Genomic DNA, 288,358 nt, shown 5'->3' with positions numbered 1-288,358 from the left:
AAACAAGTGGGACTAAATCAAACTAAAGAGCTTCTGCACAACAAAGGAAACAATAAATAGAAAATGTAACCTACAAAATGAGAGAAAATATTTGCAAACTCTGTGTCTAATAAGTGGTTAATATCAGAAATATATAAAGAAATCATACAACTCAATAGCAAAAAGAAGCAAATAATCTAATTAAAAATGGGTAAGGACCTGAATAGATATTTTTCTGAAGACATACTAGTAGTCAATAGGTACATAATAAGGTACTCAACATCACTAATCATTAGAAACTCTAAACCAAAACCATACTGAAATATCATTGCATACCTTTTCAAATAGTTATTATCAAAAGACAAGAGAGGGAGTTCCCTGGTGGTCTAGTGGTTACAATTTGGCACTTTCACTGTGGAGGGCCCAGGTTCAATCTGGTCAGGGAACTGAGATCCTGCAAGCCATGGCATGGCCAAAACAAAAACAAAAGACAAGAGAGATAAAAAATGTTAGTGACAATGTGGAGAAAAGAGAACCCTTATATACTGTTGGTGAGAATGTAAATTGGTATAGCCATTATGGAAAATAATATGAATGTCCCTAAAAAATTAAAAATAGAATGACCATATGATCCAGAAATCCCACTTCTGGATATATATCCAAAGGAAATAAAATCAGTATCTCAAAGAGATATCTGCATTCCAATGTTCATTGCAGCAATATTCACAGTAGCCAAGATACAGAAACAATGTAAATGGCCATCAACTGTTGAATGGTGAAAGAAAGTGTGATGTGTATATATATATATATATATATATATATAACTATAATGAAATACTGTGTAGCCATAAAATGATGGAAATCCTGCCATATGCAACAACATAGATGAACCCGGAGGACATTATGCTAAGTGAAATAAGCAGACACAGAAAGACAAACACAGTGTGCTGTCACCTATATGTGGAATCTGGGCACAAAGTTGATTTCATAAAACCAGAGAATAGGGACTTCCCTGGTGGTGCAGTCGTTAAGAATCTGTCTGCCAATGCAGGGGACACGTGTTTGACCCCTGGTCTGGGAAGATCCCACATGCCATGGAGCAACTAAGCCCATGTGCCACAACTACTGAGCCTGTGCTCTAGAGCTCACAAGCCACAACTACTGAAGCTTGCACACCTAGAGCCCATGCTCTCCAACAAGAGAAGCCACCACAATGAGAAGCCTACACACCGCAACGAAGAGTAGCCTCCACTCGCCACAACTAGAGAAAGCCCGCGCGCTGCAATGAAGACCTAATGCAGCCAAAAATAAATTAATTAATTAATTTTCAAAAAAGAAAGAAACTGAGAATGTAATAGTGGTTGCTGAGACTGCGGAGGGGGGAACATGGAGACGTGTAAGTTAAAGGGTAAAAACTTTCAGTTATAGGAAGAATAAGTTCTGAGGAGGTAACGTACAGCATGATGTCTATAGATAATAGTACAGTATCATATACTTGAAAGTTGCTGAAAGTAGATCTTAAGTGTACTCACCAAAAAAAGGAAAAAGTTAACTATGTGAGGTGATGAATGTGTTAATAATCTTGATCTCGGTAATCATTCTGCAATATATATGTATATCAAAATATCTTGCACATTTTAAACATATAAAATTATATTTGTCAATTATTCCTCAATAAAGTTGGGGAAAAACCCCAAAATAAAAATAAAATAAATTCTGATAACATCAAAAATATGAAGGAGATCTATACTTAAATGATAACTGTCTTCCTCCACGGCTTATTCAATTCACAAGCAAAATGCTCTAACATATAAAAATAAGGTAATGAAAAATACAATAATGCTTCATTCTTATTAAGCACATTTCCTGAGAGCTCAAAGTGCTTCCAAATCCATTCTCTTCTTCCCCCCACTAAAGTGAATGCAACAGTATATCTTCAAGAAATTGTAAAGAAGAAGAAGATAGCTAAAAATATATAAAGTGAATAAGGACAATAGTTAAATTCCAACACTAGGTGTTGCTCCTCTACAGGGTGGGATCCCCAATAGAAATTAAGTAGCACTGTGATCTTCATTTCAAACTTTAGAAACCTATTTTGAATTTTACCATCAACTTTGCCAAAGAAAAATTATTAGTTCAGAATAATCCCCCTCAATTATACCAACAATTACATCTCATCGTCTGAGAGATTTGTAAGGCAAGAGCTCTTGTCTGCTCCTGTTGTTTTGTGTAAGGCAAACAAGTGAAGCAAGGAGCTACTGTATTCAGTAGTGTTGTATATTGATGAAAAGGCATTATCATAAGTGTCAAGAACCTTTTGAAACTTCTTATTCATTCATTCATTTGCTCATTTATCTGATTGTCTGTAGAAAGCCATACCTACCCTGCACTACATATGTAGGGATACTCTAATTCCATGCTCTCCCCCAATCCCATTCCTCCTTGGGCTCCTTAGTTGTTCTACAGTGGTTTAAGGTGGGTTTAACCTACCACAGCTTTTGCTCTACTAAAGTACTGTTTGTTCAAAGCCTGTTTCCTCCTCTGTTCAGCCCAGGCTTTGTTTGTAACCATTGGCTAAACCAACACAAACACCTAACAATCAAAGGTACACTGGTTTAGGTGTGGGAAGAGGTGGAGGTGGAAGATGGTGTTGAAAAAGTTTCAGTTCTTATAGTTTAAAAAGTGACTTTTGGATTCGGAAATCAAGATGATGGAGTAAGAGGATGTGGAGCTCACCTCCCTCCAAAAGACACACCAAAAATACAGCTACATGTGGAAAAACTTTTATGGAAAACTAACTGGACACTATCAGAAGGACTCCTATAAAACCGAGGCTGTAAGAAAAATACACACGTAATTGGGTAGGATGGGAAGAAACAATCGGGTCAGGGCCTCTGCTGCTGGGAGGGGACTAAGAGGAAAAGGGAGATCACATGGGTAGACTCTTGCCCTGGGAAGTGAGCAGGTCAAGCCACAGACTGGCTCTTCCACTTCTGGAGTCCTACATGGAGGACACAAACCCCCTTATTGGCTTGAAAAACTGCTAGGAAAAATAAAAAGGCTAAAGAAGCCTGGACTTCACTTGCGAGGAGTGCACGGGTGCTAGCTTGCTCCCAGGCAGGGTGGAGAGGTCTGCCCTAGCTGCTGCCAAGTTTCCCACGACTGCTTCACTGCACTCCTTAGCCCGAGCCCAGCAAATACCCCAGCCCTGCAAATTCCACATCACAGTGTGGCACTAGATCTGGGGCAGCCATGACTGGGAAGATATGCAATTGTGGGCTGTCTAAGTGGAGCCGTAGATGCAAACACAGGCAGAGCATCTGACCTCTGTAGGCACACAAGCCCCACTTGCTTCAGCAGTCTACTTTTTGGGGCAAAGGTCCAGTGCATGGTGGGGGGAAGGAAAAACACACACTTAAAGGGAACAGAGCCAGTTCAAGCCTCACCTTCAGGGCTTCCACTCCAGCAACTTGGGATGAAAACCTGTCCCTGACAGGGCTGTGACAGTGACTGAGCAGAGAGGAAGTCTCACTTCACACCCTGCACAGGCTCTAGCTATTCTATCTCCAGATTTCTATCTCTACAACTTCATAAAACTAGACATCAACTACAGAAAGAAAACTGGGAAAAGAACAAACATGTGGAAATGAAACAACGTGCCACTAAAAAGCCAATGGAGCAATGATGAGATCAAAGAGGAAGCTAGAAAATACCTCAAAACAAATAAAAATGGAAACACAATTTCCCAAAATCTATGGGATGAAGAAAAACAGTTCTAAGAGGGAAGTTTATAGTGATACAGACCTTGCTCAAGAAACCAGAAAAATCTCAAATGAACAACCTACCCTAACAATTAAAATAATTAGAAAAACAAACAAAACCTGAAATCAACAGAAAGAAGGAAATAATAAAGATCAGAGAGTAAATAAATAAAATAGTAATAATAAACAATAGAAATGATCAATGAAAATAAGGGCTGGTTTTTTGAAAAGATAAACAAAATTAATAAAATTTAGCTGGGCTCACCAAAAGGAAGAGAGGACCCAAATAAACAAAATAAGAGATGAAAGAAGAGAAATAACAATACCACAGAGACACAAAAAATCATAAGAGAATAGTATGAACAGTTAAATGCATTTGCACAACAAAGGAAACTATCAACAAAGCGAAAAGACAACCTACTGAATGGGAGAAAATATTTGCAAAAGATGTGACCAATAACGGGTTAATATCCAAAATATACAAAGAGCTCATACAACTGAATATCATAAAAAACAACAACCCAATCAAAAAAATGGCAGAAGACCTGAATAGACTTTTTTTCCAAAGAACACATGCAGATGGCTAACAGGCACACAAAAAGGCACTCAACATCTCTAATGATTAGAGAAATGCAAATCAAAACCACAATGAGATATCACCTCACACCTCTTAGAGTGCCTATCATCAAAAGTCTACATATAACAAATGTGAAGATGTGGAGAAAAGAGAACCCTTGTATACTGTTGGTAGAAATGTAAATTTCCAGCCACTATGGAGAACAGTATGGAGATTCCTCAAAAAAATATAAAAATTGAACTACCATATGATCCAGCAAGTCCACTCCTGGATATATATCTGGAAAAAAATTAAAACACTAATTCAAAAAGATACATGCACCCCAATGTTCATGTACTATGAACATAGCAATGTTCATAGTATAATGTTCACTATATACAATAGCCAAGACATGAAAGCAACCCAAGTGCCCATCAGTGGATGACTATATTAAGAAATGTGGGGGCTCCCCTGGTGGCGCAGTGGTTGAGAGTCCGCCTGCTGATGCAGGGGACACGGGTTCGTGCCCCGGTCTGGGAGGATCCCACATGCCGCGGAGCGGCTGGGCCCGTGAGCCATGGCCGCTGAGCCTGCACGTCCGGAGCCTGCACTCCGCAACGGGAGAGGCCACAGTAGTGAGAGGCCTGTGTACCGAAAAAAAAAAAAAAGAAAAAAAAAAGAAATGTGATATGCAGCTGTTAGTTGGGAAGCAGCTGCATGCCACATCTTAATACAGTCATCCATATAGCTGATTCACTTTGTTATACAGCAGAAACTAACACAACATTGTAAAGCAATTATACTCCAATAAAGATGTTAAATTAAAAAAAAAGATGTGATATATATATATATATATATATATATATATATACAATGGAATATTACTCAGCCATAAATAAGAATGAAATATTGCCATTTGCACAATGTGGATGGACCTGGAGAATATTACGCTTAGTGAAATAAGTCAGACAGAAAAAGACAAATACTGTGTTATATCCCTTATATGTGTAATCTCAAAAATAATACAAATGAATATACATACATATGCAAAACAGAAACATACTCACAAATATAGAGAACAAACTTCTGGTTACCAAAGGGGAGAGGGGAGGGAGGAGGGACAAATTAGCGGTATGGGATTAAGAGATACAAACTGCTATCTATAAAATAGATAAGCAACAAGTTTATATTGTACAGCATAGGGAATTATAGCCATTATCTCCTAATAATTTACAATGTAGTATAATCTATAAAAATACTGAATCACTATGATGTACACCTGAAACTAATATAGTATTTTAAATGAAGTATACATCAATTAAAAATAAAAAATAAATTATAATAAAGTGACTTTTGACTTTCTGCCAAAGGGGGCCCCTACCTCATGATATGTTATTGCTTTGGCAAATCTCTGCACAAATGTTGGAAATGGCAGAGAAACCTTGCTCACAGATCCAGATACATAACAAGTGTTGCTAAAGTCTGAACTGCACACAACATGGTAGCTTGGGGAGGTTAATCCCGACCTCTCTCAAGGTCTAAAATACTCTGTGGTGAGCAAAATGGTCAGTACTTGCAGAGGAGTAAAGACAGATTTCCAATTTATGTAGAGCCATGCGATTAACTATATGAGCAATTGTGCCAAACACATCAAATGAAAGCCTTTAAAGTTTAAAAGAGCTTTGAGAGGGCGTCTAGTTAACCTCTCTATCTCTAGCCAGGATTATAGCAGAATTATCCCACAAAGCTAAAGCAATTATTTCTTCTTTCTTTAAAAAACTCTCCAGAGAAAGAGACGCCACAGGTACTTCGTGAGATGTTCCAGTCTTATACTTCTCATGCAAATAACTTAACCCTAATAGAATTAGGGTTACCATAGTAAACAATTTCCATTTCCATCACTTTGTTCAGTGAGCAGGGCAAACAAAGTCACCAACCAACAAGAGGCCTTGCACATGACATGCACAGCTGCTAACCAGAGAACAAATTAGATGCATATTTAGCACTGAAAATATTCTGAATAATCTTTACACACACACACACACACACACACACACACACACACACGAGTGTAATCAGCTAATAATACCGAAGCTAATCTTGAGGATGTTTGTTAGGAGTTGTTCCCATTCATAATGTTTAACATTGTCACCTTTGTCTCAGGAAATGTTCCCTGCTTTTAAAATACAATTCGTTACCTACCTGTTCTTGTAACAAAAATCCAGGCCTCACTGGAAGGACGCAGTGCCTATCAACCCTGTTCTGCATAAAGGGAGTTTCATCCCAATACACATTCCTTCACAGAAGTCACTCGCCCTTATGCAACTGCAAAGATTAAGATATGTTTTAACACATCTGAAGAAAAGGGCTGGCTTAGCCAGGGCCATTGCTTCTGCCTGACGTATGACCAACAATTGTTGGTGCACTGCATGCTACTAGGACTGCCATTCCCTTATTCTCCAGACTTCTGGGGCTGCCGCCACCTCCTCTACCAATTGTGTTTCTCCTGATCAATTTTTTTTAACATCTTTATTGGAGTATAATTGCCTTACAATGGTGTGTTAGTTGCTGCTTTTTAACAAAGTGAACCAGTTATACATATACATATGTTCCCATATCTCTTCCCTCTTGAGTCTCCCTCCCTCCAACCCTCCCTATCACACCCCTCTAGGTAGTCACAAACCACCTAGCTGATCTCCCTGTGCTATGCGGCTGCTTCCCACGAGCTATCTATTTTACGTTTGGTAGTGTATATATGTCCATGCCACTCTCTCACTTTGTCACAGCTTACCCTTCCCCCTCCCCATATCTTCAAGTCCATGCTCTAGTAGGTCTGTGTCTTTATTCCCGTCTTACTCCTAGGATCTTCATGACCTTTTTTTTTTCTTTCTTAGATTCCATATATATGTGTTAGCATACGGTATTTGTTTTTCTCTTTCTGACTTACTTCACTCTGTGTGACAGACTCTAGGTCCATCCATCTCACTACAAATAACTCAATTTCGTTTATTTTTATTGCAAGTAATATTCCATTGTATATATGTGCCACATCTTCTTTATCCATTCATCCGATGATGGGCACTTAGGTTGTTTCCATCTCTGGGCTATTGTAAATACAGCTGCAATGAATATTTTGGTACATGACTCTTTTTGAATTATGGTTTTCTCAGGGTATATGCCCAGTAGTGGGATTGCTGGGTCGTATGGTAGTTCTATTTGTAGTTTTTTAAGGAACCTCCATACTGTTCTCCATAGTGGCTCTATCAATTTACATTCCCACCAACAGTACAAGAGGGTTCCCTTTTCGCCACACCCTCTCCAGCATTTATTGTTTCTAGATTTTTTGATGATGGCCATTCTGACTGGTGTGAGATGATATCTCGTTGTAGTTTTGATTTGCATTTCTCTAATGATTAATGATGTTGAGCATTCTTTCATGTGTTTGTTGGCAATCTGTATATCTTCTTTGGAGAAATGTCTATTTATGTCTTCTGCCCATTTATGGATTGGGTTGTTTGGTTTTTGTTATTGAGCTGCATGAGCTGCTTGTAAATTTTGGAGATTAGTCCTTTGTCAGTTGCTTCATTTGAAAATATTTTCTCCCATTCTGAGGGTTATCTTTTGGTCTTGTTTATGGTTTCCTTTGCTGTGCAAAAGATTTTCATCCTCAATGGTGAAAAACTGAAACCATTTCCAATAAGACCAGGAACAAGACAAGGTTACCCACTCTCACCACTATTATTCAACATAGTTTTGGAAGTTCTAGCCACAGCAATCAGAGAAGAAAAACACATAAAAGGAAATCAAATAGGAAAAGAAGAAGTAAAGCTGTCACTGTTTGCAGATGACATGATACTATACATAGAGAATCCTAAAGATACTACCAGAAAACTACTAGAGCTAATCAATGAGTTTGGTAAAGTAGCAGGATACAAAATTAATGCACAGAAATCTCTGGCATTCTTATACACTAATGATGAACAATCAGAAAGTGAAATTAAGAAAACACTGTCATTTACCATTGCAACAAAAAGAATAAAATATCTAGGAATAAACCTACCTAAGGAGACAAAAGACCTGTATGCAGAAAATTATAAGACACTGATGAAAGAAATTAAAGATGATACAAAGAGATGGAGAGATATTCCATGTTCTTGGATTGGAAGACTCAACATTTTGAAAATGACTCTACTACCCAAAGCAATCTACAGATTCAATGCAATCCTTATCCAACTATCACTGGCATTTTTCACAGAACTAGAACAAAAAATTTCACAATTTGTATGGAAACACAAAAGACCTCTAATAGCCAAAGCAATCTTGAGAATGAAAAATGGAGCTGGAGGAATCAGGCTCCCTGACTTCAGACTATACTACAAAGCTACAGTAATCAACACAGTATGGTACTGCCACAAAAACAGACAGATAGATCAATGGAACAGGATAGAAAGCCCAGAGATAAACCCTCGCACATATGGTCACCTTATCTTTGATAAAGGAGGCAGGAATGTACAGTGGAGAATGGACAGCCTCTTCAATAAGTGGTGTTGGGAAAACTGGACAGGTACATGTAAAAGTATTAGATTAGATCACTCCCTAACACTATACAAAAAAAAAATAAGCTCAAAATGGATTAAAGACCTAAATGTAAGGGCAGAAACTACCAAACTCTTAGAGGAAAACATAGGCAGAACACTCTATGACATAAATCACAGCAAGATCCTTTTTGACCCACCTCCTAGAGAAATGGAAATAAAAACAAAAATAAACAAATGGGACCTAATGAAACTTCAAAACTTTTGCACAGCAAAGGATGACCAATGTATTTTAAGAGGGTTAACATCACCACAACTGCTCCAGAGCTCCTCCAGCTAGATTTTGTTCTTTACTAGGGTGTTTTTGTTTGGTTTTAAACTGCCAGATGGAAGCTTTTCCTCTCAGAACTGCTTTTCAACACAGTTTGAGGCAGAGCAGCAACTCAGTTGACACATAGTCTTCACAAAATAGCCCTATGAATCATACATAGGTTCAGTTTCTTCCATTGAGGATATAGACCCAAGAGACTCTCACAAATTGTGGGAGAACATTTTAAAAGGGTGTACTGTGTCAATCCCAATCTCCCAATTCATCCCACCCTCCTTCTCCTCTTGGTAACCATAAATTTGTTTCCTACATCTGTAATATATAAAATAGATAACTCATGAGAACCTACTGTATAGCACATGGAACTCTACTTAGTGCTCTGTGGTGACCTAAATGGGAAGGAGATATAAAAAAGAGTGGCTATATGTATAACTGATTCACTTTGCTGTACAGAAGAAACTAATACAACATTGTAAAGCAACTATACTCCATTAAAAATTAATTTTTAAAAAGGATTATACTGTGCATACTTGCTTAAATGCTCTCCTCTTCATAATGTCCCCATATTGGGACCTGTAGCTCTGAATCTCAGTTAGGCCAAGGGCTGCCATTGGGCCTTGTACTGCCTCTACTATTCTAATAAATGTCTGTACTCCAAGACAGAGGAGTTCTAATCTGGCTATATACCAGAAACTGCAGGAAATTGTTAAAATTTATATTTCTATGTCTTACCCCAGTCCTTCTTAATCAGAATACTCATCTTAAAAAAAACTACCTGGGTTAGAGTTTAGAGTGACATAAGCAAGAGGTGAGACTAGGCAGTTCCAGGCCCTCATTCTCCTATAGAAATATTTTTTAAAAACACAACTAGATACTGACTAAAAGAACTTTATAGGAGCTCTAAAAAATCATTCAAAGATTTACAGTAACTAAGTGAATGTCCAATCAAGAAAAAGCCACATTCAAATTGGTGAGAAATTTTGTAACATTTTTACTTGCGCTTGTCTACTCCCTCCCTGGAAATGGTTCCAAATCCCTTTCCCAGAACTGGAGAATACAGAGTTGACCAACTTTTGAAACTTTGTAACCTGTCCGTGGGCTGCCTGAGAGATTGGCCTCTGTGTAACCTAACTCAAATCTCAGGATAGGAAAAGCCACAGGAAGAAGCAGGCACAGCTGCAAATGTCAACTAATGGCTGCATGGATAAACAAAATGTTGTATATACATATAAGGGAATATTATTCAGCCTTGAGAAGGTAGGGAATTCTGACATATGCTACATCATGGATTAATCTTTAAAGACATTATGCTAAAAGAAATAAACCAGTTACATAAGGACAAACAAAGTATGATTTCACTTACATGAGGTACTTAGAGTAGTCAAATTTAGAGAAAGAGAGTAAAATGGTGGTTTCCAGGGGCTGGGAGGAGAAGGAAATGTGGAGTTATTGTTTAACGGGTACAGAATTTCCAGTCTAGGGAGATGAGAAAAGCTCTGGAAATGAATTGTGGTGATGCTTTCACAACAATGTGAATGTATTTAATGCTACTAAACTATGCACTTAAGATGGTTTTAAAATGGTAAACAAACTCCCCGGATGATTCTGAAACAGCCAGATGTTTAGGAATCACTGCTCTAAAGTTACCCCTCTTAAATCGCCTCTCCTCGGAAACTTAAGTGCAAAATGGAAGATCATGAAGAGTGGCAGGAGAAGGTTAGTAGGGAAATGTGAAAGAAAGACCTCTTTTGCCACCAAAGACTCAAATGAATGCCTGCTGCTTAAGAGCCACGTGGTATTCTAAAAGTCACTGGTGAGAAGGTTATCTCAGCTGGAATGAAAGTTGACATTTTGTGTCTTGTAGCACTAGTCACATCTGACAGATGCCTTTCTGGATTTCCCAATGAAAGCTATTTGCTATTTCCAACCCTACGGATCCTGGTTCTGCCCTGAAGCATTCTCTGAAAAGGTAGTGTATGGCTTGGATCCAAAATCGTCTACTAAGCACTTTGAAAGCCAAGCAGTGATTTCTCTGCCAGTTGCAAAGTATTTTCAATAATGTTAAATAGTCTCCTTTTCAAATCACTGTTAACTTACATAAACTAGAAAAGCTTTTCCTCTAATCAGCAAATTTCACGTCAAATAGATTAGCAAAGACCTGACACAAGATAAAACAATGTGAAGACAAAATTAGTTTTTTCCAATCACTGCCCCAAGCATTCTGTCTAATTTAAATAATCTATTAATAAGTTTACCTAGTACCAAGAGCTATCCCTAGACAAAACTGTAAAGTAGTCATAAATGTAATTTTATTTCTTCCTCGTCTCATTTTTGGTTGTTTCCTCCTTTTCAAGTCCCCCAACTCCACATGCTGCATTAGAACCTACTATTTAGAACGTCATATCTTCACAACTGGCAAAACTATTTCGTGTTACCAGATACTCAGGAGCAGTATATAAAACGAGTATTTGAAAAGAGGATTCTCTGGACATTTTAATTAATTAAGAGGAATGATTTACTAATGGTTGAATTTTAGGTACCCCAAGAAGTCACTAGGAAGGGAGAGAGTTAAGGGATGAGAAACATTTTGTCAGTATTTTTCAAGTCACACCAAGCAGCCTAAATATAACATGGCCCCACTATCATTTTCTTTAACCACAATTTTACTTATCTCACACTCATTTAAGATGAACAATCCTCTAATCAAGTTCTTACACGTTTTGCTAATTAGAAGTCTTTATTGGCCAAAAAAAAAAAAAAAATCCCAAACTCCTTTTACTGCTTGGCTCACAGGGGAAAAGAAACATGTTTTTATCTCCTCTCCCATTTATTCTTTTAAATCTCATCTCCTAGACAGGGAACATTCTATCCTTTTTCAAGGTAGCCAAGAGGCAGATGGATGAACTAAATGAGTCTTTGAGTCTCATCAGAACTCTATGTAACACTACATCATATTTTGGAATACTATGGAATTTTTCTAGGCCACTAAAAAGAGCCACAGATTTAATTTATAACATAAGACAACCTGATCAAAATACGACACCTGTGATGGCAAAAGATTTAGTGAAAATGCAGTTAGGGCACACAATTGAACCACATGCAAATGCTCATTGCCTTTGACAGAAATTTTATTTGTGTCAATAAAAAGCAAAGAACTTGTTTAGTTCAGAACCTTTTTATATCATTGAATATATATTTTAACTGCTGCTAGAACACTCAATATTTTTCCAATAAATCACTTTATTAATATACTTTCACTCTTGTTTAATTGAGGTGTAATTGATATACAACATTATATTAGTTTTAGGTACACATTATGATTCAATATTAGCATATATTGTGAAATGATCACCACAACAAATCTAGTTAACATCAGTCACCATACATAGTTACAGATTGTTTTCTCATGATGAGAACTTTTAAGATCTATTCCCTTAGCAACTTTCAAATGTGCAACACAGTATTATTAACTACAGTCACCATGTTGTGCACTACATCCCCATGACTTATTTATTTTATAACAGGAAATTCGTACCTTTTGACTCCCTTCACTCATTTGGCTAACCCCACCTCCTACTTCTGACAATCACCAATATGTTTTCTGTATCTATGAGCTGTTTGTTTTTTTTTTTTTTTTTTGCTTTTTTGTTTTTGTTTTAGATTCCACATGTGAGATCACAAAGTATTTGTCTTTTCCTGTCTGAGTTATTTCACTTAGCACAATGCCCTCGAGATTCATCTATGTTTTCACAAATAGTAAGATTTCATTCTTTTTTTGGGGGGGGGGGGATAATATGTATATCTCACATTTTCTTTATCCATTCATTCGTTGATGGACACACATTGTTTTCATATCTTGGCTATTGTAAATAATGCTGCAATGAACATGGGGATAAATATATCTCTTTAAATTAGTGTTTTCATTTCCTTTGGATAAATACCTAGAAGTGGAATTGCTGGATCAATGGTAGTTCAAACATTCATACTGTTTTCCATAGTGGCTGCACCAATTTACATTCCCACCAACAGTGCACGAGGGTTCCACATCCTTGTCAACACTTGTTATTTAACGTCTGTTTGATAATAGCCACCTTAACAGGTGTTAGGTAATATCTCATTGTGGTTTTGATTTGCATTTCCCTGATGATTAGTGATGTTGAGCATCTTTTCATGTACCTGTTGACCATCTGTATGTCTTTTTTGGAAAAAATGTCTATTTAGATCCTCTGCCCATTTTTTAATCAGATTGTTTGTTTTTTTGCCATTGAGTTGTATGAATTCTTTATATTTTTTGGAGATTAACCCCTTATCAGATATACAATTTGCAAATGTTTTCTCCCATTCAGTAGGTTATCTTTTTGCTTTGTTGATGGCTTTCTATTTATTTTCTTTATGTAACTCTGGATCTCATTTGATGCCAAGCTAGCTAAGTGACAGGGGGAAAATATCGTGAAAGACAACTAATCACACTGCCCCAACCCCACAGGGTGAAAGCTGCCTTACAATGCCTTTAAAATACCATAGCCTAACCCTTTCTTCTTGCAATTTTATTATTTTATTTTTGTCTGGGATACTGTGTAATGGTTCCTCCCAAAAACAGTTTGTTATTCGACCAGTGCCAGTCCAGCAAAATGAGAAAAATAAGGACAATATATTGAGTTTTTCATAATGCTAATCATATTACATTATTTAATAGGCTGTCTTTTATTCTAAAATTGTGTCATTTTCATGCATGTGAAATGACAATAAAAGTGAATTATAATTGTAATTATCTTAATAAGCAAAATTAAAAGTTGGCAACCTTTTGTTGGTCACTATAATTTGGGGGGAGGGTTATGGATTTTACTGGCCCATGAAAGTCCGGAATCTCAAAACCATTTCAGAAAATTACATTCATTCACATGGTTCTAGATAATATGATTTTTTCTTTCCCTTTGGATCCCTGGAGATAATTACATTTTTATTAGTGATTTATTTATGTCCCAATAAATGTTTTCTTATAGTTTTTGACCCACCCAGACTCTCACCCTTAAGTTCCACTTTTTATTTAAATTTTTCTATGATGTTTAGTAAAAACTCCAAATCTCTTCCAATCATTTAAAATTCCAAATCTCTTGCAATCATTGTACAACTGGGGTTTTTTCTTAAAAATACTTGTAGAGGGCTTCCCTGGTGGCGCAGTGGTTGAGAATCTGCCTGCCAATGCGGGGGACACGGGTTCGAGCCCTGATCTGGGAAGATTCCCACATGCCGCGGAGCAACTAGGCCCGTGAGCCACAACTACTGAGCCTGCGCGTCTGGAGCTTGTGCTCCGCAACGAGAGGCCGCGACAGTGAGAGGCCCGCGCACCGCGATGAAGAGTGGCCCCCGCTCGTCGCAACTAGAGAAAGTCCACGCACAGAAACGATGACCCAACACAGCCATAAATAAATAAGTAAATAAATAAATAAATAAAATTTAAAAAAAAATACTTGTAGAAAAACAGTATTTCAAAGTAATTCCAAATACTAACAGTAGGTGGTGCTAGTGACTTAGTGACTTTCTAACAAAATCGTTTTACCCTTAAATTTATTAATACTACAAAATGGGGGGAAAATTGGACGAGTCACAACTTGAACAAATGTCCAAAGGTTTAAGATTTTAAAAAGCCTTAAGGTTAAACTACTAAATTAATTGGTTAAAACATCAACATTTATTACTTGGGCTACAAAAAAGTAGCATATCAAATCTCTTTTCTCTGACTTCAGTGCCATTTTGAACCTGAAAATGTCATGAAAATACTTTTAGATAAAATATGGATCTAAATGTAAATTCCTGACTATTTTTATAGAGAAAAGAGCTCTTAGAATATTGCTAAGGTAACTCTCGGAAGGGCCTTTGTGGCATGTTGAAAAGTGTACATTCAAATCATTAGCATGCTCTGAATAGAAGAAATAATACGTATGAGTCACAAGCATTTGCAGTTTAGTGTGACCACTGAGAAATAATCAAGCTACTTTTTTTTTCATGTGAAATGGCTAACAAAAGTGTAACTTCCGTTTATTGTTATTCTTAGGAATAACCCGTTTAAAACTTGTGAAATTTCCATGGAAATACACCACATAAAAAAGAAACTCCTTTGGGATTCATAATGCATTAAATTTGTGTGATAATATGATAATAGCAATGGCTATTACCATTTGGTGGTTGTGCTTCTGAAAATATTTTTGGCTGAGATATATTATAATGGAGTCATAAGTTACAAGTAATCTCATTCTTTCCATTTCTTTTTTATTCACATTCTTGGAAACTGGATTTCCCAATGCATTTCTAAAATTAAACACATATGGTCCTGGGGAGTTTGAGCTAGTCTAGGCTAGGAGGGAGATGAAGAGACATGAAATAGCTCATTATTTTCTTCCAGCGTTTTTCAGCATTTAAATGTTGAACTGTTTTTGTCCCCCCTAGGGAGAACTAAACTAATGTGTCTCCATGGAAGTAGTAGAATGTTAATCATGTCAAAACTATTTAGTGCAGTTTTAAAAAACAAAGTTTTAAACATGTTTTAAACTTTTAAAACGATCATAGTCTGTCAAAATCCCATTCACGTCTCAATAAGGTACACTTATGGAAACTATTATAAGTTGACTCTTGCCTGTCTACAAATATTATACTCGAGAGGAAAAAAAAATGAAGGAATACATTTACACAAGTTTATTAAAATGAACTAGTTAATCCTCTGCCAAAAACCAGTTGCTTCACTGAATTTGGTTTTTTTTTAAGCAAGCAAGTTTAAACAGTCGAAAAAATCAAGATTCTATAGTCTATCTTGATTTGTGAAAAATCACGAAAGCATTTTCCACGTAATAAATAGAGCCATTAGGACATAATTTTTCAGTACCCTTGGGACCTTAAGACTTTACACTGGCAGAGAGAAACATTCAAATTTATAAAACTTGGGAGAATGCCATCTTTTCTTCCTAAGCATTTTGGACTATTTGCAAAATGAAAACTCTGTTCTCAAGACACTTTTGTAAATAATCCACCGAGCCCATATGGAAAGCATCATGAATTTGGAGGTGTTGCATATAATTTATTTTAATTCACCATTACAGAAGCCACCATAATGATTTAATTAGAATACAGGGGATTTTTTGTCTTGTGTTCTTCTAACTGCTTTACCTGAAACCCCTAGTTCCAGACTAATTCTTGAAATTGCCCTGAACTGTAATATGCAATGGAGTGAATTAAGTGTACAATTCCTCCTGTTACTAGAAAATGTATAAAGTTTTATGTGAGAATTCTATCAGAATTGAAAGTTTTAATTTTTTTCTAACTTGCAAAACTGACTATTGTGTTTAAAGTAGTAAAGCCTCATTTATTTCACATTATTATCTGTTTATCCTCTGAAAGTCCACGTTGGAAATATAACGCAGAGGGAATAAGAATTAACCTAAATGCTGTCATATGGAGCTCAGCACAGACACTATACCATTACTGTTAGGTGGTATGACTATGAAAATTTCAAGACCTCAATATATAAGATGACTTAAAATGTTAAGAATAACAATAGTAAGAATTTACATTCCTAGCCCTGTGAATTTTAAGCAGGAGCAAAATAGCCAAATGTCATGCTGTTGTTTTTTTTTTTTTTTTTTTTGGCGGTACACAGGCCTCTCACTGTTGTGGCCTCTCCCATTGCGGAGCACAGGCTCCGGACACGCAGGCTTAGCGGCCATGGCTCACGGGCCCAGCCACTCTGCAGCATGTGGGATCTTCCCGGACCGGGGCACAAACCCGTGTCCCCAGCATCGGCAGGCGGACTCTCAACCACTGCGCCACCAGGGAAGCCCCATGCTGTTGTTTTAATATGGTTGTCACCCAGGAAGCACATTCCCATTCTATACTATCATCACATTATTAATATGAAAATATATTTGAAAAGAGGAGGAAGAGAATGATTTAGAAAAAAACATGTTTTTACTTGGACTCATTTTGATAAGTCATTCCATTTAATATAGCACCTTAAACGCATGTATTTAATTTAATGTATGTATATAGATAATCATGGTTTAAAGGGGGCAATGGCCCTTCATTAAAGAATGGGAGGGAGGGGATAGATATTTTTGAGCACTTATTGTGAACCAGTTTCTTTGCTAGGTGCTTTATATCTATTATCTCACTTATAGATATCTATGGTTGTTATTAGTGGAAAACAATACCCTGAAAGAGTTTAAGAAAATTGATTTTTATGTTCCTGTTTTAAACAAAAACCTCAGATACTAGTAGGATATAGGACAAATGGATTTATGTAATAGGGTAGAACAAATTTGACTCCATATTGGATCTGTTTATTTTTCTTTAACCTTTGTATTTGATTGCTTTCACTACAGGTTAAGAATATTGCCTATAGCCTGAAATATATAGGATAGCCCTTTCTCAAGGCTCTGACCTTTAAAGGTATAACACTTTTCCATTCATATAGAGATAAAAAGTTGCAGAACAGAGAATAACATTTGTCTTGGAGGTTTATAGAAACATTGTGACTGGACGTATGTGGACAGCTGGTAGAACAAAGTATTCCAGCACCAAGAAGTTTGCAGCAACCAACCACACCCCCTCCCTTTTTAATATAAAATAAGCCTGAGTTCTAACTTGGGTAAAATGGTTCTTTGGAACACTAGTCCACCATCTTCTCCGTCTGCTGTCTTTCTGAATAAAGTCACTTTTCCTTGCCCCAACAACTTGTCTCTGAATTTATTGGCCTGCCCTTCCTCAAGCAGTAAGAGCCTGGACTCTTAACATTTACATTGATACTAGTGTATCAAAGTAGCTAATTTGGAGTTTAAAATAGCTATAGTTTAAGATCAGAAAATAATCCCCTTGGTGAATAATATGTGTCAAATCTGAAAGGTAAATCCTACCTGCCTAGGACTTTGAAGAGGTAGGCATACCGAGTTCAAATGGGATACATTCTAAGAAATTAACCATTTACATATAAGCAACTGTTCTCTATGGAAAAGAAAATATTTGTTATCAACCAGTATTATAAAACCCTATGACAACACTGAAGTATACAGTCCTGTCCCTGCTTAATGGAACATAAAATTGAGTTTAAACAAAGAAAACAGTGTTAAATAGAACTATATCACAATTCCTTTAGTGCAACTGCTGTTGAGTTGGATTTAATAAGTGAAGGGGAAAGGGAGAAATAATAATATATTATTTTCTTTTTGATCTAAAGGGAGCATATACAGAAGGGCCATTTTTTTTCTTTTCTTTTCTTTTTCCTCAATTTTACTGACTTACACCTATACTAAGTGAAAACTTGACCATTCACCCTGTAATCTTCAAAGGATTCTGAGCATCTCCAAGATGTGCCCCAGTGACATGTGTGTGGCCCAATTGAAGAACTCTTGGAAAATATATGAGAATACAATGTTAACCTATATATTAACACAAAATATTAATTGATTACCCTTTATTGTGTCATAAATATTATTGCCTCATCTTTTCCATCCCTCACTAGTTAGATCAGCTAGCAAGAATGGAAAATAGAATTATGAATTCTTCCTAGACAATTCTATAATTCATAATTATCCTCTTTTTTTTTTTTCTTGCGGTACGCGGGCCTCTCATTGTTGTGGCCTCTCCTGTTGTGGAGCACAGGCTCCAAATGCGCAGGCTCAGCGGCCATGGCTCACGGGCCCAGCCGCTCCGCGGCATGTGGGATCCTCCTGGACTGGGGCATCGGCAGGCAGACTCTCAACCACTGCGCCACCAGGGAAGACCTATTCTCTCTCTTTTTGATAGCTAATTTTTCTAGGAGGAATTTGTCATTTTTTTTTTACATCTTTATTGAAGTATCATTGCTTTACAATGGTGTGTTAGTTTCTGCTTTATAACAAAGTGAACCAGTTATACAGATACATATGTTCCCATATCTCTTCCCTCTTGCATCTCCCTCCCTCCCACTCTCCCTATCCCATCCCTCTAGGTGGTCACAAACCACCAAGCTGATCTCCCTGTGCTATGCGGCTGCTTCCCACTAGCTATCTATTTTATGTTTGGTAGTGTATATATGTCCATGCCGCTCTCTCACTTTGTCACAGCTTACCCTTCCCCCTCCCTGTATCCTCAAGTCCATTCTCTAGTAGGTCTGCATCTTTATTCCTGTCTTACCCCTAGGTTCTTCATGACATTTTATTTTTCTTAAATTCCATATATATGTTAGCATACGGTATTTGTCTTTCTCTTTCTGACTTACTTCACTCTGTATGACAGACTCTAGGTCCATCTACCTCAGTACAAATAACTCAATTTCATTTCTTTTTATGGCTGAGTAATATTCCATTGTATATATATGCCACATCCTCTTTATCCATTAATCCGATGATGGACACTTAGGTTGTTTCCATCTCCTGACTATTGTAAATACAGCTGCAATGAACATTTTGGTATATGACTCTTTGAATTATGGTTTTCTCAGGGTATATGCCCAGTAGTGGAATTGCTGGGTCATATGGTAGTTCTATTTGTAGTTTTTTAAGGAACCTCCATACTGTTCTCCATAGTGGCTGAACCAATTCACATTCCCACCAGCAGTGCTAGAGTGTTCCCTTCTCTCCACACCCTCTCCAGCATTTATTGTTTCTAGATTTTTTGATGATGGCCATTCTGACCTGTGTGAGATGATATCTCATTGTAGTTTTGATTTGCATTTCTCTAATGATTAATGATGTTGAGCATTCTTTCATGTGTTTGTTGGCAGTCTGTATATCTTCTTTGCAGAAGGGCCATTTTAATGTAGTTTGTCACTTTAAGCTAGTTCAGTCAAAATGGTACCAAAAAATTAACATAATCAAAATGTCATTTTAGTCTTGGTGTTCTTATGCACACATGGGCATACAGTTAAACACAGATGGAGATGACAAGGAACATTCTCATGTATTAAAATCACCATTTAGATGCCACTTTAATTATGAAATTATGTCTCATCCTTTGTTAAACTTAAGCCAGTAAGCCCTAAGCTCATTGTTTATTGGACTAAAAGTGACACTGGGTTGGGCCTCTCAATTTGAAGTTAAAGTAACAAATGAAGTATGTAATTATTGTGACTGATACCTGGTTGATGCCCAGGATATGAGTTTTACTAGAAAAGTCAGGGCTGGCCCAGTATGTGTTGGTCATAGACCTAAAAAATAATTAATGGTGGGTGCCTTTGACAGAAAATTTTGTTGATTGTAAAATCAACATTTATAACACCCTCTTATTTATGTGAATTTTTGGCTCTGGCCTGGAGTAGGAAGGACAGCAATGAGATGTTCCAGAATGTGGGAGGGAAATGGGAAGCCAAAACCAATTGGTTAAGGCATGTGTCATTTCAGGGTTCTATGGACTATAAGTTATTCAAGAGGAAAGGCCATTCTTAATTTGTCGTCTGTAACCCCACATTGCCTAATACACTAATCTGCACTGCGTACAGGTGCAATAAACATATATTGATGATGATAATATTATCTCTGAAGGGTTAAGATGACCTGAAACACAATGAGAAGCAGATGGATGATCACAAACTTTGAGAGAATGGAAAATAACCCCTTTACTGAGTCAATTGACCCACTATTGAAATATTTAAGTGCTATGTGTCATTCAAGACTGCTGCCCTCTAGGAGTCAGCCTGCTCAAATAATAATACACATTACACAAATCCAACAAAACATTTATTCCAGTTCCTTAAACAGAGTATCTCTTATTAGGCAGCATCTTAGGTATAAAAAACCGAAGTGTATTGTCAGAGCAATGGGAATTCTTAGAAAGATTTCAGGGAAACAAATCTATATATTCTACCCATTTAGTAAGGGAATATCAATATTGTATTTATTTTCAATAAATAGTGACTATCTTAGCAATAATAGTGTTCCAGAAACTACTCCTCATGCTGTACAGTGAGATCAAACATAGGCAAATGGAACACATGACAAGACAGTAGGTTCTATTTCCCCTCCTCAAACATTTAATCATCAATGATGTGAATCCAGTTCATGTCTGGCCATTGAGCAGAGGCAATGCAGTAATTTCCCAGAGAAATCTCATCAAAAAAAGTCAAATTGAATCCAAGTTTTCCAAGATTTCAATTCTTTTTGAAGATGACCAATTCCCATTATAAAAACATCTACCTTAGGGATTGTACAAGATGTTAATAGATTATGTTGTTACTCTGTTATGTGGTTTGAAAATTAAGAGAATAATCAAAGAGGCTGGATTAATAGAAAAGTAACATTTAGAAATCAAGGAAAGCTCACTGGAGCAAACTTTTATGTAGATGGAAAACAGAAAGATATCAAGAGGAAAGAATAGCTACAAGAGAGAATGCATTACTTGGAAAGTAAGTAGGACCTGGGTAGAAGGGAAGTCTTACGGTATTGGGGTATTGTGGGAATCATAATTGTGTGGTTAAGGAAATGTATGATCTTTGTTTATAGTGATGTAGTAGAGATTTTTAAAAGTCATTGTCATAGAAAAAATAATATTCTAAGGTGCCAGTATACTATGAAACAATCAGTTATACACAACTTTTTCTAAAGCTGATCTTAGGAAACATCTCATAAATTGAAACAACTTTTATGCAAAGGAAATTGCAGGGAAATAAATGTTTCATTCTTCCAAATCTACAGAAGACCATGTTCTATTCTTTATATCTGAGGAAGTGTGTTTATCCTTTCCAGGCTTTTTCACTTATGCCCTTGATCACATTTCATCTCAACATCTCTGAAGCCTTGCTCCATCAATTGCCTTCTCTCTGTCTGTGATCTTTTATTTCATCTTTTCTACCCCTTCCTTTCTCTTAACCCAAATGCATGCTTTGGTTTCCTCACCCTCAAATTAAAACAGGCAAACAAATACATTCTTGTCTTGATCTGCTGACTTCTTTGAGCTCTATTTCTCTTCCTCTGTCCCATAATTAAACTTCTCAATAATCTACACTTACCGTTTTGCAATTTGGCTACCATCCCACTTCATTTTACTTCCACTTCTTTCTTGTAACTGAAACTGCATTCTAAGCAGGGGCTCCTAAGATGATATTCACCCACAAGAATTCAGGGTTCTCAGAACTTGCATCAGAAAAAATTAAATTTTGATTTTCACTAACTCTAACTGAAAATTGACATGTGCCTCGATTATGAATATAGGTAGAAAATCACAGTAGGATTAGTAGTACCTGTGAGTCTGTCACCAACATGAACCACAGATATTTTCATATCACATAACTGTCATTGAATATATCTTAAAATACCATTTATACTCATCATTACTTTGGAATTAGGGTAGCTATTAGACTGTACATGATTGCAGTCTTCTTGTCTACAGATGCTCTGTCCACATAGATAGCCAACTATTGGACAATTCTGCTCCTACTGGTCATTCAGCCACCAAACACTGAAGTCACATGTTCTCACATTGGTGAGCCAAGTATATAAGTCACCTTCTGATATTACCTATCTATAATTGATAATGGATCAACACACAGAAGGAAGTGAGCCAAAGACCACTCCAAAGTTTAGTGTTTTTATTCAAGCTAAGCAACAACAACCTTCACACTGATATGTCTTTTGGAAAATAAAACCTAATTTTAAATTGCCTGTATTTTAAGTGCATTGTCTTGTTATTCAGTCCACTGATAAATTAGACATATGTTACTGTATCACCAAATTTTAAAATATTTTGATAACTACATTTCTATATAATTGACTTCTTTTAAAAGCCTACATATTTTATTGTATGCATTTAAATACGTTACTGTGAGAAGGGATCTCTAGGCCTTACCAGACTGCCAAAGGATCGATGGAACAAAAAAAGTTAATAACCACTGCTCTGGAGGGTCACAAATAATACTACATCCAATGGCTTTTTCTCCCGGTCAATAATGAAAACTCTTCTTGTTCTTCTGAGATTTCAGCTAAATTGAAGAATGATGAGAATTTTTCTTATTTCTAGAAATTTTTCTTCCATAGCCTTTGACACTGTTGATCATCCCCTACAACTTGTCAATCTCTCCTCCACTCGTTCACATGATATTGCAACACCCTGATTCTCATTGTATTTCTCTAGTTGTTTCTCCTCAGTCTCTCACAGATTTCTCATTCATCATACTGTCCTTCAGTTTGAAATCTCAGCATGATCTTTGACTTTTCTGTCTCTTGCAAAGCTAATGTCAAATCAGTATCCAAAACCTCTTCTTTCTTATTAATAATGTCTCTCATACATATCTCTTACTTCTCATTATCACTGCAACCACCTTAGTCCAGGTCCTCAGTGCCTAGTTCTAAAACTACTAGAACAGCCTCCTAACTGGTATCCTTCACTGAGTCTCTCTCCCAACCCATCCAACATAGTGTTTCCAGAATACTGTTTCCAATGTGCCAGTTTGATTAGATAATTACCCCTCCTTAACTTTGCCTTCAAGGTTTCCTTCAGTGTAAAACCGGTTTGCCTTCAAGGTTTCATCGGGTTCTTTGGTGTAAGCAACAAAATTCGCCGAGGAGAAAAAAAGAAAGAAAAAGCAAATACTTATTGGAAAGAGAGAGGGTTGCTCACAGAATTGAAGGACCAACTGAAGAGAATCAGACTTAGAAGTAACATAAACTAGGAAAGATCCAGAATTTCAAGCAGAAGAAGAAAATGGACGAACCAATCAACGGTTTTTCGCTCATTATTTTACTCTGCTTAAAACCCAGCCTCCAAGAGAACATTAAATGGACCTAGCTTGGTTTACATGTCCACTCCTTAGCTAGGAAGGGTAGGACACTTTGACTTAAATATCTATCAAGACTACCCATATTAGAGGAAAATTAATTCTGACACAGAATTTCTAAAAGAGGTAAAACATGCTGGACATCCCTACACAATAAATGTCCACTACAAAGGTTCTTTTCTTATATAGCCCCAACATACTTTTCAGACATGTCTCTACTCTCATACATGCTCAATGCTCCAGCCAAACTGCTCCACTTACCTTTTCATGGGTCATTCCTAATACTTTTCTAACTTGGTAACTCTGTTCATACCATTCCTTCCCTAAGGAAGTCGATCTTTCCTCTTCTTCTGTTGAAATCCTGTTCACTCTTTAAGACCTAAATCAAACATCTCTAAAGCCTGTCTGACTGAATTTAGACAAAAATCATCTCTCACTCTGTGGCCTTTGTTACTACCATTTTCTGGCAGTTATCTCATACTGCCTGTATTGTGATTGTGTTTGAACAAGTTTTACCTCCCCTACTAGCATATAAACTGTGAGGACAGAGAATCACAACATTCACCACAGGCTTTGCATACAGTAGACGGTTAATAAATACTTTGGGGGGAGGGGAGGGGCGAGGCCTTCGGACCCCACGGCTGAGGCGATGGCGGCGGCAGCGGGCCTCGGGCCTCGGGGTCTCAGGCCTCTGGGTCTCGGGCGCAGAGGAGGTAAGTGTCGTCGGCTACTGCCCGACCGGACCCGAGGTAACGCCTCGGCCCCTGCGACCAAAGGAGGCGGCGGGGCAGGGGGCGCCAGGGCCCGGGCCCGGCCGAGGGTCGGGGACGCTGGGCCGCGTCGGGGACCCGGCGCCACGGGCTGGCTGAGGCGGCCTGGGTTCCCTGGACGAGCCAGAGCTGGGTTTCTCCCCGTCACACCCCGAACCCCACTCCTGACGGGGGCCTGTGCTGCCCGAACGAGCCTAGCTCCCCTCCCTCTCGAGACCCTGACGACAGCCTGTCGTGACGTGTCGCACATTCTGACGTTTCCCTTGGCGGCCGCCCCGCCCGCCGCCGGAGGAGCGCTGGGAATGAGGGCCGCCGGGTGGAGGCGTGGAGCCGGGAGACTCTAATTGCGCCTGCCTTGCTCACACCTGGGCGCCATCCTCCCGGCACAGCCACAGACTCACCTTCGCGGGACGCCTGGAGGACAAAAGAGGGAGAGAAGAAGTGAGGCCGTGATAGACTCACAGCCTGTACAAGGTTTATTTGCAGGCCCACAGCGAATCCTAGATCAGCCTTCTTCGGTGAACTGTCAGACTGTGGCCTCACCCTGACGTTGTTGAGAATTGGTTTGAGAACTGGAAAAGGAATATGAATCAGGCCCACAATTTCCTCCCCAAGCATCTTAAGTCATTACCCACTGTTACTGTTACCTGCTAAGCAGACAGCCATTTTTAAGTAAATGTGAGTGAAATTGGTTTTAAGAGAAGAGGAACCTTTCAAAGTGACTATGGCCTTCTAATATAACATTAATTCATTTTTGCAGCATGTTTGAATTGGCCTTTGTTCTATCTTTTTTTTTTTTTTTTTTTTTTTGCGGTACGCGGGCCCCTCACTGTTGTGGCCTCTCCACTGCGGAGCACAGGCTTCAGACGCGCAGGCTCGGCGGCCATGGCTCACGGGCTCAGCTGCTCCGCAGCATGTGGGATCTTCCCGGACCGGGGCACAAACCCGTGTCCCCTGCATCGGCAGGCGGACTCCCAACCACTGTGCCACCAGGGAAGCCCTGTTCTATCATTTTTTAGTCTATCATAATAGAGAAGTTCTGGAAGTAAAATTTGATGTGGCTGGTTAATTGATCAGGATGTAATGTAATGTACACTGGCTGTTTTGAATCAGGTGAATACAATTTTGATTGTCTTTACATTTGTGTGGGTGTAACAAGAGATTTTGTATGGACAGAAAGCACACATTAAGCCTTTTAAATATACTTATGTTTTATCAATCTAAAAAAGAATAGTTTTGTAAAGAACAAATGAATGTGAGTGAAAAAATGAAAATGAATCTATAGTCTGGGTTCCTGGAATCTTACCAGTAAAATTATATTGCATTTAGAAATACAAAGTTGTGCCTCTGTTTTAAGTATAGAAGAGACATTTTAAAATTTGGCCAATAGATCCATGTGTTTTGTTAATCAGCACTAACATGTCTATTTGACTGATTGTATTTTTCTTAATGAATCAACTTTTGCCCCAGATCCACCAATTATTTCACTGTCATCTCCCAAAACCTAAGAGCAATTCTAAAGAACTTCAAAACCATCCTTTCATTCAGTGAGAATCTGAATCTCAAAGCTGTAGTGTTCCAAATAGTAATCACAGAAAACATGAAACTAACTACTCACTCAAACAATTACAAATCTTGTTTTTTCTTTCTTTTTTTTTTTGGTATGCTGGCCTCTCACTGTTGTGGCCTCTCCTGTTGCGGAGCATAGCCTCCGGACGCACAGGCTCAGCGGCCATGGCTCACGGGCCCAGCCGCTCCGTGGCATGTGGGATCTTCCCAGACCGGGGCACGAACCCATGTCCCCTGCATCGGCAGGCGGACTCTCAACCACTGTGCTACCAGGGAAGCCCTACAAATCTTTTTTGTAATGATATGTGGGGGTGTTTATGAGTACTCAGCAATACAAACACCACTGCAAGAATTTGTGACTTACCTGAATATAACTATTGATTTCCACCTATACAGCTCAGTCCAGAGCTGTGAATTTTAAACACCTAAGCAAATGAGTAAGGGTAAAATTAAATAAGATTTTATAAAGGAGTGTCCTTCCACCTTCTAGAAATGTTTTTTCCATACTGCCGGGAATATTTTTAGGGCTCTCATACTACACAGACCATTGGAAGTTTTGCAACATCTAAGTTTCTTGATACATATGGTGTGAGTTACTATGCTTATGACTGGATATAAAGGTTACACAACAAATATCCTGTAGAAACATATTTTACAATGTTTGAATTGGATGTCTTAAGTTTTTCAGCCTTTATTTTTTCGTTTAATTGGTAATAATCTTTCTATCCCTTTATCCTGATGCCTAAAAAATTTACTATTTTAAAGGATTAACAAAGACAAGGGACTTTGGAGCTGAATTGCAATTGGCTGTTACCAGAGCAAAAATTGAGAGGAACTGGGATCATAGCAGGAATTATGTAGCAGTAGAAATAACACTGAAATAAACCTTTTGTAACAAAGATGATTCTCTTGAACGTCCCCAGCTGGTTAGGGTTCGTTTCAACTGAGGGGGAGTTGGCTCTGCCATTGCATTGTTCTTGTAATTACTGATAATTACTTTTATTGTGCCATGCAATATCTACATGGTATTTTATAGCTTCACACGTAAAAACCAGGTCTCTTTCTACCAGTTCCTGAAGTATTACTTGGGGGAAATACTCAGGTGGGTGGAATTTTTTAAAGTAGAATTTCATGTTCATTTTTTTACGCATCTTATAGTCCTCTTGAACTTCATAGATATTGTGCACTCTTAATACTCAGATGAAATATGTGACAAGACCTCCCAACAGAAATCTAACAGCTGCCCCAACATACATCTCTCTTGAGGGAACCAGTGTTTCTTCCTCCATTCTACTCATTCATTTATCTGTTTATTCATTTCTTCAAAAAGTTTCATTTGGCCTACCAAAAGAAAACAGAGGGATCTATTCTGGAAGTTTCTAGACTGCAAAATTTTTTTCAGATGACAACCAGATTTTGAGCAATATTCACTTATACTAATGCTTCTGTCAGTTGCTTTTAGATGGTGCTTAGTATTAGTGACAATTAAGAGAAATGTAAAATATTATAGCCTTTTCTATGAAGCCATCCATGATCCACAGGCTTTTCTGATATTTACATAGATAAATTAATTAAGCCCAAAGTATTCCCTTCTACTCAAGGTCAAACTAGAAATATTCCAAATAGAGATGCTGATTCAGGGAACAAAACACCTATTATGAACCCTAAACTGACCCTAGGAATGTCACCAAAAAAATGAGGAAACCCCACACATGAAAACACTTCACAATGGTTCATCACAAGATTGACATTTTTGTGGGTCAACACGGCCCTGCTTAGTATTGAAGAATAAAGACCACAGCATTACATTTTTCATGTCTGGCTTATTAGAAATGTCAAGATGCTTTTGTAGTGTGTATGTACATATCTATTATGTCAGGAACAGTCAAATTTGAAAGAACTGTATTGCTTCAAGACTCCCTTCCCCACTTTCTCTCTCTCTCTCCATAGGTAGATAGATACATATAGATATAGGTGTGTATACATATAATTTACTAGTGCATTTATTCACTGTTTCCTGGGGTTTCTCCACATATTATTCTCTCGGCATATAAAGCCTAAAATTAAATACAAATTACAAGGTTTTAGAAATCATTATTTTAATCTCCTTCATGAAGACCTCTGAATTCTCTGAAAGGATTTACATTTCCTTATAACAATTTAATGCCTCTAATTAAATCTTACAGGATAATTGTAGACTATTCCAATATATTATGTATTAAAAGTTTTTAAATTTTGACTCATTGTGCTATTTTATTTCTGTGACATATTGCATATTATTTATAAATTAGGGTTTTGAATCTGCAATTGGATTTGGGTGTTAAAATACAAATTTTAGCTTAATGATTTGATTTATAGTTCCCTGACCAAATTCCCCTTTGGTGTTCTGATTTAGCAGTGTCATAAGTAGAAAATCATGAATTCTCTAAAATATTATAGTGGATTTTGCATATTATTTTTGGATTAGATGACAAGGTAAAAGTTTTATAAATCCTGGGGTATTTCATAAGAAGTCACATCCACAGTTTTCTTCTTATAGTGAAATTTAAATTATTATTGGTAAAAGAAAAAGCTTTTTATTTACAATGAAGTTACTTTACTAGAACCCAATTCCCAGATTCAGTTCCCACCACAAGATATTTGGACTAAAGATCTTAATTTCATTGCTCAGTATGTGAGTAAAACTAAGTTTTCATGAATGTCAGACACACCCAACTAAACCGGTTTTGAATTTGTACACACTTGCGTTGCTCATATTTACAAATCGCAGCATGCTCTAGTCTCTAGTACATCCATGAGTCATCAAAAATTTTTGAAAAAGACTACTAGAAATCCACCTTCTCAGCACAGATGATAATTAGAAAGGTAATTGATTTATTCAAAAGTCAGATCACTTAAAATTACATCTCATCTTTATCATCAGTTGCATTACTTCAAACATGCTTGCCTGTAAGAAATAAAATGCTTTTTTATCTCCACCTGCATGAATGGCTCTATTGTCACAAGATAATCCTTTATCCTCCAAGCATCTTCTCACAAAACACCTCCTTGTTCAGAGTTTTACCATTAAGTAGAATAACTGATTTCAACAATAGACTTAGATGTCACCCTTAAGCCTCTGTAAAATATTTTTCATTACATAGTTAAACTAAGCAGCCAGTTTTGACACCCTAATCTTCTAAACCACTGAGTTTGGGTTAATTCTACAAGGCATGGTGAGTACAGAAAACACTACACAGAAACAAGCAAGATGATTTGAAAAATTGTTAATACTTCACAAGTTTTTGTTCACCAAGTTGTTTTGCAAATGAAAATGGATTGGAGCACATTATTGAAATCATTATCCATTGATTTTTACTGAGAAAAAAGAGTACAAGATAATGGGATAAGCCTTCTCAAAGGTCTGGGCATACTCCATCCAGTCATTCATCTGTTCATTTATGCAGCCAACATATTCTGGAATCAACCACCTCTATGTGAGTCCCCGTTCTAGGTTTTGAGAACATCCTGGTAAGAAAAACTCAACAGTTACAATGCAGTGTGGTAAATGTTATGATGGGTTTAATTATGGGGTGCTGTTGACGCATGCAAGGGGAGAATTTAACCTAGTCTTGAGAAGTCAGGAAAGGCATTTTAAAGGAAGAGACATCTAAGTTTAGATGTAAACCCAGGAGTAGGGGGACCTTGAAGATGGCGGAAGAGTAAGACGCGGAGATCACCTTCCTCCCCACAGATACACCAGAAATACATCTACACGTGGAACAACTCCTACAGAACTGAAGGCTGGCAGAAGACCTCAGACCTCCCAAAAGGCAAGAAACTCCCCACGGACCTGGGTAGGGCAAAAGAAAAAACAGAGACAAAAGAATAGGGACGGCACCTGCACCAGTGGGAGGGAGCTATGAAGGAGGAAAAGTTTCCACACACTAGGAAGCCCCCTCGCGGGCGGAGACTGCGGGAGGCGGAGGGGGGAGCTTCGAAGCCGCGGAGGAGTGCACAGGAACGGGTGCGGAGGGCAAAGCGGGCAGATTCCCGCACAGAGGATCGGTGCCAACCGGCACTCACCAGCCCGAGAGGCTTGTCTGCTCACCCGCCGGGGCAGGCGGGGCTGCGAGCTGAGGCTCGGGTTTCGGTTTCGGTCGGAGCGCAGAGAGAGGACTGAGGTTGGCGGCTTGAACATAGCCTGAAGGGGTTAGTGCACCACGGCTAGCCGGGAGGGAGTCCTGGGAAAAGTCTGCACCTGCCGAAGAGGCAAGAGACTTTTTCTTCCCTCTTTGTTTCCTGGTGCACGAGGAGAGGGGTTTAAGAGCGCTGCTTAAAGGAACTCCAGAGACGGGCGCGAGCCGCGGCTAAAAGCACGGACCCCAGAGACGGGAGGGAGACGCTAAGGCTGCCGCTGCCGCCACCAAGGGGCCTGTGTGCGAGCACAGGTCACTCTCCACACCCCTCTTCCGCGGAGCCTGTGCAGCCCGCCACTGCCAGGTTCCCGGGATCCAGGGACAACTTCCCCGGGAGAACGCACGGCGGGCCTCAGGCTGGAGCAATGTCACACTGGCCTCTGCCGCCGCAGGCCCACCCCGCACGCAGTGCCCCTCCCTCCCCCCCCCCCCTCCGCCGGCCTGAGTGCACCAGAGCCCCCGAATCAGCGGCTCCTTTAAACCCGTCCTGTCTGAGCAAAAAACAGACGCCCTCCAGCGACCTACACGCAGAGGCAAGGCCAAATCCAAAGCTGAGCTCCTGTGAGCTGTGAGAAAAAAGAAGAGAAAGAGAAATCTCTCCCAACAGCCTCAGAAGCAGCGGATTAAAGCTCCACAGTCAACTTGATATACCCTACATCTGTGGAATACCTGAATAGACAAGGAATGATCCCAAATTGAGGAGGTGGACTTTAGGAGCGAGATCTATGATTTTTTTTTTCCTTTTCCTCTTTTTGTGAATGTGTATGTGTATGCTTCTGTGTGAGATCTTGTCTGTATAGTCTTGCTTCCACCATTTGTCCTAGGGTTCTATCCGTCCGTGGTTTTTAAAAAAAATTTTTTTCTTAATAATTAATTTTAATATTAATAACTTTATTATACTTTACCTTCTTTCTTTCCTTCTTTCTTTCTTTCTTTCCTTCCTTCCCTCTTTTAGACAACGAATCACCCCAAATTGAGAAGGTGGTCTCTGAGAGCAAGATTTATGATTTTTACCCCTTTACCTCTTTTTGTGAGAGTGTATGTGTACGCTTCTGTGTAAGATTTTCTCTGTATAGCTTTGCTTCCAACATTTGTCCTAAGGTTCTATCCGTCCCTTTTTTTTTTTAAATAAGGATTTTTAAATTCAATAACTTTATTATACTTTATTTTATTTTTACTGTATCTTCTTTCTTTCTGTCTTTTTTCCTTCTTTCCCTCCTTCCTTCCTTCCTCCATTCCTCACTCCCTCCTTTCTTTCCTTCTTCCCTTCTTTGCTTCTCTCTTCCTTCCTTCCTTCCCTCCTTTCCTTCTTTCTTTCCTCACACTTCTACTAATTCTCTCTACTTTTTCTCCCTTTTATTCTGAGCCGTGTGGATAAAAGGCTCTTGGTGCTCCAGCCAGGAGTCAGGGCTCTGCCTCTGAGGTAGGAGAGCCAACTTAAGGACACTGGTCAACAAGAGACCTCCCAGCTCCACATAATATTAAATGGCGAAAATCTCCCAGAGACCTCCATCTTAACACCAGCACCCAGCTTCACTCAACGACCAGCAAGACACAGTGCTGCACAACCTATGCCAAACAACTAGCAAAACAGGAACACAACCCCACCCATTAGCAGAGAGGCTGCCTAAAATCATAATAAGGCCACAGACACCCCAAAACACACCACCAGACGTGAACCTGCCCACTAGAGAGACAAGATCCAGCCTCATCCAGCACAACACAGGCACTAGTCCCCTCCACCAGGAAGCCTACACAACCCACTGAACCAACCATAGCCACTGGAGAGACATCAAAAACAGCGGGTACTACGAACCTGCAGCGGCAAAAAGGAGACCCCAAACACAGTAAGATAAGCAAAATGAGAAGACAGAAATACACACAGCAGATAAAGGAGCAAGATAAAAATGCACCAGACCTAACAAATGAAGATGTAATAGGCAGTCTACCTGAAAAAGAAGTCAGAATAGTGATAGTAAGGATGATCCGAAATCTTGGAAACAGAATGGCCAAAATGCAAGAAACAGTTAACAAAGATCTAGAAGAAATAAAGATGAAACAAGCAACGATGAACAACACAATAAATGAAATTAAAAGTACTCTAGATGGGATCAATAGCAGAATAACTGAGGCAGAAGAACGAATAAGTGACCTGGAAGATAAAATAGTGGAAATAACTACTGCAGAGCAGAATAAAGAAAAAACAATGAAAAGAACTGAGGACAGTCTCAGAGACCTCTGGGACAACATTAAAAGCACCAACATTTGAATTATAGGGGTTCCAGAAGAAGAAGAGAAAAAGAAAGGGACTGAGAAAATATTTGAAGAGTTTATAGTTGAAAACTTCCCTAATATGGGAAAGGAAAGAGTTAATCAAGTCCAGGAATCACAGAGAGTCCCATACAGGATAAATACAAGGAGAAGCACGCCAAGACACATATTAATCAGACTGTCAAAAATTAAATACAAAGAAAGCATATTAAAAGCAGCAAGGGAAAAACAACAAATAACACACAAGGGAATCCCCATAAGGTTAACAGCTGATCTCTCAGCAGAAACCCTACAAGCCAGAAGGGAGTGGCAGGACATACTGAAAGAGATGAAGGAGAAAAACCTGCAACCAAGACTACACTACCCAGCAAGGATCTCATTCAGATTTGACGGAGAAATTAAAACCTTTACAGGCAAGCAAAAGCTTAGAGAGTTTACCAGCACCAAACCAGCTTTACAACAAATGCTAAAGGAACTTCTCTAGGCAAGAAACACAAGAGAAGGAAAAGACCTATAATAACGAACCCAAAACGATTTAGAAAATGGGAATAGGAACATACATATCGATAATTACCTTAAATGTAAATAGACTAAATGCTCCTACCAAAAGACACAGATTGGCTGAATGGATACAAAAACAAGACCCTTATATATGCTGTCTACCAGAGACCCACTTCAGACCTAGAGACACATACAGACTGAAAGTAAGGGGATGGAAAAAGATATTCCATGCAAATGGAAACCAAAAGAAAGCTGGAGTAGCAATTCTCATATCAGACAAAATAGACTTTAAAATAAGGACTATTAAAAGAGACAAAGAAGGACACTACATAATGATCAAGGGATGGATCCAAGAAGAAGATATAACAATTGTAAATATTTATGCACATAACATAGGAGCACCTCCATACATAAGGCAAATACTAACAGCCATAAAAGGGGAGATCAACAGTAACACATTCATAGTAGGGGACTTTAACACCCCACTTTCACCCATGGACAGATCATCCAAAATGAAAATAAATAAGGAAACACAAGCTTTAAATGATACATTAAACAAGATGGAATTAATTGATATTTATAGGACACTCCATCCAAAAACAACAGAATACACATTTTTTTCAAGTGCTCATGGAACATTCTCCAGGATAGATCATATCTTGGGTCACAAATCAAGCCTTGGTAAATTTAAGAAAACTGAAATTGTATCAAGTATCTTTTCCGACCACAACGCCATGAGACTAGATATCAATTACAGGAAAAGATCTGTAAAAAATACAAACACATGGAGGCTAAACAATACACTACTTAATAGTGAAGTGATCACTGAAGAAATCAAAGAGGAAATAAAAAAATACCTAGAAACAAATGACAATGGAGACACAACGACCCAAAACCTATGGGATTCAGCAAAAGCAGTTCTAAGGGGGAAGTTTATAGCAATACAAGCCCACCTTAAGAAGAAGGAAACATCTCGAATAAACAACCTAACCTTGCACCTCAAGCAATTAGAGAAAGAAGAACAAAAAAACCCCAAAGCTAGCAGAAGGAAAGAAATCATAAAAATCAGATCAGAAATAAATGAAAAAGAAATGAAGGAAACAATAGCAAAGATCAATAAAACTAAAAGCTGGTTCTTTGAGAAGATAAACAAAATAGATAAACCACTAGCCAGACTCATCAAGAAAAAAAGGGAGAAGACTCAAATCAATAGAATTAGAAATGAAAAAGGAGAAGTAACAACTGACACTGCAGAAATAAAAAAAATCATGAGAGATTACTACAAGCAACTCTATGCCAATAAAATGGACAATCTGGAAGAAATGGACAAATTCTTAGAAATGCACAACCTGCCAAGACTGAATCAGGAAGAAATAGAAAATATGAACAGACCAATCACAAGCACTAAAATTGAAACTGTGATTAAAAACCTTCCAACAAACAAAAGCCCAGGACCAGATGGCTTCACAGGTGAATTCTATCAAACGTTTAGAGAAGAGCTAACACCTATCCTTCTCAAACTCTTCCAAAATATAGCAGAGGGAGGAACACTCCCAAATTCCTTCTACGAAGCCACCATCACCTTGATACCAAAACCAGACAAGGATGTCACAAAGAAAGAAAACTACAGGCCAATATCACTGATGAACATAGATGCAAAAATCCTCAACAAAATACTAGCAAACAGAATCCAAAAGCACATTAAAAGGATCATACACCATGATCAAGTGGGGTTTATTCCAGGAATGCAAGGATTCTTCAATATACGCAAATCTATCAATGTGCTAAACCATATTAACAAATTGAAGGAGAAAAACCATATGATCATCTCAATAGATGCAGAGAAAGCTTTCGACAAAATTCAACACCCATTTATGATAAAAACCCTCCAGAAAGTAGGCATAGAGGGAACTTTCCTAAACATAATAAAAGCCATATATGACAAGCCCACAGCAAACATCATCCTCAATGGTGAAAAACTGAAAGCATTTCCACTAAGATCAGGAACAAGACAAGGTTGCCCACTCTCACCACTCTTATTCAACATAGTTTTGGAAGTTTTAGCCACAGCAATCAGAGAAGAAAAGGAAATAAAAGGAATCCAAATCGGAAAAGAAGAAGTAAAGCTGTCACTGTTTGCAGATGACATGATACTATACATAGAGAATCCTAAAGATGCTACCAGAAAACTACTAGAGCTAATCAATGAATTTGGTAAAGTAGCAGGATACAAAATTAATGCACAGAAATCTCTGGCATTCCTATATACTAATGATGAAAAATCTGAAAGTGAAATCAAGAAAACACTCCCATTTACCATTGCAACAAAAAGAATAAAATATCTAGGAATAAACCTACCTAAGGATACGAAAGACCTGTATGCAGAAAATTATAAGACACTGATGAAAGAAATTCAAGATGATACAAATAGATGGAGAGATATACCATGTTCTTGGATGGGAAGAATCAACATTGTGAAAATGACTCTACTACCCAAAGCAATCTACAGATTCAATGCAATCCCTATCAAACTACCACTGGCATTTTTCACAGAACTAGAACAAAAAATTTCGCAATTTGTATGGAAACACAAAAGACCCCGAATAGCCAAAGCAATCTTGAGAACGAAAAAAGGAGCTGGAGGAATCAGGCTCCCTGACTTTAGACTATATTACAAAGCAACAGTAATCAAGACAGTATGGTACTGGCACAAAAACAGAAAGATAGATCAGTGGAACAGGATAGAAAGCCCAGAGATAAACCCACGCACATATGGACACCTTATCTTTGATAAAGGAGGCAGGAATGTACAGTGGAGAAAGGACAGCCTCTTCAATAAATGGTGCTGGGAAAACTGGACAGGTACATGTAAAAGTATGAGATTAGATCACTCCCTAACACCATACACAAAAATAAGCTCAAAATGGATTAAAGACCTAAATGTAAGGCCAGAAACTATCAAACTCTTAGAAGAAAACATAGGAAGAACACTCTATGACATAAATCACAGCAAGATCCTTTCTGACCCACCTCCTAGAGTAATGGAAATAAAAACAAAAATAAACAAATGGGACCTAATGAAACTTCAAAGCTTTTGCACAGCAAAGGAAACCATAACCAAGACCAAAAGACAACCCTCAGAATGGGAGAAAACATTTGCAAATGAAGCAACTGACAAAGGATTAATCTCCAAAATTTACAAGCAGCTCATGCAGCTCAATAACAAAAAAACAAACAACCCCATCCAAAAATGGGCAGAAGACCTAAATAGACATTTCTCCAAAGAAGATATACTGAATGCCAACAAACACATGAAAGAATGCTCAACATCATTAATCATTAGAGAAATGCAAATCAAAACTACAATGAGATATCATCTCACACCAGTCAGAATGGCCATCATCAAAAAATCTAGAAACAATAAATGCTGGAGAGGGTGTGGAGAAAAGGGGACACTCTTGCACTGCTGGTGGGAATGTGAATTGGTTCAGCCACTGTGGAGAACAGTATGGAGGTTCCTTAAAAAACTACAAATAAAATTACCATATGACCCAGCAATCCCACTACTTGGCATATACCCTGAGAAAACCAAAATTCAAAAAGAGTCATGTACCAAAATGTTCATTGCAGCTCTATTTACAATAGCCAGGACATGGAAACAACCTAAGCGCCCATCATCGGATGAATGGATAAAGAAGATGTGGCACATATACACAATGGAATATTACTCAGCCTTAAAAAGAAATGAAATTGAGCTATTTGTAATGAGATGGATAGACCTAGAGTCTGTCATACAGAGTGAAGTAAGTCAGAAAGAAAAAGACAAATACCGTATGCTAACACATATATATGGAATTTAAGGGAAAAAAATGTCATGAAGAACCTAGGGGTAAGATAGGAATAAAGACGCAGACCTACTGGAGAACGGACTTGAGGATATGGGGAGGGGGAAGGGTGAGTTTTGACAGGGCGAGAGAGAGTCATGGACATATACACACTAACAAACGTAGTAAGGTAGATAGCTGGGGGGAAGCAGCCGCATGGCACAGGGATATTGGCTCGGTGCTTTGTGGCAGCCTGGAGGGGTGGGATAGGGAGGGTGGGAGGGAGGGAGATGCAAGAGGGAAGACATATGGGAACATATGTATATGTATAACTGATTCACTTTGTTATGGGGCAGAAGCTAACACACCATTGTAAAGCAATTATACCCCAATAAAGATGTTAAAAAAAAACAACCCAGGAGTAATGAAATGAGTTGGATATTTCAGATGCAGGGAGCAAGCAGTGTGTACAAAGGACTGTAAGAAATGATTTTGAAACCTAGAATTCATTATTGCCTGGGTGTTCTCCACATATTTTTAGTCTCTACTAATGCAAAAGCCCTCCTGCTCTTTTCTTCTTGTGACAGAGCTCAGTTGGGTATTGTATTTTTTTAAACCTTAAGATGAAAATGCAATTGCAACAAAATGCCTGTAAATACAGAATACAGATAAAGTGTTTCAAGAGAGGGAACCAGCATTCATGGAACATGTATTCCTTCACAGGGTACCCCAATCCAACTAACTATGTGGAATAAAAAAGAGCCGGAGTGTGAGAAAAGTTGTTTAAATCAGAGAAGCTGATTTATTAGACAAGATACTAACCAGATCTTTTTTTTTTTTTTTTTTTTTTTTTTTGCGTTACACGGGCCTCTCAATGTTGTGGCCTCTCCCGTTGCGGAGCACAGGCTCCGGACGCGCAGGCTCAGCGGCCATGGCTCACGGGCCCAGCCGCTCCACGGCATGTGGGATCTTCCCGGACCGGGGCACGAACCCGTGTCCCCTGCATCGGCAGGCGGACTCTCAACCACTGCGCCACCAGGGATCCCCAGATCTTTTTTTTTTTTATTGCGGTACTCGGGCCTCTCACTCTTGTGGTCTCTCCCGTTGCGGAGCACAGGCTCCAGGCGCGCAGGCCCAGCAGCCATGGTTCATGGGCCTAGCCACTCCGCGGCATGTGGGATCCTCCTAGACCAGGGCACGAACCTGCATCCCCTGCATTGGCAGGCGGACCCTCAACCACTGCGCCACCAGGGAAGACCTAACCAGATCATTTTTAACGTTCTTGATGCCATTGTCTAAGTACTCCATCAAACAAATTTTCAAGTGACTTATAAGATAGCCTCTCTCACTTGTCTAGGTCACCTAATCATTTCCATTTTCAGCCATGTTGATTGTTGAGGGGCTTCAGAATGGCTTTAGGGAAGAGGCAGAGATGAGAGAGAACTGGGGAAGCATCTGACACAAATGCATTCAATCTTTAAATACGAGTCATTCTATAGGACATATCTATTGAAGTATCTATAGATGTTTATATTGGAAATAAAATATTGTTCCATTTACTATCTCTGTGATAAAAAGCATGTACTATATTTTATATGAATGATATTCATTAAATGTCAGCATCAGCTTGAGGCCCAGCCTTAGCCTGAGTAATTTCACCCCTAAGGCTTGAATCTTTCTGCCAGAGTTTCTGTAACTCTGAGTGCCTGGAGTGAAAGCTGCATGAATGGCTCTATTGTCACAAGATAATCCTTTATCCTCCAAGCATCTTCTCACAAAACACCTCCTTGTTCATTAATAAAACACCAGCTACTTCATTTACTTACCATTAGAAAATCTTGTTCCAAACTGTTTGAAATCTCCAGGGAGGGAATTAGATGCTATCAATGGAATTCCTTTTGCCATAAAGTGGGACCATCTGGGAAGGGCCTGTGGTTATTGTGCGGACACTTTAGTAGGAGACCCAAGTTTTTATATGAGTTATTTTACATTTTAGTTCATAACTTTGCATTTATATTATGGGTGTGTGCAGTTATTTTGGCCTTTACATTCCTCAAGTAATTTTAAGACAATGCTAAAAGCTGAGACAAGTTTGAAAAAAAGAAAAAAAAAGATACAGCTTTGGAGGAGTTGTTAGAGTAGAATGAATTTAGTTGGAATCAGTCTTACCTATAAGTCAGACAAGTGCATTTTTTTCATTATGAGAACTTTGATGAAGAGTTTAATAACATGAACAAGTAATCAAGGTGCTGCCTCTCCACAAATTATTATAACATCTTCTACCATAGTTACACAGAGACATTTCCCTACACACTCAAACTGTACTGACATTATCTAATTTAAAATCTGAAAACTCCATTGACATAGTGAGCACTTAGGAGTCAATGTCAAATAACTCTTTGTGCGGCTTTCATAAAGATGGACACAGAAAGGGGAATTGAAAAAAATCCAGGAAAATAAATTTGGAGAGAAACTTCAAATCTCAAAATTGAATAGCTATGAGACAGCATATTGTGGTCTGAAGAGCATTAAATGGGAGCCATGAATTCTGGGTTAAAGTCCTGGCATTGCCACTAATCAGCTGGGTGAATTTCTGTTGGTCTCTGTCTATAAAATGACAGATTGGAATAGATTATCTCTAAGGTCCCTTCTGGATCTGATAGGCTCTGACCAATCTATTACCTTTTTTGAGAGCTTGAATTGTTCTAATTTTTCTTGAAACATCAAATGAATAGGGCTTTATTTACCACCATGTTTTATAAAGCATCAGAAGGTGTATCTGTTCTGAGAATGGGTAGTGGGGCAAAGGATAGTTTAAGGGACATTGCTTTATTCAGTTTATATAAAATACAGCATTGCAATATAATTCTTTTTTCTTTTTTGCAATATAATTCTAGGTATGTAAAATTTCCACACAGTTTTGGCTTACTTAAATTCTTTGGTATTCTAGATGTGGGTATGAAGGCAAACCTATTCATAATTTGTTAACTAAATACCATGTCTAACCCCTTCCTCCAGCAACCACTAGGGAAAGGCTGGTGTCACTTCAGATTTATGTACTACTATTAACACACACACAGACACACAAACACAGGCACACACACAAACACAGGCACACACACACACAGACACACACGAAGAAACCGCAAGCACTTTGGCACCGAGATTTGAATGATAAGGTTTCTCTTTCTCCCTCTTCTCTCCTTTCCTCCCTCTCTCCTTCCACCCCATCTTTCTCACAAGCACTGGTTTGGCGAGGGTAGAGGAAGGGTAAGCCAAAGGTTAAGTGATGGAGCAACAGAGGAGCAGTGCCCTCTAATTAGCCCTTCAGCTATCTGATTTGAGGGTGTCATTAACGATTAGAAATTGATGGTAGAAGTGTCTGCAGAAACAAAAAATTCAGTCTTTGGCAACAATTGGTAAACGATAGAAAACAGAATGAAGTATTTGGTTCTTCAAAATAGGTGCAAAATAGCACAACTTGAAAAATGATCAATTATCCTCCCTAGAATATATCAAAAGAACATCATGGTCTCAGAAAATAATGTAGTCTGATAGGAATTGGTAAATTTTTCTCTTTGTATAAGTTTAAACTTGTGTTGAATGCCTGGTGGGGAGGGGGAAAGAGTAGAGTTTTTTAGTTAAATCTCAGAAAATGTTTTGATAAAATGTTAATGATGGATTTTAAACTGAGATTTTCTAAAAAAGCCTGATTCCCACTGTTGTAAATAAAATATTGACAGGAAATCATGAAAAAAATATATCAATAACAGCCAGACCAATGCTTTGCATGCACTAGGCTCTCAAATATGTATTAGTCAATGTATAGATTAAATTTTAGAAGTTTATAAGTTGAAAAAAATAATTAGAGTCTAGTCTAGTTTAAATTTCCACATTTTACAAATGGAGAAACTGAGGTCCAGAGAAGTAAAGTGACTTGCCAAGATTCACGTAGCTATGAATAAGTTCATGCATTGCATTTCTTATGTGAAAGATATCAAAGGCCATATTCTATCAATATTGTTTCTAAAAGATGATTATATAATAATAGATACATGTAATTATGGAAAGTTATGAAGAGCCTTGTTACAAAAAAACCCACTAATGCAATTATATAATTACTGGGATAAGTGCTTTCTAGTGATAGTTTCTTAAAGAGAGAGAGTGAGATTGGACTGTGGTCAGCAATGTCTAATCTGAAAAAAATATTTCTCTTAAGCTAAAAATGGAAACAATAAAATTAAGCTGTATGATTCAGATATCTCTTCATTAACTGCTATGAAAACTTTACTTTGGTTAAGTAATTCAATTTTAAATCAATAACCAAAGTTTTGATTCCCAATAATAGGTGGGGAGAAAAGGACTGAAAAACTTAGCAATCACCTGACCTTTGTTTCTGAGGTCAAAGTTTATTACTAATTATTTTCATTTTTCCCAGTGTCTATCCACCACCACAATGTGCATATGTCCACCTGAGTAAAATAACAGCTAACATTTATCAAGTGCTTACTGTGTGGTGTCAGGCACTATTCTACATGCATACTTTGGCTAATTCTCACATCAGTTTTATGAGATTAAGTACTATTATTGTCAGTTTATTGAGGAAATTGAGGCACCGAGAGAATAATTTGTCCAAAGTTACACAGCTCATAACTAGTTGTGTTCAGAATTAAACCTAAACAGTCGGTTTCCAGAACTTCCATGTTTAATCATTTATGTGAATAAAGTAGAGATAAGTAGAAACTTGTCTTTATTTTCTGTTCACTTTCTAATATGCTGGGCTTTCATGATAAATTAAAAATAAACAAATGTATATAAAAATGTTCATTTACATTGTAAATTGTGAAAAGAGTAAAGAATTATGATCAAAGAGAAATATTATCTTCTTCCTAAGTGACACTTTATCATGAAAAGAGTGAAATTGTACATTGTAAAAATCAAGACATGAATCTCTTCATCTACTGTGAAGCTAAAAGTTTCTAAAGCAGAAAAATGTTTTCATTTTAAAAATGATTTATTCATCTGGATGGGAAAAATAAGGTAGAACAATTGAGTATTTGGTCTTATGTAGTGAACTAAGGTAAATCAAAGCATCAGATACTTGACAAGATTTCACAAGAAATACAAAGAGAAAACACCACAAAAATAGAATTTATGATCTTTTACAATGGTCTTTAGTTACAGTATAAGAGAAAAAATATACTAAGAAAATTAACAAAGAAAAGTTCTCCCCTTCCAATCTTTTTTTTATTTTTTATTTTTTGGCAGTACGCAGGTCTCTCACTGTTGTGGCCTCTCCCGTTGCGGAGCACAGGCTCCGGATGCGCAAGCTCAGCGGCCATGGCTCACAGGCCTAGCTGCTCCGCGGCATGTGGGATCTTCCCGGACTGGGGGACAAACCCGTGTCCCCTGCATCGGCAGGCAGACCCTCAACCACTGAGCCACCAGGGAAGCCCTCCCCTTGCAATCTTAATTATGCCAATTAAGAGCACAAAATATTCAAGCATTTTAAAAGCACTCATTTACATATAAAATATTTGTACTAATTAAAAATGTTCTCATTTATTTATTCAATTAAGCTAAATAAGCTAATGCAAGATAACACACATTTCAAGATATAAATACATTATAAAATGTAAGATTTTTAAAATAAAACTGGATACTGGAGAACCTCTTCCTAGTTACTTTGTTGAAAACCTGTCTATTTGCAAGCTTGAGATTAGAAATTATGGTAAAGTTGTCCCTATTATCTCCCACATTCAGGGGCTAGTGGAAATAGTTAGCTATCCATTCCCCCTCCCCCTGCGTTTCTATTGGCCTTCTGAAGCACTTTAATCCTAAGGCTTGGTCTGAGCACCCAAATGACTTACTCTTCCTGTTACCTCTACCTGAGGGGTTTGCAAGTGAATTAAGATGACTAAATACATGTTAAATGGGGATAAGCTACTTTCTGGATACAGAAGACCCATATGGTACTCTTGGGTGGCTCTTATTTAGATCTAATAGGTGGTCCTTTCTTCTGGTTCACCCTTGCCTCCCAAGTGGGACCCAAACAGCCCACTAAGGCACTCGTGTCAGACTGCTGAGGCTTTAAACAAGCTCTTCATTTAACTTTTTCAAGCTTCAATTTCCCTATCTCAAAACTAGAGCTCTTGATGATATCTACTGGATAGATTTTTGTGAAGCGTAAAAATGAGATGATAAATGTAAAAACATTTAGAACCATGCCTGGCACATTGTAAACAGTACATTTTAACTAAAAATATAAAATAAAAAAATAAGGTGCCATTCCCTGTTGACAAAGAGCTTATAATCTACTAGGGAGACATTTATGAGAACAGTATTCATAAGATAACAAAATAAAAGTGATGGTTGAAATAAGTATAAAGTGCTGCGGAAGTAGGTGAGGGAGAGGCAAATATTTTAAGTTGTAAGTAAGCAGATGATTTCTTGAAAATCATCAAAAGGAATTTGAACATTTATATTTTGTTCTGCTATTTTCCCAAGCAAATCCTTTCTTCATAAATAAATTTCATTCCAACCTCCATATGAATCAATACATACTTTGAATTTGAGGAGTATAAAATAATATATAGCTTTATTATATTTTGAAAGCTGGAACTTGATGGAATAATACTGTTTTATTATGATGTTGCCTTAAACTCGTCTTGAAAACAGAAAGTAGTGGCAGAGTGATCTGACTATGCAATAGGCATATGGAAAATAATGTCACTAATTGAAAGGGTTTTTTCCCCTTGAACTAGCCTTTCACCAAAATATCAGATTTTAAGTATTTTGTCAAAACAGTTTCTTTATCTAAGCATCTGGATAACATCCAGTTGAAAATAGTAGAAACCTAGGATTGGTGTTTGATTTGCAACAGAAGTTTGTGCCTCCTCTTTTGAGATATATGTATGTACAGTATCTCTTTGTATGTATAACCCATATACTTATTTTTAAGTGATGCTGTTGATTCACTGAGTAGGTAAAAACAAAACACAGAAATCCTTTAGTCATTTTATCTACTCTTGACTAGAACTTTGTTATCTCAAAAAAAGGTGTGTTAGAGAAAGATGACACTGATAAACTGAAATTTTAAAATGTAACACTTTATAACTTATTTTGAATATGTTTGGAATATGCATCAGTTGGTAAACACTGAGCTGAAAGTAGATCTCAACGTGTAGGTACTTTGGAGAAGTGGCAAAATATATGATCCAATATATTGATAATTTATTGGGTTTCCTTGCATAGGAAGAACTCTAGTTCAAGGAGGGACCCTTTGTTTAGTAAATACGCTTTTTGCAGAAATAGTACTTGGCATGTGTCTTGGACCATTACTCAACTACCTGATTTGATGCTATAATTCCAGCCCTAATAACAGCTGGTCTGTGCAAGGTCCATACCTGAACACTAGAGGTTTTGTTAAGAACAGTTGACCTTTGGAAAGCATTACTAAAAATTTCCACTCTAATGCTGTATGTTCCTCTAACTAAAAATGAGAGAACAAACTTTTCAAAGTTAACATATAGTTCTGAAAAGCCCCATCTCCACATGACCTTTCTAATCCTGGGATCACCTTACATTACTATAGTGTGATCGTAGGCCAATTAGTCAATGGTAAAAAAAAAAAATTGTGGGTGGAAAATAGGAAATCATGTTTCTGAGACCACTCTGCTAAATCAGTCTACAAATTGTTTAAGCATAAAAATGTTTGAAAAGGGCTTCCCTGGTGGCATAGTGGTTGAGAGTCCGCCTACCGATGCAGGGGACACGGGTTCGTGCCCCAGTCCGGGAAGATCCCACATGCCGCAGAGCGGCTGGGCCCGTGAGCCATGGCCGCTGAGCCTGTGCTCCGCAACGGGAGAGGCCACAACAGTGAGGAGCCCACGTACCGCAAAGAAAAAAAAATGTTTGAAAAAAAAAAAAACTGTTTCTAGAAAATAATTCATTTCTATTGACAGTCATTTTCCTTTCCTACACAGCAACCCCCACCTCAGCATTTGATTGCATCAAATTCTAGATAAAGTGTTAATGTGTTATTTTTATTTTTGCCTTTTAAAATTCTGTTCCTTAGATTTGACTGTTAAACCATTATCTTTGTTGCTGCTCTCAGTTTTATACTTTCAGTGAATAAAACGATTTGCCTGATTGTATCATAAGGCCCGGTTTACTTTCATAAAATTGACACCATATAGAAGTCCATATACCTCCAGAATTTGGGCCTCAGTGAAGCCATTTAGCATGGATAACAGGACATTGGAATAAGAGTTACAAGACCTGAGGGTCTTCAGACTTTTTCAGTGACTTATTCTGTAACCCTAAATAAATTGCCTAGTTACTTTTAGTAGCTTAAAAGTAAAATTCCTCTTACTTACCTCACGTTGATGCCACACTAATTAAACAGAAAGTGTTGTAAATGTCTTTGGGAAAAATACCCTATGAATGCATAGGATATTATTTTTCCCTTTCTCTCAGCTCCATTAGGTATAGTCCGCTGATTCCCAGTTGCTATTGGTTGGTAAATGGCTAAGGGATTTTTATAGCTAACGTTTACTGAGAATTTGCTCTTTACCAAGCACTGTGCTTGGTGCTTTACATGCATTACCTCACTTAGTCCCATGATAGCCTTATGAGATGGATATTTAATTACAGGTCTATGGCAGCAGGGGAAGAGGAAATATTCCAAATTGCAACATATTGCAGAGTAAAATTGTGAAGGAAGCCCTCTATCTTTGATAACTTTTTATTTTTTCTTCTAGATAGCAACATCCCCCAAGCTCCAGTGCCTAAAATACCAAAGTGTAAATGACAATTGACAATTTAAAATGCTACCTCATTCCAGGGAATTTATATTTTAAAGAGAATAAACTTTAAACTAAAGAAATGACACTCTATCAATGACATTTTCAATACCATATAGTATGGACACTTTGCAATAAGTAACAGGAAATACAGAGAGATCAAAAATCACATCACATTAGAACTATCCACTGTTGTTGCGATTAATTTGGGGGGGGGATTGCTGTAAATATTCTCTCTATCTCTCTCTCTCCACAGTAGCCCAAAGATTCTTCTCATTTTAAAATATCGAGTTGTGTCAGAAATATGGGGTGGACATCAAAGGATTGATTGCTTGTTAATGTTGAGGCATGTCTGAGGCAAGTTTCCTGTCTCTTAGGAACACATATTCCAAAGAATTTGGTTCTTCACACTCAACAACCTTCAATTTAGTTAAAATCTGAAAAGAACCTGCATAGTCCTCATCCTCGACTAGGAAGGAAGTTGCACCAGCAAACTATGAGCAACAAAAAAGTTGTGTTATATAACTTCTTTAGGAAGTCTATCCATGTACTCACTCATCATGTTCTCCAAACTGCTCCCCACCTGCTCCCCCTCAAGCTTCAAACTTCTTATCCATAGTCTAGAGAAATAGCTTTTGCATGGTATGATGGCATCTAATGACTTAATTCATCTGTTACAAAGTCATTCATATGTGTGTGCATCACAAGCTGTACACATACCTAGGGAATTACTTAACACAATTTGGACATTATTTCCCACTTTACATATTTCCAAGATACACACTTACCAGGATGTCATTAGACTTCATATCCACATATTTAAAATCTGTTTGCATAGTCTAGGGTAGTTGCCTGGAAAACATGATATGCTTGATTTGAGAGTATGACTAAAACAAAATGTCTAGATTTCATATTATTTGCTCTTAATTATGGGAATATTGTTTTAAATTCACCTTAGAAAAGAGCAAAGGTGATTTGACTCATATATGCTAACTAATAGCAATGGCTACTGACATAACACGTGATCATCACAGGCAAATAACCAGCTCGAAGTTTCTTCTAACCTAAATTTATATGCCCCCAATACTGAGTTTCAGAAAGTTCCATTTAACCACTATCTTTGATTCTAAAGTCCATATAATTTATTGACCACTTTGTAACAGAAATAGTACCAGAAACACCCAAGAAGAATTCCGATTATGAGAGAAACACCATTGAGTCTTCCGTTTTATTTTTAATTTATTTTTATTGAAGTATAGTTGATTTACAGTGTTGTGTTAGTTTCTGGTGTACAACAAAGTGATTCAGTTATATATATATATATATATATATATATATATATATATATATATATATATAAATTCTTTTTCATATTCTTCTTCATTATGATTTATTACAGGATACTGAATATAGTTCCCTGTGCTATACCATAGGAACTTGTTACTTATCCATTCTATGTATAATAGTTTGCATCTGCTAATCTTAAACTCCCAATCCATCTCTCCCCTAACCCCCCAAACCTTGGCAATCACAAGTCTGTTCTCTATGTCTGTGAGTCTGTTTCTGTTTCATAGGTAAGTTCATTCATGTCATATTTTATATTTCATATATAAGTGATATCATATGGTATTTGTCTTTCCCCTTTTGACTTAATTCAGTTAATATGATAATCACCAGGTCCATCCATGTTGCTGCAAATGGCATTATTTCATTCTTTTTTATGGCTGAGTAGTATTCCATCATGTGTGTATGTGTATACATATATATATTCATCTCTTGATGAACATTTAGATTGCTTCCATGCCTTTGCTATTATAAATAGTGCTGCAATGAACATAAGCATGCATGTATCTTTTCAAATTATAGTTTTCTCTGGATATATGCCCACGAGTGGGATTGCTGGATCATATGGCAACTCTGTTTTTAGTTTTTTGAGGAACCTGCATACTGTTCTCCATAGTGGCTGCACCAATTTACATTCCCACCAATAGTGTAGGAGGGTTCCCTTTTCTCCACACACACCCCCAGCATTTGTTATTTGTAGACATTTTTTTGGCCATGCCTCATGGCATGTGGGATCCTAGTTCCCCAACCAGGGATTGAACCCATGCCCCATGCAATGGAAGCATGGAGTCTTAACCACTGGACCGCCGGGGAAGTCCTATTGGTAGACTTTTTAATGATGGCCATTCTGACCAGTGTGAGGTTGTACCTCATTGTAGTTTTTATTTGTATTTCTCTAATAATTAGTGATGTTGAACATCTTTTCATGTGTCTATTGGCCATCTGTATGTCTTCTTTGGAGAAATGTCTGTTTCAGTCTTCTGCTCATTGTTTGACTGGGTTGTTTGTTTCTTTTTGTTATTGAGCTGTATGAGCTGTTTTCATGTTTTGGAAATTAAGCCCTTGTCAGTTGCATCATTTGCAAATATTGTTTCCCATTCCATAGGTTGTCTTTTTTTTTTTTTATGGTTTCCTTTACTGTGCAAAAACATAAGTTTGATTAGATCCCCGTTTGTTTATTTTTGCTTTTATTTCTGTTGCCTTGGGAGACTGACCTAAGAGAACATTGGTATGATTTATGTAAGAGAATGTTTTGCCTATGTTCTCTTCTAAGAGTTTTATGGTGTCATGTCTTATATTTAAGTCTTTAAGCCATTTTGAGTTTATTTTTGTGTGTGGTGTGAGGGTGTGTTCTAACTTCATTGATTTACATGTGGCTGTCCAGCTTTCCCAACAACGCTTGCCAAAGAGTCTGTCTTTTCTCCATTGTATATTCTTGCCTCCTTTGTTGAAGATTAATTGACTACAGGTGTGTGGGTTTATTTCTGGGCTCTCTGCTCTGTTCCATTGATTCATATGTCTATTTTTATGCCAGTACCATACTGTTTTGATTACTGTAGCTTTGTCTGAAGTCTGGGAGGGTTATGCCCCCTGCTTTGCTCTGTTTCCTCAGGGTTGCTTTGGCAATTCTGGGTCTTTTATGGTTCCATATAAATTTTAAGATATTTGTTCTAGTTCTGTGAAAAATGTCATGGGTAACTTGATAGGGATCACATTAAATCTGTAGATTGCTTTGAAAAGTATGGTCATTTTAACAACATTAATTCTTCCAATCCAAGAGGGTAGACTATCTTTCCATTTCTTCAAATCATCTTCAATTTACTTTATGTTTTTTTTTTTTTTTTGCAGTATGTGGGCCTCTCACTGTTGTGGCCTCTCCCATTGCAGAGCACAGGCTCCAGACATGCAGGCTCAGGGGCTATGGCTCACGGGCCCAGCTGCTCCACGGCATGTGGGATCCTCCTGGACCAGGGCACGAACCCGTGTCCCCTGCATCGGCAGGCGGACTCTCAACCACTGCGCCACCAGGGAAGCCCCTATTAATGTTTTATAGTTCTCAGCATATAAGTCTTTCACCTCCTTGATCTGGTTTATTCCTAAGTATTTTTTGATGCGATTTTAAAATGTATTGTTTTTTTACTTTCCTTTTCTGATATTTCATTGTTAGTGTAAAGAAATGCAGCTGATTTCTGTATGTTAATCTTGTATCCTGCTACCTTGCTGAATTTGTTTATCAGTTCTAGTAGTTTTTGTGTGTAGTCTTTAGGGTTTTCTATATATAGTATCGTATATAATGACAATTTTACCTCTTCCCTTCCAATTTGGATATTTTTTTTTTTGTCTTATTGCTGGGGCTAGGACTTCCAATACTGTGTTGGATAGAAGTAGTGAGAGTGGGCATTCTTATCTTGTTCCAGATTTTAGCAGGAAGTCTTTCAGCTTTTTAACCATTGAATATTATGTTGGCTGTGGGTTTATCATAAATAGCTTTTGTTATGTTGAATTGTGTTCCCTCTATACCCACTTTGATTAAGAGTTTTTGTCATGAATGGATGTTGAATTTTATCCAATGTTTTTCTGCATCTATTGAGATGATCATGCAGTTTTTGTCTCTTCTTTTGTTGATGTGGTGTATCATATTGATTGATTTGTGTATGTTGAACCATCCTTGTGACCCTGGAATGAATCCAATTGAGTCTTCCTGAATTCAGAAACAGACACAGCAAAGCAGAGAAAACAAGGAAATATAAATATTGGTCATTAACTGAGATAATGTCCACATCATGACACTCATTCAGTCTTCTTCATTTTGAATGGTGGTTTGAGCTGTTATCTAGTGTTGAACAAATTGATGTCATGCATTTCATTTGATTTCAGCATCAGAATCATCACAATGACATGGCCAGGTGTTGTCATAAAGCTGATAGAAATAATTCATAGTGGCTCAACAGGGAGTCCAGTTCTATATTTCCATTGTATAGCACATTTCTATGAAAAGACATGTGCGTTATCTCTTTTAATGCTCAGCACAATTCTCTAAGGTTTGTCTTTTCTTTATGGATAAAGAAACTGAGGCTTGAAGAGAATAGGGGACTAGCTTGAGAGCTGTGCTTCAAGTTAGGTTCTCCTAGCAAGTATAAAACTTTGTCCTTTTCCCTACAGTTCTGCTCTCCTGTCCCAGTACTGATGCTAACTAACACCCTCAAATCACTCAGCCCAGTTGAATGTAAATTTTTCCACCTGCAAAATTGGCCATGGAATGTAGAAAGTAAGAATTGAATCTTAGTGATTTGAACCTGTGAACCAAGGAGTCTTTGAGGTAGGAGTGGGGGAGGAGTACATGAATTCATATGTCCATTGAACATAGTTTGTATAGTACGTAAATAATAGGTATTGCAATATGTGTATGTAAATGCTGTTGAGATTAATAAAATACACATTCATTCAAAACCGGTATTGAATCAATTGTAGCTTTTTGTTATTATGTATTTTCTCAATCAACAGCTACTAAAAGTGCCACCATTATCTTGGGAGAGCCACCACATTTTGCAAAGTTAAAAAGGGTCTCTATACTCAAAAAGGTTGGTAATCTCTAAACTAGATGATTTCCAAAGCACCTTTGAGCTTGAAAATTCTATGAAATTATTACTCAAATCAGGCCTTATTCGATCATTAAGACAGGATAGGACTGATTAATTGTACGCCAACTGGCTGGGTAATGATTGACCCATAGTACAATTGATCTGAGAAGTCATGTAAAACCAGCTTGAGTATATTATCATCTAAGAAATTAATCAGGGGAGGGTGGGAGAGTTGATAGGACAGTGGTTTCAAAACAGAAATATGCCTTTATGTTCCTAATTCCCACAAACATTTATTATCTTGTGATTATGAGTTGTGGTGGTATAAGTTCTGTTAACTATATTGGTATTGAGCTTTTAGGGGCTTGTAATATAAGGTCTTTATTATTCTACTACCCTCCATCCTTTTAAAAATATGTCTAGAATATGACAAATTCTCACCACTTCTTCTGATCCAAGCTACAATAATCTCTTGCCTGTGATATTACAACGCCTTACAAACTGATTTCCTTCTTCTGCCCTTGTCCCCACTATAGTGTATTCTCAACAAACAAGCCAGAATAATTTCTTTAAAACAGGAATCAGATCATGTAATTCCCCTTCTCACAACTCTCAAGTGACATAACATTCAAAGTAAAAATCCAAGTCTTTCAAATGGTCAAATGCCCTAATGATTTTCCCCTTACCTTCTACCTCTCTGTTTATTACTCTCTCCCTCCACTTGGTCCTTACATTTCAGCTGTGCCTACCTCTAATTTTGGAACTTTAGTTTCCAGGAAGTGTTGTTACTTTGTGCTGCTGTTCTCTATAGCTACCCTTCAATAAGTTAGAGTGGTCTGAACAAGTGAGGGCACTTCCTAAATGCCAGAGCTCATATCTCAGGGCAGGGCATTAACTCTTTGATAAGAACACTCTCTTTGCTATGGCTTGACTAGAAGTGGACTTCCCAGGTAACCAAGTAGTGGTGAAATTAACTAACAAGTCTCACCTGTTCATTTTATCTAGTATTTCCCAGGCACCTTTGACTTTTATGTTTTATGTTGATTTTTATTGTTTTATGATTTGAGGGTCACACTACTCTTAAAATCAGGGAAATTCAACAGACATAATGAAAAACATAGGTCTTAATTTTATGCTTGGATATTGCACATTGTTCAAACTGGTATGTACAATAGTTAGGAACAAGTTACAACATGCACTGAATTATGTGCCATGCAAACACATTACCAGGGCAGTTTCTGTAGGCACAGTTCCAGTAACAATGTGAGTTCATGCTAAGCCATATTTACTACAACACAGTGAAGTGTGAGAAACTCATAAGCAAATATTTTTCCATTAACATTTTGCTGCCATCATGTGAATATAAAACAGAGATTTCAGTCATTTTCCAGGTTCACAACTCTTACCTCAGAGAACCATCGAGTATGCAAATATCAAATCAGGTATACTTCTGCAAATAACGTATTGTACAGGGCACCTTCCAAAAACCAATCATCAAAATATAATTTAACATAAAATAAGCAGGAATTGAGAGGGAGTGGTTTGAAAACATAAGAATATATGTAATGATACGACTTTGAAAAACCTGTTTTTACATGAAACTTGATTTGAATCATCAAAGCTCAGCTATACTTAAGGGGAAAAAAGGTAGTGGCAGAAGATGATGAGAAAAGATTTGGATATGAAATGAGCCAGCTTGAATGTTATGATCACATTCTTGTGACTTTTTGTGTACAGAAATGGATTCATTGGGTGTTGATCTTTTAAAAGGGACATTTTATACAATTTCCTTAGAGCCATTAGAAAGAAAACAAATGCCATGACAAAAGAAAAAAGAAAGGAAAGAAGGAAGGAACAAGGAAGAGAAAGACAGAGGGATAAAGGAGGAAGGAGGGAAGAAAATAAAGGAAGCAGAGGAAAGAAAGTAATATTTGTTTTCTGCTAAATGCTATGTTCTTTCCATGCATGTTCTCACTTAATGCTCACAATAACTCAACAAGGTAGGTATTACTCCTTTATTTTAAGAAAGAGAAACAGGCTGAGAAAGGTTAAGTGATTTGCCTAAGGTCTTGCAGTTACTGAGTGGCTCAAAATTCAAGCCTAGGTTTGCCTGACTCTATGCCTATGTGATCATTCCCAGTATGTCACACTTCTGAGATCACTCTGACATAGAACTTTGGTTTGCAATTCATGGTCCATATGGGTCCTCCAAGTGGCCCATAGGCTATCTTATACCATTAATAAAAATAATATAACAATTCCTATTCTTCAGTTAATGTTATACATTCAGAATTTCTGTTTTTAATAAAAATGCAGACATTACCTCATTGCATCTCATCAAAAGTAGGCCTTTTCCTAATTCTGTGGAGATTTGGTTGGGTTTTCTGGAGAAAAGCAGGAGCAAATGGAGTGGGTGGTTCTTTTGCCCCATTAAATGGGCCAATCGACTGAAAATATTTTAGAACAACTTCCCCGGGTGTATTTTTAAACTACATAAAGGGGTTGTTTTAAGCTCTAGAAGTGCTTTTTAGAAATGGAGGCAAACTTACTACTGAAATAGTGTAATTTGACACAGTGAGCCAAGTTTTAAAAGTATAATTTTGTGTGGTGGCATTGTTTTGGAAAGAAGCACTCATAGTTTATTAATTGATTTCTAGGTTTACCATCAGCTTCTTGTTTATTAAATTTTTTCTCTCTTGATTTTTTAAAAATTAAAAACAATGAAACATGCACATGAAATATAATAGTTTGCTATAGCATATGGGTATGATGTTTCTTTTAGGGGTGATGGAAATGTTCTAGAATTTGATTGTGGTGATGATTTCACAACTCTGTAAATGTAATAAAACTCATTAAATCATACACTTAAAATCATACAGTTAACATGAGCAAATGTATGGTATGTAAATTATATCCTAATAAAGATGTATAAAAAAGAATTGAATGTAAAAAATCCAAATTATACAGAAGAGTACAGAGTGAAAAGTAAAAGGTACAATTTAAGATTAATTAATAAGTATATTAAATGAGAGCTTTAAAAAGAATGAAAGAATGTCGCTGTATAATGCTATGCTACACAGAGATTGGGCAATTCAATATTTCTTTCATCACAGTGATAATCTATATAGAAATAGCTAAGAGTTATCAATTATGTACTATACACCTAGTACTAAGTGTTTTACAGGTATTATCTCAATTTATACTCACCACAATCTTATGAGGTAAGTAGTATTATTAACATCTTTATTTTACTGATGAGGTAACTGAAGCAAAATGATTAATAAGTACCTTTCTAAGATCACATGACCAGCAAGTTTTGAAACCAGGGTATGTAATCCAGGTAGTTGGATTCCAGGAACCTTGCTTTTAACATTTCTAATAAGCTAATTAAATTCTACCTACCTAATTTTAAGCCCTAGCCCATGTGCCACTGCCTCTGTGAGGCCATCTCCAGGTACCTATTTTGCATTGATACTCAATACCACACAGTTTTGTTTTTAGCTTTTTGATGTATTTGTGCTTTATCTTACCAGCTAGACTCACTGAGGACAAAGAGAATGTGAATAAGCGAACCCTTTGCATCCCCCACAATGCTTAGCTCATGAACAAGCATATAGCACATGCCTAATAAATACATGTTTATTAATTGACTCTTCAGGAAAATTCACTATTATTAATATATAGCCTATTGATCCAACAACAGTAAAGAAGAGACTTGAGGCAGCTTTGTAAATTCCTCACACCAACAGCTCAGCAATTGAGGGTTTAAAACATTTAATTTGAGAACCAACATTAGTAGTGAATTGATTAAACTCATTAGGTATTTGCTCTTCTACACTCTGCCTGAGTAAACTTACTGAGGAAAATATATTTCTGGTATCAATGAAAAATATGTGTTGTGCCCACTTAATTAAGAATATGTATGTTGAAGCCTATAATAACCCACTGTTCTTCTGGGTCCAAGTGAAATGGTTTAATAATTGAAACAGCCTTCTGTGGAGGTCCTTTTGGTACTTCGTTGCCTGAGAAACTAAGATAAACATGTCTTTTGTAAAATTCCTCTGCAAAATGAAACCAAAAGCTTTACGGGATTGCAGTGTATGAAGTTCTGGGTAAAAATTAAAAAAACACGTAAACATGGTCCTTGCTTTTTGGAAGTATAATATTTTTTAAGATTTAAAAATGTTTTCTAAGGTGGATAGGAAAGATAAACATCAAACTGTTAGCAATAGCTACTACTGGGGTGTGGATTCGGATGCGGTGGGCATGTCTAATGGACCTGCCACTTTTTACAGCATATATGTCTGTAGTGTTTAAATTTTCTACAATAAGAATATGTTCATACATTATTTGTGTTATGTTAAAAAAAAACTAAACCAGTCATTTAAAATAAAAAGAAACTCTCTAGCTTTGTAATTGTTACTTTAAATGGTGACAGATTTTGATGAAAAGGAGTAAGTAGAAAGTATTTCTAGGAAAAAGTGAAGAGAAGCCCTGCTTCCCTGGCAAACTAACTCTCTCTCCTCTCTCCTCTCTCCTCTCTCTCTCTCTCTCTCTCTCTCTCTCTCTCTCTCTCTTTCTCTCTCTCTCTATCTCTGTCTTTCTCTTTCACTTTCCTCATTAAACATTCTTTCCTCTTCTCATTCCCTCCTGTCAGATTAACCGCACTTTGGAAAAAAAGAATTGAAACAGATTTTGCAAGACAAAAGATTTGCTGGTTAAATAGCTGAGCTTTTCAGTTGAACCAAAACTTTAACTGTGAATGTTGTTCTATGGTTTATATATTTTTGAGTTTGAAAATGGTGTTTAAATAAATCAAGATTTGTAGTCAGAAGAGTAATGGGAAATTTTTTCAAGTAAAAATTTAAGGAAGAGACTTTCTAGTTTTGTTTCTTGATATTAAAAAAAAGCAGGGAATCTGTATTGTCAGACTAATCCAGATGCGAAGTTCCTATTGTCTTCATTTTTTGAATTTATTTATTCACATTGATTGGTCTTCTCTGCTTGAATTATTTTTATGGATAGGTAGAATCTGTCATTTTCTAGCACCTGGTGAATACTTTCTATGTGGTTTTGTAAGAAGTCCTCACTTCAAGGCGTATTTTGTTGGGGCACAAAGCCAACTTGAGGCTCCAAGTTGATTATTTTCAGATGTTCTTTCCAAAGAAAGTGGTGTGGCCAGGAGTAACAAAAAGAAGAGAAACAGAGCCATCCTTATTGTAGCAAAGCTACATAATTCTAAATTCCCTTTCCCTAAATAAGATAAACAAGCAACTCTGTTTTATTTGCTTTCAGGAAATGAAAGAGTTAAGCAGTCATTCTCTTCCTCTCTCATCCCCACTTTGTCTCTGACCTGCCCCTAAAGGATATCATGACATACTATAGGGTTTTTTTGTCGGGCTCTAGGATGTGATCTTTCACCATGTTTACTACAAAAATCAGGGGTCCTTGCTTAGGAAACATACTTTAAACATATAATTTACATAAATGTAAAAGTACAAGAAGTGCCAATCACAGAATAGCCATGTAAAGTGATAGAACAAACTACAAATATAGGCCCTCATAGCCCACATGAATCATTCAATAGACTTCAAAAACAATCAACTTAATGACACCCTGGATTAGGAAAGTTAGGAACCCAGCTAAGACTCTCTAGCCCTTGCTGGAGAGAGACAAAGAGCAGATACACTCATCACTCCAGACCAAAAGGATGACTATCATGGTACAGCTCTTATGGCACATCTTGGCTTTCAATATACTAAGATCTTGCAGCTATTATCTTCACTTGGAATTAAGAACAAAACACAGCAAGAACAACAACAGTAAATAAAACCTGTGTCCTCAGTCAAAAATGTTTTCTCCAGAATACCTACCCATGTCTCATTCCACTCTTAAATGTATCATGAAAAGCCTCTTTTGGAGAGGAGCTTCAAGATGGCAGAAGAGTAGACGTGGAGATCACTTTCCTCCCCACAAATACTTCAGAAATACATCTACATGTGGAACAACTCCTACAGAACACCTACTGAACGCTGGCAGAAGACCTCAGACCTTCCAAAAGGCAAGAAACTCCCCATGTATCTGGGTAGGGCAAAAGAAAAAACAGAGACAAAAGAATAGGGACGGGACCTGCACAAGTGGGAGGGAGCTGTGAAGGAGGAAAGGTCTCCACACACTAGGAAGCCCCTTCCCAGGCAGAGACTATGGGTGGTGGAGGGGGGAAGCTTCGGAGCCGTGGAGGAGAGCACAGCCACAGGGGTGTGGAGGGTAAAGCAGAGAGATTCCCACAGAGAGGATTGGTGCCGGGCAGCACTGAACAGCCCGAGATGCTTGTCTGCTCACCCGCCGGGACAGGCGTGGGCTGGGAGCTGAGGCTCGGGCTTCGGAGGACAGACCCCAGGGAAAGGACTGGGGTTGGCTGTGTGAACACCCCTGAAGGGGGCTAGTGCGCCACAGCTAGCACGGAGAGAGTCCAGGAAAATGTCTGGAGTTGTCAAAGAGGCAAGAGACTTCTTCTTGCCTGTTTCCTTGTGCACAAGCAGAGGGGATTAAGAGCGCTGCTTAAAGGAGCTCCAGAGACAGGCGCCAGCCACGACAATCATCGCAAACCCCAGAGACGGGCATGACACCCTAAGGCTGCTGCTGCAGCCACCAAGAAGCCTGTGTGCAAGCACAAGTCAATATCCACACCTCCCCTCCCAGGAGCCTGTGCAGCCTGCCACTGCCAGGATCCCGGGATCCAGGGACAACTTCCCTGGGAGAATACAAAGCACGCCTCAGGCTGTTGCAATGTCCGACTGGGCTCTGCTGCCGCAGGCTCACCCCGCATCCATACCCCTCCCTCTCCCCAGCCTGGGTGAGACAGAGCCCCCATATCAGCTGCTCCTTTAACCCCATCTTGTCTGAGAAAAGAACAGACGGCCTCAGGCGACCTACAAGCAGAGGCAAAGCCAAATGCAAAGCTGAACCCCGGGAGCTGTGCGAACAAAGAAGAGAAAGGGAAATCTCTCCCAGCAGCCTCAGGAGCAGCGGATTAAATATCCACAAACAACTTGATGTACCCTCCATCTGTGGGATACCTGAATAGACAACGAATCATCCCAAATTGAGGAGGTAGACTTTGGGAGCAAGATAGATTATTTTTTCCCCTTTTCCTCTTCTTGTGAGTGTGTATGTGTATGCTTCTGTGTGAGATTTTGCCTGCATAGTTTTGCTTTCACCATTTGTCCTAGGATTCTGTCCATCCATTATTTTGTTTGTTTTTACTTTTTAGAATAATTTTTTAATAATTATTTTTTATTTTAATAACATTTTTATTTTATCTTCTTTCTTTCTTTTTCTCTTTTCTCCCCTTTATTCTGAGCCGTGTGGATGACAGGCTCTTGGTGCTCCAGCCAGGAGTCAGTGCTGTGCCTCTGAGGTGGGAGAGCCAAGTTCAGGATATTGGTCCACAAGAGACCCCCAGCTCCATGTAATATCAAATGGCAAAAATCTCCCAGAGATCTCCATCTCAACGCCAAGACCCATCTCCAATCAATGACCAGCAAGCTACATTGCTGGACACCTTATGCCAAACAACTAACAAGACAGGAACACAGCCCCATATATAAGAAAACTGGCTTCCTAAAATCATAATAAGGCCACAGACACCCCAAAACACACCACCAGACGTGGACCTGACCACCAGAAAGACAAAATCCAGCCTCATCCACCAGGACACAGGCCCTAGTCCCCTCTACCAGGAAGCTGACACAACCCACTGAACCAACCCTAGCCAATGGGGACAGACACCAAAAAAAAAAACAGGATCTATGAACCTGCCTCCTACAAAAAGGAGACCCCAAACACAGTAAGGTAAGCAAAATGAGAAGACAGAGAAACACACAGCAGATGAAGGACCAAGGTAAAAACCCAGCAGACCTAACAAATGAAGAGGAAATAGGCAGTCTACCTAAAAAAGAATTCAGAATAATGATAGGAAAGATGATCCAAAATCTTGGAAGTAGAATGGAGAAAATACAAGAAACGTTTTACTAGGACCTAGAAGAACCAAAGAGCAAACAAACAGTGATGAAAAACACAGTAAATTAAATTTAAAATTCTCTACAGGGGATCAATAGTAGAATAACTGAGGCAGAAGAATGGATAACTGATCTGGAAGATAAAATAGTAGAAATAACTACTGCAGAGCAGAATAAAGAAAAACAAATGAAAAGAATTGAGGACAGTCTCAGAGACCTCTGGGACAACATTAAATGCACCAACATTCATCTTACACAGGTGCCAGAAAAAGAAGAGAAAAAGAAAGGGACTGAGAAAATATTTGAAGAGATTATAGTTGAAAATTTCCCTAATATGGGAAAGGAGATAGTTAATCAAGTCCAGGAAGCACAGAGAGTCCCATACAGGATAAATCCTAGGAGAAACAGGCCAAGACACATATTAGTCAAATTATCAAAAATTAAATACAAGAAAAAATATTAAAAGCAGCAAGGGGAAAACAACAAAGAACACAGAAAGGAATCCCCATAAGGTTAACAGCTAATCCTTCAGCAGAAACTCTGCAAACCAGAAGGGACTGGCAGGACATATTTCAAGTAATGAAGGGGAAAAACCTACAACCAAGATTACTCTACACAGCAAGGACCTCATTCAGGTTTGATGGAGAAATTAAAACCTTTACAGACAAGCAAAAGCTAAGAGAATTCAGCACCACCAAACCAGCTTTACAGCAAATGCTAAAGGAACTTCTCTAGGCAGGAAACACAAGAGAAGGAAAAGACCTACAATTACAAACACAAAACAATTAAGAAAACGGGAATAGGAACATACATATCAATAATTACCTTAAATGTAAATGGATTAAATGCTCCAACCAAAAGACATAGACTGGCTGAATGTACACAAAAACGAGACCCATACATATGCTGTCTACAAGAGACCCACTTCAGACCTAGGGACACATACAGACTGAAAGAGAGGGCATGGAAAATGATATTCAATACAAATGGAAATCAAAAGAAAGCTGGAGTAGCAATTCTCATATCAGAAGAAATAGACTTTAAAACAAAGACTATTACAAGAGACAAAGAAGACCATTACATAATGATCAAGGGATCAGTCCAAAAACATGATATAACAATTGTAATTATTTATGCACCCAACATAGGAACACTTGAATACATGAGGCAAATGTTAACAGCCATAATAGGGAAATCGACAGTAACACGATCATCGTAGGGAAGTTTAACAACCCACTTTAACCAATGGACAGATCATCTAAAATGAAAATAAATAGGGGAACACAAGCTTTAAATGATATATTAAACATGATGGACTTAACTGATACTTATAGGACATTCCATCCAAAAACAGAAGATTACACTTTCTTCTTAAGTGTTCATGGAACATTCTCTAGGAAAGATCATATCGTGGGTCACAAATAAAGCCTTGGTAAATTTAAGAAAATTGAAATCATATTAAGTATCTTTTCTGACCACAATGCTATGAGACTAGATATCAATTACAGGAAAAAAAAACTGTAAAAAATACAAACACATGGAGGCTAAACTATACACTACTTAATAACAAGTGATCACTGAAGAAATCAAAGAGGAAATCAAAAAATACCTAGAAACAAAAGACAATGAAAACACGTTGACCCAAAACCTATGGGATGCAGCAAAAGCAGTTCTAAGAGTGAAGATTATAGCAATACAATCCTACCTTAAGAATCAAGAAACATCTCAAATAAACAACCTAACCTTACACCTAAAGCAATTGGAGAAAGAATAAAAAACAAATCCCAAAGTTAGCAGAAGGAGAGAAATCATAAAGATCAGATCAGAAATAAATGAAAAAGAAATGAAAGAAATGATAGCAAAGATCAATAAAATTAAAAGCTGGTTCTTTGAGTCGATAAACAAAATTGATAAACCATTAGCCAGACTCATCAGGAAAAAAGGGAGAAGACTCAAATCAATAGAATTAGAAATGAAAAAGGAGAAGTAACAACTGACACTGCAGAAATACAAAGGATCATGAGAGATTATTATGAGCAACTCTATGCCAATAAAATGGACAACCTGTAAGAAATGGATAAACACTTAGAAACGAATGACCTCATGAGACTGAACCGGGAAGAAAAAGAAAATATGAAAAGACCAATCACAAGCACTGAAATTGAAACTGTGATTAAAAACCTTCCACCCTGATACAAAAAACAGACAAATATGTCACAAAGAAAAAAAGCCACAGGCCAATATCACTGAGGAACATAGGTGCAAAACTCCTCAACAAAATATTAGCAAACAGAATCCAACAGCACATTAAAAGGATCGTACACCATGATCAAGTGCAGTTTATCCCAGGAATGCAAAGATCTTCAATATACACAAATCAATCAATGTGATACACCATATTAACAAATTGAAGGAGAAAAAACATATGATCATCTCAACAGATGCAGAGAAAGCTTTCGACAAAATTCAACCGCCATTTATGATAAAAACTTCCAGAAAGTAGGAATAGAGGGAACTTACCTCAGCATAATAAAAGTCATATATGAAAAACTCACAGCCAACGTTGTCTTCAATGGTGAAAAACTGAAACCATTTTCACTAAGATCAGAAACAAGACAAGGTTGCCCATTCTCACCAGTATTATTCAACATAGTTTTGGAAGTTTCAGCCCCAGCGATGATAAAAGAAAAAGAAATGAAATGAATCCAAATCGGAAAAGAAGAAGTAAAGCTGTCACTGTTTGCAAATGACATGATACTATACATAAAGAATCCTGAAGACTCTACCAGAAATCCACTAGAGCTAATCAATGAATTTGGTAAAGTAGCAGGATACAAAATTAATGCACAGAAATCTCTTGCATTCCTATACACTAATGATGAAAAATCTGAAACTGAAATTAAGAAAACACTCCCATTCACCATGGCAACAAAAAGTATAAAATATCTAGGAATAAACCTAACTAAAGGAGAAAAAAAACCTGTATGCAGAAAACTATGACACCGATGAAAAAATTTAAAATAATAGAAACAGATGGAGAGATATGCTATGTTCTTGGATTGGAAGAATCAACATTGTAAAAATAACTATACTACCCAAAACAATGTACATATTCGATGCAATCCCTATCTAATTACCAACAGCATTTTTCACAGAACTACAACAAAAAATTTCACAATTTGTATGGAAACACGAAAGACCCCGAATAGCCAAAGCAGTCTTGAGAATGAAAAATGGAGCTGGAGGAATCAGGCTCCCTGGCTTCGGACTATGCTACAAAGCTACAGTAGTCAAGAGAGTATGGTACTGGCACAAACAGAAATATAGATCAATGGAACAAGATAGAAAGCCCAGAGATAAACCCACACACATATGGTCACCTTATCTTTCATAAAGGAGGCAAGAATATACAGTGGAGAAGAGACAGCCTCTTCAATAAGTGGTGCTGGGAAAACTGGACAGGTACATATAAAAGTATGAAATTAGAACACTCCCTAACACCATACACAAAATTAAACTCAAAATGGATTAAAGACCTAAATGTAAGGCCAGACACTATAAAACTCTTAGAGGAAAACATATGCAGAACACTCTATGACATAAATCACAGCAAGATCCTTTTTGACCCACCTCCTAGAGAAATGGAAATAAAAACAAAAATAAACAAACGGGACCTAATGAAACTTAAAAGCTTTTGCACAGCAAAGGAAACCATAAACAACACCAAAAGACAACCCTCAGAATGGGAGAAAATATTTGCAAATGAAGCAACTGACAAAGGATTAATCTGCAAAATTTACAAGCAGCTCATGCAGCTCAGTATCAAAAAAACAAATAACCCAATTCAAAAATGGGCAGAAGACCTAAATAGACATTTCTCCAAAGAAGATATACAGATTGCCAACAAACACTTGGAAGAATGCTCAACATCATTAATCATTAGAGAAATGCAAATCAAAACTACAATGAGATATCATCTCACACCAGTCAGAATGGCCATCATCAAAAAATCTACGAACATTAAATGCTGGAGAGGGTGTGGAGAAAAGGGAAGCATCTTGCACTGCTGGTGGGAATGTAAATTGATACAGCCACTGTGGCTAACAGTATGGAGGTTCCCTAAAAAACTAAAAATAGAACTACCATATGACCTAGCAATCCCACTACTGGGCATATATCCTGAGGAAACCATAATTCAAAAAGTATCATGTACCATAATGTTCACTGCAGCTGTATTTACAATAGCCAGGACATGGAAGCAACCTAAGTGTCAATTAACAGATGAATGGGTAAGGAAGATGTTACACATATATACAATGGAGTATTACTCAGCCATAAAAAGAAATGAAATTGAATTATTTGTAGTGAGGTGGATGGACCTAGAGTCTGTCATTCAGAGTGAATTAATCAGACCAAGAAAAAGAAATACCGTATGCTGACAAATATATATGGAATCTGAAAAACAAAACAAAAGAAAGCAAAAAAAATGGTCATGAAGAACCTAGGGGCAAGATGGGAATAAAGAAGCAGACCTAGTAGAGAATGGACTTGAGGATATGGGGAGGGGGAAGGGTAAGCTTCCCCCTCCCCCTTCCTTGAGGGGGAAGGACAAAGTGAGAAAGTGGCATGGACATATATACACTACCAAATTTAAAATAGATAGGAGGTGGGAAACAGTCGCATAGCACAGGGAGATCAGCTCAGTGCTTTGTGACCACCTAGAGGGGTGGGATAGGGAGGGTGGGAGGGAGGGAGTCACAAGAGGGAGGAGATATGGGGATATATATATGTATATATATATATATATATATGTATAGGTGATTCACTTTGTTATAAAGCAGAAACTAACACACCATTGTAAAGCAATTATACTCCAATAAAGATGTTAAAAAACAAAAGCCTCTTTTGAAGGCATATCCAATTCCCCCATTTCCTCAGTTGATTGATTCCAATGACGTATACACTCTGAACAACATCCATGCTTTTAAAGACTCCACTACTTTGTCTCTCAGCCTCAAGTAAAACTGGAATAATTGGATGGATGGTTTTAACCCTTTCTTTTCTTCCTTTCTTTCTTTCTTTCTTTCTTTCTTTCTTTCTTTCTTTCTTTCTTTCTTCCTTTCTCTTTCTTTCCTTCATCATTCCTCCTCCCTCCTTCCCTTCTTTTCCTCATTCCTTTCTTCCTTCTTTTATTCACAGGGCAAATCATTATTAAGTACTTACTATGTGTCAAGTACTGGCTAGGTGACATGTATATGAAACAGACCTGGCCCCTGCCTTCCAGGAGCTCACAATCTATGGGGGTATGCAGGCTAGTAAATTGATAATTATGATATAATGTGATAAGTACCAGGATAAGTGAAGTATGGGATTTTCTGGAAGCATGAAAATTGTACTTATCCAAAATCAAAGTAAAAAGAAAATAAAGCTGAAGCTTGGTGAATAAATATGAGTTGGTCTATTGGTTATTATATGGTAAAATGCATTTTGAGTTTATTAACTGAGTGTTTCTGTTTAGCTATTCTGTGGAAAATGAATTTGGGGAGGAGCAAAACTGTAAGAAAGGCTACCTGTTAAGAGATTGTTGCAGTAGTTCATGTAAGAAATAATGGTATTTTTATTTAAGGTGAGTATGAAAAGAAATTGATAAACTGAAGACTTATTAAAAAGATAGAATCAGGGCTTCCCTGGTGGCACAGTGTTTAAGAATCCACCTGACAATGCAGGCGACATGGGTTCAAGCCCTGGTCTGGGAAGATCCCACATGCCACAGAGCAACTAAGCCTGTGTACCACAACTACTGAGCCTGTGCTGTAGAGCCCACCAGCCACAACTACTGAGCCCATGCACCACAACTACTGAAGCCCACGCACCTAGAGCTCATGCAGTTCAACAAGCGAAGCCACCTCAATGAGAAGCCCATGCAGCGCACGAAGAGCAGCCCCCACTCACCGCAACTAGAGACAGCTTGCACGCAGCAACGAAGACCCAATGCAGCCAAAAATAAATAAAATAAATAAATTTTAAAAAGAGATAGAATCAACCTGAGTCAGCAGTTGATTAAATGTAGGAGATGAGGGAGAAGGTGGAATCAAAGATGACATCCAGATTATTAATTGGACAATTAGATAGACAGTGGTGGCATTTGTTGGGACAGGGAACACAGAAAAACCGATTTGAGATGTGAGGATAGAGTTGAGTTCAAATATGGATGTGCTGTATATGAAATGGGAGATAAATATCCAGGTGGAAGTGTTCAGTAAGCAACTGGATAGTTAATCTGGAACCTAGGAGAAATATCTAAGAGAAGTGACAGAGATTTGAGAGTCACAAACTGAGATAGTTGTTCCAATTATGAGAGTATATGAGATAATCTATGGAGAATGTGCACAGTAAGAAAAAAAGATCCAGGATACCAACATGGACCCAACTAATATACTAGCCAATTTACAGGGGTGACACATCTCCCATACTGTATATTTTCATCTGAATCCTTAATAGATTATGTACCCATTCACTCAATGAGGCTTTATCAAGTGCCTACTGTGGACCATACATAGACAAGTATAAAAAATACACATGCTGTCACCATGACAGAACTCATGGGTACTGAGAAAATGAAAGTAAGGGCTATCATGAAGGTTCCCATTTGTCTTCAACAAAAGTATTTGACAAATGGTCCGAAATAATCTTTTTAAAAAGAAAATCAAGTGTTGCAATCCAACTCTTTTATCAAAATTAATAAAGAAAAATGCAACCTAAGTGTCCATCGACAGATGAATGGATAAAAAAGATGTGGCACATATATAAAAAGGAATACTACTCAGCCATAAAAAGAAGTGAAATTAAGTTATTTGTAGTGAGGTGGATGGACCTAGAGTCTGTCATATAGAGTGAAGTAAGTCAGAAAGTGAAAAACAAATATGGCATGCTAACACATATATATGGAATCTAAAAAATAAAAAAAAGGTTCTGAAGACCCTAAGGGCAGGACAGAAATAAAGACACAGACGTAGAGAATGGACTTGAGGACACAGGGAGGGGGAAGGGTAAGGTGGGACAAAGTGAAAGAGTAGCACTGACATATATACACTACCAAATGTAAAATAGATAGCTAGTAGGAAGCAGCAGCATAGCACAGGGAGATCAGCTCGGTGCTTTGTAACCACCTAGAGGGGTGGGATAGGGAGGGTGGGAGGGAGACACAAGAGGGAGGGGATATGGGGATATATGTATACATATAGCTGACTCACTTTGTTATACAGCAGAAACTAACACACCATTGTAAAGCAATTATACTCCAATAAAGATGTTTAAAAAATAAATAAATAAATAAGAATTTAAAAAAGAAAATGAAAATATAGATATGGTTTCAATGGCATTTCCTGTAGTAGAATATAGAGATATCATGATACAATTTTTGTAAAAGACAAAATTCAACTCAGGTCTTATACCACAGCAGGTAGAGAAAATGAAACCTAGCTTGTCTGTGCCATTGCATCAGATTGCTTATGGCTCCACTCATGACATACTTCATGTCATCATTGAGAGGGTGTTTGAAGAACTTGTTTGCACTGATTAAGCACTATGCTTCAAGAAGTTTCCTGGAACCATCCTACACAATGATGACGATAATGATAATTTAGCCTTCAATTGATGACCCAGAGTCACTATATTAATCAGGTATAAAACCCTTCATACTGGGATAAACTTTGTTCAGAGAATTTTGCCTTTTTTTATTAGTTAGGATGTATATTGTTCAAGATAAAAGACAAAGTGATGACTGGAAAGTATTGTTAGCAATATTCTGTACACAGATTACCATTTTAACATCTATTGTGCTGGGTAGTCATTTATGAACATAAATATTACATTGTACCTTAAGTATAAGAAGTGTTCTGCTATAAAATATGTAAGAAATTAAAAATTTACAAAGCAAGCTGTGCATACAAATTAACAGACATGGTCATTGTTTTCTGATAAATATTAATGATTCTAAGGAAATCAAAGGAGAACTTAGTTCAAGTTAATCATTAGAATAGGTGATAGAAATATAAACAGATTATTTTAAATAACACTTTAAAAATAAGTATCAATAAGGCTTTAACTTTAATACACATTGTTGTTGGTTTCGACACTTTAGTGTAAGAATTTAGGAATTGTTTTGGTCCTTAATCATTTCATAGACAGATTTTATTTTATTTTATTTTTTGCGGTACGCAGGCCTCTCACTGTTGTGGCCTCTCCTGTTGCGGAGCACAGGCTCCGGACGCGCAGGCGTAGCAGCCATGGCTCACGGGCCCAGCCGCTCTGCGGCATGTGGGATCTTCCCAGACTGGGGCACGAACCCGTGTCCTCTGCATTGGCAGGCAGACTCTCAACCACTGCGCCACCAGGGAAGCCCAATTCTTTATGGGAACATATAGAATAGGCAAAGTGTTACAATGCAGCCTCTATAAAACTCAAAGTTGGGTACTTAAAAGAGGAGGAAGAAAGTTTCTGAAATGGGATATAGCTTCAGTATATCACGCTCTGAAGAGCTGGCCCATGACTGTCAGCAATATCTAAAATCTGAGTGGGTAGTCTGGATTAGGTTTTGCATTACTCTATAATTTAATAACTTAGTATGACTATTATGCTATGAAGATGACCTCTTTGGGGTTCATTTATAGTAGCACCATATACAAGCACTAATTTTAATTGAATAATTCTTTTTTATGATATCTACTTTTTCAGTGTATTGTCCCAAGTCTCAGATAGATCTTGGTTTGAATTCTAGCTCTGCCACTTAAAGCTGTGTGGCTTTGGACAATCAATTTAATCTTGCTTACCCTTGGTTTCTTTATCTGTAAAATGCAGATAATTACATTATCTACCTTATATAATTGTTTCGAAGATTAAATGAGGCATAGAGTGTCAAGGTTATGCATAGCACAAAATATGGTAAGCACTCGATTCATCTTATCATATCTTCTGTGATCATCTTCTGTTATCTGTCATTTCTCTTTTTGGGGGCAAAGAATTTTGAAAGAGTTAGCACAGGTTCAATCAGTAGTTTTTTCTATATCTACAAAACAGAGACTCCATCTAAAATGAAGTAAGATCATACAAGATTTAAGCCCTGAAATTAAGCAACTAAACACAGGAAATTAGGCAGCAGATGAATTAATTGGTTTGATGCTTTCTGACTCCTATATCTGGGTTTACAGTCAAGTGTTAAAATTGGACACACCCCCTATGTTTCCAGTTGTTACCTGCACTCAACATTTTTCACGCATTACCATCGTGGAGTATCTTTGCCAATTGGACCAGTTTATATTTCAATATGAACCTCATGGTGAGTGAGGGAACATCTTAGAGACTTAGAGACTCCAAAGCTATGTGAAAATCTATTAGGGCCCTTTGTAATTCACTTTTTGGTGTTTTTGAAAGAGATGGAGGGAAAATTATATTGGAGAAGAGGTAATAGCTCAGATATTTTTAATGTCACAGTATGAGCTTTAATGGGCTGGCAGAAATGTCACCTGGAATTCTCATGATCACAGAAGCAGCAGTAATTAATTATTTCACAATTCATGATGCAGACACACCCTTAATGTCTTTGTTTTCTCCACTGCATCTCATTTACTAATGATGTCTAGGCAGGAAGCTCTGCATGTAGAGGTCCATTGGTTGGTTGTTCAGTTAAGTTGAAGTGAAACTGGACGGAATTATGAGGTGTATAACTCTTATGTTGGAATTCATAACCTTTTCTTTTCCTTTTAGAAAACTTCCCTCAGATAGCTTATGTGTTTTTTTTTAATTTTTATTGGAGTTGATTTAAAATGTTATGTTAGTTTCAGGTGTACAGCAAAGTGAATCAGTGAAACATATACATATACCCACTCATTTTTAGATTATTTTCGCATATAGGCCATTACAGTGTATTGAGTAGAGTTCCCTGTGCTATACAGTAGGTCCTTATTAGTCATCTCTTTTATATATAGTAGTGTGTATGTGTCAATCTCAGTCTTCCAATTTATCCCTCCCCCTCTTACCCCCAGGTTACCATAAGTTTGTTTTTTATATCTATAACTTTATTTCTGTTTTTTGGTAAGTTCATTTGTAGCCTTTTTTTAAGATTCCACTTAGAGGGAATATCATATGACATTTGTCTTTCTCTGTCTGACTTACTTCAATCAGTATGACAATCTCTATGTTCATCCATGTTGCTGAAATGGCATTATTTCATTCTTCCTTGTAATTAATTTTTATTAGAGTATAGTTGTTTTACAATGCTGTGTTAGTTTCTGCTGTATAACAAAGTGAGTCAGCTATACATATACATATATCCCCATATCTCTTCCCTCTTGCGTCTCCCTCCCGTCCTCCTTATCCCACCCCTCTACGTGGTCACAAAGCACCGAGCTGATCTTCCTGTGCTATGAGGCTGCTTCCCACTAGCTGTTTTACTTTTGGTAGTGTATATATGTCCATGCCACTCCCTCACTTCGTCCCAATTTACCCTTCCCCCTCCCGATGTCCTCAAGTCCATTCTCTACGACTGCATCTTTATTCCTGTCCTGCCCCTAGGTTCTTCATAACCATTATTTTTTTTAGATTCCATATATATGTGTTAGCATGCCATATTTGTTTTTCACTTTCTGACTTACTTCACTCTATATGACAGACTCTAAGTCCATCCACCTCACTACAAATAACTCAATTTCATTTCCTTTTATGGCTGAGTAATATTCCATTGTATATATGTGTCACAACTTCTTTATCCATTCATCTGTCGATGGACAGTTAGGTTGCTTCCATGTCCTGGCTGCTGTAAATAGTGCTGCAATGAACATTGGGGTGCATGTATCTTTTCAAATTATGGTGTTCTTCAGATATATGCCCAGGAGTGGGATTGCTGGATCATATGGTAGTTCTATTTTTAGTGTTTTAAGGAACCTCCATACTGTTCTCCAGAGTGGCTGTATCAATTTAAATTCCCACCAACAGTGTAGGATGGTTCCCTTTTCCCCACACCCTCTCTAGCATTTATTGTTTGTAGATTTTTGATGATGGCCATTCTGACCAGGGTAAGGTGATAATTTATTGTAGCTTTGACTTGATTTCTCTAATAATTAGTGATCTTGCCCATCTTTTCAACTGCTTTTTGGCTACCTGTATGTCTTCTTTGGAGAATTGTCTATATAGATCTTCTGCTCATTTTTGGATTGGGTTGTTTGTTTTTTTGATATTGAGCTGCATGAGCTATTTCAGTACTTTGGAAATTGATCCCTTATTGGTTGCTTCATTCACAAATATTTTCTCCAATTCTGAGGGTTCTCTTTTTGTATTCTTTATGGTTTCCTTTGCTGTGCAAATCTTTTGTTTCATTAGGTTCCATTTGTTTATTTTTGTTTTTATGTCCGTTTCTCTAGGAGGTGGGTCAAAAAGGATCTTGCTGTGATGTATGTCATAGAGTGTTCTGCCTATGTTTTCCTCTAAGAGTTTTATAGTGTCTGGCCTTACATTTCGGACTTTAGTCTATTTTGAGTTTATTTTTGTGTATGGTGTTAGGGAGTGTTCTAACTTCATTCCTTTACATGTAGCTGTCCAGTTTTCCCAGCACTACTTATTGCAGAGGCTGTCTTTTCTCCATTATATATTCTTGCCTCCTTTATCAAAGGTAAGGTGACCATATGTGCATGGGTTTATCTCTGGGCTTTCTATCCTGTTCTATTGATCTATATTTCTGTTTTTGTGCCAGTACCATACTGTCTTGACTACTGTAGCTTTGTAGTATAGTGTGAGGTCAGGAAGCCTGATTCCTCCAGCTCCGTTTTTCTTTCCCAAGATTGTTTTGGCAATTCGGGTTCTTTTGTGTTTGCATACAAATTGTGAAATTTTTTGTTCTAGTTCTGTGAAAAATGCCATTGGTAGTTTGGTAGGGATTGCATTGAATCTGTAGATTGCTTTGGGTAGTAGAGTCATTTTCACAATGTTGATTCTTCCAATCCAAGAACGTGGTGTATCTCTCCATAGGTTTGTATCATTTTTAATTTCTTTCATCAGTGTCCTATAGTTTTCTGCATACAGGTCTTTTGTCTCCCTAGGTAGGTTTATTCCTAGGTATTTTATGCTTTTTGTTGCAATGGTAAATGGGAGTGTTTTCTTGATTTCAGTTTCAAATTTTTCATCATTAGTGTATAGGAATGCAAGAGATTTCTGTGCATTAATTTTGTATCCTGCAACTTTACCAGTTTCATTGATTAGCTCTAGTAGATTTCTGGTAGAGTCTTCAGGATTCTCTATGTATAGTATCATGTCATCTGCAAGCAGTGACAGTTTTACTTCTTTTCTGATTTGGATTTCTTTTATTTCTTTTTTGTCTCTGATTGCTGTGGATAAAACTTCCAAAACTATGTTGAAAAATAGTGGTGAGAGTGGGCAACCTTGTCTTGTTCCTGATCTTACTGGAAATGGTTACAGTTTTCCACCATTGAGAATGATGTTGGCTTTGGGTTTGTCATATGTGGCCTTTATTATGTTTAGGTAAGTTCTCTCTATGCCTACTTTCTGGAGAATTTTTATCATAAATGTGAGTGGAATTTTGTCAAAAGTTTTTCTGTATCTATTGAGATGATCATATGTTTTTTTCTCCTTCAATTTGTTAATATGGTGTATCACATTGATTGATTTGTGTATATTGAAGAATCTTTGCATTCCTGGGATAAACTGCACTTGATCATGGTGTATGATCCTTTTAATGTGCTGTTGGATTCTGTTTGCTAATATTTTGTTGAGGAGTTTTGCACCTATGTTCCTCAGTGATATTGGCCTGTAGCTTTCTTTCTTTGTGACATATTTGTCTGTTTTTTGTATCAGGGTGATGGTGGCCTCATAGAATGAGTTTGGGCGTGTTCCTCTCTCTGCTATATTTTGGAAGAGTTTGAGAAGAATAGATGTTAACTCCTCTCTAAACGTTTGATAGAATTCGCCTGTGAAGCCATCTGGTCCTGGACTCTTGTTTGTTGGAAGACTTTTAACCACAGTTTCAATTTCAGTGCTTGTGATTGGTCTGTTTATATTTTCTATTTCTTCCTGGTCCAGCCTTGGAAGGTTGTGCATTTCTAAGAATTTGTCCATTTCTTCCAGGTTGTCCATTCTATTGGCATATAGTTGCTTGTAGTAATCTCTCATGATCCTTTGTATTTCTGCAGTGTCAGTTGTTACTTCTCCCTTTTCGTTTCTAATTCTGTTGATTTGTGTATTCTCCCTTTTTTTCTTGATGAGTTTGGCTAATTGTTTATCAGTTTTGTTTATCTTCTCAAGTAGTCACATTTAAAATAAATAATTAATTATTTAATTTGTTTACTTTTGGCTGCATTGCGTCGTCATTCCTCTGAGCAGACTTTCACTAGTTGCAGCCAGTGGGGACTGCTGTTTGTTGCGGTACTTGAGCTTCTCATTGCGGTGGCTTCTCTTGCTGCAGAGAATGGGCTCTAGGCATGTGGGCTTCAGTAGTTGTGACATGCGGGCTCAGTAGTTTTGGCTTGTGTCTTCTAGAGCACAGGCTCAGTAGTTGTGGCGCACTGGCTTAGTTGCTCCACGACATGTGGGACTTTCTTGGACCAGGGATCGCACCCATGTCTTCTGCATTGGCAGGCAGATTCTTAATCACTGCACCACGATGGGAGTCCCTATAGTTTGCTTTTTAAGTGATTCTCTTTTAGGAATATAGGGACTTGGGATAAATTACATCAAATAAAGCAATTATATGTAGGCCCGTATAGTACATTACCACAGCAAAAAACATAACTATAAATAACTAAAAACTGTGGGTTGGAAAAAGCCTACTTTTTACAGTAAACTAGAGATCCATCAAGAATTTAAGAGGTCCAACTATTTCATGGCACCCTGTCTCCACTTCAACCACAAACGTGAAAGGCTGAAGCCTGACTTATGTTATATAAAAATAAATTTCTGAATAAAAACCCTATTTTGTCTCAGAGTAAGTGAACATAAATTCTTCTACATACCCACTGTCTCCCTATAATGCCATCATGCCATGACTAGCAAAACTATAATACATTGAAAGGACAGTTCCCTCCCCATCTCATCCACAGAATTTCTCTTACATTTTCTACTTTTTTTTCTTACAAAGCAGTCATAACTTAGATGTCATCGCATTTCATCAGTCATCTAGTAAACCATCAGAATTCATTCTGTGGGAAAGGAAGGAAAAGCAAACAAGCAAGCAAAACCTGAGCTTTCTGCAAAATTTTATCTTTTGATACCTCTAAATAAATCTTTAAGATGATCATTTAAGCTCAAAAGAAGCTATCTTCAGACTATGTTAGGGATTCTACTTTGTTTACGAATTCTACTACTACTGCTATACACACAGACATACACACACACGCTCACACACAAAGTACTATTTTTTAGCCCAGTGAGAATGAAAGAGGAAGATTCTTTTCAATCCATATTTGGTACATATTTTCCAACTTCAGGGGACACACAGCAAAAACTGAAACTGTGATAAAAATTAAAGAAAATAAAATCAAGGTTGATAGAATTTTTTAATTTGCATTGGAAGTTCATTTGTTCATATTACAAATTACACTCCAGAACTTAAGTTCTGGGAGCGATCATACAGTAAGGCTGCTGCTCCTACCCCATCCTCAAACTAAAGAAGCCAGTTGCTAGCAATGCAGGGTATGAACACACCCCTTCTCTACTCTTATTTTCCCATCTGTTTTCCCATGGTGTTCTCCTCTACTCATTTGTTCTGCAACCTGAAGTGGACCTAAGTGCTCTCAATGAATAGTCCCTTTTCAGAACTCTTGTTACTGCTCAGTTTCATATCTTTAAGCAGGTATGCTAGGTAGAAGGAAGATCATTATATTAGACATCAGAAACCCTGGATTTGAAGCCTGGTTTGATTTTTTAAATTTACTCTTTTTTTTTATATAGACTTCAATTTTTCTCCTGTATAACTAGATGGTTTAGATAATCGCTATATTTCCTTTAGACTCTTAACATTCCATGATTTGCAAGTATTTGCCTCATTTGCTTTCTGTGGTTTTCTTTCCAGTTTTCTCTTTTTTCCCTTTTCATAAATGGCTAGGTTAAATAATGGGATATCAGGAATTGAAAGCCCACTTAGTTGCTTAATTATGAAGTAAGGAGGGTTCATATTCTGAATAAATGAATCTACAAAACAGACAACTGCTCTGCAGAGTAAAATAATATCATCACTTCAGTAAATACAGTAATAATGATGACATTTAATTAGAGGCTCTTGATTAAATAGCTCACAAAACCAACACACACACATATATACACACACATGAACATTTGCTCACTCACACAAATGTGAATTACAACAGCTAACAAATGTAAGGAGAAAATATTTCTTAGGGAGCAAATGAACAATACTTGACAGTTGTGCTACACGAGATTGTCCCAGGATAACTCTCATCCAATCTAGTTTTTACTTCTTGTTGGAAAAGAATTGTGGTTTTAAGGACAAGATAACTGTCATAGGGGTCAGTTTAGGGGGCATTCCAGGTAACTTCATTTTGATGATGGTGATGATGGTGATACCAGCTACCATTTATTGAACAAGTATTATTGAACTAGGAGATGTTACTATACCAGGTCTATGGGAATATCCTTATTTTACAGATAAAGAAACTAAAACTTAAGAAGACCAAGTAAAGTTACTGAAGGTTATAAAGCTATTAAGTGACTCTGATATTACTGCAGTTCTGGTGAAAAATTATGTGTTGTTTCTACTTCATATCTAAGACTCAGTGTGGCGGATGCAATGGAATATAAAACAGCCAATTGTGGGCTTCCTTGGTGGCACAGTGGTTGAGAGTCCACCTGCCGATGCAGGGGACACAGGTTCCTGCCCCAGTCTGGGAAGATCCCACATGCCGCGGAGTGGCTGGGCCCGTGAGCCATAGCTGCTGAGCCTGTGCGTCCAGAGCCTGTGCTCCGCAACGGGAGAGGCCCGCGTACCGCAAAAAAACCCAGTCAATTGTTCCTCAGGAATCTTCCCCATGCCCCTCATTTTTTCTCTCTCAGTAGACTTTACATTACGAAGTTTATCCATTTTCTTGAGAGTTTTCGTGTAAAGTCTGCATGAACCTTTGCAATCCATCTCTATCTCCTATCACTTTTGTTGTCTCTTTGACTATCCCACTCTGTCAACATGTCTCTGTCTCTCTTAGTCACTCTCTCTCTCTCTCCCTCTCTCTCCAGATTTCTCTCTAGTGAGAGAGAAAATGAAGTCACTAGGCTGAAAAGATACATAAATGTGGAACCTAACACTACATTAGTTTACAAACCCAGTAAGAAACATCTGTGAACATGCAACTGTATGCAACTTGCTTTCCATTGGCTGTTTAAAACTCATAAATGCAGAGATTAGAATGGTGGTTGCCAGGGACTGGGGGTGAGGGAAATGTTAGTCATAGTACGATGTTTCAATTACGCAGGATGAATAAGTTTGGAGAGCTAATGTACAGCATGCTGACTATCCTTAATAATACTGTACTGTATACTTAAAATTTGCTAAGAGAGTAGATCTTAAACTTTCTCACCTCCCAAAAAAGTAACTATGTGAGGTGATAGATATGTTAATTAAGTTGATTGTGGTAATCATTTTTCAGTGTATACATGAATACACAGTGTATACCAAAATATCACATTTTACACCTAAAATATACACAATTTTAATTTTTCAATCACACTTCAATAAATCTAGGGGGGAAAGTAAAAACAAAGAAACAAAAAAAGGTGGTCAGGAAAGGTCTTTCTGAAGAGGTGATAATTGAACAGAAATCTGATAGAAGAAAGTTATCAAGCCATGCAAAAGTCTGAGGGGAGAGTTTGCACAACATAAAGGAAAACAAGTAGAAAGGATTTAAATCAGAGAATGAGTTTTTGTGTTCTTGGAACAGTACGAATGCCATGGGGGTTGGAGAAGATTGAGTGGTGGGAGCTGATGGGAAATAGGTCAGAGAGCTTAAATAATGTAAAGTCTTGTAAGCCACGGTAGACGAGTTTGGAGTTTATTCGCAGTGCAATGGGAAGCAATTGGAGTATTTAAAGGAGAGTGGCATGACATGGTGTGTGTTTCTAAAAGAGGGATCTAATTTCTATGTAGTGGATAGAATGTAGGGGGTCAAGAGTAGAAGCAAAGAGACCTGTGAAGGGCTACTGAAAGTATGTAAGCAAGTCTAGGCAAGAGTTGATAGTGGCTTGGACTGGGGATATAGTCGTGGAGATGGTCAAAAGTGTCTTGATTTTGGATAAAATTTGAAGGTAAAACTGATGCGTCTTGTTGATGGATTGGATTAGAATAAGGATGTGAAAAAAACAGAAGTGTCAAAAATGACTCCTAGATTTTTTAACTTTAGCAGTTTAGTAAATGGTAGTGACATTTATTGACTCAGGAAGTACTGGAGGAGGAGCCAGTTTGAGATGGGGATAATTGAAAGTTCTATTTGTCCATACAAAGTTTGAGTTGCCTCCAAGCAGAGTTTTCATAGGCAGTTGGATATATGAGTCTTGGGGACAGGGGGTGAGGCCAGAGATGGATATATATTAAGCAACCACTTTTTGATAGACTCTAGATTAAGAACCATGAGGTGCATACTAAAAATATAATACTAAAAGGCACTGCCAATCAGGAAACCTCAATGGAATTCATAACATACAACATAGGTCTGCAGGACAACCTTTGGAATGTTTACAAATATAAAGGTTTGTACAGGTGATTATAAATTAATATAAATTAACATGTTTACCAAGGTGGTAAAAAATGAACATTTATTTGAAGACAAGGTGAGGCTAATGTAGTTTCCTGAAAGGTCTGGGAAAGTAAGGTTAATGAAAAGGCATGATTTGCTTCTTCTTGATAAAGACCTTATAACTGAGATTGTATTGTGTAGAGTTAATTTAAATATTTGCCATTTCATACGTTTAAGATCACAAAAAGGAAGTGAGTGGTACATTTAGTGTTTGGGTTGTTTTTAATGTACTTGCCATTCTGGTTTCACTACCTTTGTTAGAGGAAAAATAGAAAACAGGTAACTCATGTAGTCTTATTGCAATTATCCAGATTCACAGTAAGCTAACCCAGGAAACTGGAACAATAAACCTGTCACTCATTTAGTCAAGTGCATGAGATCATGGAACCAATGAGAAGTGTGGCTTGAATAAGAGTTTGGGAACTACACCAATTAGATAGAGGATGCTTTACATTAAGCACTGTTCCACAGTTTTGCTTAAAAGTGGCTTCAGCTGCAACTTAACTGTTTCCTATGGGAATCAAATTTTCTCCTTTAACTTTGCCTCCATTCTCCCTCACTCACACCATGATGCAGATAAGTATGGACATACATAAAGATATCTCTAGCACACACAGCAAAAATAAGAATAAATTATACTAGAACAGTTTCTTCAATAAATGATGTTGAGAAAACTGGACAGCCACATGCAAAAGAATGAAATTTGACCATTATCTTAACACCATACACAAAAATTAACTCAAAATGGATTAAAGACTTGAATGTAAGACCTGAAACCATAAAATTCCTAGAAGAAAACATAGGTGGTAACCTCATTGACATTGGTCTTTGTGATGTTTTAGTGGATCTGACTCCAAAGGCAAGGGAAACAAAAGCAAAAATAAAAAAGTGGGACTACATCAAACTAAAAAGATTCTGCACAACAAAGAAAACCATCATCAAAATGAAAGCCCAACCTACTGCATGGGAGAAAATATTTACAAATCATATATCTGAAAAGGAGTTAGTATCCAAAATATATAAAGAAGTCATACAACTCAACAGCAAAAAAACAACAATCCAATTAAAAACTGGGCAGAGGAGTTGAATAGATATTTTTTCTGAAGAAAACATACAGATGACTAATAGGCACATGAAAAGATATTGAACATCACTAATTATCAGGTAAAAGCAAACCGAAACCATGAGATATTGCCTCACAACTGTTAGAATGCCTATTATCAGAAAGACAAGGAATAACAAATGTTGGAGAGGATGTGGAGAAATGGAACATTTGTGCACCATTTTTGGGAAGGTAGATAGGTGCATCCACTATGAAAAACAGTATGGAGGTTCGTCAAAAAATTAAGAATAGAACTACCATATGACCCAGCTATTTCACTTCTGGATATTTATCTGAAGAATACAAAAACATTAATTCAAAAAGATATATGCACCTCTATGTTCATTGTAGCATTATTTACAATAATAGCCAAGATATGGAAAATCTAAGTGTCCACTGATGAATGAATGGATAAAGAAGATTGGTATATATATATATATATATATATATATATATATATATATATATATACAATGGATTATCACAGTCATAAAAAAGAATGAAATTTTGCCATTTGCAACAATGTAGATGGATTTGAGTCTCTTAAGTGAAATAAGTCAGATGGAGAAAGATAAATACAATATGATTTCATTCATATGTGAATAATCTAAAAAAACAAAATGAGTAAACAAAACAAAACAAAACAAAAATAAACTCATAGATACAGAGAACAGATTGGTTGTTACCAGAAGGAAAAGGGGTGGAAGATGAGTGAAATGTGTGAAAGGGGTCAATTGTATTATGATGGAAGGTAACTAGACCTTTGGGAGGTTGGTGATCACTGTGTGGTGTATACAGATGTTGAATTATAATACTGTAGTGTACACCTGAAACTTGTATAATGTTATATACCAATTTACCCTAATTTTCAAAAGTATACTAGAAAGTGCTTTAGTGCGTTGAAATGAAAATATGCAATCTCTTGCGATTTACAGATTTATAGATGCATGAGAGTAACAGATGAATTTCAAGAGATCAAGGTTGGGAAGGATGTCTTCCTCTGCACCATGTTTTGTTTTGTTTTTTTCCTTTGAGGGAAGGGTGGGAAGCAGTGGGAATAAAGACTAAAAGCTTGGGAAACACTAGCATAACACCAGGCACCCCAATCTGTTTCCTTGATGATCATTATAAATCAGTAGCCATGGCTTAGTCTTTAGTTGCTATCTTAACATCTACTTTGTTTTCTGCCACTCTCCAGGCAGTGTACTCAACTCTGTGCTCCTCTTGGTTCCTTGCTGCTGTTTATAGTAAGGACCATATCTTATTCATCTCAGTAGCTCCAGCACTTAGAACAGAGCTCTGCCTTGAGCAAGTATTCTAATGCTTGTCTTGAGTCCTACTTTGTGCCAGGAATTATTCTCAGTGTTACAAAACAGGGGACAAGACAGACAAGGTCATTACCCCAAAAAAGCATAAATTCCAGATGGAGGGTGGAGTAGGGGGAATGAATAAGAAAATAAGTATAAAATATCTCAGTGAGTGATATGTTATGAGAAAACTAATGTAGGGTATTGAGGTAGAAAGAAAGAAGCTTATCATTTTAGTTAGGATAGTTAAGGAAAGGCTTCTCTGTGGGGAGATTTTAGCATAAACTTGAATGAAGTTAAGAGGAGGAGTCATGTGGAGATCTGCAGAGATGGTTGTGAGGTTGTATTATAGGCATAGGGAACAAGTCCAAAGGCCCTAAGGCCCCTAAGGCATGCATACTGTGCCCTTAGAACAGCAAGGAGCCCAGTGCAGTTGAAGCACAAGCAGGGCAGGAAAAGTGCTAGGTGGTAAGGTTGAAAAGGTTGGGGGTCAGATCATGTAAGACTTATAGGCAAGTAAGTGTAATGGGAAGGCAGTAGAATATTGGGCTTTGAGAAAAGGAGGGAGGGAGTATGAGCTCATCTAATTTGTACTCTGGCCAATGTGTGAGGAGCTGACAAGAGTGGGGGATAGGGAGTGGGCATAAGAGGAATCCAAGAGATCAACTAAGAGGCTAGTGCTGATGGTAGCTTGGACTAAGTAGTTGTGGTGAAATTGGTGAGGAATGGTCTGATTTGAGATACATTTTGAAGGTTATCCAGCATTTACTGAGATTTCACAGTTCCTTATTTCCCAGCTCTCCTTGTTACTGCCACAACTGCTGATCAAACCATGGACTCATCTTTGCCTAGGAATGGTTGACTCCTGAAGTTTTAAACTTTATTATCCCACTCTATGACTATAATAACCTCTAACCTTTCTGTTCTCTCCTTTCCTTCCTTCTGCGACACTCATATTCCACCTTATGAATATCTCTGGTCTTTTGAGTCCCCATAGCTTTTCTGTCAGGTTACCAGACTCCTTTGATCTTTCCTTCCTCCATCCCTCAGCCCAGACAGCACCATCCACCATCTCATCTACTATCTGACATCCATCCACAAGACCCTTCCTTCTATCTATCCCTCCTTTCAAGTCACCTACAAACTCCCATGCCTCCAGTCTCAGCAAAATATCTCACCTCCTTCATAAGCCACTAGGCTATAATCTCTAAGTAAATCATTCCATACTTATAGACTTATCTACATCCATACCCATTTTCTCCTGTTTTCCATCTTCCTGTTCCAGTCTAAATAATCCCTTTGCCTGTGCTTTGTATATTATCCTCTCCCATTTTTTTAGAACCCAAAGTCCATCACATATCCCCTCCCTCAAGCTTCCCCAGAGAATTCCCCCCCCAATCCTCTATTCTCTCTGTCATATGTCTTACTTTCTCTATAGCCATTGTGTAGAAATAGTACTTTAAATTCACCACTGCTTCTCTCTCATTGTCTGTCCACTCTTCAGCCTCCTTGGATTTGGCTTCCACATTGTAACTCCACTGAAATTTCTTTTTTTTTTTTTCAGATGGAGACTTTTTATTAGAGTATATGGTATACTCACAAAAGATGCAAAAACCATAGATCATTAGATTTTCACAAAGTAAATACATCCTGGTACGCAGAACCCAGATCAGGAAACAAAATACTACCAGAATCCCAGAAAGCCCTTCATGTCTCTATCAATGTAATAACTCCCCAGCAGTTATCCTACCCACACTTTTAATATCATAGATTGTTTTGCTTCTATCTGAACTTTATATAAATGGACTCCTACAGCATGTGCCTTTATGTATCTGTCCCCTTTTCTCAACATTATTTTTATGAAAAGCATCCATGTTGTTGCAAGTAGTTGTAGTTTGCTCATTTCCATTGCTGTATAAAATTCCATTATGTAAGTATCATCATAACTCACTTATGTATTTCTACTGTTGGTAAGACATTTGGGCTGGTTTTTTTGTTTTGTTTTGTTTTGTTTTGTTTTTTGTGCTGTACGCGGGCCTCTCACTGTTGTGGCCTCTCCTGTTGTGGAGCACAGGCTCCAGACATGCAGGCTCAGCGGCCATGGCTCACAGGCCCAGCTGCTCAGTGGCATATGGGATCTTCCTGGACCGGGGCACGAACCCGTGTCCCCTGCATCGGCAGGCGGACTCTCAACCACTGCGCCACCAGGGAAGCCCTGGGCTGTTTTTGATATTTGTATATTACAGATAGTGCTTCTGTGAATACTCTCAACTGGGTCTTTTGGTGAACATGCCTATATTTGTAGGATAAATTCTAAGAATAGAATTGGTGAGTCAAAAGGTGCATGCCTTCAGCTAAGCAGGCATTTTTCCAAAGTGGTCTCCACCATCAGTGTTCCAGAATTCCAGTTGCTCCTTATCACCATACTTCATGCCATGTCTTTGACATTTTAGCCATTTTGGTAGGTCTATTCATGAGTGCAATGTGGTCTTAGTTTGCATTTCTCATGACTAGTGTTGTTGAGCACTTGTTAATATATTTGTTGGCAATTTGGATAAAGCGAGTCAATTTTCATGAATATTAAGTAGGTAACATAGGTGGTATGTGAAGATGGCAGATATCCTACAGGTGATAATTAGATGACTAAAATTGAGTAAACACTGCTTTCATTAAAGAATCTTTTACTAATTGATATATTCTATTTCTTTAACAAACCTTTTGCTCTGGTAAATTCAATTTAATAAAAGCTTATTGAGAGCTCATTATGAATAACCTCTTATGCAAAATGGAGTCAGGCCACCAAGGTCTATGTCATTGAAAGCTGCCCAGAGGAGACCACATCTAAGCCGAGTCTAGAAGTAGGAGCAGAGTCTGACCGTGGGGCAGAAAGTGGAAGCTAATGTACTGGAAAAGCTTGAGTAAAACCTGTAAGTGTGAATGTGTATGAAACTTTTAGGAAATTCCAAATTTGCAGGTGTGGCTACCATAACTGATAAAGAAAATTGCCAACTAGCTTTCCGTAGGGAGTAAAGACTTGAAAAATGACACAACATTAGCCTCCAGAAGAGCCAAGGGTCCAGAGTAAGCTGGGCTCAGGGTTCTCCACTGAAATTTCTTTTGCTAGGGTCACAATGGGACTTCCAGCTGCCAAACTGAATGGAGAAATTTTAGTGTTTCAATAAAAAACATACATTTTTGTCCAGCATACAAGTCCCTTGATGCTGTGGCCCTTACTTACATTTCTAGGTTCATCTCCCTACCTCCATCTACAAACCCTACTCTCCAACCACGCTCAACTATTTGCAATTCAAGTGTACAATGATTTTTTGCCCCCAAATTTTTGTATATGCCATTTCTCCCTACTAGAAATCTCTTCTGTACCTGATGAACTTCTGTTTCAAGACTGGACTTAATGTAACAACCAGATGAAAGGTTATGAGATCTCCCTAGTCAAAGATTAACACTTCTCCTGTACTACCATAGTGCTTTATACATACAGCACTCATCATATCACTGTAATATTTCATTTACAAGTCTTTCTTCCCTCCAGTCTGTGAGACCCTGGTGGCAGAGAGGAGACAACATTCTAATTATATCTTTATTTCCTCAGAACCTAGAATGACATATATTTGATGTTTAGTAAATATTGATTAATAAACAAATGAATTACTATTATTAGTAAAAATTTATTCAGCATCTACTGTTCTCAGGCACTGTGCTAGGTACAGGATAAGTCAAACAAAGTATATGACATGATTTTGGTCCTCAAGTGGACTCTAATCTAATTAAGGTAACAGAATGAATAAAAAAACAGATATACAAATAAATAACAACATAGGTACCCTGCAGTAAGTGCCAAATGTGATAAGGACAAGAGCTATGGGACTATGAATGAAGGAGGACTATGAAGAAGGAAGAAGTTGTCTGGGCTGGAACAGTCACAGAAATCTTGAACATGGTCTCAAAAGATTGACAGAATTTTGTTAAATAAAGTGAAGAAATGACTGTTTTGACAGAAAATATGGAATGAACAAAGACACCAAGGCAGGGATTCAAGTGCTGTGTTCAGGGAACTGGAAGTAGAAATATCTTATAAGAGTGGAAACTTCAAGACATAGTTCTACCACTTTCTCACTGTATTATCTTGAGCGTTCTCACCAGTAAAAGTGGATTATAATGCTGCTTACCTCATAGTGTTGGGAAATTATATGTGTGTGTGTGTGTGTGTGTGTCTGACCCATAGTAAGCACTAAATAAGTACTGGCTGCAAATGCTGGAGTGGTTTTTACTTTAACCACTAGTTCATGGAACATTCCCCCTTGAGCAGAGGAGTGTCCCATATAAAATGTTGTTTTAGGAAGATTGACATGAAAGTGTTGTATAGGATAGATTTAAAGGTAGAAAGACCAGTTAACAAGCAACTGCAATAGTCAAGAAGTGAGGTTTTGAGGCTCTAAATAACATGCTTACAGTGGGAATGAAACATAATGAGGCACTGCAAAGAGTCTAAAGGACTTGGTGATTAGATATTGGAGGTAAGGGAAAGAGAAGAGTCAGTGGGACGCCAACATTTTTAAGACTGGCTGAGATAATGATAGTGATACTGACAATGTTGGGTTAGTTGACAGGGGAAAACAATATCCTATTTTTGGTTTAATTTTTACCTTTGATTTCCAGTGAGGGTGATTTTTTCCCAGATATTCACTAGTTATTTGTATTTTTGTGAATTATTTGCTCAAGCATTTTACTCATTTTTAAGTATTACCATATTATTTGATGTTTTAAATCAAGGCCCTTTAAAAAACCCTTATCAACCAACATTTCAAAACTTATATGCTATTTCTACAGTCTCTGTGGAGGAAGAACACACATTGCTGATCTTCATGTTATATGCATTTTATAACCTTTTAACCATTAACTTTTCTCCTCTCTGTTGGCCATGAAGCTCTATGTAGCTGTGACTGATTATACTCCCTTCTGTTCATTTACTTTTCACTCAAGGAGGCAAAGTTATGCCAGTCATACTACCCTCCCACCAAGGACAACTCCATTATACCATCCTAATATTCCTCCTGAAACAAAATGATAGGATCATTTGGTCCTTCATACAAGGGACAGAATAAGTGGCAGTGTTAAGCCGTTTCACTTTGTTTTATGATACAAAGTTCTGCTTTGTTGACTTATTTTAATATTTCTAAATTGTTAACCTTTCATTTTGCTGCCTCTTTTGGAAATGATGACATTACAGGTATTGCTGAGTGGATACAAATGTCTACCCAGTTTTAAAAAATGTATTAGAATAGGCTTGCAAATAGTCACTCGACCAGGGCAAGGAACAACTTACTCCAAGCAAATAGAGAAGAATGATAATTGCCATTATTTTACTACTTATGTGTGTGCTGCATAGAAAATGGCCTGAGAGTGTGGTGGGGAGAGAAGGTGTGAACTGTTCACAATATTTTCTATTTATTTTAATGTTTTACACTTACATTAAAATTTGTTAAATTTCTTACTTGCCTCCTTTGAAAAAAGAACATGCACCAACATTTAAACTACTTCCAAGTCTCTCTTGGGAATAAGAAGTCTTATTCTTATAAGACTGTTTATAAGTCTTATAAGAACAGTCTGCAGCTGTTTCTTATGCTTTCATTCCACTGACTATTTTTGTCACAGTCTTCTCACCTCTGTGCTATCCTGTTACTCCTAAGGCATATTGTGTGTGTTCAAACTGCTCTTACCCATCACCCAGTGCCGTGTTCTTCCCTTGTGTGTTTGGGGCTTTGAGGGGGGTCGTTTTGCTTTGTTGGCTAGGAAATCTTGGACAAGTGATTTTCAATTCAAGTGCTTTGCTGTTCTAGTACAGCAAGCTGCATTTGTGATGTAATTATGAAGGAAGCATGCTTTTCTTGACTAGCAGAGGCTGGTGAGATGTGGCATGGAAAATTATATTGTTTATCGACTCAAGGTCGGGCTAAAGCAATTCGTGGATTTGGCAGCAAATATTGCTGACAACAGCAGGAAGACTACCTCATCTGGAACAGTGTGTGAATATCGTTTATGATTTCTAAGCTAGCTCTCCTTTTACATAGAGTGAATTTCTTTGTTCTAACATTGTTTCAAAAAAGGATTTCACCCAGCAGGCTAGGCATAGCTATTCTGCTACATTTGTTACACTGAAATCTCCTCACTATGTTTCTAAAAATGTTTACATTGAAAAGAAAATGTCATTTCAACATGAAACATCACACAGGAGCAGCAAAACTTGAATTGGAAACTATGGATGACCCTTCTGGCACAGCTGAGTTGGAAAAAACAGTCACACTGCTGAAATGGCAAAGCTTTCAACTTGATGTGATTCATGAGGCATTGGTTTATAGTGCAGACAATGGAATAAGAGACCGGGTTATTTACTCTTGCAGTAAGTGATGTTAGGGGCTGTTGGGGGTAGGGAACAGAGGTAAGTTCTAAGAAAAGTAGCCCCTACATGGAGCTTAGGTGTCCCTCTGTGAAAGCTTAAGATAACATGTTTCTTCAAAATCATGTAATCATTACCTTGGAAAGAGCCTTAGATGTTCACTAGAGCTTATCAGAATAATGACCTACTGTAGGGGCTCCTTAACTATTTGTTTCATGATGGCCTTGATAAATGGATGAATGCATAAATACACCACATGCAAGAATCCCTTCTACAGAGTTTACTGCCAGGTGGTCATCCAGCATCTGTCTGACTACTTCAAGTGACAAGAAACTCACCACCACCTGAGTAATCCATTCCAACTTTGAATAACTCTGATTATTAGAAAGCTTGTCCTTATAGAACTAAAATGAGTCTCCTTGTGCCTTCTACCTATTTATCTCTCCTACTGGTAATGCTTGGAGTCATGAAAAGTAAATTTAATTCTTCTTCACTAGCTCTTAATATTTTGGAAGGCTATCATTATCTCATCTTCCCCACTCCAAGTTTTCTCCAGTCCTCGTATTGGTTCCAATATTTCTACCCTCCTCAGTAACTTTCATATGGGCATACTGTTCCAGATGTGATTGGACACAAGTAAAGTAGGACTATTGTATTTCTTGTTAATAATAATAATAACTAGTGTATGAATGTTTATACTTAACCCAGTGCCAAGCGTTTTACATGGATTTTCTCATTTTGCAAGAGCCCTATGGGGAAGGTATCATCATCATCATTATTATTTATTATTTATTATTATCCCGATTTTACAGATCTAGACACTAGGCTCTTACTAGTGCCACCTAAAATTCTATTCACTTTTTTGTTTTGTTTCATTTTGTTGTATTAGTTGGTTCAAAGGATGCTTGTGATCAGTAAAATTCTATATCTTTTTCCCCATGAATTGCTGTCAAGTTTCTCTCAGGTCTCTGATTTTCTAAACTAAACACAGAACTTTACATTTGTACTTACTACATTTCTTTTTATCAATTTCATATCATTTTTTTTCCTCTTCTTTTTTCTGGATGGGTGTGCATTTTTTCTAGCATTTTCATAAAGTTCTATTTTGATCTAAACATTCAACATCTTTTACAATATTGAGTTTATCATTCAGAATGTTTACTATCCTTCCCAGCTTTGTTACTTTTACATACATGATAAACTTGCTTTCTGCATCTTCATCCAAATAATAATAAAAATGCCAAAGAGAACAGCGTTCTGTACGACAACATTTTAGAGGTCTTTCCAGAATAACACAAATCAACCCTGTTGAAGTTCAGTTGTTCAATCCAGCTTTTCTTTTGTCTTATTTACTAGGACATCATGAGACACTTTGTCAAATGACTTGTTGAGAATAAGATATACTATATCTGGGGCATTTCCTTTACTACTTATCTTGTCACCCCATCAAGGAAAGAAACTCAAGAAAATAGACTCAGTTGGTATGACTTGTTACCAACAGACCTTTGCTGTCTCCTAGAGCTCTTCTAAGTATGCATAAATCATCCACAATATTATATTCTTGACTTCTTTAAGGATCAAGGTTAAATCTGGTTGTCAATAATTTCCAGAATCAAACACTCCAGGCTTTTGGCATCTACAGATTTTCATGATTTGCTCAAGATTACTGAGAGTGGTTCAGCAATCCAATCAGTAAAGTTTTTTCTATCTAATTTGTCTGAGTTGAGTTAAACCTACAAAATGGGGCTCAGCGATACCTTGCTATTGTCTCCTATGTCTCATTCTTCTCTTCTTTAGTTACTTCAAAGATATAGGCTGATTTTTGTATTGACTTCTTAATTCTCTTCCTGTCCTATCTTGTTTTTCACTGGGCAAGACAAATATATACTTTGTTGGCAATTATCTAAACAAAAATGGATTCTAAATGAGAATGTTCTCAAGATAAGAGGAATTTTTAAATATTTAGATGGTGCCATCTTCTCTCACTTTTATTTACAATCAAGGGAGAATAAATCTAATGTCATCTAATCACATAAGCACACTAAACAAATTGGATTCTATGAACCATTGTAAATCAAAATCTATGTTTATAAGAAAGGAAAACATTGGAATAGGGGAAGTCACCAAAGTAAAAAGTGAGACACCAAAACATTGTGAAATAAATCCAATAAAATAACAAAAGAAGTCTCAAAAGCAAGCAGAAAAAACTATGAGACATAATAGAGACAAAGATCTTACAGTTGATGATGAATGGACACTGGAAGGAACAACACTCTAATGAATTAAAAGTCAAAAATAATTGAGTTATTAGATATCTCAGAAATCACAATGAGAGACTTGGGAATAATGAAAGTAAATTTTTATAGAAATTGAGGGAAAACCTGAAGTGACTTCTTGGCCATACAATTTCCATAGTAGCAATACTAGTATTTCTTCTCCCTGGAATTCTTTTTCCCAAATTCTAAAGGGATGAATAATGTCTTGTATCTGAAAACGATTTTATTTATCTTGCTCTTAATTCATGTGCAAAAGGGTCCCAATCAACAAGAATGTGGTAGGACTGAGCGTGTCATAAGGATGAATGCCTGGAGCATGAAGAAATATATAATGAGAATGTGGTCCCAAAGCTAGATAGCAGGCAGTTCTATTCCATTTGGCCCCAGACCACTAGTGAAAACCCAAATCATGGTGTCTTAATCCTTCTAACACACAAATGCATAATTACATACACTTCTAATTCTTCCCTGACTTCCAGGGACCCCATCATCTTTTGGTCTTAGTTACAGGACCTGACATCCAATTGACTGAGGTTTACCCTCCTCACCAGTTTCTCAAAATTGTCTTACCCTAAGTTATTCACACTCATGTAGAGAAGCTTTAATTATCTTCTATTTTTTGGAATCTGCATTATTATTTTTCTTCCATGAATAGGAATATTTGAGAACTGACTGTGCTATTTAACTACTAATCCATGTTTGTTTCCTCCCATCTTAGGCTGTACTTCCACAAGACCTCTTTGCTGAGCTCTGAGTCAGATAATCTTTTAAAAAAGAGACGGCATGACCTTTCATAAAATACATGATTATGGTTGTACCTATCTGAGATAAATGTCTGGTGTGTGACTGTTTTCACAAACCTAGAAAAAATTGGCTGAGAACATGCTTGGGTGTGGCACACCATCAGCTAATTACTAACACTTTGTCTGAAATTTCCCTTAATGTGGTAGAACATTCCAGTTGGAAACAAATTTCTAATGAAGTGTTTGGTAGGACAAAGGCAGTTCTTAAATTTAGGAACTCACCCTAAACAACAGTGCCCCACCTAGTCCCTTAATAAAAACTTTATTTGCTAAATCTTACACAGGTTATGTGTTTATCTTTTAACCAGTAAGATAACATGTCAGTTTCTCATAATTTGGTAAGCTGTTCCAGGAGCTATTATGAACATTGAGAAAATATTATGTCTTAGTTCAAAATTTAGAGAAATAAGAAAATACCTAGACATATAGAAATAACTGTGAATGACCTTTGGTGTTAACTTTAATAGTAACTGAGTCAAAGATAATTTCTTAATGTTCAATTTTCAGTACCCTTATGGGCAACCATTCTACTCAATCCATGTTACTGTAACAGATAAGAATCATTCTCAAATAGCCTACAGTCAGCTTCCTTTTTCAAACCAAATAGAGATGTTAATTAAAAATAAAACATCTTTCACCCATTTGTGAGATTTACTTTTATTTTTTAGAATAGATTTCTTTCAAGCTTTTTCTGACTAAGCACAACACTTGATTACATTTGTGCCTTTAATTGGTGTGTCAGTGCAGAAATGAATCAAATAGGCCTTTGACCTCTTTCAAAATAATTACTTTTTCAGTGATTTTAAGAAGTTAATAAAACCATGCTAGAGATAAGGCACTAGGAAAAAGGAGAAGCTAGATAAATACTATCTTCAGAATTGAGTTCTTTCAGCAGTTCCTAAAACTGCAACCTCCATGATGTGGAAAATTAATAGTCATTTATTTCCTTTCTCATTAAGTAAAGCATATGAAGCACTTAATTCAATAGCATGTGCCTGGTGATTACTTAGGTAAAGATGATAATAATGACTATTCTTTATGCAAGAAGCTTTCCTGCAGTAACCTTCAAAGTCAACTTTCATCTTGAGCTATTTCTCCTAGTGAACACATATAATTAGCATAGATTGCAATATATGTTTTTCACTACACATCTGTACTATTAGTATCTCATTAATCTGTATTCTCCTTTAAGATGATTTTAAAAATTAGGGGAAAATATATGCTTTTTAGAAAACACATTCAACAAATGGTAACTATTATTAGTAGTATTAATGTCTAATGAAGTAGTGTCCAATTCAGTAATCTGTATGTTCTCCTCAAAGAACAAAATATGTGTTTCTTTGGGAAAGGTACAGTGAGTTGGGCACACTCATACACTAATGGTAGATGTGCAATTTTGTGTATTTCCAAAGGGCAAATCAAAAATCTTTAACAAAATAATATATACCATTTTACCCACTACAGTTAGTTTATTCTAAGGATATAATTATGAAAGGCACAAAGCCTTCTTTATAGGAATATTTATAAAATCTGTTTATAATATCAAAGTAAATGTTTAGCAATAAGAGATCCATTGACTAAAGTCTGATACAATTTTATTACATGGCTATTAAAAACTTGAAATGTAATATGTGTTGGCATTGAAATATTTGTGAACTATTGCTAGTTGAAAAAACAAATAACAAGACAGCATGTTCAGATTACTATATGATTTAAAATCCCTATGCATATGCATGAAAGGAGACTGGAATGACATTTGTCTTTAGGTAGTGGGATTATGGATGGTTTAATTTATATTTTTCGTTCCTGCGTTTTCCCAGTTTTCTACAATAAGCATGTATTATTTTAGAAATTAAGGGGAAAAATATACCAACTGGTTGCTTTTACCTGTGAAAGCATGGGCATGGAAGATGCCTGGAGGAGTTTCTACTCCAGCTTTATGATTCTTCAGCTTCCCTTCCTCTGTATTATAGAAGGTGCTGAGGAGCATTAAGTGGACTGGGGAGAGGAAGTGGGTTAAAGCTGCTGGACTATTGCTACCCTAAGTCTGACTCCCTCATTCAAGGCAGGCCCTTAGTAATCTCTCACGATAATTTGTATTTCTGCAGTGTCAGTTGTTACTTCTTTTTCATTTCTAATTCTGTTGATTTGAGTCTTCTGCCTTTTTTTCTTGATGAGTCTGGCTAATGGTTTATCAATTTTGTTTATCTTCTCAAGAACCAGCTTTTCATTTTATTGATCTTTGCTATTGTTTCCTTCATTTCTTTTTCATTTATTTCTAATCTGATCTTTATGATTTCTTTCCTTCTGCTAACTTTGGGGGTTTTATTGTTCTTCTTATTCTAATTGCTTTAGGTATAAGGTTATGTTGTTTATTTGAGATTATTCTTGTTTCTTGAGGTAGGATTGTATTGCTATAAACTTCCCTCTTAGAACTGCTTTTGCTGCATCCCATAGGTTTTGGGTCATCCTGTTTTCATTGTCATTTGTTTCTAGGTATTTTTTTGATTTTCTCTTTGATTTCTTCAGTGATCTCTTGGTTATTTAGTGGCATATTGTTTAGCTTCCATGTGTTTGTATTTTTTACAGTTTTTTTTCCTGTAATTGATATATCGTCTCATAGCGTTGTGGTTGGAAGAGATACTTGATACAATTTCAATTTTCTTCAATTTACCAAGGCTTTATTTATGACCCAAGATATGATCTATCCTGGAGAATGTTCCCTGAGCACTTGAGAAGAAAGTGTATTCTGTTGTTTTTGGATGAAATGTCCTATAAATATCAATTAAATCCATCTTGTTTAATGTGTCATTTAAAGCTTGTGTTTCCTTATTTATTTTCAATTTGGATGATCTGTCCATTGGTGAAAGTGGTGTTTAAAGTCCCCTACTATTACTGTGTTACTGTCAATTTCCCCTTTTATGGCTGTTTGCATTTGCCTTATGTATTGAGGTGCATAAATATTTCCAATTGTTATATCTTTTTCTTGCATTGATCCCTTGATCATTATGTAGTGTCCTTCTTTGTCTCTTGTAACATTCTTTCTTTTTTTTTTCCCTTTTTTTTTTTTTTGCGGTACATGGGCCTCTCACTGTTGTGGCCTCTCCCATTGTGGAGCACAGGCTCCGGATGTGCAGGCTCAGCGGCCATGGCTCAGGGGCCCAGCCGTTCCATGGCATGTGGGATCCTCCCGGACCGGGGCACGAACCCGTGTCCCCTGCATCGGCAGGCTGACTCTCAACCACTGCGCCACCAGGAAAGCCCCATTCTTTATTTTAAAGTCTATTTTGTCTGATGTGAGAATTGCTACTCCAGCTTTCTTTTGATTTCCATTTGCATGGAATATCTTTTTCTATCCCCTCACTTTCAGTCTATATGTGTCCCTAGGTCTGAAGTAAGTTTCTTGTAGACAGCATATATACAGGTCTTGTTGTTGTATCCATTCAGCCAGTCTATGTCTTTTGGTTGGCTCCTGAGAAATACCTCACTGGCTCCACCTCTGCCAGATGTGCTACCTTTTCCTGGACAGGGACCCTGGTCTTAAACTGTGTCTGTTTTCCTGCTCTGCTTAACAATGCTGGTCAACAAAATTCCCTCTACTGTCCTTCCTGAAACCTTTAGAGCTTAAGGACAACTCTAGCAAGAAAGCCTTGCTTTCCATCTTCTTAGATCCTCCCTCCCCTCTCTAAAGAGTTAAAGGCACTTACCAGACAGAATAACCACCACCACCCCCCCCGCACTCGGGCCACCTAATTAGCCTCTCCCTGTATTACCACCGAGAGAAACAAGAGCATAGAAGAGGGGCTTCCCTGGTGGCCCAGTGGTTAAGAATCCACCTGCCAGTGCAGGGGACACAGGTTCGAGCCCTGATCCAGGAAGGTCTCACATGTCACAGAGCAACTAAGCCCGTGTGCCACAACTACTGAGCCCTTGTGCCACAACTACTGAAGCCTGTGTGACGAGAGCCCATGCTCCACAACAAGAGAAGCGACCATAATGAGAAGCCTGTGCACTGCAATGAAGAGTAGCCCCCGCTCTCTACAACTAGAGAGAGCCTGCATACAGCAATGAAGACCCAAAACGGCCAAAAATAAAATAAATAAATTTATTTTTAAAACAAAGAACATAGAAGAGGAATAAAGCTTTTTATAATTCTCTCACTGCTTTTACCATAAGTGTGGGAAAGAGAGGTGGCCACACATGACATCACATACCCCCATTTTCCAGAGCAAAAATTTTGTAACTGTTGGAAATGCAATGGACTTATCAAAAATACCTGAAATCAGTTACTTAATGTAAATCATGCTTCTATTTGTTCTGTGACAGTGTGAAATTCACATTTTCAATAAGATAGAGCATAAAAGCTGAGCACTATTACATCTGTGGAATCAATCAGTCTAACCACTTTAGCTAAACCATGGATGTGTCACATAACAAAACCCATACTCACATATCATGTGTTGTACTAACTTGGGGAGGAAGTTGGGTGTGAAATTCAGGGGATATCTGTTACTCTCTGATGCTACAAATGGTATTTTTGCACCTCATGTTACACTTTTCATTACTACGTTGGCTCCTTAAAGCTGCCTACTTTTTAAGTCCTTGATGCATGTGCCAGAACCCCTGAGGGGACTGTAACAAGGACAGAGAATATGTGGTCAAGAAATAATTCATTTAACATGTTAAATCTCTGGTAAAAAAAAAAAAGAGTCCTAAAACTACATCTTTCAAGTTTCCAGTTCTAATAGAATATGTTCACCTAAACCATACACTCATAAAATTTAATAAATACTTGTCTTATTTCCACCCACTCTGTATTTTCCTAGCCTGGAAAGATTTTTTATGGAAGTCTCTATACCTTAGATAATTTTCTCATCTACCCTATAACTTTCCCCAGAAATTTCTATTCTGTTGTCCTTGACATAGTGACTAAACTCAGATATAGTGTTCCAGTTACATACATTATGGTTTTGTATTAAACAATGTTAAAGCTTTGTAGTTTTTTCCTAATACATTTATTATGTTTTTAAGACAATCCATTCTCAATATTTGTTGAGATGTAATAGACACATAACATTATATTCGTTTCAAATGTACAACATAATGATTCAATATTTGTATATATTGCAAAATGATCACCACAATAAGTCTAGTTAACATTCATCATGACAGGTAGTTACAAACTTTTTTTCTTAAATGAGAACTTTTCAGATCTACTCTCTTAATTTTCAAACATACACTACAGTATTATTAACTATAGTCACCATACTGTACATTACATGCCATGACTTATTTTATAACGGAAAGTTTGTACTTTTTGACGCCCTTCACTCATTTTGCTCATCTCTAACCCCTGCCTCTGGCAACCACCAATGCTGTTATTCTCTGTATCTTTGAGATTGTTTTGTTTTGGTTTTGTTGTTGTTTTAGATTCCACATATAAGTGAGACCACACAGTATTTGTCTCTCTCTGTCTGACTTATTTCACTTATTTTTTTTTTACATCTTTGTTGGAGTATAATTGCTTTACAATGGTATCTTAGCTTCTGCTTTATAACACAGTGAATCAGTTATACATATACATACATTCCAATATCTCTTCCCTCTTGCGTCTCCCTCCCTCCCACCCTCCCTATCCCACCCATCCAGGTGGTCACAAAGCACCGAGCTGATCTCCCTGTGCTATGCGGCTGCTTCCCACTAGCTATCTACCTTATGTTTGGTAGTGTATATATGTCCATGCCTCTCTCTCGCTTTGTAAAAGCTTACACTTCCCCATCCCCATATCCACAAGTCCATTCTGTAGTAGATCTGTGTCTTTATCCCTGTCTTACCCCTAGGTTCTTCATGACATTTTTTTTTCTTAAATTCCATATACAGGTGTTAGCACACAGTATTTGTTTTTCTCTTTCTGACTTACTTCACTCTGTATGACAGACTCTAGGTCTATCCACCTCATTACAAATAGCTCAATTTCATTTCATTTTATGGCTGAGTAATATTCCATTGTATATATGTGCCACATCTTCTTTATCCATTCATCCGATGATGGACACTTAGGTTGTTTCCATCTCTGGACTATTGTAAATAGAGCTGCAATGAACATTTTGGTACATGACTTTTTGAATTATGGTTTTCTCAGGGTATATCCCCAGTAGTAAGATTGCTGGGTCATATGGTAGTTTTACTTGTAGTTTTTTAAAGAACCTCTATACTGCTCTCCACAGTGACTTTACCAGTTCATATTCCCACCAGCAGAGCAAGGGTGTTCCCATTTCTCCACACCATCTCCAGCATTTATTGTTTCTAGATTTTTTGATGATGGCCATTCTGACTGGCGTGAGATGATATCTCATTGTAGTTTTGATTTTCATTTCTCTAATGATTAATGATGCTGAGCATTCTTTCATGTGTTTGTTAGCAGTCTGTATATCTGCTTTGGAGAAATGTCTATTTAGGTCTTCTGTGCATTTTTGGATTGGGTTGTTTGTTTATTTGATATTGAGCTGCATGAGCGGCTTATAAATTTTGGAGATTAATCCTTTTTCAGTTGCTTCATTTGTAAATATTTTCTCTCATTTTGAGGGTTGTATTTTGGTCTTGTTTATGGTTTCCTTTGCTGTGCATAACCTTTGAAGTTTCATTAGGTTCCATTTGTTTATTTTTGTTTTTATTTCCATTTCTCTAGGAGGTGGGTCAAAAAGGATCTTGCTGTGATTTATGTCATAGAATGTTCTGCCTATGTTTTCCTCTAAGAGTTTGATAGTTTCTGGCCTTACATTTAGGTCTTTAATCCATTTTGAGCTTATTTTTGTATATGGTGCTAGGGAGTGATCTAATCTCATGCTTTTACATGTACCTGTCCAGTTTGCCCAGCACCACTTATTGAAGAGGCTGTCCTTTATCCATTATACATTCCTGCCTCCTTTATCAAAGGTAAGGTGACCACATATGCGAGGGTTTATCTCTGGGCTGTCTATCTTGTTCCATTGATCGATCTTTCTGTTTTTGTGCCAGTACCATACTGTCTTGATTACTGTAGCTTTGTAGTATACTCTGAAGTCAGGGAGCCTGATTCCTCCAGCTCCGGTTTTCATTCTCAAGATTGCTTTGGCTATTCAGGGTCTTTTGTGTGTCCATACAAATTGTGAAATTTTTTGTTCTACTTCTGTGAACAATGCCAGTGGTAGTTTGATAGGGATTGCATTGAATCTGTAGATTGCTTTGGGTAGTAGAGTCATTTTCACAATGTTGATTCTTCCATCCAAGTATACAGTATATCTCTCCATCTATTTGTTTCATCTTTAATTTCTTTCATCAGTGTCTTATAATTTTCTGCATACAGGTCTTTTGTCTCCTTAGGTAGGTTTATTCCTAGATATTTTATTCTTTTTGTTGCAATGGTAAATGGGAATGTTTACTTGATTTCACTTTCAGATTTTTCATCATTAGTGTATAGGAATGCCAGAGATATCTGTGCATTAATTTTGTATCCTGCTACTTTACCAAATTCATTGATTAGATCTACTAGTGTTCTGGTAGCATCTTTAGGATTCTCTATGTATAGTACCACGTCATCTGCAGACAGTGACAGCTTTATGTCTTCTTTTCCAATTTGGATTCCTTTTATTTCCTTTTCTTCTCTGATTGTTATGACTAAAACTTCCAAAACTATGTTGAATAAGAGTGGTGAGAGTGGGTAACCTTGTGTTGTTCCTGATCTTAGTGGAAATGCTTTCAGTTTTTCACCATTGAGGATGATGTTGGGTGCGGGTTTGTCATATATGGCCTTTATTATGTTGAGGAACGTTCCCACTATGCCTACTTTCTGCAGGTTTTTATCCTAAATGGATATTGAATTTTGTCGAAAGCTTTCTCTGCATCTATTGAGATGATCATATGGTTTTTCTCCTCCACTTTGTTAATATGGATTATCACATTGAATGTTTTGCATATATTGAAGAATCCTTGCATTCCTGGTATAAACCTCACTTGATCATGGTGTATGATCCTTTTATTTTTTTTTAATTTATTTATTTTTAAACATCTTTATTGGGGTATAATTGCTTTACAATGGTGTGTTAGTTTCTGCTTTATAACAAAGTGAATCAGTTATACATATACATATGTTCCCATATGACTTCCCTCTTGCATCTCCCTCCCTCCCACTCTCCCTATCCCACCCCTCCAGGCTGTCACAAAACACCGAGCTACTATCCTGTGCCTTGCGGCTGCTTCCCCCTAGCTATCTACCTTACTACGTTTGTTAGTGTGTATATGTCCATGACTCTCTCTCACCCTGTCAAAGCTCACCCTTCCCCCTCCCCATATCCTCAAGTCCGTTCTCCAGTAGGTCTGCGTCTTTATTCCTGTCTTACCCCTAAGTTCTTCATGACATTATTTTTCCTTAAATTCCATATATATGTGTTAGCATAGGGTATTTATCTTTTTCTTTCTGACTTACTTCACTCTGAATGACAGACTCTAGGTCTATCCATCTCATTACAAATAGCTCAATTTCATTTCTTTTTAAGGCTGAGTAATATTCCATTGTATATATGTGCCATATCTTCTTTATCCATTCATCCGATGATGGGCGCTTAGGTTGTTTCCATCTCCGGGCTATTGTAAATAGAGCTGCAATGAACATTTTGGTACATGACGTGTATGATCCTTTTAATCTGCTGTTGGATTCTGTTTGCTAGTATTTTGTTGAGGATTTTTGCATCTATGGCCATCAGTGATATTGGCTTGTAGTTTTCTTTCTCTGTGACATCCTTGTCTGGTTTTGGTATCAAGGTGATGGTGGCCTCGTAGAATGATTTTGGGAGTGTTCCTCCCTCTGCTATATTTTGGAAGAATTTGAGAAGGGTAGTTGTTAGCTCTTCTGTAAATATTTGATAGAATTAGCCTGTGAAGCCATCTGATCCTGGGCTTTTTTTGTTGGAAGATTTTTAATCACAGTTTCAATTTCAGTGCTTGTGATTGGTCTGTTCATATTTTCTATTTCTTCCTGGTTCAGTCTTGGCAGGTTGTGCATTTCTAAGAATTTGTCCATTTCTTCCAGGTTGTCCATTTTATTGGCATAGAATTGCTTGTAGTAATCTCTCATGATCTTTATTATTTCTGCAGTGTCAGTTACTTCTCCTTTTTCATTTCTAATTCTATTGATTTGAGTCTTCTCCCTTTTTTTCTTGATGAATCCAGCTAATGGTTTATCACTTTTGTTTATCTTCTCAAATATCCAGCTTTTAGTTTTATTGATCTTTGCTATCATTTCCTTCATTTCTTTTTCATTTATTTCTGATCTGATTTTTATGATTTCCTTTTTCTGCTAACTTTGGGGTTTTTTTGTTCTTCTTTCTCTAATTGCTTTAGGTGCAAGGTTAGGTTGTTTATTCGAGATGTTTCCCATTTCTTAAGGTAGGATTGTATTGCTATAAACTTCCCTCTTAGAACTGCTTTTGCTGCATCCCAAATGTTTTGGGTCGTCATGTCTCCATTGTCATTTGTTTCTACGTATTTTTTTATTTCCTCTTTGATTTCTTCAGTGATCCCTTGGTTATTAAGTAGTGTATTGTTTAGCCTCCATGTGTTTGTATTTTTTACAGATTTTTTCCTGTAATTTATATCCAGTCTCATAGCATTGTGGTTGGAAAAGATACTTCATGCAATTTCAATTTTCTTAAATTTACCAAGGCTTGATTTGTGACACAAGATATGATCTATCCTGGAGAATGTTCCATGAGCACTTGAGAAAAATGTGTATTCTGTTGTTCTTGGATGGAATGTCCTATAAATATCAATTAAGTCCATCTTGTTTAATGTATCATTTAAAGCTTGCATTTCCTTATTTATTTTCATTTTGGATGATCTGTCCATTGGTGAAAGTGGGGTGTTAAAGTCACCTACTATGACTGTGTTACTGTCGATTTCCCCTTTTATGGCTGTTAGTATTTGCCTTATGTATTGAGGTGCTGCTATGTTGGGTGCATAAATATTTACAATTGTTATGTCTTCTTCTTGGATCGATCCCCTGATCATTATGTAGTGTCCTTCTTTGTCTCTTCTAAAAGTATTTATTTTAAAGTCTATTTTTTCTGATATAATACTTGCTACTCCAGCTTTCTTTTTGTTTCCATTTGCATGGAATATGTTTTTCCATACCCTTACTTTCAGTCTGTATATATCTCTATGTATGAAGGCGGTCTCTTGTAGACAGCATATATAAGGGTCTTGTTTTTGTATCCATTCAGCCAATCTGTGTCTTTTGGTGGGAGCATTTAGTCCATTTACATTTGAGGTAATTATCGATATGGAAATTCCTATTCCCATTTTCTTAATTGTTTTGGGTTCGTTATTGTAGGTCTTTTCCTTCTCTTGTGTCTCTTGCCTAGAGAAGTTCCTTCAGCAGTTGTTGTAAAGCTGGTTTGGTGGTGCTGAACTCTCTCAGCTTTTGCTTGTCTGTAAAGGTTTTAATTTCTCCATCAAATCTGAATGAGATCCTTGCTGGGCAGAGTAATCTTGGTTGCATGTTTTTCTCCTTCATCACTTTAAATATGTCCTGCCAGTCCCTTCTGGTTTGCAGAGTTTCTGCTGAAAGGTCAGCTGTTAACCGTATGGGATTCTCTTGTGTGTTATTTGTTGTTTTCCCCTTGCCGCTTTTAATATGTTTTTTTGTATTTAATTTTTGACAGTTTGATTAATATGTGTCTTGGCATATTTCTCCTTGGATTGACCCTGTATGGGACTCTCTGTGCTTCCTGGACTTGAATAATTATTTCCTTTTCCATATAAGGGAAGTTTTCAACTAATCTCTTCAAATATTTTCTCAGTCCCTTTCTTTTTCTCTTCTTCTTCTGGAACCCCTATAATTCAAATGTTGGTGCATTTAATGTTGTCCCAGGGGTCTCTGAGACTGTCCTCCGTTCTTTTCATTCTTCTTCTTTATTCTGCTCTGCAGTAGTTATTTCCACTATTTTATCTTCCAGGTCACTTATCCGTTCTTCTGCCTCAGTTATTCTGCTATTGATCCCATCTAGAGTATTTTTAATTTCATTTATTGTGTTGTTCATCATTGTTTGTTTCATCTTTAGTTCTTCTAGGCCCTTGTTGTATGTTTCTTGCATTTTGTCTATTCTATTTCCAAGATTTTGGATCATCTTTACTGTCATTATTCTGAATTATTTTTCCAGTAGACTGCCTCTTTCCTCTTCATTTGTTAGGTTTGGTGGGTTTTTATCTTGCTCCTTCAACTGCTGTGTGTTTTTCTGTCTTCTCATTTTGCTTATCTTACTATATTTGGGGTCTACTTTTTGCAGGCTGCAGGTTTTTAGTTCCCGTTTTTTTCGGTAACTGTCCACAGTGGTTAAGTTTGGTTCAGTGGATTGTGTAAGCTTCCTGGTGGAGGGGACTAGTGCCTGTGTTCTGTTGGATGAGGCTGGATCTTGTCTCTCTAGTGGGCAGGTCCACATCTGGTGGTGTGTGTTGGGGGGTCTGTGGACTTATTATGATTTTAGGCAGCCTCTCTGTTAATGGGTGGGTTGTGTTCCTGTCTTGCTAGTTGTTTGGCATAGGGTGTCCAGCACTGCATCTTGCTGGTCGTTGAGTTAAGCTGGGTGTGTGTGTTGAGATGGAGATCTCTGCGAGATTTTCTCTGTTTGATGTTATGTGGAGCTGTGATGTCTCTTGTGGACCAGTGTCCTGAATTTGGCTCTCCCATCTTAGAGGCACAGTGCTGACTCCTGGCTGCAGCACCAAGAGCCTTTCATCCACACGGCTCAGAATAAAAGGGAGAAAAAGTAGAAAGAAAGAATTAGTAGAAGTAGAAAGAAAGAAAGAAAGGAGGGAGGGAGGGAAGAAAGGAGGAAGGAAGGAAAAAAGGAAAGAAAGAAAGAAGATAAGTAAAATAAAATAAAGATAAAATATAATAAACTTATTAATATAAAAAATAATTATTAAGAAAAAAATTTTTTAAAAAAACAGACGGGTAGAACCCTAGGACAAATGGTGGAAGCAAATCTCACACAGAAGCATACACATACACACTCAGAAAAAGAGGAAAAGGGGGAAAATCATAAATATTGCTCTCAAAGTCTACCTCCTCAATTTGGGATGATTCGTCGTCTACAGTAGGGAAGGAAGGATAGAAAGCAAGCAAGAAAGAAGATAAAGTAAAATAAAATAAAGTTATTAAAATTAAAAAAAAATTATAAAAAAAATGGACCGATAGAACCCTAGTACAAATGGTGGAAGCAAAGCTATACAGACAAAAATCTCACACAGAAGCATACACATACACACTCACAAAAAGAGGAAAAGGGGAAAGAATCATAAAACTTGCTCTCAAAGTCCACCTCCTCAATTTGGGTTGATTCGTTGTCTATTCATGTATTCCACAGATGCGGGGTACATCAAATTGATTGTGGAGCTTTAATCCGCTGCTTCTGAGGCTGCTGGGAGAGATTTCCCTTTCTCTTCTTTGTTCTCACAGCTCCCAGGAGCTCAGCTTTGGATTTGGTCCCGCTTCTGCATGTAGGTCGCCAGAGGGCCTCTGTTCTTCGCTCAGACAGGACGGAGTTAAAGGAGCAGCTGCTTCGGGGACTCTGGCTCACTCCGGCTGGGGGGTGGGAGGGGTACAGTGTGCCGGGCGAGCCTGCGGCGGCAGAGGCCAGCGTGACATTGCACCAGCTTAAGGCACACCATGTGTTTTCCTGGGGAAGTTGTCCCTGGATCCTGGGACCCTGGCAGTGATGGGCTGCACAGGCTCTCCGGAAAGAGGGTGTGGATAGTGACCTGGACTCGCACACAGGCTTATTGGTGGCGGCAGCAGCAGTCTCTGCGTCTCATTCCCATCTCTGGGGTCCACGCTTTTAGCCACGGCTCGCGCCCGTCTCTGGAGCTCCTTTAAGCAGCACTCTTAATGCCCTCTCCTCGCACACCAGGTAACAAAGAGGGAAGAAAAAGTCTCTTGCCTCTTCGGCAGGTCCAGACTTTTCCCCGGACTCCCTCCCAGCTAGCCGTGGTGCACTAGCCCCCTTCAGGCTGTGTTCCCGCCAACCCCAGTCCTCTCCCTGAGCTCCGACTGAAGCCCGAGCCTCAGCTCCCAGCCCCGCCTGCCCCGGCGGGTGAGCAGACAAGCCTCTCAGGCTGGTGAATGCCAGTTGGCACCGATCCTCTTTGCGGGAATCTCTCCACTTTGCTCCCCGCACCCCTTTGGCTGTGCTCTCCTCCACGGCCCTGAAGCTTCCCCCTGCCCCCGCCACCCTCAGTCTCTACCCGTGAAGGGGCTTCCTAGTGTGTGGAAACCTTTCCTCCTTCACAGCTCCCTCCCACTGGTTCAGGTCCCATCCTTATTCTTTTGTCTCTGTTTTTTCTTTTTTCTTTTGCCCTACCCAGGTACGTGGGGAGTTTCCTGCCTTTTGGGAAGTGTGAGGTCTTCTGCCAGCGTTCAGTAGGTGTTCTATAGGAGTTGTTCCACATGTAGATGTATTTCTGGTGTATCTGTGGGCAGGAAGGTGATCTCCGTGTCTTACTCTTCTGCCATCTTCCCCTCGTTCCCCCTTTTTCACTTTGTATAATGCCCTCAAGGCTTATCTATGTTGTCACAAATGGCAAAACTTCCTCCCCTTTCATGGCTGAATTATATTCCATTGTGGTGTGTGTATGTGTGTGTGTGTATACCACATTTTCTTTTCTTTATGCATTCTTCCATTCATGGACACTTAGGTTGTTCCCAACTAACACATTTCTTAATAATGTCTATATTTCCATAATGAGTCCCTAATCCTTTACCAATATTTTGGACTTCGTGTAATTTTCTTGCAAACTCATTTATTCTTACTTGTCTGCAATGAAACTCATACTTTGTTATCTGCTCAGACTTGGGAGGGTTTTCTGAATTTCTCACCATAGTCCTGGCAATGCACCACCTAGATAGACATCAAGTATCTCTCACAAATATGGAGGCATGGAGGCAGTGTGTTGTGGAAGAAAACTCTAAGGGTCACGATGTCACAGTTCTTAGCACTAGCTCTGCTGCTAGCTAGCTGTATGATATTGACAAAGTCACCTGAGGTCTCTTTCCTCCTCTGTTAAGTAATTTCCTCAAGGACTCCTGCTTCCATATTTATTAAGTTCTCTAGTAGTAAGGAGAAACATTGTTCCCATCTATTGGATAGTCCCAAGTTCTCAGTCTTTTAATGAGTTAAATGTATGTCTCCTTGAAAGTGAGATGCATTTCTTTGGCTACAAAATAATATAAGATTCAACAAAGAATTCAGAAAATGAATCACAATCAAACATAAGATACAATGCAAGAAAGTATTTAAACTTTTGCTTTAATTCACATATTTGGATGATTTTCTGTCAAGAGAATGTGAATACAGGGTAAGAATGATTAAATCTATCCAAACCTACACGAGAATTTATCTACTTACTTCAAATACTGGGTAGATCAACCTAGGTAGATTTTTATCCTTATGGGCTAAAATCAGCTAGAAAAGGAAAAATCTTTATCTGAAAGGTTATCCTTTGTATTTGAAAATGTTGTTTCTGATTGTGTATTTTCTTGGATGGAAACATAGGCATCAGCAAGATTTACACCTGATTTATTTTATTGTTGGCTCTTATATTTTCCATATTGGAAAATCTCAACCTTGAACAATATTGCTCTAAAGAATCCCTTATCAGCCAGTTTTTAGAATTAACAGTTCAATCCCCCACCAGGAATAATGACATAAATAGTGACTATATTCCCCAGCTAGCACACAACAGCCAGTTGAATTCATGATGTAGCTGAAGTTTATTATCAATAGATTCTTTAAAATTGTAACAGAGAACACTTTGGGGGAATGGCCCAGAAAAGGTCAGTTGAAAACTAGAAGAAATTTTAGTCAAAGCCAAGATTTGGAGAGGCAGGTTGTCTGGAGTGTGCTTATGGTTGGGAGTTACCTAATAGGCACCAGGAAGCTAAAGTCCACCAGGAAAAGACAAATTTAAATTTACCTCAGATGTTCAAGAGGAAGAAGTTTCCAGGAAGATAGAGAGGGAAGGAGGAAGAAGCAAAGAGAAGGAAAATAGCTCTTACTGATTAATAGGCTAGAAGGTAGCCTATCTGCCTTGACTGAACAAATTTCAATAGGATAGCATAACCATTATTCAGGTGGCATCAGCATGATAGTAAAATAGGGTGACTTTGTAACAAAATAGTCTCTTGATCATCAACTAAAATCTAGTCCTGTTAAGTGTCTTATTTCTGGTATCTCTCTTGCAGGGAGACCCTGTGGTGTTTTTCATGCATTCGTAAATCACACATGCTGCCCACATTTATGAATGGTTCTCACCTCTCTGTCTGCTGTTCCTGTTCTGGCTTCTTGGTCATTTTAAGTTTCTATAATAGCCTATGAAATCACCTTTCTTGGCTACCGATTCCTTTCCGCGGTTCCTTATGCCTCATTTAGATGGATAGCCAGGATATTATTTAACAATCATGACACTGAAGTGGGAGAAAAAACTTCCTCCTTCATCTCCTACCCATCATCTGCTCAATTATAGGACCACAAACAAAAGCACCTCATGCTTTCTGTTTCTAGTCTAATTTAAAAACTCAGATATAGCTCTTTCATTTCATTTACTTCTTGAGTCAGTTACAGGTCATCTTGCTGTAGAGATCTGTCACTGTTTCCCATGATAGTACCAGAAGCCATCACCATCATATGGCCCTCACTGGCACCCACATTATTGCACTTACAATCATTCTTCACCTGCTACCCCCACCAGACTTCTAAACCAAGTTTCAATATCTTGACTCTCATTTTCCTCGAAGTAAGTCAGTACCTTCATTATTAAGTCAACATTCTGAAAGGATATAAGTTAAGAGGTCATCCTTATTCTTTTACACTATATATGTCCTTAGCCTGAGGAGGCATCTGTTGACCCCAGCTCATCCAGTTATTGTCACACATGAGGATCATTGACGTTTATCCAAACAAACTCCAGTTCAGAGACACAGTATCTCACAGTGTTTTGCTTCAAATCTTGGACCTGCATTTTCTAAATAAGTGATTCTTGACTTCTGGCTGAAGAAAACACAGATTTCTGGGGCTTCAAAAGCTATAAGAAAGGATACTCAACATTATTAGTCACTAGGGAATTGTAAATCAATACACAATGAAATACCACTTCACACTCACTATAATGGCTATAAGAAAAAATAAACAAAATGACAAGTGTTGATAAGGATGTTGAGAAATTGGAACACTCATACACTGCTGGAGGGAATGTAAAATGGCATGGCCACTTTGGAAGGCATTTTGATGATTTCTCAAAAAACTAAACATAGAATTACCATTTAACCTAGGAATTTTACTTCTAGGGCTCTACTCAAGAAAAATAAAAACACAAATGTTCATGCAAAAATGCATACACAAAAGTTCGTCCTAGCGTTATTCATGATAGCCCAAAAGTGGTAACAACCCAAGTAATTGTTCATTAACTGATGAATGGATAAACCAAATGTTTTATATTCATACAAAGCAATATTATTCAACCAGAAAAATGTATGAAGTACTGATACATGCTAAAACATGGATGAAACTTGAAAATATTATGCTAAGTGAAAGAAGCCAGACACAAAGGCTTGTAAGATTCCATTGATATGAAATGTCCAGAATAGGCAAATCCATAAATATAGAAAATAGATTCATAGTTTCCAGGGAATGGAAAGACAATGGTGAATGACTTCCAATGGGTATTGGTTTCTTTTTCAGGGTGATGGAAGTGTTCTGGTATTGGATAGTGGTGATGGTTGCACAAATCCAAGAATATACTAAAACTACTTAATTGTATACTTTAAATGGATGAATTGTGTGGTATGTTAATTATACCTCAATAAAAAGAAAATCTATACAGACACAGTGGATTAGTGTTTGCCCGGGCTGGGGGTAGGAATAGGAAGTGTCTGCACATGGATGGGGGATTTGAGGATGGGTTGATGGAAATATTCAAAAATTAGATTGTGGTGATAATTGCACAACTCCATAAATTTATTAAAAACTACTGAAATTGTACACTTTAAATGAGTGAATTTTATGGTATGTAAATTATACCTCAATAAAACTTTTTTAAAACATTGTGAATATCTAGTCTCCTCCTACACTGATTAAATAAGAACACTTGGGGGTAAGTTCTTGTCATCATTAGTTTCTAAAAGTTCCCCAGGTGATTGTAACATGCAGCTAGAATTGAGAACCATTGTCTTAAATCATGGTTACTGGGTCAGAGAATTGATTGATTTTGAAATGGCAATTCTTTTTTTTTTAAATAAATTTATTTTGGCTGTGTTGGGTCTTTGTTGCTGCACATGGGCTTTCTCTGGTTGTGGCGAGCGGGGGTTACTGTTCGTTATGGTGTGTCGGCTTCTTGTTGTGGTGGCTTCTCTTGTTGTGGAGCATGGGTTCTAGGCTCACGGGCTTCAGTAGTTGCAGCACATGGGCTCAGTAGTTGTGGCTCATGGGCTCTAGAGCACAGGCTCAGTAGTTGTGGTGCACGGGCTTAGTTGCTCTGCAGCATGTGGGATCTTCCTGGACCAGGGCTTGAACACATGTCCCCTGTGTTGGCAGGCAAATTCTTAACCACTGCGCCACCAGGGAAGCCCAGCAATTCTTATGGCTTATAAAATGCCTGGTACCATCTCTAGTACTACATTCTCATCTCACCCCACTTGCTACTTACATAGCATTCATCCGTGTATTCAACCGGGATTTATCAAGCATCTATTGTGTGCTAAGTACTGAGCAGATCACTGAAGGCACAGCTCATAACCTAGTGAGATAGAGAGATAGAAAAGCAACAAATTGCGATAAAATGTGATAAGGGATAACTGAAATATATGCTAGTTCCAAAAGTCCAGAAAAAGGCATGACCAACTCATCCAGACATGCTGCTAAAAGCTTACAGTCAAATGATAAAGCAGATATACAAATGAATAATTCAAGTGCAGTATCATAAGAATTGCTAAAGTTTTGGGGGTGTTTTTTGTTTTGTTTTTTGTTTGTGTTTTTGTTCTTTGGTTTGTTTGTTTGCCACACCACATGGCTTGAGGGATCTTAGTTCCCCAACCAGGGATCAAACCCATGCTCCCTCCAGTGGAAGCTCAGAGTCCTAACCACTGGACTGCCAGGGAATTCCCAGGAATTGCTAAAATTTAATCATTCACAAAAGGCAATGTGAGCACCAAGTATACCTGGGAGTCTGAGGAAAACTTTACAAAGATTACATTTGAAGTGGATCTTAAAAGAGGAGAAATAGTTTGCCAGGAGAAGAGGGTGGGAAATGAGAGAGGATGATTAGCATTCACTGAGGGTTTACTTTGAACCAGTTATTGTTCTGAACTTTTAAAATTTGTTCTTAGTAAACTTCAGAAATGTTTGCAATATTATACAATTAGGTGATTCTAAATCTGAACTTTGAACCCACGAAGTCTGAATATAGATCCCCAAATCATAATCACTACATTGCTGTAGGCTGGGATTTTAGTAGCTAACAAACTTGCTACTCTGGAAAGGCAGCTAAAGTAGCAAACATCAAAATACTCACTTAAGATTTGACCACATCTCAAATTTCAGGTTGATTAATTTGCTAAGTTATTAATTAATCTATTAGTGGGTGAAAAAGTTAGTTTTGTGTAATTTGGGTAATTCCTCCCTGCATTCTTTTATTCCTGTGGTTCCAAAAATAATAAACCAAACAGAGCAAAAAAACTTAGGATATAGATTTAAATTACTGGAAAAGAATTTCTATGTCAGCTTTTAGCAGAATGTACTGTCTTTTGAATAACTTAGGAAGCGTGAGAATAGGACACATGCTATAATTATGGCTAAAGAAGGAATAGTCATCAATGTGTATAGCAGGAAAGATCAATAATAAATTAGTTCAAATATTGGTACTGGTCCCTGGAATAATCCCTTTTTAACACCTGAGTTCCTCTTTCATTTGTTACTCTTATATCTTTTTCTTTTGGTTATTATACTGTCACCTAAATTAGTTGAAGACCATAGTCCTTAAAATCTGGCTGAATTTACTTTATTATGAGAGAGTGATCTGAACTTAGGTGCAAAGACTATTTTTTAAATATAGGAGTATGATTGATTCTTAGCAACATAATTTTAGAGATTGTTAAAAGAATTTTACATGCACAGTCCATATAAAACTTATGACTACACTCAGCCTTAAAAAAAAAAGATCCTGTGGCTTGTTTTCTCTTTGGAGACCTGAGTCTAGGTTTTCTGGATATAGTTACAGAGGCCCACTGGGAGGATTGCTGTTTTTCCCCTGACTGGACCAACTTGACAAAGCAGGCCAAATTCCCTGCCAAATTGAAGGCTCCTGTAATGATGCCCACCCTCCTTTTATGCTGTCTGAATATGTTCTACCCTTCTTGGAGTAATAAGAGACTAGAATTCCTTTCTTACTTTCGGACTAGGTGAAATTAGAATTTGCTTTTGTTTCACTAATACAGTGTAAGTCTGTGTTTTCTGTGTAAAGGCCCTCTCATTTAGAGGGAGCACAACCAACTATCCCACTTTTGAAACTATAAATTGGTTTCTAATCAGACTAAGATAATCCATTAGTGCATTATTCACATTTTTGCAGGATTCTAATCACTAATTTGCATGTAATACCTAGAAAAATAACTGGCACAAAGTTGAAGATCCTCAATGAATATTTGTTGACCAGATTGATCAATGAATACATGTTTAATTGAGAACTACTTTGAACCAAGCTTTGGAAGAGGTCTTATGGAAGACTCAAGAGAAAACAGTGACTGGATCCATCTTGTAAAGAAATTTAAAAACTAGCTTGGGCAGAAAAGATTGGCACATTTTCAAAGAATTGATTAACAATGGTACAAAGCAGCATACCAGTAGGTATAAAATTAAATTTCACAAGCTAAATGTTCCAAGTACCATTAAGAGCTTTGACTGGTTTTGAGTAGATCGAATATTAAATGATTCATATTATCAATGAATGAAATGTATACCTGCATAGTCACATAAACATTAGGCCATGCTATATTTTGCAACTATAATTGAAGCTCAGTCCATATTTTTCTTTTAGCAGATAATAAATCAGCTCTTCTTTGGACTATTTGGAGACATGAATCTGAAGGTACAAAAAGATTATAAATCATTTAAATAGAAATTCAGTTTTATGATGTGCAATTTTATAGCCAGTATATTCAGCTACAGATTATAAAGGACTTCATATAAAATTTGTTTTAGTGTATAGATTTTTTATAAAGAGTTTAAAGTTAACATAACAAATGTTTGAAAGATACTTAGGGATTTTAAATCTCACTTTGTTCTTTGAGTATAACATAAACATTTAAAAAATGTACTTACATTATTAATTTGCATAGATTTCCTCCATAAACATCAAGAAACTAAAGAATCAAAGGCCAATAGCAAAAATTTCTAAATTAAGATAAACTGAATTATTCATGCATTTGATAAGCATTTTATAGAGAACCAAGCAAGTGCCAAGAAATAGTCCACGTACTTGAGATACATTAGTGATAAAAACAGACAAAAAGTTCATGTCCTCGTGGAGCTTACATTCTAGCACGGAAGGTTCATGAGACTTTAATTACCTCAGAAATGAAATGAAGATGAAAAACACTTAACCCAAAGGCAATAATAGCCTTTTAAGCACCCATGTCACTAAGCAATTTAGTAAAATGTTTAGGCTGTTATATTTCAAAAGACTGCAAGACAAATATTCATTCTTGACTCCATGTCTCTCTTTGTTCTTCTTATTCTCTTATCACTCTTTATTCTCTTTGTGTCTTTACCTACACTGTATTGCGCTGTGTGTGTGTGTGTGTGTGTGTGTGTGTGTGTGTGTGTTTGGCAGAAGATGGAAAGGAATGTTTTATATCTGTAGCTTCTGTCCCCCCTTGTTTCTTCCAATTTCTTTCTGTTTGTCTTTTTTTCTTCTGTTTCTGTCTGTCTCTCAATCTGTCTACTCTATGCCTCTTAATATATCCTCTGCTTCTGTCATTTATCTCCTTTAATCTCCCAACAATGCTTTGAGACAGATACTTTTGTTATTTCAGTTTTACAGCTGAGGAAACAAGACACAGTGTTTTGCTACTTCACAAAAATTACCCAACTGATAAGACAAAGCACAGGTAGTCTGACTCTGAATCATGGGACATTTTCACTACACCACAATGTTTCATGCTTGTCCCTTAAACAAGGAAACAAACAAAACAGGCAAGGAATCCAGTTCTAGGTAAGATGGAGTAAACACATAGCAATCATTTTCTCTTATAGATGCAACAATAAAACTTGCACATAATGCATGATACAGCTATTTTAGGTCTCTGAAAAGTAAATATCAACAGGAGGAAAAGGAAAGCACACTTGAATTTGAAATGTCACTGAACCAATTGTGAGTTTACCATTGTTTTCCTCTGGTATCCTGTAGCCTGAATTCAACGATGCCTTAAATGGAAGTGAGTACTGAGAGAGAGAAACAGACAGAGAGATAGAGACATAGATAAAGAGATCCAGGAGAAACCCACTACTTCTAGCTCAAGAAGAAAAGGGAACCCCTAAAGTTCAGAGGCTGTTGAAAAATCCTCTGGGTTTTTTCTCCATTCACTTGACTTAACCAAATCAAGTGCCTGACGAAGCAAAAATATAAATATTATCAATAGGATATAAACAAGAACCAAAGTCAAATAAAGTATTGCTTACAAGTACAAAAAATTACTCAGCGTATGAATTACCAGTTGAGATTACCAAAATCTCAACTTATAGAGGAAAAACAATTAACAAATGCCAAAGACAAAGCAACACATATTTTTGAATTATCTGACAAGGTATTTAAAGCAGCTATTATTATGGTGCTCAGACACAAAATCATAGATATTCTTAAACCAATATAAACAGAAAGAATCAGCAAAGAAACATAAAGCAAAAAGAAAAACCAAATGGAAATTTTAGAACACAAAATGCTACAATCAAAATTAAAAAAAATCACTGGAAGGGCTCAATAGTAGAAGGAAGATAACAGAGTTAGTGATTTTGAAGATAGATGAATAGAAATTATCCAATCTGAGCAACAGAAAGAAAGAAGATTGAAAAAGGTTAATAGAGCCTCAGGGACCTGTAGAACAACAAGAGGAGCTAATGTTCATGCCATTGGAGTTCCAAAAAAGGAGAAGAAACCATGTGGTGATGAAAATAGTTGAAGAACTAATGACTGACTGCTTACCAAGTTTGATGAAAGATATTAACACACAGAGTCAAGAAACTGAGCAAACTCAAAACAAGATAAAACCAAAGAAATCTATGCCCAGACACATCATAATCAAACTGCTGAGAACTAGAGAGCAGCCAGAGAAAAATGACACATTAACTACAGGAGAAAAATGATTCAAATGACTGCAGATTTCTCATCAGAAACAATTGAGGTCAGAAAGAAGTGGCCATTTTTTTTCAAGTTCTAGAAAGAAAAGAATTGCCAACCCAGTATTCTATATCTGACTAAAATATTATTCAGAAATAAAGGTGAAATAAAGACATTCTCAGATGAAGGAACACTAAGGGAACTCATAGCCAGCAGAACTGTTCTGAAAGCATGGCTAAAGGAAGTTCTTGAAACAGAAAGGAAAGGAAACTTTGAACATCAGGAAGAAGGAAAGAGTAAAACTATGGGCAAACATAATAGACAATTCTTCTCTTGAGTTCTTTAAAATATGTTAGACTGTTGAAAGCAAAAAGTATAGCATTATCTTATGCTGCTGCTAATGTATGTAGATGTAATATACATGAGAATAACATCAGAAAAGGGGGAGTATAAAGGACTTGTATGGTGGTATGGTTTCTACATTCCACTCTAAGTAGTAAAATATTAATTCTAGATATACTGTGAAATAGGTGAGTCTATATATTGTAATCCCTAAAGCAACTACTTAAAAAGTTATGTAAAGAGATATACTTAAAATACAATAGATAAAACCAAATGGAAAACTAAAAAAATATTCAAATAATCCAAAAGAAGACAGGAAATGGGAAACAGAGGAGAGAAAGATGGATGGTACAAACAGAAAATAAATAATTAAATGGTAGACCTAAATCTGAACATTATTTGGTATTTATTCTAGAGAAATGAAAGCTATGTTCACACAAATATCTATAAAAGAATATTTATAGCAGCTCTATTTATAATTGCCAAAACCTGGTAACAACCAGGATGTACTGCAATTGGTAAATGGGTATACAAACTATAGTCCATTCATACAATGAAATGATACTCAACAGTAAAAAGGAAAGAACAACTTAGATAAATCTGGAGAATATTATATGAGTAAAATAATTCAGTCTCAAAAGATTACATGCTGTTTTGTTCTGTTTATATAACATTGTTGAAAGATCAAACTACAGGAATAGAAAACAGATCAGTGGTTGCCAGGGATGGGAGTTAGGAGTAGGTGTGACTATAAAGAGGTGACAATGGAATTTTGGGGAGTGATGGAACAGTTTTGTACACTGATTGTTGTAGTGGTTACACAAATATATACATGTTATGTTACCACGTATATGTGGAATCTAAAAAATGAGAAAAATGAATATAACAAAACAGAACAAAACATAAACAGACTCACAGATATAGAGAAAAAACTAGTGGTTACCAGTGGGTGGGGAGAGGGAGGGGTGGAGGGGCAACATAAGGTTAGGGGATTAAAAGGTACAAACTACTATGTAAAAACCAAATAAGCTACAAGGATATATTGTACAGCACAGGGAATATAGCCAATACATTATAATAACTTTAAATGGAGTATAATCTATAAAAATATAGATTCACTCTGTTGTACACCTGAAACTAATGTAATACTGTAAATCAATTATACTTCAATAAAAAAATTCATAGAACTGTACACCAAAAGAAAAAAATCAATTTTACTGCATGATATTAAAAAATAAGTAGGTGATTAACTTGATACTTATATGGCCTTTATATTTATTTCTGTTAGTGGCCCTGGATAGGCTGTAAAACATCCCAAATCCTGTAGAGTCTTAAGCTAACAGATGATTATTTTTTTTTACAATAGAGCTACAAACTAAAATCAATGTCATGAATTTCCTAATTATTCTTCCCTGCTAATAATATTTGATTCTGTTCCATCCTTAGGTGAGAAACAGCTTCAATATTTCAGTATAACACTACACTATTTGCTATGGTTTCATTAAGTAATCAATCATCTGTATCACTATTATAAAGAAGAAGTTTGTATTTCAGCACATGATTAGGTTTGCTACCTAGAATTTAGTGCTTTTCCAGCCATTGAGATGGGTATTTGTTAAAATGGAGATAGTTGAATGGAAACCCATGTTTGTGGGCAGGTGGGAGCCCCAGATATATTGCTCTTAATTGACAGCGTTTATGACCTTTAACCAAACACACAGCTGTTGTTTTTGTCCCTTCCTGAAAGCACAAAGATGGCAAATAACATGGTTGCTAGTGATTCTCTTGAGAAGGTTGTGTCTATAGTTGCTTCTAATAGTTAGAAACCATTGGTTCTAGTATCATAATAATCTCACTATTTTTCTTCAATAACAGCCCTGGCTTTCTTGGGTGTCAATCTTTTATTAAGAGAGAAAATCATTTTGGCTGAAAAATTATGTGTGTGTGTATATATATATATGTGTGTATGTGCGTGTGTATAATTATATGTGTGTGTGTGTGTGTGTATATATATATATATTTAAAATCACAATAAAACAGCCCTTACATTGGATCTTCTGTTTGAGAACAGGGACTTCCACCATACTTGTCTTATGCATGGTTCTGATAAAAAGTGCATTATTATTATTTTTTTATAAATTTATTTATCTTTGGCTGTGTTAGGTCTTCGTAGCTGTGCACGGGCTTTCTCCAGTTGTGGTGAATGGGGGTTACTCTTCGTTGCGGTGTGCGTGCTCATTGCGGTGGCTTCTCTTGTTGCGGAGCATGGGCTCTAGGCGTGGGGGCTTCAGTAGTTGTGGCTCGGGGGCTCTAGAGCGCAGGCTCAGTAGTTGTTGTGCAGGGGCTTACTTGCTCTGCAGCATGTGGGATCCTCCCGGACCAGGGCTCTAACCCATGTCCCCTGCATTGGCAAGCAGATTCCCAACCACTGTGCCACCAGAGAAGCCCAAAAGTGCATTATTGATTGGAGTTAATTGTAGACATTTACCAAAACCCACAAAAAAAAAAACTATTAAAATTCTCATATCTTGGCTATTGTAAATAATACTGCAATGATCATAAGGGTGCATATACCTTTTCAAATTAGTATTTTTGTATTCTTCAGATTAATACCCAGAAGTGGAATAGCTGGATCATATGGTAGTTCTATTCTGAATTTTTTTGGGGGTAATCTTCATACTGTTTTCTATAGTGGCTGCACCAATTTACATTCTCACCAACAGTGTATGAGTGTTCCCTTTTCTCCACATCTTCTTCAACCCTTGTTATCTCTTGCCCTTTTTGATGATAGCCATTCTAACAGGCATGAGGTGATATCTCACTGTGGTTTTGATTTACATTTCCCTAATGAGTAGTCATGTTTAACATCTTTTCGTGTGCTTGTTGACCATCTGTATGCCTTCTTTGGATATAAAAACAAAACAAAAGAAAACAAAATAAATGAACAAACCAAACTAAACAAATACAAACAGACAGATTCAGAGAATGGAGTAGTGGTTTCCAGAGGAGAAGGGGGGTAGGGACAAAATGAATAAAGGGGATCAGCTGCATGGTGACAAATGGAAACTAAACCTTTGGTGGTGAGCACGCTGTAGTGTATACAGATGTCAAAGTATAATATTGTACACACAAAACTTACATAATGTTAAAAGCCAATAAAAAGTCTCAGCCCTGATTACTAAGCCTTTTAGGAGTTCTCAGTGGTAAGGAAGGAAGATGTTAAGACTGATGGGAGCTGAGACTGGCCAAAAGTGGAGAGTAGAGAAAGAGTCAGGGCAAAATGACTAGCTGCCTTTAGGGAAGAACACTGTCCAAAAAACAAGTTTCAGTAACGTGACAGAGTACATTTAAATCCATATGATCATTCATGTGTTTGTTCAGTCAATAAGTATTTATTGAGTGACTACTCCATGTCATGCACTATTCCAGGTGCTGGGGATACTGCAGTGAACCAGACAGCCAGTATTCTTCTTCTCATGGAACTTACAAGTTTAGTGGGAAGAGAAAGACACTAAATAGGTAAATAAGACCATTTCAGATAGGCATAAGTAATACTGAAGAAATGAAACAGAGAAATGTGATAGAGAGTGACTAGCATAAGAATGGGGGTAGGTTTGGGAGGGTATTTTACATATGGAGATCAAGGGGACACTTGAGCTGAGACCTAGTGATGAGAAGGAGGCAGGCATGAGAAGACCTAGGCTGAAAGAACAGCAAAGGCAAAAACCCTGAGATGAAAACAAGTTTGGCCAATGTGGCTAGATCATTAGAGAAGTAGGTAGAGGGACAGACCACTTAGGGTTTGGGGAGCCATAGTCAGCAGTTTGGATTTTGTTATCATTCCAATGGAAAGCCACTGGATAATTTATAGTGAAGATGAATGATCTAATTTACATTTTTAAGCAATTAGGATTTGCCTATTATGCAGAGAGTGGGTTTTAGTGGGCAAGAGTGGAAGCAGGGCAACCAGTTAAAGTAATAGTGCACTAATCTAGACAAGAGAAGATGGTGACTTGGACCAGGGCAGTGGAAGTGGAGATAAAGGGAAGTAGATGCATTCGGTATATATTTTGTATATATCACTGATAAGACTTGATGATGGATTATATATGGACTGTGAAGGAAAGAGGAATCAAGAAAGACTGAAGTTTGTACCCTGAGCAATTTTATTGAAGATAGAAGCATTTACAGAGGTGGGGAAGTATAGGTTCTTTTATTGAGGAAGGAGGGAGAAAAAAAAATGTTCTGTTTTGAATGTTTTAAATTTGAGATTCCTATCAGACATCTAGATAGACATGTCAAGCTGGAAGTTGAATATATGAGACTAGAAATCAGAGGAGAGGTTGGGGCTGTAGAAGTACATTTAGGAGTCACTAATATAGAAATTATAAATGAAAATATGATACAATCTCTGGGATCAGAGTGTGACAGTGGAAGATTCTAAAAAAGCATCAGTCTCAATGTTAAGATATTGTCACAGCTGCAGATCAAAGCACTCTATCTGAGTTGATACAGTAGTAGAAAAAACTATGTCCAGTCTATAGTTAAGGGGTCAATTTTATTCCCAGTGCAATAGGAAACTATTGGAGTGTTTCAAGCAAGGGAGTTATATCTGTTTTATGTTTTTAAAAGCTATATTAAAGGAATCATGTGCTGAATGGATCATATGAGGACAAGAGAAAAAGCAGTGTGTGTTAGGCAAAATTCTAATAATATGGCCCCCCAAGATTGTGGGCCTCTGAGGAAGATGTACCGTCTTTCAGTTATTCAAACTGTAATCTAGGTAATGTTGTGAAAGGGTTTTGCAGATGTATGAAGGTCCCAAATCAGCTGACCTTAAAATACAGAGATTATCTGAGTGGCTATGATGTCATCAGGTGAGCCCTTTAAAAGCAGAGTCTTCTTTGATTGGTAGCATTGCTAGCCTGAAGATGAAGGAGCCACATGGCAAAAAATGCAGGTAGCCTCAAGGACCTGACAGCAGCTCCTGGCTGACAGTCAGCGAGGAAATGGAGACCTCAGTCTTACTGAATTCTGCCAAAAACAATAATCAACTCAGAAGTGTATTTTTCTTCAGAACCTCCAGACTAGAACTCAGTCCAGCTGACATGTGAATTTCAGCCTTTTTGATACTCTGAGCACAGAACACAGTCATGTCATGCCAGACTTCTGATCTACAGAACTGTGAGCTAGTAAATTGGTGTTGTTTTAAGCTGCTAACGTTGTGGTACTTTGTTATGCAGCAACAGAAAACCAATATAAAATGTGTTAGTTTGCTAGGTCTGCCATAGCAAAGTACTACAGACTGGGGTGGTTTGAACAAAATAAATTTATTTTCTCATAATTCTGGAGGCTTACAGTCTGAGATCAAGGTGCTAGCTGGGATGGTTTCTTTTGAGGCTTCTTTCCTTGGCTTGTAGATGGGTTGTCTTTTCCCTGTGTCTTCGCATGATCTTCCCTCTGTGTATGTCTGTGTCCTGATCTATTCTTTTTTTTTCCTTTTTTCTTTTTATGGCTGTGTTGGGTCTTTGTTGCTGTTCGTGGGCTTTCTCTTGTTGCGGAGAGTGGGGGCTACTCTTCATTGCAGCACACGGGCTTCTTATTGCGGTGTCTTCTCTTGTTGTGGAGCATGAGCTCTAGGTGCGTGGGCTTCGGTAGTTGCAGCACGCAGGTTCAGTAGCTGTGGCATGCGGGCTCAGTAGTTGTGGCTCATGGGCTCCAGAGCGCAGGCTCAGTAGTTGTGGTGCACGGGCTTAGTTGCTCTGCGGCATGTGGGATCTTCCCAGACCAGGGCTCGAAACCACGCCCCCTGCAGTGGAAGTGTGGAGTGTTAACCACTATACCACCAGGGAAGTCCCTGATCTATTCTTATAAGGATACTGGTCATATTGGATTAGGGTTCACCCTAATCACCTCATTTTAACTTAATCACCTCTTTAACGACTCTGCTTCCAAATACAGTCACATTCTGAGGTACTGGGTGTTAGGATTTCAACATACAGATTTGGGGTAGGAATGACACAATTCAGCTTATAACACACGGGGAGACAAGTTAGGAGATTTTTCTGGTAGTCCAGAGGAGAAATAATAGTGACTTGGACAGGGATAATACAGTTGGAGAGAGAGAGAAGTGAATGAATTCAAGATATATTTTAATAAATTTCTGACAGGACTTGCTGACGGCTTATATGTGGATTATGAAGGAAAGAGTGAAATTATGAATGACTGAAAAGATTCTTTCCAGAGCAACTGTAAGGAAGGTAGTAGTATTTACTGAGGTGAAGGAGACTGGACCAGGTATGGGGTTTTTCATAGGGAAATGAAAGTTTTGTTTTGGTTATGTTCAGTTTTAAATGTCTATTATATCCAAGTGGAGATGCCAAGTAGGCAGTGGAAATATGAGAACTAGGCTGTTGATGTAAAGTTGAGGGCTATCAGCAATTAGATGGTATTAAGGCCATGGGACTGGAAAGGAGAATGGAGATTTTTTCCTTGAAAGTATAAAACATAAAATGTCAATGTTATTATAAAATATGTAATAAAAGAACACTATATGTTTGATTCAGCAAATAACCTCTTTAAAAGAGATAGTTAATTACTATCCTATGTTAGAAATAAGTGTTGAGATTTCTTTATAACATTCAATAGCCATCCATAATAAGGCATCCATGGGCTGGAAGGTTCAGTGGGTGGGTGGAGAGGAGTTGGAAGCAGGGAGAGAATATGTGAGTAAACATCAAGATTGATTGCAAAGTACCAGGTATTTGAAAGTAAAGCTAAGGAGTTCAGACTTGATTATGCAGAAGAATGATGAGATTCTAAAGAGCTTTGAACAGATACCTAGCTAAAGAAAGATGGTGCTGATACAATGGATGGTTGCGGAGAATGATGGTGTGGGAAACATGAATCTAAAAGTAGAGAGACCAATTAAGCTTATTACAAGAATTCATGCAGGATCATCAGACAAAGATTCATAGGGATTCAAAAGCAAGGAGATATACTTTTCTGGTTAAAAAACTTGTCTAATTCAACACAGAGTAAGTTCTTAAAATAATGTTAATTTCCTTCCCTTTCCCCTTGGCCTTATATCTAATTATTGGGCCTGTGAGACACAAATTAAATACTTCCTTTAAGAGTGGAGTTAGATAAGGAAATTGAGTCTCTACCAGTCTCTTATGTTTCAGGGTTTGATATGAGACAAGTAAAAAACATTCTCAAACTATGTCTTAGTAAGGTATTCCTGAGACAAATTCCTTCATGGACTCTACACCTCCTGAAGTAAATGTTACTTCATGATGTCATTTTCTTTATTTGATTATCAGATACCTCCATAAATGAATTGAGGCTATAGTCCTTAAATAATAAAGCCCACTAAGGCAACATGTTTGTAATAAAGAAGTTTGAATTTAAATATCAATGCTAAGTTTGAAATAGAAGTTTGCATTTGGCTTCTGGCTATGTGATTTAAAATGTTGGTAGGCTAATTTTATTATGGCAGCCAAGTCTCTAATTCTCTGGCCACCCTCATTAAAAATCCATGAAATCAACATTTCACTCAGTGACCCTGTAAAGGTGAGGATCCAGTGTTTGTCTCTGTAGATCAGCCTAAAGCAATCATGATCATGAATCTAGTGGGGCTACTACTGTATCACTAATGAATGTTCTATTCCTCCTCCAACTACATATGAAAGGTTTCAATTACCTTGGAAACTCTCGGGCTATCAGGAAGACTACACAATTCTTTGCCACAGGGTATATCCCATATCCACCTGTAGCGGTGAGGGCTATAATCATTAGCTCAGCTATGGATTCTCGCTTTCTTCCTCCATTAGGTCTAGACCACAAAGGAGGCAGACATTCAAGATTGCTTGTGATTTACCTATATCTTGTGAGTCTATATGCTTGCTCTTGGTGAAGCACATTCGTCTATAGGAGAAAGAAGCCAATTCCAGCCATATTCCTGATGATAGAAACGTAATTAGACACCATTGTTACCCTCAAGGAATTCCCTGTCAATCTAGATCAAGTCAATCTCCTGTTATGTATGGTATATACTTATGTGTAGTGGTGATTGTTTTTGAAAAGTAGCTTTTATGACAGAATATATCTCTGTAGGGTGATTGTACCTAATATTACACTTACATTGGGACAATGCTGGGAACATTATCATTTAATGAATATCACCTCTTGCTATAAAATTCAAGAACGTGGTCAATCTATTCTCCTTGGGAGTGTTGGTGATTTTTTTCTCAGTATTCTTATCTCTTCCCCTACCACATTTATCTAGCTTTTATCATCCAACTGCACACTGTTTATTGCTTCTATTAAATTTGAATACTTTGTATACTTGCAAATTTTGATTGTGCAGTTTTTGCCTTTAGTAACTGAGTCATTTTCTGCTCAGTAATATCTGTTTCAAATGGTCCTACCCAACTAAATAGTTCTGCTTTTATTATTTAATATTTTTTAAACAAAATCTTGTTTATATAACTTAGTATACAATCAATATTTTTAGGCTTAATAGTTTTTATTGATACACATCCCTCAGATTCATTTTCTTCAGTTTTCAAGGATTTTCAGGCATAAAATTTTATTTGTTATAGATTTAGTATAATAACAGAGTTTGAAAATTTGGCCATAATTTGGAATATGTTACAACATTGCTTGAAATACAGAAAAAGCACATGGGTCTTAAATGTTCACAAGTATGGAGATTGATTTATAATGCCTCCATACACTGGAATATTATGCAGCTTTTTATGAGTGAGAATTTTCAATATGATATTTATGTAAAAATTTCCCATGATAAATTATTTGGAGGAGAAAGCACATTTCAGAATATTTGTATATGTGTCTATGTATATAAATATATATGTATACATACATTATCTATCTATCTATCTAAATTTCTAGGAGAATACACACAATACATGCAAAACTACTAACATTATTTACTTATGGGGGGTGAGTGGGGGAAGATCAGGAGGATTTCAGTTTTTACTTTATACCCTACCGTATCATTTGAATTTTCTAACCAAATGTGCATTTTTCTTACAGTTTAATAAGTAAATGTTAAAATAGAGAGGAAGAAAGAAAGGAGGGAGGGAGTTTGGGAAGGAGATGAAGCCGTATCATGTGGGAACATCTGGAAGCTAGTCACTAACTTCTCAATTAAGGAGATAGTAAATAGATGAAATAACCAACCAAGAAGTCATCCAGTGATATTTGCTGCAGGGACTTCCTGGTAGTCCAGTGGTTAAGACTTTGCCTTCCAATGCAGGGGGTGGGGTTTCAATCCCTGGTTGGGGAGCTAAGATCCCACATGCCTCAGGGCCAAAAAAACAGAAAAAATCATAAAAAATGGAAGCAATATTGTAACAAATTCAATAAAAACTTTAAAAAATGGTCCACATAAAAAAAATGATATTTGCTGCATACTTTTGAGAACCTCTTGAACATAGTAGCATAGAATAAAATGATAGTTAGGTTACTTTCCAACCCTTAGATTTTATTATTCTAGCTCCCAGTAGTCTGCTAGGTGACAAGGGAGATACATAAGTAGAACAAAAGACTTGTCTTCAAGAAATTATCAAACATTTATCAAGTACTACTTTTTATTTTTGCAAAAGAGGATTATAGGATCTGTGAGATGTACAAAGATGTTAGGACATACATAAGTGATGTATTTTTATAATACTAATATATATGTAATAAACATTGTTGATTCTCTAATAATCATTCTCCCCTTCCTCTTTTCTAAATAATCTCAATCTTGTTTAGGTATCCATTCTTTCCCATTTCAGTTCATATGCCTCAGGGAAAACAGACCTTACCTCTTTTTCCAGAGGTAAGTCTAATAGATCGAGGACTGAGCATATGACCCAAGTTGGTCCAGTTCCACTGAAGGGCTTCCAATCAACTTGTTCTTCCAGATTGTGTGAGAGGGATATTATTTCTGCTGCTGGTTGTGAATGAGGAAGCCTGTAACCCTGGTTGCTACTGGCAAGTATCATATAAACATAAGAGGAAATTGCTGTAGGATACTGTGGAGAACAGGTTCGAGAGACACCTCCGCCTCCAGAATTAACAACATAATGATATCATTGAGCTGCTGAATCAACCATCTCTGAATCTCTTCCTACCTCTGGGATCGTTATTAAGATAATAAATATCCTTATTGTTTATGCCACATTGAGCCAAGTTTTCTATTACCTGTGGATGAAACCATCCTAATATACAATGTGCAAAACAGTCTCTTGCTGGTGGTGGTATTATAGAGGCTTTATTTCTTTTTTATAACTTTCTAGGTTTTCCAAATATTTTACAGTAGACATGAATTACTGCTAGAATTAGGAAATAAAAATAAATGTTGCTTTAAAATAATATTTTATATTACAAAATAAACATATATTAATTGTTGGAAATATGGAAAACAGTAAAACACAAAGCAAATAAAAATTCTTATAAATACATTATTTCAAAATGGCATTTTGCTGTGTCCTTCTAGTCTTTTTTCTATATATGCATATTTTTTTCTTTACCAAAATGAAATCACATCTTATGTGACCTACTTTTCCACTTGTTAATTTATTATTTTATGAACATTATCCATGAAATTAAATGTTTCTATGATATAATATTAATGGCTGCATAATTGTCCATATTACGAATAGAGCAAGGCATTCTTGGATATTGGGTTGATCTTTACCCAGAAGTGGAATTGCTGGATCATATGGTAGATGAATTTTTAAAATTTTGAGGACCCTCCATTTTTCTTTTCTTTTTTCATTTTTGTTTCTTTGGCCATGCTGCACAGCTTGCAGGTCTCTGACCAGAGATCGAACCTGCAAGTGGAAGTGCAGAGTCCTACCCACTGGACCACCAGGGAAGTCCCTTCCTTGTCTTCTTGATGATGGCCATTCTAACAAGTATGAGGTGATATCTCACTGTGGTTTTGATTTGCATTACCCTGATGATTAGTGATGTTGAGAATCTTTTCATGTATCTGTTGGCCATTTGGATGTCATATTTGTAAAAATGTCTAGTTCACTGCCCATTTTTAATTGGACTCTTTGTTGTCGTTATTGAGTGGTGTGAGTTCTTTTTTGAATATTAACCTCTTATTTGATATACAGTTTGCAAACTTTTTCTCCCATTCTGTAGGTTGCTTTTTTATTTTATTGACTGCTTCTTTTGCTGTGCAGACGCTTTTAAGTTTGATGCAGTCCCACTGGTTCATTTTTGCTTTTGTTGTTTCTGCTTTTGGTGTCATATCCAAGAAATCATTGCCAGGACCAATGTCGAGGAGCTTCTTCTTTACATTTTCTTCCAGGAGTTTTATGACATCAGGTCTAATGTTAAGTCTTTGACCCGTTTGGAGTTAAATTTTCTGAGCAGTGTGAGAAAAGACCCATTTTCATTGTTCAGCTATTCTATCCATTGCAGCAACATCAAAGAAAACTTATCATCCCCTATATTGCAGGGGTTGGCAAGCTATGGCTGACACATTTTTTTGTAAATAAAATCTTATTGTAACACAGCCACTTTCATTTCTTTGCACGTTATCTATGCCTGCTTTTTTTTTTTGCGGTACGCGGGCCTCTCACTGCTGTGGCCTCTCCCGCTGCAGAGCACAGGTTGCGAACATGCAGGCTCAGCGGCCATGGCTCACGGGCCTAGCCACTCCGCGGCATGTGGGATACTCCCGGACCAGGGCACGAACCCATGTCTCCTGCATCGGCAGGCGAACTCCCAACCACTGTGCCACCAGGGAAGCTCCATCTATGGTTGCTTTTGCAGTGCAAGGCAAAGTTGAGTAGTTGAGTAAGAGACTCTATGGCCTGTAAATCCTAAATTATTTACTCTCTGGACTTTTAGAAAATGGCTCCTTTAGAAAAATGTCCTTTCTAAGGGAATCACTTCAATTTTATCTAATTTAACTAAAAATAAAGCAGATAGAAGATTTTGATGTTGCAAATGCCATGCTTAAAAAGAAAGTTGTTAGCCCACTTGGAATGTCCATTTGACTTTGATTTATAATAAAATAAACCTGTTTATTTTAGATCCTAAATAATCTGCTGCATTTAACATTGCCAGAAAATGAAAGTGACTAATTGCCATACTTTTTATTGTTTAAATCATAAAAATTAGCAGGGTACACTAAGAATGAACTGTAACACCTCTGACTCGTGTGTATATTTATAGACATTTCTAATCGGTTGCAGAATTACCTATACAGAAGCATATGACAATTTTAATATTTTTGTTTTGCTTTTAAAAGGGAGAAGGGAGAAGAAGAAAATGAAAGGTAGTCATGGTTACTCTACTCACAAGTAATTAATTTCTCCCAAAGAATGACACTGACAAATATCAACCTTTTTATGTAGCTACACAAATGCACATTTGGTGGGTCTTGAAAAAAGGTCTGAGAGGACAGAAAACTGGGGGAAATGCCCCCCCCCCGATGACTTCTTCCTATCCTCAGAGTAAGGAATGCCTACTTGATAATAGATAACTGTTTTCTTTGGATATAACCTGTTAGTAATTCATGGCCTCACAGTTAATACTATCCCTCTCCTTCAAGAAAGTACTCACCAAGGAGACTGAAGGCTTACTTTGGGCCATGTATGCCTGACCTGCCCATCAGGAAGTCATAATCCCAGTGCTAATGGCTATCTGGATTTTTTTTTTTAAAGTGTTCATTACTATTATTTTTAGTTGACATACAGTAAAATTAAATTTTCTATTAGTGTACTGTTCTATGAATTTTAATGCATGCATGAATCCTTGAAATCACCACCACTGATAGAATAAAGAACAATTCCAATACCCCAAAGAATTCCCTCATGCTACCCGCTTTGTATTCAGACCCTCTTCTCAACACTAACCCCTGGTATCCATTGTCCTATAGATTTATCTTTTCCATAAACTCATAAATGGAATAATATAATACGTATCCTTTTGGGTCTGCATTCTTTAACTTAGTAAAGTACACTTAAGATTCATCCATGTTGTTTCATGTATAAAATCCATTCCTTTTTACTGCTGAGTAGTGTTCCATTCTATGGATGTCCAACAGTTGAAGGGCCTCTGGGCTGTTTCCAGTTTGGAGCAATTATGAATAAAGCTGTAATAAACATTTGCATGTAGGCTTTTGTGTAAACATAAGTTTTAACTTCTCTAGGATAAGTATCTGGAAGTGTGATTGATGAGTCACATGGTAAGTCTATATTTAAATTTGTAAGAAACTGCCAAACTCTTTTTCAAAGTGGCTGCACCCACTTTGTACTTCCACCAGCAATGGTAGAGTGTTCCAATTGCTTCTCATCCTTGTCAGCACTTGCTAGTGTCAGGTTTTTATTACTATTTATTTCTAATCTAATAAGTATTTAATGGTATCTCATGGCTTTAATTTAAATTTCCCTGATGACTCGTGATGCTGAGCATATTTCACAAGCTTATTTGTCATCCTTTTATCTTCTTTGGTGAATTGTTTGTCAAAATCTTTTGTCCATCTTTAGTAATTGGGTTGTTTGTTTTCTTATTGTTGAGGTTTGGGAGTTTTTAAAATGTATTCTGGATACAAGTCTTTTATCAGATATGCAATTTGCAAATATTGTCTGCCAGACTGAAGCTTGATTGTAAGGTTTTCATTTATAATTTTAAAAGCTTGGCTAGAATGGAAGAGCTTAGCTAGAAGGTAAAGTCCCGTGGTATCTGTTCTAGGTATCTGTGTTGTAATGTAGAGAAACTATAAGGAGTAATTTTAATGTAATCAAATTACTTAAAGTATATGTACAAAAGTATCCAAAGCAAACATAAGAAGGGAAATAATAAGAACTGAAATCGATAAGATTGAGAACAGAAAAACAATGGAGAAAATCAATAAAACCAAAAGATGGTTCTTTGAAGAAAAATCAATGAAATTGATAATCCTCTAACAAGATAAAGAAAAAAGTAAAAATAACCAAAATCTTGAATAAAAGAAGAGATATCACTACTGACTCCACAGACATTAATAGGATAATAAAGTACCCTATGAACAACTCTATGCACATACATTCTCCAATTTAGATGAAATGGACCAATTCCTTGAAAACCACAAACTACCACAACTCAGACAAGATGAGATAGATAAACTGATTAACCCTATATCTATAAAAGAACTAGAATTCATAATAGTAAACCTTACAAAAAGAAAAATGCTGAATTTCACCAAATATTTAGGGGAAAAATCAATACATTTTCTATACAATCTCATCCAGAAAACAGAAGAGGAAGGAACACTTACTAATGCTGGTAAGTGTTTTGAGACCAGCATCAAAAGAGACAAAGACAATACAAAAAAGAAAACTATAAAACAACAACCCTCATGAATATAAACTCAAAAATCCTCAACAAAATGTTAATTCAAATCCAACAATATATAAAAAGAATAATATATTATCAACAAGTAGAGTTTATCCCAGGAATGCAAGACTGACTCAATATTTGAAAATCAATCAATATAATTCACCATATTAACAAACCAAAAAAGAAAAAAAATGTATAGTAGTCTCAGTTGATGCAGATAAAGCAATTGACAGGATCCTACATTCATGGTTGATGATAAATCTGATAAAGGATATCTAAAAAAAAGACCTACAGCAAATATACTTAATGGTGAAAGCCTGAATGTTTTCCCCCTACAATCAGAAACCAGCAAGAACATCTGCTCTCATCACTCCTTGAAGTCATTGACAATGGAAAAAAGGAAGAAAACAAAATAAAAGGATTCCAAATTTGAAAAGAAAAGAATAAAACTCCCCTATTAGCAAATGACATGATTGTCTATGTAGACAATCCCAAGGAATCTACAAAAAACCTCTTGGAACTAATGTAAGTAAGTTTGGGACGACTGCAGGTTGGTAAGATGAACACACAAAAATCAATAGTATTTCTATACACTACCAATGAACAAGTGGAAATTGAAATAAAAACAAACAATATCATTCACAGTACCTCCCAGGGAAATATTAAAGTATATATCAAAAAATATATGAGCTGTATGCTGAAAACTACAAAACACTGATGAAAGATATCAAACAAGGCCTAAGTAAACGGAAAACACCCCATGTTGATGGACTGGAAGATTCCATATAGTTATAATGCCAATTCTCTCCAAATTCATCTATAATTTTTTTAACATCTTTATTGGAGTATAATTCCTTTACAATGGTGTGTTAGTTTCTGCTTTATAACAAAGTGAATCAGTTATACATACACATATGTTCCCATACCTCTTCCCTCTTGCGTCTCCCTCCCTCCCACCCTCCCTATCCCACCCCTCTAGGTGGTCATATACCACCTAGCTGATCCCCCTAGTGCTATGCGGCTGCTTCGCACTAGCTATCTATTTTACGTTTGGTAGTGCATATATGTCCATGCCACTCTCTCACTTTGTCACAGTTTACCCTTCCCCCTCCCCATATCCTCAAGTCCATGTTCTAGTAGGTCTGTGTCTTTATTCCCATCTTACCCCTAGGTTCTTCATGACCTTTTTTTCTTCTTCTTCTTCTTAGATTCCATATATATGTGTTAGGATATGGTATTTGTTTTTCTCTTTCTGACTTACTTCACTCTGTGTGACAGACTCTAGGTCCACCCACCTCACTACAAATAACTCAATTTTGTTTCTTTTTATGGCTGAGTAATATTCCATTGTATAAATGTGCCACATCTTCTTTACCCATTCATCTGTTGATGGACACTTAGGTTGCTTCCATGTCCTGCCTATTGTAAATAGAGCTGCAATGAGCATTTTGGTACATGACTCTTTTTGAATTATGGTTTTCTCAGGGTACATGCCCAGTAGTTGAATTGCTGGGTCATATGGTAGTTCTATTTTTTAGTTTTTTAAGAAAACTCCATACTGTTCTCCATAGTGGCTGTATCAATTTACATTCCCACCAACAGTGCAAGAGGGTTCCATTTTCTCCACACCCTCTCCAGCATTTATTGTTTCTAGATTTTTTGATGATGGCCATTCTGACTGGTGTGAGATGATATCTCATTGTAGTTTTGATTTGCATTTCTCTAATGATTAATGATGTTGAGCATTCTTTCATGTGTTTGTTGGCAATCTGTATATCTTCTTTGGAGAAATGTCTATTTAGGTCTTCTGCCAATTTTTAGATTGGGTTGTTTCTTTTTTTGATATTGAGCTGCATGAGCTGCTTGTAAATTTTGGAGATTAAACCTTTGTCAGTTGCTTCATTTGCAAATATTTTCTCCCATTCTGAGGGTTGTCTTTTGGTCTTGTTTATGGTTTCCTTTGCTATGCACAAGCTTTGAAGTTTCATTAGGTCCCATTGGTTTATTTTTGTTTTTATTTCCATTTCTCTAGGAGGTGGGTCAAAAAGGATCTTCCTGTGATTTATGTCATAGAGTGTTCTGCCTATGTTTTCCTCTAAGAGTTTGATAATGTCTGGCCTTACATTTAGGTCTTTAATCCATTTTTAGTTTATTTATGTGTATGGTGTTAGGGAGTGTTCTAATTTCATACTTTTACATGTACCTGTCCAGTTTTTCCAGCACCACTATTGAAGAGGCTGTCTTTTCTCCACTGTATATTCTTGCCTCCTTTATCAAAGATAAGGTGACCATATATGTGTGGGTTTATCTCTGGGCTTTCTATCCTGTTCCATTGATCTATATTTCTGTTTTTGTGCCAGTACCATACTGTCTTGATTACTGTAGCTTTGTAGTATAGTCTGAAGTCAGGGATTCTGATTCTTCCAGCTCCATTTTTCATTCTCAAGATTGCTTTGGACATATGGGAGCATATGTATATGTATAACTGATTCACTTTGTTATAAAGCAGAAACTAACACACCATTGTAAAGCAATTATACTCCAATAAAGATGTAAAAAAAAAACGATTGCTTTGACTCTTCGTGGTCTTTTGTGTTTCCATACAAATTGTGAAATTTTTTGTTCTAGTTCTGTGAAAAATGCCAGTGGTAGTTTGATAGGGATTGCATTCATCTATAAATTTAATGCAATCCCAGTAAAAACTCCAACAATATTCTTTGTATATATACACAAGTGGATTATAATACTTATATGGAAGGATAATGGTACTAGAATAGCCATAGCCATACTAATTTTGAAAAAAAAAAGCAAACTTGTAGGACACACACTACTCAATATTAAGATCTATTGTAAAGCTACAATAATCAAGACTGTGGTATTGGAGAAAAGGTAGATACATAGATTGATGAAATCAGAAGAGAGAGTCCAGATACAGACTCAAGATGTAAAGACAATTCAATGGAGAAAAGCAAGTCTTTTCAACAAATGGTACTGGAACACTGAATATATACATTCAAAAATAAAAGATGAACGTAAACCTGAACTTTTCACTATATACAAAGTTTAACCCATAATGGATCATAGGCCTAAATCTATGAAACTACAGTTTATAGTTTATAAAAAAACTGTAAAACTATAAAAACTCATAGAAGAATACATAGGAACAAATTTCCATACTCTTGGGTAAGCAAAGACTTCTTAATTATGACATCAAAAGCAAAATTTGTAAAAGAAAAACTCACTAAATTGGATTTCACCAAAATTAAATCCACTAAATTGAGTTTCACCAAAATTAAAAACTTTGCTCTGCTAAGTACACCATAAATAGAATGAGAAGACAAGCCACAGTCTGGCAGACAATATTTGCAAATTGCATATCTGATAAAAGACTTGTATCCAGAATACATTTTAAAAACTCCCAAACCTCAACAATAAGAAAACAGACAACCCAATTACTAAAGATGGACAAAAGATTTTGACAAACAATTCACCAAAGAAGATAAAAGGATGACAAATAAGCTTGTGAAATATGCTCAGCATCACGAGTCATCAGGGAAATTTAAATTAAAGCCATGAGATACCATTAAATACTTATTAGATTAGAAATAAATAGTAATAAAAACCTGACACTAGCAAGTGCTGACAAGGATGAGAAGCAATTGGAACACTCTACCATTGCTGGTGGAAGTACAAAGTGGGTGCAGCCACTTTGAAAAAGAGTTTGGCAGTTTCTTACAAATTTAAATATAGACTTACCATGTGACTCATCAATCACACTTCCAGATACTTATCCTAGAGAAGTTAAAACTTATGTTTACACAAAAGCTTACATGCAAATGTTTATTACAGCTTTATTCATAATTGCTCCAAACTGGAAACAGCCCAGAGGCCCTTCTCTGTGGCTATGTCATCTGGCATTTCCCCACTTCTGATGTTTTCCCTTTTCTCAAGTCAGACCTGTATCATATGATACTTTCTACTATAGGCAGGTTTCTATCTGCAAAGCCATGGCAAGCCCTTTCTTTCTTTATCCCAAGCCAAATCTAGAGCATAATGTTAAGAACTCCCATTTATTGTATAGCTACTAGATACCAGACACCATGCTAAACACTTGACATGCATTTTATCTAATCTACACAGCAAGCCATTTGTTAGGGGCTATTATCCATTTCTTTGAGAATAACAGAAGCTCAGAGAAGTAACATGATTTGCCAGGCCATAGAGCTAATATGTGGTAGAGCAAAATTCTAAATCCAGGTCTGTCTGAATGCAAAGATGTGCTCATCGACACTACACTATATAACCTTCAATATTCTCCTTTTATTAAAATGAAAATATTTTATTTTTAATATCAGAATACCTTAGATAGCTATCATTAATGTACTACACTGTAGTTCATTCTTATTCTAACTTTTTTATATACATAGAGAGACTCTTACCCAAGTTTGTAGCTCACCTCTACTTCCTCATAGACTTTTTTAAAAAATATCTTTATTGGAGTATAATTGCTTTACAATGGTGTGTTAGTTTCTACTTTATAATAAACTGAATCAGTTATACATATACATATGATTCCGTATCTCTTCCCTCTTGTGTCTCCCTCCGTCCCACCCTCCCTATCCCACCCCTCTAGGTGTTCACATACCACCTAGCTGATCCCCCCGTGCTATGCGGCTGCTTCGCACTAGCTATCTATTTTATGCTTGGTAGTGTATATATGTCCATGCCACTCTCTCACTTTGTCACAGCTTACCCTTCCCCCTCCCCATATCCTCAAGCCCATGTTCTAGTAGGTCTGTGTCTTTATTCCCATCTTATCCCTAGGTTCTTCATGACTTTTTTTTTCTTAGATTCCATATATATGTGTTAGCATATGGTATTTGTTTTTCTCTTTCTGACTTACTTCACTCTGTGTGACAGACTCTAGGTCCACCCACCTCACTACAAATAACTCAATTTTGTTTCTTTTTATGGTTGAGTAATATTCCATTGTATATATGTGCCACATTTTCTTTGTCCATTCATCTGTTGATGGACACTTAGGTTGCTTCCATGTCCTGCCTATTGTAAATAGAGCTGCAATGAACATTTTGGTACATGACTCTTTTTGATTTATGGATTTCTCAGGGTACACGCCCAGTAGTTGGATTGCTAGGTCGTATGGTCATTCTATTTGTAGTTTTTTAAGGAACCTCCATACTGTTTTCCATAGTGGCTGTATCAGTTTACATTCCTACCAACAGTGCAAGAGGGTTCCATTTTCTCCACACCCTCTCCAGCATTTATTGTTTTTAGATTTTTTGATGATGGCCATTCTGACTGGTGTGAGATGCCTCTTCAATAAGTGGTGCTGGGAAAACTAGACAGGTACATGTAAAAGTATGAAATTAGAACACTCCCTAACGCCATACACAAAAGTAAAGTAAAAATGGATTAAAGACCTAAATGTATGGCCAGACACTATCAAACTCTTAGAGGAAAACATAGGCAGAACACTCTATGACATAAATCACAACAAGATCCTTTTTGACCCACCTCCTAGAGAAATGGAAATAAAAACAAAAATAAACCAATGGGACCTAATGAAACTTCAAAGCTTTTGCACAGCAAAGGAAACCATAAACAAGACCAAAAGACAGCCCTCAGAATGGGAGAAAATATTTGCAAATGAAGCAACTGACAAAGGATTAATCTCCAAAATTTACAAACAGCTCAATAACAAAAAAACAAGCAACCCAATTCAAAAATGTGCAGAAGACCTAAATAGACATTTCTCCAAAGAAGATATACAGATTGCCAACAAACACATGAAAGAATGCTCAACATCATTAATCATTAGAGAAATGCAAATCAAAACTACAATGAGATATCACCTCATAGACTTTTAATCACCCACTCCTGAGCTGCTTACAATTTCTTACCCAATACACATGAAGTCTCATCTCTCTGGCACTACTGCCTTCTTCTTTTGGCCAAGCCTGCCCCCAACATATTGGTATAATTCATGGATTTTCATACTTTTTTGTGCATCAGAATCACCAGAAGGTCTTGTTAAACAGATTGCTGTGTCCCACCCCTAGAGTCTCTGACTCAGTAGATCTGGTGTGGGGGCCAAGAATTTGCATTTCTGAAAATTTTCCAGGTGAAGCTGCTGCTTCTGGTTCAGAGACCTCACTTCAAGTATCACTGGTATAGTGATATGGCTGATCAAATGGTCTTTGGTATGTTTTCATAATATTGGTAGAATTATAAACTAGTTATGAATTTCCACCTAATGAGTTTAGTTTAAAACATATGGAAGGGACTTCCCTGGTGGTGCAGTGGTTGAGAGTCCGCCTGCCAATGCAGGGGACACGGGTTCATGCCCCAGTCCGGGAGGATCCCACATGCCATGGAGCGGCTGGGCCCGTGAGCCATGGCCGCTGAGCCTGCACGTCCGGAGCCTATGCTCTGCAATGGGAGAGGCCACAACAGTGAGAGGCCCACGTGCCGCAAAAAAAAAAAAAAAAAAGGAAGAAAAAAGCATAGAGAAGAAAAAAGTCTGAAAAGCACCAGTCACTAAAGTTTTTCCACACAAAATATATTTCATCACCAACAAAACTTGAAAATGTCTAAACATCATTGACCCATTTAGAATATCACAGTGTCCATTAGCTTATGAAAGGCTATAAGAATTATGTGAATAAAGCTACTTCTTGCAATATATTTAACCAAGTGTTTCTTAAACTTATTTGGTCATAAAACACTTTTCCAGGTATAACATGCTGTACACTAGTGTTATTCAGGACGCACTTTGAGAAATGCTGTTCTAAAATAATCTCTTTTACAGGAAAGGTCAGGCATCCCTGGGGATCTTCCAGAATCATAGTGGCTTGGTGCCTGTTCAGGTGCATTCATATCATACAGAGGAGTTATTTACTCTGTTCAGAATCGAGGTCTGATTTTCTCTAGTGTGACTCTTAGAATGTTGGAATTAGTTATTTCTGAGCAAAATTATGTCACACTTAAAATTTACTTAAGGACAGAGATTCAGAAACCATAATAGGGGATACCAAAGGACTTTCAGGGATCAACTATCTCTATTCTAAGTATGTGTATCATCAGACACTTGATAATACAATACAGACTTTTGACCTGGATTGATATCAGACTAAACTGTTCAGTATGTAAACTTCGCCATTCAGTTTTTTAAAAATCAAGACAATGATTTTTCATATCTGATATTCTGAAACATTGCCTGGTCTAAACTTCCCCAACAACAGTTAAGCAAGCTCAACTTTTAGTTCTGTCAGAAGGCTGGAGTGGAGTTCTGTTGGATCAAGTGACTTGGACCTATTTAATAAAGCATGGGTGCTTTCCTACAATCATCTCACTACCTTGGCCTTTAGCTCCCTCTGACCATTGTTTGTCGACCCTTTTTATACGAACATACTTCTCCCTGATCATAGAGAAATCAAAAGTAAAAATATTTGAATAACTTTGCTTTTAACTCTATCTTTTGCCATTACACCATTGGCGGGAAGCAATGGGCCAGGGCTAGAGATAGATTTGAGAGTCAGCTTCATAAAACAAGAGGTGGAGTACAGGATTAGTTATACAATGAAAACTCCACTACTGATGCTTATAAAATTCATTTGGTGTTAAATTTATAATTAGTGTTATTATTTAATATTCTAAGATAGTTCTGTATATCAATTTTGATAAATAACTGAACTATTTTACCTTAATGGTTTTATGTAGCTAAGCTTTTAAAAAACCAGACCCATAGCCTCTTGGGACATTCATATTTGCTTTGCTTTTCAAAACCTTCTATTTCACAAAAATCACACAACACCATCTGTTAATAGTATATTTAAAAATGTTTGTATCTGGATAGTGCATTACAATTAGCAGGCACTTTTTCATTTAAACCTATTAACAATTTTATGAGGTAAGTAAAGTCAAGACTTCAGATGACCTTCCAAACAGCTTAGTCAAAATGCAAATCACTGTTGTAATTTTTTTTAACATCTTTATTGGGGTATAATTGCTTTACAATGGTGTGTTAGTTTCTGCTTTATAACAAAGTGAATCAGTTATACATATACATATGTTCCCATATCTCTTCCCTCTTGCATCTCCCTCCCTCCCACCCTCCATATCCCACCCCTCCAGGCCATCACAAAGCACCGAGCTGATCTCCCTGTGCTATGCGGCTGCTTCCCACTAGCTATCTACCTTACGTTTGGTAGTGTATATATGTTGTTATTTTTATTACCAGTAATGTATATGGCAGACATTCCTGATCCTTATTCTATCCCTTGCTCTTACCATCAATATGGGAAGTTTCATTTTCTACTTTTTCCATGTCTTCAGTTATTTTAATTTTTAAAGAATAAATTACTTTTATAATCAAAAACACTAAAGGTTTTTAAAAGTCTGTTAGAACTGAATTAGCTTCTAAAGGGATATCACGTCTGAGGGGAAATCAAATTCATCATCATAAATGAGGTTTTTTCAGTACTAAACATAAAATATCTATATTACTGAGTGAAACAAAATAACTGCCAGAAATATAATTAAGGATTCTCTGAACAAGTCTGGAGCTGAGAATAAGAAATCAACTCTTACTGTCTCATCCACCAGTGTAAGAAGTGTAGCATAATCATGAAGCCTGAGGAATGCAGAGTGTCAAGCCTTTGGGTTTTCAAGTAGAAAACAGAGCAATTACCATTATTAAATGGTCAAATAATTTATATGCATTTATTAATAAAAAGAGGTGAGTATTAACATTATCTGCATAAAGGAGAAATAAAACAATTGGAGAAGCAGATCAACGAAGGCATAAATGCATTCTCAGAGAAGGAGCACAAACTTTGGTGAGAATGATTGGTAGGTCTCTCTGAGGTGTGCAAGGGTGGTCAACACCTGTTTCATATTAAGATGTGGTTTGTCTGCCAGATAGTGTCTAATCTCATTTCTTATATAGTATCCCTGAGCTTCAAGCTCTCTTTTCCTCATATCCAGGCATGTGGAAAAGTGATGGGTGAGGCTCCAGAATTGAAAGAGGGTGTCAGTTTCACACTTTACTCTTTGCCCAACTGCATTAAGGTGGTTGCCTCAAAATGCTATATATCCAAGAAATGTGAAGAGCAGGTATGGATGAAGGAATTTTTAGTCTTCATCTCAATCTGTTACTAGGATACAGATATTAATAGCACTGGATGCAGATATTAACAGCACTGTGTATATGTGTTTGTGTGTGGTTTAAGTTCAGATTTCAACAATCAGAGCTGACTGGATTACCCCACTTAATACCCATTCCCTATTCACATATAAAGCTTATTCAAAATGATACTGCTAATGATATTAACAAGTTATTGATCTGATATTTTGCCAGGCTGTTTGGCAGGTCATGTGTTCCTAATTAAATTTTCATTGATCCTTGAGGAACAGCATTATAATGAACAAGGATTAGATTTGAAAGCTCTGCACACAGTATGCAAATATAAACATAAATATACAATAAATTATTTTAAAGAGTTTTTAAGGTCGGTTTTCAGCATTTTGCATACCTCTCCTCCATAAAAAATCCATAGATTCTTTTTAAAGTCACTTAACGTGCTAATGGTTCAAAACTGTGTTAGTTTTCCACTTAGAAGATGTATTGGATGCCCAGATACAGAACATAATTTAAATTTTTACTTAGCAGTATAATATAGTAGAGCTATAGGCTCTATGTTCAAATCCCAGACTCATTTTTTACTAGTAGTTTAACTTTGGGAAGTTTTTCAGCCTCTCTGTGTCTCTGCCTCAGTTCCTCACCTATAAACGCTCATAAATTTGTGAGGATGATAGATATTCCATGTAAAGCTTCTCGCATGGTCAGAGTGAATGACCAGTAAGTCACTACCTTTTGTTTACTTAGCAGATTAAAAACCTGGCTAGACAGCTTGATGATATTCTCTTCCTCTCCAGAATGGTGGTGGTGTGCTTGGGTTCTATGGTATATATACACACTAGGAAGATGTCCCTTTTCTGAAGACACCCTCAGTGAATATTCTAGAGTTCCGTGGTGCTGAAATATCTTGCAGGGAAAAACCTGGTGGTTAAGTAGACCTTATGATTGTAATTTCAAGTAGTGATAAATATAAGTGCTGAGCATATTTAATCTCATTATATCAGGTAAGGCACCTCTCAGGACTTGCAGCTCCCTTAACAACTAGATATTAAAAAGGCAATCAAACTCAGTGTTTCCTAAGGCACAAATCAAGTCAGGGTACATTCCTTTGTAAAAATGTGAAACAATAAATATAAGTGCTAAAATGCAGAGGGTTTCTGGAATGGTTATATTTTTCTTGACCAAATCTCCCACCTACAGACAGCAATTTAATCATTTAGACAAATCTTCCTCAATTTAAATTAGAAAGCCACACAAGGCCTGGAGCAAGATAAACAGGTCCACAAATTAGAGAGTGTTGCTAGAAGGAAACCTCATAGCAATCTCCCTTAACTGCAATTACTAGCTGGGTTTTGCAAAGAATGCAGATTTATCTGTGAAAACTAATGTCCTTAGGCTAATACCCCTTATTTTGGTCTGGGACTCTGGAATGATAATACTCATGTTTGTAATTACCCTTGCTAAGCTTAAGAACCATGGGAAAGCCACTTTCATGTGACATTTGTGACCTTTTTTCTGCAGTAAGTTTTGGCATGGGCATGTCTTTGTTTGCCTATTTACAGTTCAAGTGAATTTCAAAGACTGTGAATTTGGAAGCTCTGGCTTTAGCCTTGAAATTCCACATTTCTGCTCTTTCCAGACTTCCTTACCCTACTGGACAGCCTAGTAGCTATCTCCATAACAAAGCAGGGCCTCTCCCGGCTGGTAAACCTACCCAGTGATTCTGCCCCTCAGGGGCGTGGCAGTACTATTTCCTGGAGCAATCTCACGGGGTGGTTCCACTTTGCATTTGCACTCAATTACTTTATTTGCTGCCTCCTTTGTAGCTGCCAGACCGGCTTCTGCTGTTGCTCAGGTAACTCCCATCTCTCCCTGGCACCACTATAGGCAGAGGTGGTTGATAAAAGGCTTCTAACGTGTGCCTGCCTGCCTGCTTTCCTGCCCCTTTCTTTCATGATCTCTCTCTGTTTGTTCCTTAGGGAGAGCATCTGGGGAGTACCTTGGTGACCACTGAGAAGATGATGAGCTCAAACTATTGGAGTGAGATGAGCAGCAGCAGCTGTGGGACTCAGCAATCCCCAGAAGTGCTGCAGTGCCAGCCCCAGCATTACCGCTGCTACCATCAGTCAAGCCAAGCCCAGCAGCCTCCAGAAAAAAATGTAGTTTATGAGCGAGTGAGGACCTACAGTGGGCCCATGAACAAGGTGGTTGAGGCCTTGGACCCCATCGGCTCACGGGAAGTGTGCTCCCCTCTCAAAACTGCCTCCTCCTACCAAAGCTTGCTTTGGAGTGACCGTTCCCAGGTACCACAAAGACAGCTATGCCAGAAAGGGGAAATCTTTGTTGCCTTTGTTTGCTTTTGAACCTCATTTCTTTTCTTTCTGCTTCTCTGGCTCTGTTCTACAGGATATTATCTCTTGGATTGCAGCTATATACGCAATGTACGGTCACCCAAATTCCATCTCTTGGCTGTTCTTTCATTTACTAGTTCTTGTAGCCATTTGTTTATCAGTTCCAGTGATTTTCATAATCTAACTAGAGCATAGGATGGTTCATTTTTTGTTGAATTAGATTGGAATATATGACCTGAGGTATTCTTTTGCTCCTACCACAAAGCAATCCTCAACTAGAATACCGTCATTTTTATAAAATAGGTTCCCACTGATTCACTTCATATCAAAAGTAAACAGGTTTTTTTGTATCAAATATGGTGGTGCAGGGGCAATGGCATGTATGGAGTGATGAGCAATTATTTGTTTAGCAAATAGTATGCTACTCCAGGATAAGTGACAGGCACAATGTCTATTTCAATTGTCATATGTGTTTCATCTTTTGAAAATGATGCATTTGTTCTTGTATAGTCAAGGTGGATAATTTATGAATATTAGTAGAAGGAATATTGAAAGAGTGAATATAAGATTGAAGAAGGCAAGATGTAAGCAATTGTTACATGAAAGCTAAAAATGGTGGAAGTCTAAGACACCCTTTAAAATGAAACAAATTTGTTTTTAAAGGGGTTAGTTTAACATAAGTATCTGTGTTAATAAACTTGCCAATGAATATGAAAGAACACTGTAAGACAATATAAAATTAACAGCTCTATGTCTGTGTTCATCTTTGACTCTCTTTATATTAAATTTGCATGTCTTTAAGCTTTCTGGAAACTTCAGTCCAAACTAAAATTATGTTTCAAGATACAAGTAGTACTGTGAAAAGCTCAAAAAGCAACCATCGGGATGATATCCTATGTTGCATTGTTATGCTGATCTGGAATAAAATGGATTATTTTTCCCAAAACAATAATTTTAATTAGGATATGAGGCAACATTTCTAAAGTATATAATGAAACTATTTAAAAAAGACGTTTTAAAAGATATAGGTAACCCAACAACTATAAAGGCCACAATTTTCCTGTTTTATTTCATTCCTACCTTAATTTGAGGGAAAAATATGAAGAAAAACCCAGTATTCACTGTCAGTAATTTCCTATTTGAAAAAAACTCCACCTGCATTGAAGTCAAAGGGAAGAAAAATAAAAGGTCAAAACTACTAGTTTGTGATAATAATAGTGCAAATGTACATTCGAGTATTCAGTGATGTTAATGAACAACAAAGTGGGTGTCACCTATGTTCCTGAGTAGCCCCAAAACAATGGGGAAGTTGAAACAACAGTTACCATTATCATACGAATGCTAAAATCACCCTATCTGGCATAGTTATTTAAATACATTAACCTCTTTTCTTATCAACTTCCTAGTAAAAGAAAAATAAATAGATAAAAATTTAAAAAGCTTACATTTGGCAAATTATAAACATTGACCACAGAACAACTTTTAGGGTCACACTTTATTGCATACTCCATGGTTCAACTTTCCTTTTTAATATTCTTGGGACCAAGCTGGTTGAGTTTTTTACGAGACTCACCTTTCTATCTGATATTTGCTAAGTGATCCTCACAAGACTAGCTCTATCCTGAAATGTAGTTCCCCAAAGGAGTTTATAAAGAGCCATAGGGACAGAAAGTATGGCCTCAGAAACAGGGAAAATAAATTGGAATGGAGGGTGTTGTGAAGTCTGAAGTGATTTATAATTGAAAAGAAAGAAAAGGGCTGGGTAAGGAAGAGGGAGGTGAACTTCTAGATATGTGGTAAAGGAAAAAAAAATAAGAATCTTCATTCTCTCAGTGAAATTAGAAAGAAAATTTGACTATAAAATTTCAAACTGAGTTCGATATCAAAGGGCATTCATAAATCCACTAAAAGATAATTTGGCAAGAAAGCTTTTAGATAGCTGCCACAAAGAATGTGACTAGAAAACTATTATTCTATTATTTTATTTCTTTTCTCCCTGTTTAGTGGCAGGATGGCATTATATAAAGTAGGACCTAAAATTGATCTGAAATTACCTTCATGTTAACAAAATGGGTAAGATGTAGTGGCAGCTTTATTATATACCATGCCAAGCACAAGCAAGCAGTACACATTACTTAAAACACTTTTTGTTTTATGCTTTAAAATTCTCTCCTTAATATGCCATGTTTCAATGACATTTTGAGGTGGTATATAGCAATTATTCTGATGCTAAAGTTTGTGACCATGGCAGCTAGGAAGATAAGTATTATAATCAATTGCTAGTTATCATGAATTCAATTAAACTTTTACTTGAATTGTTTTTAGCATTTTTCTGTTTGGATGATAGTAAAAGAATTCCTAAGATTAAAAAAATATATAATTGCCAGTAGTAAAATATGTTCCCTTTGAGAAACCGAAATTGATGTCACTCTACTTTGCTTCCTGAATCTTAATTTTCGCTTATGTAGTAGACATTTTGGATTTAACCAAATGCTTTTTGCAGCACTTTAGTATTTTCTATTTCTGGCTTTTTGGCCCACGTTTTTCCTTTTTTGCTTTCTTGTGCACTAAAATAGTGCTTATAGACATAAACATATTTTAAATTTCTCCAGATATAATGTTGCTTTGCTTCTTGTCTAAAATTTGTCAGATATATTTTATGATTCCCTCAGTTATTATTTTGTCTGACTGATAAAGTGTTTCTCAGAGAAAACTGACTATAGAAACCAGGTATGGTGAAATTGTCTAAACTGATGGTAGAATTAAAATTACTAAGTTTATCCATATGAACAGGAAAAATCAAAAGCAGGTGTAATCAAGGTCATATGTGCATTTTAGAACTGAATATAGTCTTGTAAATAAATGGAATTCTAGAAACTACATGAAACTAAAGAAAACAAAAACCTTATGGCTCAACCTTTTAAAAGGCCTAAATATTAAACAACCATCATTAACTCAGAATGAAACACTGCCTCAGATGAACAACATTGATGTTAATATGCATTGAACATATGTATTTCTCTTCCATTAATTTTAGCTTTTTATGAAGTTCAAGATATTTTCCACATATACAGAGGAGTTCTGTTGTGAGAGAGAGAAATTGATCAAAATAAAATACTTTTAATACCAGGCATTAATTGAACACATATTTATTAAGTGCCTATTATATAAGAAGCACCATGATTATCTGGATAAATACCATTTGCTTATCCAGGGAGAGTTCATATTGAGGACAGATATATACGATCTGATCTGTAGGTGTCCTATATGCTTAGATTTCATTTTAAAATATAATTTTGTGCTTTTGCCATCAATATTTTATTGAATAAAACATTTTGGTGCAAGAAGGGATCTCTTAGAGATTGTGTTTTATGGATTACCATTTTTTTAAATTTGAAACTTGCAACCAAATTTAGCTCCAGAAAGCAGCCCAGGGGAGAATGTGAGTGAATTTATGAATGGCCTCTGCTCTCAATAATTACCCAGCTTGGGCTTTTCTTTGTTTACATGACTTTTTTCCTTTTTCTTTGGTTACAGAGATAGTGGATAGTTCCCTTACTGTGCCAGGATTTATATACACTATCATAAAATTTTCCTGTTCTGTGGGGATGGGTGTGTTGCTTTGGAAAATTGTTGTTCAAAGGAGGGGTCACTAAAGTGAACGATTATTCAGGGAAGTAGCTTGCCTGAGAAAGCAATGAGGTTAAAGGATAAAGAGGCCCAGTTTTCAGCTTTGGTCATCCCTTTTGTACTTACAATTAAATGAAGCTATAGAAATTGAGTGCAAGTAATTGCTGGGTGAAAATGCCCTTGCCAATTGTCTCTTGTTTAAGGGAGGTCTGATAAATTGCTAGGCCTGTTTTGAGTCAGTGGCACTCATGAGCTATCATTTTGTGTGTGTGTGTGTGTGTGTGTGTGTGTGTGTGTGTGTGTGTGAGAGAGAGAGAGAGAGAGAGAGAGAGAGAGAGAGAGAAAGGTGGTGGGGGCAAAGGGGAGGGAGGTGAACTTTTCCTTTAACTGTTGTTTTTTTTCTTGACAATTCTTGGTAAAATAACTGCAAGTTTGCCATGCTCTTAAACCCTACTTAAAAGTGAAAACCTTTCTAAACAGGTGTATTTGAGCTAACTTTTTCTTCACAACAGCAGCTATCTTAATAGCCATCCTTTTTTGGCTTCCAATGGAACGTATGTACTTTCAGTTTTTAAAGTCAAAAAGCATGCGCTACAAAGGGACTGTATACTTTATTTTCTCTCCTAGTTGCCTTCAAGAAAAGAAAGAATCCAGGAATGGGTCTCTTAAATGAGGGATTTTCCTTGGAGGGAAGGGATGAGTGGAAGGATTTCTATTACTATTACATTCTATTGCTTTCTTTACATGAGAACAGAATCACACATTTTATCCTAAATTAAGGAAGTGTTTGTTTCATATAAACAGAGGTCATTATAATTTACATGTTTCTTCCTGTACAAAGTTCAGAACAGCATCTCAACAATAACCTAAGGCAAGTGTTTAACCATGTTACTGTCTTTGACAGGTTCTAACAAAAGCATCTCCCAAACTATTCTGAAAATTTATTTAAATGGCCTATTTAAATGGCCGTTTGCCTTGGCAAATTCTGCCAGCATAAATTTCAGGTGGTTTTTAAAGATTCTGCCTCTTTTGAAACTATTCAGCCTAGCCTTTTCCTAAGTCACTATTATTACTTTCAGTGATTCTCATAGTCATTAAAACTGACAGGAGCGTATAGAAGGCTCCCATGGTTTTCCTTCTTGGAACATTATATTATGTATTAGTTTTTAAGTAAAGTTTTAAAATTCAAATTAGGCAACATGAAAGAGTGCCATGTTTATTTCAACAAGATTCCAAATATTTAAAGAACAAAGTCCTGTACTATGCATGTAATCTTTTCTATTACCTAATTCTCGTTCACAGCAGTCTTGCTGTCTCTCCTTTACATACTGCACCAAGGTCTTGAACTCTTTGATCAGAGCTATCAATAGGAAAATGAAAGCCAATAGGTATTGACTGAAAATGTTCATATTATGTAGAGCCTAAAGATCAGTCACAGAGAACATTGTGTGGAGAAAGTGCCCATGCAAATGAATCTATGTGTAGTGTCCCAGAGAGAACTACAAATAATAAATGTGCATTGATGAGGTAGACTTGGGGAGAACTGAACTATGAAACAGTCAAGTGTAGTGGCTAATAGTGTAAGCTTAGGTTTTAAACTTCTTTGGTTTAATTCCTGGTTCAGGGACTTGCTAGCTATATGCTTCAGTTGCCTCATCTATAAAATGGGGCGATAATAACACCTAAGTCATAGGATTGTTATTAGAGTCAAATGCGATAATATATGGTGAAAAATACACAGCACAGTGCCTGACACATCGTGTTAATGTTGTATTACTCAGAATAAATGACTTGATCTCTCATGACCTAGTGTCCTCATTTGTAAAGTGGGGATAATAATACCTTCCTTCAGAGTTGTAGTGAGTATTGAGATAACATGTGAAGGTGTCCAGCACAGAGTTAGCACTGGATAATTCTTTCTGCTTGTATTATTGATTTATAAAAATATAGCCAACAAAAGCCGATAGCTGCACAAACTACGGTAATAAGCTAAATGAATAGACTATAAAGTAAGGGTTCCTTTGACACTGGGAAGATTAGGTAAACACACATGCTTGAAAGGCTTATTAGGGCTCTACTAGCTAAGACAGACTAACAAGGAAAAGCATTAAAGCAATTTTCTAAAACATGGTGTATGATCAAAAGACTGGAGCAGCAAGAATGTATTTATAATGTTTACTGGCATAAATATCCTTTAGAAAGAGTAATTTGGAAGTTCCCATGCTCTTAGAGTCTTTGAACTTGAACCTCAATATTTGAAATGAAGTTTTTTTTAGTGTGTGTTTTTTTCTTTTTCCTTTTTAAAATGTAGTGATGCTGACATTAAAGCTTGCTTGCAGTCTGCCTCTTACCTAATGCACCTAATGCTTCCTCTACAGCTACACTTCCAGTAGGGTAGTATGCGGTTAATTACATTAACATTTAAATTAATTCAAATCCAATAAAACTAATTATTCAGTTCCTCAGCTGCAATAGCCACATTTTAAGTGCTCAACAGCCACATGTGGCTAGTGACTACTGAACTGTACAGCACAGATACAGGGCATTTCCACCACTGCAGAGAGTTCTACTGGACCCTACAGATCTATATATTCAAGCTACTCATTTACATATAGAACTACCTCTAAGATCATCACAATTCAAAGAAATTCATGGTGATGCAAATGTGCGATCAAAGGGCTACCAAAGTACAGGATCAGCTTTAACAGAAACATAGGAATGAAACAAAAAAGGAAGCCACAAACTTTCAAAGTACAAGTTTAGAATGACAATTTCAGTAGAAGAAGAATTAAATTCATAAAATTTTTTAAAAGAGCTGACTGAAATATTTTTCTGTATGTATGCAGGTATAGTCATCCTTTGCTATCTGAGGAGGATTGATACTTGGACCTCTGCTCCGGATACCAAAATCCACTTATGCTCAAGTATCTTTATTTTGTTGTTAGTTTCTGCTTTATAACAAAGTGAGTCAGTTATACATATAAATATGTTTCCAAATCTCTTCCCTCTTGAGTCTCCCTCCCTCCCATCCTCCCTATCCCACCCATCCAGGTGGTCACAAAGCACCGAGCTGATCTCCCTGTGCTATGCGGCTGCTTCCCACTAGCTATCGACCTTACGTTTGGTAGTGTATATATGTCCATGAATCTCTCTCGCTTTGTCACAGCTTACCCTTCCCCCTCCCCATATCCTCAAGTCCATTCTCCAGTAAGTCTGTGTATTTACTCCTGTCTTACCCCTAGGTTCTTCATGACATTTTTTTTTTCTTAAATTCCATATATATGTGTTAGCATACGGTATTTGTCTTTCTCTTTCTGACTTACTTCACTCTGTATGACAGACTCTAGGTCTATCCACCTCATTACAAATAGCTCAATTTCATTTCTTTTTATGGCTGAGTAATATTCCACTGTATATATGTGCCACATCTTCTTTATCCATTCATCCGATGATGGACACTTAGGTTGTTTCCATCTCCAGGCTATTGTAAATAGAGCTGCAATGAACATTTTGGTACATGACTCTTTTTCAATTATGGTATTCTCAGGGTATATGCCCAGTAGTGGGATTGCTGGGTCATATGGTAGTTCTATTTGTAGTTTTTTAAGGAACCTGCATACTGCTCTCCACAGTGGCTGTATCAATTTACATTCTAACCAACAGTGCAAGATGGTTCCCTTTCCTCCACACCCTCTTCAGCATTTATTGCTAGTAGATTTTTTGATGACGGCCATTCTGACTGGTGTGAGATGATATCTCATTGTAGTTTTGATTTGCATTTCTTTAGTGATTAATGAAGTTGAGCATCTTTCATGTGTTTGTTGGCAGTCTGTATATCTTTGGAGAAATGTCTATTTAGGTCTTCTGCCCATTGGATTAGGTTGTTTGTTTTTTCTGTTATTGAGCTGCATGAGCTGTTTATAAATTTTGGAGATTAATTCTTTGTCAGTTGCTTCATTTGCAAATACTTTCTCCCATTCTGAGGGCTGTCTTTTGGTCTTGTTTATGGTTTCCTTTGCTGTGCAAAAGCTTTGAAGTTTAATTAGGCCTCATTTGTTTATTTTTGTTTTTATTTCCATTTCTCTAGGGGGTGGGTCAAAAAGGATCTTGCTGTGATTTATGTCTTAGAGTGTTCTGCCGATGTTTTCCTCTAAGAGGTTGATAGTTTCTGGCCTTACATTTAGGTCTTTAATCCATTTTGAGCTTATTTCTGTGTACGGTGTTAGGGAGTGATCTAATCTCATACTTTTACATGTACCTGTCCAGTTTTCCCAGCACCACTTATTGAAGAGGCTGTCCTTTATCCACTATACATTCCTGCCTCCTTTATCAAAGATAAGGTGACCATATGTGCGTGGGTTTATCTCTGGGCTTTCTATCTTCTTCCATTGATCTATATTTCTGTTTTTGTGCCAGTACAATACTGTCATGATTACTGTAGCTTTGTAGTATTGTCTGAAGTCAGGGAGACTGATTCCTCCAGTTCCGTTTTTCGTTCTCAACATTGTTTTGGCTATTCGGAGTCTTTTGTGTTTCCATACAAATTGTGAAATTTTTTGTTCTAGTTCTGTGAAAAATGCCAGTGGTAGTTGGATAGGGATTGCATTGAATCTGTAGATTGCTTTGGGTAGTAGAGTCATTTTCACAATGTTGATTCTTCCAATCTAAGAACATGGTATATGTCTCCAACTATTTGTATCATTTTTAATTTCTTTCACAGTGTCTTATAATTTTCTTAATACAGGTCTTTTGTCTCCTTAGGTAGGTTTATTCCTAGATATTTTATTCTTTTTGTTGCAATGGTAAATGGGAGCATTTTCTTGATTTCACTTTCAGATTTTTCATCATTAGTGTATAGGAATGCCAGAGATTTCTGTGCATTAATTTTGTATCCTGCTACTTTACCAAATTCATTGATTAGCTCTAGTAGTTTTCTGGTAGCATGTATAGGATTCTCTATGTATAGTATCATGTCACCTGCAAACAGTGACAGCTTTACTTCTTCTTTTCCGATTTGGATTCCTTTTATTTCCTTTTATTCCCTGATTGCTGTGGATAAAACTTCCAAAACTATGTTGAATAACAGTGGTGAGAGTGGGCAACCTTGTCTTGTTCCTGATCTTAGTGGAAATGCTTTCAGTTTTTCACCATTGAGGACAATGTTGGCTGGAGATTTTCATATATGGCCTTTATTATTCTGAGGAAAGTTCCCTCTATGCCTACTTTCCACAGGGATTTTATCATAAATGGGTGTTGAATTTTGTCAAAAGCTTTCTCTGCATTTATTGAGATGATCATATGGTTTTTCTCCTCCACTTTGTTAATATGGTTTATAACATTGATTGTTTTGCATATATTGAAGAATCCTTGCATTCCTGGAATAAACCTCACTTGATCATGGTGTATGATCCTTTTAATCTGCTGTTGGATTCTGTTTGCTAGTATTTTGTTGAGGATTTTTGCATCTATGTTCATCAGTGATATTGACTTGTAGTTTTCTTTCTCTGTGACATCCTTGTCTGGGTTTGGTATCAGGGTGATGGTGGCCTCGTAGAATGAGTTTGGGAGTGTTCCTCCCTCTGCTATATTTTGGAAGAGTTTGAGAAAGGTAGTTGTTAGCTCTTCTCTAAGTATTTGATAGAATTAGCCTGTGAAGCCATCTAATCCTGGGCTTTTTGTTTGTTGGAAGATTTTTAATCACAGTTTCAATTTCAGTGCTTGTGATCGGTCTGTTCATATTTTCTATTTCTTCCTGATTCAGTCTTGGCAGGTTGTGCATTTCTAAGAATTTGTCCATTTTTTCCAGGTTGTCCATTTTATTGGCATAGAATTGCTTGTAGCAATCTCTCATGATGTTTTGTATTTCTGCAGTGTCAGTTGTTACTTCTTCTTTTTCATTTCTAATGCTATTGATTTGAGTCTTCTCCCTTTTTTTCATGAGGAGTCTGGCTAATGGTTTATCAGTTTTGTTTATCTTCCAAGTACCAGCATTTAGTTTTGTTGATCTTTGCTGTCATTTCCTTCATTTCTTGTTCATTTATTTCTGATCTTATTTTTATGATTTCTTTCCTTCAGCTAACTTTGGGGTTTTTTTGTTCTTCTTTCTCTAATTGCTTTAGGTGCAATGTTAGGTTGTTTATTTGAGTTGTTTCCTGTTTCTTAAGGTAAGATTGCATTGCTATAAACTTCCCTCTTAGAACTTCTTTTGCTGCATCACATAGATTTGGGGTCATCGTGTCTCCATTTTCATTTGTTTCTAGGTATTTGTTTATTTCCTTTTTGATTTCTTCAGTGACCACTTTGTTATTAAGTAGTGTATTGTTTAGCCTCCATGTGTTTGTATTTTTTTACAGATCTTTTCCTTTAATTGATATCTAGTCTCTTAGCTTTGCTGTTGGAAATGATATTTGAAACAATTTCAATTTTCTTAAATTTACCAAGGGTTGACTTGTGAGCCAAGATATGATCTATCCTGGAGAATGCTCCGTGAGCACTTGAGAAAATGTGTATTCTGTTTTTTTTGGATGGTATAACCTATAAATATCAATTAAGTCCATCTTGTTTAATGTATCATTTAAAGCTTGTGTTTCATTATTTATTTTCATTTTGGATGATCTGTCCATTGGTGAAAGTGGGGTGTTAAAGTCCCCTACTATGGATGTGTTCCTGCCGATTTGCCCTTTTATGGCTGTTAGTATTTGCCTTATGTATTGAGGTGCTCCTGTGTTGGGTGCATAAATATTTACAATTGTTATATCTTCTTGGATCGATCCCTTGATCATTATGTAGTGTCCTACGTTGTCTCTTCTAATAGTCTTTATTTTAAAGCCTTTTTTGTCTGATATGAGAATTGCTACTCCAGCTTTCTTTGGTTTCCAGTTTCATGAAATATCTTTTTCCATCCCCTTACTTTCAGTCTGTATGTGTCTCTAGGTCTGAAGTTAGTCCCTTGTAGACAGCATATATATGGTCTCGTTTTTGTATCCATTCAGCCGATCCTGTCTTTTGCTGGGAGCATTTAGTCCACTTACATTTAAGGTAATTATCAGTATGTATGTTCCTATTCCCATTTTCCTAATTTTTTTGGGTTCATTATTGTAGCTCTTTTCCTTGTCTTGTGTTTCTTGCCTAGAGAAGTTTCTTTAGCAGTTGTTGTAAAGCTGGTTTGGTGGTGCTGAACTCTCAACATTTGCTTGTCTGTAAAGGTTTTAATTTCACCATCAAATCTGAATGAGATCCTTGCTATGTAGAGTAATCTTGGTTGCAGGTTCTTCTCCTTCATCACTTTAAATATGTCCTGCCAGTCCCTTCTGGCTTGCAGAGTTTCTGCTGAAAGATCAGCTGTTAACCTTATGGGGATTCCTTCGTGTGTTATTTTTCCCTTGCTGCTTTTAATATGTTTTCTTTGTATTTAATTTTTGACAGTTTGATTAATATGTGTCTTGGCGTTTTTCTCCTTGGGTTTATCCCATATGGGACTCTCTGTGCTTCCTGGACTTGATTAACTCTTTCCTTTCCCATATTAGGTAAGTTTTCAACTATAATCTCTTCAAATATTTTCTCAGTCCCTTTCTTTTTCTCTTGTTCTTCTGGAACCCCTATAATTCAAATGTTGGTGCGTTTAATGTTGTCCCAGAGGTCTCTGAGACTGTCCTCAGTTCTTTTCATTTTTTTTTTTGTTTATTCTGCTCTGCGGTAGTTATTTCCACTATTTTATTTTCCAGGTCACTTATCTGTTCTTCTGCCTCAGTTATTCTGCTATTGATCCCATCTAGAGTATTTTTAATTTCATTTATTGTGTTGTTCATCGTTGCTTGTTTCATCTTTACTTCTTCTAGGTCCTTGTTAAATGTTTCTTGCATTTTGTCTATTCTATTTCCAAGATTTTGAATCATCTTTACTATTATTATTCTGAATTCTTGTAGACTGCCTATTTCATCTTCATTTGTTAGGTCTGGTGGGTTTTTATCTTGCTCCTTCATCAGCTGTGTGTTTTTGTGTCTTCTCATTTTGCTTATCTTACTGTGTTTGGGGTCTCCTTTTTGCAGGCTGCAGGTTTGTAGTTCCCATTGTTTTTGGTGTCTGTCCCCAGTGGCTAAATTTCATTCAGTGGGTTGTGTAGGCTTCGTGGTGGAGGGGACTAGTGCCTGTGTTCTGGTGGATGAGGCTGGATGTTTTCTTTCTGGTGGGCAGGTCCACATCTGTTGGTGGGTTTGGGGGTGTCTGTGGACTTATTATGATTTTAGGCAGCCTCTTTGCTAATGGGTGGTGTTGTGCTCCTGTCTTGCTAGTTTTTTGGCATAGAATGTCCAGCACTGTAGCTTGCTGGTTGTTAAGTGAAGCTGGGTGCTGGTGTTGAGGTGGAGATCTCTGGGAGCTTTCGCCATTTGTTATTGTGTGGAGCTGGGACGTCTCTTGTGGACCAGTGTCCTGAAGTTGGCTCTCCCACCTCAGAGGCACAGCATTGACTCCTGGCTGCAGCACCAAGAGCCTTTCATCCACTCGGCTCAGAATAAAAGGGAGAAAAAGTAGAAAGAAAGAATTAGTAGAAGTAGTAAGAAAGAAAGAAAGAAAGGAGGGAGGGAGGGAGGGGGGAAGGAAGGGAGGAAGGAGGGAATGAAGGAAAAAAGAAAGAAGATAAAGTAAAATAACATAAGATAAAATGTAATAAAGTTATTAAAATAGAAAAATAATTATTAAGACAAAAATATTAAAAAACAAACAAACAAAAAAATGGACGGATAGAACCCTAGGACAAATGGTGGAAGCAAAACTATACAGACAAAATCTCACACAGAAGCATACACATATACACTCACAAAAAGAGGAAAAGGGGAAAAAATCATAAATCTTGCTCTCAAAGTCCACCTTCTCAATTTGGAATGATTCGTTGTTTATGCATGTACTCCACCAATGCAGGATACATCAAGTTTATTGTGGAGTTTTAGTCCGCTGCTTCTGAGGCTGCTGGGAGAGATTTCCCTTTCTCTTGTTTGTTTGCACGGCTCCCAGGGGCTCAGTTTTGGATTTGGCCCCGCCTCTACGTGTAGGTCGCCAGAGGGTGTCTGTTCTTCGCTTAGACTGGATGGGCTTAAAGGAGCCACTGATTTGGGGGCTCTGGCTCACTCAGGCTGGGGGGAGGGAGGGGCACAGAGTGCGGGGTGAGCTTGCGGCAAAGGCCGGCATGACGTTGCAACAGCCTGAGGTGCACCGTGTGTTCTCCTGGGGGAGTTGTCCCTGGATCCAGGGACCCTGGCAGTGGCGGGCTGCACAGGCTCCCCGGAAGGGGGTTGTGGATAGTAACCTGTGCTCACACACAGGCTTCTTGGTGGTGGCAGCAGCAGCCTTAACGTCTCATGCCCATCTCTGGGGTCCACGCTTTTAGCAGTGTCTCGCGCCCCTTCTCTGGAGTTCCTTTAAGCAGCGCTCTTAATCCCCTCTCCTCACGCACCAGGAAACAAAGAGGGAAGACAAAGTCTCTTGCCTGTTGGACAAGTCCAGACTTTTCCCCAGACTCCCTCCCGGCTAGCTGTGGTGCACTAACCCCTGCAGGCTGTGTTCTTGCTGCCAACCCCAGTCCTCTCCCGGTACTCCGACTGAAGCCCGAGCCTCAACTCCCAGCCCTGCCCGCCCCAGCGGGTGAGCCGACAAGCCTCTCAGGCTGGTGAGTGCCGGTTGGCAACGATCCTCTTTGCGGGAATTTCTCCACTTTGCCCTCAGCACCTCTGTTGCTGTGCTCTCCTCCTCTGCCCCGAAGCTTTCCCCCCTCCACCACCTGCAGTCTCCGCCCCCAAAGGGGCTTCCTAGTGTGTGGAAACCTTTCCTCCTTCACAGCTCCCTTGCACTGGTGCAGGTCTTGTCCCTATCCTTTTGTCTCTGTTTATTTTTTCTTTTGCCCTACCCAGGTACGTGTGGGGGGGGGGTTCTTGCCTTTTGGGAGGTCTCAGGTCTTCTGCCAGCATTCAGTAGGTGTTCTGTAGGAGTTGTTCCACGTGTAAATGTATTTCTGGTGTATCTGTGGGGAGGAAGGTGATCTCCACGTCTTACTCTTCCGCCATCTTCCCGGAAGCCCTCTTCTTACTGATTGTCAAGTATCTTATGTAACCTATGCGTATCCTTGCCCGCATTTAAAATCATCTTTAGATTTTTAAATACAGTGTAAATACTATATAAATAGTTGACAGAGCACACCAAATTTAAGTTTTGCTTTTTGAAACTTTCAGATTTTTTTTTTTATATTTTCAATCCTTCGTTGGTTGAATTTGAAGATGCAGAACCTGTGGATATGGAGGGGTGACTGTATCTATCCTTTATATAATTTCCCCAGAACCTTACTTTTTGAAAGAGTAAATATTTAAATAGAGGAAAATGATGAAATAATCCTCCTCAATAAAAATGCACCTCCCTTTCTTTTAGCACATGATCTGGGTTTCATAGCCTCTCTGGAACTGCCTATGTCCCTTAAGCTACTGAATTAATTTTAAACTTTAGTAAGTAATGTTCAAATATCATTCCCATTTTTACTGATGAGGTAACAAAAGCACAGGAGTGCTATGTAACTTGCTCAAGTTCATGGAGCTAGTATGTGGTAGAACTGGGATTTAAATCTAAGCAGTCTAGTTCTAGGTCTATGCTTGTAACCACCATGCTATACTGGATATTCCTGATCTATACATTTGACTCTTATTTATGTCATACAGTCTGATATCTGATTCCTGTATCCCAACTCTGATTTAGGTTAAACCAAGGTATGAACAATTATCTCAAGTGATGTTGTAAAATTATCCCAGAAAAGCAGACTGATTTTAATCCACTCTGATCTTAAAATTGGTAATGCCACATGTACTTTATAAGAGGAGGAGGAGGGGAAAAACGGAAAGAGAAGGGTGAGGAGGAGAAGGAGGAGGAAAAAGGTGGGGAGGAGGAGGAAGAGGGAAGAGGGCTGCTACAACTTTCCCAAAGTAGAAAATGACTTTAGTCACCATGGGAAAAACACCCTTGGATTTCATAGTAAGCCTAAATCTACTAATTATAAACAAAATTATTTTTCAACAAAACTCTACCTAAAGAATGTTGCCAACAGGCAATATTTATGTATTTAGCAAATATGAGCCACAGGAATAAACGACTCAATACTAGGCTGAATATTTGATCAGAAAATGTAGGGCCTTCCTGCAAAATCAAAGGGCTTAAATGATATGAAAATTAAATAAAAATTGAATGTTTTATTGAGTTTAGAGTTCTGTATGTACACTCTAAATATATAATGCTGTCTACTTTTAAAAAAACCCTATTGTATTTGTAGAAGCTTAAAATACTTAATCAGGGCTATTCTCTCACACGGTCAGTTATAGGTGGATTTCTTGTTTTCAGGCACCAAAAAGTTACTTTTGATAGTAAATAATAAAAAGAGTCAAATATCTAGTCTCCTATTATGATAATTACTCATATCTAACAGTAGAATTTTGTTCCACAACTTGAAGAACAGAAAATATAATGAGGCAGGCTATAAGTGTGGGAAGGTATAGTGATTAAGGTTATGAGTTCTGGATTTAGTGATTAAGTAGCATCATGCTACTTGAGTTGGAATCCCAACACCTTAGTATTAGCTGTGTGATCTTCAGCTAGCTACTTAACCTACTTTGTCTAACTTTACTCATATGTAAAATGGGGTTATTATAATAGTACCTTTCTGATGACAGTTTTTCTGAGTGTTAAATAAGATGATCTATGTAATATATTTGGCATAGAAAGCTCTTAATAGGTGTTAGTTGTCATTATCATTTCATCAAAGGAAAACAAGACTGACAAGTTGAAAGGATTTGAAATTGTCTTGTCTGTATGGAAAAATAAGCTGGGAGTGATCTCTTATATTCACAGAATGTCGGAAATAGAATGGGGCTTAAAGATCCTCCAGTCCACACTTAAACATACCCACATCCCGTTTCTCACATGAGGAAACAAGCTCAGGAAGATGGCATGAGTTGTTCATTATCATAGCTGGCTGGTGGTGTAGTGGTATAACTAGAAGTAGAACCTAGGGGTCTGGACTTCAAGCACAGGACTCTTTCCACTATATTATGATAGTCACCACCACCCCTTCCCCAGCCTTCAGTTATTTTGTTATAAGGAACATGGGGCTATGGCATAGAGGGCATAAGTACAAAAGATGTAACTATTCATTAGATTTAATGATTTCAACATGAAGGATTTAGGGAAGCTCTGTACAGATGAGTGACACTGAAAATTAAACATTGATATAGGTTATCAAGAGAGAGATTTAGATTTCTATTCCTGAGATGCCTTTAAAACTAAGACATCCTCTTCATTCATCCATTCATTCATTCACAAACATTTTTGATCACTTCCTGTAGAATAGGCAATGGCTACTTGTGGAATGACTTGCTGCAATCCTGCCTAGCACTAGATGCCACTGAAAGTAACTTCCATCATCAAGACAATGTTCATTTTGGACCTTTACTCACCCTACTTATCTAATTCCGTAGACTTTCAGGGGAAAAGGGTTTTCTTTAGCAAGTTTTTCTGAAATTAATATACCTTATATTCAGATAGGTTTTTTCCCACCTTATGATAAGTCTAATACTGCTGTAATTTAAACTCATTCTGGTCACTGCCATACGTCTCAATCTCTTTGACCCATATTAAGCTACCACCTTAATATTTTACTTTTTGAAGTCATTCCATTTGTCCTTCGTTTCCATAAGGGTTGTATGGGAAAAGCCGCATTTGCCTAGATCAATTCTAATAATGAAGGCTCAGAACAATTAAGTAAAGCATAATTTGTGGAATTAATGTACCAGCTTTCCAAATATAAGAAGATTGAATAATTTCTTCATTTTAGCACTAGACTAGTCTTTGTGCAAATACACCAATTTGCCTTTTGAATATCTGCTATCTTGGCATCTGAGTAAAGTAACTGCCTATCAATATATGCCCTAAATATGTAAGATACATACACACACATATTTGTGTATGTGTGTGTATTCTTACTTGGGTTAATTTCAGCAAGTTTATAAAACTTCTCAGTATACTCTTTCATCTTAAAAGCTACTCCACATAGCTAGTTAAGTTTCATTCTGTTTAATTTTCTGATGTCATCATATTTGAATAGGGTAAAGGGAAGGGGAAAGAACTACCATCTATAGAACCAGGTACCAGGCAGTGTGCACTAACTGTATTCTCAAAATAACCCTAGTATTACTAGCTACAGCCTAAAAAGGCTAAAAGTTTTCATAAAAGCATCTTTCACACATGAGTAATTTTACACTTGCTGATGGATGTGGAATTGGCATAGCCATTTGAGAAATCAATTGGGCAGTATGTATTAAAATGAATAATGCACATACTCTGCTCTAGTAATTTCACTTTGTGGGGTTCTAGAGAAATACTCACATTGCACAAGGATGCTCTTTGCAGCATAGTGGAAACCTGGAAACAATTTTTAAAAGATAGATAAATAAACTATCAAACAAACATTATGGAACACTATAATTTAAAATAATGAATTAAGACATTAATCTATAATATGAGATATTGTTAGGCTTACATTGCAGAATAATAAAAGCAGTAAATATTATTTATACATATATGTATAAATATGGGTAAGAGATTTGAATGAATGGAGGATGGTTAAGGGAAGACGTTTGACTTTATAAATTTTTATGTTAGAGTGTATTCATGCACTATTGTATAACTAAAAATCACATTTTTTGTCTTTCTGAACTTATTCCTGTTGGATCTCTGGGCCAAATCCACTTGCACTTGGTTGTATTTGTAACCATTTTTCCTAAACTGAAGAACACGTACATTTTTGGTCTAAAGTCTGTAAATCTGTGCATTTGTCTGAGCAATTATCCTCAGCTACCAGCAGGAAATCTGGGAACCTATTCAAAGTCTGCCTAGAAACATTAAGCTTGCAGTATTGCTGTTGATGTAACAGAGGGAGGAAGGATGAAAATGTTACAAGTTGAACCAAAAGGAAAACCACAACATGCAGAACATTTGGCAGTCTGAGTAAATGCACAGTACTGTTTTAAGAACACAAGTTACACCTACATTATAGCTATATTTCGGTATGAGTCTGTCAGTGTTTCCCTTGTAAGTCTGTGATTCTGATTTTTAATACCTCCTTGATCTGAAGAAAACACTATTTTTACCGTTTTAGGAATATATCCTGGAGTTGTGTCAATTGGTTGTAAATTATAGTAATGTATGAAGAAATTGAGTAATGCTGTCGACTCTTTGCACACTGATAAATTATGCAATTTGCTGATCTGGGAAAAATGTAAAGAATGCCAGCATAATTGATAGAGTGAACATTTTATCTAAACATCAAAAATCATACACTCATCTTTATGGATCATTCTTTAACATCAGAACCTACTCTGAAATTAAACTAGAAGCAGATCACATGAAGCATAATTAAAAATTAGCTTGAAGTAATATAAGAGCAGTAGTCTTAGTTGAGTTTTCAAAGGTAGTTTCCTATATTGGTTTCAGATTTTTTTACATTTAGTGTTTTTGTTTGTTAAACTTTAAATCTTGTTAATTGCAGACATACAATAACATTGGGGGATACATCAGGTGAGTTCTCAAAAAAGCAAAAAAAGGAATGCAAACTAAAAGTGCAAGAAGTATGTACTGTTATGAAAGCATTCTAGAAATTATTTTTCATTAGATTACTTGCAATGCTGACAAAGGAATTGGTAATGTGCTCTTTGGAAAGATGGACATCATCTAAGAAAGCACTAAATAACGTTCTTATTTCTGACAAATTGGGTTATTATAAAAATAAAGGAAATAATAATACCTTCAGAACTTAAGACTTTTTTTTTTTTTTTTTTTGCCATACGTGGGCCTTTCACTGTTGTGGCCTCTCCTGTTGTGGAGCACAGGCTCCGGACGTGCAGGCTCAGCAGCCATTGCTCACGGGCCCAGCCGCTCCGCGGCATGTGGGATCTTCCCGGACCGGGGCACGAACCCGTGTCCCCTGCATTAGCAGGCGGACTCTCAACCAGTGCACCACCAGGGAAGCCCAAGAACCTAAGACATTTAAATGACACTGCTCAGTAACAGTTTCTGAACCCCCTTTTTTTCTATCAACAGGAACTTCATTCTCCAACTCTGAAAATATCTACTTGTGCCCCAAGCACTGTACATATAACCCCAAATACTGAACAGGTAAAATAAGATGTGGGTTAGATTAGATTACTTTCTTTTTGTGTAAACCTTGCTTGTCTAAGTGATCTTTAGGCCCTCATAAAACTTTACACATTCACAAAAATTCAGGAACATAAAACTGGAAAGGAGAGCCTTACATATGAAAGTCAGCTCAGCCCATTATAGGAATGCGAAGCAAGTGCTGTGAATTGAGGTTTTTCAGTTTCATTGTCTACTCAATCTGATTGCTTTTGTTTGAGTGCAGTTTATTTTTCTCCAAGGATCTCCCACTGATTATGTATATTTTAAGGGTCCTTGATCTGAGCAGAAATGAAGTACCTAGATCTTGGGTTGATTGAGGACGTGGCTTTTTGAATGATAATACTATACATTTATATCCAGAGAGAATAACTTACAGGGTCAGAACTAGCCCTTCTCCAAAGTGCATGATTTGAAAGACACACAAGTTCAAGTTCCCTTAACTTTTGTGACCTAATAATCCCACTTTTAAGATTATTTTTGAGTGTACACATTATATCTCCAAAAGGTACCTGTAATAATAATTAAATACCATATTAACAAATATGTGTTTAATGAGCTAGTCCCACATATTAAAAAGTAAATTCTGAGTAAATATACCATATGACATCTTGAGTTTGTTAGTACACAAGAGGGGAGTATAAAGGCTGCAGGATTTGGAAGATAGGAGGGAGAAAGATACTGTTCTGAGAAAACATGCCTGCCCAGACTGAAGTGTCACGATGTGAACTTGAATAGTGAAGGGACAAATGGACAAAAGCTGGTCTCTAGACCTGGGGTACAGTGAGGAAAAGGTGATATTATGCAGAACAAGTAAGATTATCAAAGAAAAGTTTGCTTACCATGTCCCAATTCGGCCTGGCCTAGAGCTAGGTCAGTTAGAGTCATGCATTTATTCAGCGAACATTTGCTGACTGCCAAGTATGTACCAAATATTGCACAAAGGTGAATTGGAACCAATCACTACTCCCAAAGACCTCAGACTAACATGGGTCACACACTAACAAAACATAGGACAGTGGAATAAAGGTCACAACTGAGTTAAAAGTGGAGCCCCATGGGATGGACCACCAAGATAGGATTAGCTCAGAAAAGTAAGTCTACTTAAATCACAGAGCTGTTCACTACACTCAAATCCAGTCATGAAATTGCATTTACTGTTATTTTTCATAATAAATGGCTCTATAATTAAGTTTGCTGTAAATTTTACTTCTGACAAAAAATGTTTTTTCTAGAAAATTTGGAAATACAAAAGAACATAAAGAAGAAGAAATAAAATTCACTCATGACCCATCCCCTAGCCAGAGATAGTACTCTTAGCATTTTGTTGTGTTTTCTTCCATTCAAATAAAAAATTAAGATCATACCATATATGCAGTTTTATATCTTCACTTTCACTTAATCTTACATGTTATGAGCTTTTTAATGTAAATTTGTATTATCAAGATCATTATTTCAATGGCTACGTATTTCAGCTTATGCATGATTATTTAATCTTTCCCCTCTCCACAGGAAAATGCTCCTCCTACTGTGCCCTCATCAGCATTATTTTAACATTTTCCCAGTTAAAATATGGTATTCTTTTGTTATGTTTACTTGATTCTTAGTTTGTTTGAATAATTTTTGTTGTTTGTTAATCGTTTGCTTTTCTTCTTTTCTGCTTTCATACCGTTTGCTCATTTTTCTATTAGTGTGAAGATTTTTTTTCTCACCGAGGTATAAAACTCTCTTTATATTAATGATACCCACTCTTTTTCCATCAAAAATTTACAAATGACTTTGTTCTTGTGATTTGTCTCCCTTTTAATGTTATTTATGGCCCTTTCCCACCACCACACTGAAGATTTAAATGTTTAAGTGTACACACACAGTTTTCTCTTTGCGTCTCCTTTCATTTTTTAAAATATAGGATGTCCTTTCCAAACAGAAACTCTGATTAATAAATATTAAGCTATATTTTCTTCTAATCATGTGGGGGCATTTACAATGAAACAAATATTTTGAAACTCCCATCAAATATAGTTTGGAATGTGTGATGAATTACTATGCAATGAGTATAATAGAAATACCTAGCATGGTGCTGAGCCCATAAACACACTCCTTCATGTATGTTTTTCAGACTGAAATTAACCAAAACATAAATTCATATGTCATCATTTATGTAAATGGTTTTTAAAATTTCACTCTGAAAATTGCTCCCTATTATTCTGGCTGCAAGGTCACTAAATAACTATGATTATATGCAGCTTTTATCTTTTCTTCACAGGAACTCCATTCTCCAACGGTGAAAGTCACTACATATCCGCAGACCACTATTAGGCAATATGTAGTGCAAAATCCTGAACAGGTAAGCTATATCATGCAAACTCTTGTCACAACCTAGTAATTCTTCAGAAGTTGATAGCTTAAACAAGAAGGGTGAGTCAGCTACTAGATTCCTAAAATCAGATTGTTGGAGTTCTTCCAGTTATAAAGTTACTTTCTGATCATTAATATTAACAAAGTCATCTTTAGCTCCAGACAACCATGTGCCTCAGAGATGCAACAGTTCCAAGTAACATGGAAATTGTTGGGTTATAAAGTCTTTCTGCTTCTATAGCACCACCCTTTGTGCACTTTGAACCAAAGAAAAAAGGGACAAAGTTCTTTCACAGGCTTCATATAAAACTATCACCTGTTGCATCGGCAGTTGGAGTCTTTAGTCTATTTAGATTTGCCATTGAGATATGGGCTAGGAAGAAGAAAATGAAAAGTCAAAAGTTCAAAAATGTCTCCATGCCTTTGTTTCCTACAGTGTACGAACTTTTGTGCCTAGAAATGAGGTCTTTTGAAAACTACATTATTATATTTTCTACAAAGATATTTAACCTTATATTATACAAACTAGGATATTATTCTTTGACTCATTTTGAGGAGAAAATTAAGAAAAATATTTTCCCATAGTAATAAGCCTTCCTCAACACATACACACACACACACACACACACACACGGCCTTACTTTAGCTGCAACAGGAGGTTCTTCTATGGGGTTATAAGGGCAAAAGTTTCACAAATAGAAACAGTGTGCCCCGAATAATAATACCACAATTCTTTGCTTTTCTCTTTATTTTATTTTTCTACTACTGCAGGAAACAGTTCTCTCTCTCAAAAATAAAATTGATCATTTTCTTCAGCTGTGGAAAACAAAGGGTTAAATTAGGATAACACACTTGGTACTAGTCTAGTTGAGTGGGAAGTATATATTAATACTATACTTCTGCTTGTATCTATCTATCTCCCATCTTCTTTCTTTATTAATTTAAAAATTATCGTCTCATGTCTCTAGCTAGAGAGGCTGTTAGTTGTGCACATGCGCATGTGTGAACCTATGAGCTTACAAGCTCTGTGTTGGAGGGGGTGATTGTTTTGGACATTTCTTTGAGTTTTCATACATCTATGTAAAAATCAAGAGAGAATGTGATTATAGGATAGCAGCTGCTTGCTCCTTTTGCAGAATCAAGTGTTTAAGCAAAAAATCTGAAAAATGTGCGTGGGGGAAGGGAGACATGAGGAAGGCCTCGGAGATGAGACTGTGCCTCTTTCTACAACTTAGCCAATCACTTTATGCTTTCCCCTTTTTGCTCTCATTCTCTTTTTCTTCCTTTCACAAATAAACTGGGGAATATGCATATTTGAATTCATATTACACTTGACATCCCTGGCTCTCAAAGAATTAGTTCTAGATAGCACTTTTTTTTCACGATGTGAGTATTGTGTTTGCCTAAGATATATCCATGGAGAGATTTTAAATATCGAATCATTTGAATTCCAGCCTTCTTTGCAAGCAATTCTTATGTGACTTTGGATGCATTCTTATTCTTTAGTTAATGAGGAAATGGAAGAATTAATACTTATTGGATATACACTCCATGTTAGGTAATTTACATATTTTATCTCATTTAGTTCTAAAAAAGTGAGAAAACAGCAGCATAGAGAAGTTATCATTTATTCAGTGAATTTTTTTCCCTCAGGTTTAATGGGTTTAATAAGATTACCCTTTCAGTTCCTATTTGCAGCACCCAATATCCTTTGAAATACCAGAAAGACCCATCAGTGGCCAACAGTAAAGTTCAGACCTCCAGAGTTTAAAAGTTCAGGTTCTCTGAGCATTCTGTTTTGCAATGGCACTTGTACAAAATTGGTACCTCCATATAGTTGGGGGCACGTTAAATGTACCAGTGAAAAAATCTTTTTCCGCTTGAAGGGGAAGAAAGAAAATCACTTCTCAAAACCCAGCAGATCTAGCTGTGAGGTCTTAACTCCTGTTCCATCTCTTCAGGCTTGTTTTCCTTGCAGTGCAGCAAGAGAACAAATGTAACCTGAGTTACAAGAAACAAGACAGTGATGGCTATAAAGGGAGTGACCAGGAGCAGCAGAGCCTCCTTTACCTCCCATATCCAATATATGTACTTCACAGAAAAACAAAAATAACAAGTCCACAAAATACAACAGCTAGAATTACAAAAACCCATTCATCAAAGGGTGGTGGAAGGCAGGAAGGGGAAGTGGGAAGATAAATGGCACAGGGAGAAATTCAAATCAGTCTAGGCACGGGGGCTGACAAATGCTAGAAAAGAACTACAGAAAAACCTGTGGTCCTTTCATACTCACCGGTGTTTAAAATCCATACTGATGTCAGGAAGATTCTGCCTTACCTGCACTGGAGACAAAAATCCCGATTCCTGAAAATGGCAGAAGAGTAGGACATGGAGATAACCTTCCACCCCACAAATACATCAGAAATACATCTACATGTGGAACAACCCCTACAGAACACCTGCTGAACGCTGGCAGAAGACCTCAGACTTCCCAAAAGGCAAGAAACTCCCCATATACCTGGGTAGGGAAAAAGAAAAAACAGACAAAACAATAGGGATAGGACCTGCACCTCTGGGAAGGAGATGTGAATGAGGAAAGGTTTCCACACACTAAGAAGCCCCTTTGCAGGTGGAGACTGGGTGGCAGAGGGGGGAAGCTTTGGAGCCACAGAGGAGAGAGGAGCAACAGGGTGCAGAGGGCAAAGAAGAGAGATCCCTGCACAGAGGATTGGTGCCAACCAGGACTCACCAGCCCGAGAGGCTTGTCTGCTCACCCCCTGGAGTGGGCAGGGGCTGCAAGCTGAGGCTTGGGCTTTGGAGGTCAGATACCAGGGAGAGGACTGGGGTTTGCTGTGTGAACACAACCTGAAGGGGGCTAGTGTGCCACAGCTAACTTGGAGGGAGTCCTGGAAAAAGTCTGGAGCTGCCAAAGAGGCAAGAGAATTTTTCTTGCCTCTTTGTTTTGTGGTGAGCAAGGAAAGGGGATTCAGAGCGCTGCTTAACTGAGCTCCAGAGACAGGCGTGAGGTGTGGCTATCAGCGCAGACCCCAGAGAAGGGCATGGGATGCCAAGGCTGCTGCTGAAGCCACCAAGAAGCCTGTGTGCAAGCACAGGTCACTATGCACACCTCCCCTCCTGGGAGCCTGTGCAGCCTGCCACTGCCAGGGTCCCGGGATCCAGGGACAACTTCCACGGGAGAGCACATGGCTCACCTCAGGCTGTTGTAATGTCATGCTGGCCTCTGCTTCCGCAGGCTCACCCTGCATTCCCATACCCCTCCCTCTCCCTGCCTGAAAGAGCTGGAGCCCCCGAATCAGCTGCTCCTTTAACCCTGTCTTGTCTGAGGGAAAATTAGACGCCCTCAGGTGGCCTACGTGCAGAGGTGGGGCCAAATCCAAAGCTGAACCCCAGGAGCTGTGTGAACAAAGAAGAGAAAGGGAAATTTCTCCCAGCAGCCTCAGGAGCAGCAAATTAAATCTCCACCAGCAATGTGATCTATCCTGCATCTTTGGAATACCTGAATAGATAATGAATCATCACAAATTGAGGAGGTGGACTTTGGGAGCAAAGATATGTATATTTTTTCCCTTTTTCTCATTTTGCGAGTGTGTATATGTATGCTTATGTGTGTGATTTTGCCTGTATAGCTTTGCTTTTACCATTTGTCCTAGGGTTCTGTCTTTGTTTTTCTTTTCTTTAGTACAGTTTTTAGCACTTGTTATCATTGGTGGATTTTTTTTTTGGTTTGGTTGCTCTCTTTCTTTTTATTTAAAAAAATTTAATAATTATTTTTTTAATTTTTATTTTAATAACTTAATTTCATTTCATTTTATTTTATATTATTTATTTTACCTTTTTCTTTATTTCTTTTTTTCTCACTTTTATTCTGAGCTATGTGGCTAACAGGCTATTGGTGCACCGGCCAGTCGTCAGGGCTGTGCCTCTGAGGTGGGAGAGCCAAGTTCAGGACATTGGTCCACCAGAGACCATCCAGTTCCATGTAATATCAAACAGCAAATATCTCCCAGAGATCTCCACCTCAACATCAACACCCAATTCCACTCAACGACCAGCAAGCTACAGTGCTGGACACCCTATCACAAACAACTAGCAAGACAGGAACATAACCACACTCATTAGCAGAGAGGCTGCCTAAAATCATAATAAGGTCACAAACATCCCAAAACACACTACCAGACATGGACCTACCCACCACAAAGACAAGATCTAGCCTCATCCACCAGAACACAGGCACTAGTCCCTTTGACCAGGAAGCCTACACAACTCACTGAACCAACCGTAGCCACTTAGGGCAGACACCAAAAACAATGGGAACTATGAACCTGCAGCCTGTGAAAAGGAGACCCAAACACAGTAAGTTAAGCAAAATGAGAAGACAGAGAAAAACACAGCAGATGATGGAGCAAGGCGAAAACAAACCAGACCAAACAAATGAAGAGGAAATGGGAAGTCTACCTTAAAAAGAATTCAGAATAATGATAGTAAGATGATCCAAAATCTTGGAAATAGAATGGAGACAGTACAGGAAGTGTTTAACAAGGACCTAGAAGAACTAAAGAGCAAACAATGTTGAACAACACAATAAAAGAAAATAAAAATTCTCTACAAAGGATTAATAGTGAAATAACTGAGGCAGAAGAATGGATAAGTGACCTGGAAGATAAAAGAGTGGAATTAAATACTGCAGAGCAGAAGAAACAAAAAAGAATGAAAAGAATTGAGGACAGTCTCAGAGACATCTGGGACAACATTAAATGCACAAACATGAGAATTATACGGGGTCATAGAAAAAGAGAAAAAGAAAGGGACTGAGAAAATATTTGTAGAGTTTATAGTTGAAAACTTCCCTAATATGGGAAAGGAAATAGTCAATCAAGTCCAGGAAGCACAGAGTCCCACGCAGGATAAATCCAAGGAGAAAGATGCTAAGACACATATTAATCAAATTATCAAAAACTAAACACAAAGAAAAAGTTTTAAAAGCAGCAAGGGAGAAACAACAAATAACATACAAGGGAATCCCCATAAGGTTAACAGCTGATATTTCATCAGAAACCCTGTAAGCCAGAAGGGAGTGGCAGGACATATTTAAAGTGATGAAATGAAAAAATCTACAACCAAGACTACTCTACCAGCAAGGATTTGGTTCAGACTTGAAGGAGAAATTAAAACCTTTAAAGACAAGCGAAAGCTAAGAGAATTCAGCACCACCAAACCAGTGTTACAAGAAATGCTAAAGGAATTTCTCTAGGCAGGAAGCACAAGAGAAGGAAAAGATCTACAATAATAATCCCAAAACAATTAAGAAAATGGGAATAGAAACATACATATCGATAATTACCTTAAATGTAAATGGACTAAATGCTCTAACCAAAAGACATAGACTGGCTGAATGCATACAAAAACAAGACCCATACATATGCTGTGTACAAAAAGCCTCACTTCAGACCTGGGGATGCATACAGACTCAAAGTGAGGGGATAGAAAAAGATATTCTAAGCAAATTGAAGTCAAAGAAAGCTGGAGTAGCATTTCTCGTATCAAACAAAATAGACTTTGAAACAAAGACTATTACAAGACAGAAAGAAGGACACTACATAATGATCAAGGGATGAATCCAAGAAGAATATATAAGAATTGTAAATATTTATGTACCCAACATAGGAGCATCTCAATACATAATGCAAATACTAACAGCCATAAAAGGGGAAATTGACAGTAACACAATCATAGTAGGGGACTTTAACACCCCACTTTCAGCAATGGGCAGATCATCCAAAATGAAAATAAATAAGGAAACACAAGCTTTAAATGATACATTAAACAAGATGGACTTCACTGATATTTATAGGATATTCCATCCAAAAACCACAGTATACACATTTTTCGCAAGTGCTCATGGAACACTCTCCAGGATAGATCATATCTTGGGTCACAAGTCAAGCCTTGGTAAATTTAAGAAAATTGAAATCGTATCACGTATCTTTTCTGACCACAACACTATGAGAGTATATATCAGTTACAGGAAAATCTGTAAAAAGTACAAACACATGGAGGCTAAATAATACACTACTAAATAACCAAGAGATCACTGAAGAAATCAAACAGGAAATCAAAAAATACCTAAAAATATATGACAATGAAAACACGACGATCCAAAACTTATGGGATGCAGCAAATGCCGTTATAAGAGGGAAGTTTTTAGCATTACAATCCTACCTTAAGAAAGAAGAAACAGCTCAATTAAACAACATAACCTTACACCTAAAACAATTATAGAAAGAGGAAGAAAAAAAACTCCAAATTTAGCAGAAGGAAAGAAATCATAAAGATCAGAGCAGAAATAAATGATATAGAAGCAAAGAAAACAATAGCAAAGATCAATAAAACTAAAAGCTGGTTCCTTGAGAAGATAAACAAAATTGATAAACCATTAGCCAGACTCAGCAAAAAAAGGGAGAAGACTCAAATCAATAGAATTAGAAATGAAAAATGAAAAGTAACAACTGACATTGCAGAAATACAAAGGATCATGAGAAATTGCTACAAGTAACTGTATGCCAATGAAATGGACAACCTGGAAGAAATGGACAAATTCTTAGAAAGGTATAACCCTCCAAGACTGAACCAGGAAGATATAGAAAATATGAACAGAGCAAGCATAAGTAAGGAAATTGAAACTGTGATTAAAATTCTTCCAACAAACAAAAACCCAGGACCAGATGGCTTCACAGGGGAATTCTATCAAACATTTAGAGAAGAGCTAACACCTATCCTTCTCAAACTCTTCCAAAATATAGCAGAGGGAGGAACACTCCCAAACTCATTCTATGAGGCCACCATCACCTTGATACCAAAAGCAGACAAAGATGTCACAAAGAAAGAAAACTACAGGCCAATATCATTGAGGAATATAGAGGCAAAAATCCTCAACAAAATACTAGTAAACAGAATCCAACAGCACTTTAAACGGATCATACATCATGATTATCATACACCATGATCAAGTGGGGTTTATCCCAGGAATGCAAGGACTATCAATATACACCAATCAATGAATGTGATACACCATATTAACAAATTGAAGGAGAAAAATCATAAGATCATCTCAATAGATGCAGAGAGAGCTTATGACAAAATTCAACACCCATTTATGATAAAAACCCTCCAGAAACTAGGCTTAGAGGGAACTTTCCTCAACATAATAAAGGCCATATATAAGAGAAACCCACAGCCAACATCATCCTCAATGGTGAAAAACTGAAACCGTTTCCACTAAGATCAGGAACAAGACGAGTTTGCCCACTGTGACTACTATTATTCAACATAGGTTTGGAAGTTTTAGCCACAGCAATCGGAGAAGAAAAATAAATAAAAGGAATCCAAATCAGAAAAGAAGTAAAGCTGTCACTGTTTGCAGATGACATGATACTATATATAGAGAATCCTAAAGATGCTAGCAGAAAACTACTAGAGCTAATCAATGAGTTTGGTAAAGTAGCAGGATACAAAATTAATGCACATAAACCTCTGGCATTCCTATACACTAATGATGAAAAATCGGAAAGTGAAATTAAGAAAAGTCCCATTTACCATTGCAAGAAAAAGAATATCTACAAATACACCTACCTAAGGAGACAAAAGACCTGTATGCAGAAAACTTTAAGACACTGATGAAAGAAACTAAAGGTGATACAAACAGATGGAGAGATATACCATGTTCCTGGATTGGAAGAATCAACATTGTGAAAATGACTCTACTACCCAAAGCAATCTACAGATTCAATGCAATCCCTATCAAACTACCACTGGCATTTTTCACAGAACAAGAACAAAAATTTTCACAAATTGTATGGAGACACAAAAGACCCCGAATAGCAAAAGCAATCTTGAGAAAGAGAAACAGAGCTGGAGGAATCAGGCTCCCTGACTTCACAGTATACTACAAAGCTACAGCAATGAAGACAGTATGGTACTGGCAGAAAAGCAGTAATATTGATCAATAGAACAGGATAGAAGGCCCAGAGATAAACCCATGCACATATGGTCACCTTATCTTTGATAAAGGAGTCAAGAATATACAGCAGAGAAAAGACAACCTCTTTAATAAGTGGTGCTGGGAAAACTGGACAGGTACATATAAAGTATGAAATTAGAACACTCCCTAACACCATACACAAAAATAAACTCAAAATGAATTAAATACCTAAATGTAAGACCAGACACTATCAAACTCTTAGAGGAAAACATTGGCAGAACACTCTGACATAAATCAAAGCAAGATCCTTTTTGACCCACCTCTTAGAGAAATGGAAATAAAAACAAAACTAAACAAATGGGACCTAATGAAATTTAAAAGCTTTTGCACAGCAAAGGAAACCATAAAGAAGACCAAAAGACAACCCTCAGAATGGGAGAAAATATTTGCAAATGAAGCAACTGATAAAGGATTAATCTCCAAAATGTACAAGTAGCTCAAGCAGTTCAATATCAAAAAAGCAAACAACAAAATCCCAAAATGGGCAGAAGACCTAAGTAGACATTTCTCCAAAGAAGATATAAAGATTGTGAACAAACACATGAGAGAATGCTCAACACCATTAATCATTAGAGAAATGGAAATCAAAACTACAGTGAGATATCATCTCTCACCGTTCAGAATGGCCATCATCAAAAAAATCTACTAGCAATAAAGGCTGGAGGGGGTGTGGAGAATAGGGAACTTCTTGCACTTTTGGTGGGAATGTAAGTTGATACAGCCACTATTGAGAACTGTACGGAGGTTCCTTGAAAAACTAAAAATAGAACTACCATAAGACCCAGCAATCCCACTACTGGGCATATACCCTGAGAAAACCATAATTTAAAAAGAGTCATATACCACCATGTTCATTTCATCTCTATTTACAATAGCCAGGACATGGAAGCAACCTAAGTGTCCTTCGACAGATGAATGGATAAAGAAGATATGGCCCATATATACGATGGACTATTACTCAGCTATAAAAAGAAACAAAATTGAGTTTTTTGTAGTGAGGTGGATGGACCTAGAGTCTGTCATACAGAGTGAAGTAAGTCAGAAAGAGAATAACAAATACTGTATCCTAACACATATATATGGAATAAAAAAAAAAAGAAAAATTGTCATGAAGAACTTAGGGACAGGACAGGAATAAATACTCAGACCTACTAGAGAACGGACTTGAGGCCTCGGGGAGGGGGAATGGTAAGCTGAGTCAAAGAGAGTGGCATGGACTTATATACATTACCAAATATAAAAAAGATAGCTAGTGGGAAGCAGCTGCATGGCACAGGGAGATCAGCTTTGTGCTTTGTGACCACCTAGAGAGATGCGATGTGGAGGGTGGGAGGGAGGGAGAAGCAAGAGGGAAGAGATATGGGGATATATGTATATGTATAGCTGATTCACTTTGTTATAAAGCAGAAGCTAACACACCATTGTAACGCAATTATAGTCCAATAAAGATGTTAAACAAAAAATGCCCGATTTCTCAGATAGAGTGGAATATGCACAGGGCCCTTGGCAGAGTTGTTGCCTTCCCTGGTCAGGGAGGTGAACAAGGAAAAGAGCTGCCATGGTGCTCCTGTAATCTCACCCATCTCCTCTTGATGGCAGTTGACTCAGTGGCCCACAATAGCTTTCAGTTTGGCAGGACATGGGTGAGGTGAGGGGAAGTTCTCTGCAGAAGTTGAGCTACTCAGGGCAGATTGCAGGTAGACTGTCTTGCAGAAGAATCTGTTGCTTAAGAAAACCACCAAGGAGAAGAGGTGCAATTGGAAAGACACTGATAATGAATAAAGGAACGAGGATAGAGAAGAGGCAGGCACTGACAACGTAGGAGTACTGCATTGCTTTGAGGAAAGACGAGGGCAAACCAAATGCAAAGTAGTAAGGCCAATTCTTTCTATGTTTGACAACTGTTGGTGAATTTCAATTCCTTTATTGAACCAACGATACTTGAAGCAGTATAGTGAGTAGAGAAGAGACATGTGCAGGAGACTAACCAGCTGACCAACAAGATGGATGGGGAAGAGACTCATAAACATCCCCTGGAGGAGAAAAAGAGCCTGCAGCAATAGGTTGAAGAGCATGTCAGCAATTATTTTTCTGAAACTAACGAATGGTGAGCCTTTCTCCTTGATACCTCGAATTATTTTTCTGAAACTAACGAATGGTGAGCCTTTCTCCTTGATACCTCGAATGCCAGATCAGTTATACCCTGAAACCAGATTGCGTTCACAACTTTGCTAAGCACAAACGGGGAGCACCCAAAGAACACTGAAAATTGACGTGAGGAAGAATACTAGCCACAACAAAACATCCTGAGGGAGTGATGGTTCACCAAAATTTGGCCCACTGCTGACTGAAGCACAGGAATAAACACTCAATAAAACAAGAGGAGACAACCAGAATACTCCACCATTCCAAGTGCAGCACTGAAAAATTCTACTAACAATATGTGGTTCACTGTCTTGCTTCCTCTCTATACTCTGGGCTCTCCTCTGAGCCCAGACACTGCTTGCCCTTCTTCGATGCTGCTCCTCTCTCTTTTGTTGACTTTGACCATCTAGCTTTGAGATGGTACAACTTCCCCAGATGGAGTCTTTTATTCCCCTGGCAAGGTCCTGTAGAAAAATTTTGACACTGTCTGCCATCTCTTCACTGCCCAAACTATCAACTACACAATGGAGAGAGAAATGCCCCCAAATCTTTCACCATGAAGGACCCGGCAGCTTTGCCCCTCCATGCCCGGCCGCCCACTACCACCTATCAGTGAATTTTTATTGAAGCTCCCGCCTATTCGGTGAATTTTTATCGATTGCCTACTATGCACCAAAAATTACCCCAAGAACTGGTGATTGACTAGTGAACAAAACAAGGTTGAAACCTTCTTGGAACTGAAGTTCTTAATTGACCCCAAACCATTCAGTTACAAAACAGCAGAGTTGAGACTGAAATTGAACAATGCAGATATGGGAGAGGAACATTTGGGAATTAAGGACGATTGATGATGTAGGTGAACTAGGATCCAGAGACCCACCCACATACCACTTCTCTCCCCCATCCTCACCAGCTAGAGTGTAATCACAAAAGCAGAGAAATCAGAAGTATGTATGCAAGTACATAACATATTTGTAACACTGAGCCTGCCTCATTATGGTTGTGTTCAACTGCAAAGAAGCAAATAGTTTCTCAGGGAGAAGATGCAGCACAGGGTTAAAGAAAGATGATCATTTTAACTTTAACATTTTCAGCTTTTAACTCTACATTATTGAGGGGTAAAACAAATTTCAATCTCCATGCTTTGTAAACAAAAATAATCTAACTGGTTTTGCAGAGCAGCTTGAAAATCCTGTCCAGATACATTTTATTTATCTAAGTATATGGCTTTTTGTTGGTTCTTTTAAATTCCCTCAGGAGAAGATTCTGGCTAAATTACAATACTTATAATAAGCTGAGCCTCCTAAGTGGCAACTTTATCCTCTTTCACCTTCCAGTTTGTCTAATCTTTACTTCTTCCCATAATTAAACTGATCTCAATCCACTTCTCTCATGATATCCTAACTCTGTTCAGCCTTTTTATTTTTGGTTGCTCCTGATCTTCCTTATTTTCCATTTATTGTCATTTTAGTCAAGGGATTTATGCATTCTGGTATATAACATGACTCAGAAATAGGGAAGTATTTTTATTCAATCAGTAGATATAATCCAATTTATATTAATCATTTTCATTAATTTTCCACTCACAGACTCCTACTTTGGGAAGGGCACTCTACAGCCTTCAAATTGGAAAATAAAAGGAAATAAGACATGGTTCCTGAATCAAAGGGGCTTACAGTTCCTCTCAGGAAGGGGAATAAGATATGTCCACAAACATCTATGTAAAATATATGGTGAGGTGTATGATAGATGCCATAAGAGAAATACAGATGAAGTCTTACTGAAGTTCAGAGGCTGGAGATAACACATTTGTTTGGGAAATCAGAAAAGGATTTATTGTGGTATTTAAGGAAATATTACAATGAACATCATTATTGGTACCATTTTACTAATGTGGAAATAAAAGCTTAAATAAGTGTGACTTGCTTAGGTCTTCTGACTAAATGTGTCACTCTCTATCTTTTCTGACAGTTATTCTGGGGGTAATTTTGACAAGTTTTGATAACCTATATTGGATTTGGGGTTAAAAGAAGAAAAGTCACATATGACATAAGCTTTTCAGTTTGAGATACAGGGAACATGGTAGCCCAATTAAAAGGAGTAAGAGTAGGGGAGAGGAGAAGCTGGTTTTGGAAATGGGGAGACTGAGATCTGTTTGAACCAGTAGCCTTTGAGACACATGGCAACGAAGATGCCCAACAGGCAGTTAAAAAGTGACTTGAGGAAGGTCACATTTGTGTTAAAGATATAGGAGTTATTCCTCTTAAAGTTATCTTTGTAGCTGTGGGAATGAGTGAGATCACTGAGGGGTAATGGAAGGGGTTGAGGTCAGAACCTAAAATGCCTACTCTAAAAGAACAGAAGGAAGGAACCACTTTCACAGGTAGAGGAGCGGTCAGAGAGGGATGTGAACACAGACTAACTGAAGCAAATAGAGAAAGGGGGTGGTCAACCATCTCAAATGGCCAAAGGGCCAAGGAGGATGAGGTTTGAAAATAGAGTTTGACCATTAAGAAAGCAATGGTGATGTTTGAGAGAGCAGTTGTGGTATACATACGGAGGCAAAATCCAGATGCAAAAAGTTAATGGGTGACTGGATCAAGAAGTGGAGGAAATAAGCGAGGATTACTCTCCTAAAAAGGATATTGGTCAAAGGAGGAGAGGTGGGGTAGTATCACAGAATCTTGAAGATCTAAGAGATTTATAGACAGGGAAATAACTAGTAGTAAGGAAAAGTTAAGATGCAGCAGAGAAAGGGAAGAAAGGGGACACAATTCTGGAAGAGTCAAGAGTGGATAGGATTCCCGGTACAGACAGAGAAGTGACTTCCAGATAAAAGAGGGGTCTGTTATTCCATAATGAGTGGAACGAGCAGAAACTGAAGAGATTTTTGAGGTGGGGAGGAAAATGGAGGAATCTCATTGGACAGATTATATTGGTTTTCTCAGTAAGTAGAAGGTGAATGAACGAACATGAGCATGGGGCTTTGAGGAAAAAAAATATTTGTAACCGTAGTTATAGAGAACTTGGTGAATACAAGTATGACCATGAATGTCGGAGGGCCTCTTAAAGTTGGATAACTTGAATTCGTACTGAGCCACATCAGCAAATCTTTTTAAAAAAATGTTCTCCAACAAGGTTTCATGGCCTGGAAACAGTAAAGTGGATGCTGGGGAATATGTACTTTGTTAGATGTGAGAACTACTCCCAGACGTTCTAAAAGTAACAATTAAATTATAAGATCAGCCATCTTTGAAAACACCTGTTAAATTTTAGGGTGGGTCTGGCACCAATTCCAATGTACAGGTAGAAAAATAAAATAAGCTACCAAATAGTGAAACTGTTTAGCAACTCATTTGTTAGAAATCTAAAACTTTTGATTAATTTTGCTGACCTGTTTTATGCAGAGTGATCTATTCATATTAATATTTGGTTTTACTTTCTTATAGATTTGGGGAAAATAATAGTTCCCTAAATTTAGAAGTTTTTCTTTCAGTAGATCATCTAAAATAAGTCCAACACACAGTTTAGGGAGAATTAATACTCTTAGCACCTAAGTCCTTTTTCTTCTTAAAAAATAATAATGGTTCAGCATTTAGAGTGAATTTTAGTTCATAGAGAAGAAAATTTCATGCTTTTGTTAAATTTTTTTCCCCTATTAGAAGATGCTTATATCCTTATATAAGAGTTCATATCGTCCCTTCTCATCCAATCATCTGTTCATTCACTATGGGGTATTTAAGATGGATAAAGTTCCTGTCCTCAACAAGCTTACTTTTGTGTATTTTTAAACTTTATATCCTAGAAAAGTTCTAACAAGATTCTCATAAATTATTTTAAAACCAGTATTGATTTTAAATATTATATTACTGTATTATTCAAAGCCAATGCCTTTTATACATTAACTTGACAGATTAAATGTACTTTAACATACATATTTTGCTTGGCATAAAGTTCCCTGCATTACTATCCTTATGATAAAGGAACTGAGACTCAGAGAAGGTAAATGACTTACCTAACTTTCCACAGCATGTAGGTGATAGAGGCAGAACTGAATATAGGTTTTATTAACCCAGAAATTTTGGAACTGAGCCTCAGAGAAGGTAAATGACTTACCTAACTTTCCACAGCATGTAGCTGATAGAGGCAGAACTGAATATAGGTTTTATTAACCCAGAAATTTTTTTTATTATACCTATTTCCATTAATTTTAGTAGTCAAATCCAATAGATTCATAGTAGTTCAAATCCAATCTACTTTGTATTTCTCACCTGTTGACCTCCCTGAAGCATTTATACCTTCACTCACCTTCCTATTGCTTCTTAAAAACTTCTCTTCTCTTGACTGTATGACATTTTTCTCTTATGATTCTCATATGTCTGAAGATTTGAATTTCTGTCTTTGATCTTCATTTGCCTTTTCAGCAATTGCATGGTTTTAACTAGAACTTCTAAACCTATGATTCTGAAATCTAGAACAATAGCCATGAAATCCCCACTTAGTTCCAGACATGTGTTTTCAACTGTGTGCTGTAAAAGAGTTCTTTTGCTAGTTATTTGCAATAAGTTAATACATGTTTAAGGGATTACTATGCACTATATACTTTGCTAAGTGTTATGAGGAATAAAAACATGAATCTGACCTAGATTCTTACCAGGAGCACAGAAAACTCCATGTGTCTCCACTTTTACTGTTTTAGTTTTTGAGCCCATTTACCATATAGTAGATTCCTCAGGTTCAAGACCTCAGAGTCTTCTTTGAAAAGTGCTGTCCTTGATTTAGGATAATTTTCTAACTGGTCTCCTCACCCGTATTCTTTCCATTCCCCAATTAATCTTCCTGAAGTAGACCTAAGTTCAAATCACAGCCCCGTTTAAAAACATTCAAAGGTATCTCACTGCTTGCAGAACCAACTCCATCTGCCAAGTATGACCCCTACATATAACTTTACACTTTTCCAACCTTGGTGTCTTGACTTTGTTTCCATCACTTCAAATACCATTTTCTTTCACCTCCTTATATTTAAAGCCCACCTTTACCTTCTCTTAAATGCTACCTGATCCAAGTAACCTACCTAAGCACTGCCAATGGAACTCGGTTTTTCTTCTTCTGAATTCCATCCCATAAGTTATTTCTCTGTACTTTTTATTGGCCCTTGCCTCTTTCTCCCTTGTATTATAGGTATTTGTGTTCATATATCATCTAGACTAGGGATTAGCAAACTTTTCCTGTAAAGGGCAATATAGTAAATATTTTAGGCTTTGTTGGCCACATGGGGTCTTTGTCTTCTTTCTTTTTACTTATAGTCCTTTAGAAATATAGGGTCTTGGTCTTCCTTCTTTTTACTTACAATCCTTTAAAAATATAAATACCATTCTTAGCTTGAGAACATTACAAGTATAGGCTGCTGGCTACAGTTTGAACCCTGATCAATATTCAGTGCTCCTAGTAATAATCTAACTTTGCTTCATGCCTTATAATACTTAGCAAAGTATATTGTGCATAATAAGCTCTTAAACATGTTACATGAATGTAGACATGTGTTACATGTATTACCAAAGAGGCTTTTTTTACAAAAACAAACACAAAATAGTTTCTAGGGGAATTTTAAAATATATATCCATCTTTAGATTTGGTAATTCATCAGCTGGTCAAAACGAATCACTTATATGTTTGTTTTACCAAAGTATCCCAGGAACATTAAGTTAAAGCACCCTTTATCCAAACTTGAATACAAGAAGTGTATACTTTGGGTTCAAGAGTGTCTTGCCTTCTCAAAAACCAGTGTTTTAGTCCAGTTCTAACAGTTTTTACAATAGCAGACTACAAAAATGCTATCATATTTTGTTGGTTTTGAAATGGTCCTAAGCACATTAACTGGTAATAGGTTTAGCCAATCCCCTTCTCTACTGTTCCCTTGCATTACAAAAATAAATGAATGCAATTTTTGGTTTGTAACAAAATAACCCTCACTCTCCCTATACAAGTGAAAAGTCATATGAAAACCAAAAGAAAGGAGAGGAGTATAATACACAGTACATTTATTTTGGACTCCTGGTCTGATTCTTATTAGCCCTTCCTGGTTTCTTTCAGATCTTGGGTATGTCACCACCCATTATTATATTGGTGACAACCTCTAAGCACTTGGATAATCCTACATCAATTTAGTTGATTATATGGAGATACAGTGGTTCTTAAAGCCTCTACTCTGTTCTCAGTATTCAAAACATACTTTGTACTGAGAGCCTTAGCTTTGATTGTAATCACAAGTAGGAATTGTACACTTCAAGGGAACCCAAATTGAGTTCCAAGAAAAAAATCTTTAATACAGTTCTACGTACTTTATGGCTCAGTGGTGCTGAATTATGTTTATTTTGCATTTCTCTAATAATAACTTTGGCATAGAAAGTAACTTGCCAGTGAACCCAGTTTAGATGAGGTTGACCTCATGCCTGTCTACCTCAGAGGAAACTTATCTTGCCTTAGGAACAGAAAAAAAATCTTTCCCACTCTTCCAATTTCCCCAAAACACTGTTAGGCTTAGTAAAATGTAGTGGGAGATACAGTTTGCTCTGTTTGAGAAAATGGACTATTTTTATTACTATATCCTTATATCTCTCAGAACCTTTTTGGGATGTCATTCCACTTTCCTCCTAAAGTCTGCCACTACCTCAGATTTTATTGGAGAATGCATATTTGCTTAAGTTCAGATTCCTCTGAAAAGGTAACTTTCAAAGCAAAACACAGTCTTTACTGTCTTTATAGGAACCACTGTCGCCATTCCTAAGAGGAGGCCATTTCTTTCCAGGAAATAATGTTATTTATGAAAAAACCATAAGAAAAGTGGAGAAGCTAAATACAGATCAGGTAAGTGAAATTTGTTTTAAGGCTTATTTTATGTGTATACTTTTGAATTATGAATATTTTAATAGAGCTAAAATGACCTTCAATTGTCAAGTGCCAGGCAAGCTCGCTATATAATGATACCTCATTATATCTACAGCCCTTTGTATCATCCTTAACACTTTCATTTCCATTTCCTCATTTGAAGTATTGTCCGCATTTTACTGAAAGGGAAACTAAAATAAAGATATGTCCAGTCACGGGGAAAATTAAGAATCTGAACTTAATATAGATATCTCAATGTTTTGTATGTTTCTTTTAAATGAGGCTCACAAAAATCATAAAACATTGCAATTTTATCTTAATTCATTTAATATGAAGTGAATTTTTAAATGAACACTATCTATGAACAGATCTGTAAAATACTGTATACTGTAAAAGGTCTAGAAAGCTAAAGCTTGAAGTCAGTTTTTGAAATTCCATTAAGCTAAATTGAGAGACCAAGTACAGAGTACAAAACTGCAGCAGGGTGATGGTAATTCCATGGCATCTAGAGCTCCTCTCTCCCCCTGCGCTTCCGTCCTTTAAGCAGAGTTGTTACTGTAACCAGAAGAGGTTTCACATTGATCTCCTCAGTGGGTACAAGCATTCGCAGCCCAGACAAATCCTGGAATTTATCTCTTGAACTAGGACAGTGTATTAGCTTCTCAGGGCTGTGGTAACAAAGTATCACAATCTGGGTGGCTTGAAACAACAGAAATTTATCGTCTCACAGTTCTGGAGGTCAGGACTATGAAATTGCCATGTTTAAAGGGCGATGCCCCCTCTAGAGCCTCTATAGAAGGAACTCTTCCCTGCCTATCTCCTAGTTTCTGGTGGCCTCAAGTGTTCCTCAGGTTGTAGGTGCATAATTTTAATTCTCTATTGTCACATAGCACCCTCCCTCTGTGTCTTCACATGGTCTTCCCTCTGTGCATGTTTGTCTCTGTGTCAAATTTCCTCTTTTTATGAGGACACCAGTCATGTTTGATTAGGACCCATCCTATTGACCTCATTTTAACTTGATTACCTCTGTAAAGACCCTGTTTCCAAATAAGTTCACATTCCGAAGTACTGGGAGTTAGGACTTCAATGAATCTTTTTTTGGGAGGCACAATTCAACCCAAAACAGGCAGTTAAATATTATCAAATGAATTTTGATCACAAAATCATTTTTCTCATATACAACTGAAACATTAAAATATACTAAATTCTCTTTTTTTCATTTTTCTTGGCATGAGAACATGTCTTATTTTTATGAGCATTTATGGTCAGTTGTTACCCAATTCATAGGAACTAATACATCATTACTCATTTGATACCCAATAAAAATGAAAAAGAGTAAACTCTCAGGATCATAAATATCCAAATCTTTAAGATTCTAGTCTGCTTGGAAAACTGTATATAGTCTGAAGGGTTTAGTAGAGTACATATTAAATACATATTTTCCAAAAGAACTGCAGAATATTTCTAGACATTATGATACCAAACAGAAAAATTTCTCAAAATATTTTAGTTCTTCAGAAGGCATTTTCCTCAAGCTACCAGATTATAACATCTGTCCTTTATCTAACTGGACAGCCAAAACAATGCCTGACACACTTTAAATAGGAAGGAATATTTGAGACACATCATTTCATGCTGCTTCCAACTTCTTGTTTCAAAGGGAATAAACAGCTTTTCTAAATCTTGGCCCTAGAAGAAAATATTGAATATCCTATACATTATTATTGCTATGCATCTGGAAAAATTAAAGAAGAATTCCTTTAATAGAACATTGCTGCTACTTACTGTTAACTAGAATATTTACTTTTACATGTCCACTTTTCTTATTAATGACTTAAATGATTTGGGAGTTTTGGAACTGCCATGGGAGGCTTCCCAAGGTAAAAGGAAACATGCATACAACTGCTTTGACCTAGTTGAGTTTCCTCAGTGACAGAAATACAATGCGATGAGCTGGATAAAGCCAGAGTCTGGATGAACCTGTTTAATGTCATATGAGACTAATCCAAATAGGACTAGCTCTTAGGAGACGGGACCTGTCCAAAAAAAGAGGTATTTATAGTAGAAGGGTGGTAAAGTGGTGTCAGTTGCAAGATAATTATCCAATTCATATAAATTGTACTCTGTGTATATTTTTCTTGAGCAAAAAAGATAAGATATATGGTAAATCAGAAATGTTTGATCTTTTGTACATTAAAAACTCAGCTTGTGGTATGCTTCAAAAGTATGAGAAATGTATGAATATCTTGCTTTGGAACAATAATTTTAGTAGTCAGGTGTGAGGAATAGAAACTGAAAACCTGCTAAGACTTTAGTGGTACCAATGAGTGGTTCAGATGCCAAATAGGCTCAGGAAAACCACAAGACATCCCAGATGGAGAAACTGTCAGCATTCTATTCAACTGATGCGTTAATAAAGAAAGATGATTGAGAAATGGGTTTTGTTTTATTTATTGTCCTTTCAAAGTTTTTTCCTAATCTGCTTTTTAAGGGACACATTTTTTTTTTCAGGAGGAATTCTACTTCAGTAGTGTACAAGCTCCCCACTGGTGAAAGCGTTCTCTGACTATCACTCTGACTTTATCCTAATCTAGTGTATGAAGGTATTTTGTAACATAAAAGAACAGATGACACATTCACCCCCAAAATTTGTACAAAAGTTACTGATAGTACACAGTCAGGCTTCTAAATTGTAGAGCTCTTACTTAGTGCTAGCATATTTGTAAAGTAGGTCATATTTGAAAAGAGCCTAGAGAAAATAATTCTATGAACTGATTCTATGACCTTTATTATCTATATGTCTACCAAGGCAGTGTCTACTTGTAAAATGTGTTTCTTTATATATATTTTTTTTTCTTTCAAAAATTTTTTTGTATACATGAAAAGATATTTGTATACATGGTAAAAAATTTCAAAGCATAAAAAGTATAAAAAGGTACAAAAAGAGTGTGAAAAGAGAATTAAAATGTATATAGTGAAAAAACAGCTTCTTTATCTTGATCCTCTTGTCCCTCAGTTCTTCCTCCCAGAGACAGTTACTCTTAAAATGTTTTTTGCTCTATTAATGCATTTAAAAGCAGCTGTATATATTTGTAAATACACATGTATGTACATTAAACATATTATACAAAAGGAGCATATTATATTCATCCTTATACATCTTGCTTTCTTCATTTAATATAGCTTGAAAATTGTTCCATAAAAAACTTTTAAAATTTGAAGTGCCTTACTTTATTAATATAGGTCACCTTTCCAACAGTCAAAAGGAAATAGAGCATTGAATTTATACTTTCAAAGTTAATTGTATGTGCATGAATGTAGCATTATAATTCAAATAGAGTATGTTTTTCTTTGAAAACTGGCTTTCAGGTGCCTGCTTTCAAAGTAGGATAATAACAAAATAATATAGAAAATTCAAGCATACCTGAAATCCCCCAAACTATAACCAGATATCTATTTTTATTCTGTGCTCTACACTTACCAGAAAAAAGCCATGGTAAATAAGCAAGCAGATAGCAAAGATTTAGTTTGAAAAGAAGTTCCAAAATATTTTGAAGACAGTACAAATTCAGTTTAATGTTCTGACAGAACTCTGAGCAAGAAATCATGAGTTCCAGTCCCAATTTTGCCATTAATTATTTGTGTCATTATAAGTAAATCATCTTACTTCTCTGGACCTCATGGTTATTTTTTTTTTTTCACCTGCAGAATTAATGGGGTGGATGATGATTAAGTTGATGATGATGATGACAGTGATAATATATGATGATAATAATAATAAATGTTAATTATCCACCTACTTTGTACTAAGCACTTAACAAACATTAGTTAATTTACTCCTCATAGCAACCCAGTGAGGTACATACTATCTCCACTTTTACACATGAGGAAACTGAAGCTTATAAAGGTTGTATATACAGTTTCTCAAGATCACAGAGTAAGTGGTAGAATCAGAGTTAGAATCCATGTTTTCTGAATCTGAAGGCTTAGTCACTGTTTTCCAATCTTTTTAAATTTATGCTTGATTTTCACAAGCATAAGAACTTCACCTGCCCCCACTGTGTTTCTAATATGCTTCCTGACATTGAAAATCACTACATTATATTATTTTCTAATTTATATCCATCAACATCTTCAGTATTATTTTGTAATTAGATCCTGAAGTGCCTGTTGAATCATCAAAGAAATATTAATATTAATATTCATTATAGTTTTAGTGTTAAGTATAACTGTAATATTAATTTAATCAGAACATGCAATTCTCTAGCCAACTTAGGTAAGTATTTGGATGTTTACAGCCACCTGGTCAAATAAAAATAGAGTTCAATACAATTTTTCACAATGGAATAATTGGAAAAAATAATATATCACTTATTAAAACTATAAATCCTAGGGTTTGAATTATCTTGTGAAAGAACACATTAAATTTTTTAAAGTGGATTCAGTTGGCTTTTCTTTTATTAGTTATTTTTATTCTGAGTGACTGTTTTTGGCATGTGCATGTATTTTAGGAATGCTATCCTCAGGTTCAGTGCCATCATCACATTGTCTAACAGCCCCAGATCTTCCACTCTCTACACTATCAACAATCCCATTCTAGCCAGCAAATCCAAACCATCACAGGAAGTGATTCAATTTCTACAAACACTGGAATTGAACTGTATCATAGTGACTCAAACCATACACATGAGCAGGTAAGATTAATGAGCTGATTCCTTGTAAAACTGAAATAATCTCTTAAACACTGCTCACACCACTGTATAGGTACCCACATTATTTTTTCATCAAAATATTGAGGAGTTATACCATGAAGATTCATGTTTTATTATGGCATTTTTATATATTTATTTTTTAACATCTTTATTGGAGTATAATTGCTCTACAGTGTAGTGTTAGTTTCTGCTGTATACAAAGTGAATCAGCTATATGCATACATATATCCCCATATCCCTTCCCTCTCTCTTGCGTCTCCCTCCCACCAAAGCACTAAGCTGATCTCCCTGTGCCATGCAGCTGCTTCCCACTAGCTATTTATTTTACATTTGGTAGTGTATATATGTCAGTGCTACTCTCTCACTTCGTCCCAGCTTACCCTTCCCCCTCCCCGTGTCCTCAAGTCCATTCTCTACATATGTGTCTTTATTCCTGTCTTGCCCCTAGGTTCATCAGAGCCATTTTTTTTTAGATTCCATATATATGTGTTAGCATACGGTATTTGTTTTTCTCTTTCTGACTTACTTCACTCTGTACGACAAACTCTAGGCCCATCCACCTCACTACAAATAACTCAATTTTGTTTCTTTTTATGGCTAATATTCCATTATATATATGTGCCACATCCTCTTTATCCATTCATCTGTTGATAGACACTTAGGTTGCTTCCATATCCTGGCTATTGTGAATAGTGCTGCAATGAACTTGTGGTATATGTCTATTTTTGAATTATGGTTTTCTCAGGGTATATGTATTATGACATTTTTAAAACAAAATTTTCCATCTCTTCTCAGAAGACAAAATAATTCAGGTTTATTAATACATTAAATCTATGAGGGGAGTTAAGGACTGATCAATGAACACTTAATTTCTAGCTGATCCTCAGTTCTAAAATGGGTCCAACAGTTGTGCAACATTAAATATTTTCATGAAGTATGATATTTAAGTGAATAATGAATTGGAAGTGATATTGTCTAAGATGGTTGTAATGGTCACCATGTGACCATTATTTCTTATGTTTTCTTTGAAAATATGGCATATTAACTCAAGTCAGAATAGGCATACATTTTATTATTTGTTACATCAACAAAATAGAAACTAAAACTTACTTGCTAAGAAGAAGTATCTTGGGATGCAATCATCAGTGACTAATTTATGTTCTGAATACTTTAGAATCTTGTAAACCTCTGTTATACATGTGTTAAAGGAAAAAAAGATTGTCTTGTTTCTTGGAAAAACTAACAATTATAACTGGAACTGTGGGGAATAATCCACTCTTTGTATTTTTTCATATTTTTTTCTAATAAAGAATAGTTTGCTCAAATTGACCGCTCTCATAGGCAACTCCTACAGAAAGACAAAAGAAAAAGAATAAGAAAAAATAAAGAGGGAGCCTGCCCACATAAGAATATGATTGTTTTATATTAAATATGAATGAGATTATTTCTAAGGACTGAAACTCGAAATATACACTTTAGCCATATTGGTAAAAAAAGAACCACAAAAAATTTAATATCCATGTTTTCCCAATCTAAAAAAGCCTAAAATTATCATGTATGGAAATACTGGTCTTTAGAATTACTCTAAAACATGGTCCAGATGGTGTTGAATTTCTTAAATTAAATGGATTAGTAATAGCCATTAGAAAGACATTTTATTAGGTTAAATCATATGAAATTGTCATTTTTATAGGTCAAAGTTGGTCAAAGAGCAACAGTTTCATACGGTTCAGTCTAATGCTTAACTTCATTACGCTTCAGTTTCTTCATCATAAAATAAAGATTCATCATCCATTTCTTACCGGGTTATTGTAAGAATAAATTATGTCATGTATGTTAAGCACTTAACCATTGTTGAGTGCTGACGGTAAGTACTTAAATGGTAATTACTAATTTTTAGTAGTAATTATTATTTGTAAGCATTAAATCTTCATGCCAGGTACTATGAAAAATACAAACGTGGGTAAGACATTGTCACATTTCTCTTAGGTGCTTATTCTCTAATAAGGGAAAGTCGCAAACACATAAAACATTATACAAAGCAAAGTGTTGTCTGTTATAAAAGAGGATCATGCAGTGTGCTTGGGAACAGAAGAGAGAAGAAATTAATTTCAGCTGGGAGATCTAGGAAAGCTTTGTTGAGGAGGAAGCGATTGTCCTGGGTTTTGAAGAGTGAGCAGAATTTCCAAACGTGGTATTGTGGTGTGTGGCATGGACATCCTAAGAACAGGGAATCTCATGAAAAAAGTCATATATTTGGGAAAGTACACTTTGGGTTTCAGGAATCGTGGTTTGTTTTGTATGGCAAGGAAGACATGAGATGAAGAGTACTAGAGTGTAGGGTTAAAATGATACCTTAAGGCCAGATCATGAGGTCCTTCCCACTGCAGGATCTTAGCTCCCCAACCAGGGATTGAACCCAGGACCTCATCAGTGAAAGCACAGAGTCCTGACCACTGGACCACCAGGGAATTCCCGAATGTTAAGTTTAAAATTTTGAACTTTATTTGGCAGACAATGGAGAAAGATTGAAGGTTATTGAGTAGGAAAATATTGATAGGCATGATTTAGGAGGTTAATTCTAGAAGCTTTGCACAAGATAGATTGAAATATTGATTAGTTTTCTTCTCACAATGATCAGATGAAGAAGGTATCATTGTTGCCGTTATTGTTCAAGAGAAGGAAACTGAGGTTCAAAGAAGTTAAGTTACTTGTGAAGGCTTGCATAGCTCTAGCATGTGGTAGAGCCAGGATTCATATATAGGTAGCCTGACTCCAGAGCTTATTGAGAGTTCCCTCTGGAAGTTGAGTGAGTAATGTGGAGAGTCCTTGGTCAATAATGTAAACATGAATAGGACAGTGGATTAATAGTCTGCCACTGGGGAGATATTCATGCTATAACAGAAAGTGGACTAGCTTCAGGGTAGGAAGACCTGGGTTCCAGTTCCAGCTATGTCCCTTCTAAGCTTTGTATTCTTAATAAATACTAAATCTCTCAGAAATATCCTCATCCATAAATTTTGGTAGTGATGTCTACCTCACAGGGTTGATGTAAAGACTAAATGAAAATATATGTTTGACATGCTTTATAAACTATAAAGCCTACAACATGAAAAAATACCACAGAGAAGAACTTGCAGAGAGATTATTAAAAGCTAAATATTCCAGTAGTCAAAGTGTAAAACTTAAACTAGGATAATGACAGTAGGAATGGAGTGAGGGACAATTATCAGAGATGGGAAAAATATCATAGGATTAAGAATCTTGTACAGTGACAATGGTAATGCTATGATATCCTTTCATTAGCTTAGTGCAACTAATAATATATTTGACCAGACCAGATATTGTCTGTTTAGAAAATAGGCAGAGGTTGGTAACTAATATATTACTTTCTATTTTATTATTCATCTTTTTTTTTTTTTATTCATCTTTTAGTTTGAGATTCCGACTTAGCTTTGTTAAAGGCTGGAGGCTTTTTGTATACTTTTCTTCTGGTTTTTCAGTATTTTATGTGGATAAAGTTGAAGTGCTTCTGAAAATGGAATAGTGCCCTGGGAAGCTTAGAGCTGGTAATTTCCACCTATGTGGATTACACAGGATTGGATCCATTTCTGGTCAGAGTAGGGATGGGATAACCCGATTGTGCAGATCCCATGGACAAAGTAGGGCAGAGAATGGGTTGTCTCACCTAGGCTCCTTGGTGCTTACATGTGTCTTCCACATGAGTGGAAGAGTCTCTGAAGAGTAATGGAGCAGATGTCAGTTAGGCTTCTTTAAAACTAAAGGATGACCCATTTTTAGTTTGTGTTTAGAGTTAAATTGCAATTCAGAGGTAGTATAATAAGATAGAAAGAACACAGACTTTCAATTCAATTATCTGGGTTTATAAAATCTGATTCTACTGAGTTGCATGATCCTAGGTAATTGACTTTAACTGGACTGAGGTAATTGACTTAACTGGACTGCACCTCAATTTCCCCATCTATAAAAGAGGGGGAGAATCACACTTAATGTGCAGTGTATATAAAATGGATTAAATGAGGTAAAATATGTAAAGTATCCAGCTTAGTGCCAAGCACATACTAGGTACACAAATGAATGTTTGATTCTCTGCCTTTTCCTCCCCCAACCCCAGTCCCCAAGTCTTTCAAAGCATCAAAATAAAAAATTGGTTTCCATTGTAATGATATTCTTTTTAAGATTTATTTATTATTTATTTCCTTATTTTATTTATTTTTGGCTGCATCTGGTCTTAATTGAGGTATGTGGGATCGTTCGTTGCAGCACGAGGGCTTCTCTCTAGTTGTGGTGTGTGGGTTTTCTCTTCTCTAGTTGCGGCACACGGGCTCCAGGGTGCGTGGGTACTGTAGTTTGTGGCACGCAGGCTCTCTGGTTGAAGCGCGAGAGCTCAGTTGTTGTGGCACACGGGCTTTAGTTGCTCCGCATGTGGGATCTTAGTTCCCTGACCAGGGATTGAACCCGCGTCCCCTGCATTGTAAGGCGGATTTTTTTACCACAGCACCACCAGGGAAGTCCCTGTAATGATATTTTTAAATGAAACTAAATCACCTTTAAAGTGCTTTCCAAGAAGCAAAAGGCATTAAAATATTTTTGAAAATTAGATGTCCAAAAACCTGGCTTCAAAATATTTTTAATAAAACTAATTTATGTATGTTTTCCATGGTTCTCCTTAGAAAGACCATTATTTTGGTTTCAAATTCGAAACAGCACCAATCACATTTCTTTCCCCGAGGACATTAAGAATAACATGCTGTGATCATTTTCCTGCCATTAGCAAGGAACAGATAATTTCACATATGTTAGTGACAGGGAAAAGCTCAGCTGAACTTGTTTTACAAGTTGTTATACAGGTGGTGTTTATAAGAAAGACTCAAATAATTATATATATTGCATGTACAACTCTTTTGCACTTGGCTTGAGGCTTCCAAGAAAACTTTGAGTCATGGGAAGATGTCAAGGGAAGAGTCTTGCTCACTTGGATAGTGCTATTGCCAATGGAAAATTCTCCAACTTATGATCCTTTCTTCTGTCATTTGAAAATTTAATTTTTGTCAACATCAAGACAGCACAGATCTTAGTGTCAGGTGCTTTTTCTGACAAATATCCAGGAAGCTTGTTACAATGTTTATTTAACATAAGTCGTTCACTAATTATGGAAACTCTGGGCTGCTTAGCTTAATAAACTCAGCATTTCTGCCTGTTCCCTCATTCAGTCACATGTGACTCCAGTCCTTCTCCATCTTTTTTTTTTTTTTCCCTTCGGTAGGCGGGCCTCTCACTGTTGTGGCCTCTCCCATTGCACAGCACAGGCTCCGGACGCGCAGGCTCAGCGGCCATGGCTCACGGGCCCAGCCGCTCAGCGGCATGTGGGATCCTCCCGGACTGGGGCACGAACCCGTGTCCCCTGCATCGGCAGGTGGACTCTCAACCACTGCACCACCAGTGAAGCCCTCTTCTCCATCTTTATTGCCTTCTCCATCCCCATTATTGAAAATGAGTGTCTTTTGTGCAAAACTCTATTCCCTGCTATCCTTTCCCCAAATTTAATTGACATCTGTTTTGGACCCATTTTTTCTCCAACACCACCCTTATCTGTCTCCTGCTACCTCCTGCTCTTGTGCCCTTTTGAACTCTTGTTCTGTGGCAAACAAGAATTGTTATTTATTTACTCTTTTAAAAAGTTTTTATCTTTTTAATCAAAATAATGCATATAGATAGCATAAAAGGTCAAATATTATTAAATGGCATAAAACAAACAGCAAGTTCCTGTCCCAACCCTTTCCATGCACGCCTGATGCCCAGAGGAAACCATTTTCTGTTTTGTTTTGTTTTGTTTTATCACAAATAAGATCTTTTATTTGTCACCATTAAAGTCTGATTTTTAAACAGATTCTTGGACTGGTGGCTCACATCCATTAGCTCTTTCAACTTTAGCACCTGTCTCATCCCCAGCAGCTTCTCCAGAACTACTACCTTCACCATGTAGCTCCATGAGTTTTCCCAATTCAAACTTGGGCTCTTCAGCATTTTTACTTTTCTAACAAAGACATCATGGAGTGGATAAATAGATGGGCGGGGCTTTTCTATGTCTTTTCCAGTGCTGTCTGGAATCAACTGATTGACCACCCCTTTCAAGTCATTTGTCTGCACCTCTTGGGTCATGATTTCCATCATCTTCTTGAAGATCTGGCGGACCTGCTGGTGCTGGGCATAAGAGGTCTTCTGAATCTGATTGTTGCATTTTTTAGTAAAACCCACACAGAATAGATGAAGCAAATAACCATCGGTAGTCTTGACATCAACGTGAGCTTCAGGCATGGTCTGCCATTTTTTTACCATGGAGCACATTTTGTCATGGGTAAGATCCATGCCATGGAAATTAGGCAGTTTTTGCCCTGAACATCCTCAGTAATAAGCTTGAATTTTCTAAATGCAACTTCATCATTCTGCAGATCAACAAGGCTCACTTCAAAAACATGACCCTTGAGGCCATCAGATGCGATTTGGGTTCCTTGAGTTCTTGTGATAGTGTTTTCCCAATATTTCTTATATTGAACATAGCTGGTGCTTTCACATCATACCAATCTTTCTTAGAAAATGGGTCAACGACTTTCTTCTTGGCTCCCTTTTTACCCCCTTTTGTAAGGCGCTTGTTCTTGCCGACTGCCATGGTGCTGCTCAGAGAGCCAAAAGGGCGGAAGTTAGAGGCAACAATTTTCAACTCAGCTTTTTTTCTTCTTGTCTTTACTTCCATATAGCAAAATAATATGGGTATACTTATGCTGCTATTTTTTTGATTTATCAACGTTGTATATTATCTGTTGGTAATTCTGGTACATAAGGATTTAGTTCTATTAATCACCCACCTACCTGTTTACATCCCTTTCATCATCTCAGTATAGTTAAATCCCCATATTTTGGGCTAAATCATTATTCAGTGTTTATATTATTATTGCTATGAAAGTATTATTTACTGATGAACCAATTTGTGTACTATTTTGCTGCTTTTATTAGTACAACCATTATTTGCTGGTGTTAATAATTCCCTAAATGTTTTCATTTGTTTGGTTTTCTATGTATCTATTGCTAATTATTTTCTCAGTACAATTTTTTTTTTTCGGTACGTGGGCCTCTCACTGTTGTGGCCCCTCCTGTTGCACAGCACAGGCTCCAGATGCACAGGCTCAGCGGCCATGGCTCACGGACCCAGCCGCTCCACAGCATGTGGGATCTTCCTGGACCGGGGCACGAGCCTGCGTCCCCTGCATCGGCAGGCAGACTCTCAACCACTGCGCCACCAGGGAAGCCCTCTCAGTACAATTTTATACAGTCAAGTGTTCTGGTTTTTGTTGATCAACCATTTCCTCCCTTTAAAACCCTGCAATCCATATACACCTCTCCTCTTGGCTCATATTATCACTACTACTGACCTTCTAGTCACTCTCATCATCCTTCAACAGTTTCACTGGCAGGCTTACAATCTTCTCCCCACTTTCCCCTGACCCCTGCCCTGGAATCATCTATGAGAACTTCTCCACTCAAATGATAGATCTTTCTCATGCTCTGTCCTCATGGTTCTTCATCACCCTTAATTTCTTCATTTCTACTACATCTTCAGCTCTCATAGACTTTGGCCACTCCTTGAACCTCCACATCACTTGAAACTGTTTCATCTGGAATTCTGAATCTCTTTTTCTCTTATCATCACTTTCTTACTTCATCTCCTACTCCCTAATTCCCATTGAGCCTTGCCCTCAACAAGCTCTCTAGCCCTCAGTTCCAAACCAGGCTGGTGTCCCCTGTCAGCTGATTCAACAATGCTCTTGCTAGAAACCCTTAAAACTGTTGCCTTCTCTGATTAGTCCTCATTTTGCTAATCTCTTACTTCGGATAGACTGCGATCCACTTTCTCTGCACCTAGATTTTGACTTCGTGTGCTAGAGAAAGTTCGCAAACTAGGCCAATTTAGTCTAGTACAGATTATCTCTGTCTTGCTGGATTCCTTCTGTTGCTAGACAGTCCTTTTAGTTAATTCTGATTGACTTGCCACCCCGGTCCTCAGTATATAGTCTTTATTTTTCCCTCTTCACACTCCAGGTCCCATTGCTGTTCTCTTATTTTCTGCAGGTAGCCTTGCCTTCTACCAAGAATGGGCAGTGGAACTCAGATTTTAATGTGTACCAGAATCAGTTGGCTGACCTGCTTAAATATAGATTGCTGGGACTTGATAGTTTGCATTCCCAAGTTCACTCGTTATCCTAATGTTACTTGGTCCAGGGATCACAATTTGAGTTCACTATGTGAACTCCTTCAACACCCTACTTCATTGAAAAATTTCTCTGTACTTTCAGTGAACTTTTGATTCTTCTGGTCTTTGAGAATTAATAATCTAACCTTGTCTTCAAGGTGACTCCATTAGCAACCCTGCCAATCTACTGACTTATGATCTCAATCATTTTTGTTCCCTTCACTTGCAAAATCCCTGAAGGAGGAAGGCATACTCACTGCTGCCATTTCCTCATTACCCACAGATTCCCTAACACCTTGAAAACCAGATTCTAGTTTCAACATTCTTCTGAAACTGCTTTTATTGACCTCTAAGTTGCAAATTCCACTTCCTTTTTTGCTTCATTTTCATCTTATTCCAGTTCGAATAAGATGGAATAGTTGATAATGTTGATCCATTGTATTCTTGATATTCTTTCTTTCCATTATACTGTACTGCTGCTTCTAATTCTTCTCAGGCTCCTCTTCCTTCTTTCATCAGATCTTCCCCAAAGACACATCCCCTTGGCCTTCTCCTTTCTCTACCCCTTCTGCCTTGACTATATGGTGTAAAAGCTTGACTTCTATGACCTTTACATATCACCTTTACATGGACAACTCCCCAAACTTCCCTCCGAAGCTCTAATCTATAATTTCTTTTTGTGTGTGTGGGACATGGGCCTCTCACCACTGTGGCCCCTCCTGCCGAGGAGCACAGGCTCCGGATGCGCAGGCCCAGCGGCCATGGCTCACGAGCCCAGCCGCTCCGCGGCTTGCAGGATCCTCCCAGACCAGAGCACGAACCCGTGTCCCCTGCATTAGCAGGAGGACTCCCAACCACTGTGCCACCAGGGAAGCCCTAATCCATAATTTTTTTCTTTTTTTTAACATCTTTATTGGGGTATAATTGCTTTACAATGGTGTGTTAGTTTCTGATCTATAACAAAGTGAATCAGCCACACATATACATGTGCTCCCATGTGTCTTCCCTCTTGCGTCTCCCTCCCTCCCACTCTCCCCCTCCCACCCCTCCAGGCTGTCCCAAAGCCCCGAGCTAATATCCCTGTGCCTTGCGGCTGCTTCCCCCTAGCTATCTACCTTACTACGTTTGTTAGTGTGTATATGTCCATGACTCTCTCTCGCCCTGTCAAAACTCACCCTTCCCCCTCCCCATATCCTCAAGTCCATTCTCCAGTAGGTCTGCGCCTCTATTCCTGTCTTATCCCTAGGTTCTTCATGACATTTTTTTCCCCCTTAAATTCCATATATATGTGTTAGCATACGGTATTTGTCTTTGTCTTTCTGACTTACTTCACTCTGTATGACAGACTCTAGGTCTATCCATCTCATTACAAATATCTCAATTTCATTTCTTTTTAAGGCTGAGTAATATTCCATTGTGTATATGTGCCACATCTTCTTTATCCATTCGTCCGATGATGGGCACTTAGGTTCTTTCCATCTCCAGGCTATTGTAAATAGAGCTGCAATGAACATTTTGGTACATGACTCTTTTTGAATTTTGGTTTTCTCAGGGTATATGCCCAGTAGTGGGATTGCTGGGTCATATGGTAATTCTATTTGTAGTTTTTTAAGGAACCTCCATACTGTTCTCCATAGTGGCTGAACCAATTCACATTCCCACCAGCAGTGCAAGAGTGTCCCCTTTTCTCCACACCCTCTCCAGCATTTATTGTTTCTAGATTTTTTGACGATGGCCATTCTGACTGGTGTGAGATGATATCTCACTGTAGTTTTGATTTGCATTTCTCTAATGATTAATGATGTTGAGCATTCTTTCATGTGTTTGTTGGCATTCTGTATATCTTCTTTGGAGAAATGTCTGTTTAGGTCTTCTGCCCATTTTTGGATGGGGTTGTTTGTTTTTTTGTTATTGAGCTGCATGAGCTGCTTGTAAATTTTGGAGATTAATCCTTTGTCAGTTGCTTCATTTGCAAATGTTTTCTCCCATTCTGAGGGTTGTCTTTTGGTCTTGATTATGGTTTCCTTTGCTGTGCAAAAGCTTTGAAGTTTCATTAGGTCCCATTTGTTTATTTTTGTTTTTATTTCCATTACTCTAGGAGGTGGGTCAGAAAGGATCTTGCTGTGATTTATGTCATACAGTGTTCTTCCTATGTTTTCCTCTAAGAGTTTGATAGTTTCTGGCCTTACATTTAGGTCTTTAATCCATTTTGAGCTTATTTTTGTGTATGGTGTTAGGGAGTGATCTAATCTCATACTTTTACATGTACCTGTCCAGTTTTCCCAGAACCATTTATTGAAGAGGCTGTCCTTTCTCCACTGTACATTCCTGCCTCCTTTATCAAAGATAAGGTGTCCATATGTGCGTGGGTTTATCTCTGGGCTTTCTATCCTGTTCCACTGATCTATCTTTCTGTTTTTGTGCCAGTACCATACTGTCTTGATTACTGTTGCTTTGTAGTATAGTCTGAAGTCAGGGAGCCTGATTCGTCCAGCTCCTTTTTTCGTTCTCAAGATTGCTTTGGCTATTCGGGGTCTTTTGTGTTTCCATACAAATTGCGAACTTTTTTGTTCTAGTTCTGTGAAAAATGCCAGTGGTAGTTTGATAGGGATTGCATTGAATCTGTAGATTGCTTTGGGTAGTAGAGTCATTTTCACAATGTTGATTCTTCCCATCCAAGAACATGGTATATCTCTCCATCTATTTGTATCATCTTGAATTTCTTTCATCAGTGTCTTATAATTTTCTGCATACAGGTCTTTCGTCTCCTTAGGTAGGTTTATTCCTAGATATTTTGTTCTTTTTGTTGCAATGGTAAATGGGAGTGTTTTCTTGATTTCACTTTCAGATTTTTCATCATTAGTATATAGGAATGCCAGAGATTTCTGTGCATTAATTTTGTATCCTGCTACTTTACCAAATTCATTGATTAGCTCTAGTAGTTTTCTGGTAGCATGTATAGGATTCTCTATGTATAGTATCATGTCATCTGCAAACAGTGACAGCTTTACTTCTTCTTTTCCGATTTGGATTCCTTTTATTTCCTTTTCTTCTCTGATTGCTGTGGCTAAAACTTCCAAAACTATGTTGAATAAGAGTGGTGAGAGTGGGCAACCTTGTCTTGTTCCTGATCTTAGTGGAAATGCTTTCAGTTTTTCACCATTGAGGATGATGTTTGCTGTGGGCTTGTCATATATGGCCTTTATTATGTTGAGGAAAGTTCCCTCTATGCCCACTTTCTGGAGGGTTTTTATCATAAATGGGTGTTGAATTTTGTCAAAAGCTTTCTCTGCATCTATTGAGATGATCATATGGTTTTTCTCCTTCAATTTGTTAATATGGTTTATCACATTGATAGATTTGCGTATATTGAAGAATCCTTGCATTCCTGGAATAAACCCCACTGGATCATGGTGTATGATCCTTTTAATGTGCTGTTGGATTCTGTTTGCTAGTATTTTGTTGAGGATTTTTGCATCTATGTTCATCAGTGATATTGGCCTGTAGTTTTCTTTCTTTGTGACATCCTTGTCTGGTTTTGGTATCAAGGTGATGGTGGCCTCGTAGAAGGAATTTGGGAGTGTTCCTCCCTCTGCTATATTTTGGAAGAGTGTTAGCTCTTCTCTAAACGTTTGATAGAATTCACCTGTGAAGCCATCTGGTCCTGGGCTTTTGTTTGTTGGAAGATTTTTAATCACAGTTTCAATTTCAGTGCTTGTGATTGGTCTGTTCATATTTTCTATTTCTTCCTGATTCAGTCTTGGCAGGTTGTGCATTTCTAAGAATTTGCCCATTTCTTCCAGATTGTCCATTTTATTGGCATAAAATTGCTTGTAGTAATCTCTCATGATTTTTTTTATTTCTGCAGTGTCAGTTGTTATTTCTCCTTTCTCATTTCTAATTCTATTGATTTGAGTCTTCTCCCTTTTTTTCTTGATGAGTCTGGCTAGTGGTTTATCTATTTTGTTTATCTTCTCAAAGAACCAGCTTTTAGTTTTATTGATCTTTGTTATCGTTTCCTTCATTTCTTTTTCATTTATTTCTGATCTGATTTTTATGATTTCTTTCCTTCTGCTAGCTTTGGGGCTTTTTTGTTCTTCTTTCTCTAATTGCTTGAGGTGCAAGGTTAGGTTGTTTATTCGAGATGTTTCCTGCTTCTTAAGGTGGGCTTGTATTGCTATAAACTTCCCCCTTAGAACTGCTTTTGCTGAATCCCATAGGTTTTGGGTCGTTGTGTCTCCATTGTCATTTGTTTCTAGGTATTTTTTTATTTCCTCTTTGATTTCTTCAGTGATCACTTCATTATTAAGTAGTGTATTGTTTAGCCTCCATGTGTTTGTATATTTTACAGATCTTTTCCTGTAATTGATATCTAGTCTCATGGCGTTGTGGTCAGAAAAGATACTTGATACAATTTCAATTTTCTTAAATTTACCAAGGCTTGATTTGTGACCCAAGATATGATCTATCCTGGAGAATGTTCCATGAGCACTTGAGAAAAATGTGTATTCTGTTGTTTTTGGATGGAGTGTCCTATAAATATCAATTAAGTCCATCTTGTTTAATGTATCATTTAAAGCTTGTGTTTCCTTATTTATTTTCATTTTGGATGATCTGTCCATGGGTGAAAGTGGGGTGTTAAAGTCCCCTACTATGAATGTGTTACTGTCAATTTCCCCTTTTATGGCTGTTAGTATTTGCCTTACGTATTGAGGTGCTCCTATGTTGGGTGCATAAATATTTACAATTGTTATATCTTCTTCTTGGATTGATCCCTTGATCATTATGTAGTGTCCTTCTTTATCCCTTTTAATAGTCCTTATTTTAAAGTCTATTTTGTCTGATATGAGAATTGCTACTCCAGCTTTCTTTTGGTTTCCATTTGCATGGAATATCTTTTTCCATCCCCTTACTTTCAGTCTGTATGTGTCTCTAGGTCTGAGGTGGGTCTCTTGTAGACAGCATATATAAGGGTCTTGTTTTTGTATCCATTCAGCCAATCTGTGTCTTTTGGTGGGAGCATTTAGTCCATTTACATTTAAGGTAATTATCGATATGTATGTTCCTATTTCTATTTTGTATATTGTTTTGGGTTCGTTATTATAGGTCGTTTCCTTCTTTTGCATTTCTTATCTAGAGAAATTCCTTTAGCATTTGTTGTAAAGCTGGTTTGGTGGTGCTGAACTCTCTCAGCTTTTGCTTGTCTGTAAAGGTTTTAATTTCTCCATCAAATCTGAATGAGATCCTTGCTGGGTAGAGTAGTCTTGGTTGCAGGTTTTTCTCCTTCATCACTTTCAGTATGTCCTGCCACTCCCTTCTGGCTTGTAGGGTTTCTGCTGAGAGATCAGCTGTTAACCTTATGGGGATTCCCTTGTGTGTTATTTGTTGTTTTTCCATTGCTGCTTTTAATATGCTTTCTTTGTATTTAATTTTTGACAGTTTGATTAATATGTGTCTTGGCGTATTTCTCCTTGTATTTATCCTGTATGGGACTCTCTGTGCTTCCTGGACTTGATTAACTATTTCCTTTCCCATATTAGGGAAGTTTTCAACTATAATCTCTTCAAATATTTTCTCAGTCCCTTTCTTTTTCTCTTCTTCTTCTGGAACCCCTATAATTCGAATGTTGGTGCGTTTAATGTTGTCCCAGAGCTCTCTGAGACTGTCCTCAGTTCTTTTCATTCTTTTTTCTTTATTCTGCTCTGCAGTAGTTATTTCCACTACTTTATCTTCCAGGTCACTTATCCGTTCTTCTGCCTCAGTTATTCTGCTATTGATCCTATCTAGAGTACTTTTAATTTCATTTATTGCATTGTTCATCGTTGCTTGTTTCATCTTTAGTTCTTGTAGGTCCTTGTTAACTGTTTCTTGCATTTTGTCCATTCTACTTCCAAGATTTCGGATCATCCTTACTATCATTATTCTGAATTCTTTTTCAGGTAGATTGCCTATTTCCTCTTCATTTGTTAGGTCTGGTGGGTTTTTATCTTGCTCCTTCATCTGCTGTGTGTTTTTCTGTCTTCTCATTTTGCTTATCTTACTGTGTTTGGGGTCTCCTTTTTGCAGGCTGCACGTTCGTAGTTCCCGCTGTTTTTGATGTCTGTCTCCAGTGGCTAAGGTTGTTTCAGCGGGTTGTGTAGGCTTCCTGGTGGAGGGGACTAGTGCCTGTGTTGTGCTGGATGAGGCTGGATCTTGTCTCTCTAGTGGGCAGGTTCACGTCTGGTGGTGTGTTTTGGGGTGTCTGTGGCCTTGTTATGATTTTAGGCAGTCTCTCTGCTAATGGGTGGGGTTGTGTTCCTGTTTTGCTAGTTGTTTGGCATAGGTTGTGCAGCACTGTGGCTTGCTGGTCGTTGAGTGAAGCTGGGTGCTGGTGTTAAGATGGAGGTCTCTGGGAGATTTCCACCGTTTAATATTATGTGGAGCTGGGAGGTCTCTTGTTGATTAGTGTCCTGAAGTTGGCTCTCCTACCTCAGAGGCAGAGCCCTGACTCCTGGGCTGGAGCACCAAGAGCCTTTCATTCACACGGCTCAGAATAAAAGGGAGGAAAAGTAGAGAGAATTATTAGAAGTATGAGGAAAGAAAGAAGGAAAGGAGGAAAGGAAGGAAGGAAGAAAGAAGCAAAGAAGGAAAGAAAGGAGGGAGGGAGGGAGGAAGGAAGGAAGGAAGGAGGGAAAGAAGGAGAAAATGTAGAGAGAATTAGTAGAAGTATGAGGAAAGAAAGAGGGAAAGGAGGAAAGGAAGGAAGGAAGAAAGAAGCAAAGAAGGAAAGAAAGGAGGGAGGGAGGGAGGGAGGGAGGAAGGAAGGAAAGAAGGAGGGAAAGAAGGAGAAAATGTAGAGAGAATTAGTAGAAGTTTGATGAAAGAGAGAAGGAAAGGAGGAAAGGAAGGAAGGAAGAAAGAAGCAAAGAAGGAAAGAAAGGAGGGAGGGAGGGAGGAAGGAAGGAAGGTAGGAGGGAAAGAAGGAGAAAATGTAGAGAGAATTAGTAGAAGTTTGAGGAAAGAAAGAAGGAAAGGAGGAAAGGAGGAAAGGAAGGAAGGAAGAAAGAAGCAAAGAAGGAAAGAAAGGAGGGAGGGAGGGAGGGAGGAAGGGAGGAAGGAAGGAGGGAAAGAAGGAAAAAAGACAGAAAGAAAGAAGATACAGTAAAAATAAAATAAAGTATAATATAGTTATTGTACTAAAAAATATTTAGAAAGAAAGAAAAGAAAAAAACAAAAGAACAGATAGAACCCTAGGACAAATGTTGGAAACAAAGCTATACAGAGAAAATCTTACACAGAAGCATACACATACGTGTTCACAAAGAGAGGCAAAGGGGGAAAAATCATAAATCCTGCTCCCAGAGACCACCTCCTCAACCTGGGGTGATTCGCTGTCTAAAGGAGGGAAGGAAGGAAGGAAAGAAAGAAAGAACGAAGGTAAAGTACAATAAAGTTATTACAATTAAAATTAATTATTAAGAAAAAAAAATTTTTTTTTTAAAAAAACCATGGACGGATAGAGCCCTAGGACAAATGTTGGAAGCAAAGCTATACAGAGAAAATCTTACACAGAAGCATACACATACACGTTCACAAAGAGAGGCAAAGGGGGAAAAATCATAAATCCTGCTCCCAGAGACCACCTCCTCAACCTGGGGTGATTCGCTGTCTAAAGGAGGGAAGGAAGGAAGGAAAGAAAGAAAGAAAGAACGAAGGTAAAGTACAATAAAGTTATTACAATTAAAATTAATTATTAAGAAAAAAAAATGTTTTTAAAAAAAACCATGGACGGATAGAGCCCTAGGACAACTGTTGGGAGCAAAGCTATATAGAGAAAATCTTACACAGAAGCATACACATACACGTTCACAAAGAGAGGCAAAGGGGGAAAAATCATAAATCCTGCTCCCAGAGACCACCCCCTCAACCTGGGGTGATTCGCTGTCTAAAGGAGGGAAGGAGGGAAGGAAAGAAAGAAAGAAAGAACGAAGGTAAAGTTCAATAAAGTTATTACAATTAAAATTAATTATTAAAAAAAAAAATTTTTTTTTTTTTAAAAAAAAAACCATGGACGGATAGAGCCCTAGGACAAATGGTGGAAGCAAGAGTATACAGACAAGATCTCACACAGAAGCATACATGCACACATTCACAAAAAGAGGAAAAGGGAAAAAAATCACAGATCTCGCTCCTAAATTCCCCCTCTTCAATTTGGGCTCACTCCCTGTCTATTCAGGTATTCCACACTGCAGGGCACATCAAGTTGATTGTGGAGCTTCAATCCGCCGCTTCCGCGGCTGCCGGGAGAGACCTCCCCCTCTCCTCCCTGCTCTCACAGCTCACGGGAGCTCAGCTTTGTACCCGGCCCTGTCCCTGCGCGCAAATCGCTGGAGGGCGTCTGTTTTTTTGCTCAGACAGGACGGGGTTAAAGGAGCCGCTGATTTGGGAGCTCCGGCTCACTCAGGCCGGGGGTTGGGGGATGGGGGAAGGAGGGGCACTGCGTGCGGGGCGGGCCTGCGGCGGCAGAGGCCGGCGTGACGCTGCACCAGCCTGAGACCCGCCGTGCGTACTGCCGGGGAAGCTGTCCCCGGATCCCGGGAACCCGGCAGTGGCGGCCTGCACAGGCTCCGCGGAAGAGGGGCGCGGAGAGTGACCTGTGCTCGCACACAGCCCCCCTGGTGGCGGCAGCAGCAGCCCCAGCGTCTCCCGCCCGTCTCTGGGGTCCGCGGTTTCAGCCGCGGCTCGCGCCCGTCTCTGGAGTTCCTTTAAGCAGCGCTCTTAAACCCCTCTCCTTGCGCACCAGGAAACAAAGAGGGAAGAAAAAGTCTCTTGTCTCTTCGGCCGGTGCAGGCTTTTCCCCGAACTCCCTCCCGGCTAGTCGTGGCGCACCAACCCCTTCAGGCTATGCTCAAGCCGCCAACCCCAGTCCTCTCCCTGCGCTCCGTCCAAAACCGAAACCCGAGCCTCAGCTCGCAGCCCCGCCCGCCCCGGCGGGTGAGCAGACAAGCCTCTCGGGTTGGTGAGTGCCGGTCGGCACCGATCGTCTGTGCAGGAATCTCCCCGCTTTGCCCTCCACACCCGTCGCTGTGCACCTCTCCGCGGTCCCGAAACTCCCCCCTCCGCCTCCCGCAGTCTCCACCCGCGGAGGGGCTTCCTAGTGTGTGGAAACTTTTCCTCCTTCACAGCTCCCTCCCACTGGTGCAGGTGCCGTCCTTATTCTTTTGTCTCTGTTTTTTCTTTTTTCTTTTGCCCTACCCAGGTACGTGGGGAGTTTCTTGCCTTTTGGGTGGTCTGAGGTCTTCTGCCAGCCTTCAGTAGGTGTTCTGTAGGAGTTGTTCCACGTGTAGATGTATTTCTGGTGTATCCGTGAGGAGGAATGCGATCTCCACGTCTTACTCTTCCGCCATCTTCCCGCCGACCTAATCCATAATTTTTAATGGACTAGTTGATGTCTCTACTTGGCTGTCCCACAGTCACCTCCAACTGACCATATACCAGCTTTTCATTCTATGCCCTCCATTTTTATTAATGATATCTTCAGTGCCCTAATCACCAGACTTAGAATTTAGCATTACTGGGCTTCCCTGGTGGCGCGGTGGTTGAAAGTCCGCCTGCCGATGCAGGGGACGCAGGTTCGTGCCCTGGTCTGGGAGGATCCCACGTGCCACGGAGCAGCTGGGCTGGTGAGCCATGGCCGCTGAGCCTGCACGTCCAGAGCCTGTGCTCCACAACTGGAGAGGCCACAACAGTGAGAGGCCCACGTACCACCAAAAAGAAAAAAAAAATAGCATTATTTTTTTTAGATTTATTATTTATTTATTTAATTTATTATTATTATTATTATTTTTGCTGCATCAGGTCTTAGTTGTGGCACGCAGGATCTTCATTGAGGCGCGTGGGATCTTTCATTGTGGCATGTGGGCTCTTTGTTGTTGTGCACAGGCCTCTCTCTAGTTGTGGCGGCGGTTTTTCTCTTCTCTAGTTGTGGCTTGCAGGCTCCAGGACGCATGACCTCTGTAGTTGTGGCGCCCAGGTTCCAGAGTGCATGGGCTCTGTAGTTTGCAGCACGCAGGCTCTAGTTGAGGTGCGTGAGCTCAGTAGTTGTGGCATGCGGGCACGTTTTGGCATGTTGCCCCACGGCATGTGGGATCTTAGTTCCCTGACCAGGGATTGAACCCACATCCCCTGCATTGGAAGGCAGATTCTTTACCACTGGACCACCAGGGAAGTCCCTTAGCATTATTTTTTACTTTCCCTCTCATTTGCCACCTCACACCTAATCAGTTGTCATAGTCTGAAGAATCTTCCTACATAAAACCACTCTCATATAGCTGAAAGTTGGGTTTCCTTCCTATAACTCTTTTACCATTTTTGTTGTTGCCATCATAGCTAAGGTTTATTACAGTAATATAGCCAGTGGGGGGCTGAACCCTGGGGAGGAGACACCCACTCCACAGGAGCCAGCAGTAGCTTTGGGGGCCCTCCCTGGCTGTGGGGAGGCTGCACCACACTCACAGGAAACGGAGAGCAGAGGAAGGGCCCGTGGTTGCCTTTGCCCAGCAGTCCTGCTGCTCTACAGGGACTAATGTAGTACATAGAGCACATTTAAAATGGGGCCAGCATGGGAGATAAAACCATTATCCACCCTGTGATAACTAGTTACAAAAGTCACCCCTGGGTCAGACTGCTCAGGGAAGGCAGCACGTCGTGCCCAGAATCGAACCATGATGAACGAGGGTGTCCAGAGGCTCGACTTGCCTCCTGGGCGTGGTCTGGGGTCAGGGTGACTGTGCCGGACACCGGCCGCTGCCAGTCCCCCTGGGTCCGCAGGCCAGTCCTTGGCCCCTCAGGCAGGCACTGGGTCAGCGGTCAGGGGTGGGTGGCCAGGCTTTCTTGAGGTCAACCTGCATGGCCTGCAGGAGCCACTCCCAGTACTCGGCCAGCAGGTGTTTAGGGTTTTTTCTCCAAGCAGCCAGCAAGGCGTCTCGCAGTTGGCTTTCTCGGCAACAAAGGCTCTCAGGAGACTCTGCCCTGGGCTGCAGTCTAACCCACGTCTTCAGCATCGTGCTGAGGCTAGACAACAAACAGCCCTTGTAGGAGGCCAGCTTGTGGTGTGGAGACACCACAGGACGTGGAGAAGGCTCCAGGGCTCACATCCCGCCCATAGAAATATGGAACGCTTCACTAATTTGTGTGTCATCCTTGCGCAGGGGCCATGCTAATATTCTGTGTATCGTTCTGATTTTAGTGTATGTGCTGCCGAAGAGAAGAGAGCACTCTTTTACCATTTGATCTGTACTTCTCTTCATAGCTCTTATGAACTGGGCAATCTATCATATAAAGTTATTTAGATACATATCTTAGCTCTTCTAAAAGACCATAAGGTCCTTGAGAGAGGAGGAGACAGTATCTTATGTCTTTTTTCCCCCAGTAGTGCTTAGAACTGTACCATAAGGCAGTACTTAGTAAGTTCTCAGTAAATGTGTGCTGAATGAATGAAAGCATCATGCCACTGAGACCTTTTAAATCCTGCATGTGGCTTGGGGGTATAGATTTTAGCCTTTGTGTTAAGAAAAAATGTTAGAATGTAAGATAAATTATCAATACACTGAAAGAGCTACTACATATGTGCAGTGAGTTCCTCCACTGGCTTTACTTACATAATAAAGAAGTGGTTCTATTCCTTGAATAAATTACATACTAAGGAATGGCAGAATAGAGAAATGGCAGAGAGGTGGAGAAGAGAAAAAAGTAGCAACAAAGATGTTTCCAAGAAGTTATGCATTAAAAAATACATATTCATTTAAAATTAATTTCATTGGGATATATCTCCCGCTTCATTACAAAAAGTATTTAGAGTGGCTTAAAAGAACAAATAAGATGTAATAGAACAGAAAAAGAAATGTCAAGGACAGTGTAAATATAATGGGGCAATAACACCAGAAGGAAAATAGAGTACACAGAAATGCAGGCCATAGAGTTCCATGTCATTAGTAAAAATGGGCTAAAAACTTGGCTCTGAGATTTCTGGAAGCCACAAGGGGGGAAAAACATGATTAGTGGCAAAATTCCCATTGTTCATGAGAAAAAGCTTCATAAGTTTTCAGTAGTCACGTGTGTTATAGGAAAATATATTTTATTTTCCAGTCAGAGAGAATAATTTAAGCAGTTACAAATTAGTCACCTGGATTCATTATAAAATGACAATCCAAACCATCTACTTATTTTTAGTTGTTAGAGGAGTGGAAGAATCATCTTGTTTTATAATAACATGTCAAAAGCTATACATATACACTAAAAAGGGAGCAAGGACAGCATTGACTAGGTTTTGGATAAAGTCAATTTCAGCTGCTTTTTTAAAAAAAATTATTTATTTATTTATGGCTGCATTGGGTCTTCGTTGCTGCACACGGGCTTTTCTCTAGTAGCGGTGAGCAGGGGCTACTCTTCGTTGCAGAGTGCAGGCTTCTCATTCCAGTGGCTTCTCTTGTTGTGGAGCATGGGGTCTAGGCACATGGGCTTCAGTAGTTGTGGCACGTGGGCTCAGTCGTTGTGGCGCCCAGGCTTAGTTGCTCCAGGCATGTGGGATCTTCCTGGACCAGGGCTCAAACCTGTGTCTCCTGCATTGGCAAGTAGATTCCTAACCACTGTACTACCAGGGAAGCCCTTCAGTTGCCTTGTTAAAGCACCTCTTCCAATTAGTGCTTTTCCATCTATTATAGTTAACATTTAGCCCAAATTGCATCCTTTATGACAACTTCCTCATGCAACAAATGTTTACTGAGGATCTACTATACTCAGACTCTATGGTATGTGCTGGAATTAAATAAATGTATAAAAAGAGTGTCTCTACTCTCCAGTAGCTGAGAGTTGTGTAGAAAATTTATAACCATCTACCACTCCTTCTATCATTGTTCAAATAACCAATTGTCCATATGTGTTAAGTTAAATAAAACCATTATTTATATGATGGTTTTTACATGACAGTTTAATAATTTACCTGCCCCCCTCCAAAGTAATACCTCCAGCAACTTTATAAAATAAGTACTAAATTACCTGCATTTTACAGTTGAGCAACCCGAGGTTCAGAGAGGTTAAGCAGTACATACACTTAGGCCACAACTAGGAAGTGGGCGCTCCACTTTTGGCTCCAATTTCCATTCTTTCTTCATTGCAACACTTTGCTGCCTAGAGTTACTCACAGGAAATTAAATTAGGTCTCTATTTCAAGTACAGGACTGTTGTTATGAGTCAAGTCTTCATTTTAGAATTATAATTATTGTACAGTACATTCAATTCAGTGACAACATTTATTGAAAATCTTCTGTGTACCAGGTACTGTATAATGCAACATTTCTTTACTAAAATATCTATGGAGATTAAAATAGCACTGAGGATTTTCAGAACCTAAAATTCTGATACTTTTTCTCCTAGGATTTCTTCTTGTGGTACAAAATAGGAAGAGACCAATTATTGTTTTTTTTTTTTACCTTGTTAGCTAAATGACATGGTACATAAAATGCATTTCATTTCATGGGGATTAATGCCAACTGGATTAACTATGGTTTCAATCTATATGACAGCTATTAAATGTCCCAAATCAAAGCAAAATTAATGAAGCAGTAACCTTATTTATCTACAAGTGTCACTTACTGGAGAGGTTTGCAGGATAATAATCCTATTCTCCTATTATTAGGATATTATATTATATATATTATATAATATATATAATATAATATATATTATATATATTATATTAATAATAATCCTATTATCCTATTATTAGGATTATTATTAATCCTATTATCCTATCCTATTATAACAACCTATACGTTGTAAGCTTTCCTTAATAGTGATGTTTTCTTTTGTCATGTAGCAAAAAGTTACTACCCAGGAGGGTCTAAGCACAGAAGACCTTATTAGTTAACATGTCCATGACCTTTTAGAGCGTTAGGCATTTATGTATAATTGCTTTTATATAACATGGCATTTTAAGCACTTTTGAATCCACTAAGCAACCATTCTAAATAGGTGAAAAATGCATACATAAGCCAGTTACCTAGTGGGGATAAATTTAATTAAGCCAGTACCCTCTACTATGAGATTACTACTAGATTGTGATTTGTGCCTTCATCACAGGCTATCCCTAGTCCTGAACAGTATTCTCAAAAATGTGTGTCACTAAGCTTGAAGGGGGCCAGGGAAGAAAATATAGATAGCTCAGCTGAAATCTGCAACTATTGTGTGTCTACTATCGGTAGGACTCTATAATCACTACCACTGAACTTTGTAAATATGGTTGGTCAAAATTATCATCTTTGAATATCAAAGTTTATATAATATAGATACTAACAAAAGAAATTCCACACCTGGAATCTCATAGACCACAAATAAGAAACAAAACTCCAGACTGGAAACAGGACAAGAACTTCCAAGGCAGTAGTGAGGTGAAGCCCATGGTTTTCCTTTACAAGGTACTTCCTTTCTATAGATTTTCTGAAAAATGACTGCTGATTTGCCTCTGGTTTCACACTTAAACATTGTTGCTTGCCTTGGGCTTGTGGCAGTAATTCTAATCAGAGGGTTTTACTAGCAATCAGACGCAAGGAGTTGGACTGCTTAGCCATTATTATGGTCAAATAGTGATCTGATTAAAGATATTTGATGGATGCATGCTAAAGAATCTTTAATAATTTTTGTAATTTTTTGAGAAATATCACATTTTGTGTATCTTGGAACAACTATTCTTCAGCACAGTTTGTATTCCTGCCCTATTTTTATGTGAAAGCTAAAGCTATTATCTTAGATTGACATTCAAGATAGCTCTCATTCATCAGGCAGAAATGCCGATGTGAGGTAATTTTATTTCAAGTATCCTATCAACTCAATATTGTCACAGAGAGAAAACCTCCATCCATTAGAGCTACCATTATTCTGACTTGAAAACATTCATGTTTCCTTGGGAGGCTCCCTATCTTGGCTTTTTCAAGTCAACAAGAACATGGTTTTGAGCCAGCTCTAAAAGAAATGTCAAAGCACACCTACAAACAATTCCAATAAAATTAAAATCTACCGACCTGTGATTTAGTAATGAAAATATTGCTAACTGGCACGTCATAGTTTATGGTTAGGAAATTTCGTTTTATTATTGAGTGTAGTCCTGTCAAAGACTTAACAGCAGAAGAGAATCTGATTTCTGTCTGTCCTCTCCCCTCCACACTTTTGAACCCAAGTGGGTTTTGGTTTTTACTGTGTTACTCAAATGTTACTGTAACTTGTGGACTGTATACAACTAAGGAGGAATATATATACAAAGGAGTGAAATTTTGTTTCTTGCTATTCTACCTTGATGGCTGTTTGGTCAAAAGAACCCATTCTTCAATTTTAAAGCTCTCACCTTTTCTCTAACTGATTAAAATGTATTAACTGAACTTCAGCCATATTTTGCATGGTTTCACAATAAGAAAATCAAACTCTTTTTTTTTTTAAAACATCTTTATTGGGGTATAATTGCTTTACAATGGTGTGTTAGTTTCTGCTTTATAACAAAGTGAATCAGCTATACATAAACATATGTTCCCATATGTCTTCCCTCTTGCGTCTCCCTCCCTCCCACTCTCCCCGTCCCACCCCTCCAGGCTGTCACAAAGCACCGAGCTAATATCCCTGTGCCTTGCGGCTGCTTCCCCCCAGCTATCTACCTTACTACGTTTGTTAGTTTGTTAGTGTGTATATGTCCATGACTCTCTCTCGCCCTGTCAAAGCTCACCCTTCCCCCTCCCCATATCCTCAAATCCGTTCTCCAGTAGGTCTGCGTCTTTATTCCTGTCTTACCCCTAAGTTCTTCATGACATTATTTTTCCTTAAATTCCATATATATGTGTTAGCATACGGTATTTGTCTTTTTCTTTCTGACTTACTTCACTCTGTATGACAGACTCTAGGTCTATCCATCTCATTACAAATAGCTCAATTTCATTTCTTTTTAAGGCTGAGTAATATTCCATTGTGTATATGTGCCACATCTTCTTTATCCATTCATCCGATGATGGGCGCTTAGGTTGTTTCCATCTCTGGGCTATTGTAAATACAGCTGCAATGAACATTTTGGTACATGACTCTTTTTGAATTTTGGTTTTCTCAGGGTATATGCCCAGTAGTGGGATTGCTGGGTCATATGGTAATTCTATTTGTAGTTTTTTAAGGAACCTCCATACTGTTCTCCATAGTGGCTGAACCAATTCACATTCCCACCAGCAGTGCAAGAGTGTCCCCTTTTCTCCACACCCTCTCCAGCATTTATTGTTTCTAGATTTTTTGATGATGGCCATTCTGACTGGTGTGAGATGATATCTCATTGTAGTTTTGATTTGCATTTCTCTAATTATTAATGATGTTGAGCATTCTTTCATGTGTTTGTTGGCATTCTGTATATCTTCTTTGGAGAAATGTCTGTTTAGGTCTTCTGCCCATTTTTGGATGGGGTTGTTTGTTTTTTTGTTATTGAGCTGCATGAGCTGCTTGTAAATTTTGGAGATTAATCCTTTGTCAGTTGCTTCATTTGCAAATGTTTTCTCCCATTCTGAGGGTTGTCTTTTGGTCTTGGTTATGGTTTCCTTTGCTGTGCAAAAGCTTTGAAGTTTCATTAGGTCCCATTTGTTTATTTTTGTTTTTATTTCCATTACTCTAGGAGGTGGGTCAGAAAGGATCTTGCTGTGATTTATGTCATAGAATGTTCTTCCTATGTTTTCCTCTAAGAGTTTGATAGTTTCTGGCCTTACATTTAGGTCTTTAATCCATTTTGAGCTTATTTTTGTGGATGGTGTTAGGGAGTGATCTAATCTCATACTTTTACATGTACCTGTCCAGTTTTCCCAGAACCATTTATTGAAGAGGCTGTCCTTTCTCCACTGTACATTCCTGCCTCCTTTATCAAAGATAAGGTGTCCATATGTGCGTGGGTTTATCTCTGGGCTTTCTATCCTGTTCCACTGATCTATCTTTCTGTTTTTCTGCCAGTACCATACTGTCTTGATTACTGTTGCTTTGTAATATAGTCTGAAGTCAGGGAGCCTGATTCCTCCAGCTCCTTTTTTCGTTCTCAAGATTGCGTTGGCTATTCAGAGTCTTTTGTGTTTCCATACAAATTGCGAACTTTTTTGTTCTAGTTCTGTGAAAAATGCCAGTGGTAGTTTGATAGGGATTGCATTGAATCTGTAGATTGCTTTGGGTAGTAGAGTCATTTTCACAATGTTGATTCTTCCCATCCAAGAACATGGTATATCTCTCCATCTATTTGTATCATCTTGAATTTCTTTCATCAGTGTCTTATAATTTTCTGCATACAGGTCTTTCGTCTCCTTAGGTAGGTTTATTCCTAGATATTTTGTTCTTTTTGTTGCAATGGTAAATGGGAGTGTTTTCTTGATTTCACTTTCAGATTTTTCATCATTAGTATATAGGAATGCCAGAGATTTCTGTGCATTAATTTTGTATCCTGCTACTTTACCAAATTCATTGATTAGCTCTAGTAGTTTTCTGGTAGCATCTTTAGGATTCTCTATGTATAGGATCATGTCATCTGCAAACAGTGACAGCTTTACTTATTCTTTCCCGATTTGGATTCCTTTTATTTCCTTTTCTTCTCTGATTGCTGTGGCTAAATCTTCCAAAACTATGTTGAATAAGAGTGGTGAGAGTGGGCAACCTTGTCTTGTTCCTGATCTTAGTGGAAATGGCTTCAGTTTTTCACCATTGAGGATGATGTTTGCTGTGGGCTTCTCATATATGGCCCTTATTATGTTGAGGAAAGTTCCCTCTATGCCTACTTTCTGGAGGGTTTTTATCATAAATGGGTGTTGAATTTTGTCGAAAGCTTTCTCTGCATCTATTGAGATGATCATATGGTTTTTCTCCTTCAATTTGTTAATATGGTTTATCACATTGATAGATTTGCGTATATTGAAGAATCCTTGCATTCCTGGAATAAACCCCACTTGATCATGGTGCATGATCCTTTTAATGTGCTGTTGGATTCTGTTTGCTAGTATTTTGTTGAGGATTTTTGCATCTATGTTCATCAGTGATATTGGCCTGTAGTTTTCTTTCTTTGTGACATCCTTGTCTGGTTTTGGTATCAAGGTGATGGTAGCCTCGTAGAAGGAATTTGGGAGTGTTCCTCCCTCTGCTGTATTTTGGAAGAGTTCGAGAAGGATAGGTGTTAGCTCTTCTCTAAACGTTTGATAGAATTCACCTGTGAAGCCATCTGGTCCTGGGTTTTTGTTTGTTGGAAGATTTTTAATCACAGTTTCAATTTCAGTGCTTGTGATTGGTCTGTTCATATTTTCTATTTCTTCCCGATTCAGTCTTGGCAGGTTGTGCATTTCTAAGAATTTGTCCATTTCTTGCAGATTGTCCATTTTATTGGCATAGAGTTGCTTGTAGTAATCTCTCATGATTTTTTTTATTTCTGCAGTGTCAGTTGTTACTTCTCCTTTTTCATTTCTAATTCTATTGATTTGAGTCTTCTCCCTTTTTTTCTTGATGAGTCTGGCTAGTGGTTTATCTATTTTATTTATCTTCTCAAAGAACCAGCTTTTAGTTTTATTGATCTTTGCTATCGTTTCCTTCATTTCTTTTTCATTTATTTCTGATCTGATTTTTATGATTTCTTTCCTTCTGCTAGCTTTGGGGTTTTTTTGTTCTTCTTTCTCTAATTGCTTGAGGTGCAAGGTTAGGTTGTTTATTCGAGATGTTTCCTTCTTCTTAAGGTGGGCTTGTATTGCTATAAACTTCCCCCTTAGAACTGCTTTTGCTGAATCCCATAGGTTTTGGGTCGTTGTGTCTCCATTGTCATTTGTTTCTAGGTATTTTTTTATTTCCTCTTTGATTTCTTCAGTGATCACTTCATTATTAAGTAGTGTATTGTTTAGCCTCCATGTGTTTGTATTTTTTACAGATCTTTTCCTGTAACTGATATCTAGTCTCATAGTGTTGTGGTCAGAAAAGATACTTGATACAATTTCAGTTTTCTTAAATTTACCAAGGCTTGATTAGTGACCCAAGATATGATCTGTTCTGGAGAATGTTCCATGAGCACTTGAGAAAAATGTGTATTCTGTTGTTTTTGGATGGAGTGTCCTATAAATATCAATTAAGTCCATCTTGTTTAATGTATCATTTAAAGCTTGTGTTTCCTTATTTATTTTCATTTTGGATGATCTGTCCATGGGTGAAAGTGGGGTGTTAAAGTCCCCTACTATGAATGTGTTACTGTCGATCTCCCCTTTTATGGCTGTTAGTATTTGCCTTACGTATTGAGGTGCTCCTATGTTGGGTGCATAAATATTTACAATTGTTATATCTTCTTCTTGGATTGATCCCTTGATCATTATGTAGTGTCCTTCTTTGTCTCTTCTAATAGTCCTTATTTTAAAGTCTATTTTGTCTGATATGAGAATTGCTACTCCAGCTTTCTTTTGGTTTCCATTTGCATGGAATATCTTTTTCCATCCCCTTACTTTCAGTCTGTATGTGTCTCTAGGTCTGAAGTGGGTCTCTTGTAGACAGCATATATAAGGGTCTTGTTTTTGTATCCATTCAGCCAATCTGTGTCTTTTGGTGGGAACATTTAGTCCATTTACATTTAAGGTAATTATCGATATGTATGTTCCTATTCCCATTTTCTATATTGTTTTGGGTTCGTTACTATAGGTCGTTTCCTTCTCTTGTGTTTCTTGTCTAGAGAACTTCCTTCAGCATTTGTTGTAAAGCTGGTTTGGTGGTGCTGAACTCTTTCAGCTTTTGCTTGTCTGTAAAGGTTTTAATTTCTCCATCAAATATGAATGAGATCCTTGCTGGGTAGAGTAGTCTTGGTTGCAGGTTTTTCTCCTTCATCACTTTCAGTATGTCCTGCCACTCCCTTCTGGCTTGTAGGGTTTCTGCTGAGAGATCAGCTGTTAACCTTATGGGGATTCCCTTGTGTGTTATTTGTTGTTTTTCCATTGCTGCTTTTAATATGCTTTCTTTGTATTTAATTTTTGACAGTTTGATTAATATGTGTCTTGGCGTATTTCTCCTTGTATTTATCCTGTATGGGACTCTCTGTGCTTCCTGGACTTGATTAACTATTTCCTTTCCCATATTAGGGAAGTTTTCAACTATAATCTCTTCAAATATTTTCTCAGTCCCTTTCTTTCTTTCTTCTTCTTCTGGAACCCCTATAATTCGAATGTTGCTGCGTTTAATGTTGTCCCAGAGGTCTCTGAGACTGTCCTCAGTTCTTTTCATTCTTTTTTCTTTATTCTGCTCTGCAGTAGTTATTTCCACTACTTTATCTTCCAGGTCACTTATCCGTTCTTCTGCCTCAGTTATTGTGCTATTGATCCTATCTAGAGTACTTTTAATTTCATTTATTGTGTTGTACATCATTGCTTGTTTCATCTTTAGTTCTTGTAGGTCCTTGTTAACTGTTTCTTGCATTTTGTCCATTCTACTTCCAAGATTTCGGATCATCCTTACTATCATTATTCTGAATTCTTTTTCAGGTAGATTGCCTATTTCCTCTTCATTTGTTAGGTCTGGTGGGTTTTTATCTTGCTCCTTCATCTGCTGTGTGTTTTTCTGTCTTCTCATTTTGCTTATCTTACTGTGTTTGGGGTCTCCTTTTTGCAGGCTGCACGTTTGTAGTTCCCGTTGTTTTTTATGTCTGTCTCCAGTGGCTAAGGTTGTTTCAGTGGGTTGTGTAGGCTTCCTGGTGGAGGGGACTAGTGCCTGTGTTGTGCTGGATGAGGCTGGATCTTGTCTCTCTAGTGGGCAGGTTCACGTCTGGTGGTGTGTTTTGGGGTGTCTGTGGCCTTATTATGATTTTAGGCAGCCTCTCTGCTAATGGGTGGGGTTGTGTTCCTGTTTTGCTAGTTGTTTGGCATAGGTTGTGCAGCACTGTGTCTTGCTGGTCGTTGAGTGAAGCTGGGTGCTGGTGTTAAGATGGAGGTCTCTGGGAGATTTCCGGCGTTTAATATTATGTGGAGCTGGGAGGTCTCTTGTTGCCCAGTGTCCTGAAGTTGGCTCTCCTACCTCAGAGGCAGAGCCCTGACTCCAGGGCTGGAGCACCAAGAGCCTTTCATCCACACGGCTCAGAATAAAAGGGAGAAAAAGTAGAGAGAATTGGTAGATGTATGAGGAAAGAAAGAGGGAAAGGAGGAAAGGAAGGAAGGAAGAAAGAAGCAAAGAAGGAAAGAAAGGAGGGAGGGAGGGAGGAAGGAAGGAAGGAGGGAAAGAAGGAAAAAAGACAGAAAGAAAGAAGATACAGTAAAAATAAAATAAAGTATAATATAGTTATTGAATTAAAAAATATTTAGAAAAAAAAAGGGACGGATAGAACCTTAGGACAAATGTTGGAAGCAAAGTTATACAGAGAAAATCTTACACAGAAGCATACACATACACCTTCACAAAAAGAGGTAAAGGGGGAAAAATCAAAAATCTTGCTCTCAGAGACCACCTCCTCAATTTGGGGTGATTCCTTGTCTAAAGGAGGGAAGGAAGGAAGGAAAGAAAGAAAGAACGAAGGTAAAGTATAATAAATTTATTACAATTAAAATTAATTATTAAGAAAAAAAATTTTTTTTAAAAAACCATGGACGGATAGAGCCCTAGGACAAATGGTGGAAGCAAGAGTATACAGACAAGATCTCACACAGAAGCATACACGTACACATTCACAAAAAGAGGAAAAGGGAAAAAAATCATAGATCTCGCTCCTAAATTCCCCCTCTTCAATTTGGGATCATTACTTGTCTATTCAGGTATTCCACAGATGCAGGGTATATCAAGTTGATTGTGGAGCTTTAATCCGCTGCTTCTGTGGCTGCTGGGAGAGATTTCCCTTTCTCTTCTTTGTTCTCACAGCTCACAGGAGCTCAGCTTTGGATTTGGCCCTGCCTCTGCGTGTAGGTCGTTGGAGGGCGTCTGTTTTTTGCTCAGACAGGACGGGGTTAAAGGAGCCGCTAATTCAGGGGCTCCGGCTCACTCAGGCCGGGGGTTGGGGGATGGGGGAAGGAGGGGCACTGCGTGCGGGGCGGGCCTGCGGCGGCAGAGACGGCGTGACGTTGCGGCAGAGGCCAGCGTGACGTTGCACCAGCCTGAGGCCCGCTGTGCGTTGTCCCGGGGAAGTTGTCCCTGGATCCCGGGAACCTGGCAGTGGCGGGCTGCACAGGCTCCGCGGAAGAGGGGTGTGGAGAGTGACCTGTGCTCTCACACAGGCCCCTTGTTGGCGGCAGCAGCAGCCTTAGCGTCTCCCGCCCGTCTCTGGGGTCCGCGGTTTTAGCCGCGGCTCGCGCCCATCTCGGGGGCTCGCGCCCTCAGCCGCGGCTCGCGCCCGTCTCTGGGGTTCGCGCTTTTAGCCGCGGCTCGCGCCCGTCTCTGGAGATCCTTTAAGCAGCGCTCTTAAACCCCTCTCCTCGCGCACCAGGAAACAAAGAGGGAAGAAAAAGTCTCTTGCCTCTTCGGCAGGTGCAGGCTTTTCCCCGAACTCCCTCCCGGCTAGTCGTGGCGCACTAACCCCTTCAGGCTATGTTCAAGCCGCCAACCCCAGTCCTCTCCCTGAGCTCCGTCCAAAACTGAAACCCGAGCCTCAGCTCGCAACCCCGCCCGCCCCGGCGGGTGAGCAGACAAGCGTCTTGGGTTGGTGAGTGCCGGTTGGCACCGATCGTCTGTTCAGGAATCTCCCCGCTTTGCCCTCCGCACCCGTCGCTGTGCACTACTCCGCGGTCCCGAAACTCCCCCCTCCGCCTCCCGCAGTCTCCACCCGCGGAGGGGCTTCCTAGTTTGTGGAAACTTTTCCTCCTTCACAGCTCCCTCCCACTGGTGCAGGTGCCGTCCTTATTCTTTTGTCTCTGTTTTTTCTTTTGCCCTACCCAGGTACGAGGGGAGTTTCTTGCCTTTTGGGAGGTCTGAGGTCTTCTGCCAGCCTTCAGTAGGTGTTCTGTAGGAGTTGTTCCACGTGTGGATGTATTTCTGGTGTATCCGTGGGGAGGAAAGCGATCTCCGCATCTTACTCTTCCGCCATCTTCAAGGTCCCCCCAAAATCAAACTCTTGACTGTTTCAACTCCTAGCCCAGCTAACCTCCAAAATAATGCAGTTAGGGGCAGTGTAATTCCTAAGTTGCTGAGAAAACAAACACAAGAGGTCTTCTGGGAGGCAATATTGTGTAGTGGTTATAAGAGAACATTACCTCATTTAATCTTTATGTCACGTTCATAGCACAATGGCTGGCACATAGTAAGAGCTAAATAAATATTAGTTATTGTTATCATTTCTCAAAATAAAATCACCTCCCTTTGGTAACTATTTTTTTTTCCTTTGGTAACTTTTAACACCTCTTTTTATCTATGGACACAGACACGAGGCTGATGCAAATCGTTCCCCGTCCTGGACTCTGTGACTCTTTATTTGGGTGCCACACTGAAATCACAAGAGCAAGAGTTTTAGTAATGGCACAAATTACTAATGTGGGCAAAGAATTGTATACCCAACATGTTAACTAGTGTACAGTGCAATGACAGGAGAATATTTGTGCAAAAATAAAAAAAGGAATAAATACTTTAAGATAATTTGAAACTATAAAATTACTCTGTCAAATTAAACTGGAAGGAAAAAAAAAACTCCATGGTTTTCACAGCGTTATGAGGGCATTATAATTGGCTAAGAGAGAAAAATAGGCAAAATACTAAGTGTATCAAATTACTTGTGTGCAGATTCTAACAGGGAGCTCAGTACTTGAATGTCCTTGGCTAAAGAAATGCCCTTTTCTACTTGGGAAAGTTAATGGTTTTGGAAGGGACACATATAGAGAGGTGAGGCAGGAAGGCGTTATCTACCTGGCTAGCTATAGCAATGAGATAACCTGAGGATCAGTGGAATGACACTGACAGATGAATAAGCCATGTGATGATAATGAGTAACTCAGAGATTTTGATTTGCTTGTTTTACTTTTCACTTAAGCATCTATATTCAAGAATTTTTATGTAAATTATTCAAGTTTTGCATTCATTAGATCACTTAGGCTTGAGTGAAATGAAACTGAAAATGCCATTACAATGTTGCTTTTCCTTTAAATTCCTCCCATATTGAAAAATGTATACATCAGCTACAAAGAAAATTTAGTGGCTTCATTTATGTGATGACTTTGTGATGAGTTACTTGTATTAATAGGTTATTTCACTTTTTTCATTTCACAGCAAAATATCTGTGAACTTAATATTGTTTATAATTGTGATTGATATTTTCTTCAGGTGATAATTCAGGATGATGGCCCTGAAAAATTGGACCCCAAATATTTTGGAGAGTTGCTTGCTGATCTAAGCCGTAAAAATATGAATCTATATCACTGCTTATTAGAACATTTGCAGAGAATTGGAGGAAGGTACTGTAAATATATCATTTGCTTGGCGTTGTAGCTTTCAAACATTTTACAATACCCTGGTATTTTTTAATAGACTTTATTTTTTAGAGCAATTTTAGGTTTACAGCAAAACTTGAGTACTTTTAATGGGGAAACAGGCAACTGTATGAGCAGATCTGAGGAAATATCTCATTTTAAGAGTTAATGTACTTAATGAAAATCATTGAAGATATCTTACCAGCTATTTTGGGGTCAGTAAAGAATTACGTAGATCTTCTTTTCTAACGTACTTTGATGAAAAATGCAACCACTTAGACAAGGAGCTCAAAAAATGTGTGGCATACTATGACTTGTTTTAAGATATTACACTGATGATATAAGATACAGTCCCATTGCCAACACACTACTGTTTATCTTCCATTGATGTGTGCTCAACATATGAAGACCAGAGTTTAATATACATTTAGGGTTGTATATTATTATAAATGTCATGTATTATTTTAATATTATATATTACATATAATGTATGAAATATAAATTATACAAATATCTATTTATAAGTTAATGTAAATATGTATATTATACAATAATATTATATAATAATATATAATACTTATTTAAATATATAAACATAAACAATTTATCAACTATTCATGTGTAGATGAGAGCACATTATGTCATGAAATGAATTTCATAAGCTATACTCCAAAAGTTGCCTTCTACTACATAGTCACTTCATATATGTGGTCATCTGTCAGGCAAAATTTAGGAAAGCTCCATAAACTCAGAAAAATCTGGAGGATAAAGGAAAGTCAGTATAAACTTCCCCAACTAGATTCTTCTACTTCTCAGAGATCTTTAATCTCTTCTCTCTTTTCTCTCTGCTTATTACAATTCTGTTTATTAGCTCCCTCCTCCCCAACTTTTCTTGCTTTCTTATTCATGATTGCAACCATTCTCTTGGCATCACCCTCAACTGCCTTGCCTCTTTATCATATTGTCCCTGCCACTTAGCAAAATCCCAACTCTGGATCAGTCTAGTTCTCTGTTTTATCTATTGTTTTCTTTTTTTCCTCTATCCAGTACTCACTGCCCACTACCCCTAGAATTCAGACACTACCCCCTGAGGGCTGTTTCATTTACCCTGGTTTCCTTGGTGCCTAGTGTGGTGACTGATTTAGTGTGGTGCTTAATAAATATTTGTTGAATGAATGAATGCCTTCTTTATGCTACATCCATGCAGTTGAGCACAGAGAAAAGCGCATGGTTATTATTAACGCATGGTTTCCATCTTCAGCTAGGCCTTCATCAGTGTTTTATACTAATCAATATCCTCTCCCCTTATCCAAACAACTATTTCACACATTCATTCATTTGCATAAGGTCACTACCTTAAAATCTTTCCCCTCATTCTGAGTACTCTAGTATGTATTGAGTGTCCACTATTGTGCCAGACACTGTGCTAAGTGCTTTTTAAATATTATCTAATTTGCACAGTAACCATAAAAAGTTTCAAATGGACACCCAAAGAGAATAAGTTATTAAGATCACATAGCTACTAAGTGCTTGAGATGGATTCAAACAGTTTTGAGTACTCTTATACCTATAAGCCATGACTCAGCTTTTCTGCAAAGCCTTCTCTAGATACTGTTTTGTCTAGATGTTCCTCTTCTGTGCATTAATCATGTCTTATGAATATTTCTGTTAAAGTATCACATGGTAAAATCAAGAGCATATAGAGACATATATTCTTAAGTACCTGATTGTAGATGCAGGGTTCATACCCTGGGTTCATGTCCCAGCTTTTGTTACATACTAGATGTGTAATATCAGGCAACCTGTTTAACCTCTCTGTACCTCAGTTTCTTCATCTGTGAAATAGGGATTATAATAATACTTATTTCATAGATTTGTTATAAGCAATAAATGATTTATTTAAGACATGTACTTACAAGCAGCAGGAGCATCATGTGAAATGCAGGTCTGCAAACAGACCTGTAGAATCAAAAACTCTGGGGTAAGGCCAAGCAGCAAGCCCTCTGGAGGATTCTGATACATGTTAAAGTATGAGAACCACTGACCTAAGGCCACAAAAGTGGCAAATCTGGGACTAGAACCTATGGGAGAACCTTAACTTAGGCAAATCACTTAACCTTTCATACTAGATATGTGTCTCTAAATTATTTAACATACTGCAGACACATTAAAGCAATTATCAATTTTTGAATCATCAAATTTGAAAAGGTTGGAGGACTTAGACCAATTTTACATTGCTCAAATTTTGCCTTAGATCACTTATGTTTGTGTCACGTACAGGACAAGATAATATTTGTGTTTGGATTGCTGAAATCCAGTTCAGAGCACATGGCCTTGACAAAGTCGCTACTCAATAAAGGTTTATAAAATGAGAGTTAAATATATTCCAAATGTATTAGTCTCATACTGATTAGAAGTAGACAAAGTAATTGAGCAAGGGAAGTTAAATTGCTTTATAATGACCAACCAGGTAGAGATGTAATCTGGGGTTTTGAAATAACTTCCTGTCATTGAGGGTTTTGATAAATGTATATGGGTGACCTAAATGTGTAATTAAGCGATGCAAAACATTGAGCTTAATTTCTAAAGTAGCTAAAAATACTAAAAAGAAAATAGAAAGCTGGGGTCTCCACATTAGTAAACACTCCAGAGTGGAGAGGGTCTCATAAAATTTTGGTGCTTAAGACTTTTTGTTTGTCAGAAGGTTGTCAGTTTCTTTCTCTTCATTCCACCCGCCTTTTATTTCTTCTTTTGTTTTTTTCCTTATTACATTCCTTCCTTCCTAGGAGGTGAGATGACATAGTGAGTGCCTCTCTTTTTTTTTTCTGCCCACTGTAATTATAGTCACCATCACCTTGTACTGAATGGAGATATAATCCACAATGGCCTTTCCACCTCCTGCCTCTGCTCTCTTTGTTTCCACTCTCTCTCTCTCTCCCACCCCTTTGTCTCCACTTTTCTTCTCTTTCTAAATTGCAATTCAGCAATAAGTAGACTGGAAGGTCAGAATTAAGAAAGGTTGTCTTATGAAACCATTTTGGTTACATTTGTAAATTCCAGTATTAAGTGCTGTTGATTGCTCCTTGTTTCTTTGTTTTGTTTTCTTATTTGTAGAAAGAAGTAAGTGGCTAGGGACATGTGTACTAGGTTGGCATTGGAATTGGGATTTTAAACATAAAAGGTCTATTAATATTGTGATAATAATTCCAGTTAACAGTAATGCAAGACTACTATACCTGCATCGTGAGTCATATTTTAACTTCTTTTAGCTTCCAATATATGCATGCAGTTACTTCAGTAACACACTAAAAAAGTAAAAGATACTTCATTTTTTTTCGCTAGGGCCTCCCCAAAATTTATATTTTGAGCAACCCAGGAAATACCACATACATACATACAGACAATTGCACATATGCAGTCATGCCTCAGGAAATGAAATCTTCAGTTCTCATTCTCCACATTAGCTTGTGTATTTTTATAAATGCATGCGAGAGGTTTCGCACAGTGAGTGATCCACTTATCTCTGTAAGCAATATATTACTCATAAGCACTTACTTAGAAGGTAAAGGTAGGAGCTAATGTACTAGCTTATATCTCTAAAATATGTTTCTGTTGTACCTGACGATATGGCAGTCATATATCTATAATATCCTAAGATAGTCTTATTTTAACATATTTTGTCTTGCTGTCAGAACATGTGTACAGTTTTTTGTTTGTTTGTTTGTTTGAGAAGTATGTTCACCGTATGTATTTTGGACCCAATTTTTCCACGAAGTGCAGGGGGAACAAGTAGGCAAAAATAAAGGCCTATCTGTTGCCACTGGCAACGCTAGAACTGTATCCTTCCCAGCTTTCACCATTCCCCAAAGGAGCCAGTGCCGGACTGGTATAACCACTAACAATTCGCTTGCAGCATTTGCCTACCTAACATGGCTTCACAAAGGGCCTTCCAACCCTCATGGACAAACCTTCATTTTGATGCTGGAAATTCAACTATCCCACTAGAATTTTGGTCATGTTGCTTGAGGCTATGTCCCTATGTAAACATTCCAATATCCTTTTAGCTTTGTCATTGCTATACATACTGTAGTGTAGATTGAATGATTAGTGTAGATTACGAAGTCTTACAAGTTTTGGTTTTGACTAAAAGGGTATGAATAACTTAAAGACACTGTAGGGAGAAGCTGGAATCAGCATTAAAAGGGAGCAATACAAGGAGAAAAATAAGGTGGAAATAGAAAATGACTTATTGTTATTTGTTCACTCAGATAGTATGTTTTGCCAAACTGAAGACTTCTACATCTAGTCACAAATAAACCAGTGTTAATGAGTGGTAGTAATTCTGCATATTATATTGGTTTGTTATTTGGATGTTGTTCATTTTTAATAGATTAGCTAATTCCAGGAAAATTAACTTTATTTTTGTCAAGTGCCATTTTAGTTAGCTTTAAATTTTTCATTAGGATTATAAATTTCACTTGGATATGTTATATATCAAAAAGTAAGGTAAAATATTTAGAACACTAACATTTATATATGATCAATGTATATATTTTCCTAAGGTTGTCTGTTGTTTTTTTTTCATTCTTGCAGCAAACAGGACTTTGAGTCTACAGATGAGGTAAGTGCAAAAAGAGTTGAAAATCAAATATAGTTGATAACAAAGCAGATAACAAAGCAGATACTTGCATTAATAATATTGTTTTTAGTTTGGTATTTTCATTAGACTGGAAACAGGTTAGTGAAAGAAATAATGATCCTTTTGCCTTTAAAATGATATAACCATTTATATTTTGTAATGGCTCTAAAGGTGATAATTGTAAAAGTAATAATCATTCACACAAAAAATGTTTTATCAGCTGTCACCTTATGATTTAACTTGTCTTTGCTTATGAGAACATTTAAAAGTTCATTGACTACATACTCTGTTTTACAAAACTGAAATCTACGTTAACTAATTAAATAGAAAATTTAGTTTTAATGTATTTCGAAAACTTGTATGTCCCATGCCAAATAGCCAGCAACTTGAAGTAAATATTTTCAAGTATCAATTCTAAATATTATGTATATACATTTTGGTAATAGTTACTTTTAATGGAATAAGTCATCAAATAGAGAAAGAACTGATTTCAAAGTAACAATCACAATGGCTTCTTTTGTGTTAATTTTCATCTTTATTTCCAAAGTATTGACGTACTGCATTTGTTACAATAATTCAGTAAGCCCTAAATTGTCTTTATGAAGTACTGAATTCAATTCAGCTTCTCACTTAAAATTTGTTGAAGCTTCTTAATGTTGCTGTGGCAACATCATAATCTTTCAAAAGTCACCACAGCTCTATGCAAATTCTCAGTAAACCTTTAATTTTATTTTATTTACTCAAATTTTCATTATTTAAAAAATCAGCCTTTAAAGTGTCATATCTACCACCCAACTAAACTTCCAGTTGTTAAAAAATACATGGAAATAAAGTGGTAATGGGATTTAACTGACTACCCTTTTGTTTTTAAGTTGCTCTTTTTAAAAAATAGAAATGCGACATCTGATTGATTGCCCCAAACCTCCCCCTAAACTTCCTGTAATTCAGGGTTCTTTCCATGGTGTATGTAGTACAATGATTTTTTTTTAAAAGTAAGAACTGATAATGCTAGAAGTAAAGTTTGTGGCAACTATTACCCAGAAAGTGAAGTAATCTTCTGATGTTCATAAAAACACGTCCCTCTCTACAAAAGTCTGCTGACCCTCTGATTAAAACACTAACATGTATCTGTTGAAAGATAAGCCTCTCTTTTCTTACAGTCAGAAGACACTGAATCATTGATTCCTAAAGGATTGTCAGAATTTACAAAACAGCAAATTCGCTATATTCTGCAGGTAAGATGGGGTCAAGAGTGGCTGTGAAGGCAACACTAACAAACCACTAGCCCAGGATGTTTCCTTTAATTAAGGACAGAAAGTCCCAAATAAAATTCCTATTTCACAAGAGTTGATTGCCTTTTGATTAAACAAGGGTTGCATTATAGTTTGGTCAGACTATCAAACACTAGTATTGAACGACTAGCATTTAGGAAATCATTATAGAAATATTCCGGGCTGTGGAATGCCCTTATTCTCTCCTCACTGCTGTAGCACAACCTGACTCTAACTTATAGGATTTGCCCTCCTCTTCTCCATTCTACTTTCTATACCTCCCTACCCTACCCCTGGCAGATGGAAAGGCCAATGACTTGATTTTCCTGAATTATGGAATGCTAGAGACCACTGCAGCAGTAAATTCCCCTACACTGAAGGGAGAGACAGACCAAGACAGATCAAGATAGATGCTAAAGAAATAAGGCTAAAAAATGAAGAGTACATGTGTTTGCAAGAAAGGATTCTAAAGATACTCTAGTTTTGTCTAGTGAGGCAAATTTCTAAGTTTGATATTTGGTCTCAAATCTTTGTTGATCATCCAGATATTGGACCTGACATCTTATCTGTGAAACTTAAATGAAATATTTTTAGTGGGACACAGTCTGTATTATAAAGAGACAGTGGTATGGGGGACACATATGCTCTGCAGAACCTGAATTTTGGATACATCCTTGATATTATTTCTGGTGGCAGGATGTCCATCCAAAGTGCATTCAAGGCCTATTTCCTCAAAAAACTCTGAGAATGTTTGCATCTAACTTCCTGAGAAACATTAGTCTGTAGTTTTCTTGTATTTGCTTTGATTTTGGTGTCAGGATAATCTAGCATCATGAAATGCATTGGTAAATGTCTCTTCCTTTTCTGTTTTCTGGAAGAAACTGTATAGACATAGTGTTAACTCTTCATTAAACATTTGGTATAATCCTTCAGTGAAAATATCTGGACATGGATATATATTTTTCAGGAGTTTAAAAAAATTCTAAATTCAATTCCTTAGTAGTTACAGGTCTAGTCAAATGATCTGTTTCGTGTTGGGTGAGTTGTGGTAATCTGTGTTTTTCAAGGAAGTAGTCAATTTCAACTAAATTGTCAAATTTATATGTGTATAACTATTCACAGTATTCCCTTATCCTTTTGATGTCTGTGGGGTCTGTATTACTCTTCCCTATTTAACTCCTGACACTAGTGATTTATGTCTTCTTTCTTTTTTGTTGTCAGTCTTGTTGGAGGTTTATCAATTTATTGATTTTTTCAAAGAACTATATTTTAGTTTTATTGATCTCTATTGTTTTCCTGTTTACACTTCCATTGATTTTTTTTCTCGTCTGTATTATTTCCTTCCTTTGCTTGCTTTTGGTTTATTTTGATCTTCTTTGTCTAGTTTCTTGATATAGAAAGTTAGATTATTGATTTCACACCTTTTCTATTTTCTAATGTAAGCATTTAGTGCTATAAATATCCTCTCAGCATGGCTTTAGTTGTGTCCCACAAGTTATGATATGTATTTTCATTTTCTTTCAGTTTTATATATTTTTGTTTCCCTTTAGACTTCTGCTTTGACTGGTGGATTATTTAGAAGTGTATTGTTTACTTTCTAAGTGTTTAGAGATTTTCCTATTGTCTTTCTGTTATTCATTTCTAGTTTGATTCCACTGTGGGCAGAAAATATACTCCATATGAGATTAATTTTTTTGAAATGGTTAAGTTTGATAGTCAAGTACATGGTCTATTTTGGTATATGTTCCATGGGTATATGAAAGGAATGTGCATCTGTTGTTGGATGAAGTATTCTATAAATGCTGATTCGATCCTTTGGTTGATGGTATTGTTGAATTATTGTATTATGTATTCTTGCTCATTTTCTTCTAAGCAGTACTATCAGTTGCCGAGAGAGGGGTATAAAAGTCTTCAGTTATATCTGTGGGTTTGTCTATTTCTCCTTTCAGTTCTATCAGTTTTTGTTTGATACATTTTGTAGCTCTGTTGTCTGGTGCATAAACATTTAGGATTGCTATGTCTTCTTGGTGGACTGACTCTTATTATCCCTCTGTGTTCCTGGTAATTTTCTTTGCTCTGAAGTCATTTTTATCTAATATCAATAGCACTCCTTTCTTTTGATTAATGTTTGCATGGTATATCTTTTTTCCCAACTTTTAAATTTCATTATGTATATTTTAATTTTCATTATCTTTGAAATGAATTTCTTATAGAAAACACATAGTGAGGTCATGTTTTTTCTTATCATTCTGTCAATCTGTCTTTTAACTGGTGTATTTAGACCAAGTTGTAATTATTCATATGTTAGGGCTAGATCTGCCATTGTGTTTTGTTTGTTCTGTTTTTTGTTTCTGTTTTCTTTGTCTTGCTTTCATGTGGATTACTTGAATATGTTTTAGAATTCCATTTTGATTTACCTCTAGTGCTTCTGAGTGTATCACGTAGTATAGCTTTTTTAGGGGTTGCCCTAAGTATTACATTATATACCCATAACTTATCCCCGTGTATTGGTGTCAACATTTTATCAGTTTCAGTGAACTGCAGAAAATTTTGCTTCTTTTATCTTCCTTTAACCTCCACATTTATAATTTTTAAAATATTTCCTCTACAGGCATTGAGAGCCACATCACACAGTGTTATATATATATATATATATTTTTTTTTTTTGCTTCAATCTTCAAATATAATTTAGAAAATTCAAAAGGAGAAGGAAAGCCCACTGTATTTACCTATATTTTTGCTTACTGTATTACTTCTTCCTTCTTGATACTCCAAATTTCTTTTTTTATCATTTTCTTTTTCTTCAGAGAACTTCCTTCAGCCATTTTTTTAAGGGTAGGTCTGCTAGTGAAAAATTCTTTTTCTTTTCCTCTGAAAATGTGATTTTCCCTTCATTCCTAAAGGTTGTTTTCATTGCATACAGAATTTGTAGTTGACAATTCTTTTCTTTCATCACTTTAAAAATGTATGCCACTTCCTTCTGGCCTCTATGATTTTTCATGAGAAATCGGCTGTCATTTGAATTGCTATTCCCAATAGTTAAGGTTTCTTTTGCTGCTTTTAAGATTTTAAATTTATCTTCAGTTTTAAGAAGTTTGCCTCATATGTCCAGGCATAGATTTCTTTGGGTCTATCCTGTTTAGGGTTTGCTCAACTTCTTAAATCTGTCTATGTTTTTCTGCTAATTTGGGGAAGTTTACAGCCATTATTTCTTCATATAATTTTTCAGCTCCCCCCTCTTTCTTTTTTCCTTCTAGGATTCTGATGACATGAATGTTAGATATATGTCATACTCCCACTGGACACTGAGGCGCTGTTCAATTTTCTTCCAACCTATTTTCTGTCTGATGTTCAGAACTCAGTATTTTCTATTGTTCTGTCTTCAAGTTCACTGATTCTTTGCTCTATGCTTTCCTTTCTGCTTTTTAGTCCATCCACTGAGGTTTTTGTTTTTGTTTTGCTTTTTAATTATTGAGTTTTCAGTTCTAAAATTTTCATTTAGTTACTCTTTATAGCTTCTGTTTGTTTTCTGAGATTTTCTGTTTTGTTGCTGAGACTTTCTATTTTTTATTTGTTCTAAATCTTTGCAATTTCTTGTTGAAACTTTTTTTAATTTGGTGTGTTTTTTGAATTAATTTTTATTAGAGTATCATTGCTTTACAATGTTATGTTAGTTTCTTGCTGTACAGCAAAGTGAATCAGTCTTACATACACATATATCCCTTCTTTTTTAGATTTCCTTCCCATTTAGGTCACCACAGAGCACTGAGTAGAGTTCCCTGTGCTACACAGTAGGATCTCATTCGTTATCTATTTTACACATAGTAGTGTATTTATGTCAGTCCCAATCTCTCAGTTCATCCCACCCCTCCCTTCCCCTCTTGGTAACCATAAGTTTGTTCTCTACATCTGTGACTCTATTTCTACTTTGCAAATAAGTTCTTCTCTACCATTTTTCTAGATTCCACATATAGGTAATATTATGTGACATTTGTTTTTCTCTTTTTGACTTACTTCACTCTGTATGACTGTTTCTAGATCCATCCATGTCTCTGCAAATGGCACTATTTTGTTTCTTTTTATGACTGAGTAATATTCCATTGCATATATGTGCCACATCTTCTTTATCCATTCCTCTGTTGATGGACATTTAGGTCACTTTGAAACCTTTTTAAAATGGCTGCCTTAAAATCCTTATCAGATAATTCTAACTTTTCTGATATCTTGATGTTGGCATGTATTAACCCTTTTTTCTTACCAAGTTGAGATTTCCTGGTTCTTAGAATAAGTGACTTTTTAAAAATTGAAACCTGGACATTTTGGGTACTGTGTTCTGACTTTGGATCTTATTCACATCTTCTGTTTTAGCAGGCCTCCTCTGATACTGAGCAACAGGGGAAGTAGGGGCATGACCTGTTACTGCCACATGGGGGTGGAAGTCCAGGTTCCCCATTCTGCCTCTGTTGACACAGGTTGGGGGAGTAGCTCTTTGTTCTTCCTTGGCAGGTGTAGGAAGTGTGGCTCTCTACTAGGCTCCCACTGAAAACACCCTGGTTTGGATGGGGAGGTGTGTTGTGTTACTGTTCCCTTGTTGGCCTCTACTGACACTGCAATGTGAGTGGCCTCATTTCTGTTGGGCAATGATGAAAGTCTTGACACTTCACTAAGAATTCTCTGACATCACCCAAGCAGGGAGGTTGAGAGAGAGAGTCTACGTTCCCTTCTTGGCTTTTGATGGTTTGGGTGGGCGTAGAATAGAGTTGCAGGTTTTTCTGTGGTGTTTGGCTGGAGTAGACTGGTTATTATTTAAATGCTATCTGCCTTGCTAGGCTGCCCTTTTCATGGTACTTTGGGTAGAGAGAGCAGGCTTTTCTAGGGACTTTTGTTGTCTGTATCCACTGGTGTTTCTTTGTTATTGGTTTGCCCAATACCACTCATATATGAAGCAAAAAGAAAACCCAGGAAATCACTTCTGTATTATTCCTTAGCTCCTAATGTTCTCAACCAGACTTCATTCTTCTTTTTTAACTTTCAGAGTCTTTTTATGTTTGTTTTATACATAAAGTGCAGGGTTTTTAGTTAGACTTAGCAGGAAAAATAGAGAAAAGTATTTCTGCTCCATCTTTTCAGAAACAGAAGTTGCCTGTTTTCAAAACCATTTTTCTTTGAAGAAATGAGTTTAATCTAGTTAAAGGGTTTTTCTCCCTCTTTAAATTTTGAGATATTTCTATACTTCAAGGTTAAACTTAATTTGTATTAGATTCTTCTCAACTCAGGCAAAATCTATGCATTTGGCAACACACTTAGGGAGATGCAATTTATTACTTGAAGGTTGACTGTCTCATCTTTTCTAATCTTTAAATAGAGAAGAAAAGTAAATTTAAGAATTTGATGATATATTTCTGTCGTGAGAAAGATGATACTTTATCATGGAAAAAATAAGAGACCCTTGTTTTAATAGCATAGCTATGATCTCTTCAGGGACTCTTCAGGGATATTGCTTGGATTACTAATGCATGTTATTGACCAAATGCTCTGCATCACTATTCTAATATTGCCATATCAAAAATGAAACTGTTAATAAGTTTGCTTGTAGGAATAGAAAAAATAAGATTATTATTACTTATATTGCCTATTTTTAAATGCTAGTAAAAATAAACCATCAATAATTTTCTTCCTCCAGATGAGGGGTATGTCTGATAAATCACTCCGGCTAGTGCTGTCCACATTCAGCAACATACGGGAGGAGCTTGGACATCTTCAGAATGACTTGACAGTAACATTTATTTTGATTTTTCTTTCCAAATCTTTTCTAGATCCTAGCTTCATAACATAGAAATCAAAGCATTCAGTATACCTTTTTAAAATTTAATACAACACAACAACATTGTGCTCACCCAGATATAGTTATTTTCCTGAAATAATTAATTGGGGTTGGGAGAGAGGAGTAAAGAGTTATCCAATGTGAAAATGAAAGTTGGGTGAACACTTACTACTTAGTTTACCGCTAAGGTAATTTAACGCTTAAAGCCAGGGAGTAGTTTGTAAAATTACAATAATCTGACTCTGATTCATAATTTCCCCTTTTCTGTAATAGTAAAGCATACTTTGAATTTATTTGAATACTTGAAAACTTCTTTCTCCAAGAACTTAACATTTTCTATTTTAATTGGTGCTCTTCATGACATCAGCTAGATACATTCAGAACACTTTTCATACAATGAATAACTCCTTGGGGACTTTGGAGTGGGCTTTCTTGTTTCTGGGTTCTGATGAACACATTTAGACTCTTAATTTGAAAATTCACCACCTGCTGGGATTAACAAGGGTCTTTGTAGATTGAAGAAAAACATTAAAATAATTCAAAAGGTTCTGCTTCATTGTACTTACAATTAGTCAATTCATCAAAATGTCCATTGATGCGGGTTTTTAAATTTTCACTTCTTTGTATCCCATAGTTTGATTAACTTTTAAGAATTCCGTTTTATTAAACAATTACAAATGAAACAAGTGCTTATTTAAACCTTCCAATGTAAACAGGTCTTTGTATTACATAACTGTTGACAGGATTCTGTAATTCTGAGTCATAAATAATTTTGCTTCTAGTCACTGGAAAATGACAAGATAAGACTTGAGAAAGACTTGTCATTCAAAGAAACTCAAATAAAAGAGTATGAAGAACTCTTAGCATCAGTGAGAGCAAATAATCGCCAGCAGCAGGTAAGTTGACATTTTCTTTGATAATAAATTTGATAGTTTTTCATATGCACAATTACTAGCACATTGGAGTTATGAGATATAATCCAGAAAATTAAAATATGATGGAACAATTTGTTCATATGGGAATTGAGTGGCTTTAGGTATTTCCAAATACTGAAGCCCTCTCAGAAAAATAGATAACCCCAAGTATTTTAGATATAAAGTATATACTATCCACAATTATGTTTTGTTGGGTGACAAAAATTGTATAAATATTGAAAATCTAAGTTCACTCGTTCATTTAATCTACTAATGTGTCAATAAAAAAGTTTTGGAGATCTTAGCACGTTTGTGCAATGAATAACTGAATGAATGAACTCTAGAAGATTTCTCCAGATACCTGAGCAGAGAGGATTTTTAGGAAATCGTAATGAGTCTCTGAGGCCAGTCCATTCTTAAAATTCATTCCCATGACATTCCCATGACAATTTGGCTGAGTTTTCATTTGTCACATAATCAGGCATATGGTCATTTTGGTGCCTACTAAAAGGCAGGTTACGGTATTGTCAAAAAGCAGCAAGAGTCAGATTGCTCGACTGGTACATTGAAAATTCATCTGATCTCGATTCCTTCTCACTCAAGATAGGCAAGTGAGGGTAATGTCTTTCATAGCTGATTTAACTTACCTTTTTTTTTTTTTTTTTTTTTTTTTTTTGCGGTACACGGGCCTCTCACTGTTGTGGCCTCTCCCGTTGCGGAGCACAGGCTCCAGACGCTCAGGCTCAGTGGCCATGTCTCACGGGCCTAGCCGCTCCGCGGCATGTGGGATCTTCCCGGACTGGAACACGGCAGGTGGACTCAACCACTGCGCCACCAGGGAAGCCCTTAACTTACCTTTTAAGGTTAAATATATAAGAAAACTGGGCATGGAAAAATATCAATATTTGCTTTGTTTCATTGAATTAATCAACTAAAAGCACTCTCTCCCAAAAAGTAGAATCCATTTGTCTTATTTACTGTGTCTTTACAGCAAGGACTTCAAGACTCAACCTCAAAATGCCAAGCATTGGAAGAAAACAATCTTTCTCTTCGGCATACACTATCAGATATAGAATATAAACTAAAAGAACTGGAATACTGTAAGCATAATTTAGAGCAAGAGAATAAAAATCTTAGAGTGCAGGTATTCAAATTTTGTTTTAAATGTGTGTTATTGTCTTAGTTATATGGTTGTAATCCTAGCATTGGCTATATATATATATATATATATATATATATATATATATATATCTCCAATTCATCTCGAGAAAATATGTAGACTGCTTTCTGATGATCTCACATGCAGTTAGGTCTTAACTCACTGCCATCTGAGCTGTATAATGCAGTTCCTAAAAATCACTGTCATTATTTCAATGTTTTGTTTAATCAAGTGGTTTTCATCTATTAATGTCTTGTAATATAATATGGGTTTCCTTCATAACAGTCTAACAACAGAAATTTATTTTGTCTTGTGTAGCTCTCAGAGACTTGCACAGGCCCGATGCTGCAGGCTAAAATGGCTGAGATTGGCAACCATTACATGGAGATGGTGAAAAACTTAAGAATGGAGAAAGATAGAGAGATCTGCAAACTAAGGGTATGTAGATCCTACACTGCATAAATACACAGTTCAGCACAAACTTTCTAATAAGACAATGATAGTCTCCAGTTTAATGCTACAAAGAAAAATCAACCAAAGGTAGAGTTTTAGGAGTATGCCATAGAACCATTTCTTTAAATACATATCACTATGTAGGGAATATCGTTAAATTGTCTTGTAATTTAGCTTCATCTTTTCTAGGAAAGCAAAAGAAGACCTTAAGTTCAGGGTTGTTGATTTTTAATTTCTATTCATTTATTTATGGTGACGGGGGAACACTTTATGATCTTGCCTAAAGCTTGCTCTATGCAGCCAAGCAACTTTCAAGATTATCCAGTGAAGCCACATTTGACTTCATAAATATCCTCACTTGATTTTGAAGGATGATAGCTAGCAAGAGTTTTGTCAAGCACATGGATAAGAACTGTTGAATTATATACCTGTAATTGGCATCAAAATTAAGGTGATATTTGTGAGAATAAATATACATTGTCTTATTTTGTCATTCTAGGTCGAATTGACTAACAATTTACTGATTCCTAATTGTAGTTATATATACTCAAATATTTTAATAGAAAAACTGACCACAGTTTTTTCTCTCCAAATATAATGTACAGTCTTTACCAAAAATCAAAATGAAACAAAATAGAATTTGTTCAAAAGTCTGCTGATTTTTCTTGCAGATGTCCTCCACTGGTTTATTTTCCATCTGAACGTTACTAATAACACTTTAACCTAAACAGCCATCTGTGCACACATAATGCAGTAAAAAGGGAAATGGACAGGATTTGCAGTTGGAAGACTTGTCATGGAGTTGCAGCTATGTTGCTTAGTAGCTGTTGTGCCTTCGTGTCTCTGGATCTCATTTACCTGTTTTGTAAATAAAGATTATAATAATACTTAGAGGGCTGCTATGAGGACTGAGATGAGTCATGCAGGAGGAATATGTTGTGAACTGCAAATTATGATATAATATTTGTTATTGAGTTTTCCTTAATTAGTATTTGAAGGAATGTAAAGTACCTGTTTTCTTAGCTTTATTTTAATTCTTGTTGCCTAGGACTTTTACTTAAGTAATGCCTAAGCCTAAATAGTAAAGTCACCTTTTAAAAATGAGAAATTTATTGGACTTCCCTGGTGGTCCAGTGATAAAGAATCCACCTTACAATGCAGGGGACTTGGGTTTGATCCCTGGTCAGGGAACTAAGATCCCACATACCATGGGGCAACTAGAGCCCACATGCTACAACTACTGAGCTCGTGCACCTCAACTAGAGAGCCCACATTGCCACAAACTACAGAGCCCACGTGCTCTGGAACCTGCGCGCCACAACTAGAGAAGAGAAAACCCACATGCCACAATTAGATAGAAGCCTCAATGAAGATCCCATGTACTGCAACTAAGATCCGACACAGCCAAAAATAAACAATAAATCTTAAAAAAAGTGAGAAATTCCTAATTGGCATTTCAGTTCACATATTACATTCATAAAGCTCTTTAAATGTTTATAACTACTGGTATTTTGCTCTTCATTTCATAACTAGCTGTATGACTTTATGTCACTTAACCTCTCTGGAACTCAGTTACCCATTTTGTTAATGAGAATTATAATAATTCTTAGTTCTTTTTAAATCCTTAGACTCAATTAAATCAGTACCAAAAAGATGTTTCAAGAAGAGAAGGAAGTAGCAGTGACTTCCAATTCAAGATTCATGAACTGACAAGCTTGCTGGAAGAGAAGGATTTCCTTATAAAGCATCAATCGGAGGTAACAGAGAAGGGGTCAAGGTGGAGACGAACCATACAACTCAGCCCTGTAGGATAAATACTTCCCACAAACTATAAAAAGACATGTTTCCAAGACTTACTTTATTCATGAAGTAGAATGTGAGTGCCTACGAGAAGTAGAAGACTCACATTTCAGGAGAAATAATTCAAATGAAAGCTAGAATTGAAGCAAAAAATATGTGCTATTGTGCCTTTAATAATTTTAAGACATTGATTTTCTACCTCATTGGCAGGCAAACTCCCAATAAGGCTGTGAGCTGCTTCAGCAAGGGACTGTGTTATATTCCTTTCTATGTCTGTATCATGTAGCCCAAGATCTGTCATAAAATAGGTACTGAAGGAAGAAACTACCCAAATGGTGGCTAATGTTGTATTGCTGTTATTGAACAAATGGTACTTGTAGTAGCATTCAGTGATAGATTTTCTGTTATGAAACAATATCTACTTCCATATTGAAATTTCATATTTTTCTGCTATAGATACACATTTAAATCTTTTTGGAACAAAAATTTTCACATCTTCATCTTGAGAATCATGCCCATTCTATCTCATGTTATCCCTTAAGTATAGAACCAGTTAGTGGATTCCTGCAGAGACTTATAATGTAACTGATTAGGTACCATGAAGCAAGACTATATGGAATTCAACAAGTGGGATTGGAACATTCTTACCTCAAGGCTAAAAAGGAAGGGAAAAAAGTAATTATTCTTTAGTAACCTTGTTAAATTATCAAACATACCTCTTACCTCATGTTTCTATGGTTTTCAAATGATTATATTGTCTTTTATTTGTAAGGAACTCTCGAAGTTGAGACAAGAAATATATTCATCTCTTAACCAACCCTCCAGTGGTGGAAGGACAACTATTACCACTAGAAAGTAATGTATTTTTAATGAAATTTGGGTATGACTTTGGTTATGTTATAATCCAAGTTATAGCATGTTTAACTGACATATATGCCCCTAGACAGAGTTTGGTGTTTTCTGCTGGCCAATAATTCTACTGAAGAATGAATGTTCACAAAAAGACATAGCTATTATGGTCAATAAAATTCAAGAGCACACTTTTACTGTATTTACAATACAGTAAATACAATGAAAGTGAAAAGCAAATAATTAGTTGTTTAACCAACCATATTAGTCAGGACTCTTTCAGTTGCACATGCCAGAAACCCAACTTAAACTGGGAATTAGTTAATTCATGTAATTGGGATTGCTTGGTGTCCAGATGGATTTGTGTGATCAAAATATGTCTTCAGAAATCTGTATATCTTTTGGCTCTGCTCTTTCCTGCATAAACGTCATTCTTAGGCAGGGTCTCTCCTCATGTTAGCAGTACGACCATAGCTTACATCTCAACAATTTAGCAAAACCAAATAGAAAGTGACTCTTTATGAATAGTTTCAGCAAAAGTTTGTTTTTGACATTTCACATAAATGGAATAAACAAAATGTGGTCTTTGGTGGCTGAATTCTTTCACTTTGCATGTTTTCAAGATTCATCCATGTTTTAGCATGTGTCAGTACTTCATTGATTTTTGTTACTAAATAATAGTCCATTTTGTGGATGCACAACCTTTTATTTATCCATTCATCAACTGATGGACATTTAGGGGCTGTTTTCAATTTTGAAAAATGCTACTGTAGATATCTGGGTACAAATCTGTGTGGACATATGTGTTCATTTCTTTGAGTATATAAAGAAGAGTAGAATTGCTGAGCACATGATAACTCTGTTTAACTTTTTGAAGAACTGCTAGACTTTTCCAAAACAGCTGCACCATTTTACATTCCCACCAGTGATGTAAGAGGATTCCAATTTCTCTCCATCCTCCCAAACATTTGTTATTGTCCATCTGTTGGATTGTAGCCATTCTAAGGGGTGGGAAGTGGTATCTCATTGCACTCTTGATTTGTAGTTCTCCAGTAATTAGTGTTGCATAGTATTTTTTCATGTGCTTATTGGGCATTTTGTATATCTTCTTGAAGAAATGACTAAAGTCTTTCTTCATTTTTAAATTGTATTATTTGCTATTTTATTGTTGAATTGCAAGAGATATTTATATATTCTGGATACAAGTCCCTTATCAGAGATATGATTTGCAAACATTTTCTTCCATTCCATGGATTGTCTTTTCACTATCTTGATTGTATCATTTGTAGCACAAGTTTTTTTGAGAAAGTCCAATGCATCTATTTTTTTCTTTACTCACTTGTGCTTTTGGTATCATATGTAAGAAACCATTGACGAATACAAGGTCATTAATATTTACACCCACATTGTCTTCTAAAGAGTTTTATATTTTTATCTATTACATTTAGATTTAGGATCCATTTGAGTTAATTTTTTATATATTGTAAATTAGGTATCCAAGTTCATTCTTGTGCATGGGGATATCCAGTTGTCCCAGACTCATTTATGGAATATGCTATCCTTTCCCCCATTAAATTGACTTGGCATCCTTGTCAATCAAACTACCATAAATGTAAGGGCAAATATGTAGACTTTCAGTTTCACTCCATTAATCTATTTATCTGTCTTTATGCTAGTACCATACTGTCTTGATTATTATAGCATTTTATTGAAGTTGTGAAATCAGGAGTGTGAGTCTCTAAACATTTCTTTTCAAGAAAGCTTTAGCTGTTTGTGGTCTTTTGCTTTTCCATATGGGATTTAGGTTAAGCTTGTTAATTTCTGTTAAAAAAGATCCCACTGGAATTTTTACAGAAAATTCATTGAATATGTAGGACACTTTAGGTATTATTGCCATGTAAACAAAACTGTCTTCTGGTCAATAAGCATGGGATCCTTTTCAATTTAGATCCTCTTTAATTTCTTTTTCAAAAAATGTTATTGGAGTATAGTCGATTTACAATGTTGTGTTAACATTCAGGTGTACAGCAAAGTGAATCAGTTATACATATACATATATCCACTCTTTGTTTAGATTCTTTTCCCATACAGGCCAGTACAGAGTACTGAGTAGATTTCCCTGTGCTATACAGCAGGTCCTTATTAGTTATCTATTTTATATATAGTAGTGTGTTTATGTCAATCTCAACCTCCCAATGTATCCCTCCCCTGCTTATCCCCTGGTAACAATGATTGTTTTCTACATCTGTGACTCTACTTCTGTTTTCTAAGTAAGTTCATTTGTACAATTTTTTATAGATTCCACACACAAGCGATATCATATGGTATTTGTCTTTCTGTGTCTGACTTACTTTACTCACTATGACAATCTCTAGGTCCATCCATGTTGCCACAAATGGCATTATTTTGTTATTTTATGCAAGAGTCCATTGTGTATATGTACTGCATCTTCTTTATCCATTCCTCTTTTGATGAACATTTAGGTTGATTCCATGTCCCAGCTACTGTAAATAGTGATGCAGTGAACACTGTTCTGCATGTATTTTTTGAATTATGGTTTTCTCCAGAAATATGCCCAGGAGTTGGGTTGCTGGGTAATATGGTAGTTCTATTTTTAGTTTTTTAAGGAACCTCCATACTGCTCTCCACAGTGGCTGTACCAATTGACATTCCCAACAACAGTGTAGGAGGGTTGACCTGTATCCATACCCTCTCCAGCACTTACTGTATGTAAATTTTTTGATGATAGCCATTTTGACTGGTGAGAGGTGAAACCTCATTGTAGTCTTTTTGTTGGTTTTGTTCTGTTTTTACATCTTTAATGGAGTATAATTGCTTTACAATGGTATGTTATAGTTTCTGCTTCATAACAAAGTGAATCAGTTATACATATACATATGTTCCCACATCTCTTCCCTCTTGCATCTCCCTCCCTCCCAACTTCCCTATCCCACCCCTCCAGGCGGTCACAAAGCACCGAGCTGATCTCCAAGTGCTATGCGGCTGCTTCCCACTAGCTATCTACCTTACGTTTGGTAGTGTATATAGGTCCATGCCTCTCGCTCGCTTTCTCACAGCTTACCCTTCCCCCTCCCCATATCCTCAAGTTCATTCTCTAGTAGGTCTGTGCCTTTATTCCTGTCTTACCCCTAGGTTCTTCATGACATTTTTTTTCTTAAATTCCATATATATGTGTTAGCATATGGTATTTGCCTTTCTCTTTCGGACTTACTTCACTCTATATTACAGACTCTAGGTCTATCCACCTCATTACAAATAGCTCAATTTCGTTTCTTTTTATGGCTGAGTAATATTCCATTGTATATATGGGCCACATCTTCTTTATCCATTCATCCAATGATGGACACTTAGGTTGTTTCTGTCTCCGGGCTATTGTAAATAGAGCTGCAATGAACATTTTGGTACATGACTCTTTTTGAATTATGGTTTTCTCAGGGTATATGCCCAGTAGTGGGATTGCTGGGTCATATGGTAGTTCTACTTGTAGTTCTACTTGTACTTTTTTAAGGAACCTCCATACTGTTCTCCATAGTGGCTGTACCAATTCACATTCCCACCAGCAGTGCAAGAGTGTTCCCTTTTCTCCACACCCTCTCCAGCATTTATTGTTTCTAGATTTTTTGATAATGGCCATTCTGACTGGTGTGAGATGACATCTCATTGTAGTTTTGATTTGCATTTCTCTAATGATTAATGATGTTGAGCATTCTTTCATGTGTTTGTTGGCAGTCTGTATATCTTCTTTGGAGAAATGTCTATTTCGGACTTCTGCCCATTTTTGGATTGGGTTATTTGTTTTTTTTGTTATTGAGCTGCATGTGCTCCTTACAAATTTTGGAGATTAATCCTTTGTCAGTTGCTTCATTTGCAAATATTTTCTCCCATTCTGAGGGTTGTCTTTTTGTCTTGTTTATGGTTTCCTTTGCTGTGCAAAAGCTTTGAAGTTTCATTAGGTCCGGTTTGTTTATTTTTGTTTTTATTTCCATTTCTCTAGGAAGTGGGTCATAAAGGATCCTGCTGTGATTTATGTCATAGAGTGTTCTGCCTATGTTTTCCTCTAAGTGTTTGATAGTTTCTTGCCTTACATTTAGGTCTTTAATCCATTTTGAGCTTATTTTTGTGGATGGTGTTAGGGAGTGATCTAATCTTATACTTTTACATGTACCTGTCCAGTTTTCCAAACACCCCTTATTGAAGAGGGTGTCCTTTCTCCACTGTACATTCCTGCCTTCTTTATCAAAGATAAGGTGACCATATGTGCGTGGGTTTATCTCTGGGCTTTCTATCCTGTTCCGTTGATCTATATTTCTGTTTTTGTGCCAGTACCATACTTTCTTGATGACTGTACCTTTGTACTATAGTCTGAAGGCAGGGAGCCTGATTCCTCCAGCTCCGTTTTTCGTTCTCAAGATTGCTTTGGCTATTCTAGGTCTTTTGTGTTTCCATACAAATTGTGAAATTTTTTGTTCTAGTCCTGTGAAAAATGCCAGTGGTGTTTTGATAGGGATTGCAGTGAATGTGTAGATTGCTTTGGGTAGTAGTGTCATTTTCACAATGTTGATTCTTCCAATGCAAGAACATGGTATATCTCTCCATCTATTTGTTTCATATTTAATTTCTTTCATCAGTGTCTTATAATTCTCAGCATACAGGTCTTCTGTCTCCTTAGGTAGATTTATTCCTAGATATTTTATTCTTTTTGTTACAATGGTAAATGGGAGTGTTTTCTTGATTTCACTTTCAGATTTTTCATCATTGGTGTATAGGAATGCCAGAGATTTCTGTGCATTAATTTTGTATCCTGCTACTTTACCAATTTCATTGATTAGTTGTAGTAGTTTCCTGGTAGCACCTTTAGGATTCTCTATGTATAGTATTATGTCATCTGCAAACAGTGACAGCTTTATTTCTTCTTTTCTGATTTGGATTCCTTTTATTTCCTTTTCTTCTCTGATTGCTGTGGCTAAAACTTCCAAAACTATGTTGAATAAGAGTGGTGAGAATGGGCAACCTTGTCTTGCTCCTGATCTTAGTGGAAATGGCTTCAGTTTTTCACCATTGAGGATGATGTTGGCTGTGGGTTTGTCATATATGGCCTTTATTGTGTTGAGGAAAGTTGCCTCTATGCCTACTTTCTGCAGGGTTTTTATCATAAATAGTTGTTGAATTTTCTCAAAAGCTTTCTCTGCATCTATTGAGATGATCATATGGTTTTTCACCTTCAATTTTTTAATATGGTGTATCACAGTGATTGATTTGCGTATATTGAAGAATCCTTGCATTCCTGGAATAAACCCCACTTGATCATGTTGTATGATCCTTTTAATGTGCTGTTGGATTCTGTTTGCTAGTATTTTGTTGAGTATTTTTGCATCTATGTTCATCAGTGATATTGGCCTGTAGTTTTCTTTATTTGTTACAACCTTGTCTGGTTTTGGTATCAAGGTGATGGTGGCTTCATAGAATGAGTTTGGGAGTGTTCCTCCCTCTGCTGTATTTTGGAAGAGTTTGAGAAGGATAGGTGTTAGCTCTTCTCTAAATGTTTGATAGAATTTGCCTGTGAAGGCATCTGGTCCTGGGCTTTTGTTTGTTGGAAGATTTTTAATCACAGTTTCAATTTCAGTGCTTGTGATTGGTCTGCTCATATTTTCTATTTCTTCCTGATTCAGTCTTGGCAGGTTGTGCATTTCTAAGAATTTGTCCATTTCTTCCAGGCTGTCCATTTCATTGGCATAGAATTGCTTGTAGTTATCTCTCATGATCTTTTTTATTTCTGCAGTGTCAGTTGTTGCTTCTCCTTTTTCATTTCTAATTCTATTGATTTGAGTCTTCTCCCTTTTTTCCTGATGAGTCTGACTAATGGTTTATCAATTTTGTTTATCTTCTCAAAGAACCAGCTTTTAGTTTTATTGATCTTTGCTATTGTTTCCTTCATACCTTTTTCATTTATTTCTGATTTGATCTTTATGATGTCTTTCCTTTTGCTAACTTCGGGATTTTTTTGTTCTTCTTTCTCTAATTGCTTGAGGTGCAAGGTTAGTTTGTTTATTCGAGATGTTTCCTGTTTCTTAAGGTAGGATTGTATTGCTAAATACTTCCCTTGTAGAACTGCTTTTGCTGTATCCCATAGGTTTTGGGTCATAGTGTCTCCATTGTCATTTGTTTCTAGGTATTTTTTCATTTCCTCTTTTATTTCTTCAGTGATCACTTTGTTAGTAAGTAGTGTATTGTTTAGCCTCCATGTGTTTGTATTTTATAGAGATCTTTTCCTGTAATTGATATCTAGTCTCATAGCGTGTGATCAGAAAAGATACTTGATACAACTTCAGTTTTCTTAAATTTACCAAGGCTTGATTTGTGGCACAAGATATTATCTACCCTTTAGAATGTTCCATGAGTACTTGAGAAAAATGTGTATTCTGTTGTTTTTGGATGGAGTGTCCTATAAATATCAATTAAGTCCATCTTGTTTAATGTATCATTTAAAGCTTGTGTTTCCTTATTTATTTTCATTTTGGATGATCTGTCCATTGGTGTAAGTGGGGTGTTTATGTCCCCTACTATGAATGTGTTACTGTCGATTTCCCCTTTTATGGCTGTTAGTATTTGCCTTATGTATTGAAGTGCTCCTATTTTGGGTGCATAAATATTTACAATTGTTATATCTTCTTCTTGGATCGATCCCTTGATCATTATGTAGTGTCCTACTTTGTCTTTTCTAATAGTCTTTATTTTAAAGTCTATTTTGTCTGATATGAGAACTGCTACTCCAGCTTTCTTTTGGTTTCCATTTGCATGGAATATCTTTTTCCATCCCCTTACTTTCAGTCTGTATGTGTCTCTATGTCTGAGGTGGGTCTCTTGTAGACAGCATATATAAGGGTCTTGTTTTTGTATCCATTCAGCCAATCTGTGTCTTTTGGTGGGAACATTTAGTCCATTTACATTTAAGGTAATTATCGATATGTATGTTCCTATTCCCATTTTCTTAATTGTTTTGTGTTTGTTATTGTAGGTCTTTTCCTTCTCTTGTGTTTCTTGCCTAGATAAGTTCCTTTAGTATTTGTTGAAAAGCTGGTTTGGTGGTGCTGAACTCTTTCAGCTTTTGCTTGTCTGTAAAGGTTGTAATTTCTCCATCAAATCTGAATGAGATCCTTGCTGGGTAGAGTAGTCTTGTTTGCAGGTTTTTCTCCTTCATCACTTTAAATATATCCTGCCAGTCCCTTCTGGCTTGCAGAGTTTCTGCTGAAAGGTCAGCAGTTAACCTTATGGGGATTCCCTTGTGTGTTATTTGTTGTTTTTCCCTTGCTGCTTTTAATATGTTTTCTTTGTATTTAATTTTTGACAGTTTGATTAATATGTGCCTTGGGATATTTCTCCTTGGTTTTATCCTGTATAGGACTCTCTGTGCTTCCTGGACTTGATTAACTATTTCCTTTCTCATTTTAGGGAAGTTTTCAACTATAATCTCTTCAAATATTTTCTCAGTCCCTTTCTTTTTCTCTTAATCTGGAACCCCTATAATTCGAATGTTGGTGTGTTTAATGTTGGCCCAGAGGTCTCTGAGACTGTCCTCAGTTCTTTTCATTCTATTATCTTTATTCTGCTCTGCAGTAGTTATTGCCATTATTTTATCTTCCAGGTCACTTTTCCGTTCTTCTGCCTCAGTTATTCTGCTATTGATCCCATCTAAAGTATTTTTAATTTAATTTATTGTGTTGTTCATCATTGCTTGTTTCATCTTTAGTTCTTCTAGGTCCTTGTTAAATGTTTCTTGCATTTTGTCTATTGTATTTCCAAGATTTTGGATCATCTTTACTGTCATTATTCTGAATTCTTTTTCAGGTAGACTGCCTATTTCATCTTCATATGTTAGGTCTTGTGGGTTTTTATCTTGCTCCTTCAACTGCTGTGTGTTTTTCTGTCTTCTCATTTTGCTTTTCTTACTGTGTTTGTGGTCTCCTTTTTCAGGCTGCAGGTTCGTAGTTTCCATTGTTTTTAGTGTCTTACCCCAGTGTCTAAAGTTGGTTCTGTTGGTTGTGTAGGCTTCGTGGTGGAGGGGACTAGTGCCTGTGTTCTGGTGAATGAGGCTGTATCTTGTCTTTCTGGTAGGAAGATCCACGTGTGGTGGTGTGTTTTGGGGTGTCTGTGGACTTATTATGATTTTAGGCATCCTGTCTGCTAACAGTTGGGGCTGTGTTCCTGTCTTGCTAGTTGTTTGGCATACAGTTGTTTGGCATACAGTTGTTTGGCATACAGTTGTATGTTTGGCATACAGTGTCCAGCACTGTAGCTTGCTGGTTGTTGAGTGAAGCTGGCTGCTGGTGTTGAGATGGGTATCTCTGGGCGATTTTCGCTGTTTGATATTATGTGGAGCTGGGAGGTCTCTTGTGGACCAGTGTCCTGAAGTTGGCTTGCGCACCTCAGAGGCACAGCAGTGACTCCTGGCTGCAGCAGCAAGAGCCTTACATCCACACGTTTCAGAATAAAAGGGAGAAAACATAGAAAGAAAGATTTAGTAGAAGTAGAAAGAAAGAAAGAAAGAAAGAAAGAAAGAAAGAAAGAAAGAAAGGAGCGGGCTTCCCTGGTGGCGCAGTGGTTGAGAGTCCGCCTGCCGATGCAGGGGACACGGGTTCGTGCCCCGGTCTGGGAGGATCCCACGTGCCGCGGAGCGGCTGGGCCCGTGAGCCATGGCCGCTGAGCCTGCGCGTCTGGAGCCTGTGCTCCGTAAGTGGGAGAGGCCACAACAGTGAGAGGCCTGTGTACCGCAAAAAAAAAAAAAAAAAAAAAAAAAAGAAAGAAAGGAGGGAGGGAGGAAGGAGGGAGGAAGGAGGGAAGGAAGGGAAAAAAGACAGAAAGTAGATAAAGTAAAATAAAATAAAGTAAGGTAAAATAAAGTTATTAAAATAATTATTAAGAAAAAAATAATAAATGGACGTATAGAACCCTAGGACAAATGGTGTAAGCAAAGCTATACAGACAAAGTCTCACACAGAAGCATACACATACACATTCACAAAAAGAGGAAAAGGGGAAAATATCATAAATCTTGCTCTCAACGTCCACCTCCTCAGTTTGGGATGATTCGTTGTCTATTCATATATTCCACAGATGCAGGGTACATCAAGTTGATTGTGGACGTTTAATCCGCTGCTTTTGAGGCTGCTGGGAGAGATTTCCCTTTCTCCTTTTTGCTCTCACAGCACCCAGGGCTCAACTTTGGATTTGGCCCCACCTCTGCATGTAGGTCGCCAGAGGGCATCTGTTCTTTGCTCAGACAGGATGGGGTTAAAGGAGCAGGTGCTTCAGGGACTCTGCCTCACTCAGGCGGGGGGTGGGGGGTGGGGGGAGGGGCACAGAGTGCCGCGGGAGCCTGCGCTGCTGATGGCATGACATTGCACCAGCCTGAGGCGCGCCGTGCATTCTCCCAGGGAAGTTGTCCCTGGATCCTGGGACCCTGGCAGTGGCGGGCTGCACAGGCTCCCTGGAAAAGGGGTGTGGATAGTGACCTGGGCTCGTACACAGGCTTCTTGGTGGTGGCAGCAACAGCTTTAGCGTCTTATGCCCGTCTCTGGCGTCCGCGCTTTTATCCTGTCTCTGGAGCTCCTTTAAGCAGCGCTCTTAATCCCTTCTCCTCACGCACCAGGAAACAAAAGAGGGAAGAAAAAGTCTCTTGCCTCTTCGGCAGGTCCAGACTTTTCCCCAGACTCCCTCCCGGCTAGCCGTGGTGAACTAACCCCATGCAGGCTGTGTTCACGGTGCCAACACCAGTCCTCTCCCGGAGCTCCGACCGAAGCTCGAGCCTCAGCTCCCAGCCCTGCCCACCAGGGCGGGTGAGCAGACAAGCCTCTCGGGCTGCTGAGTGCCGGTCGGCACCAATCCTTTGTGCGGGAATATCCCCACTTTGCCCTCTGCATCTCTGTGGCTGTGCTCTCCTCTGCGGCTCCAAAGCTTTCCCCCTCCACCACCCATAGTCTCCGCCCGCGAAGGGGCTTCCTAGTGTGTGGAAACGTTTCCTCCTTCACAGCTCCCTCACACTGGTGCAGGTCCCGTCTCTTTCCTTTTGTCTCTGTTTATTCTTTTTTCTTTTGCCCTATCCAGGTACGTGGGGGTTTCTTGCTTTTTGGGAGGTCTGAGGCCTTTTGCCAACATTCAGTAGGTGTTCTGTAGGAGTTGTTCCATGTGTAGATGTATTTCTGGTGTATCTGTGGGGAGGAAGGTGATCTCCGCATTTTATTCTTTTGCCATCTTCCCGGAAGCCTCCCTCGTTGTAGTTTTGACTTGCATTTTTCTAATAATTAGCAATGCTAAGCATCTTTTCATGTGCTTTTTGCCCACCTGTATGTCTTCTTTGGAGAAATGTCTATTTAGATTTTCAGCCCATTTTTTGATTGGGTTTTTTTGGTTTTTTTGATATTGAGCTTCATGAACTATTTGTATAGTTTGGAGATTAACCCCTTATGGGTTGCTTCATTTGGAAATATTTTCTCCCACTCTGGATTCTCTTTTTGTTTTGTTTATGGCTTCCTTCATTGTGCAAAAGTTTTTAAGTTTAATTAGATCCTATTTATTTATTTTTGTTTTTATTTTCACTTTCACTATGCTAGGAGGTGGACTAAAAAACAGTTTGCTGTGCTTCATATCAGAGTATTCTACCTATGTTTTATTCTAAGAGCTTTATAGTTTCTGGCCTTACATTTAGGTCTTTAATGCATTTTGAGTATGGTATTAGGGAGTGTTCTAACTTCATTCTTTTACATGTAGTTCTCCAGTTTTCCCAGCACCACTTTTTTAAGAGACTGTTTTTTCTACATTGTATATTCTTGCCTCGTTAGTCATAGATTACATGACCATAGGTGTGTGGGTTTATCTCAGGGCTTTCTATCCTGTTCCATTGATCTATATTTCTATTTTGTGCCAGTACCATACTGTCTTGATGACTGTAGCTTTGCAGTATAGTCTGAAATCAGGAAGCCTGATTCCTCTAGCTCTGTTTTTCTGTCTCAGGATTCCTGTGACTATTCATGGTCTTTTCTGTTTCCATACAAATTGTAAAATTTTTTGTTCTACTTCCTTGAAAAATGCCATTGGTAATTTGTTAAGGATTGCATTGAATCTGTAGATTGCTTTGGGTAGTATAGTCATTTTCTCAATATTGATTCTTCCAATCTAAGACTATGGTATATCTCCATCTGTTTGTGTCATCTTTGATTTCTTTCATCGACATCTTGTAGTTTTCTGAGTACAGGTCTTTTGCCTCCTTTGGTATGTTTATTCCTAGCTATTTTATTGTTTTTGATGTGATGGTAAATGGGATTGTTTCCTTAATTTCTCTTTCTGATCTTTTATTGTTAGTGTATAGGAATGCAAGAGACTTCTGTGTATTTTGTATCCTGCAACTTTTCCAAATTCATTGATTAGCTTTACTAGTTTAATGGTAGAATCTTTAGGATATTTTATGTATATATCATGTCATCTGCAAACAGTGACAGCTTTACTTCTTCTTTTCTGGTATGGATTCTTTTCATTTCTTTTTTCTTCTGTGATTGCTGTGGCTGAAACTTCCAAAACTATGTTGAATAACAGTGGTGAGAGTGGGGAACCCTGTCTTGTTCCTGATCTTAGTGGAAATGGTTTGTTTTTCACTATTGATAATGATGTTTCCTGTGGGTTTGCCATATATCATCTATATTATGGTGAGGTAAGTTCCCTCTATGCCTACTTTCTGGAGATTTTTTATTATAAATGGGTGTTGAAATTCGTCAAAAGCTTTTTCTGTATCTATTGAGGTTATCATATGTTTTTTATCCTTCAATTTGTTAATACGGTGTATCACATTGATTGATTTGCCTATACTGAAGAATCCTTGTATTCCTGATATAAACCTCACTTGATGATGGTGTATGATCCTTTTAAGGTGCTGCTGGATTCTGTTTGCTAGTATTTTGTTGAGGATTTTTGCATCTATGTTCATCACTAATATTGGCCTGTAGTTTTCTTTCTTTGTGAACTCTTTGTCTGGTTTTGGTATCAGGGTGATGGTGGCCTTGTAGAATGAGTTTGGGAGTTTTCCACCGTCTGATATATTTTGGAAGAGTTTGAGAAAGATAGGTGTTAGCTCTTCGGTAAATGTTTGACAGAATTCACCTGTGAAGCCATCTGGTCCTGGGCTTCTGTTCGTTGGAAGATTTTTTTTTTTCGGTACGCGGGCCTCTCACTGTTGTGGCCTCTCACGTTGTGGAGCACAGGCTCTGGACGCGCAGGCTCAGCATCCATGGCTCACGGGCCCAGCCACTCTGGCATGTAGGATATTCCCAGACTGGGGCATGAACCTGTGTCCCCTGCATTGGCAGGTGGTCTCCCAATCACTGCACCACCAGGGAAGCCCTGTTGGAAGATTTTTAATCACAGTTTCAATTTCAGTGCTTGTGATTGGTCTGTTTATATTTTCTGTTTCTTCCTGGTTCAATCTTAGAAGGTTGTGCTTTTCTAAGAATTTGTCCATTTCTTCCACGTTGTCCTTTTTATTGGCATACACTTGCTTCTAGTAATCTCTTATGATCCTTTGTATTTCGGCAATGTCAGTTGTTACTTCTCCTTTTTCATTTCTAATTCTGTTGATTTGAGTCTTCTACTTTTTTTTCTTCATGAGTCCAGCTAATGGTTAACAATTTTGTTTATCTTCTCATACAAGCAGCTTTTAGTTTTATTGATCTTTGCTATCGTTTCCTTCATTTCTTTTTCATTTATTTCTGATCTGATCTTTATGATTTCTTTCCTTCTGCTAACTGTGGGGTTTTTTTGTTCTTTCTCTAATTGCTTTAGGTGTAAGGTTAGGTTGTTTATTTGAGGTGTTTCTTGTTTCTTGAGGTAGGATTTTATTGCTATAAACTTCCCACTTAGAAGTGCTTTTGCTGCATCCCATGAGTTTTGGGTCATCGTGTTTTCATTGTCATTTGTTTTTAGGTATTTTTTGATTTCCCCTTTGATTTCTTCAGTGATCTCTTGGTTATTTAGCAGTGTATTGTTTAGCCTCCATGTATTGGTATTTTTTACAGATTTTTTCCTGTAATTGACATCTAGTCTCATAGTGTTGTGGTCAGAAAACATATTTCATACGATTTCAGTTTTCTTAAATTAACCAAGGCTTGATTTGTGACCCAAGATATGGCCTATCTTGCAGAATGTTCCATGATCACTTGCGAAGAAAGTGTATTCTGTTGTTTTTGGACAGAATGTCCTATAAATATCAATTAAGTCCATCTTGTTTAGTGTATCATTTAAAGCTTGTGTTTCCTTATTTATTTTCATTTTGGATGATCTGTCCATTGGTGAAAGCGGGGTGTTAATGTCTCCTACTATTATTGTTTTACTGTCAGTTTCCCCTCTTATGGCTGTTAGCATTTGCCTTAAGTGTTGAGGTGCTCCTATGCTGGGTGCATAAACATTTACAATTGTTATATCTTCTTCTTGGATTGATCCCTTGATCATTATGTAGTGTCCTTCCTTGTCTCTTATAACAGTCTTTATTTTAAAGTCTATTATGTCTGATACGAGAATTTCTACTCCAGCTTTCTTTTGATTTCCATTTGCATGGAATATCTTTTTCCATTCCCTTACTTTCAGTCTGTATGTGTCCCTAGGTCTGAAGTGGGCCTCTTGTAGACAGCATGTATATGGGTCTTGTTTTTGTATCCATTCAGCCAGTCCACGTCTTTTGGTTGGAGCATTTAATCCATTTATATTTAAGTTAGTTATCGATATGTATGTTACTATTACCATTTTCTAAATTGTTTTGGGTTTGTTATTGTAGGTCTTTTCCTTCTCTTGTGTTTCCTGCCTAGAGAAGTTCCTTTAGCATTTGTTGTAAAGCTGGTTTGGTGGTGCTGAATTCTCTTAGAATTTTCTTGTCTCTGAATGTTTTAATTTCTCTTTCGAATCTGAATGAGATCTTTGCTGTGTCAAGTAATCTTGGTTGTAGATTTTTCCCTTTCATCACTTTAAGTATGTCCTTCCAGTCCCTTCTGGCTTGCAGAGTTTCTGCTGAAAGATCAGCTGTTAGCCTTATGGGGATTCCCTTGTATGTTATTTGTTGCTTTTCCCTTGCTGGTTTTAATATTTTTTCTTTGTATTTAATTTTTGATAGTTTGAATAATGTGTGTCTTGGCATGTTTCTCCTTGGATATTTTCTGTATGGGACTCTCTGCGCTTCCTGGACTTGATTGATTATTTCCTTTCCCATATTAGGGAAGTTTTCAACTATAATCTCTACAAATATTTTCTCAGTCCATTTCTTTTTCTCTTCTTCTTCTGCAACCCCTATAATTCGCATGTTGGTGTGTTTAATGTCCCTGAGGTCTCTGAGACTGTCCTCTATTCTTTTCATTCTTTTTTCTTTTTTCTGCTCTGTGGTTTTTATTTCCATTATTTTATCCTCCAGGTCACTTATCCATTCTTCTGCCTCAGTTATTCTGCTGTTGATTCCTTCTAGATAATTTTTAATTTCATTTATTGTGTTGTTCATCATTGTTTGCTTGCTCTTTCGTTCTTCTAGGTCCTTGTTGAATGTTTCTTGTATTTTCTCCATTGTGCTTGCAAGATTTTGGATCATCTTTACTATCATTACTCTGAATTCTTTTTCAGGTAGACTGCCTATTTCCTCTTCATTTGTTTGGTCTGCTGGGTTTTTACCTTGCTCCTTCATCTGCTTTGTGTTTCTCTGTCTTCTCATTTTGCTTAACCTGGTGTGTTTGGGGTCTCCTTTTTGCAGGTTGCAGGTTCATAGTTCCCTTTGTTTTTGGTGTCTGCCCCCAGTGGGTAAGGTTGGTTCAGTGGGTTGTGTAGGCTTCCTGGTGGAGGGGACTGGTGCCTGTGTTCTAGTGGCTGAGGCTAGATCTTTTCTTTCTGGTGGGCAGGACTATGTCCAGTGGTGTGTTTTGGGGTGTGTGTGAACTTTTTATGATTTTAGGCAGCTTCTCTGCTAGTGGGTGGTGCTGTGTTCCTGTCTTACTGGTTGTTTTGCATGGGGTGTCCAGCACTGGAGCATCCTGGTCATTGAGAGAAAATTTGTCTTAGCGTTGAGATGCAAATCACTGGGAGAACTCTTGCTGATTGATCTTATGAGGGGCTGTTAGGTCTCTGGTGGACCATTGTCCTGAACTCGGCTCTCCCAACTCAGAAACTCAGGTCTGACACCCGGCCAGAGAACCAAGACCCTGTCAGCTACACAGCTCAGAAGAAAAGTGAGAAAAGAAAAAAGAAAAAAAACCCCTAAAGTTATTAAAGTAAAAAAAAATTTTTTAATATTATTATAATAAAATTAAGTAATTAATAAAAAGGAAGACAGCAACTAAACCAATAAACTAATCCACCAATTATAAGAAGTGCTAGAAACTATAGTAAAAAACAACAGACTGACAGAACCCTAGGAGAAATGGTAAAAGCAAACCTATACAGACAAAATCACACAAAGGAGCATATACATACACACTCACAAAAATGGAAAAAGGAAAAAACAAACAAACAAACAAAAATATATATATATAAGGAAGAGAGAAACCAAATCAATAAACGAATCTACCAATGATAATAAGCTCTAAATACTAAACTAAGATAAACATAATACTAGAAACAAATTAGACACAGAAAGCAAACCCCAATTCTATAGTTGCTCCCAAAGTCCACTACCTCAGTTTTGGGAGGATTCATTGTCTATTCAGGTGTTCCACTGATGCAGGGCACATCAAGTTGATTGTGGAGATTTAATCCGCTGCTCCTGAGGCTGCTGGGAGAAATTTCCCTTTCTCTTCTTTGTTCACACAGCTCCTGGGATTCTGCTTTGGATTTGGCCCCGCCTCTGCATGTAGGTCACCCTCTGGCATCTGTTGTTCGCCCAGGCAGGGTGGGGTTAAAGGATCAGGTGATTAGGGGGCTCTGGCTCACTCAGGCCGGGGTTGGGAGGGGTACAGAGTGCAGGGCGAGCCTGTGGTGGCAGAGGCCCGCAGTGACGTTGCCACAGCCTGAGGTGTGCTGTGTGTTCTCTTGAGGAAGTTGTCCCTGGATCACAGGATCCTAGCAGTGGCGGGCTGCACAGGCTCCTGGGATGGGTGGTGTAGATAGTGACCTGTGCTTGCACACAGGATTCTTGGTGGCTGCAGCAGCAGTGTTAGCGTTTCATGCCCGTCTTTGATGTATGCACTGATAGCTGAGGCTCACACCAGTCTCTGAAGCTCATTTAGGCGGTACTCTGAATCCTCTCTCCTCACACACCCTTTTGGGAAGTCTGAGGTCTTCTGCCAGTGTTCAGTAGGTGTTGTGTAGGAGTTCTTTCACATGTAGATGCATTTTTGATGTATTTGTGGGGAGGAAGGTGTTCTCCACGTCTTACTCCTCTGCCCTCTTAAAGGTCCTCTGCCTCTAGTGTATTTTTATTTTCATTATTGTGTTGTTCATCTCTGTTTGTTCTTTAGTTTTTCTAGGTGTTTGTTAAACTTTTCTTGTATCTTCTCTATCCATGCCTCCATTCTTTTTCTGTGATCTTGGATCATCTTTACTATCATTACTCTGAATACTTTTTTAGACAGATTGCTTATCTCTTCTTCATCTAGTTGTTCTTGTAGGTTTTTTTCTTGCTCTTTTGCCTGCAACATATTTCTTTGTCATCTCATTTTGTCAGACTTATTCTGTTTGTGGTCTCCTTTTCACAGGCTGCAGGATTGTACTTCCTCTTGCTTCTGTTGTCTGCTGCTTGGTGGGTGAGGTTGGTCCATTGGCTTTTGCTGTTATCCCGTTGGTAAGGTGTTTGATTGGTGTTGTGGTGATCAGAGCCTGCCCTGGATATTGAGAGGACCTCCCCTTTGCTCCCAGTGGCTGTTACTGCCCTGTGAGGGGCGGGGTCTTCTCTCTATTTGTTGGAGTAAAGGTCCCTAGATCTTTTTCTTTGCTGTGATTCTGATCTGTGGTGTGGTGTGAAGTATGTGGGATTGGAGGACTCCCACTGAGAGAGAAGCTAGTGAGTGTTCCTCCTCTGGAGGTGTTCACTGTGAATGTGCTCTGTTGTGTCCCCTTTCATCCGTTGTGTGGACTCACAAAGTACACTGTTGTTGGCACTGCTCTTGGTCCCACCTTAACTGTGGGTATGCCAGCAATTGGCCCTGGTGACTCTCAGGCATTATTTTCACCCAGTCACTGGCACAGATCCACTGAGGTCAGTTCCTAGGACTGCAGCATTCATTCACCTGGACCTGCCATGGGAGCTATGGAGGCTGCTCAGACTCTGGTCTGGCACATTCCCCGTGTGTACATGCCCACAAATCCCACAGCTGCTAGTGCCATATCCATCCAAGTGCAGGAGTTCTTGTTGTCCTTTTGGATGTTTCACAGGTGCTGAATTTAGGAAGCCATCAGCAGAGGTGTAACTCCACAGTTCGTTCAGCTCTGAGGAGAGATTTCAGCTCTTCTTCCTTAGTCACACAACCCCTGGCTCCCAGTGGTGGTTTCAGCCCCTACTCTGGGTGGATTTCCTAGTGGTGGGAGCTATCCCTCTCCTTCTGGGACAGTGGGGCAGGTCCGGGCACCCACTGTCAGATTTCCCTGTAGTGAGAGCTATCCACGTGCTCCCTGGATAGTGGGGCAGGTCCTGGCACCCGCTGATGGATTTCCTAGTAGTGAGAGGTTTCCGTGTGCTCCTGGGACAGCGGGTGAAGTCCTAGCACACACTGACAGTCCCAGCACCCACTGGTGGATTTCCTTGTAGTGAGAGCTATCAGGGCACTCCTGAGACAGTCAGATGGGTTCCAGTGTCTGCCTTTGGGTCTGGAAGAGGTGGCCAGTGCCTGCCTCTGGAGACCAAGATGGAGGTGGTGACTCACGCCCACCCTGAGAACTCCTCTAGGCAGCGTCCCGTTGACTGGGAGCACTCATAGGGAAAGAAGCTTGTGGTCACATCCCTCTCCTCATGCACCTCCCAATAATGGTGCCTTGTTTCTCTGGTTGGCCAAGGCTTCTTCATGGTATACCTTCAGTTGCCACTGCCTGACCTCTTCAGGCTGCTTCCACACCTAACTCTGGTCCTCTCCCTGGGGCCGAACTTCGGAGTCTGAGCTTAAGCACCCAACCCCCACCCTCACCAACAGAGGAGTGTTTCAGGTTGGGGAGTGTAGGGTGGCAGGTCCAGCCCTCTGTGCAGGTTACTCTCCATTTTGCCTTACACGAACTGGTTGTTGCTCTCCCCTCTTAGGCTCCGAAACTCCCCCTTCATCCAATCTGATCTCTCCACTGGTGAGCAGACTTTCCAAGGTGTGGGAACCCTTCTTCTTTCCCAGCTCCCTCCCTGTCCTGATTCCTTTTTTTTTCCTTTTGTCTTATCAGTTATGTGGAGGTTTTCTTGTCTTTTCGGAAGTTTGAGGTCTTCTGTCAGCTCTGTTTTGTAGTTTGTGTCTCTCGAGGAATTGGTGCATGTCATCTAAGTTATCAAGTTTTCTTGGCATAAAATTGTCATAATACTCCTTTGTTATGTTTTCAAGACAAAGGATCTCCTTTAAAATTTTAAAAATTGAGATATAATTAACTTATAACATTATTTTAGTTTCAGATGTACAAAATAATGATTCACTATGTGTATACTGCTAAATGATCACCACAATAAGTCTAGTTAGCACCCATCACCATCCATAGTTACAAATTATTTTCTTGTGATGAGAACATTTTAAGATCTAATCTTTTAGCAACTTTCAATTATCCAATACAGTATTATTAACTATAGTCACCACACTGTTCATTACATCCCCAGGACTTATTTATTTTATAACTGGAAGTTTGTACTTTTTGACCACTTTCACCCATTTTGCCCACTCTCACCCCCCACCTCTAGCAACCATCAATATATTCTCTTTATGAGTCCATTTGTTTTAGATTCCATGTATAAGTGAGATAATATGGTATTTGTCTTTCTGTCTCTGACTTATTTCACTTTGTTTAATGCCCTCAAGGTCCATCCATGCTGTCATAAATGGTAGGATTTCCTTCATTTTTGGCTGAATAATATTCTAGTGTGGGGCGGGGTGGTGGTGGGATGAATTGGGAGATTGGGATTGACATATATACACTAATATGTATAAAATAGATAACTAACAAGAACCTTCTGTATTTTTTTAAAATAAACAAATAAAATTTTTAAAGAACTAAAAAGAATATTCTAGTATGTGTGTAAATATATGTATATATATATTATACATTTATTATATATATAATATTTTATTTATCCATCCTAATATTGATGGACACTTACATTGATTCCATGTCTTGACTATTGTAAATAATGCCACAGTGAACATGAGGGTGTAGATATATTATAGTGTTTTCATTTCCTCTTGATAAATACCCAGAAGTGACATTGGTGGATCATATGCTAGTTCTATTTTTAATTTTTTAAGGACTCTCCATACTGTTTTCCATAGTGCCTGCACCAGTTTGCATTCGCACCAACAGTGCACAAGTGTTCCCTTTTCTCCACATCTTGCCAACACTTGCTATTTCTTGTCTTATTGATAATAGCCGTTCTGATACATGTGTGAGGTGATAGCTTCTCTTTCTTAATATCAGTTAATTGTGTGCTCTTTCTTTGCTAACTAGTCTGCTTAGAACTATATCAATTTTAGTGATACTTTAAATGTTCTTTCATTATTGTTTTTATCTATTTTACTGGCTTATTGGGTATATTACTTTTTTATAATTGGTATAAGTTTTAAAGTATTCCTTTTTATCTTATCACAGTCTATCTTCAAATAATATACCTCATCACATGTAGCATACAAAGTTTATAGTAGTATACTTCCATTTCCCCTTCATGATTTTTTGCTATTTTTTTCATTTATATGTACTTTTTTTAGTCCAAAATTTTTTATTGAGGTATAGTTGATCTACAATATTAAATAAGTTTTAAGTACACTATGTAATGATTCAAATTTTAAAGTATATTCTATTTTTAGTTACTATAAAGTATTGGCTATATTCCCTGTTTTGTACAATATATCCTTACAGCTTATTTCATTTTATTTTTTTAACATCTTTAATGGAATATAATTGCTTTACAATGGTGTGTTAGTTTCTGCTATATAACAAAGTGAATCAGTTATACATAAACATATATCTCTATATCTCCTCCCTCTTGCATCTCCCTCCTATCCTCCCTATCCCACCCCTCTAGGTGGATACAAAGCACTGAGCTGACCTCCCTGTGCTATGTGGCTGCTTCCTACTAGCTATCTATTTTACATTTGGTAGTGTATATATGTCCATGCCACTCTCTCACTTCATCTCAGCTGACCCTTCCCCCTCCCCGTGTCCTCAAGTCCATTCTCTACCTCTGCATCTTTATTCCTGTTCTGCTCCTAGGTTCTTCAGTACAATTTTTTTTTAGATTCCATATATATGTGTTAGCATACGGTATTTGTTTTCCTCTTTCTAACTTACTTTGTATAACAGACTCTACGTCCATCCACCTCACTACAAATAACTCAATTTCGTTTCTTTTATGGCTGAGTAATATCCCATTGAATATACATGCCACATCTTCTTTATCCATTCATCTGTCGATGGACACTTAGGTTGCTTCCATGTCCTGGCTATTGTCAACAGAGCTGCAATGAACATTGTGATACATGACTCTTTTTGAATTATGCTTTTCTTGGTGTATATGCCCAGTAGTGGGATTGCTGGGTCATATGGTAGCTCTATTTTTAGTTTTTAAGGAACCTCCATACTTTTCTTCATAGTGGCTGTATCAATTTACATTCCTACCAACAGTGCAAGAGTGTTCCCTTTTCTCCACACCCTCTCCAGCATTTATTGTTTGTAGATTATTTTGATGATGGCCATTCTGACTGGTGTGAGGTGATACCTCATTGTAGTTTTGATTTGCATTTCTCAAATGATTAGTGACGTTGAGCATCCTTTCATGTGTTTGTTGGCAATCTGTATATCTTCTTTGGAGAAATGTCTATTTAGGTCTTCTGCCCATTTTTGGATTGGGTTGTTTGTTTTTTGAAATTGAGCTGCATGAGCTGCTTTTAAATATTGGAGATTAATCCTCTGTCAGTTGCTTCATTAGCAAATATTTTCTCCCATTCTGAGGGTTGTCTTTTGGTGTTGTTTATGTTTTCCTTTGCTGTGCAAAAGCTTTTAAGTTTCATTAGGTCCCATTTGTTTATTTTTGTTTTTATTTCCATTTCTCTAGGTGGTGGGTCAAAAAGGATCTTGCTGTGATATATGGCATAGAATGTTCTGCCTATGTTTTCCTCTAAGAATTTTATAGTGTCTGGCCTTACCTTTAGGTCTTTAATCCATTTTGAGTTTATTGTTGTGTATGGTGTTAAGGAGTGTTCTAACTTCATTCTTTTACATGTACTGTCCAGTTTTCCCAGCACCACTTATTGAAGAGGCTGTCTTTTCTCCATTGTATATTACTGCCTCCTTTATCAATGATAAGGTGGCCACATATGTGTGGGTTCATCTCTGGGCTTTCTATCCTGTTCCATTGATCTATCTTTCTGTTTTTGTGCCAGTACCATACTGTCTTGATGACTGTAGCTTTGTAGTATAGTCTGAAGTCAGGGAGCCTGATTCCTCCAGCTCCATTTTTCTGTCTCAAGATTCCTTTGGCTATTTGGGGTCTTTTGTGTTTCCATACAAATTGTGAAATATTTTGTTCTAGTTCTGTGAAAAATGTCATTGGTAATTTATCTCACTACTAAGGCAATAGTCTTTTGTAGTATTTGCCTGATGCCCTCTGGTATTAGGAGGTCTTTCCACTCTGGTTAGTGGAACACAGACTGGAGTTCCCTTTACTATGTGAACTCCAGGAATTTGAAGAGTGCTCTTTTTCAGTGCTTCTTTCCCTAGCCTCAGTAGCTTTTTCACAAGCCTATACTGATCAGTGCTCACCCAAGGACTTGTGGGGGGACTCTCTACAGATCCCATGACCTCTCTCCAACTATATAACTCTCTCCTGTCTGATATTCTGCTCCACATATTCTGACTCCAGGCCATGAGCTAGGCACTTGTAGGGCTCATGTCATTTGCTTCCCTTCTCTGGGATCACTGTATTGTGCAGCCAGTGGTCCATTATTGCCATAAGCAAAAGTACTTCCCTCTTACTCTCTTGAAAATAGCCATAGTAAATCTTTGTACCACTGAGAGGAGATTTTCTTTTTAGAAAGAGTTAAAAGTCATTCAAAGCCAAATTAATTAAATAAGGAGGATCAAACTAGGAGTGATTAAAAAGTAATGAGAGTTATTTTCTTGTCCAGCTTGTAAACTAACTTTTTTTTTCTATATAGGTACAGGTCACAATATCCTATCCTAGGCCTCCTGTATGATGACTATGAATATATACCACCAGGTAGTGACACACAGACTATTGTGATTGAGAAAACAGACAAATGGACTTGTGTAAGTTCACTTGGGCATTTTTCGAGTATATAATTAGGGAGAAAAAATCCTAAGGCCATTGTGTTGTGTTAGCAGAGTTTCTCAACTTCAGCACTATTAACATTTTGGGCTGGATAATTTGATGTGGGGGGACTTCCCTGCACATTGTAGGACATTCTAAAATGATGTAGAATCTCACTTTTAACACTATGAAAATGACAGCCTTTGTCTTGTTATGTTAAAAACTTCTTAGGTACTGAAAGCAGGTAAAACTAATCCATGGTTATTAAAGTCAGGAAGTGGTTGGTTATCCTCGAGGTTGGGTACTGATTAGAAGGAAACAAAAGGAGGACTACTGGGGTACTAATAATATGCTGTTTCTTGATCTGAGTGATAGTTGCATATACATGTTCAGTTTGCGAAAATTCATTTAGTTGTACACCTATATGTGTACTTTTCCTATGTTTATTATACTTCAATAAAAGTCTTAAAATGCTTAAGTATATTATGATGAGCAACAGATAAATATATGTCAATCAATTATTCTGTACAACCTTTTGAGGAAATTTTTAAATGTAGATTTATCATTAATAAAATACTACAGATGTATAACTAATAAATTACTACAGATGTAGTTAATAAAATTAAATATCTGTTAAATAACTCACTTTAAAAAAATTATCTTTTGGTTGAACAAGCTCAAATATTTGAATAAACCAAAAAATTCAGAAAGTTGATAGCTCTGAAGCACTTCTCTGACTATAATAAAGCCATCAATCTTGTATACATGATTATTTATCATCAGTGAAAGCAACCAACACTTAGTAATCCTAAGATAAAAATTTAAGCTTTGAAATATATTGTGCTTCTTAGGTCATTAATTAGTTGAGAATTATTAATTACTAATTATTAGTTGACAAAGGGTGCTTCGTGGCCCAAGAACCAGTTGAGCAACAAGAGAAAGTCAGCATAGGATTTAAAATTTGTCACTCAAAGTTTATTTGATTCTGAAATTTAATACTGAGAAGCAATTGCTGCTACTAACCACATGTGTCTCAGAGGTGGCATCAATGTGAAGACCTACCAAATAAAGGGTCTACAGAATAATAGTCGTTACTTCTCCTTTCATTAACAGCATACAGCAATGAACATCAAACTCAATATCTGAAGGAACTAGATACTGATAGCAAATTCAAAATATATTTAAATAAATTCACAGATAGATCTGTACTTATTAACAGAGACTTTTGGGCATATTTAACCTCTAACTATGACACCAAGGAGTAAATCTACTCACATCTCCCTCCCTTGTGCTTAAAATCATTTGAAACATATACTTTGGCTAAAGTCAGACAAACCATTGTTTCATTGAATATACATATAAAAACTGCCCAAACTGTGCCATACATTTCCCTTGGTATTATTCATATCAATTTAAATCATTTTTACAACTGTGTGCATACAATTACAATGTTTTAAATTAATTATAAGCCATTCTAAACTGACTTTTTTTCTTTTCTAGCCGTGAATGAATCTCCAACTCAAAGGAATTTTTTTTGTCTTCATTAGTACTTTGTTATTTTTCCATAACTAAAGCCAATCAATATTTTGAACCAAGCTACTACCCAGGAAGTCTAATGGAATTAATTAGATATACAGATGAGAGTTTCTCCAACTATTTATAAGGCCTGAATCCTTTCTATCACATTTTTGTATTCAGTATAGCAACACACCACTTTTTTTTTTAACATCTTTATTGGAGTATAATTGCTTTACAAGGGACACCACTTTTAAAACTCAATTACAGGCACTGTAGGACTTAATCCACTATTTTTCAATAGGGTGCTTCCTAGACACTGAATTAACTTTGTTGGGGTAGAGATTTTACAAGTTATTCCATTAGAAGATTTTTCTATGATATTAGATGTGCAATTTAGCTACAAGAGTAAATACTGTGTTTTAACAACAACAAAAAGCAATACTATTGAATTAAAAGAAAAGTTTAGTGCATGGTATATACAGCATATATTTGCTTTTCTCACATTAGACTTTGTGATTAAAAGAGGTGATTTATTACATGCTATTCATACCTCTTGGAGACAGAACTAAATCAAAGGTGATGATTAATTTCATTTAGCAGGGAAGTGGGAAGTATATTTTTTAAAATACCTAAATCCACTAAATTGTACATTATGCTATTATGGTTCTAAGTACATATCAGTAGCTTGGCAAATCTGTTCTTTTGAAGCATATCATCCCCAAATGAGCCCACCCACTTCCTTAAAAACCTGTAACACTGGGCTTCCCTGGTGGTGCAGTGGTTGAGAGTCTGCCTGCCAATACAGGGGACACGGGTTCATGCCCTGGTCCGGGAAGATCCCACATGCCGCAAAGCGGCTGGGCCCATGAGCCATGGCCGTTGAGCGTGCGCGTCCAGAGCCTGTGCTCCGCAACGGGAGAGGCCACAACAGTGAGAGGCCCACATACTGCAAAAAGACAGACAAACAAAAAACCTGTAACACTATTATTGTAGTAGCTGGTGGAAGGAAGGTGGGCTTTTTTTTTTATAGCAGTAGACAAAACAACATTGAAATACTGTGTAAAAGCTTAAGGAATAAAAATAATGAAAACAAATACTTGATACGTGCATTCTACTTGGGAGAGACTTTATAGTAGAATATTTAATGTACTTAGAAGTTGGTCGATTAATTGGGTTCTAATGACCTTACTAAAGGGGACTAAAGTATTTTCTAAATACAGTAGTAGATAAGAATAAATGTTTAAAATGTCAAGGCCTTTGGTTAAAGTTAAGAATTAGCAAAAATTAAACTGTTTGCATTTGACAAAGTATAGATTAAGATAACAAATAAATTTGGGTTTACATGTGAATGAGATTTTGCACTGAAATGTCTCTGCAAGTAACTATATAGAATTCTGTCATTCTTTATAATTATATTCTAATAATTATCCATTATATTAAGAAACTGTTAAGATAGCAACATATAAGGCACTACATGAAATCAAACCACAAATGAAGAGAGAAAATGCTTTTAATACTTATATAAATATCCAAATGTCTTGATATGAAGCTAAAAGCCTTATTTTATTTTCTTAATACCTCAACTAAAATGTTAAGCTTGAGAACATCATGGCGGTCCAGTGGTTAAGACTCTGCCCTTCCACTGCAGGAGGCAAGGGTTTGATCCCTGGTAGGGGAACTAATATCTTGCATGCCGTGCAGTGTGGCCAAAAAAAGAAAATATATTAAAAAATATTAAATGTTAAGCTTTATAATGTGGATTGATACAATTCCAGTCTTATTAGTTATTTTGTGATAGAAAATGTTAATATTCTTTATGAGCTATGTAGTCCTTACATTTTTTCCCTTGGTGTAAGAACAGGGTAGTTTCTCCTCTGCTAACTACTCATATGTGTAACTGTAATTATGCCATGTTATCTACCCATTGCATATAAGTGAAAGTTTTTAGTAGCTTGACAGAAAAGTGCCACCATAACTGTCTGCAAATTAGAACAAGTGTGATTTTCCTAAAATACTCTTAAATAAAAATAACAGTGTCCAAAATTTGGGATAGTTAAGAAGTCAGCACTTCATTGGCTCACTTGATCCATGCATAGTAAGAAATGGGGGTCATAACAAGGTGCTTATTATACTTAACAAAGTTAAATGTATGTATTTCTTTTCCAATTTTTGATTAAGCTCAATAGAAATACTAGTGATATTTTCCTCTCACAAGTTTCGCACAGCTTATCTCTGAAAATTGCAAAGATATTGTTGGATGAGGAATGCCTGTTTATCTAATTTCTATTCCCAGCATATTTTGCTTTAGATATTGAATAAAATGGAGACTGTGCAATGACATGCAAAGTAATTTGTTTAAGTGTGTAAATAAAATATATATCTGTATGGTCTTTGTGGAAGTCCTAGTAGGAATCATGCAGAATGGAGTTTTAGCTTAGCTGTATACTTTTGTCAGGAAGTTATTATCATGTGAATGTTTATGTTAGAGCTAACAAGCACCACTATAAAAATAATCCTGATGTGGACTACTAGAGACAGCAGTTTAACATAGTTGGACCTCTGGTTGATGCAGGTTTCTGCTTTAAATGAGAATTTCTTTGCTTACAAACCTAGTCTTCTAAGTTCTGTAATTCTCTAAGTTCATAACTAGATGCCATAAAGCATTCTTCCTATCTTTGTAATGGGGCTTTAACTGTTATACTTTGTCTTTACACAAACAGTACAAAAGGAAAAAAATAAAGCTCAAAAAATTGCATGTCACCACCCAATTTAGATCACTTTAACAAAAAGTCATTCTCACTTCTTTCCTGTTATAATCTACCAAGATAACATGTAGACATAATTCCCTCGAAAGTAAATAATAAGCCATGAAAAGACTTCCCTACAAGGTCTCTCTCTCCCACCACACACCATTACTGAATTTATTGGATTTCCATAGTACTTTTTTGTCCAATAAAAAAGTGCAACGTATTTCAAGCCCATCCTAGGATAAATAAAATATATTTTTTTAAAAACGAAGAAAGGAATAAACAACTACATCTGTCTTATAAAACCATTAATCTTTAGTGACAAAATAAGACATACTGCTTTTGAGTCTACAAAGGAAGACTGGAATCGTTGTATGACATAATTATAATACATGATAGCCAGGCAGTCTTGGTAATCTTGGGTTGGTCTCTTGTAGATGAGATGTTAAGTCCAGTTCTTAATCTCTGCTGTTTTCCTTCAAAAATTCTTAAAAAGCTATCTGGGATTTACTTCAAATTAAGCCAGTGAGAGAAGGGGGCATCAGAATAAACCAATGAGAGGCAGGTTGGTGAAAGCAGGAGTGAGGAAGAGTAAAAATGAAACAAAATTGGCCATAAGGTGATGATTGCTGAAACTGGGTAATGGCTATATGGGGATTCATTATATTGTATGTGGTTGAAGATATTTTACAATAAAAGTTATCTGTCATACTACATCTATCATACATATCTTTAAGGGAAGGCCAAGGTTCAAACTGGTGGTTGTCCTGTATGAGATGTGAATTGGAGAGGTCTACCTGAATAATTCTAAATATTTTCCTGTCCATCATGGTATAGGCCACATAGAAGTGACAATCAGACAAAGTCATCTGCACATAATGACCCTAATGACCCTGGACTGTCCTGGAAAAGTGCCTTTTTTTTTCTTTTGTTTGTAACATGGGCTGAATTTTTATGTGTTCTATCTTGGCTGTTTTTTTCTTTTGTTTGTAACGGGCTGAATTCTTATGTGTCTATCTTGGCTGTTTTCTAGGCCCAATTTATAAGAAATAAAATCCATTTGCTTTTCTCTAGCACCACTGTGACCACGAACAACTGGAATAACCTCTTCACATGGCTGCCTGCTCCCTCTGGTCCCTGTACAATACATTCCTCACACAGCCTCTACAGTGTTCTTCAAAACGTAAATCACATCATATCACTCCTTTCCTTAAAACCCTCCAATGACTTCCCATTTCAAATTCTCACAGGTCTCATCCCTTAATCAGTCTCCCTTCACCATGATCTAGCCAAAGCTGGTACCATTTCAGGTTGTTCGCATTTGCATGTGTGTTTCTCTGCCTTGAATGCTCTTGCACTTGCACAAGATTTTCATGACTGGTTCTTTCCTGCCACTCATGTCTCAGCTCAAATGCCAAGTCCTCAGTATGGATTTCCTCTATGTACTCACCCATAGGTATTTGTTTAAGCAAAGTTGGCAAAGTGTATGGGAATTACACTGGGGGCTTTGTCTAACACCTTACTATTTCTATGGTGGTAACACATTGGGGGCTTGCTAGAAATGCAGAAATGTAGGCCCTGGCCTACACCTATGGAATTAGTATATTTTAACAAGATCCCTAGATGAACTCTATAGAATTAAAGCTTAAAGCACCGGTCTAACATGTAATGGCTAATAGATTCCTTCTTTTTCTCTTAGTGATCATTAAAGAATAACCCAATTGACAAAGAGTCTTAGCAATAGTGCTATATATTATATCCAGGTACATGGATTCTACTGAATGCTGACTAGTTTGAATACAGCACGTTATTTTTACGCTCATTTGCAGAAATATTTCCCAAATACCTGATTTAATACTTTTCCTTTTGAATGTATATTGGTCTATTGGGAATATAATTAGATTCATTTTTCAGGATTGTGTTACTTAAGCAGGTTAAGAATTTTTAATTTCCTCTGTAATACTAAGTCTCAAGTCTTAAGATGGGCAACTTTAAAGCATTCCATCACGGTTTTAGCAAAAACACAAAATTTTGAGGAATAATCATGCCATAGTCATCATAATTGTTTAAATTCCTAGCTCATGTTGTTAATGCACAAAATCCTACAAGATGCTAAACTGCAGACAAAATTTCCTAAGAGCAATTTTAAGTGAAGTCTTTTAATAAGGGACACTGCAACACAACTTTAAATAAACTCATAAAACCCTGAAGTGCAATAAATGCTTTTTATTGTATGCTCATTTCAATGAGTAACATTTAGAAATAATAATCCCACATAACAGTGACAATCTTATTTTACAGCGTGTACATCATTTACAATCACATGACACACAATTTTAGATTTCCAAATTTAATATTCTGAAGTTAAGAAAGATAAAAAATTTATTCTCAAGGAACTGATTCCTATCTGGTGCAAAAACAGAAAGGTGAACATTATTTAAAACACAAAGCCACAATATAGCATGAAGTAAAATTACATTTTAGTTATGTTTAACAGCTGAGTGTAAACATGAAGCAACTAAAACTTAAAAATACACATCATATGCATTACATTTATGAACAGGATTTTCATTAAATTTCCCTAAACCTGCTTTTTATTTTAAGCGCCATGTTGATTTGCAGCATGCTAACATGAAGCATTGTTAAAGGGATGCATATTTTAAATTTATACACTGTAAACTGAATATCCACCTCCAAGCTCTATTGGCAGCATAGTGTTTTGTTAAATACCGCATAAATACTGCCTCATATTGAAAATTTATGTTAATAATATGGTATATAGATTTTAAAAATCAAAATTTTCAATAATGGCATAAAATTGCACCTTTAAACATTAGAGCAAGTAAGACTAGAACAATCATACTTGCTATGACTGTCCTAAAAAAACCTCTAAACATAATATTTAAGAAAACTGTGTTCTCTCAATTTAATCTTTAGATCATTAAGAAATATAGTGCTAACTTTGCAACATTACTGTTGCATCCATTTTAGAAAGCCACATTTGACTCAAATATACTTCTGTCATATATGCCACACTGAACAACAATCAACTTGAATATCAGAAAAAGGGGAACTTTAATCTTTAAACTTCAGTACAGAATGCTATATTTTAAACATCCTATCCTGTGTTAAAATCTTAGCAGCTCTGAAATTCTTTTAAATAGTATTGAATTAATCTAACCTGTTTTCCAGTGAAATTTCTTTTGATGAATACACAAAACTTTTGCCATTTCTGGAATTCAATTTCCAGGTACCATATAAAGGCTCAATGACTAAGTGACTAATGGATGACTGCATTTTATTTCCCCATTCCATTTCTAAAACGGCATAAAAGTGACGCTTGCGATAGCAAAGCATTGCTAAACTCCTCAATTAGATATGATCTTTTCAGAAACATCTGTCTCTAGTATGATCAGCCAAATAAAGTGGTTGTCTTTGCTCTTCCCCCATGTAGCTGAATTATGCTTATAATACTATTAAATAGACAATAAGGTTTTCTGCAACCATTCTATGGTGCTCCTTAAATTCTTTAATTTCAAAGGGCTATGAGATCCCCTCTCAATTCAAATATCTTAAGATCTTTAGTAAAAAGAATGTAAATTTATGATTTAATATCAAGCTTTGTAACCAGGTGAAACAGTTCATGAAATTATCTTTCCATGTAGCATGTCATATTTTCTAAATAGCTTCTTTCTTTATATTGATCTTATTACATAAGAGCCTCCTTGTGGTGCCTCATAATATGCTGATTTTTTTCTGATGGTCTTCGGAATCCCTTCTTGCAGAATTCACACCTGTGTGGATAGTCTTTTGTATGTATTGATATCACATGTCGTTTAAAGCCAGATGCATCTGTAGTGCTGTATTCACAATACTCACATTGGTAAATCTTTCTTCCAGTGTGAGTCTTCATATGCTTTTTGAGCTCATTTTGTTGTCTGAACCCTCTTTTGCACCTTTTACACTTCAGTGACTGATCCTTAGTATGAACTGAAAGGATATGACCACTAAGAATAAATGGATCTGATGTTTTAAAGTCACAGTGCCTACACTGATGAATCTTCCTACCCTTATGGATATCACTATGCTTTTTGAGCTCAGAAGGACGATGGAAACCTTTATCACAGACCTCACATTTGTGAGGAAAATCCTTAGTGTGGACAGATATGATGTGCCGCTTAAGGTCACTTGAGTTGGTGCTCTTATGGTCACAATGAGGACACTGGTGTGTCTTATGTCCTTGAAACAAATCCAGATGGCGCTGAAGTTCCCTCTCATCACCAAATGCTTGGGGACAATGCTCACATTTATATGGCAAATTGTTACCATGCTTAGACTTAATGTGAGTTTTCAAATTTGATTGATCTGCACACCTGAAGACACAATACTGACATTGATATGGCTTCTCACCAGTATGGGTTCTCATATGCTTCTTGAGTTCAGAAGGATGTCGAAAGCCCTTCCCACACTCAACACAAACATGAGGAAAATTCTTGCTGTGAACAGCCAGTAAATGTCGGTTTAACAGTCCTTGTTCTGCAGTTTCATAGTCGCAGTATTTGCACTTGTGCATCTTCGGCTCCTTGTCTCTTAATATAAGTTTATTTGAACTCAATGGACTAGCCTCTCTGTATCTTCGTGTGTATTCCGTAAATTCATGGGTTTTGTCAACTTTGTTTATAAGCTTATGGCTTTCTAAGTGGTTATGGAAACTCACTTTCTTGTTAGTTGTAAAGTCACAATCTGTACACTGATATTTTTTTCTCATCAAATGATCAGGATGATTCTTCATGTGTCTTTTCAAGAATCCCCTGGATTTAAACTTTTTCGTGCAAATATGGCAAGGGTATACTGTCAGGGGCTGTCCATCAGGACCTATTATAACAGCTAGATTAAAAACAACAACAACAACAACAAAACAAAACAGGGAAGTTGTGAAATTTGGCCAGACTGTTTTAAACAGTTTTACCACAAAGGCGGCAAAATTAGCTGCCATTCACAATGTGAGAACTGTACTAGTAGAATAAGATCCCGTAAGATAAAATGCACATTGAAAGCAATTTATAATAAAGTAGCTCACTAAAAAGTAATGAGCAGCACTCTACTATAGACTATTCACCTGCCAAAATGCTATATCACATGCACTTTGTAAACTAGAAACAGGCACCCTTTATTGTTAAACCAACCTGAAAATTCTCTTTAAAAACATCATTTGGGTAAAAAGCAAACAAGCACAGTTTTATTAAGTACCAGTAGAACATTTAAAAAACCCCAACTATTTAGATCAAACACAAGTAGGTACATGGGAGTAGGACTAACTACACTACAAACAACTGGCATATTCTTGGGTTACAAAAAATACTACTGCATTTCAAGTAATTATAATATTCATCGAGTAATGTATTAGTATTTTACCTGTTTGCCACTGCCTCATTTCTCCCCTTCTCCTCTTCTTAGCTTTTTGTTTAAGTACTTTATTTGTATTAATGCTATCACAAATTTGAAGGTATTGTGCTGCTGTACTACTTCTGTTTTCTAATGTTGAGTCCAAAGTATTTCCTGGAAAAAAAAAATCGATACACTATTAAACTACATATATTTACACTTTTTTGGTTTTAGTTAGACGAATTAGAGAAGACATGGCATTCAGTTGCCATTGCAGTACTAAATTTCACAAAGTACACCCATCTTCTCCTTCTCTGTCTTTTATACTCTTACACACACATGTGTATATGCAAATACTTTAAATACGATACCATGTGGAAGTAACTTTAAAATATCCCAATTTATTCATCCTAAAGGAACAAACTGATAAGGTGAATGAAACATAAGAAACTGAATTTTATGACCCTAAACAAAATCTTGACATCAGATCAATTTCTCATTGACAAAGGCTGATGAAATTAAAGAGATTTAGCAAAGAAATTTACACATGTCAGTTATCCAATACAATCATGGTAACTGTAATATATGACAAACAACAGATTTCTTGTATTTATGCTTTAGAATAGTTTACTTAATGTTAAAAGTATTAAGATTGATTTTTTTTAAGTGTTAAGATAAAAGTGGCAGGCAATCTACTGCAATTTCAGTGGGATCAGTGTATATGGAATAAAGTACTTAATAAAATCTCAGTTCTCACAATCTCTTGTGTTATGCAATTTAGTTTAAAAATGTAGCCCTAAGAAACTGTTTAGCTTAAATGCTGTGATATATATGCCTCTCATTAATTCCCCTGAAATCTACAGTTAGAGAGTCAAATACCTCCTAAAGATAGAAACAAAATAGACAATCATTAGAAAAAGTCTCCTTGTGTAAGAAAATAAAAAGAACTATCAACCATGGAATAAATAACACTACATGAAGTGTATCAAAACTAAAGAAAAATTTACGCTGACACATGAGCTTTATGTAACAGCTATATAAATCTACTGGTTGCCATAGAAATTAAAAAAATAGTTCCATCCCAAGGAAGACATTAACAAGTGGTTGATATCATGGGCAACTTTTACTTTCATGTCAGAGTAATTTCTATTTTATAATTTTTTCCATAGTAACTTTTTTATGGCCCATGTAGTAAGTGGCCTGATATTTGTATCTTGAGGTAAATCTATTTTTTTAATTTTAATTTTTTATTTTTTGGCCATGCCATGTGGCATATGGGATCTTAGTTCCCCAACCAGGGATCAAACCCGTGCCCCCTGGAAGTGGAAGGGCAGAGTCTTAACCACTAAACCACCAGGGAAATCGCGAGGTAAATCTAAAATGAACTGCATTCACAGAATAACACACGCTATGTCTCTATATAAATTAATCAATTTCCCAAAGAGGTAAACTCTTCTAACTAACTAGATATGACCAGGCAAGTAAGAGTCTAACAAATGGGTCTGTACACACAAACTAATAACTCTGTATCTACCAAGCAGTACACAAAACCAGCTACCTAACTTACATCTCACATATAATGCTCTCTCACCTGATGACTGACAATCTTCATACCTTCGAGAAACTCTTCTTTCATCTCCTTAAAAAAAAAAAGGCTAATTAAAAACTGATAGACTGAGTATAATGATTACTAGTAGATCACATCTTAATCTACAAAATCTTACTTTGATCACCGTTCCGTGGATTAAACTTTTTTGTTGTTGAGTTCTTCCACTCCCATAGATTAGATAATATCACACACTGAAAATAAGGGCTGCTGTCAGCATCCTTTGAACTACTAACATCTAGGACAACCTTACTTTTCAAATAAAACCTGGGTAGATATTTCTGCAGAATACCCTCAAAATTGAAGATGCTCAATAAATGACTGTTGAATGAATGAACCTTTGGAAAAACCAAGTAAAGATAAATTAATGCATTTGAACAACAAAATTTTTCAAAGTAAAGAGTATACCTGGACCATCTTGTAAATTAAGTAAGAATGAGATAAAATAGAAAGGGAAAAAATAACTTGATAAATTTACCTTTCATTACGTACTTCCTAGAAGAGCACACTTGGATTTCTGTTCCTTTTCAAAACCCCAATATCTTATTATTTGTGGTGTTAAAACATAAAATAAGTTTTTCCAAAAGGGGAGGGATCAATTTTCAAAGGATATTCCTATTTTAGAAAAATAAAACTTTTTATGGCACTCACTTATACATGTAGGATTTAAAATAAATCCTACTGAAAAACAAAATGCATTAAGCAAGGTTCATTGTAAATAACACAAGATATGTGGTACAAAAATTATGTAAGTAACTAGAGATGAATCAGTCCACAGCAAAACATTTTATAGTATTAGCCAACTCATGGGGGCATTAGCACAGCATAGTTAATGACCTAAAGGCTGATCAAATAGATATGTTATGTACTTATCAGGTGAAAAAATGCCAGTGTCCTACCATATGTCGCAGCCCAGACAACAGGGACAATTGTTTTATTAACATCAGAGTCCTCAAGCTGAGTCTCAGGGAGAGAAGTTCCTTCCTCTTCCCCTACAATGACTTCCATGTAAACTTCATCTGCTATTTCAGCGCAACCTAAATTTTAGAAATAATTGCTTGTTTATAACCCCAAGTATTTAATAAATGGGTAAAAATTTCTAAACGATTATCTTTCAACTTTCAAGATTTCAATTTGGTTAACTTAAAAATTACATTAGGCACTTCGCAGGCTGGTGCCACTAGGAGACAGTAATTTATCAAAGTTCTTATCCTCCTCTTAAAACCTAGTCCTACGAAAATGACTTCTAGATTATATAAAACGTGCGCTTGAAATATATTGACTGATTTCACAGTCCATTGGGCATTAGGAATTTATAAGAAGAGCTGTATTCCATAATTCTGCCTGACAGTTCTTCAGAACTCAGAAGGCATTTCCCATAGAATCAGTACTAGAAAGTGGTCCATGCTATCCCACATGTAAATTAAATGCAGTACTGTACATGCAGTGAAAAATTGTCAAAAATACTAGTAATTGAAAAAGAATTAAAAATGAAAGTAAAACCATAATATATGGTTATAATATAAAATGCTGGTGGCTCAAGGCTATGTGGACACCCATTAAGAGGCAGGATTTTCAGAGACCCTACTGAAGACAAAAGCGTTAAGTGAGACATTTAAAAAAACATAGTATTAGTGTAAAAGAATTTAAACGTAGAAGGTTAGTAAGTATATTTTATGTGAAATAATCCATTTGGATTTAAAGTGTTAAGTAGAAAATTGGCTTGAATTTACGCTTGTCTTTTGATTCACATACTGGGATTTTCTACTAATTTTTTTTTCTTTTTTTGGCCGCGCCCTGAGGTGCGGCATGCGGAACTTCCCCAACCAGGGCTCAAACCCATGCCACCTGCAGTGGACGCATGGAGTCTTAACCACTGGACCACTAGGGAAGTCCCTACTCACTACTGAAAAATGTGGAAAAAATGTGGGAAAAAAGTATCCCTTTTCTCCTAGGTTTCCCTTCTTTCAATTAACCAGAAGGAAACATTGGTCTAAGTTTTGCACATCCTTATGGAATTCTGGCATCAGCTAACCTAACCTTTAGTCTCCTGACCAATGAGTAAAACAGAAAAGAAAGAATCTAGAGACCAAATAGAAATTAATTCTTTTTCTCTCTAACCAAATCCTCTAGACTCATTTGTTTTGACATTTTCAGCTGTGGTATATTATTCGTGTTTGTTTGGGATTGGAATTCAGCTCCCTATGACTTCTAGGGGAGGAAATTTGAGGAGTGGGGATCATAGTGCAGTATAGGTAAAGCTAACTATTATCAAGGTAATGCACTGAAGTGGAGGCTCTTGCTCTTCTAGGGCAAAACAAAGTAGTTTTTGTCTCAGCATGGCAAGAAGACAGAAAAAGCCTTAAGGAAGGGCTGCATTCCTACACTGAGGTGAGGAGAAAGTAGGAAGAAAGTAAAACATCTTCATAAGGAAATGTGTACCATGGCAGGAAAGGAAATGTGAGGAGCTTTTTACTCCCTGTGGTACTCAGCCGCAAGAAACCTTAAAGAGCAACTACTTGGAGACCATCAACGGCATAATAAGTAAAAATCCTGGTGGCTTGACTTGGAAGAATACTTACTCAGCTAATCTCTCAGTGGCAGAAGGAAAACAAACAGCTAGCCCTTCTACTGCTAAATTCAGAGAGAGGTCAACAGTGCTCACTGCCATGTACAAAGATCACTGACAGCAGAGTTAGGCAGACATGAGTTCAAATCCTATCTTCCTCATTTAATACTGGAATGGCCTTGGACAACTGCTTAATTTCCCTGAGCACTTTCTCTTTCCATAAAACAGGGCTAATACCACCTACCTCAGAGATGAATTATGAGAATTAAATGAGATAATACATATGCAACATATTCAATAACACACACAAAGTAGATTCTCAGTAATTCCCTACATATTTGTGGGCTATCCTAAAGTCAGGAACCATATTTAGCTGATCTCTGTATCCCTAGTATCTCAGACACAGTATTTTATGTTTTCTCATTTGAACAATACATGCATGCACGGATAGTCAAAAGGACCCTTTTCCTTTAAATTAATTATAGCGAAGGGTCAGACTTATTTTATTGAACTTTGTTCCTATGTAGTGCTTGAATATGAGATTGTTTTTTTTTTTAAGAATGCATGATGACTACTGATAAGTCACTACAGTGCCTTTTTTCCTTACTGATATCATCTTCTTCTTGAGAAGAATCTTTAACTGCCATGTAAACCATCTTCTCCCGCTGCATTCGGCTCTGGTCAAGCACTCCAGCTACAGAATGCCCATTGGTGTACTCACTCTCTGTGACAATTTCTGTTCCACCTTAGAAGTTAAAACATGTATCAAAATCAGTAAGTATCATGGAATAATTCCCTAAATTAATAAGAAGGATACATAAAAATATTTTCCTTTAGAAAAATATTCCCCCTCAAATATTCAAACATAAATTTCTAAGTGTCAAGAGAATTTTCTTATAAATTGCACTTTAAAGTTTCAGTCATCACTAAGAAATAACAACAAATGTTAACACTTACATTACACTTGTATATGCCAAGCACTATTTAAGTCTTTTACATGTATTTACCCATTTAATCCTCACAATAGCATTATAAGGTAGTTACTACCATTATGGCCATTTTATGGATGAGGAAACTGAGGCAGAAGAAGGTTAAGTAATTCACCAAAGACCACTCAGCTGAATGGAAGAAGTAGGATTAAAATCCAAAGCACCCTGCCTCTAGCCTGCCCTTAAATACTCATAATTTCCTACTCTGAATCAAATCCCCTCCACTCATATGTTTTGAAATTTCAACTGGAATCTTCTACTCAAGTTTAAAAATATCTAAGATGACTTGTTCTCTATCCCTGATTTATATTTATATATAATTTTTAAATATTCCATCCCCAAAGAAACCTTTTATAAGAGTTGCACTTTGAAGGCAATATTAGAACTTAGTCTCCAGAAAAGAGAAGTTCTAATTCCTAACCATTATAGCAATAAATTAAAATTATTATTTGTACCTATTTCAACGTCATCTTCAGCCTCAGCTTTAAATATATACACTTTTATTACTTCTGAACCAAATCCATCTTCTTTAACATCTTCTTGTGAACCATCACTGCTGATTTTTAATGGTGCGTTCCCCATATGCTCTAATTTTTCCCCAACATCATCCACTGTAAAATATAAACGGGAAGCTGTTTCAGTCAAAAAGTACCATTGACATTTAGTCGGTGTTAAGTATTAGTGCAATGTGAAATAATGTGTTAACCACCTACCCACTATATTCAATTAATGATCTATTATGCAACCATTAAGAGTGGTATATTTCATGAAAAAATGTATACAAGACAGATATACTACATGATCATAATAATTATATAAAAGACATAATCACAGATTTCAATTTATGTATATGAAATACTCTTAAACATACAGCTTTAATTAAAGTGGTTTGGGAAAAGATTAAATAATCTTCCATTACATTCAACATTTTAAGCTAAATCCTAACACCAAAATTAATAACAAAAATTAGAACATAAAATATATAGTACTCATGAAATAAGCTGACATAAACAATTCCCAAATTAAATAGCAGTATATCTAAAACCAATTAACATATGAAATCTAGTATTTAAAAAAAGAGAAAATAGAAAACACCTGAATTATTTTATAAAAAGGGCTTTTCAGAAATCATGAAAATAAAATCTTAGTAAATACTTTTAATTCTTGTTGAGTCAATGGAAGGCTACTTCAAATCAGAAATTTTGTATACTTCCAGGTTTACCATTGGATGATTTGCTTCAAATCATATATAAAATAAAGCAACAATAATTACTTACATTTTAAGTATACTTAAAAATTTGATTCTTTAAGAATAGCATTTAGTTTCAAGTGAATACTGTGCATAAACTATGCAATGAATACATTATATTCATAAAGTTTGCTCTTTGGACATAAATATTAAACAATATACTCCCCCAAAGATTATATGCCTACCATTTTTTATTTCAATGCTTGTCCTGTCCCCATAAAAACTGAAATGTAACCTAAACTGAAAATCTGCTCCTCCCTACTATATGTATCATAGTATCATATATGAAACAAAATCATGAAGCCTTGACTATATCTAAACAATTCCAGAGCTACTTAAAACAGAATAAAGTGACATTAAAAAGTTTTTAACTCAGTACTCTTAAAATATGAATTTCAGTAAGATCTAAAGTCTAGATTTTCTCTACCTCAGTTTCAAATTTGATACATGCAAATTCAAAAATATTCCTTTGGCCTTTCAAAATGGTGAAAACACCAGAATTTCAGAAATTCTTCTTACAATGTAAAACTACTTTAACTTTGTGGTTAAATATAAATGATTCCACATTATTTAAGAGTTCAAATAGTTTATTGTCTATGAAAGAGAGTACCTAAATGATCAAAATAAACAGAAAAAAATATTTTCATTCCATCATAAACCCTAATTCTGTTAGTACTTTTTTGGCAAATATTTTTTTCACAATGGGACAGATTAAAATGAAAGAAAAAAGGATGAGGAAGAATCTGATATTACTGGTTTTTAACAGCCTCTCTTTTAAAATACATTGAATAAAACAATGAGATCATTAAAAAAATTAAGAGGCAAGTTAAGTCTTCAGAAAAAAAGTACTTTCTCATTCTTGGAAATAAAGACATAGGATATAAAACACTCAAAAAGTGTCCAAAATATGAATTTCTTAGGTTGGACTAACAGTAAATTAATGAAAAAAATACTCTCATCTGATAAATACTACTTTATTACACTTCAGTGGTTAAAAGTAATCAGAGTTCCTCCTGGGATAAACTGAATTAAAACTGTAATTCACAAAACTAAAGCTCACGAAATGAAATAGACATTTGTTTGGTCATTTCTCAAAAGTTTTGTACCATAATTGTTGCTTTAAGTATTGAAATTACTGGTGCCATTCTGATTCCATTTATACCTTTCCTCGAGGTCCACAGTTTAATGTATCCATTATTTTCTACTTAATTAGATTCCTCAGAATGAACAATTTTGAAATGTATTGAGTAATTAAACTTGTTCTGTATTTTAAGTTCATAGAAGATGATAAAGTTATTAAATATGTTAGTGTACAGTTTTAAGAGATAAACCATCAACTTCACCAAGATTTATTCTATATCCTTTGTTATAGAAAGTACAAAGTTAACAAAGATTTAACAGGCAATCAACAGATTTTAGAAATAGATCCTCAAAGACTCTTCTTTACACAGATAATACTCAAAATACCCAAAATTCAAGCTTAACCTTTTTGTTATAAGGCTTACAACATTCAAGTCCCACGGTGTTGTTTCCCAACCCACATGACATCCCAGCCAGTGATAAGTGGGTAATAGTATATAAAACGCAGAATTCTACTGGTGCTAAATATAATATTAAAACAGTAAGGTGCGGGGGGTGGGATGAATTGGGAGATTGGGATTGACACATATACACTACTATGTATAAAATAGATAAATAATGAGAACCTATTGTATAGCACAGGGAACTCTACTCAGTGCTCTGTGGTGATCTAAATGGGAAGGAAATCTAAAAAAGAGGGGATATAGGTATACGTATAACTGATTTACTCTACTGTACAGCAGAAACTAACACAACATTGTAAAGCAACTATACTCCAATAAAAATTTTAAAAAAAACAGTAAGGTGCATTATTTGCCAACCCTACAAAGTTTGCTATCGCTCAATATTCTTCTATAGCCCATTGGTACAATTTGATTAAAATTTCATTTTAGCAAAATGTACAGTATAATATTTCTTTTAAAAACTAAGTAGGCTTTTTACTGTACCCCTTTCATGTTACATCTACCAAAATTATATGGTGAATATGACATCAGTATAGACTACAGCTGACCCTTGAACAATGCAGGGCTTAGGGGCACTGACTCTCCACATAGTCGAAAATCCATGTATACCTTTACAGCTGCCCCTCCGTATCCGTAGTTCCACATCTGCAGACTCAATTAACCTCAGATTATGTAACACTGTAGTATATATTTATTGAAAAATATCTTTGGATTAGTGGACCCACACAGTTCAAACCTGTGTTGTTCAAGGGTCAACTCTGTATTGATGTACCACAGGGATGGGGTGAGGCAATGTGTAATGGATCCATATTATGCAATGATGAAACAAACAAAAATTAGTAATATTTAAATTACAAAGGTATTCCATTCCCAGCTGTATATATCCAAGACATCTGAAAACCTATGTGCACAAAAACTTGTACATGAATGTTCAGAGCAGCATTATTCATAACAGCCAAAAAGTGGAAACAACCTAAATGTCCATCGACTGATGAACTGATAAATAAACTGTATATCCATATAATGAAATATTACTCATTAATAAAAAGGAATGAAGGACTGATGCATGCTACAACATGGATGATCCTTGAAAGCATTATACTAAGAGAAAGAAGCCAGACACAAAAGGCCATATATTATATGATTCCATTTACATGAAATGTTGAGAACCGGCAAATTATAGAGAAAGAATTTGGATTAGTGGTTGCCTGAGGGGTGAATGGAGTGGCAGGGGTGACTGCTCAAAGGTATGGGGGTTTCTTTTGGGGGGAAGAAAAATTCTAGAATTGATTATGGTGATGGTGATACAATTCTGTGAATATATGAAAAACCACTGAATTGCACACCTTTAATGAGTGAATTGTGTGGCATGTGAATTATATCTCAATAAAGCTATTATACTAAAAAAAAAATACAAAGGTGTTAACTTTTCTCTTTTACCCCTGAAATTGGTGAGGTTTCATGACCGCTCCCATAATGACCCTACCAATATGTTTTGCTTTATACAAAATTATTTTCCTGGAAGAAATAAAAACTGATTTTATAGGTAAAAAAAATAATTTGAATGCATTATATTGGTTCATTATTTAAAGGAACCTCCCTTCTCCGGTGAAGCTTTTCATAAAGCAAATCATCACCTAGGAATGCTTTGAGGGTGTTAGGTATTTTTAAAGAAAAGCACACCTGGGGTAACTTTAGACAGATACAGTTATCCTATATTAATTTCCAAGTTACTTAGCACAAGTGGAACAGCCTAACCAACTGCTAAGGTAAAGAAATTGTGACATTTGGTCTGAAAGTGGAAAAATTTCAGATGCACCTCAGAGACAGAGAAGACAAACTCAGCTGCTGATAAGATTTCCTTACAGGAATAGTTAGGGATTTAGGAATAAGATAACAGTCTGTTTTAAGTCTTCAATTTTATCCCTTGAGTAGTTTGAAGATATCTTGGGAAAAAAACAGAGGACTTTTAAAATTACCATTGAGACATTTCAAGGCAATTTATTCTCTAACTCCTGAAAGATTCAATGGTCAACAGAAACCAAGAGGTAAAAAAAAGAATTACAGATTAAGTGATGAAGAAAAAAAGGGAAAAACTAAATAAAATAAAATAAATGAAAATGGTTAAAAAGAGTAACTATTCTCAATTTGAATATTCTAACCATTATAAAAAGTTAGGGATCTGGGTGGCAAGAGAATGAATGATATAAAAAAATTTAATTTTTGTATATTCTATTTTCTAAAATAAAAAATTATTTAAGTTTTAAAGGGATTTTTTAAATAAAGGAATGCCTTCAAATTTTATAAAGAATAGACCCACTTCTTCCTCAAGCTCCATCAATAACTTATCGTGAGATTTTTATTATTGTTGCTGTTCAGGCAAACTTACCACTTAAAATGAGAATAAGATATTTCTATCTTCCTCATTCAGATAGAATGTCTTAAGAACATCATAAAGCAGTCTGAAATAAATATGTTTAAAGTGTTTTTGCATGGACTATACAGACACATATATAGGCAACAGAAAACAAACACAGGCAGAACTGTAGAACACAATCTGAGTTGATTATTTACTTTTCAAGTATTTAATTCAAAAAACTAATCACACATTTCTTAACATACTATGCTTAAACTCCTAAGCAAAACTGAACTGACATCTCCTGTACCTGTCATATTAAAAAGAAAACAGTGGTTGCATGAAATAAACTTCCCATTTTGAAATATATATATTTACCATTAAAATATTGCGTCACTTAATGTTCTTTTTGAACCTTCCAAATCTGTATTTTTGTTCTAAGATATTAATAAATTGCATTATTTTACTCTGTTGTGGGTATAAATTTTCATAAATTAAAAACATGAACAAATTCAAAAAAGCATCTCAACAACACAGCTTTGAAATAAATTATTTTTCAAAACGATCACCCCCATGACTTTTATTGAATAGATCCCCATCTTAGAAAACCTGTCCGTGTTATACATAAATCAGTTTCTACCAAGTAATTATGGACTTTAAGTTTCACTTACAAGATATCATTAAGTAGTCTTCAGAAGTGCTCTTGACATCATCATCATCATCATCATCATCATCATCATCATCATCTTCAGTTTTAATAGTAACTGTAGAACCAGGAACACCGCCAGCTGCTTGAATCACAGTTTCTGTATCTGAATTAGTTACAAGAACCTCCTCTGATACCATTGTGGGAGAGTCAACTCCTGAGACACAATCTTGGACCACATGTTCTAAGTGTCCATCAGGACCAGTAACAAGGTCAGCCACAAAAACCTGCTCAGGTACTCTAACAGTTTCTGTAATTAGCTCAGACGTCAAGATGTGATCACTGTCATCTTCCTCTAAATCTTCTTCAATAGCAACATCAGCCTCAAGTACGGCTTCAGGAACAATTACACCTTCTGTTACTACATCAGTCTCGGTGATGATATCAGGCCCATGGACAACTTCAGCTGCGAGGCCATGATCAAGAGTTATCCCATCATCTGTGACAACATCAGAAACTAATACAGCCTCAGGAACTGAAACAACAATATGGTCTCCATCGATATGCGCAGTACCAGCCATTCCAGCCACTACAATACAAACAATTATCCAAAAAAAGTAAAGTTATTTTATTAATTAAAAGTATTGTATGTATATATCAGATGACATAAAATAGTTTTTAAATATGAAACAGTCCTGGGCAAACTATCATTTTAAAGAACCACTGACAATTTAACTGTAATAAAAATCATCACCAACCAGGAACTGGGGTGGAGATGGGTGAAAACGATATTAGTAAAATCTAAATTAAGACCTTAAAAATAATGTACTTTATTTTCAAGTAAAAAAAAAAGCTACAATGAGATATCACTACACACCAATTAGAATAACTAAAATAAAAAACAATAACACCACAGGTTGGTGAGGATGCAGAGAAACTGGATCTCTCATACGTGACGGCAGCAGCCACTCTGGAAAATAATTTGCCCAGTTTCTTATAAAAACATGTGCTTACCAATACAACCTAACAACTGTACTCTGTGGCATTTCTCCCACAGATATTAAAATATGTTTACACAAAAAGCTGTACATAAATATCCATAACAGTGCATAGTAGCTATTATTCCTAGTAGCAAAAAACAAAACTACAACAACTCAAATGTCCTTTAGCAGGTAAATGGTTGGTTAAGCCAACTCTGGCACATCCTTACTATGCAATACTACTCAGCAATAAAGAAAGGGACAAAACTATTGATACATTCAACAACCTGAATCAACTGCTAGAAAATTATGCTGCGTGAAAAAAGTCAATTACCAAAGGTTACTGTAATGTATAATGTATAAATGGAATCATCTATATAACATTCTCAAAATTCTAAAACTATAGAGATGGAGAACAGATTAGCAGTTGCCAAGGGTTGGGGTGTGTGTGACTATTTTGGCATAGCATATATATGGAGATGGAGCCATTCTGTATCTTCATTGTGGTGGTGTCTACACAAATCTATATATGAAATAAAACTGCATAGAACTATATACACTCTCACACACACAAAAGGTGAAAACTGAATGAGATATGTAGTCCCATTAACAATAATGTACCAATGTTAATTTTCTGCTTTTGATACTGTACTACAGTTATTATAAAGATGTCACCATTGGAGGAAGATGAGTAAAGGGTATACAGGACCCTATATACTATTTTTTCTACTTCCTGTGAGTCTAACATTTCAAAAAATTAAAATTAAAGTAAAAAGGGCACACAAACATAAAAGGTTGCTAATATGTTAAATTGAGTTAATAAAATATGACAAGCTTAATACATTAGAAAATACGTATTATAAACATAAAAGTCCCTGAACTTCTTTATTGTACAAGAATTACTATATTCAAAAATGGAAAGCATCCTTTAACATCTGATTTGAGAAGAAAAAGAACCAACTCATTTTAGGCAAAGATTTGGTTTATTTAAAAAACATACATACAAACTCTAAATTGCATTAAATTCTGAATTAGTAAATCTGCAGGAATAAAGTTTTAAATAACGTTTTTCTTGAGCAGCATGGTAAACACCAACTCCTACCCCCCTTATAAATACTGTAAGAGTGTAAAATTCCTTCATGAGTAATTCTGTTACATTCTCCCTGAGGTGGTATAGTAAACAAATTAACAGAGTTTGTGGGCCAGGTTACAACAAAATTAACTACATGAAATAATCCAGTACAAAGCCTTTTCTTCATAATGATCACTTTCTATACAGTAATACCTGAAAGAGTACCATTTGTTATACACTGTTCACTATTATTAACCAATTCATTATGGAAGTTTGTTAGCAAGTTAGGATGGAGACCAGTAAACACTACTAATACCCTAACACATCAAAAAATAAGGTGAGAAGGGAAAAGCTGCCTTTCAGGATTATCTTCCTTTCAACCCTTCTGTAGCCTTCTCACTATTCTCAAACTCTCACCTAAACCACCATATTACCCAAAAGGACACAGCCTCAACCTTGAAAATCTGGTAGACAAAGGGAGTACGTATAGAACAAGTACTTTCTATTCACTTGTTACTCCACTGGCCATTTTTGGAGACAGGGAGAAGGTGAGGGTTCAAATTTAGTATTCAACCAGACTGGAAATATGGTTTTTAGCAGGGAAAAATTAAATGTTAACCCTATAAAATTCACAGTATTGCAATTCTATGTATATGAACAATGAAATTAGTATTTTATAAAATCTTTTCATAAGTTAGACTTAAAATATGGGAAATCCCATTTATTTTAGAACATTGCTGGAGAGTAGTTTGGTTTCTGAGAGTAGACACTAGGGAAGGATGGAAGGATAGAATAATGCTAGTGCTGGCTTGGGTTCAGATTAACCTGTTTGGGAGGATTCTAAGAAGAAGGAATAAGTGTTTTTCAGTTTACCTAGTCTTTAACTCTAGCAGGAAATTACAGGTCAAAATAAATCAGATCTAAACCAAAAAAATCCAAACATCCTTGTTTGCCCTGAACTAAATAATTTAAGGATCTTAGACCAAGAATTAATGGGTTCCTCACAGGGTATTGGCAGATTACTCAGACCAAGATCCAAGATGTCTTTTATTAAATTTTGCACTTTCCTCTTATCAACTCATCTGTTAGATTTCACTGACTTTCTAAACAAAGTCACTTATTTTAGCTATACTCTAGCTATATTTATTGAGTACTATGCACCAAGCAACCTAATACTTTTACATATATTATCTCATTTAAGCCTCAGAACTCTGTAATAAGGTGAGTGTTATTATCCCCATTTTAAATATGAACAAACTATGGTTTAGAGAGATTAAATAACCTTGCCCAGACAGGAATAAAGACGCAGACTTACTAGAGAATGGACTTGAGGATACGGGGAGGGGGAAGGGTAAGCTGGGACAAAGTGAGAGAGTGGCATGGAAATATATACACTATCAAACGTAAAATAGATAGCTAGTGGGAAGCAGCCGCATAGCACAGACAGGGAGATCAGCTCTGTGCTTTGTGACCACCTAGAGGGGTGGGATAGGGAGGGTGGGAGTGAGGGAGACGCAAGAGGGAAGAGATATGGAGGTATATGTATATGTATAACTGATTCACTTTGTTATAAAGCAGAAACTAACACACCATTGTAAAGCAATTATATTCCAATAAAGATGTTAATAAATAAATAAATAAATAAATAACCTTGCCCAAGGTTCAAGCTGGGAACTGAACTCATTGTTTTACTCCAGACTGGCTTTTTTTTTAAACTTGCCTAAATGAGGAGAATAGAATTTACTTATTCTAGAGACTATTTTTTAAGGAATTTATAGGGCTAATCATGTGACTACTAAAGGAAGAGTTTGAAAGAGAAAGAATAAGAAGACCTACTATAGAGTCACTCGTTTAAAATTTAAGGCATTTAGTAAGCAGCATTAAAGGGAATTAAAATTTATCTCACTAGGTAGCAAATTATAAATGATATGAAGAACTTTTTAAAAGTGTGAAATCAGTTAGATAACCAGATAACAGTAAGAAACAAGTCATTATTTCAAGCATTTCCCTTTTTACTAAAGTTATTTAATTTAAATGTGAATACCTGGAATTTCACCAGGACAGCATAAAATTTGGTATTTGTTGGGTCCATCTTGGGCCACCATCTAAGGTTTTCTGCTACTTAAGACCCAAAGCAATATGGACTCTTTTCAGCAATAAAAACTTAACAACAACTAAATTCAATGGCACAGATTCCAAGGGCAACTATTACACTGAGACATGCACAAGTTATTACATAAATCATACTACTGTAAAATTTAAACTCTAAAGTATCCTTCAAAAGAAACTGGTCCAATAAACTTCTCAATTAAATTAATAGTTCAGATTCTTTTTCTTTTTTTTTCATCTTTATTGGAGTATAATTGCTTTACAATGGTGTGTTAGTTTCTGCTTTATAACAAAGTGAATCAGTTATACATATACATATGTTCCCATATCTCTTCCCTCTTGCGTCTCCCTCCCTCCCACTCTCCCTATCCCACCCCTCTAGGTGGTCACAAAGCACCGAGCTAATCTCCCTGTGCTATGTGGCTGCTTCCCACTAGCTATCTATTTTACGTTTGGTAGTGTATATATGTCCATGCCACTCTCTCACTTTGTCACAGCTTATCCTTCCCCCTCCCCATATCCTCAAATCCATTCTCTAGTAGGTCTGTGTCTTTATTCCCATCTTACCCATAGGTTCTTCATGACATTTTTTTTTCTTAGATTCCATATATATGTGTTAGCATACGGTATTTGTCTTTCTCTTTCTGACTTCACTCTGTATGATAGACTCTAGGTCCATCCACCTCACTACAAATAAATCAATTTCGTTTCTTTTTATGGCTGAGTAATATTCCATTGTATATATGTGCCACATCTTCTTTATCCATTTATCCGATGATGGACACTTAGGTTGCTTCCATCTCCTGGCTATTGTAAATAGAGCTGCAATGAACATTTTGGTACATGACTCTTTTTGAACTATGGTTTTCTCAGGGTATATGCCCAGCAGTGGGATTGCTGGGTCATATAGTAGTTCTATTTGTAGTTTTTTAAGGAACCTCCATACCGTTCTCCATAGTGGCTGTACTAATTCACATTCCCACCAGCAGTGCAAGAGTGTTCCCTTTTCTCCACACCCTCTCCAGCATTTATTGTTTCTAGATTCTTAATATAGTAGCCATTTCATATTAACCAAAAACCTTACAGAATTTAGAGATCCTGAGCCACACAATGTGTTTACTTGGCTAGGTCTACCTATGTATGCTAAACTCTTATGTTTCACAAGTATAATTAATTTATGGCATTGCAGATATCTAAGTTTTGATGTTAGCAAAAATTTAAAGAGAATGTATCTAATTTCTAATCAATTTTTAGAATTTGGAAAGCTTAGTATTAGATAAATAAGGGATTAATTAAACCTCAAGACATTGAGGAGGAACAGTGGAAAGAAAGGTAAGAGGAACACCAAGCAAATATTCACCAGCACCAATCAGACATTTTTTCACTCTTTGAAACGAATCAAGTTTTACTTGCCAATGGGCAACTTCTTCAGGAGTGAGGGGGGTTCTGGCACTTTACCAGATACTACAGGGTAGGTAATATTTTGTATTAAATGGAGAAAATACTGCCTTTCTTCCATTTAAAAATATCTTGCTTTTAAAAGGTAAAAAATTAAAGTTGAAATTTCAACCAAAACTTAATTTATCACACTGAATTTCAAGTGTTCCAGAATTTGAAAAACTATCTCTAACAAAGAATTCACAAAATTATTTGTGAAATCTCTTATGCTTCAGCCTTTTGTCCTTCTTCTAGAGTTTATTCCTGTACTTTTTTTCACATAAAATCACTTCTAAGTCATCAATAATCAACACAACTCACTTCTGACTCTTTCAGCAGAATAAATCCATAATTCCTTTCTATTTCATGAACTACACAGTCATCTCGATTCCCACCATATTAAATCTTAATCTACGCATTGCACCTTTACCATCAGACAGAAAGGTCAAGGAATCAGAGAACTGGGGAGGACATTAAATGCTTTCTAGTCCAACCCCTTCATAAAAGTGAAATATGTAATTTGACCATTTACACAGATAATTTAATAGGCCTGCCAAGACTAGAATCTAGTTCTTCTGGCTCTCATTACTGTGGGCTTTACAACAGAGGACAAAATAACATATTCAACCATATTATCTGAAAACAGTAGGAGCATTTTCTTAATTGAGTAAAGTATCACTTGTTGTAATCCCCCATTCCTAATTTCATCTTTAACAATTCCACAGTGTCTCATGTTTCTGTTTACTTTTGGTTCCAATTTACCATTTACCTTTTTTACTCTCACTCTCATCTTTTCTTTAATTCTTACCACTCTATGCCCGCCTCTTACACTTCAGACACCTCTCTCTTCTATCATTCAGACTGAACCTGTCCAAATTCAGTTTCTTTGTTGACTGTCAAGCGAGTCTTATCATCTTCATCAAAATGACTACTGTTAAGAGGCTACTGAAAAACTTGGCCACAAAAGTAGGAAATTTTTTTTTCAAAAAAAATAAAAAGGTAATGCTATTAGTAACAACTTTCTGAGGATATGGCATCAGAATATAATTAATCACCTAGTGCAAGATATTCCTCTATCACTATATAAGCATCTAACTAACTTCTTTGAAATGACTGAAGTACTTCCTTTTTCAGCTTTATTAACAATGCAACTTAAAATGTATTTTATATTTTAATATTTCCTACACATGAGAACTGATGCAGGTATTTATGCAAACTGAGGTTTTCATTTCCAATGACATATTACCACTATATTCCAAGTTTCCTTACCTCAACCTTCCCACAAAATTATAAGAATGATTTTATCTAGACTACTGACACATCGCCTTACTTTAAGAAAATAAGCCCTACAAATGTATTTTCCTGGCAAAAGAACAATTTTTCATTGTAATTTCTCCCCTTCCCCAATACAGTTTTGATATTTAGTATGTTCTGACTTTTAAAAAAGAAAGAAAAAATATAACAAAGAAAATGCTTTACCAAAATCCTGCATAATCATGGTATGTGCCATTCTAGAGTCTGATGTGTGCAATCCAAGACTTCCACCACCTGAATCCATACTTAGCAAAGTTCATTCACAAATCTCTGTAAAAGAAACGGTTTTAAAAATAGTTTAAATACATTTAGGCCAAAGTCAGTTGCTTTGAGAAAATAATGCAATTGAAAATGTTCCTCTCAACCAGGTGTGCAAATCTCATTACAAAGGAAAACAAAACAAACAAGCAAAAACCTTGATTAGATGCTTTATGTGACAACCATAAATAAAAGAAGGGTCAAATGGAAGTAAACCAAAGATAATGGAGAATAAGCACAGTAAGGGTGATGAGCCATAGGGAAGTGAAAGAAGCAAGCAAAAGAACAAAACTGTAGCACTGAGGTTCCACTTAAAATGTTATTAAATAAGAAGAAAAAAGAGAACAAGATGACAACAGACAATAGTTGGGATATTTATACATTACTAGAGGACTCAGGTGTCTAGTATTAGTGAATTTCATCCAGTGGCTCTCATCCATTTCTTCCAGACCCAGCTCAGCTCTGCAGCGTAGTTCTGCAGATAAACGTGTGTTTCACCTCTGGCTCCCGGGGTTCTACTTATAATGTAAAATGTTCTATCCCAGTTTCCCTGGAGTTCTTTGAGCCAGTAAGGACGTCTGGCCTTATTCTACTACATTCTCTTGTCTCACAGTTTTGAGGACTCATGAAACATGACTGCTTCCTAAATATAGTGGAGATAAGATCAATCACATACAAACATTTAGTAAATTGGTTCTTTCAGAATATCTTTTACTTGTAATTGTATGACTAATTTTTTTCATTAATGATTAATAAAGTCACACTAGCCTCATGCTAGTTTTGAAAGCAAAGGCTCAACCTATTTCATTTCAAATGACTTATCCTATATTTAAGATCACCAGATCATATGGAACCTAAAGTCAGGTTCTGTAACTCAAAGTATTTCTTACAACTACATGTATACTTCGCTTTCAAACATAAGATTCTAAGTAAATCAACCAAAAAGTCTGTCAATTTTATAAAACATTTCCTCATTTTTAGTTAGGAATGTTTAATAAATTGGGCTATACCACACAAAAGATGAGGTTGCATCATTAAGTTTTAGAAACTTTTAGAAAGCTGCCATGTAAGACAACTTAATCTATCCTTAAGTACCAGAGATCACTAAGATTTTTTCCCTTGTCTCAAAATTTGATAGGTGTAAAAGAGGCAGGAAAGTCTCACAGAGTAATCTTTATTAACATTTGAGTCATGTATATCAAAATCCTACAGCAGTAGGTTATTTTTCTGTATATTAAAATGATTCAAACAAAATTACTTCATGTGTGAGCAAAATTACAAATTTTTAGAAACTCTTAGCTATATTTCTCTATTTTTTTCAAATACCACATTATTTTCTGCCTTCAAAATGAAGTCAAGAGGGGCCAAGAGAGTTCACAATAAACTACCTGGGGCTTCAGAGAGATAAATTAAAATGCCATAAGGACTTATTTTTAACATTTAAAACAGTGTACTATTCCAAATTTAATTAGAGTAATTGCTTTCTTTATCACATAACTAATAGAACAATTATAGATGTCTTTAAAATGTTTTAACACTTAATTTTGTTTAATTATTAAAGATAAAACATTAAGTAATTTGTTAATCACCTTAATATGAGTATCCTGAAGAAACTGTTGATTTTCTTACATATTGTAAAATAAAATCTGCAGCACTTTCTTTTTGTTATTTTTCCTTCTGAACTACATTACTTTCTTTGGAAAAACGTTCTTTTTACCTATTGTAAAAATACATTCACAATTAGATATTTAAAACATTTTAAACCAAATCTCTTACACAACTTAAGAATTTTTCTTTACACTTTAATGTGCAAGGTGAGATTAGGAAGGGTTCATATGCTCAAAACTGCTAATCTAAAAAGCAACCGAAGGGATTGCAACAGAAACAACTATCTAAAATGACATAAGCAACGTTATCTCACTTAGAATTCGACCACCTGATTAAACCAAAATCTTCCCTAAAGCATATTTTAATAATCACTAGCAATACCTTATTTTGGAAAGTAAAAGAGAACCAACCAAGGGCAAGCGTTACCCTTGCCAAATTCATAGAGAAAAATCTGCACTAGTGCTCAATGAAGTGTAAAAATTTTAACACACAGTGCAACTATTACGGGAAGTATCACACTGCAAGAATACCAAACAAATAAATTGGAGCACCTTTTTCCCATATAGGAAGTTTCAATAAGATCAATAATGAATGAGGTATGAGAACAGCAGTGTGTTAAGGATTCAACAGCCAATAGATAGCTAGGCTTCTCAGTTCTTCTCAAGAGTGTATCTCCCATCCTTACTGAATGGAGGTACCCACCAAGCACTCTTCAAGTAAACATCTTTCTATAAATATGTGGGGAGCAGAAATCACAAAACAAAAATCAAAACAAGACAACCCCACCCCCACATTTTACTCTCATTTGTCTCCTCGTCTCCTCTAAACATAGTTCACTCAGGACCTAGCTTCTCAATAATGTAAATAGGGTGAAGAACAGGAGAGAAATCCTAAGGCGGCAGAGCAAGAGAATGTGAAAGTAGTATTAGCAGAGATAGGAGACAAAGGAGCCCTGGCAAGTAGCAGTATTGCAGCTTTGGACGCAGCCCTCTTCCCGCAGAAGTCTCCCTTTCCCATGATCATGCCAAGTTTCAATCATTTTGAGCAGAATGCACACATGTGCCCTCCCATATATTACCCATCTGCCTGGATCTTCAACCAAACAAGAGAACCTTCGCAGTGGAAAGTCAAGAGAGCGAAGAAACAAGAATACCCTTACCCCTCCTCCCGCACTTGGTGCAGCGGTCGGCACCGCTGCTACCCACGCCGTGCTGCCCAACCCCTCATCCTCCTCCTGCTACCTCTGCCCCGCTACACGGGAGACGGCGGCTGGGAACCAAAATGGTGGTGTTTTAACGGAGGCGACAGTTGCCGCACACGGCCCCCCACCCCCACTCCAGGCTCTGACGGCTCCCTAGCCCCTAAAATGCCCGATTCGGTGCTACCTTCTCGCAAACGCCGCCATCCCTCGCGCGTTCCAAGGTTACCATTCGCGGCAGGCGGGGGGCGGGGGCGAGGTAGGGGCAGTGCAACCGAGAGGAATATTGCGGGGCGGGGGTCGCCGAGAGAAAATGCCAGGGGGCCGCCGCATTCTTCACTTCACTGTTTTGTTTTCCGCCATTTTCCCGTCACCCTAAACCACCGACGGCCTCCACGACGGCTCTCGCCCCCGGGGGCTCTGGCCTTGGGGAAGAACGGATCGGCTGAGGGGGAAGTAATTCTCACAATTCCTCCAGCCACCCGCTGCTGCTGAGGAGAAACACTGTCTGCCCGAGGGGGAGGGAACGCTTAGGGACTAGACGCCACTTCCATTGTTCCCTTCGTCCTACACTACACGCTGGGTGGGAGCCTCTCCTCAACTCACGCTAACGACACTGAGCGCAGCGGACCCGAGTCCCTCTACTTTCTCCTCAGGCGTCTCCTTACCTGCAGCCGCTACCGCCAGTTGGCTTCTGACCGCGCTCCGGATTTCTGCGAGGGGCGGCAGCTGTGGATCCGTAAGCTCCTCACATTCGGGTTTCCGAGGTTCCGCAGCTCGAGCCAATCACAAGCTACTCTGCGTCTGGGAGGCGCGCCGCCTAGTCCTCCTTTATATAGCGGCTGACTTGCTGAGGTTGCATTACGTCACGCTCCCCTTGCTGCAGGGTAGGGGGCCGAGGGAGGAGCGCGCACGCGCGCGCGGTCGATCCAGAAGCCCGCGCTGGGTTTCTGCCCGGAGACCCCGCGGACTTGCAAGCCGGGGCTGTGCCACCGGCCGAGACCCAGTGCGCAAGCCTCGATCTTGGCGCGACCCTGAGGAGTTTCCGTGGGAAGATTTTCTATTTTCCAGGTTTCTCAAAGGAGAGGAAGAGGGGGAGGGGGAGAATTAATATCTGAATGGCCACTCACTGAACCTCTCATAGATGTTGGATACCGTTAAGAAAAAATCGGCCCTACCCTCGAGGATTTGACCAATTAGGCTGACCAGAGTGATAAGAGGTTTACCTCCCCAAATGAAACCCTTGTGTGTTTTGCAGTTTCCCTCCTTCATTTCTTTTATATTTCGTAATGGTAGACAATTCGATGAAGAAAGTAAAGTGAAGAAAAGCATAGAAGGGAAAGGTGGACAAAGGACCTAAATGAAGTGAATATTAACTATCTTGAATGTGTCACTTTCAGCTTGTGTCTGAACAAAATGGGAGAACAGTGAGAAATTCAGTGGTGAAAGGTGGGGAAAAGAGTGATGCGATGTGACTAAAAGGTTGCATTTGCAAAGGACCTTATGTTCTGGAAATTTAGCTTTAGTACTATGAGCATTTGGAATGAATAGCAGAGTTTAAGGAGGGAAAGGGTACGATCCTTAAAAAAAAGAAAAAGAAAAAGTAACATTACCTTTGCCTAAATAATTTGAATATTTTACAAATAAAACGTTATTTTTCTCCATCAGCTAGATATTTTCTCCATGTCTCTATAATCTAATATACCACTAAAGGTTTTGAGAAAAGTAAGAGACACGGTGTGAAAGCCCTGGAACAGTATCTGGCTTATAGAAGACCGGGAGTCTGCAAACTGTCTACGTACAGAGCCAAGTAGTAAATATTTTAGGCTTTGAGGGCTATAGGGTCTCTGTCACAACTATTCAATCTGCAGCTGTAGCCCCAGTGCAGCCATAAACAGTATGTACACAAATGAGCATGGCTGTGCTCCATAGAACTTTATTTATGGGCACTGACATTTGAATTTTGTCATTTTAAAGTGTCTTGAAAAATTATTTTTATTTGAATGTTTAAAAACTATTTAAAAATGTAAAAAACATTCTTAGTCTCAGGCCATTAAAAATACAGGCAGCCGTCCAGATTTGGCCTGTGCACAATAGTTTGCTGACCCCTGTAGGTATTATTTGTTTACACTTTTATTTTCCCTCCTAGATGAAGAAAGGTATTTTTATGAGTATATTCCCATCCATGCTGTGTTTCTGCATTGGATACCCTGGCAAATACTATTTGAAAGGTCTTCTCCCAGTGACAATTCCAATAGGAGACATGGAAAAATCTGAGAAAGATGTGGGGTTTCTACATTAAAAACCTTTGTGAACGGTACATCGTGGTAGATAATTTTTAAAACCTGAAAATCATCCATGCTCTCCTCTCTTTCTCCAAACACCTCTTCCATCAAATTGTCCTGAGACTTCTACTTCCTTAATATCTGTGTAATTCATCCAATTTTTTCCATTCCTAATATCATTACCCTGTTTGGGTTCATATCCCTTCTTACCTGGATTACTGCAACACCTTCCTAACTTGTTCATCTGGTCCATTTGCCATCAAATCCTGAAATCAAAAATCACCAGATCAGAAAACTATCTCAAATCAAGCTTCATGACTTCAATTTCATTTCAGTTGAGGCCCTCAGCAAATAGGTCTGTGCAATAGCCTCCTAACTCATTTCTCGGCTACAAGTCTCTCTTTACTCCACTTGATATCTTTTACTGTGTAGAGTCTACACCACCACAAAGATCACTTTGCATAACAAACCAAACAAAACTGATATCACATTACTGCTTAAACATTACTGTCAATTCCCACTGGAAGTCAAGGATGATATTCAGGCAAGGAATGAAGGAGACTTGTAGGACTCCCAGCTGGGCAACCATGTGGAAGACGATCCAACATACATCTTTTAGACATTTCATCAATATTTATTTGAAGGGTAAATTAAATACTATGTTAAGGATGGCTGTTTGTGCTATTATTTTAAATAGTAAGTGTTGCTTTTATAGTCACGCTTCAGCGTTTTTAATGGCCTGAGACTAAGAATGTTTTTTACATTTTTAAATAGTTTTTAAACATTCAAAGAAAAATAAATTTTCAAGACACTTTAAAATGACAAAATTCAAATGTCAGTGCCCATAAATAAAGTTCTACAGAGCACAGCCATGCTCATTTGTGTACATACTGTTTATGGCTGCACTGGGGCTACAGCTGCAGATTGAATAGTTTGTAGTTTGTAGCTTGCTTTGTTTTTTAGCTTGCTCACTTCACTCCCTCTACTTCCCTTGATAGTCTTGGCTAACTAATAGTGTTTTGCTGTGGTACATTTAGAAACCACATGTTGCTGTCCCTCCTTCCTCATGTACTTCCGAAGTCACAGTTTGTCATCAGATATATTCCCTTTAACTTCAACCTGTTCTCTGAAAACTCTTAGACTTCTTGCTTTAACCAGCACCTGGCCATCTCCCAAGGAAATAATCTAAAATAAATTAACATAAGCATATTCAGAATCATCTGGAAGACTGCTTTGTAACTGAACACTGTCATACATTAGCAACACTCACATTTGTTTTTGTATTTACAAGCACATCAGCACCAGAGAGTACCACTTTAATTATTTTAGGTTGATATGAAATGAAGGAGTCAGACTTTGTAAATTGTATGGTCTGGTCATATACCAGGTGTGCTGTACATAGTACAATTTCTTGGTAGTTGGAATAAAGTGGTGGGGCAAGTGAGTCATCCCATAGTATACAATAAGATAAGCTATGCTCAATATGCTATTGTGGAGTCATATTCATGTTATGAAATGTAATTTACTTTCAGGAAAACAATATAATGCATAGCATTAATGCTGTTAATTTATTAGTTTTGTTGTTTATTGCTTTGGTTTTCTAATTGTATAAGCACCATAAGCCTACGATATTTATTTATACATAGCTCTACTGTTATTTATGTTTAAGTAACATTATAATAAAGCTAGCTTAAATCAACATTGACTACAAATATTTTTCCTTTAGTCTATGATAAAAATACAAAATGATGCACAAAAAGTTCTCTAAATACTATTCCACAGAAAAATATGAGGACTTACTGGGGGTAATAGCTAATTCCAGGTTTGAGATAGGAAATAAACAAGATGAAATTGTGTTATATTGTTGTGTCAATGAGCAAAACAACCATCAAAGACAGTGAGATCATGTCAAAAGTACACAAGAGCAAGAGGGGCTGGAAAAAGTTGCTGCTGAAGGCAGCCCAGCTTTAGGAAGACCAGCTTTAACTACATGTTGAAAATTTTATCCCATAAAATAAAAACCTAGGTCAGAGAGGGCTAATGGCAGACTCTAGGAGGGCTCACGCCAAGAGTACATCCCAGAAATTCTGCTGCCAGTGCCCTTGTCCCCACGGTAAGCCACAGCCACCCCCCACCTCTGCAGGAGACCCTCCAACACTAGCAGCCGTGTGGCTGACAAAGTCTTGGTGCTCCGGCCAGGTGTCAGGTCTGTGCGTCTGAGGTGGGAGAGCCGAGTTCAGGAAACTGGTCCACCAGAGACCTCCCGGCTCCACATAATATCAAATGGCAAAAGCTTTCCCAGAGATCTCCATCTCAACGCTAAGACCCAGCTCCACTCAGTGACCAGCAAGCTACAGTGCTGGACACCTTATGCCAAACAACTAGTAAGACAAGAACACAACCTCACTCATCAGCAAAGAGGCTGCCTAAAATCATAATAAGGTCACAGACACCCCGAAACATACCACCGGATGTGGTCCTGCCCACCAGAAAGACAAGATCCAACTTCATCTCCCAGAACACAGGCACTAGTCCCCTCCACCAGGAAGTCTACACAACCCACTGAACCAACCTTAGCCACTGGGGGCAGACATCAAAAAACAACAGGAACTACGAACCTGCAGCCTGCAAAAAGGAGACCCCAAACACAATAAGTTAAGCAAAATGAGAAGACAGAGAAAAACACAGCAGATGAAGGAGCAAGGTAAAAACCCACCAGACCAAACAAATGAAGAGGAAATAGGCAGTCTATCTGAAAAATAATTCAGAGTAATGATAGTAAAGATGATCCAAAATCTTGTGCATACAATGGAGAAAACACAAGAAATGTTTAACAAGGACCTAGAAGAATTAAAGAGCAAACAAACAATGATAAAGAACACAATAAATGAAATTGAAAATTCTCTGGAAGGAATCAATAGCACAATAACTGAGGCAGAAGAACAGGTAAGTGACCTGGAAGATAAAATAGTGGAAATAACCACCACAGAGCAGAATAAAGAAAAAAGAAAAGAATTGAGGATGGTCTCAGAGACTTCTGGGACAACATTAAGTGCATAAACATGAGAATTATAGGGATACCAGAAGAAGAGAGAAAGAAAGGGACTGAGAAAATATTTGAAGAGATTATAGTTTAAAACTTCCCTAACATGGAAAAGGAAATAGTCAAGTCCAGGAAGCACAGAGACTCCCATACAGGATAAATCCAAGGAGAAACACACGAAGACACATATTAATCACACTATCAAAAATTAAATACAAAGAAAAATATTAAAAGCACCAAGGGAAGAACAACAAATAACATACAAGGGAACCCCATAAGGTT

At 37.3% G+C, this 288,358-nt stretch overlaps 2 protein-coding genes, 1 non-coding gene and 2 pseudogenes across 4 annotated transcripts; 1 reads left to right on the top strand and 4 right to left on the bottom strand.

The window, feature by feature from the left end:
- The first annotated feature begins 136,751 nt into the window (after window positions 1–136,751).
- On the top strand, window positions 136,752–252,195 carry POF1B (POF1B actin binding protein). The gene is given in 15 exon segments (XM_065900207.1): window positions 136,752–137,036; window positions 155,841–155,915; window positions 158,200–158,280; window positions 175,261–175,362; window positions 179,895–180,077; window positions 212,638–212,768; window positions 217,377–217,404; window positions 218,583–218,657; window positions 224,377–224,469; window positions 225,300–225,413; window positions 226,423–226,575; window positions 226,909–227,028; window positions 228,672–228,800; window positions 229,616–229,698; window positions 252,051–252,195. Coding segments are annotated over 15 exon segments (1,797 nt in total).
- LOC136142835 (etoposide-induced protein 2.4 homolog) lies at window positions 167,955–169,037 on the bottom strand (annotated as a pseudogene).
- Window positions 185,998–186,786, bottom strand: LOC136142592 (small ribosomal subunit protein eS1-like; annotated as a pseudogene).
- LOC136143214 (U6 spliceosomal RNA) lies at window positions 199,509–199,613 on the bottom strand. Its single transcript, XR_010657906.1, has one exon. It is a non-coding gene; the product is annotated as a U6 spliceosomal RNA (small nuclear RNA).
- A 6,441-nt stretch (window positions 252,196–258,636) lies between the features above and the next one.
- On the bottom strand, window positions 258,637–279,928 carry ZNF711 (zinc finger protein 711). 2 transcript variants are annotated; one of them, XM_065900481.1, is made up of 8 exons: window positions 279,850–279,928; window positions 272,798–273,361; window positions 267,433–267,588; window positions 266,596–266,733; window positions 264,319–264,456; window positions 263,405–263,452; window positions 261,844–261,987; window positions 260,138–261,315 (listed from the first exon to the last, which is right to left on the bottom strand). In XM_065900481.1, exons 1-8 carry the CDS (start codon window positions 279,926–279,928, stop codon window positions 260,138–260,140), a joined length of 2,445 nt encoding a protein of 814 aa, XP_065756553.1. The 2 variants fall into 2 exon arrangements, with proteins under 2 accessions (XP_065756555.1, XP_065756553.1); XM_065900483.1 differs by lacking the exon at window positions 264,319–264,456 and having other exon boundaries at window positions 258,637–261,315.
- Between the last annotated feature and the right edge of the window lie 8,430 nt (window positions 279,929–288,358).

Source organism: Phocoena phocoena, chromosome X (assembly GCF_963924675.1).
Source record: "Phocoena phocoena chromosome X, mPhoPho1.1, whole genome shotgun sequence".
Lineage (NCBI taxonomy): Eukaryota > Metazoa > Chordata > Mammalia > Artiodactyla > Phocoenidae > Phocoena > Phocoena phocoena.
This window is presented reverse-complemented; position numbering and strand designations above follow the sequence as displayed.

Coding starts and splice junctions, on each gene's coding strand:
- ZNF711 (XM_065900481.1), bottom strand. CDS start 279,928: ATGGATTCAGGTGGTGGAAGTCTTGGATTGCACACATCAGACTCTAGA. Junction 267,589..272,797: donor AGACTACTTAATGATATCTT/GTAAGTGAAACT, acceptor TATATTTTACAG/TGGATGATGTTGGGGAAAAA. Junction 264,457..266,595: donor TCAAGAAGAAGATGATATCA/GTAAGGAAAAAA, acceptor TCTAAAATTTAG/GTTGCGCTGAAATAGCAGAT.